The 248,706-nt window shown below is 42.4% G+C and overlaps 2 protein-coding genes and 1 pseudogene across 3 annotated transcripts; 2 read left to right on the top strand and 1 right to left on the bottom strand.

The window, feature by feature from the left end:
* Positions 1–65,713: 65,713 nt before the first annotated feature.
* On the bottom strand, positions 65,714–186,306 carry PTPRU (protein tyrosine phosphatase receptor type U). Of its 2 annotated transcripts, XM_074217892.1 has the most exons (30): positions 186,234–186,306; positions 148,668–148,799; positions 142,743–143,014; positions 141,868–141,949; positions 141,597–141,712; positions 141,155–141,329; positions 140,609–140,902; positions 139,076–139,384; positions 127,901–128,010; positions 127,413–127,614; positions 125,629–125,731; positions 117,316–117,589; positions 116,619–116,655; positions 113,320–113,458; positions 101,546–101,703; positions 97,116–97,306; positions 95,824–95,896; positions 94,960–95,036; positions 91,361–91,397; positions 90,378–90,475; positions 89,194–89,310; positions 88,110–88,264; positions 87,381–87,516; positions 86,872–87,021; positions 85,325–85,498; positions 75,648–75,788; positions 72,510–72,635; positions 71,298–71,455; positions 68,943–69,078; positions 65,714–67,248 (listed from the first exon to the last, which is right to left on the bottom strand). In XM_074217892.1, exons 1-30 carry the CDS (start codon positions 186,304–186,306, stop codon positions 67,186–67,188), a joined length of 4,308 nt encoding a protein of 1,435 aa, XP_074073993.1. In that variant the 3' UTR covers positions 65,714–67,185. The 2 variants fall into 2 exon arrangements, with proteins under 2 accessions (XP_074073993.1, XP_074073994.1); XM_074217893.1 differs by lacking the exon at positions 186,234–186,306 and having other exon boundaries at positions 148,668–148,862.
* LOC141510249 (small ribosomal subunit protein uS7m pseudogene) lies at positions 78,820–79,690 on the top strand (annotated as a pseudogene).
* Positions 186,307–197,031: 10,725 nt separating the features above from the next.
* On the top strand, positions 197,032–242,910 carry MECR (mitochondrial trans-2-enoyl-CoA reductase). Its single transcript, XM_074217894.1, has 10 exons — positions 197,032–197,177; positions 209,125–209,222; positions 210,545–210,676; positions 217,181–217,324; positions 219,792–219,894; positions 220,731–220,833; positions 224,339–224,412; positions 233,940–234,000; positions 234,207–234,279; positions 235,971–242,910. Exons 1-10 carry the CDS (start codon positions 197,032–197,034, stop codon positions 236,126–236,128), a joined length of 1,092 nt encoding a protein of 363 aa, XP_074073995.1. The 3' UTR covers positions 236,129–242,910.
* Positions 242,911–248,706: the final 5,796 nt, after the last annotated feature.

Here is a 248,706-nt window from a genome sequence, read left to right on the forward strand (position 1 = left end):
CTCAGTTACTACACCTTGAAAGAAACACACTCATCCTCAAACAATAACTCACTTCCTCCAGTGGTCTCACACACCCTGAGACAGTCACAGTCACACTTTTTTATACACACTTTAAAACAGTAATATTCTCACCAGTCTGACACTCCAAAGGTGTAAGGTGTTTGTTTTCTCTCTCTCTCTCTCTCTCTCTCTCTCTCTCTCTCTCTCTCTCTCTCTCTCTCTCCATCTCTTTTTTCTATCTCTCTTTGTATGTCTCTCTGTCTCTCTATCTGTTTCTCTCTTCTCTCTCTTTTTTCTTTCTCTCTCTCTTTCCCTGTCTTTCTCCTCTCTGTTTCTGTCTTTATTTTTTCTCTATCTCTCTGTATCTCTCTGACTCTTTTTCTCTCTCTTCTCTATCCCTCTCTTTCTCTATCTCTCTCCTTTTTTCCTCTCTTGTCTCTCTGTCTCTTTTTTCTCTCTCTAACTTTCTCTCTTCTCCTCTCTGTCTTTCTGTCTCTGTCTATCCCTCTGTCTTTGTCTCTCTGTCTCTCTTTTTCCTATCTCTCTGTCTTTCTTCTCTGTCTCTCTATATCTCTCTGTCTCTCTGTCTCTCTCTTTCCCTGTCTCCTTGTCTCTGTCTTTCTGCCTGTATGTGTGTGTGTGTCTCTCTCTGTCTCTGACTCTCTCTCTCTCTGTCTCCTTGTCTCTGTCTTTCTGTTTGTCTGTATGTGTCTCTGTCTGTCTCTGTCTCTGATGGTCTCTGTCTCTCTGTCTCTCTCCCCTCTCTGTCTCTGTCTCTCTTTGTTTCTCTTTCCCCTTGTCTCTGTCTTTCTGTCAGTAAGTGTGTGTCTCTCTCTGTTTCTCTGTCTCTGTCTCTCTGTGTATGTGTGTCTTTGTATGTGTGTGTGTGTCTCTGTCTCTGACTCTCTGTCTCTGTCTCTCTCTGTTTCTCTGTCTCTGTCTCTCTGTGTATGTGTGTGTGTTTCTCTCTCTGTCTCTGCCTCTGACTCTCTCTCTGTCTCCTTGTCTCTTTCTGTCTGTATGTATGTGTCTCTTTCTCTGACTCTCTCTCTCTCTCTCTCTCTCTCTCTCCCTCTCTTTGTTTCTCTCTGTCCCCTTTCTGTCTGTGTGTGTGTGTGTCTCTCTGACTCTGTCTCTCTTTGTCTCTGTCTCTGTGTGTGTGTGTGTGTGTGTGTGTGTGTGTGTGTGTGGTGTCTCCTGGTGAAGGTCATGAGAAAGACTGGAGACCATAACGGATAGAGTGGCCTGAGTGGGTCAAATCCCCGGCCATGAGCTCAGACCAGCAACAGGTGGCTTCCTTTGGTGGACAACGCCCTTGCCGTTCTCCCCAGCTTTCCTCAGTCCCTCCAGAACCCAAGCTCAAACTGAAGCAAAAGCTGGGCCCAACACCACTGCCTGAGGAAAGTAGTGAGTAATGTATTACAATTCGTTTTCCCCCCGCCTCTGCGCTGAGCCAAATCTGCAGAAAAATTCATTACTCGCTCTAAGTGATGGGATTTATCATCCCGCCCTGACGCCAGTCCCAGGCCCGCGCGGGCCTCTCGCCCTGGTGCGGCAATTATCATCTGTTTCTTTCATATTTTTCTATGAATTTCACCAACGAGGAATGAGAAAAGGAGGAAAGAAGTGGAGAACGGCTTGGGCTGGAAGCATAACGATAGATTAATTTATGAGCTGCCTCTTCTCAGTGTCAGAGCCTGGCCCCCGGGCTCCAGGGGCAGCTGGGAGATGGAGAGGACCCTGCTGGGCAACCACTGTGTACTGTGAGGAAGCTGAGCCAGGGAGGGCATCACTCAAGAAGGACACTGGGGACAAGGCCGGGGGGGGGCACAATGGGGGGGTTCCATCAAATAGATGCTCCACTAGGGGTCCTAGAGTGGGGAATAAATCAGATTGTTATGTTCCTGGTCAGTTCCTGATCTGGCCCATCTTTAATGAACTGGCAAAAGTTAACATCCAGGTAAATTCCAGGAAATTTGGGGCCCACAGTTTGTGGGAAAATGATATAAAAGAAAGAGGACTGGATTTAGAATCCAAAAACCTGGACTGAGATACTGGCTTTGCCACTTCCACTTTGGAACCTTGAGATGGGTTAGCCAGATCTCAGTTTCCTCATCTGTAAAATCAGGGGGTCAGATAAGATGTCCTCTAGGACCTCATCAGCTCTTAAACTATGATTCTGGGGTCCAAGATAATCTATTATCCATCTTAAATTAACCCCAGTGATGATTTGGGGGATTTCTCTATTTATGCCATGTTGTTCTTGACTTTTTGGAACAGGGAGTAAGGGGCTCAGGCAGCTTATCTTGCAATCTGCTAAGTGTCCACATGTGACTCACATTGGACTTCTCCATCACCAGAGCACAGAATGCATTCAAGAGGGAACTGGAGCCAGGAGGTTGTGTCCTTGAGGTATACATCTGATCTCCTGTCACTGAGCCCACTCCCTCCCCACCACTGGACATCATGGATGATGATCAAGGTTGACAGGGACCTCAGAGACCATCTAATCAACCCCCTGCCTAGAAAGCATGTTTGTACAAATGTAGTTGCTTCCCTGTGGTCTCCTCCTTTACATTGCCTCCCTGATTCCCTCACATCCAGGGCCATCTCCAATCTTTCTGATCCATATCTGGTCACTGGACCCAGATGGCTCTGGAGGAGCCCCCCCTCATTGAAATCCAATTCATGTGCTTGTCATGGCATTACCCTCCCTGATAGCATGGTCTTCTTTGAGAACAAAGGGCAAACATCATTATACCTCCCCTAGATTAGGAGCTTCTTGAGGTCAGAGCCTGTCTTTTGCTTTTCTTTGTATCTACAGAACTTAATATATGAACTTAATACCGAATTTAATACCCTTAATAAAATAATGCTTATTTTAAGTTGTGTCCATATCTTTGTGACCCCATTCTGCATTTTCTTGGTGAAGCTACTAGTGCCATTTCCTTCTCCAACTCATTTTATAGATGAAGAAACTGAGACAAACAGTATTAAGTGACTCATTCAGGATTACACAGCTAGTAAGTATCTGAGACAAAATTGAACACAGGAAGATGAGTCTTCCTGTCTCTAGATTCAGCATTCTCTACACTATGGCATCAGCTATCTGCCCATTAAGACTATAGGAGCTGGGGCAGCTGGGTGGTGCAGGGGCGGCTAGGTGGCACAGTGGATAAAGCACTGGCCCTGGAGTCAGGAGTACCTGGGTTCAAATCCGGTCTCAGACACTTAATAATTACCTAGCTGTGTGGCCTTGGGCAAGCTACTTAACCCCATATGCCTTGCAAAAAACCTAAAAAAAAAAGACTATAGGAGCTGCCTAAAAAATGTTTATTCGTTTATTAATGATTATAAAGATCCTTACAATAACATCTCTGAAGAGTGCTCAGTCCTCTTCCACCTGAATCATAGAAGCATCAAGTGACAGATGGATTGTAAATGACCAAGATATGATGAAAATCCCTGATTCTAAATCCAAACTCTTGAAGGTCTCTAGGGAAAGACAACTCACACCCTCCTGAGGCAGCTCCTTCTGCTTTCAGACAGTTCTCTCTGTTAAGAAAATTTTTTCTTGATACTAGACTGAAATCTGCCCCACTGGTCCTAGTTCTGTCTTCTGGGATCAAAAAGAAGGAAAATGGGACTAAAATGGTGAACAAGAGAGTAGTTTGGGGAAACTTGAGTTTCCATTTTGTCCTTTGCAAATACATAAGTACCCCAGACCCCAAAGGACATACATTAAAAGGGGATGGATTGTATTGAACTATAGACACTCTCTCATCTGGTCTCAAGCTCATAAGTCTCAGAAGGACTAGAGATCAGTGACTGAGTTTAGGGTCTATGGTCAAGGTCAACACTGGCCATGATCCATCGGAGCCATTCTTTAGCCAGGCCTAGGGTTCAGTCTATGACCAAGGTCCATTTCATGAGATCACTGATTAGAACTAAGACTTAGCTTATGGCAGTGGAGGCAGAGGAAGACAGAGAGCTTTGGTTAGGGCCAAGAAATAGAGTCCAATTCTATTGTAACTATAAAAATAATCAAAGGGATAATTTTATGCCTTTTTCTCTCTCCTTTACCTCTCAGGGATATAGATGGGCAGCTATTCCCCAGATGAGACTTCAGTTAAGTAGAGTATGCAATAATATTACCCCAGGACAGTGAAGGGAACCCAGTGGCCTATTTAGAAGAAAACTGAGTTCAAGAGGTCAGTTATGAGATGGAAGAGAGAGACTCAGGAGAGATGATCTGGAGTGAAAGATGGAGGAAGAAGATGGGAGGTTCTGAGAAACCTCTCATTCCTTCAACCTGAAGGCCCTTAGGGAAATTACATGTCATGGGAAGAAAGAAGCCCCTCTAGATTCTCTAGGGTCAAGACCCTGAAGCAGAGAAAATAATAATAAGGATTAATCAGCCAGTTCAAGGTAGATGGGAGCATGAAGTCCATAGGATTTCACAGCTGATTCCAAGAAAACACAAGAAATAAGATGTGGAGATTCCAGTTCTGTTTAGTTTAGATGTACTCCCAGTGAGATTTCTCTGAGATATGGAAGGGAAAACCAACCCAAGGAGAGACTTAGAACAGTCATGTTAGAACCCCTGTGCTAAGCTAAGGCAAACACAGAATTCACAACTGTCATCTCCCCTGCCCCAGAGTCACAGAATTAGAAAGGGCTCCAGAAGCTGGCTAGTCATCCTATCAGATGAGAAGCAGGGTGAGATTGTGAGGCAGTTTTCTCAGTTGGCAAATGAGGGAGAGGGTATCTTCTAGCTCTAACTCTATGCTCCTGTAACTATTATTGTTCAGTAGTTTTTCAGTCATGTTTGACGATTTGTGACCCCATTTGGGGTCCTGGCAAAGATACAGGAGTGATTTGTCATTTCCTTCTCCAGCTCATTTTACAGATGAGGAAACAGAGGTAAATAGGGTGAAGTGACTAGCCCAGGGCCACACAGCAAGTGACCAAGGCCAGATTTGAACTGAGGCCTTCCTGACTTGGGACCTAATGCTCTATCTGCTGTGCCATCTTGTTGCCCTAAATGATCCTGTGACCTGGGTTTGATTTCTATCTCAAACCATAGTTTTGGGACTTGAGACAATCAAGTCTTCAGAAATTGGAATTTCTACTTTTATAGTGATCTGCTCCAATGTGACCTCAGTTTCTTCCTCTATAAAATGAAGAGTTGGACTAGACGACCTGTGAAGTCCCTTACAGGTCCATATCCATGATCTTGTGAACCCATACCTAAAAAAAAGAAACCCCCTCTACAATCTCCAGAGGCAGTTGGGTGACTCAATGTATAGAGCACTGGACCTGAAGCCAAGAAGACCTGAATTCAAGTGTGACTTCAAGACACCAGCTGTGTAACCATGGGCAAGTCATTTAATCCCTATTTGCCTTAATCTACTGAAGAAGGAAATGGTAAACACTCCAGTATCTTTGCCAAGAAAACCTTATAGGCAGTCCATGGAGGTCATGAAGAGTTGAACACAAGCAAATGACTGTACCACAACAGCCACCACTACTCCAGGCTAGATGCCTGAAGACCTTCAGTGAGAGGGGGGCTCCCTCCCTCCCAGTTGAGCCCATCTTGTTTTTGCCTGGCCTCTTGTTCCTCCATCAAGCCTACCTCTTTTCAACTCCATCTGTTGTTACTGGTTCTTTTTCCTCTAGAGCCAAAAAGAACAGGTTTAATTCCTCCTCCTTATGAAAGTCTTGTGCATACTTGAAGGCAATTATCATCTGCTCCCTAAGTTTTTGCCCAGTCAGTTCAAGTCGATAAGCATTTATCCAATGCCTACTATATGGCCACAAATGTTAATCACTAGAGACACACACACCCAAAAAAAACCCTTCTCTTGATATACAAACTTTAAACAGCATTAATAGGAAAGGGAATTAGAATTAAGAGAGGTTTAGGAAAGGCCTTCGGTAGAAGGTGGAACTTTAGCCAGGGAAGCTAGGAGGCAGAAATTAAGAGTTAGAGGATTTCAGGCACAGGGAAGGCAAAAAAATGTGAAGAATCTATCGGGGCAGGGGAAGGGAGGGGAGGAAGGGAGAAAAATGTTAAACCCAAAACCTGGCCAAAAAAAAAAAAAGAAAAAAGATTGGTGAAAACTACTATTGCATGTTGTCAGAACAAATAAATAAAAGAAAATTAAATAAAAAATAAAAAAAAATCCAAAGAAAATGTGGTCCATACAGCCACCTTGGGAGGAGGTTTGCTGTTATTCCTATTTCAAGGATGAGAAAATTGAAGCTAAGAAAGAAAAAAAATTTAAGCTGGAAGTGTCTGGGGCAAGATTTGAACTTCGGTCTTCCCAATTCCAAGTCTAGCTCTCTGTCCAATGAGTTCCCCAGATGCCTCATAATAATCCTTGAGATATAATCCATACCGTGAGATAATATTGATCCTCTATACTCTTTGTAAGGACCATTCCCCATCCTTGGAAGACATTCTTTTAACATGTCCACCTACTGTAATCTTATTCTTGACAGAGGACTTTTTATTTGTTCCTAAAGGTGACAGGCAACCACTGGAGTTTATCTGGTAGACAGGTGACATCTTAGGAAGATCACTTTGGCAGCTGAGTAGAGTAGGGAGACTAGGGGAGACTGGTGGTAGCAGGATGATAAAATGGATAGAACACTGAGTCTGGAGTCAGGAAAGTGAATTCAAATCCTGCCTCAAACAGGTCATATGACCCTGGGCAAGTTATTTCACCTCACTTTTCTCAAGTGTCAAATGGGGAATAGTAATAATACCTACTTTGCAGGGTTTTTGTTACTGTTTCTTTTTTTTGTTTGTTTTTATTAAACGCCTACTATTTATTTAGAAATCACTATGCTAGTATATACAGATAAAAAATGGCTTACAATCCAAGAGTTTACAATCTCATTGAGGCTGAGAATAGACTTTAAAAAATGTGATCAGGATAGAATATGAAGGAAGCAAAGAAGGTAGCTAAACAAAATGTTTAAGAAGTTTAAGGAGGGAGAGCCAAAGGGGAGGGTATCTTACTTTAAATGAAGGGGGAGGGTATCTGCCAAGGTATCAAAGAAGGAGGTGGTGTCTGAGCAAGGTCTTGAAATAAAATGTCGATAGGTGGACATGTTAAAGGAATACCTCCGAGAATGGGGGATGGTACAAATAGAGGATCAATATTATCTCACCTTATGGATTATGTTTCAAGAATTATTGTGAAGCCTCTGAGAAGCTCAGCGAATAGTGTTGAACTTGGAGTCAGGAAGGGCAGTGTTCAAATCCCACCCCAGACACTTTCCAATGGTACAGACCACTTAATCCCTTTGCCTCGGTTTCCTTGTCCACAAAATGTTAAGAGGTTCTCATGAGACAATACAGGCATATCACCTTCACATGGTTGTGTCACTAGATGGACATATTAAAGGGGTGCATTCCAAGGATGCAGAATGTTGCATACAAAGAATAAAAGAATATAAATAATATTTTTAAAGTGCTTGGCACAGTGCCTGTAGCAATTTAAATGAACTATATATATGTATATATGTATATAGGTATATATATGTATATATATATATATATATATATAAACTATATAGAAACATTTATTTCCTTATGCTTATTCCATTGCTATCTCCCCCTTTATCTTTTTTTTTTTTTAGGTTTTTGCAAGGCAGTGGGGTTAAGTGGCTTGCCCAAGACCACACAGCTAGGTAATCATTAAGCATCTGAGGCCGGATTTGAACTCAGGTACTCCTGACTCCAGAGCCAATGCTCTTTCCACTGTGCCACCTAGCTGCCCCTTCCCCCTTTCTCTTGAACCAGGCCAATTCACTACAACTAAGCATCCTCAGTTCCTTCCATCTTCACAGCATAGACATAGGACCCTTCACGGTGGGCTTCCTTCAGGCTCTTGCCACCTTATTAATGTCCAGGTTCTGGGAAACAAAGAGAGACTCCAAATTTGACCTGACTAGGCAGAGGACAAGGGATTGTCACCTATTTTCTCCTAGATACTCTGCCTCATTTGACAACTATCTGGACAAGGAGGTTTTGTTTTCTGAAGCCTTCGTATTGCTCAGTATCCTGGCATGGCCCAGGTAGGTTTCACAAATGAACAGACCCAAGAGAGAAAGCTTTTCCTCCTAAAACTAACCATATTTCTCTTGGATTTGTTTGTGGGGGAAAAAACTGAGGAGAAAAGACTAGCTTTTCTTGTAGGCTGGGGGAAAACAGTGAGGAATCCACACAGACTCTGAAAGATTGGGAATACTGCCATTGTGATGTGGTCCCTCTCTTATAAGCCGGGGGTTTTTCATCATGATGGATAGACTAGGCATGTTATAGTCATTCCATCTATTTCGCTCTGATGAGGGGCCGTGGGCTTGGAGGGAATGGAAGGTTCTGATCACTGACTAGCTGATCCCCAAGTTGGGGGCAGGAGGGAAGGTGATGAGGAGATGGTCTGGTCCCCTAGAAAGAGGGAAGGCATAGGTTACATTCTCAGCTCAGCTCTTTGTCTTCTGTCTAACGTGGACAAGTCACGTTCCCCATCAGAGCCTCGATTCCCTTTTTTGTAAAATGATGGGGATTAGACTTAATGATCTCCGGGCCTCTTTCCAGCTTTGGCACCCTGTAAGTCTCTGATTTTGCTATTACCTTCTGAGCTGCTCGATATTATCTGTCTAATTGATAGACGCACACCCTCCCACACACAGACTACATTACACTCTCACTATCCTGGCACAGTCACAGGACATCACACCCACACCTGCTTAGCACCTCCTGAGTGTGCACACTCACAGAGAGCCTCCCACGCACAGATCATATCACACCTACACCTGTCTGGCATGCACACAGACACATAGGCACACACAGACCACACAACACCCACACCTGCCTGGTAGTATACACAGACACCCATGTCAACATTAGCATTGCCAAAAACTCAGCCCTGCCTCTAGCTATGCAAGAATGGAGGAGGGGGAAAATTAGGATAGATTACCTGTAGGTGGGAATTCCAGTTTCCAAAGGCATAAACAGAGGGCAGCCAGGTGGTGCAGTGTTACAAGTCAGGAGGACCAGAGTTCAAATTTGATCTCAGACACACTTCCTAGCTGTCTGTGACCCTGGGCAAGTCACTTGACCCCAAATGCCTCAAAAAAAGAAAGGCATAACAACCTAGATTTATTACAAAGAAACCTCATTAGTCCTAACCAACATGTGCACCATATTATGTCCCTGATTACCATTAGTTAGGGAAGAAGTGGAGGAGGACAAAAAGAGAGCATCCACAAAGCAATATCCTGCCACAACCCCCAAGGTGGACATACACAAAACCTTCATCTACCCAGAACTCCCCTTCTGGGAAGCTCTCAGGAATATAAACTTACATAAGCTCTTTCCCCCTATTTCCATCTCTGTCCACATCCAGTCAATCCAACAAGCATTTATTAGACACCTGCTATATACCAATCTTTTGTTAGGTACTTGGGAACCCAAAGACAAAATGAAGAAGAGTTCATGTGCTGAATGAGTTTACATTCAACTAGAGAGATACAACCTGTATATAGTTTGCTACAGACATAATTTAAGGAGAAAGTAGATAAGCAACCAGGAGATATTTGGACAATTATATATTAGAATTAACTGTGTGGTCTTGTGCAGATCATTTAGGTTCAGGATCAGCTTTCAATGTGATCTTCCTAAAGCACAGATCTGACTATGTTACTCTCTCCCCAATCAATAAATTCCAAGATCAAATACAAAATCTTCTGTTTAGAATTTAAAGTCCTGTACTATCCTCCTGTTCTAGCCTTATCTTATACCCTTCCATATATACAGATCAGTGACACTGGCTTCCTTGCCATTTCATGAACAAGACATTCCATTCCAACACTGAGCATGTCCATGGTTGTCCACCCTGCCCAAAGTGCTCTCCTTCCTTACTGTCACTCTTGCTTCCTCCAGTCCTTCAAGTCCCAGCTACAATAGGAAGCCATTCCTGATCCTCCTTAAGGCCAGTTCTTTCCCTATCTTAACCATTTCCTATTTCTATTATCTGTCTCTTATTTCTATGCAGTTATTTGCATAGTATCTCCCCTATTAGATTGTGAACTTCTTTAGGGAAGGTATTGTCTTTTGCCTGTCTTTGTAACCCCAGCAGTTAGCATGGCATCCTTAGTTATCTTTTAATGAATGTTACTGACTTACCTCATTGGAAGTCTATGACAAAAAGCAAGTTGGTCATTTGGTTGAATCCAGGTGAACCTTCTTGCTCCAGGACAAGAATTGATATCCACTGGGATCCTTTTCAGTTTTGACATGATCTGTGGCCCGAGGCAAGGAAACCTGATTTCTGAAAGAAATCTTCTGGATCCTGAAAACTCCTTCTCCAATCTAAAAATTTTACCTTGAAAGTTGTCTTCAGCTCCCTTCATCCACCCTTTGGAGTCACTCCCCTGGGACCCTTATCCTAAACCATAAAATGAGAGATTCTAAGAAACTTTGGATAGGAGAAAGAAAGGGCAAAACCCTGGCATCTTAGGGAAAGGAGTAAACCCACAAATCCCAGGACCATAACGATAGAAATCACCTAATCAAACCCTCTTATTTTATAGATGGAGAGTCTAGAACTCAGAAGAACTCACACAGCAACCTAGTTCTTTCTTTCTCAATGGCACCCTGAATAGAACAAAGGCTGTATCTTACTCTCAAGCTCCCTGAAGATAGGGAGTTTTGTCAGGCTGGGAACTCCCTGACAAGGAAAAACCACAAGTAGCAATACTGAAGCTGCAGATGGGAGTGGGGTTGAAGGGGAGAGCACTGTTTCTGCACTGGACAGAAACCTCCTTGGGAGTCCACGGAGCTGTGCAGTCCCTCATTATGATGAGAAGGGCCATTAAACTTCTTCCCAAGAGCCAAGTCAGAATAATGAAGTTTGGTATCAACTAATCTGCCCTGGGGAATCAAAGATGCTTAATAAATGAGGCTTTCCCCCTTCTTCTCTTGGGGGCCTCTCATCAACATCCTTCCCTCCATTAATACTGGCAGACCAAGTTGCTAGAGGAGAATTATCTCAGCCCAGGCTAAGGCACACCTCATTCCCCCTGCTCTGCTGCCTGGTCAATATGTCTCCTCCTGGCTTCTCCAGAGACCCAACACCCTTCTTCTAATGGGAATATGATGGCTAAAGAGATTCCAGGAAGGGATGAGGAAGAGGAGGTTGAAGTTTAATATTGAATTTTGAGTCCAAAGTCCAGATTTAAATTTTATTTCTGATTCTTATAACTTATGTGACTTTAGACATATCATTTCATGTCCCCTGGCCTCAGTTTCCACATCTCAAAAATGAGTTTAAGCTTGTTGGCCTCTAGGATCTCTTCCAGCCCTCATTCTGTGATCCCAGGATCTCTTTATAACACACACAAATTCAAAAAAAGTCACTATGAAGGCATTTCAAGATCAGTGATGAGCAGTGTGGAAAAAGCTATTGAGTAGAAAAGTTTCTCTTATGGTAACTTTGGAAAGCTACCTGTACCTCATTCAGGCCCTCCTCCAAGCTTATCACCTCATGAAGCACCAGGTGCTTATTTAGATATTTCATTGAATCTATTTATGTAATGACTAGGGATATCCTCCATTTCATAGGGAATGGAAATCCCATTTCAAGATAGTTTGTGAATGTGCATCTCCTAAAACCATAGCCCGTGATCCCTGACTATTTACCTTTAATAGTCAGCTAAAAAATACAATATGTCCAAAAGAAAAGCATTCAGTGAATGGCAAGTAAAGAATATCACAATAAGACATCCACCCCATAAGCCTGGGTTACACATCTCTGCAAATATATAGTATCAGTGGGAAAAGTGGTCACACATGGAGAATGCAAATGAAGGAGTATATAAAATATAAATATATGTGGATGTGGATATGGATATGGATATGGATATGGATATGGATATGGATATGGATATGGATATGGATATGGATATGGATATGGATATGGATATGGATATGGATATGAACAGGGTATGTGATTAAAGGGACAATTCATGCCTCCAATACTCCCATAAACTGGAATGATATTTTTTCCTCGGGACAGTTTCTAAAGGTGGAGGCTATTGAGTTGGGACAGGGAGACTGATACTAAAAAAGAAGAGTGGGAGAAACTATGGCAAGAGCGTGAACAACAGAAGGCAAGCTGAGAAGACAAAGACAGAGAGAAAAACAAGTCCAGGAGAAGAGAGGATTGAAGAAATGGACAGATTGAAAGGAAGGCAGAGACAATAAGAACAGTAAGAACAAATATGGTGCCTGGTGTCTTGAACTAGTCTATGGGAACAATCCTACAGAGCATGCTCAGAATTGTCATTCACAGAAGCTTTGGGGGCATCTTCCAATTATCTGTAACTCGGAGTTAAAGGACTTGCTCCTTGAAACAGTGATGAATCTCCTCATTGGCTACAGAGTCAAAGAAGTTGATGATTCAGTGGATATATATAAGGGGGTGACTGATCCTTCAACTCTCTTTTTATTTTTGGCTAGGAATCATGTCAAGACAATTTTGGGTTGTTTCCCAAAAATGGGGTATGGAAAAGATTGCTGACCCTATCTGCCATCTCAAATTTCATTTCCCAATTTCCATTCAGGGATAAACAAAAGGCATCTAAAGTATATGACTTGTTTAGGCAAACTTGAGCTCAAATTTGGAGTGTCTCTTTTGTCTTCCTAATCTTAGGTGAACAAGTACCTATCCAGAGATAGATATGTCCAGGATTAAAGATCTTATGAGTTTGAGAGGCCTAGAAATCCCATGAGGTAGAATTTGGAATAATGACAAAAGAGTCTATGGAAACTACTCCAGAACCTTTGGATAAATCGTCCACCTTCAAAGGGATTGATTCATTTGACCATTTTATCAGTAGAGGAATACTGGGAGTTGTTTGGACTGTGCAGAGCCAAGATAAAATGTAAAATGCCTAATTAGCAAGCCAGTGAACTATTTAATGCTCTGATGAGGTTAAATATCAGCCTCCCAGCAGTAACAATAGTTATAAGTTAAGTTACTCTATGCTGTTTTGAATTTGTTTTTGTCAAACCACTCCAGAGAGTGTTCTGAATTTTGCATTTCTTTTGTGTGTAGGAATAAATTACCTATTCTATACCTGATTCATGTTGAATTCCCCCTTTGGGGGGAAGTCCTAGGCTTCACCCATAACCTGAGCTATAAATAAAATCTTCCCCAGATTTAAGAACTGAGATACTATCATCCCTCTTGTTAGAGGCTAGGGTCTCTCAGGATTGGACCAGTACAAGGAGTGGTGCAGTACCCTAACCCCTGTTGGTTCAACAGTGATTCCTCAAAGTTAGACTGGGGTATGAGTATGACAAAGTCAAAGGCATAGAAAAAGATAGAAAAGGGGACAGGACCTGAAGAAGGAACAAGGATGGAATTATAGGATGTGGACCAAGGACAAAGTCAGGGGCAAGTATAGGGCAGTGGTGAGGAGGAGGAATACGAAGATAGATACAGAGAAAGAGACTAGAATAAATAAAAGAGAAGGGACACAGACAGGGATAGAGATAGGACAGAAGCAGAGCCAGGAACAAGGACTGGTATAAGCAGAGATATGCTGGTAGGTGTTTAACACCCTCCAGGGGAAGGGGAAATATGAGCATGATACATATTTAATCTGCATTATTATTAAGGATAGCTAGGTGGGGCAGTGGATAGAGCACCATGCTTGAGGTCAGGAAGACCTGAGTTCAAATAAGACCTCAGATAATTATTAGCTGTGTGATCCCAGGCAAGCCATTTCACACTATTTGCCTCAATTCCTCATCTGTAAAATGAGCTGGAGAAGGAAATGACAAACCACTCCAAATGTCTTTGCCAACAAAACCAAATGGGGTAACAAAGAAATAGACACAACCAAAATAACTAAACCACAATTGCATTATTATTATTTTCTCCATCGTTTTCTTAAATCTAGACAGTTATCAAAAGAGTAAACCAAGCCCTGATGTGTGGTGTTAGCTCATTGCCAAGGTGGCAAAGCTCACACTGAAATTTAGTAACAGGCTCAGCACCTACCACTGAATCACAAGGGCAAAGACAGCAAACATACTGGATAGAAGTACGGATGGGCTGGAGACCAGTCGGGAGAGTGTCAGAGATAGGGCCTGACAGAGACATGGCCAAGATCAAAAAAGCAAAAGCAGGGCAAGGATAGAGATAAACAGAGAGCTAGGGACAAGGAGCAGGGCCAGTGGATGGTCACATGCAGGGAAAGAGACAGAAACAAGGTTATTGCTCATTCTCCTGATCCTAATTTTCTAGTCTCCCCTTTCTGGGGAAGCAGGCAGGGTAGCCAGATAGAACTGGAGTGAAGGGGGAAAAACACCTCCCTTTTTTGATTGAAAACTTTAAGAAAATCTCCACCAGCCCACAAAAGAAACCCAAGGGAGATAATTGAATCTTGGAAAACACCCATTTCATAATTACCAGCAGCCTGGAGGGAAAGCTGGGGTGGAGGAATGTGTGGTATTTCTGAGACATTCCCTCATGGACCTGAGCCATCAACTTCTGCCACTGCCCCAAACAGAACTCTTTTTTCCCTGGGGGGGCTGGGGGTAGGGGGGCTTTAGATGGGGGTTGGGGGGGGTAGTTCCAAGTCAGAATTAAAGAGGTGTGTGCACATGACAGGAAAGTCTTTAGGGAATCTGAATCCCTTCACCTGTCCACTCCACTGGAACTGTCTACAGATCAGGGGTTCTATTTTCTTCTTCCAGGCACTGGCATAGGTGCCTACTGGCACCACCCCTATGGAGCTTCCAGAACCCAGACTGGTCTCATTCCTCCCTAATGATATTAACACACATTTGGGAACCATTTAATACTTTCGAGTGATTTTTCCACTGTATTTACTAAATTTCTGTAAAGTTGATGGTGTAATTATTACTATCCCCATTTTGCAGATGAGAGAAATGAGACTTGGCAGAGTTCAGTGAACTTGCCCACAGCCACACAGCTAGCAGGTATTAGAGATAAGATTCGAATCCAGGTCTTTCCTGACTCCAAGTCCATTGCTCTTTCCATTACAGAGCACTGTTTCCAAGGCTTCTAGGTGAGCTCATGGGATCTTATAGCAGGGATGACCAAAGTAAGCCCTAGCCAGGCTGGATCCAACTGGGTTCGCCACTGGAGCTAAGGAGAGTGGATTCTTACAAATGTGACATATCTAATAGCCAACATCTCTCTCTCTCTCTCTCTCTCGCTCTCGCTCTTTCTGGCTCTCATTCTCTCTGTCTCTCTGTCTCTTTGTCTCTCATTCTCTCTGTCTCTTTATCTCTGCCTCTGTCTCTCATTCTCTCTCTCTGTCTCTCTGTCTCTTTATCTCTATCTCTATGTCTATGTCTCTCTGTCTCTCTCTGTCTCTGTCTCTCTGTCTCTCTCTGTCTCTGTCTCTGTCTCTCTCTCTCTCTCTCTCTCTCTCTCTCTCTCTCTTTCTTTCTCATTCTTCTCTCCTCTCCCCACCCTCAGAGGAAACATAGAATTGACCTTCATTTTGGGGGAGAGGAGAAATTTCTTCCTCTTCACTTTCCTAGGAAGAGTCTCCTTTTTGATTTACAGGAGAAGTATATGTTTGTATATAAAGATATATATTTATACATATATCTGACACATGTATGTATGCAAATATACTCATACATAGTATATATTCCCATATACACAATTTAATTTATGCATGTATATATGTACACTAGATATAAATAAATGGATAGATGGAGATGTCTTTCTAGTGTTTTGTCTATGAGCATATACATATTATGTGTGTGTATATATAGAGATGAGAGAGAGAGATGAGAGATAGAGATAGAGATAGAGATAGAGATAGAGATAGAGATAGAGATAGAGATAGAGATAGAGATAGAAACAGAGAGAGAGAGAGAGAGAGAGAGAGAGAGAGAGAAAATTTCCTTAACGGTGTGCTTCTTGGAGAAGAAGATCACCAGAGTGGGCTCTGCAATTAGCTCACTGGAGCCACATCATTGGCAGCAGGGAGAGTCAAGTAATATGAACTTCATCCTCTTGCCATGAGCATTGCCACAGAAGGTTCAATGTGAATGGGATGCTTATTTATTAGCCTCCAAATGATGTTTGCCTTTGTGGGGTTATCTAATGGGCTAATTGAGTCCCTTGTGTTTCTGTATCTGTTCCTAGGGTGGTGTTAATCCTCTGTGTTTTGTGTATTTCTGTGGAATTGGGGGGGGGGGGAGAGATTGTTCCATTTCTGAGATTTTTTAGTATACTGAGTACCTATGTGGGAATTTGAGACCCTGTTAAACATTCTTGGAGAAATTTAAACCTAAGCTATACCAGGAGTATATTGAAATGTTTTCCTGGAGTATTCAGAATGAAAACTCAATCAATAAGTATAAAAAGCCTACTATTGTACCAGCTAAAGTATTTATTAACCTTCTACTATGTCACAACTAAAATCTCATCTTCTTTAAGAAACCTTTTCCAACCCCCTCTTAATTCTAGTGACTTCACTCTCATTTCCTATTTTTTCCTTTAGTTTGTTGAACATAGTGGTTTGCATATTGTCTCTCCCATCCCCCTATCCCTGCCCTGTTAAATTGTAAGCTCATTGAGGGCTGTCTTTTATTTTGTAACCTCAGCACTTAGCACACAGTACGCACATAAATTATGTATATTGAATGACTGACAGGCACAGAGCCAGATGTCAGTAATAAGACAATAAATCAAGGAGAGAAATGACCCTTTGGAATTATAGCCCCAGAATCCAACTTAGATTATGTGATTCCAAAGCCCCTGAAAGGCTATGGGGTCACAGGTTAAACACACACACAAACACACACACACACACACACACACACACACATACAAACTTACAATGTACCTATCATAAATCATGTGCATTGTATATCACTAGAACAAATGCACACATCATGGTACATGCCATGCCAAGACCTACACATTCATATTATTTCCATTCATATCACCTGTGAAAATATATCCATCGGTGGGTATGCTGTGACCATTTACAATGAATCCAACCTGGGTTAAAGAGAGAAAAGAAGAAAGAAAAAGAACCTGCGGTCTTAGTGGAGCTCCCAATGTCATCAAATGGAACCCACCATAATATATAATGGTAAAGACTCTATGGGATAGCAGAGGACAGTAGAAAGGGAATAAAATTCTGAAGTCAAAGAACTTAGTTCTCATCTTATCTCTGTCACTTATTAGCTGTGACACCTTGGACAAGTCACTTATCTCTGAGCACCATTTTCCTCAACAATGAAATGAGTGGATTGGACTAGATGTCAGTAAGTCAATAAACACTATTAATGCCTGTCATGTACTAAATAATGTACTGAGTGCTGAGAATACAAAGAAATGTTTAAAAGAAGCCCTTCCCTAAAGGAGTTTCCAACCTAATGACAACCTACAAACATCCATGTACAAATAAACTATACAGGGTAAATTGGAGATAATCAAAAGAGGGAAGGTATTGAGTTCGTTTTTTGTCTCTAAATCTCTGATACCATAATTCTTCTTCCTCTGGCTTCCAGGAAAAACGTCCAGTTCACAATGAAGTTCATTGGCTTTGTTACCATGGATAAGTCCTTTCCCTGCCCCAGGACCTTCATTCCAATATTTACAAATACACTAGTTCCCAAATCAAAAGAGCTGGGTTTGAATCCTAGATGACAAGTCTGAATCATCCTCTGCCCCTATGCTTCATTTAATTTTTGTAGAATGATGACAAATAGCACTTCTTAGTCAAATATCATTTCGTGGACTGAGAAAAGGTATGCTTCCATCCTTTCTAGATTGCATTAGTTGCTTTTTGCTTAGTACTGAAAATTATTGCTAAAGGTAAATAGACACAAATTCTTCAGCACTTCATGTCTTATAAGGAGGAGGCCATTCTACTTAAAGTAGCTGGTGGTGTCACCAACAATAGAGCAGTGAGCCTGGGATTTGGGAAGATCTAAATTCAAATGCTGCTTCAGTTACTCACTAGTTCTGTAACCCTGGGCAAATGACTTGAAAAATCTCTTTGTCTCAGTTTTCTCTTCTTAAAGAATGTGGAAAATCATAGGACTGACTTCTAAGGGTTATGGTGAAGATTAAAAGAACAGCTATATGTGATATTTGTCCTTTATTCTTGAAGACTATGACATCAGGGAGGTGATGTCATGACATGCAGGTGAATTGGATTTGAGTGAGGGGGTGCTGTGCCAAGTCACCAACTTCACTTTCCTCCAGAATCATCAGGATCCAGTGGTCATATATGAATCAAGATGACTGGGAGATGGTCCTGGATGTGAGGCAATCAGGGATTGCCTGGGAGTGACTTGCCCAAGGTCACACAGGTAGTATTTGAGGCTGAATTTCAATTCAGGTCCTCCTGACTCCAGAGATGGCATCATCCAGTTGCCCCTAGACTCAATGGTATCTCAAACCTCTTCTAAGTGTTGCCATTCTTTGTAAGAGTATTCCAATTCTAAGAGTTTATACTCCAAGTTCTAACATCCCACATTCCTTCAAGTTCTAACATACAATGATCTAAAGAAGCCTCCCAATAATTAAACAAGAAGTATTTATTAAGCACCTGGTGTATTCCAAATAATATGCTAAGGTCTGGTGATACAAGTACATAGATTCAGTTATAATCTCACTCACAAGCTTACCTTCTAATAGGAATAAACAGCAAGACTATATAATATTCTAAGAAGATAAGGACCTATTAAGAGCAGAACATGAGTCCATCCCTATGCATGGAACTGAAAAGGATCAAAGAGGGAAAAAAACCCAACTTTTCCAGAAACATTACCAGAAATGTTTTCAAGAATCCAAAGACCTTGCAGCCTATCCCAATCTTATCTCCTATTCACCTTCACATACTGTCATTCTACAGTCAAACTTCATAATCACCATTCTTCCCTACCAAAAAAAAATTTCCCAAGCGTTCCATTTCTTTCCCTTAGTTTTACAACATTGTCTATAACAGGAATGACCTCTCTCTTCTACCCTAAATATCTGCCCAGAACAATCCCACCCACCCTTCAAATGCCACTTCCCCCAAGATGCCTGTTCTCATCAGCCAAAAGTCTTTATAATTCTCCCAGAATACTGATCATAGTCTAATTCATTCAAAAATTCTTACATATCTTGCTGTATTTTTCTGATCTAGACTTTGTTATTTAGGGGCTTTGTATCTTCTCCCCTGGATGCCATAGATTCATAGAATATTAGAGCTGAACAGCAATGAACTTCCATTCCTTCAGAGTAGTCAGGGACAGTCATAGAGCTAGCAGTCAAATAACAACCTAGTCTGGGAAGAATTTTTACCAGTAGACATCTAATTAGCTCAAACCCATCCCCAACTTCCCCAACAAGTTGCAAATTTAAAGAACCTTGTAAATATTATTATTATTACATACATGACTTAAGCCTTCCACACCAAGGAGTTTCAAACTAAGAGAACCCCTTTTTACAAATTATGCTCCAACAGAATATCCCTAAAAGTACTGGGCAAGGTCAATTGAGAAAGAGATCCTGAACACTACAGGAGAAGAATTAAATGGAAGTATAAACAATCCTGCTGTGGAAACATACAGACTTCATCCACCCCAGAAAACCAAGAAGTGTTTTGGCTGAATGGGCAGTGATCAGATCACTGACATAGTACTGGTATGGGGAGTTCTTCCACAGGAAGTAGCAGTCAATGAAAAACAGTCCCATCTGCATCACCTAGGTTGCTGCTACAGTGATATGATAATCCCACTCCTTTTGAGTTTGTGTTAAAGCTTAGCTGAGTAGGTTGCCTTCCTAGGAAATGGTACAGAATAGCTGAAAGGATCCAAATTGGAAGTTAGAAAGATTTAAATTAGAATTTCTCTAGTTCTTACTAGCTATGTGACCACACAGTCTCCATCTGAGTCTACATTTCCCCCTCTATAAAATGGGGCTGGTGATAATAAATGCAGACACTATCTTGCAAGACGAAATAAAATATGTTCAGTGTTTTGTAAATCTTTAAATACCACATAAAAGTCAACTATGATAAATCATTACTTCCCTCCTACAACCTCAAGGAATTGGTTACCTTGTAGACATTCCTGGCCAATTCCTACCCTCAAAACCATTTTGCTTGCTCAGGACAGTCTTGTGCACTTATCACTATGGGTTCTTGAGCAGAAAAATGATGTCATGAAATCAGAACAGACCAGAGAAGTCAGAGTCTGGAGTCAAGGAGATTAGTTAGAGATGGGTAAGGTCATCTAGGTGTGAGGGGAGGAACCCCTGGACTAATGTGGACACTATGGGAATAGACAGAAGCTGAAGCCTGCTACCCCCCTTCTGACAGGCAGGTGATAGTGCAAAACCAAATACATCTTTTAGACATGGCAAATGTGAGAATTTGTTTTGCTTGGCTATGCTGTGTTTGCTACAAGGGCTTGATTTTCTTGTTTTTTTTTCCAGTGGGGGGGGGGAATATAGATTTTTGTTCATTGAATAAAAACTTAAATTTAATTTTTTAAAAAAGCAATTAAATATAAAATAGAATTGAGAAGACCTGAATTATAACCTTGACTCCACCACCAACTTGCTATGTGACCATGGACAAACTATTTACACGGTCTGGAGCTCAGTCCCCCAAACCACATTTGCTGAGGACATGAGTCCTCCCTATAGGGAAAATATTCCCCTCTCCCAAGCTCCTGTATCAAGAGAAGCTATCATCTCTGTCCCACTCCCACCATGTTTCTCAGAAGAAAGGTAGGTGTATGTGGATGGTCTGACCCAGTTACCTCAGAGGAAGATGGGAAATGGGAAAACATTTAAGGAGAGGATGTGAAGGAAGTGTTCCAAGACAAGTACAATGCAATAATAAACTGGGAATCATCTTGCCCACACACCAGGGAAGAGGTCAGGAAGGACTCACTCTGAATAGATTTCTCTCTGTCCTTTAGAGAAAAGTAAAAAATAGTGAGATTTGTTGGAGAAGAATTTGTAAAGAGAGGTTTTTTTAGTTTGAAACCCCTTGGTATGGAAGTCTTAAGTTATGTATGTAATAATAATAATAATAATAATAACATAGTTCTTTAAAATTTGCAAATCACTTTACAAATATTATCTCATTTGATCTTCATCATATATGAAGTCAATGCTATTGTCCCCATTTCAGTCAGTCAACAGGCATTTTAATATTTACTATGAATTAGGCAGTAGTACTAAGCACAAGGAGAAAAAAAATCGTTCCTGACCTCAAGATGCTTATGTTCTAATGTAATAAGACAACACATCAAAGGGGAGGTGAAAATTGGAGGGAGGAGGATAAAAGGTACACAGGATTAAGTTCACAGAATAAGGGATGACGGGTCTGGAGTCCTTCTCCAAAATGGAAATTCTGAGGATCACCAATGGAAGAAAGGATCCACAGGAAGCAGCTGAGGCATGATAGTTGAGTCCACAGAATGAAGGATGACTGATCTAGGACCCTACCACAAAACAAAGGCTCTGGAGAAATCATCAGTGGGAAAAGGGACTTACAGGAGCAAAGCCATGAAGCAACTAAGGCACAGTCTATAGAATCAGGCACTCTTCTCCAAAATGGAAACTCTTGGAAGAATTCACTAATGTGTGAAAAAAAAAATCAAAAGTCTTAAGTAGCTCAGAATAATTCTGACCAGGATTCAATCATTGTTTTGCAACACTATTATTAGCCCTTCTCCCTCAGGCCCACACTGAAGAACTAACACCAAAGATGGAGAAGAAAGAGCAAAGTCAGAAAGCATTGGGATAGAATGAGATCACCATGGGATGAAGAACCTTTGACAAATGATGTCACCAGAAGGTAGCCAGGGATGGAGAGAAATTCAAAAATGTCATAGATCAAAGGAGAGATACCAGGAGAGGAGAGAAAGAGGGGAGTTAGAGGAGGGAAGGAAAGGAAAGCAAATTTTGAGGGCAGCAGCCAGAGGACCCTAATACAAACTACAATGCCCTGACAAGAAGTAGGGGAATAGTCCAAGTAATTTTTCCCTGTTGAGGCCCCATCCAAACCAGAATTTTCAGTGAGATGAACTAAGTCACTGAAGAGAGGCAAACCTTGACTATCTATTAAACTCTTAATTGTTTCCCTTTTCTGGGATCTCCATCCAGGATAACACAATAGATCACAAGAAGAGCAAATGTCTCCAAGGATAAGGAGAATGTAGTCCCTTGCTCTTCATGGGATTCAGGTTAAATTCCTTAAATGAAATACCTCCTGTGTTGGATACTTTACTAGCTGAGTAATTTGCAAGGGGGCAGGAAGTGGCCAAAGTTGATGGCTACCTTAATGACAGGAATTATTAAGCTAGGGTCCTTGGACTTTAATTTTTAAAAAAATTATGTTTCTGTGAAATTGATTTCCTTTGTAATATTTTACTTTTATGGATTTAGAAATATTGTGAAGTTTCACCAGACACTGCCAAAGGGGTTGATGATACAAGAGAGGTTAAGAACCCATGTTTTAGGGATTCATACACTGCTGTTCACTGGTGAACAAACATATTAGATTATCAGCATGAATGAATTTATAGCCAACTTTTTTATTGTTATTCAGTCATTTCAGTCATATCCAAGTCTTAATGATTCCATTTGGAGTTTACTTGGCAAAGATACTAAACTGATTTGCCATTCCCTTCTCCAGCTTATTTTATAGATGAGGAAACTAAGGCAAAGTTAAATGACTTGCCCAAGGTCACACAATTGTCTAAGATCAAATTTGAACTCAGAAAGAAGAATCTTCCTGATGCCAGGACCAGCACTCTATCCACTGTGCTGCTGCCCATAACCAACCTTGGGCAAGTGTCAGAGCTCTAAGTTCTCAGATTACTCCTAGACAATGACAGAAAAGTCAAAGTGAGACAGGAGAGAATGTACCTTATCTTATCAGAAGAGTCTCAGACTCAAGGGTTACAGGTAAGAAAGGAATATTGAACTGGATGTTTTGGCTGTTCTTTGGTTTTATAACTTCAAGGTTCTCTGAGATCCTCAGAGATCCTTCCAACTCTCATCTGGATTAAAAGGACCCATAGATTTTGGATGAATTCCCAGCTAAGGCAGTTCCAGTGCATAGGGCCGATGAGCAGTCCCTTGCTTTTCCCGAAAGCTCCCCTGGCCTTTGGGAGGCATTAGGGAAGAATTACACTGGCACTAAATAGTTGGCATGGAAGTGATGTAGAGCCCTTGGAACCAGCAGGCAGCTGAGACTCATGAATCCAGGGACGTTTTTCAGCATCTATAATTGGCCTTGTATTTCTTGGGCTCTACTGCAAGCAAAGGTTCTACTCATCTTTTTCTTCTTTCTCTAGCTGGCTGGCCAGAAGCAAGAAAAGATTTCCTACCTCCAGATGGATACCACTCTTCTTCTCTCCCCTCTTTTCCATTGTCAGCAGCCAGGAACAACCTTACACAAAAGGGAACTTAAAGATTATCTCATTCATCCCACTCATTTTTGATATGGCTAGGTATCATATTAAGTAAGGCATTTGATTTAGAGTCAGAAAGACCAGAATTTGAATTTGAAGCCTAACTCTGTTTCTTATGATATCTGTGACCCTGACAAACCACTTAGACTCACTTTTCTTACCTATAAAATAAAACTGACAATGCACCAACTTTCCAGGGGTTATTGTGAGAATAAAATTTGACACAATTAGAAAGTGTTTTGCAAATCTCAAGTATTATGCAAATTCTAGTTGCTATTTATTGTTATTATTATTATTATTATTACAAAGACAGCTCCCCATATTTAAAATGCTGTTCCTCCCAACCTCTGATGCTTAGAATCACTGGATTCCTCTAAGACTTTGTTCTAATGCTCCCTCCTCCATGCTTTTCTTTCTCCCTACCCTTCAGCTGCTAATGCCAACCCCTCCTATCTACTCTCTATTTGATATGTATGATTTGATTGGCATATTTTGTTTCTTTTATTAGAGTGTAAACTCCTAGTAAATCCTAGAACCCTGAAGGGAGAAATAGTCCTCACCAGTTCAATGCTAGTATAGTGAGATGTTACTGTCAGAAATAGAGAAGTTAGAGTGATGAGTTGTGGGGAAAGATAATACATTCAATTTTGGATATGGTAAGATTTTCCAAGACACTTAATGTTTGAAATGTTCAATAGGTAGTTGGTGATATGGATATTAAAAGATTCTATTAATCACAGAAGACCCTATGATTTTAAGAAGAAAACTTTGATGATTCATTGGGCTACGGCTTAGTCCCCACCCCAAGCCTTATATTCAAGGGCCTGTCAAGAAAACAAAAGCATAGAGGAGAAACTGAGATCTAATTCACCTCTTACCTGAAAACATTTTCTAATTAGTCTCCCTAATTGACTCAAGTCTCTTCCTCTAATTCATTCTCCAAACAGCTGTCAAAATAATATTCTTAAAGCGTTATTCTTACAATGTCAATTCCCTTGTTTGAAAATTCGCAGTGGCTAGGATCATCATGATGAACGGCAATTTATTAAGTGCTTACTATGAACTAACTTCTAAAAATATCAAAACAAAAAAGAGAAACACCTTCTCTGCCTTCAGGGAGTTTATATTCTAATGGAGAAGACTGACTACTCAGAAATAAAAAGATACATACAGAACAGATGAAAAATAACCTTAGTTGGGAAGGTAGCTTTTGGAGAGATCAGGAAAGTACTCCCATAAAATGTGAAGTTTAATTTGAGTCTTCAAAGGAACCAACAGTCAATACAAGCTCCTTTATCTAAAATCTAAAATCCTTCACAATCCAGTTTCAACCTACCATTCTAGGCTTAATACAAATGGTTTCCATTCCCACTTCCTTCATTCCAAGCAAAATGGTGACTTTGGTGTTCCTCACTCATAACATCCCATCTCCCATCTTTTGCACTGGTCATAACCCCTTGCCTGGAATCTTCTTCTTCTTCATGCTCCCCACTCTTAAAATTTTTAGCTCCCTCCAGAGTTCAGTTCAATTACCACCTCCCGCATGAGACCTGAGATTCTGATTCCCTCAGCTACTGGTTCTTCTTGTTGTTCAGTCATTTCAGACATGTCTGACTCTTCATGGTTTTCTTGGCAAAGATATTGGAATGATTTCTCATTTCTTTCTCTAGTTCATTTTACAAATAAGGAAAGTGAGGTAAAAAATTTAAATGACTTACCTGGGTTACACAGCTAGTAAGTGTCTGAGGATAGATTTGAACTCAGGAAGATGAGTCTTCCTCACTCCAGGCCTGGTACTCTATTCACTGTACCCCAGCTTCTAGAACCTCCCCTTCCCCTCCAAAATAACTAATGCTGCACTTATATTTTATCTAATACATGTATATATTTATATGTGTACATATTTTCTGACTATGAATAATGCAAAATCCTTCGAAACAAAAATTTTCATTTTTATCTTCATGTGCTTAATACTAGACAGATATGAGGTATGTGATAAATGCATGCAGATTAAAGGATTGAATCTGTCATCAGAAGACCTGGATTCAAATCCTAACTCTGATATGCAGATGACCTTTAATAAGTCACTTAACATCTGTGAGTTTCAGTTTCCTGAAAAAATGAAACTAGGGGACTTCTAGCCCCTTCCATCTCAAATTTAAAGTTGAAAGACTTAAATTTTGATTCTAGCTCCCTCACTTACTGTTGTTACCTTGGTCAAGTCACTCTCCAACTTAGTCTTGTCACATATGAAACAATGGGGTTGGAGTAGACAGCCTTTAAGATCCCTTATAGATCTTACAATAAATAGCAGAAAAACTGTTTAAGTCAGGAAATCAGGTTTCAAACATCAACTCTAGACATATACTAACTGAGTGATCTTGAAGGAGTCACTCAATCAGCTTCTCTGTGTCTCAGTTCCTTGTTCTGTAAAATAGGTCTAATATTTGCCCTAACTGGTTCAAGGAGGGTTCATAAGAAAATTGCCTTGTAAACCTTAAGGTATCACATAAAAGTGATTTGCTGTTATTGCTACTATTATAACAATTATTATAATACCTATTATTAAAATAATAATATAAATGTTAGAGTTGGAAAGGATCCTAAGAATAAAATTGGTCAGGATTGGAAAGAGCCCTTAGAACATGGAACATAAGAAGAAAGGACTTTGCAACATGGCTCACTGAAGGTTGAGCAAGGCTGACCTTGCCACTTACGACCAACTACATTCTGATTCAGAGATGGTGTTTCTAGCTATGTGGTGATTCAACACTGAAACCACTTAGTGTTTTGGTATGACATGACAAACCTTTGGTGATCCCTTGTTCCTTCCCCCTCCACCCCATCCCCTGAAAGTGTGAAGAAGGGAAGAAAGACATCCCTATCCAGGGATGGGGGTGGGATAAGGAATGGGGACTTGAGGAGATCAAGGAACCACACAAGACTTATGTCATCCTCCATGGGTACTCCCACACAAAACATGAACTCAGCTAGGTGATCATGTGTCTGGTAACTAGATGCCTTTTCTGTTTTGATTTTCTTTCCTCAGTAGATGACTAAACATTGTTGTTGAGGTGCATATATCCAAGTTTGGAGACAAATCCATGAGATGGGAATTCTGGAGGTTCTAAATCCCATGAGTGGCTGTTGGCAAGGGAAGCGTCTATATCACAGAAGACAATTATTAATAAAAGAAGGATCTCAGGTTCTAGCTTGCCAGAAACACAGAATTGAAAAGAGACAATGCAAAACTAAAGCAAAATTTAAAATACCTAATCAGCAATCCTGCAAACTGCTTTCCTGTTTAGATGAAGTTTAAAGTATCAGATTGCAACAGTAGTTAATAAATTAAGTTGTAAGTTGTTCAGTCAATACCTACTCATGAGTCTTTTTGAGTCCTTTAGCATCTATTTTCTATGAAGAAAATAAATACCTGTCCCATATCTGATTTACACAGCACCCAGAGTGCCTCTCTATTCACCCCTTTCAAAGAGATCTAAGCAGATGCCAGAACCCAAATGTTAAATAACTTGTCTTCAGAGTGCTGGGTTTGAGGTCTAAAGAACTCAATAGTATGCTCTCTCAAGACTAAGGCTAGGGGTGGCTAGGTGGCGCAGTGGATAGAGCACTGACCTTGGAGTCAGGAGTACCTGAGTTCAAATCCAGCCTCAGACACTTAATAATTACCTAGCCCTGTGGCCTTGGACAAGCTACTTAACCTAATTGCCTTGAAAAATCTAAAAAAAAAAAACAAAACAAGAAAAAAAAAAAGACTAAGGCTAGTCCCTACCACAAGCAGAGGGGCTCCTTAGAGCAGAAGGAAGTGGTCTCAGTGTGCCAACTCCTTGTGGTTCCTTAATGTTCAAACAAAATAGACTGGGCTTGCCTCTAGGTCATCAATTCATGCCCCTGCCTGGATGAAGAGGGATATTTCTGATGTGAATGATTCTAGCTGACACTTTACTAGGAAATTACCACTCAAGAGAAAGAGTAAATATGTAAGACCTGATGAAAAAAGGACCTACAAGCCTAGTGTATCTGAAGGTCATCTGAATCCTCTTAAAAGACAATCCATTTCAGCCATTAGAAGACTGGAGGTTTTACAAAACCAAGACAGGTTAGTAAACATTTAAGCAATAGACTTTTAGTGTGCACAAGGGAACATCAGGGGAGAGAAACCAAGGAAAGGAAGGGAAGAAACCATGACATTCAGGGAAGGTCACAGCTTTTTGAGGAAAGAGGACAGAGTCTTACCAAAACAGGTCCCATCTCCAGTGTCACAGGCAGAGAGATTGAGTGGGTCAGCCAGTGTTCTACATTCATAGAGCATGAAAGTTTCTAACAGTTTCAGAAAAAGGCAAGAAAAAGGGATGCTAGGTAGGAGGGGCAGGAGCTAAGAAGAGACAATCTGCTGGGAAAAAGGTCAGAACCCAAAAAATAGAGAGTTTGGGGAGGGGACTGTAGCTTGAACGAATGAAAATATGTTTCTTCCTGAGTCAGCATCTCAGGAAGGAGACCCAAGGCACCAGTTCTCCTCATCCATGTCTCTGGAGGAACAGGGGTAGGGTTGGTCTATATGCCTCTGTGGTTGAGGGTTCCATGGACTGGTCTAAGCTGATCAAGTAACTGAAGGTAGTACCACTGATGAGAATTAAGTCCAAACTTGCTAAGAATTGGGTCTGACCTGCCTCCTTCCTATTACCCACCTCCCTAGGCTCTAAGTAAATGAAAGATACTGGGGGAGAGAGAAGCCTTTCATACAGGGATGGAGGCAAAGAAAAATAGATAGGCATATTCCAGCACCACCTAAATAGCCATGAGAACCAATGAAGATAGAGAAATCCTGTGTTAGAGTTACCTCTGAGCCCCCAATATCCAGTCCTTGAGCTATTTGTAGCAGAATAGCCCTCCTCACTAGAGTCAGACTTCCCCTCTGGGGCACCAGCTTTGGCAAGATCATTCTTTGGGCTTCCCTTGAGGAACCTCTAAATCCTGGAGGCTGAAGTGAAGTACCTCAACCTCTACCCATCTAGCCTCTTCCTGCCCAGACCAGATGCAGCCTCCACTCCACCTCTCATAAGGACAGAGCAGCTAACAGAGCCTTCCACGCCATTGACCTCACAAGGGATCTGACGCTTTCGGGAAAGATAATGAAGTTTCACTCCCAGGCCTCCTGCAGCTGACAGGGAGCAAACACTCAGAGGGAGGAAATAGGGAACTTTACAATTAGCCTAATTGGCCTTTACCAGGTTGAAGTTTACAGTGTAATTTCCCCCCAAGGAAGCAAGGCCATGATTGAATTTTGTCTTCATTTTAATTCCAGCTCCTGATCACGAGTATTTGCATCCTCAGTCAGTGGTGAGGTGATGTCAGGGATGGGGGGGGGGGGGAGAGGAAGACAGAGGGATCAGAGGAGGGAGGGCAGAGGGGAAAATATAGGAGAAAGCAGGGAAGGAGATATAGAAATATAGATATAGATATATTTATATATGTATATATACCTAAGTATATGTGAACTGTGAAATTGTGTGTGTGTGTGTGTGTGTGTGTGTGTGTGCCAGATCTGGCCCCAGATGTGGGCCAGAATCCTTCCCTGCTCTTTGAAGTCATGGGCTTTCTAATACACACACACACACACACACACACACACACACACACACATGAATATGTGTGGATATATATGGGTATGTATGCATATATATATCACAATGTGAGTTTATGTATTTGTAAGTATGGATGAGTTTGTGAATACTGGTTTGAGCTCCTGCCTTTATAAATGCAGATGAATTTGGAAGTTATGCGTGATGGGGGGGACAGGAAAACCTGTTCACCATGTTAGAGTGGGTCTATAGGCATATTCTTATGATCAAGCCTTCCCCATATATCCTTCCCTCTCATTAGCATTGATCCTGAGTTACTGGTCTTTCATTGTTTGGATATCTACCTTTCCCACAGATCCCCCTAAAAGGAGAGGAAGGGAAAGTTATTGATGGAAGATGAGTGAAAGGAGGCTGCTAGAACCAAAGTTTAGAGGTTCCAGTTCCTACCATATTATAGACCTTGAAAAAAAAAAGCTGTTAGATAAATGATTCAGGTTGGAACTGTGATTCTGATGCCTGTTAGAAATGAGAGAAAGGAGACCTCAGGTAGATTCCTCTGCTTTGGTTGGGTCCAGTCATGTTAGGAGAGAGAGTGTTCCAACTGCCAAAGAGTCCAACGTGAGCTTCTGCTGCATGGTTGGAACTTCCAGGCTGAAAGAGCACATAGGCCAGGAATGAGGAGCAAAAAGCTAAATGGATAACAGCAGAATAAATAGTAGATCCCAGGAGAGGAATACAATAGAAATGGGAAGGGAAGAGGTGTTAGGGGCTACTTGGGAATCTTCAAGGCAGATCAGGGAAGACACCCCCCCCCCCCAATATTAGCACCCTGGTACAAAGGACTTGTGACTCCACCCTAATTATGTCAGCCACTATACTATGCACCAGCTCACCAAATTTCAGTCCAAACTGCAGGGTGATACTCAATCATAAATCCCCAAGGCATCCTTGTTTAACAGAAGAAGGAGTAAGAGTCCAGAGGCTTGCCCCAGGCCAAACAATAAGACAGAATGTCAACATCTTTTTCTGTCAAATGAAGAAATTGTACCAAATTCTTACCCCTGATCATGATGTCTCCATTTTCACTTGGGCCCAGTATGTGTGTGTGTGTGTGTGTGTGTGTGTGTGTGTGTGTGTGTGTGTGTGTGATAGAGTATATGAGAGTGAATGTTGTGAGTGGAGATATGACTTTGAAGGCCATCTCCACTTCTCCACTCATGGGAACACCAGGGCTCCTGCCTCCCAGACCGGTTTCTATTCTTCCGACTCCAATGTTGTTCTTTGAAACCCCTGGATAAATGACTCTATCTTCAAGTAACTTGGGGGAAAAGAGGTGCCCCCTCAATCCAGATAATCCTTCCTGTCCCTTTTCAGGCCTGGGAATGGGGACACAGCTAGGAAGGGGATGGCTCACAGACCTTCTGAGAGGATAATGACCTTCCCTGGAGAAATTGTCCTCTGTAGCCCCCTGGAGACTAAGATCTGACTCAGGGAACTCACCCTAAACCTAGAGAGGGGAAAAATCACAAGAGTATCATTTTAAAGCTGGACAGGGCTCAGATTACCCTATGGACCAAACCTTCATTTTTCAGAAGATCTTAAGTCCAAGAGAAAGAATTATTAACTTATCCAAGGTCATGGAGGCAATGAGTAGCAGAACAGGGAGGGTTAACTTTCTCACTCAAATGTTAATTGAAGCCTGGTTTTCTCTCCTAGTGTCTAAAGGCCATCAGGGCCCCGGTGGAGCAAACATTTTCTCTCTTAATGACACTGTAATAGATTAAGGAGGGACATAGGCCTCCCCCGGCAAACATTCAGCAAAGGCCATAGATTACGCAAAATCACAGCCTCTGGCATATGGGACCTGCGGCTGGAATAACATTTTCAGAGACTTGGGAGGGAGGGGAGCCATTTGCCCTTACATCCTCTCAATACAAGACCTTGTCAACGAGGCCTGTCTCCTTCTACCTCAGTATCTCTAAAAAAAAGTTGGAGGTGACCAGAGTATCATAGTGTAGGGAAGCTATAGAAAACCTTCACAGGAAAAAAGACTCAGGCTTCTGAGTAGACCACAAGCTAGTATTGTCTTTAAAAATTAACATACTATATAAGGAGCAAGTGGTCTCTTCTGAATTCTCCAAATTTGTGTTGTGTATGTGTTGGGAGAAAGTCAGGTCATTAGTAATACAAAATCATTTTTACTTACTTTTAGCATACAATATTTTTTTTTTACAGAATTTACACTTAAAGAAAGGGTCCTTTCAGTTTTTTAACAGGTCTCTTTAATAGGTCCCTTTCAGTTTTAACAATTTATGCAATCTCATTTATATGGTGCCATTGTAGAAAGAGATATTTTATATAAGAGCTATCATATCTCAGACTAGTCGCTAAACATCTCACTTGATTTCTGATCTATAAAATGAGGATAACAATAGCATCTACCTCCCAGGGTTGTTGCAGATATCAAATGAGGAATTTGTAGAGTATTTTGAAAAATCTGAAAACTCAACATAAATTCTAATTATTGTTATCAATCTCGCCACTTTAAACACCAATTTTTTTATTTTATATTGGATTAAAAGTCTTAGTAATAAGACCTGAAGACCTTGTTATACTGTAAAATCAATATGCAGCAATAACATGACATGAGGTTAAGAGAAATTCTGATGGTAAAGAAAGTATAAGGCATCATTTTGCTCTGTTGAGTCAAATGCATTTTCATAATCAATATATGATAAAGGCAGTGATATCCTACATTCTCTACATATTTCAGTCAATGGTGAGAATCTGGTCAATGCACGGCCTCTTGTTGAAAATCCCTGGTTAAAGTCTGATCATTCCCTATTGATTCTCTCACCAAGGATGCCCTCAATTCTGAAATCCTTAGAGTCAGACACAAAGCTAGTAAGGTTATGAAGTATGATCACATTGGACCTGATCCCAAAATAGAAGCCCTGCAACAAGCTCATCTATGGGAGAAGAGGGTCAAAGAGAGGGTGTTCTAAGGCAAAAAGTCATCAATCACTGAAGGAAGTTGCAGAAAGAAAAGGCAGTTGAAGAAGGATGTTGAAGTCCTGATAGAAACAGAGCCAGAAAAGCAATGGATAACATGAAGGAATCATATGATAGAAAAAGACAGCAGGCTGGTCTTTGAGCAGGAGCAAAGGACGACTGATAGCTTGAATACTCCACTAATACCTCCACCATTTAGGAAGGGAAAAAAGGACTGTGGCACTTGTACAGGACTCTCTTCAGTGAGCTTTGGGAAGGACATGAGTAAAAGTCACATAGTTTGAGCAAGCTTGGATGAGTTATTATTTTCATCACTGGGAGGAATTTCCAAGGAGAAAAGATCATAGAGTATTAAGTATTTCAGAAAAAACAATGGCATCCAGAAGCAATTTGGGACTGTTAATAAAAGCATTGTAAGTTTTATCTTCTAAGTGAACTACCCAGCTGCCCTCGACCTGGGTCAAGTTACATTCATTTTGGATAGAAATAGATTGCAGAAGAAATACTGGAGGTTTGGTTCCATTTTATGTCTATTTGTTGTTCTCTTTCCAGTTTCATCTATAAATTGTCAAGGAAAGATCTGGCTTGGATGAACCATAAACCAGACTTTCTGTAAACTTGTTTTCCTTCAGTTGCTATCTTTTTTTTTTTTTTTTTTTTGGTGAGACAATATGGCTCAAGTCATCTGTCATCCTCCTCCTTGGTATTTGCAAACGAGTTTCTGTTCTAAACTGGAGCTGCCATTGGACTTTGGTGTGGCAGGCACCTTGATCATTTGTTGGCTGGGACCATTTCTGAGCCCCTTGGATCTCATTGTGGCAATTATTTCCTACTGGTTAAACTTTGGGTTTTTTTGGCTTTTTTGTAAGGCAATGGGGTTAAGTGGCTTGCCCAAGGCCACACAGCTAGGTAATTAAGTGTCTGAGGCCAGATGCGAACTCAGGTACTCCTGACTCCAGGGCCGGTGCTCTATCCACTGAGTCACCTAGCCACCCCTTGGTTAAACTTCTTAAAGAAACTATGATAATCAATATTTTTACTTTTGTCCAATTACCAGTCTTCAAAGTCAACTTTCTTGTTATTATAGTTGTTAATCATTTCAGTTGTGTCTCACTCTTTGTGATCCCATTTAAGGTTTTCTTGACGAGATCCTGGAGTGGCTCACCCTTTCCTTCTCCAGTTCACTTTACGGATGAGGAAGCTGAGACCAATAGAGTTAAGTAACTTACTCAGAGTCACACAGCTAATAAGTATCTGAGGCTAGATTTTAACTCAGATCTCCAGGGGTGGTACTCTGTGATAACTTAGAGTTCTTATAATCAAGTATTTTCATCTTGAGAAGAATGACATAGTACACAGAGAGCCTGGCTCTGAACCAGAAAGACCTGGGTTCAAATCTTCCCTCTGATACATACTGATTATGCCAGTACCAGGCAAGTCTCTTAATTTCTTAGTGCTCTAGATGATGCAGAAAAGGTGCTGATCAACATTGATGGAGAGATATTCCCCCACTGAGAATTCCCAAAAATAAATGAAATCATGGCCAATCTTTTGTTTTCCTCTTCATCCTTTCCTCTGATTTGGTGCTGATTTTCCTTCCTCTGTTAGTGTTGTTTTTGTCCTTTGAAGTCAAAGATCTGATGGCATATAGTCAGGAAAGATCTGTGATGATTGCCACATTGGTAATTGGTCATTTCCCCTTTGGTTAAGATATAGTCAGTTTACTAGAAGTCATTCCTACAAGAAATGAATTAGTCAAAGAAGCTCTCAAAGAATATCTGCTAAGACAGAGAGGGATTTTACCCCAATTTTACCCTAATTAAGAAAGGACCCCCAAAATTAAGATTACTGAGAAAATTAAACTCATAGATATAAAGCTAAAAGGAACTTTTGGAATCATCAGGTTCAATTCCCTCATGAGGTAAAAGAAACTTGTCCAGGGATACACAACTGGCAAACATTAGAGGTTACATTGACCCTAGGGCTATCTGACTCCAAGTTGAATGTTCTAAAGTAGGGTTGGGGAACCTTTTTTTTCTGCCAAGGGGTCATTTGTATCTCTATAACATCATTCACGGCTACATTTGGTCAAACATTTAATTAATTCACCCCTAAAAAGTTGCAAGATTTATTGATTCTCAAGGCCTGACTACAGTCACCAGGGCAGTAACAGATCAAAGGCACTACCTGTACCTACTCTAGAGTCTAGCTACTACAACAAGCCATCTTAATTCAATAGTTTCCCACATCCACACTACTCCTAAAGTATTCTTGAAATGTGGATGTGACCAGTTTCTGAGTATCCTTTTCATTCCTTAATCTGGAACCATGCTTTCATTTATGTATATATTTATATATGTGTGTTTGTATGTCATAGTAGTAGTTGTTTTTTTACCTCAAAGACCATGATATCAGGCAAGAGATATCATGACTTGCACATAAGACTGATTAGAGTGAGTAGATGTTGAACAAAGAAACCATTCTTATTCTCCTGTGTGAGCCCAGTAGCCTGACCAGATGGTTGGTGATCAATGGGAGACCTTGACCTATGTGTATTTATGTATACATCTATATACATGTATCTTTTTTCTTCTTTTTTGCTACCTTCATCTGGGTCCACATTCCAATTGAAGTCAACACGGATCAAGTCATATACTGACTTAGAGCTCTTGTGTTCAAAGAACTTCTCTTCCCTTTTGCAATAGAGGTTGGTGTCCTGTCCTCATCTCTGCATAGAATTCCTCATATTCTTCAAAGCACAACTTAAGTATCAGCTACTCTACACAGTTTCCTTATCCCTTAAGTTGCCCACCTTCCCTCCCAAATGATTTTGTGTTCATTTGGATTTGTGCTCCTTATATTCATTCTGCATATATTTATATGCAGGGATGTGCAGGAGCCAGCTCAAACCTTCTTGCAAGAGTCAATAGTTAAATTGCCAGCATGAGCACCTCAAATGCTGAAAATGCAACAACTTGAATTATTGTTTTATTCATTGTATAGACTTAAAAAAATAATGGAGAAAATGTTAATAATGCAGATTAAATTTAAAAGTGTCATACAACTTTTTGTTTAAATATCTACCAGCATACCCAAGCTTATATTGTTTTTATTGTCTTCCCTATTAGAATCTAAATTTCTTACTCCCACATACCAGAAATCTCATCTTTCCCACTCTTCCTATTGTGCCATCTGGAAGTCCCATTCCAGTGGAAGTAAATGGCCCTTAGTATTTTATCTCAGCTTCTCACAGTCCTTTTTAATTCCTTATAACTACTGAGACATAGTATGATTCTTGCTCTTCACTATCACTTTTTTCCCCTTCAAAATCTTGACATTTTTAGTTGGTATCATTTCAGAATCCCTGTACTCATTGTTTCTATTGTTGTTCATCTCTTTTCAGATGCCCAAACTTGAATTGATCCCATCATCTGTTCCTGACCACCACTGGAGGAAGCCACATAACCATGTTGAAAAGATCTACTGTGAATCTGTTACCCATTCTCAACAGGCCATTCTCTGTTACATAGCAGCCCTTTAATTCTTCCCTGATGAATTCTCTTTTGTTTCTTTATTTATACTGTTGTTGTTTTGTTTGTTTGTTGGAGACAATTGGGGTTAAGTGATTTACCCAGATCACACAGGTAGTAAAAATCTAAAGTCAAATTTGAATTCAAGTACTTATGACTCTAGGGCTAGTGTTCTATCCACTGTACCACTTAGATGCCCCTCCTGAGGGATTCTCACACTCCCCTCAGTGACTATTTTAAACTTTCTCTTCTCTCCTCATGCCACCCCCTCTCCACTCCACCCCAAATTCCTTGTTTCAGGCTTCACTAAATCTTTTAAAAATTGACATCATCCTCAAGCTTTCTCTCTACTTTAAATCACCTCAGCATCTTCCCTTATTCTCCTTTGCTCCAGACTCAAAGAATGAAAAGATCCTTCTACTGACAATGACAACCCTTCTTGCATGCTTGATCCTTCCCCTTCTTTTTGTTGCCCCTTATCCCTTTCTCCCTAACTTTCAATCTCTCCTTATTCACTGTCTTCTTCTTGCTTCCTACAGATGTGCCCAGATCTCTCCCATCCCTGTTCACTTGGCCCTACCATATCTTCATACAATTTCTCCTCCCTTCCCCAGATATAATCATTACAAAACCTATCCATACTCCTTGCCTCCATTTTCTCACATCCCACTCATTTCTCAAATCCTTATAATCTGGCTTTTGTCCCCATCATTCAAATGAAACCATTCTTTCCAATGTTAACAAAGCTCTCTTCATTGATCTCTCATCCAATTATCCCTTCATTAAAATCTAATGACTTGAACTCAAAAGCTTGCAAAAGAATGAATGCTGAAAGTTATCTTGCCATGTAATTGGAAAATAAAATAAAACAAAATAAAAAGTAAAAAAAATAAAGACCAAAAAAATTCTAATGCCTTTTTCTCAGTGTTCATCCTTCTTAACCTCTCTACAATGTTTGACATGGTTTGAACAGTTCTTACTAAAAATCTCTCCTTGCTTTTTCATGACATTGCTCTGTTGTGTTTCTCTCACTATCTATCCTTCTCAGACTTTTTTTGCTGCTTCATTATCTATACCCCACTCCCATAGATGGATATACCTCAAAGCTTTGTGCTAGGATCTCACCCATTCTCTCTCTCTTGGAATCAACTATTTTCTCTATATCAATGACTCTCGTATCTTTTTGGAGACCTCTTCTCTCTTCTGTGCTCCAATCCTGCATCTTCAACTGCCTGGTAGACATTTCCAACTAGATGTCCCAGTCACATCTCTTAATTCAGTATGACTAAAACAGAATTCATTACCTTCCCCCTTAAACTAAGCCCTCCTCCTAACTTCCAAATTCTACCAATTTTTCTAGTCACCAGATTCACAGCCTAGGAATCATCCTTAACTCTTTCCTCTCCCTCCCTCTCCCCACCAGATCTAATCAATCATTTCCTGAATCAGTCTAGTTCAAACCTTCTAGTTCAAACTTTTTATCTTCTCTCATCTACAATATTAGAATAGCCTCCTAATTGGTCTTCCTACCCCTAATTCCCCCACACACACACAATCCCTCCTCCCTTCAGCTGCCAAATTAATATTCTTAAAACAGAGGTCTGACCATGGTCATTCTCTTAATCAAGAAGTTTTAGTGACTTCCCATTATCTTAGGGAAAATGCCAATTCCTCTGGCATTAAAAGTCCTTCATAATCTAACTCTTGCCTTTCTTTCTAGGCTACTTGGGTGTTATTGTCTTTTGTCAACACTACTATCCCACTAAACCAGCCTACTTACCATTACCCATAGACAACACTCCATTTTTTTCTTCTGAACCTTGGCATGATTGTCCTCAGCCATGAAATGCTCTCTCTCCTCCCTCTCCTGGGAATCCCTAGTTTCCATTCACATATAATTGAAATGCCACCTCCTTCAAAAGGATTCCTTTTTAAATATTTGAAATCCTGATTCAACTACTGTTCACAAGTCACTTTGCCTTTTTTTCCCTTCTATCCTCTATTTACTCCCCTAAGAACATGCCCCACCCCCAAAGAATGAAAGTTCTTTGAGGGCAGAGACTGTCCAGTTTTTGTATTGGTGCTCGCATGTCTCAGGAGACAGCCTGGCAAGGAGCGATACTATTGAGAATAGCACTGAGTAGAATTTAATAAGCTCCAGTGACTCCTTATATCCTCCAAGATGAAATACAAAATCCTCTATTGGGCATTTGGAACTCACCAGAATATATCATCCTCCCTTTTCAGACATACCTTGCCAGTCTGCTTATACCTTATTCCCTGTCACATATTCTTTGATTCAATGGCACTGGTCCCTTTGCTGTTGCACAAACAAAATCTACCACACTGGCATTTTCTCTGGCTCTCCCTCATTCCTGGAAAGCTCTCCCCACTCATCTCCAACTCCTGGCTTCCCCAGACTCCTTCAAGTTCCAGTTAAAATTCCATCTTCATTAGGAAGTCTTTCTCAACACCTCTTAATCCTAGGGCCTGCTCTTTGTTGACTCCTTTCTATTTATCCTATATATTGCTTGTTCTCCCCCCCCCCCCCCACCCCAATTAGATTGTGAGCTCCTTGAGGGCAGGGAGTGTCTTTTGAGTCTTTCTGTATCACCAATAAGCAGGTCTCAGAACTAGCTGGGTGACCTTGGGCAATTCACTTAACCCTAATTGTCTCACATCTAGGGCTATCTCCAGGCTTCCTGATTCATATTTGTCCATTGGACCCAAATGGTCCCAGAGGAAAAAGTGAGGCTGATGACTTAGCACAGCACCCCTCACTCAAATCCAATTCACCTGCTTGTCATGGCAACAGCCATCAAAGGGCTATGCTTTGGGTCCAGTCACTCAACCAAAAGTCTCTCAGTTCTTGAAGGACAGTCTTGATATCATGGCCTTCTTTGAGTTCCAAGGAAAACATCATCATCATCATCACCAGCACTTAGCACAGTTCTTAGTATATAATAGGTACTTAATAAATACTTATGGCCTGATAAGTGCTTAATAATTGATTGATTCATTTCTTCAATAATGTATCAACTCTTTGTTGGTGAAGTGAAAAAAGAGATCGCTTTGAGTATCAAGGGTTAAATTCATGTTTGTAGATGCACTCTGGGCTCTTTTCCTCTTTTCTATAACCAACACTACTGAAGCAAAAGAAAAGTACAAAGAACTGAGTGCCATTTTGTATTTTCATGCTTTTATGCCCTATGAAACACCACAGACTAAGAATCCAGTACAGAATGGTTAATCTGATAATGAATCTCTTTCTCAGCTTCTTCTAGACCTAGGCTAATATACACGGCTGACAGTCTGTCACAAGGATGATGCACCATACTAGCTCTATAGAAATTTCCAAACTGTCCTCCATTGGTATAGTATTCAAGAATTGAGAGACTTTTGGTTGAGTTACTGGACCCAAAGCATAGTCTTTAATGATTGATGTCAACTTGGGAGGAGATCTCTAGTGGAGTTCCCTAAGAATCTGTTCTAGGGACAAGCTAGGCGAAGTAATACATAGAATTCTCAACTTAAGTTAGAAAGACTTGAATTTGAATCCTATCTCTGAGGTAGCTGTGTGATACAAGCAGGTCACTAATCCTCTCTGAACCTCAGTGTCTCCCATCTGCAAAATGGGGGAATTAATCATAGTCCCTACCTGGCAGGTATTTGCTGAGGATCAGATGAGATGAGATATAAAAGGCTTAGCAAATCTTCATCTCCTATAAATGTCAGCTCTTATTATCTAGTCAACATTTTTTTCAGTGGCTTTGATGAAGGCGTAGCTGCCATGCTTATTAAATTTGCAGATGACATAAAGTTGAGAGAAATCGTTTACATGCTGGATGACAATCAAGATCCAAAAATATCTTAATAGGTCAAATCTAATAGGAGAAAATGTAATAGACACAAATGCAAAGCCTTACACCTGGGTTCAGAGAATTCACTGTGGATTGGGGGGGGAGGGAGATGTGACTAGACAACAGTTCCTGAGAAAAAGATATGGGATTCTAAAGGACCGCAAGCTACCAGTGGGTCAACAGAGTACCAGTAGTCCAAAACATTTACTCAATCTCAGACTGCATTAAGAGAAACATAGCTTTATTACTCTCCACAGACAACCTGCCCATAGGAACTTGAAGAACTCCATCAAATGTTGTCAAGAGAATTACTGCTAGAGTATGGGTTAGCCCACTGAGGTACCTCCATTTCTGAGTTTCTGTGATTTACAGAAAAGCAAAGACAAGAAATGAATACAATAAATAGGCAATACTCCTAGAGGAAATTTTCCAAAGCTGACAATATTCTAAACCAAGTGAGTGCTCATTAATTCTAGATTGAGTAAAAAAAGCTTGATATATGAATGTAATGGAATTATTATTGTAACATATGGCACAAGAGATATTAGGAATTTGGAGAAATATAGGAAGACTGATATAAAATAAAGCAGGAAGAAATAAGGAGAATGGTACACACCTTGAATCTAATGGCATAATGAAAAAGAATGCTAAAATGAAAGTAAACACTGCCTAAAATGATCCCCCCCCCCCCAGTCTTAGAAATAGAATAAGGAAGCACCACTTTTGAGGCTACAAATGTAGCATACTGTCACTTGTGATCACTTCATCACTTGGTTTGGTTTGGTTTTTTCCCCCGTATTCCAAAGGAGACTTCAGTTGAAGTTAGAAGTATATTTGGAAATGACTGTGATGTAAAATGGAAAGGTTTCAATAAAAAAAAAATTTAATTCAAAAAATAAAATCATGAAATAATTCACTGCCTTCTCAAATATAAGACCTAAAATATAATTGATATTTTCTTAATGATCAGGGTCATAAGAAGCTTTAAGATGGGAGACATCTTAAAGGTCATCTCATGAAATCCCTTCATTTTACAGGAAAGGAAACTGAGGCCCCAAAAAGTTAAAACTGAAATCAATGTGTTAGAGCTAGGATCTAAACCCAGCTCTTCTGACCTTAAATCTATGTTCTTCCCCTTATCATTGTACCAATTCTGTAGCCCCCTGGTCTCCTTTTGGGGTAGGAGGTGGGAGTAGAGTGAACTAGCTTAAGTGGACTTAGTGAGTGCTGGAAGTGGGGGTGGATGGGAATGCACAATGGGTCTATGTGTGGGGAGTCTGAGGCCGGAACAACAGCTTAGCAGACTGGGTCTTCCCCGGGCTGCCTGCCCACATGGGCACAACAGCCTTCAGTGTGTGGCACACAGAGCTGGCAGATTCGGAGCCTGTTAGGTTGGGGGCTGGGGAGGGGAGGGGGAAACACATACTGCAGGGGGAGTAAAGGACAGAGCCTAGAGTAGTTACCCAGATCCTACAATATTGGTGATGTTCTCTCTGTCCATCTCCAGTCCCCAAACATTCCCATGTTTATCCTGGTTCCATGTCAGTCAATCAATAAACATTTATTTAAGTGTTCATTTACTTATTAATAGGTCTTTTGCATCTTTATTTTACAAATAAAGACAAAAGAGCATACTGCTTTTCAAGGAACCCACAGTCTAAAGGGGAAGACAACATGCAAACAACTCCATACAAAATACAATATAAAAGATTAATAGGAATAATCATCAGAGGGAAGGTACAGAATTCTGAAAGACTGGGAAAGCTTGTTGCAGAAAAGGAGATTTTAACTGGGAAGCTAGGAAGGTCAATAATCAGAACTTGAAAGGGGGAGAGGGAAGGAAGAGAAGAAGTATTCCAGACATGGAAGACAGGCAAGAGATGAAGGGTCTTATTCATGGAATGACCAGGAAGCCAGTGTCTCTGGATCAGATTATGTGGGGATCAGTAAGATGAAAGAAGACTAGAAAGAGGGGCTAGGTTAGGAAGGGCTTTGAATGCCAAACTGAGGGTTATATATTTGATTATGAGGGTTCTAGGGAGTCACTGGAGGTTACTGAGTGAGAGGTAAGCAGGGAGAGGAGGAATGACTTCTACTTTAGGAATCATTTCTATCTGAATATGTCCATTAGTCAGTCAATGAGTATTTTTTAAGCTCATGCTATGGTTAATCTTAGGGATACAGAGAAAGGTAAAAACATCTTTCCTGCCTATGTGGAGCTCCTATCCCAATGAGGGAGATATTACATAAATGGTGGTACCTAAGCAAGTCACAAACAGAGTAGATGGAAGGTAAGGACAGAGGGAAAATCACTGGTCATGGGACAAGTGAGGAAAGACCTTCTGAAAAAAAGGGAGTTTAAGACTAGTTTTGAAGGAAGCTAGGAAAGTAAAGAGCAGAGGTGAGAAGAAAGAAGAGTCAAGGGCTGGTGAACAGGCAATGCAAACCATAGAGATAGACTGATGTTTGGAACAGGTCACTAAACAACATAGATGGACCATTGAGCACATGAAGGAAAGCTTGGAAGACTGGAAAAGATCAGAAAGGAAGGAAGGGATCAGCCCATGAAGGGTTTAAAATGGCTTATCTTTGACCCTAGAAATAATAGGGAGTCACTGGAGATGCCTGAGAAAGTGGAGAGCTAGTCAGACCTAAGATTTCAGAAAATCATTTTGACATTCAAGTGGTGGATGGATTGAAGAGGGAAGAGATTTGAGATGGATAAATCCACCAATACTATTTTCATGCTCTAATCCAGGTGTGGAGGCCCTCCAGGCTGTAGGCTATATTGGTCTGGTACTGTCTAGGCAACCACAGGCAAGTCTTGAAATTCCATAAATCTAGGAGCCTTTAAGGGGTGAATTAATTAAATGTTTGACCAAATATAGTCCAAGAATGATGTTATAAATCTCCAAATGGCCCTTAGGAGGAAAAAAAGGTTCTCCATCCATGCTCTAATCAAAAGATGATGAAACTAATACTAAGGCATCAGCTATATGAGTAGAGAAGGAGACTTGTCTGAAAGATGCTTCAAACATAGAAATTGGACTTGGAAACATTGATATGAGGAGTTATTGTGACAAGTCAAAGAGATAGTGAGCTTATAAATTCTGAGACAGGATTCAAACCCAAGCCTTCCTGATTCTATTACTACCAGTCCTATAAAGAATAAAGAAGGCAGGCCACACCAATCAACCAAATGATTGGAGGTGTGAGTTGCACAATTATGTTTATTTTAGTGAGGGGTATGCTATGCAAGGCATCCTTCTCATTTGTCTTTACCAGAATTGCTTCATTCCAGGACCTGGCAATGATCTGGTTATTTCAGGAGTCTCTAGGCCTTAAATGGTTTCAATTCCTTCCCTGCCAGTGAGGCAACATTCCATCCATTCCACCAGGTGACTTTTCAAGACTCCTCTCCCAACACCATTCTTCCCACCAAATCTCTGATCCCTGCTCTGACATTAATAATTGCAATACATAGAATGAGGCAGATCTCCTTTATTGGGTACATTTGTCTTAGCTCTGGAGTTGAAAATCTGGATTCTGAATTAAGGGGAGTAGAGTGAGCAACCAGCTCCTCCCCCCAGGCAAAGATGGCAGAGCCCCAAGCTGGGGTTGAGACCTCTTGAAATGAGATTCTAGATTGTCCCCTCCTGTCATATAGAAAGTGGTCTTGCATGTTCTGAGGTTGAGGAGTCTTTGTAGTACACATCACAGAAGCAGGCTTACCAGCAGCCATGTGTCTAGAACATTGTACACTCTCAAGGGCTGTGACTTTGGTCCAGTGCTTCCTTACCCCCAGTCTTATGCAGTGAAATCACAAATCCGGTTCCCACCTCAGTAAAACAGCAGAAGTTTCTCAAGGAGAACTAAAGGGGAAAATGATCACTTCTAAGAGGCAACAAAGTGATGAGAGACACCAGGCTCCAGGGGCTAGATGTGGGCATCCAGGACAGAGAGATCTGTGAGGGAGATGTGTGTCTCCTGAGCCAGACATAACCAAGTTCTATAACTAGGGTGGAAGGAGAGAGTTGCTGGAGTAGATTCTCAGAGTCACAGTTAGAATCTAAATCTCTCCTTTTTTATATACTGTTAATTCTTGCTTATCCAGGCAAAGGGAAGGGATTAATGTAGAAAACAAAATCATCCACAAGGAACAGACAGAAGTCAGGGATAGAATACAGATTTCTGGCTCCTGGCAGCTAGGATGAAAATGGACAAGACTACAGTAGGACATCAAAAATGGAGGTATCTTAGCATCAGATTTAATTTAACTCTGTCTCTTCTGAACCTGTCATCACTGACCTGTTCAGAAGAGTCTATTTCTGATGGACTCTCCAACCAGGAATAAATAGCAATCATTCATTTTTTGCATAGATCTTCCCATACAGAGTAAGTTTGTGACTTTGGATTTGTCAGGGATCTCAGCTCCCAACTCCCCATATTTCCAAGGTGAGGGATGTTCTTGAGACTCAATGACATAAGTGACTTGCCCAAGATCACACAGCTAATCTTACCACAGGTGAGATTAAAATCCATGTCCCCAAGCTCAATACCACACTTACACTTGAGCCTCACAATGCTTCTGTGAGGAAGGCAAGGCAAGTTTTTCTTTTACAGATAAGGACAATCTAGTTGAGAGAGATTCTTCATGGTTGATCTATCACTCCCATTCATTCTTGAATGACTCTCAGTCCAGGACTCTCCATTACATGGTGTAAACTATTTAGCAATGTAGTCACAAGACAATTGGCCAAAAACAGAGGGTTGGTTTTCAATATTTAATTGATGAAGTGGAGACAAAGTGAGAGATTGGGAAAAGGAGCCCTATTTTCCAAAGCTGCTACTTCCAGAACACCCAGATGGTCATATCCAAGAGCATCTGAAGTCACCAGTCTGGGTCAGTTGTTTCCTCACAAACCACCCCGTCTCTGTGTCCCAGGGAACCTCAAGGTATTCAGCTCTGAGAAATGGGCTAAACAAAAGAAGCCTTTGAAGGAGAGAAGATCACATACTTATCTCCTGTCACACCAACCCAAAGACCTCAGAAACCTTATCTTGGTTTTGCTGATTTTAAAGACAATGAAGGGGAAAGAAAAAAATATTTGGAATCAGTTTCCTCATCCAAAAATAAGGGGATTAGACCAGATGACTTCTGAGTTGCCTCAAAGATCCCAGAGACCTAAATACCCTCCCAGATAAAACATTGTATATTCTGTGATTCCGTGTTCTAGCTCCTTTTTTACTAAGTTTCTTAGACTCTTAATTCCTGGTTCCTCCCAGTTCTATGTTCTAACATCTTCTAAACACCCTTCCAAATCTAATACTATATGTTCTCACATTCTCTATTCTAAGGACCCTTTCAGCTGAATGCTGTAAAGTAGGAGCTCTTGACCTGGGACCCATGAATTCATTTTTTTTCCCCAAAACATTTTGATATCTTTATTTCAATATAATTGATTTCCTTTGTAATCCTATAAGTTTTATACTGTGCATTAAAAAAATTATATTATGAGACTTAACTAAACCACTAAAGAGTTCAAGACACAAGAAAAGGTCAAGAACCCCTCTTCTATGGCATTGCTGGATCAATCATTTGTTCTTGGATCTCTTCTAACGTTCTGTGCTCTAAGATCCTTTCTAGTTCAGACCTGAGATTCTGAGAATCCTGGTTCAAGTGGAATTCTTTTCAATAAAAATTACTTAATGCTCTTTCACCAATTCATATTTTTATCACCAGCTCCCCTGAAACCTTGTGTTATAAATAGCCAAATCTTTATCTTGCCTCCAACCGGCATTGCAACCCCCAACCGGCATTGCAACCCCCAACTTCACACTAAATGCATAATTTGCTGCAAATTAAACTTAATGGGACTCGAGTAATTATGTTGACTTTTTAAAGTACTGAAAGATAAATACACTATTAGATATTGCAGAATACAAACTTCTTTTTTCTATTGTGTTTCCCAAGGGAAGAAGTGGGGGAGGGGGAAAGAGAGAGGGAAAGGAATCTGGAAATCTTTCACTGCCTTCAAACTTCACCCTGTGCCACCCATCTGTCACAGGTTTCTTCCCCAGCTTATGATCTCACTACCCCTAAATGCTCCTAGGTTACTTTGACTGTACCTCTGCTTTATCTCCATCCCATTTTGCCTTCTATTATGCTTCTCATATGACATGCAACCTAAGCAGATAGTAAGCCTGCAGAGGGCAGGGGTTATCTATTTTCATCTTTATTGTATGCCCAGCAATTATAGAGGATGCTTCAAAAATGGGGTTAATTTAAATTGGATGAAATAGAAGGTCTCTTCCAAGAGAAAATTTTAAGAATTGAGATAGAGTATAGAGGGTATTCTAAATGAACCTGTGGACAGAGAGCTGTTCTAGAGTCTTCCTGGAAGGGCTATCATGTTCAGAGCAATAAAATAATATCAAATTCTCATATTTTGGTCACTCAAGAAAAAAGAAGATAACTAGAGCCCAGATGATGTTATACTGAAAAAGATAATTAGTACCAGAAAGAGAACATAGACTTGCCTTACAACAGAGATCATTAATCTTTTGGGGGTCATGGACCCCTTGAGCATTGTGATGAAGATAATGGACCCCTCCTTACAATAACATTCTTAAATGCATAAAATAAAAGGCATGAGTTTGCAAAGGAAACCAAATATGCTGTAATACAGTTATAAAAAAAAATTAACCCCAGGTTAAGAACTCCTGTAAGCCTGAAAAAGAAGTCTCTTTTCTCAGGATAGATGATCATGAGAGCTTACATCAATCATCATCATCATCATCATCATCATCATCACTCCAGCTATTATTTATAAAATGAATTATTTTGTAGCAGGTACTATGCTAAGCACTTTACAATTTGATACCACCAACAAACCTGAGAGTTAGGTACACTATTATTTCCATTTTACAGATGAGAAAATTGAGGCAAATAGAAGTTAAGTGACATGTCCATGTTCATACAACTAATAAAGAGTCGGAGATCAGTTTTATATACAGGTCTATCCTGACTCCAGGCTCTGTGTTCTTCCCCTATGACTTGCTTAAGGTGATCCTAAGCAAGTCATTTAATCTTGAAATGCTTTAGGCCAATCTGAAGGACTATTAGTTGAAGAGGTGCAGACTATATTGATAGAGGAAGTTTCCTCATTTAGAAATTTTCTATCTCAATGAAATCACAAATTAGTCTAGGAAGAAAAAAAAATTATTTTCAACCCAGGTTGCCTTGAGTTCCCCAAATTTATGCTAGTGGGATTTCAACTCTGCCAGATTCTACCAGGCTAGAAAAGCAAAGTACAGCCCTGACAATAGATTATATCTATGTTGCAAGGACCAGCTATGCTAATATGGGGGGACTCATGAGAAAATTCTTTGCCCATGAAACAAAAATAAAAATTGCAAACAGATCACCCTCAATCCTATATAACCCCTTCCCTGACCCCAGCAAAGATGACAGAGTGGTAGACATAGAGAGCACAGGAAGCAGAGAGTTGTATTATTTTTAGCTTGCCTATAAACATCCACTTAGCTATTGGTGCTCCAATTGCACAGTCCTTGTCCAAGATTTGTGGTTTCTTCTTGAAGAAGCAAAGAAGTTTGTGGGTTTTGTCCGTTTTTATTAGTTGTGTCCAACAGTAGGAAGAAACACTATTTCATGGGACATTTGGTCATGTCATCTCATATCACTTTACTTGTGCATTTGCATAAATATTATCATGAAAATAACCCATCTTATGCATCATTGTAAACTATGAAGGAGGAAAAAGTAGTGAAACTATTAATTCCTCCAAATCAAATCAGCACATACTTTGGTACTTGGGGATTTTGGTACAAAAATAAGAATAGATGAGTATGTAGAAAAAAGTGTTGGAAATTCTGGTTCAGGAGTAAGGAATGAGCCATCTATAGACAACTACATAGATGTGTCATATACACATAGATAGATAGATAGATAGATAGATAGATAGATAGATAGATAGATAGATAGAAGATACACACTTTCCTCAGGGGAAAAATGGATCAAAAAGTATTAGATAAGTAAACATTAGGTAATATCACAAAAAAGTGAAATTTTTCATTAAAAAATGGATAGGAAATGGCTCATTACTGATGTCATTTTTTTTATGTTTGGGTGAGGGGGCCAATGGGGTTAAGAGACTTGCCCAAGGTCACATAGCTAATAAGTATCAAGTTTCAAGGCTGGTATTAAATACAGGTCCTCCTGACTACAGGACCAGTGCTCTATCCACTGTACTATCTAGGTGCCCCTACTGATGTCATGTCTGAAAAAACTATCTGTATACCATTAGTCCACCAATTTATGAGATTAAAGATTAAAATGAATGCATGGCTAGGAAAAAAGAAGAAAATGAGATGCCATGTAACTTAAAATACTCAAATCCTAGAGCTCTTTGTATCTCTTTCCCTTTGTTTCCATTCCATTTTGCCTTCTATTATGCTTCTCTATGTACAAACGGCATGCCATCTAAGCATTCTGAGAGTAGGGGTTATCTGTTTTCATCTTTTGTATGCTCAGCAATAAATGGTTATCAATACCCCCAAAATGGGAAATGGATGAAGGAATATATGCCATTTACAATTTCAGGCATAAGTTTAACCACTGCAAGTCAATCATCTTAATGAGGTATCAAAAGTACCTGAAAACTAACATTTGACTTACTTGCCAAACAAAGATTATGACTAACCAAAGACAGTTTGGTATATGAAATCATTCAAAATCTTTGAAAGAAAGGCAGGGGTATAGTGGTAAATATTTAACAGCTGGCTCTCCTAAAGAATGTTCTTTTTACACACTTTTGAGTTTAATTTGCTTTATTAACATTTTTTTCCCTGACTTTCTAAAGTCCAGACAATTAACAAAACAACAAATTTAGCCCTGGTTTATAGCTTTTGCTGATTTCCAAGGTCTAAATACAAAAACTGAAAATTTAACAATCACTTCTCACAAGTCAATAGGATCTTCCTCCAGCACACCACTCAGAGGATAGAAGATAGAAAAAAATCCAGTTTAAGGAAAAAAAATGCAAAAGATGGGAAAGATATGGACATTTTTTTTTATTACAAACCCTTCAAACCCTTTGACCATCAAAGACAGTGTAGACACCATATTTAGACACTAACATCAGAATCCCAGAGTTGTATGACCCTGGACAAGTCATTTGATCACTCTGTGTCTCAGTTTCTGCATCTGTAAAATGAAAATGACAATAGCATCTATATCCTAAAGTTGTAGCAAGACTAAAATGGGATAATATTTGCAAAGCACTTTGCAAACTTTAAAATTTTGATGTAAATGCAAGCCATTATTATTGATAGTGTTTTGAGGTTTATAGAATGTTTTATAAATGTTAATTCATTTGATTATTACAACAGCCCTATGATGTAGGTGCTATTATCATTCTCATTTTACAGATGAGAAAGCAGAGGCAGACAAAGATTAAGTGACTTGCCTAGGAGCACTCACTAAATTAAATATCTGACTTCCATCTGACCTACTCTATCCACCCTATCATACAACTTCCTCCAATTCTCAAGGTATCCAAAAGAGAGTAAGGCATGTAAAAATCTCAAATATTATTAACAAAAAAAAGTGACCAAGAGAGCATCAATACTCACTGACCCATATGCTTACTTCCTCATCAATGTAAAATTTTAATAAGAATATGTGTCACATCAAGAACACCCTTGAAGAGTTAATTAGAAGGGAACAAGCAAGCTCTACTAATTGATACTTCACAATCGACCTCAATTTCACCATTACACAATTTCCAAGGCATACAAGATCTCACCATTTTTATTGTTTGCTGATGATTTTTTAAAAAGCATTTGATTTAGATATGAAACAGAACAGTTTAAAAGTTTTTCCACTAAGTATCTCTGACGCACACATCAAAATTATACTACATTGTTTGAGAGGTATAAGAAAAGAAGACATAACTTTGTTCAGAAACTCTGTGATTATTAATATCAAATGAAGAGAAAAGCAAGATATATGCTCCCAAAGGTATTCATTGTTGTCATGGAAGAGATGAAAGAGATCCAGCCCAAAGTCCAAGTTGTAGAGAAATTCTTAAAGATGGGAAAATTTTCTTGATGCTGATTGCATCATTCCCTGGAATATTTCCAAGCCTTCTCCATGAGATCAATAATCATTATACAAAGTTTATCCAACCATCCACACAAGAAAAAATCAAGTGGATGAAGAGTGTTATTATCCAAGCTATTAGATGCAGTGACAAACTATGGAGCTCATCCATTGATGAATATATCTTGGAAAAAACACTAACTCCCATAAAAAACAAACAAATACCAGAATAAAATAGAGAAAGTAAAACAGGCAGAATTATCTATATAAAATTGCAAAATCCCTTTAATGGCTCAGAGGCAATGACTCTGAAGGCTTGTTGAGTTTAGAAGATATGGGGACAAAGATGTGCAGAAAATATTTCACTATATATTGTTTCATTGAAACTAGGAAAGAGTAAAATTCTCTCTATATTTAAAAATAGTCCACTTGTTTCTATGGAGAGGTAACCAAGATCATCTGACTAGGGCATTGAGAAACATCACAAATTCAGAGAAAAGTCAAGATTTGCCAGTAGATGGGGATGTGTCTACCTAGAAAAAGACAGAACTCAAGGATAGAAGCTTGCCCACTTTCTGACAGCCATTGAATATATGCCATTTTCTTTGCATGTCTGTTCAACAGAATGGAATAAAATATAACCTTCAGTGGGATTTTCCTGGTAATCCTTCCTATTGAATTAGGATAAGATTAGGGGTTGGCAGGGCCACTTGGTTAGAAACTTGGTGGTACAGAAAGAAAAGCAGAACAAATTATCTCAACAGGGAAATGAATGAGCAAAGCAACATGGGTTTCTTGTCTGTGGCAAGAGAAAGAAGTAATCAGTAGAAAGTCCTTGCACTCCAATGGTATCCTTACAATATCAAGATATGGTGAAAAAGATCCCCAATGCATTTTCCTGGTTTCACCAGGTGTGGAACAAGGAAGACTTCTTTTGTTCAAATTCAGCCTCAGACACTTCCTAGCTGTGTGACCCTGGGCAAGTCACTTCATCCTGTTTGCCTCAGTTTCCTCATCTGTAAAATGATCTAGAAGGAAATGGAAAACCATGCCAGTATCTTTTTCAAAAAAAAATTTTAAAAAGCCAAATGGGCTCACTAAAAGTCAGACACAACTGAAAAACAACTGAAGAACAACAACAACCACATTTAATGGGAACTGGCAGGTGTGCAGAAAGAAAAAGACAGCAATAGAGATGTGGGGTGTAAAATTTGTCAGGAGGGCATGCCTTTTATAGGTTGAGTGCTATAGGAAAGCAGGGTGTTGTGGTTTCTATGTTTGGGGGCTCCATGGAAGTTGTGAATCGTTTGGGGTCTTCATGGAGGTTGAGAATCATTTGGAGTTTCTATGGAGGTTAAAATTTGTTTTCTCAGGAAAAAATATTCAATTGGACTCAACTAGGCAGGAGTGAAACTCAAACCTGGATCCAGCATCACAATCTTTTTCTTTTAATTTTTTGGGGGGTTAGGGTTAGATAGGGATTAAGATCAGTTGTAGAAGAACAATGGCACTTGCATTGGTCAAGGGAAAGTCCCTTGCCCTCGAAAACTATGGGAAGTTGGTTAGACTTTTGTCATTGGACAATGAAGGGACAGAGTATTACTTACCACACATCATTCTTGGAGGGTTTCTAGCTACTGTTTCTAACAATACATCTTGAAGGGAGTGGTTTCTAGCTGCAAAAGGGATGAATAGAGGAATGTTTCATGGGAATTGGGTAAATGGGCCAGTCTTTGGTGGCTGCTTCCTGCTGAAGAGGGGTGATGTAGGGTGTACAGTGGTGATTAAAGGACTGGAAGGAGGTGGCAGCTTGATCTACAAAAATAGGGTGTGGAACAGCAGTTAGAATGTTGATATTAAACAGTTATTTTGCAATAATATGGTGAGGGAGGGCCTAGAGAACTTTTGGGGCTGAAGATGTGAGTGATCTCTTCATTAACCTTTTGCAACTCCTTTTCTAATTGGTCAATTCTACTTTTGAAAGAGCTTTCCATTTGACCAATTGAGGTTTCAAGAGAATTAATTTCTTTCTGCATTTGAGGATCTGAGAGAATTATTATCATTTTGTATTTGTCCAATTGATGCTGTGAGAGATTTATTCTCATTTTGTAATTGTCCAATTGATAATCTGAGAGATTTATTCTCATTTTGTAATTGTCCAATTGATGATCTGAGAGATTTAGTCTCCTTTTGTATTTGTCCAATTGTACTTTCTAAGGTTTTGTTTTCTTGTTGCAAGGTATTAATTGTCTCTCCCAAATTTTTAAGCTCCTTCCTTATTTCTTCAAGGAAGTCTTTCTGTGCTGGAGACCAGATTGTATTCTCCTCAGAGGTTACAAGTCTCTCTGAGTTAGGGTCTTTCCCTTCCAGGAATTTTTCTATGGATCCACCTTTTCACTGACCCTTCTTCATTTTGCTAAGACCTTGAGTTGTGGGGGGGCTGGTTCACTGGGCTTGGGATCGCTAAAGGCTTTACTCCCTGAGTGCAGTTTCTCTGGCTGGCCAGTAGGAGGTGTTGGTTGCTTTCTCTGGAGTGAGTGTCTGTGACCTTGGCTGAGGCCTTCTCTCTTTGCTTGAAGGGAGGGGTTGGAGCTATTGAATCCTTTTGCTTGCAATCAATGGTGGGCTTTACCCTGGCCTAAGGTCATTCCTCAGCTGGGCTGGTTCTTCTGATCACACACCTGGGCCTGAGGCAGAAGTAGTCTGCATTTGTTTGTTTGGGAAGAGGCCTCAGCCACAATGGAGGCCTGGACTCAGGAGCCCAGAGGTGGTGTCCGTCTCTCTCCTGCACCAGAACTCTTCCCCCAGCCCCTCCCCAAGCTCCAGGGGGACAGCACCAATGCCAGCGCCTCTGCTCCCCTGCGGACCCAAGCCCTTGTTGTCCAGCCCCACCGTTGATCCAGCAGGTCCGGCTTTCGGGCCCTCAGACTCCCAGTTCCAATTCAGCTGTTAATCTGGCTGATCCGGGGCTGATCCTCCCTCTGAGTCCAGACTCACCCACCCGAATTCGGCCAATGCTGCTGCCGGAGACAAATCCTGAGGTAGATGTTCTTTCTCCTGGCTTTTCTTTCTGGATTTTGTGGGTTGGATTTCTTTTAAGAGGTTTGTTTCATGTGATAGATGGGGAAGAGATCAGGAGATTTTAGAACTGTGCCTATCTTCTCTCCGTCATCTTGGCCAAAAGTCCTGGGATGTGGGTGATCTCAAGAGGGTTGACTATCAGCAGGTTGGGTTTTTCTTGGTCTTAGAAGGAAGAGATAAGTGAGAGGAGAAGAGGTGATGTTTCCAATGTCAGTACCCATGGAAGAAGAGGACTGGAAATAGAAAAAGTATTGAGCATGCTGGCATGGAGTTGGTGGGGGGGGGATTAGAGGAGGTGAGGAAGAAGCATGAAACATGACTCCCATTTTAACTAGTTCCTGAGGAACCTGTGTTTGTAGGTTCATAGGAAGTTTTCTAGGGAGATGTCCCATCACTGTGGATTTGAGTCTTAATTTATCACCATGGGAGTTACATAAACAGAATTAGGCTTCCCAGGGAAGAGCCAGTAGGAGGTCAGGCTTAGAAAATGAATAGTATCATTAATGACCAGAAAAAGAGGATGCAAAGAATAAGTAGAGTAAGGTGGACATAACCAAGTTATGTTCACAAGGGTCATATGTTTCCATGGTTTTTCTGAATGAAGTAAATCATTTGACCTCATTTTATTTTTACCAAGGAAATGGGGCTAAGTGACCCAAGGTCACAAAGCTAGGCAGTTATCAACTATCTGAAGCCGGATTTGAACTCAGGTACTCCTGACTCCATCCTCTGTACCACCTAGCCACCCCTTGACCTTATATTATAATGTTGAATTCTAAAGGTTAAAGAGTATATCCCACCTTTCATATGGTACTGAAAACCAGGAGAAACATAACAAGGAATTCTGAAGGTTCACAACCAGGGAAGCAGTAAGTAGCAGCAACACACTCAGGCTACCTCCCTGATCTTGTCAGAAGGAACCCTACCAACCTTCCTCTGGACCTACCAAGCCTCTGGTATTTAAGGATGATTGCTATACCCTGACCACTTCAGAAGACAGGACTAATTCAAGAGGTAAGATTCCTTCCTGGACACTCCCTCTTTCTGCTTGCCAGGACACCCAGGGTATTCCTTTCTGAAATCCTAGCTAGATGGGAACAGACTCAAAACAGAGGAGTGGAACTGCAACACCTCTTTCTTTCTTTTTTTAAACTAAAACTAAATGACTTAGTGAGTAGGGTAGCCACCCCCCTTCCATGTTGGTCTTGGTGATAGTCATGGGGCTACTCTGTGAATCTTCACCCTTCATAATATTCCTTTTCATGGGAACCTCAAATTCCAAATGTTCCTCAGACACCCTGATTGACCTGAATAATTTTGTCATAAGTAAGGCAAGTGAAATGAAATCCCGAAAGTCCAGTTGTTTTTTTTTAAACTAAGGTGGTACCCTTCCTTTTGTGATTCCTGCTCTGCTTCTCAAATTCTCCTCCTTCTTCAACTCAACCCTCCCAAAATGAATCTAAATCTTTGAACTACATCAGACCTCCCCTCCCATCTCTACCCACACTAGTCCAACAACTCCTGACTCCCAGTATCTGAACCATACCCTCACTCCGGCTCACTCTTTTCTGAACTGCACCAATCCTGAACCCCCTGGGATTGTCTCCTAAAGAACTGGGGAAAATATGTGGAACAGGATTTGAAGAAGAAATGTATGGCCCTCTTTTCACACCATCTAACCCCACTTCAATTTAGAAAGTCAGGAGAAATGAACCCTGAACAGTCAATAAATCAAAAATGCCATCCTTAATTAGACAAAACTTCTTCCCTCTAAGAATCCCCTTGCTTTTAAGTTTTCTTTTTTGCTGCCTTCTTTCTACAACTCAACAGCAAGAGGATGAGAGGATCAGTAATCCTTGGATCAAGTGGCTTGGCGGCAGCAGGTAAAATTAACTTGGAAATTGCCACTTAGAAAGGGCATAACCTACCTTCCTATTCCTTGCTCTAGTTTGGACCCCATCCTGGGAATTTTTCTATACTCAATCCTTCCTCTTTCCTTCTAAGTTTTTTTTTCCTCCAAGAGGAAAATTGCTATCAAATACAATTCAATTCCTATGTAATCTGAAATTCACCCCATCTGCCAAGAGAAATCCCTCAAAAGTAAAGTCATATATTAACAATATGATCTATAGTGACTCTATAGTAAGTTATATTATATAGAAAAGCAAGGGTTAAAGTAAAGTTAACAGTTATGATTACAAATAAGGATAAATTCTTTCATAAACTAGATCATTGGGAAATTGGAATTGCACTGTTGCAAACAAGAAGAAATACCTAAGTTAAGAAATTTAAAGACTTGTAAACTTCTAAATTTTTTAAACTTATTTAAGGGTATTTTTTTTACTTTTAGAATTCATAAAATCATTAACAGACACAAAGAAAAATCTCAAAAAGAAAAAGGAATTTTTATAAATATCTAATCATAAATCTTTCTCTAAAGTTTTCAATCTGGAGATCTAATTCAACATTATTTCTAGTGATAAAGGAAAAGAGGCAAATGGATTTGAAATTTGTTAATTTATTAGCTGTTATTATTAAAGACACTAAAAGAAAGACAAAAATCATTGGAGAAATGTTTTTAAATCAGTGTTGCTATTTAGAACTCTCTGGATTTTTTCTACCTTTGCATAAAGTTGAGGAAGTTATTTTCATAACTATTTGTAATCACTTATGGAAAAAATAAATTGCTTGACCACATATTATAATGTGAAAATCTAAAGATTAAAGAGAAAGCGCACATATTAGGTGCTAAATAAAGGTTGATTGGTTGGTTAAATGGTATGAGAACACCTCTGATAGCATCTTCCCATGGTAAGTCTAGAGAATTGGTTTCCTGGGGAATTGTGACAATGTGTAATGGAAACACCTTGAAATTTCATCTATAGACACTCAGAAACTGGTTCCAATTTGTTAACCATATATTTAGGAGACTTTTCAATTCACTGAACATCCAGAACTGGGGTAGAGAGGGACTTCAGAAATGGCTAGCCTCCAGAGCCTTGGTCTTATTATCTTCAACTGCTCATTCCTGGTGGGTCTCTCTGATTCCTTTTATATAATGTCCAGAAAAAGATAACAATGTAAGGGGGAGAATCCTTGGGTCCTTCCCACCAAAGACTACCACCCCCCCCAAAAAAAATCTGCATTTGTTCTTTGCTATTTTAGAAGATTAGAGACTGATTTAATGAATTACAAAAGATTAGGAGAGTGAACCTTGCATCATGCCAGCATCCTAACAATCCATTGTCCATATTTTATATCCAGAACAACATCAATGCCCTGAGGAGCAAGGACTTAGGGACCCAGTCCAATAGTAGATGAGAAAGACACTCATCTTGCAGCAATAACAAATCTGGTGGGAACTGACTAGAACCAATATTATATAAAAACTTGAATTAATTTTGAACCCACTCTCCACAAAGACCAAAGTAAAATGGCAGAAATACAATTGATGGGGATTTGAGCTGATAACATTAGAAAACACATTCCCTCCAAACCTACAAGGTACCCTAGGAAACTGAAAGAGATATATAGCAAGTCTTATTCTCGGAAAGTAAGGTAGAACATACACATTACACATATATAAATTGTTAAAGGATGATTTTGTTAAAACTACCCCTTAGACTTGAAAAGGAGTCCTTGTCCTGCCCTCCTTGTACTTTAACCCATGATAGAATGTGTTCTCCCTAAGACATCATATAAGCCTCAAATAAGGATGAGACTTAAATGAAATTTTGTACAACCTAATAGAATGGCCTCCAGGGATGTTTAAGTTTAATGTTTTGCCTATTCTATATATTTGTTCATTATATAGATATAGATATAGATATAGATATACATATATATATATAAAATTCCATGTCTAATCTGTATTTTCTGTCATTTTATTTCAACCCTATATTTTTAAGTTTTACAAAATATAGGCAAAATATGTATTCATTTGAGGAGAGCAAAGGTACCAGCAATGATTCAGGACCAGGGCAGAGATAAGGAAAGATGTGGAAGTGACAGAGGAGCTGAATCCTGTAAGACACAAAGATTCCAAGAAGTAAATATGAGGAAGAGATTTCACTTCTGATATAGGAAGCAAGCTGAGAGAATGCAAAGAGGCAGCAGGTAGAATTTCTTATGTTTAAATTTAACTGGGAAAGAAGTAAATAAATAATAAAATCTTAGATTTTGAGGAAACTTAAAGACCATCAGGTCCAACTCCCCCAGTTTATAGATGAGGAAACTGAGGGGAGATGACACTATTTGCTCAAGGTTATTCAGCTAGATCCAGAGATTAGAACCTGATTCTTCCTGGATTCTATCCACTACAAGGAGAGGTAGACTGGAGATAGTGAAGGTCTTTCAATACCAGAATGAAGAATATTATCCTAGGGGAATTAGGGTTCTACTGAAAGTATTTGAGCTGAAATGCAAACATGATCAAGCATGTGCTTTAGAAAAATCATGCAGCCAATAATTTGGAGAAGGAAAAAAAATGAAAGCAGGGACAACAATAAAGAAGGTATTACATAAGAATTATCCAAATTACTAGTGATAAGAGAAAAGCAAATCAAAACAACCTTGAAGTTTCCTCTCACACCAGACAAACTGGCAAAGATGACAAAAAAATGGGAATAAGTCATGTTAAAAGAGTTGTGAAAAGATAGGTACTGGTTCATTATTGGTGAAGCTGAGAATTGGTACAACCATTTTGGAAAGCAATTTAGAATTATGAAAATAAAGTGAATAAAATATTTATAGCTTTCAGCCCAGAAAGTCTATTACTAGATTTCTACTATGAGATCCAAGGAGGTCATAAGAAGACTACCATATATACTAAAAAAAATTATGGCAGCACTTTTTTGTGATAACAAATAATTGGAAACATAGTAGATGCCCATCAGTCAACCAGTCAGCAAACATTTATTAAAAGCATCTAGTATATCAGACATTTTACTAAGTACTGGGAATCAAAAAAGAAGCAAAAGACAGTCCCTGTCTTTAAGGAGCTCACACAATAATGGATTGATGGATCAGTTGAAGAGCCAATGAACAAATTGGCATGTGAAGATTATGAAACATTACTATGCTATAAGAAATGTTGACCATGACAAATACAAAGAAGTATGAAAACATTTACAAGATATTATATAGAGAGAAGCCAAGAAACATTATAACCATGGAAATGGAACAAACAACCCCAACACAATCCATAGTGAGTGCTGCAAAACTGCAAAGTATAAAGAGGGTCCAAAAAAGAGAAATGAAAAGACTCTCCTCCAACTTATGCCTTTTATTGGAGGATGTTCATGAGTAAAGTACATTACATATATTTTGAGTCCTTTCTGATGTCTTGATCAATTTGGGGGATCTTTTCACTTACTTTTCTTAAAAATATTCTTTGTTATAAGGGATAGTTCTCTGGGAGATGGAAGGATACTGGGAAAAATTTGGGTGATGTAAAAAAAGGTCTCAATTTTAAAAACTTTAAAGAGAATGTTGCAAAATTACAAAGAACAAGGATGTGCTCAAAAAGAGATATGAATAAGCACTCCCCACCTCATACCTTCATAGAGATGAGAGGTCCATGTGTATGACACATTGTATATATTTTCAGGCTTTTTCAGCATATAGATCAGTCCTGTTGCTTTCATCCTCTTTTTTTCTTTTTTTTTAAATTTTATTCATTTAAGGCAATGGGGTTAAGTGACTTGTCCAAGGTCACACAGCTAGGTAATTATTAAGTGTCTGAGGTTGAATTTGAACTGAGGTCTTCTGGATTCCAGGGCTGGTGCTCTATTACTGTGCCACCTAGCTGCCCCAAATGACTTGCCCAAGGTCACACAGCTAGGCAATTATTATGTGTCTGAGGTCAAATTTGAACTCAGGTCCTCCTGACGGTAAGGCCAGTATTCTATCCACTCCACCACCTAGCTGCCTTCTTTTTTCTTTAAAAAATATTATTTATTATATAGGTTAGAAGAAGGGAATGATACTAATGATACTTAGAGAAATTTTGGAGATGTAAGAATCAAAAAAAGTAAAGAAAAGGGATTAAGTATTTTTAAGTGCCTGCTTTTGTCTGGGATTTCAGTAAAATAAGGATAATAATAGTACTTAACTCACGGTCCTCAGATTAGCCCCGTGAGTTAAGTACTATTATTATCCTTATTTTACAGATGACACAACTAAGGCACCTGGGATGCACAGGCTCACTAGTGAGTTTTTGAAGCAGAATTTGACCTCAAGTCTTCCTGACTCCAAGTTAGGAAGTGAGAGGGACAAAGAAAAGTAAAAAATGACTCCCAAAGTTATACTTATCCACTTTCTATTTTGTATCTTAGGTGTGTCTGGGAGAGTGTGCTAGGTAAGAGGCTCACTCTGCAATTCTAATTACTTCCCTGAGGGTTAGGATAGGATCAATTACCATTCTGATTCAGATCTATGGTAGAAAAACTGGAAGACCAGTCACTTGGACTAGTTTTTTTCTTTTAAAGGCAAGTAAACAAGGGTGGAGTCAAGATGGTGGAGCTTTAGGAAAATGTATAATACTTCACACAAATCTAGAAAACCTAGAAAACTAAGTCCTACTTGCAATATCCAAGAGAAAAATCACAGGGAGTCATTTTTCTTGTCCAGGTAGAAAGGAAGATAAAGAAAGAGGTCTATGGACCCTGGGGACAAGACTTAGCCAAGAAAAGTCAAATTAGGAGCATTCTAGCACAGGGAGAGACTGTGTACCTGGGCAAGAAGTCCCAAACCTCCATAGAGGAAGCCCACATGCAGAATTCAGGAACAAATGCTAACTTGGAACTATCATTCATTACCCAGTTCCAGATCATAGATTCAGTTCAAACTGAGTAGTGGATCTGTATCTAGAGGTGGTCTTCCAGGGTGAACAGCAGTTGCAAGACCCAAACTGAGTACTGAACAAGGAAGAAGTTCAGAAGCAAAGAGAAGCTGTGTGGCTCTGACCCCAAGAACAGAGTGAGATCTTTTTTCCAGTCTCTAGCCCAGTCTGAAGCCTGCCACAGAATAAACAAGGAAAGAATCAAAGAGCAAAGAGGAGCCTGTAGTTCTAGCATGCTGAACAGCAGAACTTTGTTGTTTGGAGTAGTCTACTGGAATCTGTGGGGTTTTGTGGAGTATAGTCTACTGGAACTTCAAAGGAGATAAGTCCAGAGGTGTGCTACTCAGATCCAAATCCAGTTCAGAAACTTGCAGAGTTCAGATCAGAAGAGCAGTTATCAGACTTCAAATTGGGTTATACTACTTTGGAAACATAAAAAGTTTTCCAAGTCCCCAGTCTGAGCTGTCACTGAGATCCCGGAATAACAGAACACTTCATAGCTCAAGAAAACAGCAACAAGACCAACAAGTACAGAAGTTCAGTCCAGACATTTCCTCTGGAAGTACACAGAGCATAGCCTGAATATGAAGTCTGGAATTATGAAGTAAGCTGGAAGAATAAGTAAACCAAAAAAAAATCCACTATAAGAAATTACTATGTTGTCAGGGATGCTCAAAACACAAATCCAGAAGAAGAGAATTACTTCAAAATATCTAGGGGGAAAAGCCTCAAAGAAAAACAGCCTATGTATATAACTAGAATTTCAAAGAAATGAAGTAAAAAATTTTAAATGTTTTTATAAATGATATGAGAGTACTAGAGGAATAAGTTAGAAAAGAAATGGGAGCTATTGAGGGAAAAATATAGGAAAGGGAAAAAAATTTGTCAAAAAAAAGTACAGAATTTTACCCAAGGAACAAACTCCCGAAATTTAGAATGGATAAAATAGAAGATAATAATTCCATGAGATTTTTTTCTCCTTAGTTCTAATTCCTCTTTCACAACATGACTAATATGGAAATATGTTAAACATGATTGTATATGTACAATTTTTATCAGCTTGTTCCCTGCCACACAGAGTGGGAAGTGCAGGGAGGGTGGTAGAACTCAAAAACTTACAAATGGAAAACTATCTTGGCATGTAATTGAGAAAAAAAAATAAGAAAAATTGTAAAAATATTTTTAAAATAACTCCATAAGAAAACAAGAAACATTTAAATGAAGTTAAAAAACTGAAAAATATAGGTGAAAATATAAAATATCTCATAGAAAAAACAACTGATTGGGAAAAAGATCAAGCAGAAAAAAATTTTTCAATTATTGGACTTTCTGAAAGCAAAGATCAAAGAAAAAGAACCTAATCAAGATATTTTAAGAAATCATGAAGGAGGGGCAGCTAGGTGGCGCAGTGGATAGAGCACCGGCCCTGGAGTCAGTAGTACCTGAGTTCAAATCCAGCCTCAGACACTTAATAACTACCTAGCTGTGTGACCTTGGGCAAGTCGCTTAACACCATTGACTTGCAAAAACTAAAAAAAAAAAAGAAAAAAAAAAAAGAAATCATGAAGGAAAACAGTCTAGATTTGTCAAACCAAATAAAAAGTAGAAATATAAAGTATCTATCCCATAGGAACATTACAGTCAAAATCTAGAGCTTCAAGGTCCAAGAAAAATTAAATAATACTAAATATAAAATAAAAATTCTACAAGTAGCCAGAAAGAAAGATTTAAAGTACAGAGGAACCAGAATAAGGACCACCCAAAATTTGTCATTCACAACTCTAAAGGATCAGAGAACATGGAATACAAAATTCCAGAAGACAAAGACTATAGTCAAAAATAACTTACCTAGCAAAAACTAAGTGTAATTCTATAATGGGAAAATGAATCTTTAATGAATTAGAGGGCTTCCAAGCATACCTGATTTAAAAAAAAAACTGAATAGAAACTTTGAAATACAAACACAAATCAAGAAGAATCTAAAAAAGTAAACATAAGCAAGCAATCATAAGTGACTAAGTAATGATAAACTGCTAACATTCTAACATAGGAAGATAATACATATCCCCTCTGAAGACTGTCATCATCAGAGATCATAGAAAGAGTTGACTCAACCAAAGGCCCTGAGAATGGTCCTGCAATATTTTATTGATTTTAAGAGAGGACTAGAAAAACTAGAGAAAAAAAATATGCTGGGTAAGGGGTAAGAGAAGAAACATGGGGGGGGGGGGGGTAGAATGATTCATATGTTTGTGGTGGACACATAGAAGTCTATGGCTGGTTCTGGTCTTTCATTATCGAAGACCTTACATGACATCACTCTGTTTGAGACAAATAACAGTGTGTCCAACTGTGGCTGATAAGACCAATATGAGCTCAGAATGTTCTACCACAGATCAGGCACAAACAATGCCTGAGGTAAGCATTCTAAACTTACATTTGTCATGTTTCCTTTGAGCTGGTTCAGTTCTGCCCTTCTCATAGAGTGCAGCAACCTCACTGATGGTCCTTTGCTAGTGTCTCCCATGCTATACAATCAATTCCACTTCTTAAGAGAGATCTTCAGGATGCCCAGTATCACTTCTACTGATTGTGAGCACTTACCCTGTGTGAATTCTCCATAGAATAGTCTTTTTGGCAAGCGTACTTCTGGCATTCTAGCAGGATGACCAGTCCATCATAGAAAGAAAAAATAGAAGAATCTATGTTTGGGCCTTAGGTGAGAGAAAGATAAGAAAGGTAGAAGAGCAGAACTGTTCAATATTTAAGTGTGATTTCAGAAGACTCATGATGAAACATTCTACTCATCTCCTGCTATATAATGGATTCATAATGCAGTGATACATCTGTGGGGAGTGGGTTAGAGGGGGAAGTGGAATATGGCCACCATGTTTTTCTTGACTACATATGTCTACAATAAGAGTTTTGTTTTGTTTTTCCTTTCTCAATGGGAGGGGAGGAGGTGGGCGGGAAAAAGATAGTTTTTCATCAATTGTAGAACCAAAATTTGATTTCCAAAAAAGGAAAGAAAATTAACAAGGAAATCTATAATTTGACAAAAACGGGAATGACAGGCATATCAAATTGGAGGAGTGGATGAGGGACCTGAAAGCAACTAAAACAAATGTGACATAGTCTTCAAATCACCTAAGGCATAAAAGACCAACCTACCATTAGCTGGGATTCCTCAGGTTTAAGGGACTTACCACTGACATTCTGACCAGGAATATCATCATGAAGAATGAAAGGCTAAAGGGAGGTTCATCCAAAGGAGCTAATACTGTATCTTTACCAAATATCCTTTCCATGTTTTTGTTGATTAAATTTCCTTTTGATGAAGGTGGTATGGTCTCTGAGGATTTCCTCTCATTCTAATCCTGAGCCTGAACCAGAAGACCAATCTGAGTCAGAGTCAGATCTGACCCAGAACAGAAGAAGGGGAAGAGGAGGACCAATGATGATGAATGCCCACCACTGCAAGGTCACACCTTTCTGACCACCCCTATGCTTTGCTATTATACTTATTTGGGCACACCTTCCCACCTAAACACCCCTCCTTTGGATAATAAGCCTCTTGAGCTCAAAGGCTACATTATTTTCATGTTTTCACATAAGGGCAATTAAATGCATGATGAATTGAGTTGAACCATTGGAGTAGTAGACATGCCAATGGAAGATATGATGATATCAGTGGAGAAAAGTGTCAGTGACCAGAGAAATGATGTCAACAGAGCAGGTTAAAGCAGACTTGACTGAGAAGCCCCAATCTTTAATTTTCTCTATGGCCAGAAAGAATACGGTAAGAACAATCCAGAGTCAGTATTATTATAGAATCTGGAGTTAGACCCATCCATAGGCAAACAGGAGAGAATCCATTCCTGAGTCATTGCCTCCATAAAGTTCCAGCAGCCCATGTCTCTAAGCCTGACAGGTGGCATCTCCTCCCTCTGCCGTTCTCAGTGAATAATGGACAGTCATTCTGCTGCCGGGCATAATTACAGTCATCACACTTTACAATATTTGGACAGTAACTGGCTCCAAATGAAGCCTGGAATTCATGTGCTTGTCAGCCTGTGGAAGTGGGTGTCTAACAGGACAGCCTTGATGAGCCCTGTCAGCATGCATCCTTTGGTTGTTTTCCTTCAGTTCACTTCCACTGAACCATAGAATTTTCCTCCAGAGGTCATCTCATCCATCCCCCTGACTCTGGGCAAGATGATACCCCCAAGAAAGGTTCTAGTAGCTGTTTGATAGCCATGTTCAGTCCACGGTTTGGGGAGGGCACCAGTACCTCCAGAACCAACCCAAGAGTTCCAATTTCATTTCATGCAATTCCACAACTCAATTCTTGACAGCCAAAGCTGTCTCTACTCAGCAAAACTCCTCTCTTCTCACATCTAGACATTAATGGGTCTGTTCCTTGCTGGGTGTAGTTCATCAAATTTAACATATGCATTGTCACAAGATTATAGAGCTAGCATTATATATAAGCCCTTCAAAGATCATTTAGTCAAATTCTTTCATTTTACTGATGAGGAAATTGAGCCCCAAGTGAGTTTAAGTAACTTTCCCAGGATCATATAAGTAGTAAGTGGCACAAATGAGATTTTATCTCAGATTCTCTGAATCAAAATCCCTGTATGTTTTTTTGTATAGTATCCCACTTCCACAAAGACAGGGGAAAGGAATATTTCCTCATCTTTCCTTCAGAGTCAAGCCTAATCATTATAATTCTACAGCGATGGGATTCAGGGTTTGTTGTGGTGGTTGGATTTTTTTGTTTATATTTCTGCAGCCATTGGATAAATTGTTTTTCTGGTTATGCTTATTTCACTCTGCTTTTCATTTAAGTCGTTCCATGTTTCAGGCTTAATTTTTGATATCTTGAGTTTCAGTGCTGTTGGGTCATGCAGGTGACATTCTGTAGACAGTTGAAATTTAAACTTTAGAGGTCAATGGACAATTCAAGGCAAGAGAGATAGATCCAAAAACCAAAAAAGAGAGAATGAAATTGCCAAGGAGGAGAATGAAAATACAAGATGAGTAAGGATAGAACCTCAAGGAATACTCACTTAAGAAATCAAGAGAATAATCCAAGAGGAACTAGAGAAGGAATGATTAGAGAGGCAGATGAAAACCAGGTCTCAGAGGCCAAGGTAGGAGATAGTATCCAGTAGGTATGGCAATCAACAGTGTCAAATGATGCAAATGGTCAAGGAGGATAAGAACTGATCCTTTGGAGGTCTTTACTGACCTCAGAGAGGACAGCTTCTAGGATTGAAGGTGGGTCACAAGGGTTGAAGAAATGAGTAAGTATTGAAGAAATGGAAGAATCTACTATAAAGAACTTTTTTCTAGAAATATGGTCATGAAAAGAAAGGAAGGGAAGAAGGAAGGATGGAGGGAAGAAAGAAAAGGAAGGAAGGAAGGAAGGAAGGGAGGGAGGGAGGGAGGAAGAAAAGGGGAGAGGATAACTTCCCTTAGCTCATTGTGTCACTGATTCTCTTCCACTCACCCACTCTCTCACCAGCTCCCTAATGTGAAACTATACAAGAGAAATGTCAAGGAAAAAAAAACTAGCAGGGGTATAGAACGCTATGTCAGGTGGTTTCATCTTATAAAGGATTTAAGGTGAGAAGGTTATCAATGACAAAAGGCAATATTGGGGTTTCCTCATATCAAGCATCAGCTACAGGTGCCAAGCCATGATTGAAGTCCTCAAAGGAGTCATATCCTCAATAGACTCCATCTTAACCATTTAAAAATCAAAGATTTACCAAGAACTAGAATCTGGGATGACCTTCTATACCCCTACCCTAGTCTGTGAAACTCTATGACTGGAAATTGGGAGAAATATCTGTCCACGAGGTCAAATATTTGGATCTTTGGATAGCAGATGACCTCCCACTGTCCTGCTGAAATCAGAGGATCATAGGCTCAAAACTTAAAAACAGGATCTCATCCATGCTGCCCATTTTACAGATGAGGAAGACTGAGGACCAGAGAAGTGACTTCACCAAGGACACCCAGGTCACTAAGTAGCACAATTTAGCTCAGACCCAAATCTCTTGACTTCTAAATTCAGCAGTTTTTCCACCTTACCATCACAACCTCCCAGGGCTATAAAGTAGGAAAGGCAGGCACACACAGACCCAATCCATGGCATTCAGAGAGCTCTTTTATTTACAAAGCGATTTACAAACATCAGCTTGTGACTCCCCACAGCCCCTTGCGAGGTAGGTCAGTAAGTCATATCTACAGATTACAGATGGGGAAACTGAGGCACAGAATGGGGATGTGGCTCTGCCCCATTGTGAAATGATCTTTCTTGTCCCCATCCGCCAAAGAAAAGAAAAGAAACATAAACAGCCACATTCTGGTGCTCCAGCACACTGGTGCTTCCTTCTATTCTCAGTAAGTACCCACCAGGGGTTCATGGGCTCCTCATTCCCCATGGTGGTCTATAATTCAGTTTTGCAGATTGTCACTTGGCTGGGCTGGGCCTGGTTAGGCCAGCAAGGGCAAAACTCTGAGTGAAGGAGGAGCAAAGAGAGGGTAATGAATCTGGAATCTGTTTCAATCTCAGAACACAGTGGGTTGGAGACATTGGGGTGAGGGGAAACTGGTTAGGGAAACCCCTGGTTCAGGCATCTGGCATCTGGTTCAGAGAAGAGTTCGGGGTTAGAGGACCAGTACCCCTTGGGTCATGAAAAAGCATTCTGGGGATTGCAAGAGATGAGTAACCCAAGGAAATAAACTGGTCTGGGGAGGTAAAGGGGGTAATTCAGTGCCAGTTGGACTAACTGGTCACTGGGAGTCAGGGAGGAAAGGGATTGACCTCTCAGACACAAGGGAAAAGTTAGTGTTCATTCTTTAGAGCCTGCCAAGTAGCTGATGGAAAGCCCCAAGGGGTACAACTATCCCTTCCTGGAAAGTCATAGCTGGAACTCTCTCCTCTTAGCCTAGCACCTGTCTAGACTCCCTAGCCCCACCTATTCATCAGTCTTAAAACAATCTTTTTTTTCCTTTTGTCCTCCCAAACCCTGAAGGACTCAGACAGCTATAATCTTTTTTAAGGCCCTTTCCTGGTGATCTAAACTCTCAGTCACAGGCTGCCTGGCTCCATCATAGACTCAAAGACCCAATTTCAGGGCAAAGAAGCTGTGGTTGGCAAATCTCTATCTTCTCCAGAGTCTGGTAGAACCAGCCTGGTGTGCCCACTATGACATTTCTCTTTGCTCTGTCCCATCCTAATAGCACTGAAGGCCTTTTATTAGGCCCATGTGAGCAAGAGTAAGGCTAGGAGGCTATATTCAAACCTATCCATAGTAGCCCCCTCCATTTGGTCCCTAAAACCTTTCTGGATATCAGGACTAACATAGAGAAAACCCCAATCCAGATAGTGTCACATCCTATCTCACACTCCTCCTCCAAGGACGACTGAATGGGGGTTGTGCCTAAGAGGGGAGGGGACAGGATGGTGTCAGAACCAGGGTGACCTAGGGCAGGCAAATGGGTGACCAGGTCATCCCCTCATGCCAGGGTTTTCACTTGCAGGTGGGACGGCAGGTGATGGGAGGGCCAGCCTCTGGTGATGAGTCCCCTCCCCTCCAAGACTTCTCACGTCTCACGCTATCTGATCTCCAGTGATTCCAGGTATTCCAGGGCCACATCATAGCAGAAATGGTACTGCTCCTGGGAGGAATGGAGAGAGGAAGAAGAATTATTATCAGGGTCTTTTCTATCCACCTGCATGCCCCATTCCCCAGAGAAAAGAGAAACTCTCTAATTAAGGTTGGGATGAAAACCTTGATATCCAAGAGTTCTCAGTATATGATGCCATCCAAGGGGAGACAAGGGATAAGTTTGAGGATGTTAAAACCATAGACATGGGGGAGGTCTTTCTGGGTGCTGGAGAGCATAGCCATAGGATGAACAGGGAATGACCATTGGAATAAGGATGGAATACTAGACACAGTAAATGGAATAGACAATAAATATTGGGCAGAGGGCATGGAATGAACTAAATGGTGGCACAGAATGGATAGGATATGTACACAGACAAGATGTTGAGTGTGGGTATTGGAACAGAAGCGTCATTGAGAAAAAGGTATAAAATTAACAAGATGATGGACATGGAATAAAGTAGAGAATATTGGATGCCAATGACAAATTATAGATAGAGTACTGAGAAAGAGATGAACAGGGATTGAACATGGATGGGATTCTGGGCTAGGACAGAGAATGGACAGGCACAAGTTATAGAATAGACAGGGTGTTGAAAAATCGAGTGTGGTGGGGTGATGTATCAAATGGATGAAATACCAGGAACCAGGTAGGAAATTGGCTTTAGGCATTGGGGAACTAGGTTTGGATCAAGAGAGAATTTGGTATCAGATTTATATGGCCAGGACATTGGATAAAAAATGGATGGGATGCTGGCCTGCGACATGAAGTGGCCTGAATGTTGGACATTAGATATGAAGTGACTAGGCATAGAATGTTGGATGGATAGGCATCAGGCTCAAGTTACAGAAAGGATAAACAAAATAGACAAGATGTTAGGCATGGATGGGATGCTTAGCATAAGACAGAGGATGGACAAGCCACTTAACAAGAACATGGTGTCAGGCTTGTGGAATGCAAGAGTATGGGAGCTAAAATGAATGACGTGTGCTGAGCAGAAGGTATGGAAGAAGGACTCCTGGAGTAGGGTAGGCATCAAATACAGAGGGGGCTGGACTTGGCTTCGTAGAATGGCTAAGTGAGCAGATATAAGATATGAAAGGGCATATGGGCAATGGGCATGAAATGGATGGGATACTTAACATAAGACAGAGGATGGACAAGCTATTTGGCAAGAACATGGCATCAAACTTGGGTATGGAAAAGCATGGGAGCTGAAATGAAATGCTGAGCAGAGGGTATGAGGGAAGGGCCCTTGAGTGGAGCAGGCATCAAATAAAGAGGGGGCTGAACTTGGCTTCATAGAATGGCTGAAAGAATGGGTATGAGGTATAAGAGGGATAGGCAATGAGCATGAAATGGTTGGGATGTCGAGATGGAATGGATACGGAATAGACGTGAAATGTTGAAGAGGTGTTAGGAATGGAATAGACATGGAATTAGGCTAGGTATGGGGTAGCAGCATGAATGGATGCTAGGCAAATGCTATAGAATATTGAAAATGGAGGGGGTTTGGTATGTTGGACATAGGGGTGTGGTATCATTTATGCAAAGGATAAAGCTCTGGGCGAGGAGTATAAATGGATGTGGGATATAGAATAGATGGTACGCTGGGCACAAGGTATGATGGTGTGCTTAACTTGGAATGAACAGGGTGCTGATGCAGGAGGGATGGGACACCAGGCACAAGGGGGTCCACTCACCAGAGTCTCTACCATGTTGGGCTTGTAGTTGCGCAACATCTTGGCAGCAAAGAAAACATCCACCAGGTTGTGGCAGCGAATCATCTCCAGGACTGTGGTGGAGGCACAGAAGGTGCCACTGCGACCACCTCCATTCCTGTCAAGAGGGAGAAGGCCCAGTCTTTGAGGGGGAAGATCCCCAGAGATACCAGAGGAATAAATTGAGACACTGCTAGAGAGAGAGAGAGACAGTCACCCAAGACAGAAGTGGGAAATGGAAAAACAAATCTAATCAGAAATTTCAGAGAGACACAATGAAAAAAAAAAAAGACCCACATATAGAGAGACAGAGACCTAGGGGGTGCCCCTCATACCTGGAATGCTCTCCCTCTTCTATTAGTACTTCCTTCAGGGTCCAATTCAAGTACCACATCTTGAAGAGGTCTTTCCTGACCACCAGCATCTCCCTCCCCCCCACCACATTTATTCTCTCCTCTAAATGTCTTGTATCTACTTATATGTGCAGAAGCAATATGGTACAGTAAACCTTGAAGACTGACACATACTGGCCATGAACCTCTGAGAAAGTCACCAAATATGGCAGGGACTCTGGCACCAAAGACTCCAAGTTGAAGAACAGACAGATTTATGATGATCAGCAAATCATGTCAGTCAAATATTTATTAACCTCCTACCATGTCCTAGGTATGGGGGATACAAAGAAAAACAAAAGACCGCCTCTGTTTCAAGACAACGTGTAAACAACTAGGTGCAAATAAGCTATCGACAGAACAAATTAATCAAATAATCAATAGAAGGAAGGCACTAGAATTAATTGGTAGAGGAAATTTCTTCTCATCAATAAAATCACAGGTTGGGAGTGTGGTGTGTGTGTGTGTGTGTGTGTGTGTGTGTGTACATGTGTGGTGTGTGTATGTGGTGTTGGAGGGTGTGGTGTGTGTGTGTGATGTTGGGGGTAGGAGTGTGTATGTGTGGTGTGGGGGTATTGTGGTGTGTGTGTGCAGGTGTGTGTGCAGATGTGTGGTGTGGGGGTATGTGTGGTATGTGTGGTATGGATGTGTGTGTGTGTAGTGGGGGGTATGGGGTGTGTGTGTGTGTGTGTGTCTGCCTGTCTGTCTGTATTTGTGACTGTACAGTAGATTCTAAGTTACATGAGGACAAATGTTTTCTGAGAGGTAAGGAAGAATATACATGTATACGCCTGGGTCCTGCTCACTCCCTCAGCCTGCCTTCCTGTTTCATCCCCAGAATGTCCCATCCTTCTCAGGGATAGTCTTTCCATCTCCTTCTCAGATGAGGAGTGCTTTTGGATCCTTGAGCTTCCAAAGGAGACCAGTTGTACAGAATGAAGGGAATCCAACTATGTGAGGTTCTCGCTTCAGAGTATTCTTCCTCACAATTCTTGTCTCCAACACAATCCTAATAACTCAACCACTAGTTAGCACAGAGTTAAGGTGAACAAACCAGTCTACCTAGGCCTGGGAAGCAGGAGAGTTGTCCCAAATTGGCCAGAAGACCAGAGCCCACTAGTCTCATCTCCATGGTACAAGGACAGAGGTCCCTTTCTTAGGACCTGTTCTCAGCCAGCTGAGCATCTGTCCTACCTGGGCCATGGAGGTGACTCCCTAGACAGATTTCCTCAACTATTTGTAGTGTCCATGTCCTCTTTAGCCCTTTGGTAAAGCCTATAAGCCCCTTCTCAGAACATGGTGTTTTTTTTCATTGAAGCAAATGTTAAATTTTAATTAGGTTTAGTGAAAATAAAGATGTAATTGCTTTCCCATACGACTTCACAGACCCTCTGAAATCTTGGTTTGTGGATCTCAGGCTAAGAATTCTAGTCTAAGGGGAAACTGGGAATTCTATAGGAAAGAAGCAACTCCCACCATCATTCCCTCATGTATATATACACCCCTATTTTCCTGCTCGTTCACCTCCCCTCCTGGCCTGCTCAGTGACCTTAGATAGACCCTGCTGTAAAAGAGGCTGATGAAACACCCCCCACCCCAGGCTGAGACAGGGAGGTGGAAGAGGTCAGCCCGCACTGTGGTTGGAAACATTTTTGTTGGCTCAGCCAAAGAGAAGAGCCTGACACAAAATTTCTCTATGTGTCTGAAGAAAGTACCCCAGAGACCATCTTGTCTAACCCCCTCATTTCACAGATGAGGAAACAGACCCAGAGACCACAGGTACTCGGGGGTAAGAGAACTCAGCCCCTGGTCCCTCACTCTAGGGTCACTTTTCATATCCCCAATTCTGCAGGTGCTTCTGGTGCCCGGTTACCAGCACATGCGGCTCCCTAGTGGACCCCTGGTCTTCAGTGCCCGGCCCACTCCAGCCCCTCGGGTCACTCACAGGCAATGCACAATGGTCCGTCCTTCCCCACTCTCTGCCTGCCACTTCTCCACCTCAGCCAGCAAGTGCAAGAAGGCTTTCTTGGAGTCGGGTGTGTCTCGGTATGCAGACCAGCGAAGAAACTGGAAGTGTCGCACCAGTAGATGTCCTTCTTGCAGCTAGAGAGGGCAAGGGCAGGGGTCAGGGAGGGACAGGAGGATGGCAGACCTCAGAATCAAAGAGGCAGTGGGGTTCAGGGGGATGAGGGGACATTGTGGGTAGGAGAATAAAGAACCTCAGGATTAGGGAAGACAATAGAGTCCAGAGGATAGGGTGTCAGTGATGAGGGGACACTGTGGACAAAAGGATGGGGATCCTCAGAATCAGGAAAGAAATTGGAGTCTAGGGAATGGGGAATCAGTGATGAGGGGACATTGTGGACAGAAGGATGGAGAACCTCAGAATCAATGGGATATCAGGGTCTACGGAATGGGGCATCACGAGTGAAGAGGGGACATTTTAGGTAGGAGAATGGGGATCCTCAGAATCAGGAAGACATTGGAGTCTAGGGAATGGAGCATCAGTGATGAGGGGGCATTGTGGGCAGGAAAATGGAGAAAACCTCAGAATCAAGAAGGACATTGGGGTATCAGGCATCAAGGAGGAAAGGGGGGAGACTATCAGGAACTGAGTGATGTGGGAGTCAAGCAGCTGAGAGAAATTAAAGGATGAGAATGAGGAGACATGAGGCCTACAGGATCCAGAGGACAAGAAAACAAGGAAACTTCAGCATCAGAAGATTAAGGTGGCTTCACCATCAAGGGGCAGCAGGACACAAGGGCAGAGATGGGGTGACAGAAGGAGAGAGCCATTGAACAGGGTGAGGACTTTGGTATTCCAAAGTACAGAGAACAGAGAGAGGTAGGGGAGACTGAGGGCAGAAGGGAAGGGGGACACCAGGGCCAGGAGGAGAAGGGACATCACAGGCAGAGGAGAGGAGCACATTAGGAGATAGGAATGGGAGTAGCAGGAGGACTTGGGGAAGCAAGAACCCCAATCCAGCATCCAAGTCACAAGTATATTTATGATAATCACATGGAAATTCAATCTTGAGCCAGAATACTAATGACTCTCAGTTTAATTAGTTGATAATTAAATCCTGCTTGTATGCACATGGGCACAGGCACAGACACACATAGGCACGCACACACACACACACACCGGCACACTTACCCGAGTGAGGTTCTGAACTCGGAAGAGACGTGCAATGAGGTCATCATCCGCTGTGCCGGACACAAACTCTACATCCATGGGGCCATACTGCTGACGACCAGGCTCTGGCCAATACTGGGGACAAGGCTGGTGGGTGTAGTCAAATTGGAGTAAAAATCTCACCACTCCCACCCATTGTAACCCATATGTACATAAGCATGCACTCACATACACTCACACATACACACACACACACACACACACAAACACAAAAACACTCCTTTTCTTCAGGGGCCCTTTTCTGTCCCCCCAGAGACTGGAACCCTTCCCTCAGAGATGACTTTACACTTTCCTTGTCTGTATCTTATAGGTACCTGGTTATTTGCATGATCTCTCTCTCATTAGATGGTGAGTTTGTTGACAGCTTAACACAGTGCCCAGCTCACTGTCAGCCCATAATAAACACTTGTGGACAAACTGCCTCACCTACTCACATAAGCACAGAGCCACAGGGACATCCATCCTTACACAATCTAGACATGCACATCAACACACACACTCACATGAACATACACAACAATACACACGATAGAATGTCTGACTCCAAGAAGACCTTTTTGCACAGGCACACTGACCCGTGGCCACACCTCAACATCCAGGTGACCCAATACTTTCACACTCTAACAAAAACATCAGTTCACATAGGACCCCCCCCCTCCATAGGCATATATTCAGAAGTCAAGCCCATGAGTCTTGCACAGAGAGCTGACTACAGATTCACCCACAAACACAAAGGCACCAAGAGAGAGTCACTTCTCACTTACCATCCCCCCGTAACTACCCAGACACAAAGCTGTCCAATTCCAAGGATGCCTCAGATGTCACATCCCTGGACTGGGTTGGGCTCAGAGGATGAAAGATACAGGAGTATCTACAATTCCATTCAGCCCCAGAAATCAATCAACTCAAGGACAGGAATCACAGTAGCAAGAACCCTGAACTTAAAATCTGAAAGGCAGGGATTCCAAACCTGTCTGACTAGCTGTGTGACCTTGGACAAGTGATTTAACTTCTTTTGGCTGCAGTTTCCTTATATGTAAAATGAGGAAGCTATACTGAATGGCCTCTAGAGACTTGACAAGCTCAAAATCTATGATCCTTAGCAAGTCAATCACCAACAATTGCATTGCCATAGGTTCTTATGCAAGAGGATAGCATCAGTGAGAGGAGAAGTTGTATTTCTCTCCCTTCCTGAAAGAGGTGGGGAGTTATGAGTGTGGAATATCATAAAACATAATCAGACTTAGCTAAAGATAGGCTTTCCTGAACTGCTTTTTTTCCCCCCTTTTTTTTAATGACTCTTTAAGAAGTGAGGTATGCATGCAAAGGAATGTGATAGAAAACAAAAGATAGGAATAACAATATTTTTAATATTTTAAAAATTCAGGGAAGTAGGATTAGATGAACATTGATGTGCCTTTTCCAGTGCTAATCAGGCGGGACATCAAAGCAGAAGGGGAGGAGAGCTTTAATTGTAAACACTTATAAAAATAATTAATAATAAACACTTTATAAAAATTATTTATAAAATAAGGATTCTTTTAAAAGAAGACAGTCTCTGATCTTAAGAAACTCACAGATTAATGGGAAGAAATAAAAGTTATAAATAAAAGTTCTCTGATTCCCCTCAAAACAAAGCCCACCCTTCACTAAGAGGAGGAACGAGGGGTTGTCTGGCCATTAAGAACCAGAGCCTGGGGTTTGAAGCAGCTTCCCTGGCTCCCAGGCCAGACTTTCCAAGTCTTCCTGGTCTCTATCTCAGCACATTTGCACACCAGCTCAGGTTGGAGCCCTAATTCTGTAGGCTGGGGGGTACCTGCTTTGGTGATCCCTCCCCTATTCCTGATGCCATCAATGGTCAAGAGAAGCAGAGTATGTTTCAGGTAGCTATGACCAGATTCCTCCTTCTGCCTGGGGGCCATTGTGAACAGAAACTCATAAACTCCCTCAGTTAATGAAGTCTCCTCTGCTATCTGTTAAAAGTCCATGAACTTAATTATATATAAAACCCACTTCCCATAGGAGTTAATGAACAGAGCCATAACCAACAGCCTTTGCACCCCCAACAAGTGATACTGAATGTCCTCAGTTCAGTTGGGAGCAGGGTAAATGGTAAAGAACTTAGGACAACGTAAGACCATTTCTGGGGAAACCATGGGGAGAGAAAGGAGGGTGGTATGCAGCAGATGAGGAGCTAATTCAGGATGTGGCCATATGAGGGATGAAGTCCCCCTGATAGAGTCTCATTTTAAATAATTATATTTATTTTTAAAAATTATTGATATCCTTGGGGTTTACATGTTTTTTTCTAAATATATACTTCTTCCCCTAACTAAAGGGTTACCCCTTATAAAGAACAGAAAAAAATTAACTTATTATTCTTACTAATAAGATGCCAAATTCAATGTATTCTACAATTCTAAAGGCCTAAAAAAGAAGTTGTCAACACCTACTGTATATTTCAGCTCTGAGGAAAAACCCTGACCACCAAACCTTAGTTATGGATGTCTTAGCAGGATACATTTATTGGCCATAGGAGGTTTGTTTGGTTTATTTTTTTTTTCAATTCATTTTGCTGTCAGTGGGTAAGGGCTGAACATTTTATGTCCTAAAATCCCTTCCCTTTGTTCAAAAAGCCCTTCCCAGACATCAGGATCCTCCCAAGATCCCAGGCTGCCCCTTGCCACTGAGCAAGAGTGAGGGCTGATGACCATGGATGAATCTGAGAGTTGTGCCCTCACTTTACTCCCTGATCGGTCTTCAAGGTCCAACTTACCTCATGGTCAATCTTGGGGACATCTTCACCAGGCTGGGAGATCAACATTGTCTGCTGTCTCTGGCTTGCAGGCCCCACAGCTCTCCTCTCCTCTTCCCCACAGGTCCTTTCAGGACCCCAAAACCAATAAATATCCCCCTCAGACCCTCAGACTTAATTGAGAAATGCTAATCCCTGTGGTCAGAGAAAAGTAGGTAGTATGAGGCAATGAAAAAATTAACAGATTGGTAACCAGTAGCTCTGGGTTCGAGGCCTGATTCCTACAATTACTAACTGTATTATACCAAGCAAATCAATCATGCTGTCCCCATAGACACACTCACCCAGGCAGAATTGGATTGGTTCAGCTGATTGAGCATGACTATAGAAGTGCAACCATAATCATAGACCAGGCGCCAGAAGTCAGGGGTCGTGCTCTGCAGTGGATGCAGGGTGACAATGAAGGCTGCACTCTGGGTGTAACTCTGCAAAGGAAAGAAAATGTCCAACACTCGTTGGTCATCATACCACCTCAATGCCTTAAAGCACCTCAAAATGAACTTAAATTTCCACCTTCCCAGTACAAAGAAGCTCATTCCAGGCCACCTGCAACACATAGCTAGATTCTTCTGTCTCACATCAGTAGTCCCATTTTACATATAGGAAGCATTGATTCCTGATTGAGAAACAGATGGATTATTCTTGTCCACAAAGAAGTCATAAAGAGAAGTCACATAACCCAGCAGCAAGGGAAACATAGAACCTCAGAACTGGAAAGGAGACAGAATATTGGAACTATAAGGGGCATTGGAGCACAGAATGTAGCTCTAAAAGGAATCTTATAACACAGAATTTCTGGATTGGAATGGACTTTAGAACACAGAATATTGGAAATGGAAGGGGTATTGGAGCAAAGAATGTTAGATCTGAAAGGAATCTTATAACATAGAATGTCAATGCTGAGGAGGGCATTTAGAACATAATCTTAAACCATCAAATTCAAATCTAGAAAGAATCTTGGAACATAGAATATTAGAGCACAGAATGTCAGGACTAGGAGAGAGTTTAGACACAGACTATTGGAGGCAGAAGGGACTTTAGAACACTGAATTTTAGAGTTAGAAAAAACTTCAGAACACGGGATGTAGAATTTCAGAGCTAGAAGGATCCTCAGAACATAGATTCTCAGAGCTGAAAGTCACCTCAGAGGTAATCTAATTCCAATTTCTTAATAGTAGAACACATTCTAACTACAACTTCTCACCCTTAAAAGATGAGAATCCTTGTCAATAGAATCTGTAACAGGCTGTCAACTCTCCCAGGATTAGAAGGTTCACTATTACATAAGGCAGATCATTCTAGTGTTGGACAGCAATAAATTATTTCAAATTATTCCTTTATTAAGTCAAAATTCACTTCTGTGCTCCATGTTCTATCCTCTGAGGTCAGACTGAATAAGCTGACATCCTTTGTTCCACAACAATTTAAAGACAGCTATCATGTTTCCCTTTAGTCTTTTCCCTCCAGGTTAAATATCCTTGGTTCTTTTTACCATTACCATGTGAATCCTAGTGATGTCTCTTCCACTGTAGATTTGGTATGTCATTGATTTTTTTGAACCCAAGTATAGTGTCTTACATTTGTTCCTATAATCATTTTTTGGCTGTTGCCCACCACTCTAGGCTGTCAACCCATCCAAAATTCTAAGAGGCAAACACTGTCATTATCAGTATTTTTTTTCAGCAAGTACAAATACCAAAAAACTTGTTAAAAGTCATCCATCCACTAGTCCCCTGTAATCCATCCAATTCAACAAATATTTATTAAATATTTCTTATGACCAAGGCAATACTCTAGATCTGAAATGCTCTGAATCTGAGATTAAAATCAAGTATAAAAAGAGGATGAATCCATTCTGAAAAAGATGCTCCTTCTCTTGACCTGGTTACAAAATGTCTCCTTCATGAACTTCCCCACCACCAACTCCTTTCACTGGGCAAAAGTCAACTTAAATCCCTTGATGTAATAACATCTTTAATTCAATTTAGTTCAACATATGACATCTAGTTCAGTTTCATAGTCTAACAAGTACTGAAGAAAGATTCATTACCAGCTGCAAAATAACACTTTTTTTCTCATCTTCCTCAACACCTATGATAATTTAAAAGGAGTTATTCTTTAAGTTTCCTAATTTCATTAGATATGCATTTATAGTGTGATAAATGTTGATGCTAGTGATTATCAGTATTATTAACCCAACTGAACAAACATTTCTCTTTCTAAAGCTTCTTGCTCTCCTTTAGGAAGTCCCCTAAGATACTCTGTGCCATCTGATGGTGACAAAATTGAGAACCCAGAAGATGTATCTCAGTATCTTCTCTTATACTCCACAAACTGAGCAATCTACAGAGAAATCAACTCGTACAGCCTTCCATTAGCTTTGTGTCCATAGTTAGAGAGACAGACTCTTGAGACTGAAAAGTCCAGTCATTGGTTCCCAGGATAGGACCATGGACAGCTAAGTCATGGGAAAATTTGGGGGAATGATCAAAGGCAGGGTCTTGGAGTTAGACAGATCTGTATTCAAGCCCTACCCATATGATTTTCACTTCTCTTTGTTTCAATGCTTTCATCTATGAAATGAGTGTTGGACTGAATGACCTCTAAAGTAACTTCCAATTCTAGATTTAAGATCTATAGATTTAGTCAGGAGTTCTTTCTGGATGCACTGTTTGGAATATGCAGACAACTGGATGAAGTAATGGTTAGTAGTGATTCTGATTTGGAGTTAGATCCTGAGTCCAAATATAGCCTCAAAATTTACAAAATGTAGGACCCTGAGCAAGTTACTCATAACCTCTGTCTACTTGGGCTGTTGGGAAGAAAAATGAGGCAAAAATTGTGAAGTATTTTGCAAGTACTTCTACATCAATGCTAGTTATCATTAAAGACCCAGTCCCATCTGTGAAATATGCTAGCAGTATGGAGAGAACTCCCAGCCCTTGAGAGGGCAAAAAACAGAGGAGGAGGGATACCAGAAAGAACAATGGTGAGAAGAAAAGGAGAAACTGAAAAGATTCCAGTATGAGGCATCAGGAGACATGGTCCCACTGACACAAAAGTAGAGCTCTCCTGCCCCTCCACTCCATTCTCCTAAGCACTTACAGTAGGCAGCATATGTCTTGGTCTACCAAGCAGAGCTTTGAATAGTTCTGTTAGAGAGTTTTTTCCTTATATTTGCCCCTTTGTTACTTCTACCCATTGCTGTGAATTCTGCCCACTGGGACCAGGCCGAACGAGTGTATTCCTTCTTCCATGTGATAGACTTTCAAATTTTGTAGAAGACTTCAAGTTTCTGAAAAGCAGGAGACCTTGGAAGAATTTAATAATAAATGTGTTCCCTATAGGCCTGAGTACATAGTGAGTCCATGAGCCATCTATGCTGAAATGGAATGGAACTGAGGCGAGCGGGAGGGCAGCCCTGCTCAGCGTACAGGGGTCCTGGAGCTGGCCAAGATGGAGGCCCCCGGGGGGAAGTTGGCACACTACCTCTGGAGCCTGAGCCAGGGAGCGCGGAGGGCCATCCGGGCTCTGCCAGGACAGACACAGGTGAGATGGAGCCAATATGATGCTAATTATAAAGAACCCCAACTTGATAAAGACTACTACCTTAAACCCTTGGAGGAGCTGACTGATGAGAAGTTTGAATGGGATCTCAGAAACACCCAGATCTTCAAAAGCTCCCTCAGTATCAAAGACAAGCTCTTTGTTTGAAGACCCAGTGATCAGTAAATTCACCAACATCATGATGAAAGGAGGAAACAAAGTACTGGCCAAATCCCTGATGATGGAGACTCTGGAAACCCTCAAGAAAAAGCAATTTAAAAAATACCATGAAGTCGAGGAGTGGGAGGCCATAGAGTGCAACCCCTATACCATCTTCTACCAGGCCCTAAACAACTGTCAGCCAGTCCTTGGCCTGGTCAACATCCTTAAAGTTGGACACTTCTATCAGGTCCCAGCCCCTCTGACTGACAGGCGCCGGTGCTTCTTGGCCATGAAATGGATGATTCAAGAATGCCAGGAAAAGAAGCCTGGGCGAATGTTAATGCCAGAAAAGCTGTCTTATGAGTTACTGGAGGCCTTTCACAACCAGGGTCCTGTGAGCAAGAAGAAGCATGAACTGCACAAGATGGCAGAGGCTAACCGAGCCTTTGCCCACTACCGCTGGTGGCAGGGGTGGGAAGGCTTGAGCCAAATCTGGTCCCACTGCTCAGCTTCCTATCCTCCTGCTGCTGGAAGGGTCAACCTGAGCAGAAGGTCACTGAGTTTTTACAATTTGGGGGAATGCACCAGCAGTGCAGACTTCAAGTTGAATGGAGGTTAGAGTTTGGAATGCAGCAACTGCAAGCCTCCTCTCAGAGCCTTGCTACCCACAGCTGTTTATAATAAAACATCTATTTTAGTACCGGGGGTAAAAGGCAGGTACAGGGTGTGGGGGAGTCTTCCCTTCCTCCCCCACCCCAATCTGCCACATTTCCTTCATGCAGAGGAAAGAACATGGGCTTGGACTCTGCAGAGGAACTCCACAAAGCTGGGATCACTTTGCCTCAGTTGTAGGTTAAAAAAAAAAAAAGCAGCATTCACTTTAGAAAAGGGTTACTAGAAAAGTCCTACCCTGGTTCATAATAAATGTTTTAAATCCCACACTGAACCAGTGTTTTGGTCAGCAACTCATTAAAACTTATCTGGATAAAATAAAAAAATAAAAATAAAAATAAAGAAATGGAATGGAATGGAATGGAATGGAATGGAATGGAACTGACCTGAATTCCACCCCCCATTAATGATTTCATGCCAAACCAAGAATCTAGGACAGGGGATAGAGATGGGAATAACTTTTATGTGTATTCAAACAAGGGTCCATGGGAAGAAATGGCTTTTCCCATCACTTGAAACTCCAACTGCACTCCAAGCCATTTGACCATGTTGGAAATTCTCTAAGGTCCAAGATGAAACCAGGAATAGAGATAGGTTTTCAGTAATATGAAACTTGATCCAATGGAGAATTAACCCACAGTTTTTAAGGAGAGCTACCACTGAACTTTAGGGATCAGCCCACTAGATTAGACAATGTCCAAAACTAGACCCAGACATCATCTGGGATCGGTTGACTGAGAAGAATTGGATGGGTTGGAGAAGGATTACAGGTTCCTCACTCTTGGATTGAAGCCCAGATAGAACTCCTGATTACTAAAGGAATGAACAGACTTTTAGATGCAGGCCAGGACAAATATTCTTTAAATAACTGAACCTAGCCTAACTAGTCTAGTCTAGAATCTCACTTGCTGTAATCAATACCTAATTATTTAAAAACTAACATCAATTTCTTTGAGATACAAGGTAGAATAGAACCAAGATTTCCCTAAGGAGGAAAAGACAAGCAGAAAAGGAAAAGGAAGTCAAGGAAACAAAGATCCATGAAGCTAGACTCTCATCTCTCAGAACCTCTTAGTTCTTCATCTTTTTCTTCACCTATTGTATCCTCCTTCCAGGCCCCCCAAATTTACTCACAGCCTCCCTATTTTCAGGAAGTTTCTCTTTCTGTGGATGCCTCTAGTGGTTCCCCAAGCTTCCCCAAGCCTCCCCTAATTCTAGACACCCATATGAACCCCAGAGCTGACAGCCATCATCATATACCTCCTCCAAGAACTATCTACCCCAAGCCTGACTACCTTTTCCAATCAATCCCCAGACTCCAGAATGTTTAAAACTGTCCCCTGACAAGGAGGGAATCTTCTTGAAGATCTTCAGTTGAGACCATCCCACTTCAACAGTTTGGCCCCTCAGTCTCCATCAAGACACTAGAAGAGAATAAATCCTAGAATACAGAGAAGTTTCTAACTGGATCTTTGTCAAGTCATGCCCAGATTCTGGGCTTTGGTCCTGATACTGACTGCAATGATCCAGGTAAATGATACTTGACTTGGTCTGTAACTCCAACAAGGACAGGACCAAACAAGTACACTTCTGTTCTATGTCAAGTCAACTCCTTGAGAAAATGGACCCCTGACCCAACATTGAAGACTTCAAACTTCTGGTTCTATAACTTGAAGGATGGCCCAGATTAGGGACTCAGGACACCCAGGCATCAGGGCAGAGGCCAGGATCCCTACCCATAACCAAAAGTTCATTCTCCATCCTGGACTTTCTTTTGGATGGGGGAAAAGTCACCCACAGGATAATCACCACAATTTCTCTCATTCTGGGTACCTCCAACGGAGCTTCCTTTGGGTCTCCTAAATGAACTCTAGTAGATAGAGGCTGATATCTACTCAAAGCCCTATGGTTCTACTAATCTAGGTGCCACATCCCAGGGTCAGAGAAGGGGCAAGGGAGAAAAGTTCACTATGATAGGGTCTGGTATCCAGCAGGATGTTGGATTGGAAGAAGGGAGTTAATGAGTAAAACTTCCTGGGAACAGAAAGATAACAAAAAACACACACACACACTCATATTATGTAGCCCCTTATTTCCTCTTCAATGCATTCACAGCATCACATAATAATCAAATCATTGGCAAGGACTCCAGAGGTCATCTAATTCACCCTTTCCCTGATCAAGAATTCCTTCTATAATGTACTCAATAAATGATCATCCAACCTCTGCCTGGAAACCTCCAATAAAGGGGGCCCCCTATGTTCCTAGAGGGCCCAATCTATCTCTCAGCTGGAATTAGCTTCTTTGTATGTTCAACATATTGTTCATAGTTTTATCCATGGGGACAATTCAAATATAGTCCCTCCTCCATGTGATGGAAGATACTTGAAGACAGCTATCATGGCTCCCTCCTAATCCTCCTCTTCTCCAGGCTGAACATCTCTGATTCCTTGTAGGCAACTTTGTGGTACAATGGGTAGAGCATGCAATTAGAAAGATCAATCAAGATGACTCAACTTCAAATCTAGCCTCTGACACTTACTAGCTGTGGGACTCAAAGGAAATCACATAACCTCTGTCCTGTTCAGTTTCTACAGCTGTAAAATGGGGAAAATAATTGTACCAGGATGGTTTGAGTATCAAGTGAAATAATATCTACAAAACATTTTGCAAAACTTAAAAGCTCTATATAAACGATGGCTATTATTAATATCATCTCTATGACATGACATCATCAAAATCTTCTTCCTGGATACTTTCAGGCTTATCAGTATCCTCATGATACCTAAAACTGAACATAAAGACTCCAGATGTGATTTAACCAGGGCAAATGACAACAGGATTTGATCTCCTTTATATCCTAGATGTAGTACCTACCAAAGCAGTCCAAAGCTGCATTAGCTTGCTTGTTTGATTCTGGGGGATTTTTTTGGCAAGGCAATGGGGTTAAGTGACTTGCCCAAAGTCACCCAGGTAATTATTAAGTGTCTGGGTCAGATTTGAACTCAGGTCCTCCTGATTCCAAGGCTAGTGCTCTATCTACTATGCCATCTAGCTGCCCCCTGCATTAGCTTTCTTGGAAAGTCAAACCACATCACTGACTTATAATGAAATTGTGTTCCACAGAAGCCACTAGATCTTTTGCAGACAAACTGTAGTATAGCTCAATTTATATTTATAAAGCAAAATTTTTCTAACAAATGGTAAGATAGGGTTTATTTGCATCTGTCAAATTTAATCTTAAGAAATTTGTTCTCTTCTCTCAAGATTTTTTGGACCTTGACTCTGTCATCTAGTATCTCAGCTGTTTCTCTCAGTCTTGTGCCATCTGCAAATAAAGTATGATAGAAAAAAACAAAACAACAGGGCAGTTAGGGAGCACCATAGCGCTGGGCCTAGAGTTAGGAAGACTCAGTTTCCTGAGTTCAAATCTGGTCTTAGACACTGACCTAGCTGTGTGACTCAGAGCAAGCTCTCATTGATCCAGACAACTCTCTAAATCTGTAAGTTGAAAAGAAGGTTCCAACCTGTATTAGTAGTTTCCTCATCTGGAAGATCCCTCTATCTAAAAAGAATCACAGATCCACTCCTTAACCCTGTACCTTTTTATAAGGCATTGATAAAAATGTTAAACAGTTAGTGCCAAATAAAAATCTACAGGGAATCCTAATGGAAGCTTGCAAACTGACATAGAACCGTTAATAAAATTCTTTCAGTCCACTCACTTAACCAGATCTGAACCCATCAAAATATATATTTCTCGATCTCTTCCACAACAGAGTCAAAAGAAACATGAAATTAGAGATTGAGAGTTGGAAAGGGACCTCAGAGGTGATCTACATGTTAAACCCTCTCACTCTATGAATGAAAAAGCTAATAATCAGAAGATTTAATTGACTGGATAGGATCAATGGAGCTAGTAATTATCAGGGGTAGAATCGGAACTCAGGTCCTCTGGACTCCAGAGCCCATGATATTGCCATTGTGTAGTGTTCTCATTGTCACTGTCAAATAAATTAACTATATCTATAACATTCCCCTCATACACATCAAAATAAAAGAAGCAGATTAAATGTGGCAAGCCCCATTCTTGATGAAACCATGCTTGCTCTTGGTAATCATTAATGACTACTTCCTTTTCTAGGTGTCGATGAACCTTCCTTCTAACATACTATTGTATGTTATAGAATTTTTCCAGGAATCAAATTTCATTTTTGTTTGTAGATTACATTCTCTTCTCTTTTTTGATCAGAGACAGTGCATGTCATTCTCTTATCCTGTGGCTCCTCTCCTATTCTCTGTGATCTTTCCAAAACCACTAATTCTCACTCAGCAATCACACCAGCCAGATCTTTCAGTACCTGAAAATCTAGTTTATCTGTGCTTTAACTTTTAAACTCATCATCTCACTACTTATCTATTAACCAGAGCAATCAGAAGCAAAATTAAAATGGGGCAGTTTCCCTCTATTATTAAAGGTTGACATTTTCCCTTCAACCCCAGTTAACTCTTCTGTGATTCTTCTCTTTTCCCCAATATAGATTCAAAGTTTTTCATTGTCTTGAGCTCTCTTCATCACCCTGAGCCCTCCTAACAGAATTCTGAGCTTTGAATTCATCCTGTTCTTGCTTCTATCTCCTGTAGACTTCTACCAGAAAAACTCCAGTGAAGGAGCATGCACTTTCTCCATAAGTAACTCCGTGAACTTTTTGGACCCTTAGAATTAGTAGGAAGGTTTTCTTCATATATAACCTAAATCCATCTTTCTGAATCTTGTCCACATTTCTTCCAATTCTGTCATCTGGGGTCAAACAGAATGAGAGACATTCCTCAAATATAGGAAGGCAGTTATCATGTTCCCAATAAACCTTTTCTTCTCTTCCCCAGTCTCTCCAATTGATCCTCATCTGATCTGATCATGCTGGCTTCCCTTCACTAAAATATGCTAGCTAATTATCATCTTTCTTAAAATGTGATGCCTGGAACATATTTGGCTAGACCAAGGCAAGCCATCATCATCATCATCCTTGTCTTCATCCTCATCACCTTGAATTTATATATAATTCTAAGAATTGCAAAAACACTTTACAAATGCTATCTCATTTTAGCCACATAACAGCCATGGGTGGTAGATCCCATTGTGATCCCCATTTTACAGTTGAGGAAACTCAGGCAGATAGAAGTGAAGTGATTTGTCCAATGTTACACAGCTAATAAGTGCTTGAGGCCAGATCTGAATTATGATCTTCCTGATTTCAGGTCCAGGCTTTAGCTGTTTGTTACAAAAAGAATGTCATCTCTTATTTTGAACTCATACCACATAGTCAAAGACTGAATTAGTTGTTTTGGTTACTGTAGGTCCACTAAGACCCCTAGATTATTTTCACATCAACAGCAGCCTATATCCAAATTCTGCTCTAAATGTCCAGAAAGTTGAAGGATGAAATATAAAGGGGCAGCATCAAGAGCTTCAGAAATAAGAGGAGAAAAGAGGAAAGACCATGGTCTGGGCTGCAGGAATCTAGGGAAAACACTAGAACCATCACCCCCCTTTCCTCCCAGTGCTTCTCAGTCTTCTTACATCAGTTAAAGCTGCATTGATATAGTTGTTGGGGTCCCCATCAGTGGAGATGAGAAAGGGCAGGCAACGATCAGGGGGCAGAACATCCATGCTTCTGTTCTTCTCCCGGTTCCTGGGAAGGAGGGCGATGCTACATTCCTCCACATCTAATGGGGGTGTCACTGAATTGAGGGTCTGCAAAGAGGGCAGAGAAGGAAGGACTGAGCCAGCATTCCCTTGAGTTTGAACCAAAGAATGTCCAGAATGTTTTACTCTACTTCCCCCTTTTCTTTTTTTATAAATTTTTTCCCCTAATTTTTTAACATTTTTATTTAAAGTTTTGAGTTCCAAATTCTGTCCCTCCTTCTTTCCCTGAGATGGTGAGCAGATATAGATTATACATTTATGCATAATTATGTAAAACACTTCCAAATTAGTCATTTTGTACAAGAAGTCTCAAATAAAAGAAAAAAATAGAAGAAAGTGAAAAATAGCATGCTTCAGTCTATATTCAAATAGTATCAGTTTTTTTCCTCCGGAGGCAGAAAATATGCTCCATCATTAGTCCTTTGGGATTATTGTATTGCTGAGAATAGCTCAGTCATTTACAATTCTTCATCAAACAGTATAGGTTACTATGCACAATGTTCTGGTTCTTTTCACTTCACTATGCATCAGTTCTTCTAGCATAATAATATTTCATTGCAATCATATACCAGACCTTCTTTAATCATTCTCCAATTGATAAGGGTCCCTTCTATTTCCAGTCCTTAGCCACTAAAAAAAGAACTGGTATAAATATTTTGGTACAAATAGAGCCTTTTCCCTTTTTGTGTGTGTCTTTGATTCCCTCTTTTGAGATGAAGAAACGAAGGACCTGAGCAGATATGTGATTCACCCAAAGTCACAAAGCAAACTAATAGAATAGCCAGACTGGGAACACACATTGCCTGGCTCTTCAGTTTTTCCCCTACTGAAGTGAAACTCAAAGAAAATCTCAGGACTTTTCCTCAGGAGAGATGGAAGAAGGAGATCTCCTCAAGTTTCACCTATCCCATGCTTCCCATTTTTTCCACTCAGTTCCATATCTACCCCTATATAGCATACCATAACCTGGGATGTCTAGAGTCATTAAGGGTCCCAGAAGGCTATGAGAACAGGCTTGGGGTGAAGCAGATGCTCACCTGTAGAGATATCTAGTCAACTGGGAATGTCCTGGAGCAATGAACGCTAATTGATTCCTCAGGACCCACTCACAGATTCACAAGGGATTTCTGAGATTTCCAGTTCATCTATCTTCCATTTCTTGTATCAGCTAGCCCAGAATTGGGTGGAAGGGACGGATTACTATCAGAGGGTTGGGTTTCTCCTTTTTTTAAGGATTCTCAAATAAAAGAGTTCCACAGCCTCTATAAGCCATTAACCCCAATGTTTCCCTGTCCAGGTGCCAAGACATCTTCCTAGGGTTTAGTTTCATAATTCTTTTCTAGGCAGCCTCAACTCATTCAATCCTAATTGGTCCTTCTCCTCCCACCTTTCACAAACACCCTCAAGCACACCCCACCTACCTGAAATTCATCCCTCAGCTGGGAGGAGTTGCTCTGAGGATCAATTCGGATCATCTCTTTATAAGTGGCTTTAAATTCGCTGACGGGGATAGTGGTTTCCCCACAGAGGCAGGCCTCCAGAATTGCATCATGGATGAAGACATATTGTTCCTGGGAAGGCAGGGAGAAGGAGGGGAGGGGTGCAGGACAGGGGAGCATAAAGATAGCTCAGTCTCCTCTACATTATTCTAGGTTGGCCAACCTAACATGGGAGGATCCCATATTCTTAGATACATGAAGGAAGACAGGATGATGCATGGGCTCCTTGAGAGAAGGAATTCTTTGCTTTAGTGTCTGCAGCATACATGACATGAAGAGCATACAATATGTGCTTAACAGTTGCTTATTGATGAACTGGCTTAGAGCACTGACAATTCTGTTGGGTCTCCTTGGGGAAGTTGGTCAGGCCAATAGGACAAGTTCCCCAGCCAACCCCCCCCACACACACACACACACAAAAGCACATGTACCTCTGTCTGGATCATGTTGATTCGGCGAGAACAGAGGGTCTTGACACAGTTGTAGATGTCTACAACACCCTCACATTCAGCCATATCCAGCATCACATCAAGAACAATGTAGCAGCCTGTCCGACCTGTGCCTGCACTGGGGAGATAGCCAGCCATATCCTGTCTCAGGCCACTGGCAGGGGAACTAGGAATCGGATCCGGGAAGGGAAGAGAGTAACTGTTGCCCCATCCATAATGGAGCCAAGAAGTTGGGGGGGTATTCTTGGGACATAGCCACCACAGATCAATGTCTATCCCGTCCTAGCTTGGCCCCCTCCCAGTATTCCCCACTTTCCAGTTCCTAGAATCCCTCTCCTTCTCCAATGTCAGCCTATAGGACAGTTGTCCCAAGACCTCTGGAAAGAAAAATATGAAAATCAAAGGAAAAAAGGCCTGTGTTTTCCTAGAGGTCACCACCAAGAACAAGAAGCATCATTCTATACACTGGGGATACAAAACCAAAAGCAAAATCATGCCTACTTCCTAGAGTTTACCATCACATTGTCTCCAAACAATATCATACACATACATGTATATCCATACATAATCTAATAGGAGGCTTTAGGGATTGTTGAGACACTAGTCTCTCTTGAACTATGCACCAGTCCTATCACCTGGGCTCTCTTGTCAACCTTGACCTCCCCCAACCCTTTCCAACTACCCCATATCCCAGGCTAAACCTGATGCTACCTGCAATGGATGACGATGGGCCCAGCATCAGGTGGAGTGGAAGCTTTGACACGGCGGATGAAGGCCAGCAGCCCTGTGGCATGGTAAGGGACGCCATGTTCTGGCCAGGCAGTAAAATGGAACTGCTGTACCTCGTGGCGGGCTGAGTAGCCCCTCTATGAGGAAAGCACAGAGCTCAGCATAGGGCCAGCTTCAAGATCCAATTCCAATTCCATCTCTTCAATGAAGTCTTCCCTGATTCCACCCATCCTTCATATCCAGTAGATGCCATCTCTTCCTTCTCTGCAAGTGCTCCCTGGCTAGCATTTTGTCTTGGCCTCCTCTTACCCTTATAATATACTGCCTTACCCTGGGGCTGTTTGTAACTCATCTTAATCCCCCACAAGACTCATGGTAAGTGCTAGACCCCTTGGACAATCTGATGGAGCCTGTACACCCCTTCTCAGAATGATTGTATTTAAAAATATAAAAAATATATATCAGATTATAAAGGAAACCACTTATATTGAAATGCAGTGATCAAAACAAAAATGTTTTTATGGAGAGAAAGCTGCAACAGAGCACAAGTTAAGAACCCTTGCTCAAGTTTGAAGTTCTGATATTAAGGGTGGTCTTATTTGCAGGGCACACAAAGGGAAAGATTGAAGGCAGAGACTAATCTAGCACTAATAGCAATCAGAACTGAATGGGGATAGAGGACTGGCTTTGGAGGATCACAAAGAGAATGAAGAGAAGGGGATTGACATGCATGTAGAATCAGTGCCTTAATGATCCATTATTTGGGGCTGGGGGGAGAAGAAAGAGCTGGAGTTGGATGGGCTTTTCTCCTTCCTTTTCTGTTTCCTCCTGATGACTCTGACTGAATTTCCCCCATCCCCTACTGTCATCAGAGGTCCCAGGAAGGGCAAAGGGAGAGGAGCACTTCAGGGAGGGCACTGCCAGGGCAAAGGTGAGAACCAGGGCACTAAGGTAGGAATTGAATGAGTTATGCCAGGGAGTGGCTCTGGTCCCCTCCACAAATCTCCCATTCCCAAGCCAGCATCCAATTTCCCAAAAAAGCAGTATGAAAATGGTGCCAGCTCACCCTCTCCATGGCAAAAGTACGGACTGCATACTCTGCTAGGGTCTCTGTTTTCACCAGAGTGATCTTGATATCTCCATACATCTCTGAGTCATCAGGCCAGTAGCGGGAACATTTCACCTAGAGACCAATAGGATCTGACCTTCTTCCCCCTTTCCTCCCCTAGCTTTCCCAGCCTTCCTGACTCTCACCTTCCCCCAAACCTATTTTTCCTTCAGTGACCCATCCATTCCCAGTCACCATTCTTCCCCACCCGAGTGGAATCATGGAACATCAAAGTTGGAAGGGACCTCAGAGGCCATCTAGACTTGGCCAAATATTCTCCCAACAACATCCTCAACAAGTGAACATCCTAGTGACTGGGGGATTCTCTACTTCCAAAGACAACCCATTCCATTTTTGGAAAGTTCTTATTTTGAAAAACTTCTTGCCAAGCATCAAGCCTCAATATGCCTCTATGAAACTATTCCCAACAAATACACATGTGTTGACCCTTGTTCTGTCTTCTAGGATCAGACAGAGCATGTTGGTTCTCTCTGAATGATCATGTCTCTCCACCCAGTTTCCTGCCCCAGTCTTCTCTTCTCCAGGTTAAATATTCCCAGTGCCTTTGTTGGCTTTGTTGGCCCATGACTCAAATCTCCTTCATTCATATCCCCCTTTGACTTAGAATAATCACCATCATCATTATAACTAGTATTTATACAGTACTTAAGGATTTGCAAAGCACTCTACAAATATTACCTCATTGATGCTCACAACAATGTAGCAAGGTGGATGCTTTCATTATCCTGTTTTATATTCGAGGAAATTAATTTGACAAAGACTACAAAGTTCATAAATATCTGAGGCAGGTTCTGAACTCAGATCATTTTGACATTCAACACCAGTTGCCTCATAGGTCTAGAGCTCCAAACCCCGCTTTTTGCAGAGGAAGAAACTAAGGCCAATAGAGCTTAAGTGATTTACCCAAGGTCATACAGAGAGTAAGTAGGATTAACCCTCAAGTCTTGGACTCCAAGTTCACTCTTCCCATTATCTTCATATTTTTCCAAACCTTGCCTTCTCTCCCTCATTTTCCCCTCACTTTCCCGAGCCTCCTTCTTGCTTCCCCCATCCCTTTATCCCAGGCTTCTCATCCTGTCAAGCCCCTGGGATTCCCTGGAGATGCTCTCTTGGCCCCTTACCCGTCCCACTTCCACCAGCTTGGTGATCATGACGATGCTGGAACAGTGTTCCTGCCACACCATTCTCCAGAAGTCGTACACCATCTCCTGCCTGGGTCCTGAGGGAGGGGGTGGGGAAGAATGTGGAAGAGGCTCCAAGGACAGGTGGGAACCAAGAGGCACTAAGTGGACAGAAGGGGTCTTGGGCCTTTTCTCTCAGGTCTGTAAACCCTAGCCCCAAGAGTTTGTCCCCATGGAACCCCTGATCTTCCCACCCCACCACCCTAGTCCAAGGCTGAGCTAACACTGGCAAGATGGCCAAATACATATCCCAAGGAGTGACTGATGGGAGGGATCCATGGAAGCCTAGATTGGATAAGGAGGTAAGGAAAGGCTTGATTTTTCTCTCTAAGTCTGCTGAAAGAGAGAGATGGTAAGTGTAGGAGAGGGACTCTCTCTGCCAGGGACTCCATATGGTGAGATGAGGGAGAGACAGACAGGGAGAGAGGGACTCACAGACACAACAAACAGAGAGAGAGGCAGATAGAAAAATGGTAAGACAAGGAAGGGAAGAAAGAGGAGAGGAGAAAAGAGGAGGAAGAGGGAAAGAGGAAGGGAGGGGAGGGGAGAAGGGAAGGGAGAGGAGGAAGAAAAGAGGGGAGGGGAGGAGGAGAGAAAAGAGGAGGGGAGAGAAGAAAAAAGGGGAAGGGAGAAAAAAAGAAGAGGGAGGGGAGAGGAATGGAATAGAAAGAAGGGGAGGAGAGAGCAGGGGAAGGGAGAGGAAAAGAGTAGAGAGGAGAGGGGGAGGGGAGGGGAAGGGGTAAGGGGAATCGGAGGAGAGAAAAGAAGAAGAGGTCAGGGGAGGGAAAGGAAAGAGAGGAGAGTAGGAGAGGGGAGGGAAAGATAAGGGAGTGGGAAAGGAGGGCAAGAGAGAAGAGAAGGGAGGGAAAAACAGAAGAAAAGGAAGGGGGGAGATACACACAGCCAAGAGAGAGCCTGGGTACCTTGAGTAGCTATGAAGTGGTTTGATCTGTGGTAACCCTGGAACAGAAGGAGACATTGTCAGATCACCCAAGGGGAGCACCAACTCTGACCCCAACCCCAAAGAAACCACTGGAGCTATCTAGTCAGGATGGTCACAGGGTAAGATGTCCTCATCCTAAGCTCCCAAAGAACCAAACTCTAGTTCCCCAGGGCCCCAGACCCTTTTCACCCATTTCTCTGACCCATGATGAGTACATATTCATCCACAGGTCAATATATCCCAAGTCCCAAAGAACCTTGCCCTATTCCTGCTTTGGAAATAGAATCAATCATGATATACCCAAAAGTAAAGGCCACAGGGATGTGCTTCTAAATCCTGTATCCCAACAGTAGTCATCACTCCATCACAGCAGGAAGAGGCAGGGGCACCTCTGCCCTAAAACTCAATCTTATTCTGTTTCTAGGAATATTTATGTTCAAACCTTTTCTGGCCTTTCATGACCCTATTCCGATAAAATGCCCAAGAAATCTCCTTCTGTGATAATATCCCAGTCTTACAACAGTCCCAATGAGGAAGTTCCTACTAATATCTAATCTAGTCCTCACCCAATGCTAATCAAGTCCATGACCTGCTCACTATGGAAATGATGCCCACTGGTGGTTGGTCACTTTCATTGGTCCTGAGTAATGGCCAGACTCCCTGGACAGTTCCTGTCCTCCCTTCCCAACAGTTTCTAATCCATCAGAAGTCAAAGGCATAGCCACACAGAGGAAATGGGTTACTTTCTGCATCTCTTTTTAACCAGAGAGCCAGCAACAAATGGTAGAGAAGAGAGTCAGTCCCAGAAGTCAAGAAGACCTGGATTTGAGTCCCATCTCCAACATACACTGGTTAAGTGACCTTGGGCAAATGAATCATTTCACTTCTCACTGCCCCAGGTAACTCTCAACTGACAAGTGGCAAAACCACTCCCTAGAAGGAGGTTCCTGATCTCAGAGTTCCCTACACCAGTGGCGTCCAGCAGGTTGCCCATAATATTCCTGAATCAGATTAAAATATATCTGGAAAATATTTAACAAAACAAATAAAAATACAATAGAACTTACATAATGTGGAGAGGTGGTTTTTTAAGTCAATATATGACCCCCAGGAATTCGTATGTACAGTTTAGTGGCCCCCCCATTTCTATTTGAGTTTAATATTACTGCCCTATAAGAGGCATCCCAGAAGTGCAGTTACAAACTTGGCATTACACAAGAATTTTGGGACACCCTGTAGATATATCCAGAACTGTGGAACATCAAAACTGGAAGAAACCTCTAACAATTGTTTCATTCAAACCCCTCATTTTACAGATGAGAAAACTATAGTTCAGAAAAGGGAAGTGACTTGACCAAAGTCACCCAATCAGAAGGGTGAGAACAAGACAGGTTCCCTGATTCTGAATCTAATGCCCATCTAGTCCAATGGACTCCCCACATTGAGCCACAAAGAGGACTTGTGGACAGAGATAGACTAGGGGCAGAGAGCACTCAGAGTTACTGGTAGAGAAGGCAGTGACTGGGTTAATAAGGTCAAGAAGACAGGACCTGGCCTTGCCTGATGTCCAGCTGCCAAGACTATTCCCACCACATCCCCAGTCTTCTACCCTCCCCACTTTTCTGCTTGGAGTAACAAAGGAGAAGGTGGCCGATGGGTAGATGGTTTTGAACTTTCAGTGAGAAGAGTGAATAGTGACTAAGGAATCACCAGGGTCTGACCCAAGCACTGAGATGGGGGCAGTCAGCACTGAGGGACAGGAGGAAGGGCAGGAAGAGAGAGACTTAGACAGTGTGTATGCTGGAGATAGAGGAGAAGGGGAGGAGGAGGAGGAGGAGAGAGAGAGAGAGAGAGAGAGGAAAGAGAGAGAGATGGCAAGAGAGGAAGAAAGAGGGGGAGAGAGAGACAGAGAGAAGGCAAGAGATGAGAGAAGAAAAGGGGAGAGAGAGAGAGAGAGAGAGAGAGAGAGAGAGAGAGAGAGAGAGAGAATATACTTACTTCTCGGTTTATCCGAATCTTAAGGATTCCGGTGAGAGGACAGGTGTCCAAGCCAAAGAGACCAGAAAGAGGGAAATTAGCCCACTGGGCATGGCCATGGGAGGCAGAGGCAGGAGCAGGAAGGGGCTTTGAGGGATATGGATGTGGCAGAGGGGAGGGGATCAGGGAGGAAAAAGGGGGAAGGGGAAAGGGGAAAGGTTGCCCTACCAAAATCTGGGGTTCTGGGAGTGGGAGAAAAAGAAGGAAATGATACAGGGAAAATAGGTCAGGGAAGACCAAGAATGGAAAATGAAAGCATCAGGCCCCCCCAGGGAAGTGGGGTGAGAGGCATGTTCCTATCTTTACACCTTTGCTCAAGCTGTGGGCCTGACTGGAAGCCTTCCCCTCCACTAGTCAAATCCTTCGGAGTCCAGATAAAATTCCACCTCTTCCAAGATTTCCCTGACTAAACCAATGGTCTACACACTCACCAACATTTATCATCTGTTCCATCCCCTAAGTGGCAAATGATGTTCAGAATCTAAATGTTTCACCAGTATAAGTCCTTTCCTTCCAGCCAAACTCTGAGCACCCCCAGTGCAGAGATGATGCCTTCTCCTTCTCAATTGTCCCCAAAGTTCCAGATACATTAGTGGACACATGTGGGTTCTCTGCTGATACTTGCTAAATTGAACTATGACCTTAGATCATGGTCTTTTCCTTTAGTCACCTTTTCCATTCCCTCCCTAACAGATCTACTGCCTTTTCTGCAATATGACTGATCAGAGACAGCAAGATTAAGTCAAGAATGACACAGAATTTCCCTCCCTTTGAGGTTCCATAGGATTAGTAAGAATACCTCTCTGTTCTACTCTGTTCTACTCTAGCTCCCAGATCCTCTGAACTGAACATGTCCACATGCCCCTTCCGTGTTGGGTTTTTTCCCTGCCAACACCACAATGATTGAACCCATCTCCCTCACTCTGGTTCCTGTTTTCTGTGGCACCTCCAGAAAAAATACCCATTCCCTGACTTCGCCAGCCACCCCTAAATAGAGAGGTCATGAATTCACACAAATTCTCTCTTCTTTGGCTAAATCTATCTTCATTCAGAACAAGAACCCAACTGAATTCAATTCAGCAACCATTTCTTAAATGCCTATTATGCTCAGGTACAAAGACAAAAAAAAAAAAGGGAACGAGAAAGTAAGAAAAAACAGCCCCTGCCTTCAAGGAGCTGACATTCTACTGATTTCTGGTCCATGTGTCCTCTCCTCCTAGCCCACACCATCCTTCTAGACCCTTCTCCTCCAAGAAGCCTTCCTCAACTAGCCCCATCTACACAGATCTCTCCCTCCTCTGAGCTCCTGAAATTTTATCTGATGCATTTTCTAATACGCCTTCTGCCACAGATTAGTTATTGGTTTCCTTTGTCAGAAGAAACAGGAGCTTCATGAGGACAGGGAAGAAAACTTGTGCCCCTCCATAGCACCCTGGCAGCCAGCCCAGGGGTTAGCCTGAATGTGGGTGCTCAGCACGTGTTCGGTACCTGGTTGTGTGAGGGGAGGGGCAGGGGAGGACAGCTGAGGGAGGGTACACTCACATCGATGTAGTTGGCATTGATGTAGTCTGCATTGGGGTCTCCCAGAAGCGGATGTAGCTTCACTCGATGTCGATCATCTGAAAATTCAGAGCAGGGGCTACATCACAAAGGTGAAGCAACCCCATGGGTTCAGCAGGAGCATAGAGTTTGAGGACAGTGGAATGGGCTCTTGTAACTGAAAAACCAAGGGAATTTTGACTTGAGGGTGCCCTAAGTTGGGGGGGGGGCAGGGATCTTGATCTTTTGTCAGGCAGGGTTACCCAATCCTGCGGTCAGGAAAGTAGGAGATTCAAGGTATGTGGAAGGGGAGAGTTATGATCTAGAGGAGACAATGAAAACAGGAAGATGGAGACCGGGATCTGGAGAAAGATGCTGAAGTTAAAGGACATTAAAAAGAGGAAATGATGAGTACATTGGAGGAGGGAAAAGGCAGGGAGGATACTGGGAGAAAGGGTCAGGAGAATATTTTGGAGAGCGAGAGAGTGGGGAACACGACGGATGGATACTATGGGACATTGGGGAAAAGGAGCAGAGAGAGTGATGCTGAACTAGGGGTCCAGGAAAGATTGAATGGGAGAGGTGGGAATTCTGTGTATCCCAAACAAAAGGCAGCTTTGGACCAAACCAATAAATACTTATAGGATTGAACTGAACTAGACTGGACTGGATTGAAAGCCTAGCAGTCAGCCCTCTCCGGAACCCCTCTCATGAATACCCCTGGCTGAGATACAAGGAACCCGAGTCAAGTAGCTCAATGGAGTCAACCTCTACCCATCCCAGGAAGATGTCTTTTCCCCAGTGTCTGGTTTGGAGAATGATCCCTGGCCATCAGGTCACCTCTCCCTCAGTTGCTCTGACACTCACAAGGAGGGACAGGCTCCGTTCTGCCCTTGGTCTTGTCCTTCTTCTTGGTGGCATCCCAGCCTTCAAAGAAGCTCTATAGAAAACACAGATGATGAAAATGGAACAGGGCTACAACTCTCAGTCCTTTTTACAGAAAAGGAAACAGGCTGAAAAAGGTGAAGTAACAGAGACTAAATCCAGGTCCTCTGTCGCCTGTGTTCCTTCTGCTTTTCCAGAAATGCTGCTTCTTCTTCCTTTTTCCCTAACCCTCAGACCAAAACTTCAAAATAATGCAAGGGAAGAGGCACTGGGAAATATGGGACCCAAGGGATCCCCCGAGCCTACAAGTTCCCCCACAAAATGTCTCAAGGTCCCTCATGTTTGAAGAGGATTTACTGAGTCTTTTCACACTCCAGAAAGGAGCCCCCTGACCACAGACTAATGGAGAAGCTCACTTTGTGAACTGGACTCATGGCTTGCTTTGACAATGGGTTTTCACATATTAATAGGGATGCTTTCATGGATAGTCTGTGGGTCAAATCCTGGGGGCCTGTTCTCCCAGACCAGGGAATCCATAAAAGGGGGATAGGGAGAACTGAAGGAGGAGGTAACCAGTCTTGAATTATCATCAGGATCTGATCTAATATAGAATAGATTCAGCACTAAGGATTAGAGGATCGAAGTTTAGGTAATGGTTAGTTAGAACCTGCAAACAGGTCAAAGTTCAGAGAGGGTCAAGATCAGAAATGAAAGATCAGAATCAGTGTTGAGGCTACAGAGGAGGTCATGCTCAGGGTTCAGGTCAGGATAATAGGATTTTTTTGGTGGCTTTTTTTCCAAGGCAATGGGGTTAAGTGGCTTGCCCAAGGCCACACAGTTAGGTAATTATTAGATGTCTGAGGCCAGATTTGAACTCAGGTCCTCCTGACTCCAGGGTCAGTGCTCTATCCACTGCTCCACCTAGCCACCCCAATTATAGGATTTTTAAGTGATCTTCTAGTCCCTTGATTTTAGAGGAATGTTCAGGGTCACATGGGCTATAAGTAGCAAAGTCAGAAATTGCCCTCAGTTCTTCTGTAATTCTCATTGGATTTGGATACATTCAAGAGTCAAGAAAACCCAAATTCAAATCTAAAGGCTGTGACCCTGGGCAAGCCACTTAAACCTATTTGTCTCAGTTTCTTCATATATAAAATAAAAATAAGAATGGCAACTACCTTCCAGGGTTGTAAGGATCAAATGAGGTAATATTTATAAAGCTACAATTATTATTATTATTATTATTAATTATTCTCACTTCAAGGGGCTCTTACTTCATATTCTTGTTTGAAGCCATAGCCTTCAGCTGTCTTCATCTGGTTGATGTGCTGCAGCAGGTCAGCCACGCGGACAGCCGGGTGCAGCTGTCCTGTGTGGTAGGGGGAGCCCTTCCTGCCGCAGGGGCGCCGGGGGGAGCCTCCCAGCAGGCTGCTTGATTCATTGACTACACTGCTTCGCTGGTCACCTGGCAAAGGGGAGGAAGACAAAGGGAGTGGATGAGGGAGGGAAGCCCTCAGAGAATCACAGATGCAGACCTGGAAGAGCCTTCAGAAGTCATTTGGTCCAGAAGGGCCCTCCCTGTTCTAACACTCTTCATTCTTTCTAGGGTCCCTCCCAGCTCTGACATTCTGGGTTCTAAGGACCCTCTTAGCTCTCTAATCCTGTGTTCTAAGGACCCTCCTAGCTCTATAATCCTGTGTTCTAAGGGCCCTGCCAACTCTGACATCCTGTGTTCTAAAGACCCTCCCAGCTCTGACATCCTGTGTTCTAAAGACCTTCCCAGCTCTGACATTCTGTGTTCTAAAGACCCTCCCAACTCTGGAATCCTGTGTTCTAAGGATCCTTCCAGCTCTTCCATACTATGGTCTATGGTCTTTTTCAGTTCCACATTCTCTGTTCTAAGGTTCCTAGAGTTCTGACATTTTCCTGATCTGATAGTCTATGTTCTAAAAGCCTATGTTTTGAAACTCATATTCCATTAAAACTAACTCCTTCCCTCCTCTCCTATTAGACCTCTGGTCTTTGTCACTCCATTTGGCAAGGGGCTCAAGCTTGGAATCCTTCAGAAAACCACCTTGATCCCCCCCACTCTTTCCTCTACTTCCATCTTCCTGCCCCCTCCCCAGCATAGCCCAAAGAACAAGGCAATCTCAGCACCCTCCCTCCCTCTCTCTTGGGGAACAATCTGGAACATTTGGCAACTCCCAGTAATTACCCCCCATTCAGAGAAAAGAAAATCCTGAAAATAGCTGCGGCTGCCACCAGCCACGGCTGCTGCTGCTGCTGCTACGGATTAGTAAGAGGAGCTGAATAGAGGGATTTCTTTTGCGTTGGCATTTTCCATTGTAAACCTTTGCTGCTCTCAGCTCCAATCATCCGCAGGCCCAGAGAGTTCCCCCACGCTCCCCTCCTGATTCAAGTTTAATGAACCCTCCTGAAACTCTGACCCCCATACCCTGCTTGGGAAAGGTCCCCCCACAAGGGCTGCTTCATCTCCTGCTCCCCATTAGGGCATGCTCAAAGACTGGTGCCTTTTCTGGAGCCCACCCAAGGTTCAAATGAGTGGAGGAGATTGGGGACCTGATCAAATGTCTCCTTTCCTCTAGGACAAGAGGAAAAAATAATAGCAGTTTCTTCTTCCCAGAACTTTCTTCCCTACATGCTATAGTTAGGACCAAGATTATTACTTTCACTGGGTAGAGAAGGAAATTAAGGCTCACAGGGAAAAAAAGACTTGTCCAAGATCATATGACTAATAAGTTACAAAGCTACGATCAAATGAGAAACCCCATCTGAGGTATTTCCTTCTTTTTAACCCTCCCACCCTAGAGGAGAGAATGCCAGTTCTGCAAGGAAAGTCAGTAGAAAATCCACTGGATCAGGAATCAGAGAAACTCCAAGCTAGAAGAGAACTCAGGGGCGGCTAGGTGGCATAGTGGGTAAAGCACCGGCCCTGGAGTCAGGAGTACCTGGGTTCAAATCCGGTCTCAGACACTTAGTAATTATCTAGCTGTGTGGCCTTGGGCAAGCCACTTAACCCCATTGCCTTGCAAAAAAAAAAAAAAAAACCCTAGAAGAGAACTCAGATGTTATCTAGTCCAGACTAGAATCTCTTCAGCAGCTTCCAAAGAAAAACCTCCATTGATGGGGAACTTATTACTTCACCTTTGCATAACTAATGTTAAGAAATGTGACTGGTTCAACACAATTTTAATGAATGAAGTATGAAACCTAGAGTCCGGATGACCCAGGATGGAATCTTACTTCATATACTTACTATCTATATGACCTTGGGGAAATCACTGAAACCACTCTGCCTCAGTTTGCTCATTTGTTAAAAGGAAGTCATAATAACACCTACCTTAGGGAACAATTGGAAGGATCCAATGAGCTAAGATACAGAAATTACATTGTCAAACTTAAAGCATTTTATATAAAATTTATACCTTCTGGTTATGCCTGTCATTGCATTTAATATGGACACAGCTTCCAGCAGCTCTTGAACAAGTTCATGTATCCCTTTTGGTAAAAAGTTTAATTGTTCATTCTATAGCCCCTTCCAGCTCTGACATTCTGGTTCTAAGGATTCTTTTATCTCTAACATTCTATATTCTTGCAACTTTGATGTTGTATTCTAAAGGACCTCACAATTTTCACATTCCATATTCTAAGGATATTTTCCCAAGAATTTTTCTAACTTTGAGGTTTTATGTTCTAAGATTCCTCCCAGTTCTGCCATTCTGTATTCTAAGGCTCCTCCCAGCTCTGACATCCTGTTGTTTTAAGACCCTTCCCAACTCTGACCTCCTGTGCTCTAAGGATCCTTCCAACTTAGACATTCTCTCTTCTAAGATTTTAAGCAGGATAACTTCTTGGAGAGTAAGAAATAATGGGCAAGAATGGGATTAACCTGCAGAGATTTCAATATCAGGATTAAAAAATCAAAGGCTACAACAAACTGAAGAAAAAAGAAGTACAGACCAAAGGAATCCACCATTTGGGTGAAAAGACAAAATGAAGAGCCTGAATTAAAGGGAAAGACTTCCATGAGCTTAGGGGAATCATGAGGCATCTGGCATGCTCTTTACAGAAGTAGTTTGGGCAGCTCTGCAGGCTACAGAAGGGACCAGGAAACCAGAGAGTCTCACCAAAAGCATCATCCTAATGAGCAGGACCAAGGAGAGTGGTCTGGGTGGGATCTGATCAGAAGAGGTCAGAGCCAAATCTGAAAAACATCACAGAGGGACAAGAAGCAAACACGGGATGTCCCCTGCATGGCTCAGGTATAAAAGGAAAAGGAAGATGACTCCTGTCTGCAGTGGAGAATGCACATATGCATCCCTGAGCTCAGAGAGGAGAGGATCCCGCGACCACTCTGGAGTTGGAAGAAGTCTTAGAACAAAGATTACTGAAACTGAAAGGGACTTTGGGGCAGAGGATCTTAAAGCTAAATGCTAACAACTAACATTTGTGGTACATGTTAGGTGTCAGACAGTATGTTATCTTAATTACCTTATTTCAGGACTAAACTGGAGCAAACAGAGGTTAAGTGACTTGCCTTGGTCACATAATTAGTAAACATCTGAGGCTACATTTGAACTCAGGTCGTCCTGAATCCAGGCCCAGTGCTCATCTCACTATTCCACTGAACAGCATCACAGCTCTAAGAGACTTTAAAACATTGAACATCAGAACTGAACAGAATTAGAAGACAGAATTTCAGTGTCGGGCTAATTGTATCAGAGCTGTGAGGGGCCTCAGAACACAGAATGTCAGAACTGGGAGAGTCCTTAGAACACAAGATGTCAGAGCTGGGAGGCCCTTAGAAGACAGAATGTCAGAGTTGAGAGGACCCCTAGATCAGAGAATGTTGGAGCTGGGGGAACCCTTAGATCTAAGAATGTCAGAGCTGGGAGGACTCCTGGAGCAAAGAATGTCAGAACTGGGAGGATCCTAAGAACAGAAAATGTTAAGAGTGGAGAGCAGTCTTAGAACAGAAAAACTATCAAAACTAGAGTAGGCAGCATGAAACAAAGAATGTCAGAGTTAGAACAGTTTTTTCACTACCCTGAGATGTAGCCTATCTAGTCCTGTTTATTTAAATTCATGCAGGGTACAGATGCTCTCTTGCTTGATTCCTGCTTACCTGAGTTTCAACTCAATATCAGCCTTTTTTGCCATTTCTGGACCAAAGATGGACCTTTGGATGAAAATCCTTCCAGCTTCCATCCTGAATTTTACTTATGTACTAACATAGCAAAATTCCATTTAACTGAATTTAAAAAAGAATATAAGAGATCTTAAAGATCACCAATCCAACCCCCTCATATTACAGATGAGGAAACTGAGGTCCTTCAGGTAAGTGACTTGCTCAAGCTCACAAAGATAGTAATTGAAGCAAGATCCTCTGGGCTCCAAATCTAGTTCTCTTTTCACTTAGTTATTGACCGACCAGAGGGTCCTGCTCTCCTCATAATTTCTCAGGGAGGAGTGGAAGAGACTTAGGACCCCAGACTTTATTCCCTGTGGCTTGACCTTTTGGCTGTGGGTTTGACCCATATGAGGAGTACACACTGGCCAGGAGTGAACACAAAGGTCTAGCTCAATGAGTACCAAAGGAAGGCAAAAGCTTCACATGCTGGATGAGATAAGATCAATCACATTGCCAAGGAGAAAACCCTCTGCCTAGCTGCCCACCACTTACCCCGGGTGCTATAGCTATGGGCATCCATGAAAGAGAGGCCCAGGCGTTCGTCCTCTTGTAATGTGCTCTGATCTGTGAAACTGCGGTCCACAGCACTCATCATGTGGGTCTTCTCATGGCGGTAGTTGATGGTGGCCTTGGCCATGTTGACTGGTTTCCTGTGATACATAGAGGAGAAGAGAGTGGTGAGTGTTGAGCTGGACTCTTGAGCAAGAACTATCCACCCAGTCTGAGAGTCATCCAGAGAGAATGGACACAGCTTTGGGAGAAGGAATTTTCTAGGGGATGAGCTAGAGTACAGAGATTTGGAAGTGCAGTCATGGAAGGAGAAAAGGGCCTATAAAGTCCCTTGACCCCATCTGCTGGAGCCACAGACTTCATTCACCTGCTTCTTCCACTCCAGCAACTATCCCTCTGCATCCAGAATCATAGATTTAGAGGTTGAAGAAAAAGGTCATCTAGTCCAACCCCACCATTTTATAGGTGAGGAAACTGAATCCCAGAAATGTTAAATGTCTTGTATAAGGTCCTAAGTAGTAATCAGTAATGATGGGATTTGGACACCAAATTCAGTATACTTTCTACTGTTCCATACTATCTCCTAGAAAGTTCCTGCTTCTTGTGAAGGGCAGGGAAACCTAAGCCACAGAGGAATGTGAGAAAGAACCTGCAGCAGTGACTTTTTCCTTGGGAGACTGAACAACTTGCCCCAGCACCTGGTTCCCTAGAGCATGGACTCGGGTAGTTCAGAAGAGAATGCTCCATATCAGGAAGGGTATAATCCTAAATCACACCCATTCACAAGATTTAGGTGGCTTGGGTGGTCCTTCCAACCAGTTAACAGGCCTCAAAACAAGGTTTTCTTCCCAACCTTGTAAGCTATTTCTCCAATTCCTCATTTCTGTATTTCCAAGGAATTATCATAGACTCCAAACTTTCCCCCAACACTCTCAGCTCCCCAGTCACCCTTTAGGTTCCACCTCTGACAGTGGGGATGGGTTCACCCAACATCATTCACACTCTGCATTTCTGACCCATAGCCCTCCTTATATAGGCAGCCCTCCCTATATGAAATGAGATTATAAATTCCTGGAGTTCAGGGACTTTGTCTTATATCAATCTTATATTCCCAATACTCATTACCCAGCAGGTAATGATTGAATTGAAGTGAATTTACTTGTCCATGTTAGGCTCAAACCCCAATCTCTTTCTCATGGACATCGAGTTATAATCCCTGAGTCACCCAACTTGGGTTACTATCTCACACCAATGCCTTGAAAATAATGTGGCCTGTAGCTCTGCTTTGCCACCTTGAACCCTCTATCTGACTCTGGCTCAGAAAGAGACCACAGTAATCAGGGAGTGGTGGGTAGATAAAATGTCAGCCCTTATTTCTGGATAGCCAGACTTTTAGTTTACCTTCCTTGGAGGGGCAGAAGAAAAAGAATAGGGAAGGGAAGACTCATAAGGAAATTAGAATTAGGGTAAGGAGACTTAGGAGTGCATTTCTGATGTCAGAAGGATATAGGAAAGAACTGAGACAACTCAGGTTGGAGAAGATAAGGCCATCCATCTCTGAAGGATGGTTGGGGAGCAGGGGGCAAGGCAGGTCTTTTTCCTAGTTTCACATTTAAGTCACAAGAAAGGGCTGCCCTCACAGGAAAAAGAATGCAAGTTAGACAGAAGGCACCATTTCTTGGTCATAAGGAGTATGAGTTACTAAAGGTCAGAGAGGAAAGTTAGAGTATGCCCTCTGATCTCCTGCCAAGGTTCAAATACCTCCCCAGGGATAGGGACAGTACTAGATGAATTTATGAATGGTCCACCCCACAAACAGATATACACACTTGGAATCACAGAGACAGTGTTGGGAGGAAACTCAGAGATCATTTCATCCAATTTCCTAACCAACACTCAACCTACAACATATCTGACAGATGTTGACTATCCGATCTTTCCTTGAATACTCTAGAATAGGGATCTCACTACCTTTAACTTCAGGAATTTCACTGTGGAATATTCAGTTATGAGAAAAGTCTTTTAAGCTATTTCCAGTCAAAGAAAATCTGTTTATCCATTCTCTGATTTTGTCCTGTCCTCTCCTATCTGTGCCTTTGCTCCATTCCTAGTATGAATTTTACATCCCTGCCTGTTGGAATTATTATTTTAAAGACCCAGTCCAGGAGCCACCTCCTCCATGAAGACTTCCCTGATCTTCCCTGCCCCCAGCTGGAAGTGATCCTGGTAAATATTTAACAATCAAATCCCCAAGGGAAAACATGCTCCTGGGACATGATTTTAAATTTCATCAATGTTATTGGCATTTGCTCCATCTCTTTGTTAAGTAGACAAAAAACAGAACAAGAAATCAAACTGTATTCTGTAGCATTTGCAAATTTCTGAGTTGTGGGTATTCATACTGAGAATTTAACAATCATCTCTTGAAAGTCAGTTGGAGTTAGTTCCAGCACACTCCCAGAGTCTTTCCTTTCCAACTTCTGATACCTTCTGATACCTTTTCTGAATTATATGTACATTTAGAATGCTCTTAAATATTGAAGCTATATGTAGTTAGCTCCCTGAGGGCAAGGATTACTTTTGTTTTCACCACTGTATCTTTGGTGCTAAGCAAAGAGACCTGTACATAATAAGTGCTTAATAAATGTTTACAGAGTTGAGAAAGATGGACATAAGAAAGAAAGTTGGAGGATCAAAGATTTAGGGCTACAATAGACCTCAGAGATCATTTGGTCCAATTCCCTCATTTTACAGATGAAGAAACTGAAGTCAGAGAAGGGAGGTGTCTTGCCCAAGGTCACACAGGTCTTAAGTGAGAGAACTTGGATTTGAATCCATGTCCTTTAATTATAAAGCCAGTACTTACACAAAAACCATAAAGGGATATAAAGACACAAAGGTAGACAAAGACACAGAGAAAATGAGAAAAGTAATAGAAACTGAGTCGGACAAGGGGACAAAAGAGGCTCAAAAAAGGACACAAAAGCTAGGAAGAGAACAGAGAAAGGATGTAGAGATGGAGAAAAGAAATGAGAGAGACAGGAACTAGAAGAAGAGACAGAGATACAGAGAGAGAAAAGAGGGAGGTGAGGAAAAGAAAGATAAAAACAAAAAGGGAGAGGGGGAAAGGGGGAAGAAAGGAAGGAAGAATAAGAATGAAAGAAAGGGGAAGGGAGAGGAGGAGGAGGAAGAGAAAGAGAAAGGGAGAGCGAGAAAAGAGGAAGGGAGAGCGAGAAAAGAGGAAGGGAGAGAAACAGAAAAAGGGAAGGAGAGGGAAGAGGGAAAGAAAGAGAAAGAGAAGGGAAGAGAGAAGAGAGAAGGGGAGGGAGAAAGAGACAGAAAAAGGGAAAGAGAAAAAGGGGAGAGAAGAGGGGGGGAAAAGAAAGGGGAGGGAAAGGGAGAGAAAGAGACAAAAAGGGGGGGGAGGAGGGAGAGAAAGACAAAAGAAAGGAAGAGAGGAGAGGGAAGAGAGAAAAAGAGACAAAGGGAAGAGAGGGAAGGAGAGAAAAGAAAGATGAAGGGAGTGGAAGAGAGAAAAGAGAAATAGAGGGAGAGAGGACGGGATGGAAAGTGCGAGAAAAAGGGGAGAAAGATGGGGGAATGGAGGGAGAGAGAGGCAGACAGAGACAGAGAAGAACGTAGAGGCCAGACTAAAGACAGACAGAACCCTAAACCTGAGCCCATTCTTCCCACTGACATTGTGTGTAATTGTGGGAGAGTGTGTCCTAGGTTGCTTTTTTCTTCCTGGGTGAGGGGCAGGGATGTTTTGTAGGTACTGTTCTTACTCTGTCCTCTTAGTAAACCTCTTTACTCTGAACTGAAAAAAAAAAAAAGACAGAGATAGGGAAGGTTTTAGAAACATTAACAGAAAGCAAGACAAAGTCAGAGATGGAAAGAGACAAAAGGAGATGGGGGAAAGCAGCACGACTGAAGGAAAGGAGATGGAGAACTGATAAATGAAAAATGGGCTGGTCCAAGAAAGAATGGGAGACACTGGGGACACAGATGGCCAGGGCTGGGGCCAGATTACTTACGGGTAATAAGAGTAGGAATAGTAGTCCCTCCTGGGCAGCGTGCAAACAGAGAACAGAAGTCATGTAAATGGCGAAGATGGGGTTAAGGAGCCTGGCTGGGCCCCAGGTGAGGGGGAAGAGATGGGAGCAAGAACCCAGTTATGGGGAGGGAGACATCAGGGCAGGAGAAGTAGGGAAGGGTCTCTCTGTCTCTCTTTCTCTCAAGAAAGCACACTGACCTTTCCCACACCCTTTGATAGAGCAGTCCATTCAGCCCTTAAAATACCCCCCAAAGTCTTACATACCCATCTTCACATTCTCATGGCCATACAAACATGTTACCCCTAGCAGCATTCACACACTCAGAGAAATAATCACACTCAGACACACCCTACATATCCCTGCACATGTATTCTCACATATATAATTACATAAGTAATCTCCTACACACACCTTCATTCATTCAAAAGTTCGTACACATTGCACAATCACCCAAGCAATAACTGGTCACCCAATGGTTTGATGTAGGCAGGGTTGGAGTTCTTCCAATGTAGCACCTACACATAACCGGATCAGGACAATTCTAGGCCAGCTACCCATCCCAGCAGCTCCTTCAAGGATGTTAGACTTAAGTTCTCTCAGCTCAGTCCAGACACTCTCAGGCAATGCCCTCTCACAGAGTCCAAATCACCCTTGAACCCCCCACCTCTATGGTCAGCATAGCTGGCTCCCTTCACCTCTCAGCCTCAACTCAAGGCAAGTAACCTAAAAGAACCATTGAATGCTACAGTTGAAAAGGGCCTTCTCCAACACCTTGTCCAGAGACTACTTTTCTTCCATGTCTGGAACTATTCTAAAACACTTCAATGTACATTATCCCACTGTAGCTTATAAAAAAATCCTCTGAAAGAGGTTGGAGTTGGGGTTAGGGGAGAAGAGGAAGCATGAGACGATGGAAAGAGTCCTAAGACCAAAGGTCAAATATTAAATCTTCCACTTACTACCTGCATGACCTTGAACAAGTCACTCAACCTCCTGGACCTCAGTTTCTTCACCTGTAAAATAAGTGGATTGTACTAGAAGGTCTCTGAGGTACCTTCCAGTTCTTGATCTCAGTCAGGATGGATCCTTTAAAGGATCTGTTCCAGCTCATTGGTGGGCTGGCTGAGAAGTGATTAATGAATCAATGCCCATCTACCTAGAGGAAGAAGTTTAATGCAATGCTCTAATGCATTCTGACCCTGGACTTAGATAAAGACAAGGTATTTTTATCACATTTGTGAATGACAAAAACCTGGGATATGGGGATGAAGCAGAAGGGGTAAAACATTTTGGATGACACAAATTGGATCTAAAATGGAATGATGAATCAAGTCAGACTGGAACTCTAAGTCAAATCAAATAAGACGAAATTAAATGGAACTAAATGTTACATCCTACCTTCAGGTTAAAAAAATCAATTGAACAAGTAAAGACAGAAGAGGAATAGCTAGACAATAGTGCTAAGAGAGAGGCAGAGGCAGAGAAAGAGACAGATAAAGACAGAGAGAGAGAGACAGACAGACAGACAGACAGACAGACAATGAGAAAAAACCAATAGTGTGATACAGAAGCCAGAAAAGCTACTATTATCTTACATAGATAGAAAGTTGGAAAGGACCCTTAAAGGTCATCAAATCCAACCCTTTCATTTTATAAATGAGGAAATTGAGGCACAGAATAGCTATGTGACTCTCTCAGGGTCACAGCAAGCAAATGTCAGAGGCAGGACTCAAATCCAGGTCTTCTTAACCACAAGTCCATCGCCTCATCCAAGGTCCTAGGGCCCATATGGGTCAGAGAGAGGACCAAAACAAAAATCATCCAAATTCCAAGTCTGCTTCCTTACCTCCTCAAGCATTTGTAATCCCTCTCCTAGCACTGATCAAAACCTTTCTGAAACTTGGTAGATGGTCTTCCAGAATACCTATGGTCAGAGAATTGACTCATCTATGCTATGGCTAGTTTAGAATCATGTTAAACTTAGCTGGACTGATCTTCAAACAACAGACATCCAGTCTATCACCAAGCAGATCCTTTTGTAAACCTTCCTAACTCAGTACAAAATGTCCAAGGCTCTGGTAGAAGAGTCTTCAAGAGTCTAGGATCACCCTATACTACATTAATGCATCAAAATTGAATTCTGGTAAAAGGATGCTGATTGTGTCAGGTCACATTAAGAGGAACAACAAAAGGGAGGCAACAGTCCCACTCTATTCTGCCCTGGTACAATTATATTTGAGTACAGTGTCCTAGGCATCATACTTTAAAATGGTTGCTAACAATAGAAGGATAAAGTAAGTGGAGAAACAGGACATGTGGATCCTGGAGAAAAGAAGATTATCACCTTCAAATTCCTAAAGGGTTGACACCTGGACATAAAATTTAACTTGTTTGTAGACTATGAGAGGATCGGTTTACCTGAGAGGAAACAATGAGAACCATTGGTCCAAGGTAGTGAGTTACACTTCACTGAAGGTCTTCCAATGCAGGTGGAGAACCACTTATTGGAGATACTAGAGGGAGACTTTCTACTTCAAGAGCAGAATAGCTCATCTCTGGATCAAAGACATTGAGTCTCTAGAGACACAGGTCAGTCCAATGCTCCAGCAAACCAGGCATGTTAGAGGATACTCAAAGGGATACTTCTAAAAGACAAGCTTTCTTTCATGTAAATAAAATCCTCCAATCTACCCTGGGAGTGGTCATAGTCCACACTCAGCAATACAACTTGTGTCAGAGGAGGGTAACTTGGTGGCACAGTGGATAGAGTACTAGTCCTGGAGTCAAGAGGACCTGATTTCAAAATCTGACCTCAGTTAGTTGACAATTACCAGTTGTGTGACTTTGGGCAAATTACTTAACTTCACTGCCCCACCAAAAAGAAAAAAAAAAGAGAGGGAGAGAAAGGAAATTTTCCTTCCCTTTCATCCCCATCAGAAAGTATCTCCTCAGTGTTCAAAAAAAAAGAAGGGTTACTCTATGCCTCTGCTGCCTTTGTCTCCATTTTCCTTTCTCACTCTCTGATATCTTGTAAGGTCACCTACTAGCCCAACTTTCCCATCTTATCAGTCTTGTCTTCTCTGGTCCTGGCCCTATAGTATTTACCCACATCAGATCCCAGCATGCCTACAGTTTCCTGAAAAGTCAAAGTAAATTCTTCTTCCTGAATCTTTCTCCTCCATTCAGGCTCCCCTATCTCCCTGCCCTCTAGAGGATCACATCCTCCCTCCTCTTCTTCCTCCCCCCTCTCTTATCATATATCCTGTCTCATCTCTAGGGGGTCAACTGGATTCATAGTCTCAGTACAGATTCCAAAAGAATCTGTCCTCATCTAACAGCTGAGCCCCAAAAACTTTCCAGTATCTCCCTCCTTTCTCAAGACACCCCCAAGAATCTGCTCCAGAGGCTCCGCCTTTAAAATACTTTAAAATAATCTCCTACATTCTTATAACTTTTTTTTTTTGCTTTTCCTCTTGGTTTGGTAACTCCAGTCTCAACTCCAATTCATCCTCGTTCAGTCACATGGGCCCTGGAAGCCTTCCACATGACTGTCTCCATTCTCCCTAGGATATGGGACCACTCAGCCTTACAGATAAAAAAAAAAAATGGTCATAGAGACCCTTTATCTCATCCAAGCTCTCATTTTGAAAAGGAATGGATCATCTTCTACTTGAGTAAATCTCCCTTCTCCCCCTACACCCATTCCAGTCCTCTATTCTTGAGGCAATGCCTGGTGATCCCAAGAGGTTGTCATTGACTTGAGGTCACACAGCAGGGCCCAAGCATTTGAATGGAGTAAGGTCTTGAAAACTGTGCTTGGAAGAAGTTTTAGGGCTAAGGGATAGAGGTCTAAAACAGCCCTATTTTTGGAAGTATAAAGGATAGCTGGGGGGTTAAGACCCTTAGGATTGTTCAGTCCTCTGCCACCCCTAATCTCCTTCCTCCAACTTAGACCCATGATTTTCCCTTCCAAAGAGATAAACATAGTCCTTATGCAAATCCATATCTCATTTGCTTCTCATCAGTTTCCCATAGAGTTGTCCCCTTTTTAGGTCTGGCCTCTCTCAGAGACCCTCACAATTTAAGATAAGAGAGAGTGGAGGTAGGAATAAGGGGAAAGGAGGTGCCTAAACAAAAGAAAGAAGTATTTCTAAAGGAGACATAAGGCAGGTCTGAGGAGGGGAGGTATCCTGGAGGAACAGTCATGGGAGGAGGGGGTAAGGTTTGCTAAGTGGAGAGCCTAAGGGAAGACCCTAAGTCACTGGCTTTAGAGGAAAAAAATGATCAAAGAGACCATCTCATTTAAACTCTCATTTTGTAAAGGAAGTTTAAATGAGATGGTCTCTGTGATCATCTTTTCCTTGAGTAAGTCCCCTTCTCCACCTCCTACATTCCAGGCCCCTGTTCTTGAGGATGACCCTAGGGATCCTCTCCCCTGTCACTGACTCTAGTCTCTTCTCTACCAGATCCTCCAAACTGCCCTGATTCTCTTTGAATCCTGAACTCAAAGGGGCAGAAATCAGAACCAACCTATCTGGTTCCCTCTTGACTGCCTCTCAACTAGTTCTTCAGCTTTCTAACACAAATAAGGCCAGACTGAGGGAAGAGTACTTTCCCAGTCCTCCTCCCACCCCCATCTTGCTTATCTGCTCCAGAACAGCAAGGAGGAGACAAGAGCCAGTGGGTGGATGTGGGCCCAGCCTAGAGGCCTGTAGCCAGGAAATGGTTCTGAGCCAGTCAGGAGGAAAGTTGGAGACTTTCCAGTGCCAGCTCTTCCTCCATCTCTTTGTGAAACCTTGGACAAATCATAATTTCCCTCCCCAGTCTTGAGTTTTTTCCCTCTGTGAAATAAGGAGCTTGATATAGCTTCCTTCCAACTCTAAAATTCTCTCCTTCAAAATCCCTCCCAGATCACACAATCTGTGTTTTTAGATCCCTCCCAACTCTAAGTTCTAAGTTCCAAGAGCCTTCTAGTTCTCCCATTTTATATTCTAGGCTCCTTCCCAACTCTGACATTCCATTGTCCACAATCCCTCCCAGATCTGATATGCTGTGTTCTAAGGTGCTTTGTGGCTCTGACATTCTGTGCCTTAATATCCCCTTCGGTTCCAACATTCTAATGCTTTTGTGAGTCTGAGGTTCTATTCCATTTGACAGTTCACTGAACATTTTTTCCTAGAGTCTGAGATATGGCTCCAGTTCCCTCTGCCTTCTATGAAGAATGCAAAGAACCCAGGAAATATTTCCAATGCAAATGTCTGTCCAACCACTTTGGAAGGGGATGAGGGAGGAAGGGAGCAGTGATCTTCTATAATGCTGAAGGACTTAAAATCACCATCCACCCACAGGAGACTAAGGATGGCACCGAGCTAAGCAGAGATGGCAAAACTCCTATGGAGTAGGTAACCCAGAACATTGGATTCTGGGTTCCCTGTCCAGAGGACGATGTCATGAAAAAGGATTATGGGATTTTTGAACCACCAAGAGCTGGGAAAATAACAATAAAATGTACTATCATCTTTTCTTTGTAAACAATGCTTTACCCTTTCTAAAATGCTTGCTCATTGATCTATTGATCCATTACTTCATTTAACACTCATAACAACTTTCTGAGGAGAGAGACAGGGCAAGACTTGCTTCTCTCATTTCCCCAAAATGAACTGAAGCCCAGAGAATCCTATGATTTGCGCAAGGTCAAATCATAATGAGTTAAAGGTGAAGTCTGACTAGAAGCTGGATCCCCTAACCCCAGACTCTTGCTCTGCCCACAGTGCTACCAGCACTACTTCCTTCTTGTGGAAGAGGGATTGGTCTTGGTCTGTTTGACTCCAGGGGTTAGGACTGGGAGGTGTAATCACTGGAAGTTACAGGTTGGGAGTTTCCAGATCAGTATGAAGTAAGGATTGCCAAACCCTGGAGTTTCCAACAATGAAACAAACTGCCCCTGGCAGCCAGATGTGGCCAGATGACCAGCTGTTGGGGAGATTGTAGAGGAGATTCCTGCTTTGAGTAGCCATCAGCCCAGATACTTTGAATTCTCCTTCAGCTCTGTAATTCTGAGTGCCTGCTGAAAAAAGGTCTGGTATGGTGTCTTGACAATTTTCAGAATCATTCCCTATTCCCAGGTCCCCACTGACATTCCTCAGCCTACAGACTCTTATTGGACTAGCCTGGCCAGGTCAAAGCTCTGGGGGGCCTACAGAGAGGGCAGATTCATTCCCCAACACACCTGACCTCAGGGTATGAATATGTTCAGACTTGCTCTGTATCTCAGAATACAATCCTCAGCTTCCCCACCTGTGGACATGAAGTTAACCTTCCTGCCTCCATCTAGCCTTCTTCAATAACCTAGAGGTAGGTGGGGAAACAAGAAGGGATATCAGGAAAAGGGATCATCTTGCCATGCTCTCTGTGAAACCAACTTCCAGATGCTAATTCGGGCCCACTGAGTGGGCACCATGCCACAATTCTCTGGATAGTGGCATCTACTGGCATGGGCTGGTAAGTCTACAGGCAAAGTGCCTGCTATTTTCATGGCTGATGTGTTTACAGACACACTCTCCAGCTTCAAGCTGGCACAGGCTCAACCCCACTGATCTGACACTGACATGAAGACAACTCATCCTCAGAGCCATGGATGCTTTTGCTGCACAGAATTAAAGTGGTCAGGGGGCGGCTAGGTGGTGCAGTGAATAGAGCACCAGTCCCTCTCTTCTCAATATTGTCCAGAAGTGGAATAGGTTGCCCTGGGAAGCATCAGGATTTGATTGTAGCTGATGGAGGATAAAAGGGAGAGAAAATGGGTTTGACACACCATGGGGAGAAAATGGGGAACATACTCTTGCCCACAGAGTACAGGCAGGAAATGCTAGGGTTACCTACAGAAAGAAGGAGAGAAATGATGGATCTAGTCACAAAAGGAAAGTAAAAGTCACTGGATTTACCTGTGAAGTAAAGCCAAGGGCAATTGGTTTATCAATGGAAAGTTAGTAGGAGACTTTTATCCTTCAAACAATGAACAATTTTTTACTGAGTACCTACTATGGGCCAAGTATGTTCTAGGGACATTGGATCTCTCCAAAGACAAAGACCATTGGTGAGGGACATTAGAAACTCTAAGTCTGCCTACTAGGGAATAGCAGAGGTCAATGGGAGCTCTGGTTTTATCCATGGGAAAAGGTGAGGGACATTGAGTTTGTCCATGAGAAGAAGCAATGAACCTTAGATTTGTCTATAAAGAAAGGCAGGAGAAGGTCATGGCTAACATTTTTAACTAACAAGTAACTTGCTTTCTCAATGGGGGAGTGGGGTGGGAGGAAGGGAGAGAATTTGAAACTCAAAGTTTTGGAAAAAATGCTGAAACTTGCTTTTGCATGTAGCTAGAGTAAAATTTTAAAAATAAAATAATTTTTTAAAAAGGAAAGGTGGCGGTCCCTGGGTTTGTCCATGGGGAGAAGCAGTGAATCTTGGATTTGTCTAAACGTGCGGGGGGGGGGGGGGGGGGGGAAGACACACAGTTTGTTTATAGGAAAAAGCAGTGAACCTTGGAGATATATAGAGGGAAAAACAGGGGGCTACAGGGTTTGTCCAAGAAGAGAGGTGGGAGAGACAGTATTCTAACCACAGGGAGGAGGGATCCCTGAACTTTCCCATGGGAATTCAAGTGGGGTCCCTCCCTCCCACCCTCTCTACCCAACTCACCCTTTTCGAATGATGATAATGATGGCCCCCAAGAGGATAATGAGAACGACAAGGCCCCCAGCGCAGACACCTAGAATCAGGCCCATCTCCTCTGAGTGCTGAGATACCTCTAGGGGCCGCTTACTTTCCTTGCAGGCAGCTGGGGAGACAGAAAGCCCAGGGCAAGGAATCAGAGGGGAGTCCTAAGACCACAGGCAGAACCACAGATGACAATGCAACTCTCATGCAAATTTACAAGGATACAAGCAGAAACACACACACACACACACACACACACACACACACATTCACAGTCACGTACACATTCTCTGATATGTTGTTCCAAAACTTCCTATTGCCATCAAGTCCAAAAGTCTCAGCTTTCAAGACCCTCCCTCAATCTAGTCCCAACTATTTATCCAACCTTATGCCTCTTTCTCTTGGACCAATAATAAGGGTAGTTACATTCATCTAAGCTCAGTTTGCAAAATGCTTCCTTTTAGAACAGGCCCATGAACTAGGGAAACAAAGCAAGTACCACCATCCCCATTTGACGGGTTGAATCCAACAAATCTCTGCTAAGCACAGGAGGACTCCTATTCCTGAGCCCTGCAGACACTTATTAGCTGTGTGACTCTGGGCAAGTCACTTAATTTTGTTTGTCTCGGTTTCCTCAACTGTAAAATGAGTTGGAGAAGAAAATGGTAAACCATTCTAATTTGCCCAGAGAACCCAAAGCGGGGGTCACAAAGAGTCAGACACAACTGAAATGCAATGAATGCCCTATATTCTACACTTAACATACAAAGATTAAAAATAGTACTATCTCTGCCCTCAGGAACTTACATTCTAATAAGAAGTTGGGCAAAGATAACAGAGGTAGTCAAATAGAATACTGGACAACGCATTGAACTTGGAGGTAGTAAAACTTGAGTTCAAATCTGCTTCAGGAATTTACAAAGCAAGTAATTTGAGATTACAAGAAAGCAATTTAATATCTCCAGCATGGGTAAGTGCAAACTTAGTACAGTGAATATTTTCTGAAGCAGGACAACTTTGAAAATTTTATTATATACTTTTTTTAAAGCAAAAAGTGTACCTAACAGGATCACATAGAATTCTCTTTTTCTGTTCTGCTTGGTATATGAACATGTCTTTTTTTTTGGGGGGGGGGGAAGCAAGACTGTTGATTAAATTCAGTCTTTTTTTAAAGCTTTCTCATTGATTGATAGACCAATGAAGCCAAAAGACCTCAACGTGTCCATATGCTCTGCCTTTAGAGGCTTCAAGAGAAAATATGATATTCCACAACAGAGCAACAGGATCACAACTAGACCAGAAGCTCCCTAAATGCAAGGTTTCATTAATTCCTCTTTGGTCTCTCTTTGACAACGATGGTAAATGATGCCATAGATAACAGCTGACCCAGCAGCTTGGGATGGGGAAGGTGATAGGGGATGAGACCCCCCCAGGCTTCAGAAAAGAGTGGTCTTCCAGTGTTCCCTGCCATCCCATTCATTCTCAGGAAACTCCTATGAGCCAGAATAAAGAAACTGAGATAGTCTAGATAGAACCCAGAAAGCTGGAATCTGAAAGAAATCCACTATCTGGCAGATGTGGAAAGAAATGACCTGCCCTATAGAAGACATAGAAAGCCAGAAGCCAAGCCAGGACTGCTGATTCCCAACTGAGCCAATGCTTGACTTGCCTTGGTACACATATCAGGAGAGATTAAAGGACTGCAGTGCCAGTCCCACCTCAACCTGATAGCACAACCCCATGCCCTCCCTCCATGGCCTGCCCAGCAGCATCCCTCAGTTCTACCCAGTGATATACGGGCAACCAGGGAACTTGTTCAGCCACCAAGTAGTGTTTGCCCATTTATCCCTGGGCAGTCTTTCTTCCTTGGGACCAGTAGATGGGCCATCTGTACTCTCAGACCTAGATTAGGACCTCCTAGGCTACCCAGAGGCCAAGGCCAGGCATCAGTTCCTGACCTCCTCCCTCTACTGAGCTGCTCAACCTTTGCCCAAGGCTCATCCATGCATCGCAGTCTCTTTTGGCCCTTGACCTGTCACCTCCCCTCCCCCCTCCCCAGAGCTAAGATATTCTTCCTCTCCCTGTATTGGACAAAAGAACAGAATGTCTCAGCCAAGCTCAGCAGCAACTTCATTAGCTCCCCAAATGTCACACCCTAGGAAAGCAATAGGCCGCAGCTGCCTAATTAGTCTGAATTCTATAAACAAGCGAGAGGAAAGAGAGAGAAATCCTACAGACCTCTGCTCTGACATCCCCCAAAGTGGGGTAAAGAAGAGGAGACTCCCCTCTATCTCCAACTGCCAGGCAGTCAACTATCAAACATTGCTCAAATGCTTCCAAGTGTCAGATACTGAGTTCTGGGGGTGCAAAAAATGGGGGAAAAAACCAGTACCTGTCCTCAAGGGGCTCATACTCAAATGGGTAAAACAGCACATAAATAACTATATATAACCAAGGGCCTGAGTAGATGCAAAGAGAAGCTGATATATGTGTGCTTACATAGGGAAGTGTATCTATGTATATGTGTGTGTGTGTATAAATCTTAAAGGGAAGGGACTATCTGCTGGTTGGGGTAAGGGGACAAAAAAAGGTCTCCCTACCATCCCTTAATGACTCAACTCTAAACTGACTTTCCTCCTGAACTGTTATAGGTAATAAGAAGAGAGGAAGGCAAATATCCCTGCCCTTCTACCTTGCCTACATAGCTTTCTATTCTAAATCTATCCCAAAAAGAGGTCAAATTCGAGACTTATGGAATATCAGAACTGTAAGTGACCCTAGGGACCATCTACTTCAATCTTTCATTTTACAGATGAGGAAACTGAGACCCAGAGAAATTAAGTGATTTGCTTGATGTCTCTTGTCTAGTATCAACACGAGACTTGAACTCACCAGGCATCAACCTGCCTAGACAGATCACATTAAGTTGAGATGATCTAACATATCTTATGTGTATAACTCCAAAGGTGTGACTTACCTCACTCAAATAAGCCACACATCCATCCGCACGTGTGCTCAAACACAGCACACATATGAACTCCACATATAGGATCAACCTCCTCCAATGGGGATGCAAATCAGTTCTCCATCTATGACCAGCCCCACAGACATGCCTCATTCATAGCCTGTCTGTGGATGACTCTCAGCCCCACCTCCCCAAAGCAAACTCCCTGAAAAGTCAGCCATTAAGTCTGTGGAGCCAAGAGAACTGGGAATACTTATGGAAAAGGAGGAGTGTTTGGTTAGGCTGGTAGAAGGGAGGGGAACAAATAGGGTCCTACCTTTACGAGCAATCCGAATACAGTTCAGCCGGGTTTCCTGAGGAGACACAAGTGAGAGAAGGACATTCAGCACCACTGAGCCTGGTCTTCAGGGGGCTTCCACTTTCCTGAGGCGGGGACATCCCAGCTTCCCCCAGTCACATTGGACTGTGCCCACAAAGTTCTACCCTGTCTTCCATAGCTGTCACTGTGAACTGTGACCATAGAGTATTGTCCTCTCTTTCATAGCTGTTACATAGCTGGAAGGATAAGTTGGGGCTCAAATACTCAAATCAGAGGCTCATTCAGGAGACATGAAACAAACTGGGGGAAACACAAAGAATGGAAGAAGACTGAAGGAGGGAACCTTGGGGATCATAGAAGTTGGAAGGAACTTTTAAGATCATCTGGTCAAATCTCCTCATTTTACAATTGAGGAAACTGAGACCAGAAAAGTTCAATGACTGATCTAAGGCCATGGCAAGTAGTAAATAGCATAACGTGGATTTCAATCCAGATAATGACTCAAAATCTGGAATGATCTCTACTACCCCTCAATGCTTTTGAGTATAAAGAGGTTTAGACCAGGGAGCAGCATTTGCCCAAACCTCTGGATATTTTCCCCCACAGCCTGGCCTTCAGGAAAGAGGACAGCTAGTTCTAAGAAGAAAAGAGAGTATCCCCCCCAAACTTGTTCATGCCCCAGACTGCTCCTTACCCCTTTCAAGTGGCTTGTGGCCTGGAAGTAGATGAGATATGCTTTCTTGGGTTCCAGTGGTGGGTTCCAATAGCCCCAGTATGTTTGGTTGTCACCCACAGTAAATGGTGTGGCCTCCAGGAGGCTGTTGGCTGGCAGCTCTGCCCCAAAATAATGTACCGCACCCCGGGCAAGGGCAGCATCAAAGGTCAATGGCACTGGGAAGCAATCCTGACCCCCAGGCTCCCGCTTCATCCTCCTGGCACGGTCCTCTTCCACTATCACCTGGTATACACTGAGCACAGGAGAAATAGGATGGTCAAAGATCCTCTGGGCAACAGGATAAGGTGTGGAGGGGGTCCTGAAAAAGGATCTGAGAGCAGAGACCTAGAAGTGATAGCAAACCTCCCCCCAATCCCCAAATTACCTTGGCAATATTAGGGGACTCCGACGGCTGACGGCTCAGCAAAATCCTACACACACACACACACACACACACACACACACGCACGTGTGTGCATGAATGGAGTTCTAGAACTGAAAGAGACCTCAGAAGCTATGTAATTCAACCCACTCATTATACAGAAGAGAAAACTCTTGTCCAGAAACTTTAATTGAGTTGCCAAAGGTCACATAGGTAGTTAACATCAGAGAAACGATTGGAACTCTTGTCCTGACTTTAAATCCACTCTTTTTCACTGTATCACTCTGCTCACCCAAATGCAAGACCTCTGGGTACCTATCCACGAGGCAGATTCAGGAGCTTACTGACCAAGGATTTTTGTCTCTGGCAGCAGAACTGAGGCAATGTGGAGGAGGTCACACTTTCCCACATGCTCCTACTTTCTTCAAAGATGGGAGCCCTGGCTTATGGAACCACATAGACCAGGCTGGGCCACTAATTCACAATGAGAAAATCCCCTCACCTCTGTGGACCTCAGTTTCTTCCTCTGTAAAATGAAGACATTGGATTAGGTGCTCACTAAGAAAAGAAATGGCCCCTCCCTACTCTGACATCCCATTTTCAAGTTGCAGCCTTTCCAGCTCTGACAGTCTATGTTTTAAGGACCCTTATAGTTTGCACATTGTGAGTTCTAAGGACCCTTCCTACTCTGACATTCTGTGTTCTAAGGTTGTTTCCTGGCTCTAACATCCTATGTTCTAAGAGCTCTCCTAGCTCTGACATGCTATGCCCTAGGGACCTTTCCAGCTCACACACTTTGTGGTCTATGATGTACACACACACACACACACACACACACACACACACACACACACACACATCCCCCATGCTCCAAAATGCAATAATTTTTTATTGCCTTAGTAACCCATTATGGCTTTGTCAGCCGTAGATTTAGCTAAACATTTCGGAAGCTATTTATATTTTCAGCCTGTCCCACCTCTTGGGCTAACTAGTTCCATGAAATAATAATAGCTTCCAAGTCTATAGCACTTAATAGCTACAGCACCCCATCAGAAACATGTCGTGCATACTTATATTATTAGTCTTAGAGAGAGATGCCAAGACTCAGCAAGGGAAATTAACTTGCCCAAGGTCACTTAGCTAGTCAATAATAGAGCATGGACCTAACTCTGAAGAGTCATTGTTTTAGGAACAACAGGATATATCAGGCAGAGCAGTAGGTTTGGAGTTGAAGAAAATTGAATTTTAATTCTGTTTCTGACACCTTGTGATTTGGGTCATATATTTAACTTCTCTGAGCCTCAGTTTACTAATCTGTAAAATAGGGGAAATAATTCCAACAGTAGCTACTTTGCGGTTTTGTAGTGAGGTTCAAATGAGACAATAAAAAAAAGTCATAGATTTAGAGTTGGGAAGGATTTTAGAGGTCATCAAGTCCAATAGATAAGAAAACCAAGGTCCACTGTGGTTTAAGTAACTTGACCAGGGTCACCCAGTCTAAAATGGGACTGAAACTCCAATCTTCCCTCCCAATTCCCCTTCACATTGCAGCTCAATATGAACGTAACTCAAGATTGATAATATAGGTAAAACACCATGCAAACCTTGTTAAGAAAAGTTAGCAGATCCCATTCTAAGATTTGATGAGTAAGTCCCCATTTGCCCTCTCTTGCTTTGATTAGTTTATAAACTTTAATCCTGTCCCATTTGTTTCCACCTTGCCAGACTAGGCCTATACATTAGCATTCTCCTCTGAACCTGGATTTGAGCTCAGGTCCTCTTGAATCTAGGGAGGTGTTCTATCCACTGCACCATCTAGCAGAAAAATAGCAAGGAGAAAGTAGGGAGTAGGAGAACTGAAGAGGGATATGCCATCCAACAAATGGGATTGCATAAATAAAGCAAATTACCTACTGATAAACCTTCTATAAATTCTTTTTTCTTTTTTTTTTTAGGTTTTTGCAGGGCAAACATGGTTAAGTGGCTTGCCCAAGGCCACACAGCTAGGTCATTATTAGGTGTCTGAGACCAGATTTGAACCCAGGTACTCCTGACTCCAGGACCGGTGCTTTATCCACTATGCCACCTAGCCACCCCCCAACCCTCTATAAATTCTTACTCTTATTGTCTCATTCAGCTGACGTCACCAAGCTTCAGGAAGGCAATTAAAAGGACCAGTCCCTGCCTCAACTGGGAAAGTCAGGGAACCTCCAGGTCCAGAAGAGTACCAGAACCAGAGCCCACTATCTCTGGGTACCATCTCTTTAATAGCTTCCCTAAATCTGATAGCCCAGCTGCTCCTGACTCTTTCCTCTGGTCCCCATCTGAGAGCTTGGAAGGCAGGGTAAAGGAAAGAGTGAGTCACACAGTCCCTTTGCAGAGCTGGTCCTAGACAGAGACAATCTCCCTATACCCAGAAAGGAGCAATTGGGAAGCAATGACCCTTCCCACTAACCACTAATGTGAGCTCCCATATGGTTTGTGTATAGGTGTATGTAAGGTTCTGTAAATTCTAGGAGCTTTCTGGAGAATGTTCCCTGGCTAGGGGATGTGACCTATGAAAATCTAAACCCAAAGATGCAGATACAATCAGCAGGGAGAATGGGAGCTTAACTGGATCCCATTGGTGACAATCTGGTCCAGCCTTGCAAGTGGAGAGTGGAATCAGCCAAACTGGCCTTCCCTTCTCCTCACAAACAACCCTCCCATCTGGCTATCCCACATGTCTAGAAATCACTCTCTTCCTACCTCCACTTCAGAAAGCACCTCTCTTTTCTTCAAAACACAATTCAAGCACCATCTTCTGAATGAAGATTTTCCTGATTCCCCCAATGGCTAGGATCCATCTTCCCAAATAACTACTATTTACATATGCACATACTTGCACATATATTTACATGCACACAAATACATATATGTGCATCTGTGCACATATATCTATATGTCCACATGTGTGTGGGGGTATATATGTGTATTTCTGTATTCATATGTAGATGTGAGTAAATATATGTACATCAACTTTATTCTGTATTTTTATACTTGCTTATTCTCTCCCCTATTAGAATGTAAGGTCCCTAAAAATAGTAATGATTTCCTTCTTTGTATGTGACAGGGTAGAATGAATAGAGCACCAACTCTGGAGTCAGGGGGACCTGAGTTCAAATGCATCCTCAGATATTTGATGCTTTCTAGCAGTGTGACCTTGGGCAAGTCATTTAATCCTGACTGTCTTGGATCCAGGGCCATCTCCAGTCATCCAGTTCATATGTGACTATTAGATCCTGTGGCTCCAGAGGAAAACATGGGGCGGGTTATTTAGCCAAGCACTCCCCTCACTCACTCAAATCCAATTCACCTGCTTGTTATGGCATCACCTCCCTGATATCATGATCCTCTTCAAGATTGAAAGACAAACATCAGCACACTTGTCTGACCCACAGAAGATTCTATGGGCCCAAGGAGAGAGAAATGCCCTAAGATTCTGTCCTTAGTCCTACTCTCTTCAGTCTCATCACTGACTCTCAGGAGAGCAATAATGCCATGCTCATCAAATTTTGGGTATACATGAGGCTAAAATGTTTAGCTGAGATGTTACATGATAGATTCAAGAATACCAAAGAGTTCACAAAGTTGGTCTAATGGGTCAAATTTTCAAAAACTTCAATAGTGAGAGGAAAATAAATGGAGGCAGATTTCAGCTTCATGTAAAAGCTGGTCCTAAGTTTCTTTATATGTGGGGAAAAGAGAGGAAATTTGAAATAAATGGGCTCTAAGGGTCTTTCTAGCTCTAAATTCATGATTCAAAGATCCTAAGGAAAACTTTTTAACAATTTTTATGTAGAGGATACAGATTGAAAAAACTCCTCTCTACTCTTTCAGGTCATTATTTTTTTCTGTATCTTATAATCTTAGAGATTTGCCTCTAGCGTTGAGTTTCCCAGGGCCACACAGTCAATTTGTCAGAGGCAGGGCCCAGTTAGACAAAACAATCTCTAAAAGTGTCTCCCTGCCCTAAATTTATGATCCCAGATTATGTAAATTAGGAAACTGAGGCTCAGAGAAAGGAGAAGATCATATATCAGAGGCAGAACCTGAACTCAGGTCATTCTGGGTTCCAAGGCCTCTCAATTTGAATTGTCCAAAAGCAGAAGGGGTCATATGGGAGAAAAGGGAAAGTCTCCCCTTCCTGGAGATTTTCAAAGGTCACTTGTCATATATTTTATTGTGAGGATTGCTTTAAGGAATGGTTAAAACCAATGGCTCCTGATCATCCTGCACCCTCCAACTCCCAAATTCTGTGATTCTAAGTGTCCTGGCAGTAGAGATCTGCAAGTCAAGAATGGCTAGTGACTTCTCAGGGAAATCATGGAGGGGATTTGATTAGATGTCCTCAAAGGTCCCTTCCAAGTCTGAGATTCCATGGGATTGAGAAAGATTGAGTCAGGAAAGTCAGATCAAGATTATGATGAGCCTTAAGACAAGGTCATGATGTGCAATAGACCCAAAGGTTGGTAAGAAGATTGGCCTCCAGAGTCGGGTTAACTCAAGCTAGAATTCCATGGCCAAATCACTTTGGACTCTAGAAATTCATGCTTTTTTTAATTTAATTTATAAAACTTTAAGGACATGATTTTTCAAATGTGGGTTCTCTCCCCACCCCACTTCAGAAATCTAAAACTCTAAAACTCAGTACTCAAGTTTTAAGAATGGCAGGGTCTAAAACATTATAGCCTGCATAATAAGCATCTCTGAATATAGCCAGGCTAGTTCTGAACCAGAACTACCCTTGAACCCCTTTCCAGCTTGATAGGCCTGTTATATCTTGCAAGCCAATGACATAAAGCCTTTGGGAATCCCCGATACTTTCACACCATGACAGCAACAGAGGATTTTGGGGAAAAATTGTTATTTCACTGTATGGAAGTAAAGTCCTTTGGGAAAATTGTGATTGTTATTATAGATATTTATTAATTAATATAAATAATAATGATAGCACATTCATATAAGATTTTAAGATTTTCAAAGCACTTTGTATATTTTATTTCATTTGATTTTCACAATAATCCTGAAAGTAGGGGCTTTTATTATCCCCATTCTGCACATGAGAAAAGTCTTGAGAGAAGTAACCTGACTTGTCCATGGTCACATAGCTAGTAAATGTCTGAGGCAAGATTTAAACTCAGGCCTTCTTGACTCCAAAGATTAGAGGTTAAGATTTCTTGAGTTGCCCCAAAATAGAGGTCAGCCAGTCATTTTCACAAGAGGAAAACTGGAAACATCGGAGGAGAAAAGCAATCTTGCAGAAGAGGCTCAGAACCAAGGTAGGAGAACTTCTATGCAAATTCCCCATAAAATAAGTTAATTGTCCCATCTTCATCAGGGCAGGCTTTGGAAAGGAGGGTCAGCTCTACTGCAGTCTGGTTTTCCCTGGGATGACTCCAGGAAAAAAGAAACTTCAGGCTTCTCTCTCTCTCTCTCTCTCTCTCTCTCTCTCTCTCTCTCTCTCTCTCTCTCTTGCCCTGTGGCTTGAAAAATCCACCCAAATGAGAGACTCTCCTACATCCCTGTCTCCATGGTAACAATCCAGACACCATTTGCTACCATCTCTGGGGGTAATGAGTAAAGTGGGGAGTAGGCATTGCCCCCAGAGTAATAATAGCCCCTGAGGTCTCATGTCCTACCTAAATGACCTACTTATGTGATGCCAACTCAATTCTAGCCTCTAACCCTGGTTCTTACTGCCCAGGCCACAGAAAGGAAAGAGACACCCACACCTGTCTTCCTGTCAGCTACCTCACATGTAACAGAGAGAAATAGTGTATATTGGTGGAAATCAAGAAAACCTGGATTAGAATTCGAAATAATTGACTTTGTAACTCTAAGCAAGTCAAGCCATCTCTCTGAACCTCTGTTTTCTCATCTACATAATGAGATTCACAATAGCACTTACTTCACAGGTCTGTTGTAGAAATCAAATGAGATAATGTATGTAAAGCCTTTAGCAAATCTTAAAGTGTTAAAGCAAGAAATCAAATTGAACTTATTAAAACACCTACTATGGGCACTATTTATGAACATTATAATGGCAGCATAGCAGACATTGTTAAATACTTTACAAATAGTATTTCATTTGATATAACCAGTTCTTATTGTTGCTGTATAAATAATCACTAGTATGAATAATGATATTAATATTATGAAAGAATTTCTCTTAACAGCAAACCTAACTCTCTTATCATGATTTGGGGACAGGTAAGAGGGAAAAAAAATCTTCCTTATTGATCATAAATGAGGCAGCCCCCAAAGGTCCTCCCTCAGGTTTGGGTCTCCATCTCATGACCAAGCTCCCATCTCAGGCATAATTTCAACACATAATCCTCAAACTTCCACCTCCTTACATACTTTAGAAGCCCCCACTCTTCCAATTACTCTACCTAGGTTAAAGAAGAGGGTTGCACTGTTTCTATAGTGGCAAAGAAAGACAAAGAGCAAGTATTCACACAGTCTGCAATGTCCAGAGACTGCTCTGTTTACACTAATTGGTGCCCCTCAGTGATCAGGGTCCTCCATATCCAACATGCAGAATAATCAGTACCCCACTTGCCAACATCCTCACTGAACAACACAGAGTGATCTGAGTCCTCCACAATCAACATGCAACGTGACCAGTCCCCACAATAGCCAACATCCTAATAGCCAGATATCATCAATGGCCAGCATCTTCTATTGTCAATATGCCATGATCAGTATACTTAGTGACTAATATCCACAGGAACTGACCTCCTCAATGACTAATTGACCAAAATCCCATACTGATCAAATCCTCAAAGATTGGCCAGTATACTTAATAGCCAGTATCTTCAATGACTAATATCCATATTGATTGATGCTTTCCATAGACAGTATTCCCAGCTATCAAACTCTTCAGTGACCAATGTTCTCAGTGAACAGAGTTCCCAGTATCCAGCCCTCTCAACAATTAGCATCTAGAGTGACCCATATCTTCTGTAGCCAATGTCCTCAATGCATCCATAGTAGTCAATGTCCTTGGTAACCAATATCTATAGTGACCAAGGTTCAAGGAGAATGCTATCTTCAATACTAGTTTATAGTGACTACCATCTTTTCACACCAAGAATCCATAGTGAACAAAATAAGCAGGATATACAGAGATTGACAACTTCAGTGATTAGTTTTGACAGTAACTACACAGGGATCAATATTTCCAATTATCAGTTTATTGAGTGACCTCCATCATCAATTAATGTCCACAGTAATCAAAGTCCACAGCAATCAGCATCCCCAGTCACCAGAATCCACAATGACCTATTTTCTCAGTAGTCAATGCACCCTAAAGTTGATCACAGGGGACTAGAATCCTCAATGATCATCACCCATAATGACTAACTTCCTCAGTGACCAAAGTCTATGATAAGTATGAGTAATGTTCACATCAGTGAATATCCTCAGGGACTGGTATTGATGGTGACCAAGATCCATAGTAATCAATATCCTTAATGTCCAGGTCTACAGAAGCCACTATCTTCAGCAATTATAGTCCATAGATCCAGTGACCAACATCCTTGGAGTCCAGAATCCATAATCAGTCACATACCATATGATTAATATCCCTTAGTAACTAGGTTCAACTGGTTACTAAGGACATAGGAGGAGGAAAAAGGAACAGAGATGGAAATGGAGTTGGCATGGGACAGGGGTGAGGGAGCTAGTGTTTATACAAAAGAATGGAACCATGAATCAAAGGAGAAGGAATGAAAGGACAGAAAGGTAGAAAGGACAAAGGGATCAAAAGAACAAACAGGGAAAGGAAATGAAAGAAAAAAAATCCCACAGGACCTGCCTGTCCCCAAGATCATTCACACTCAGCCCTCCCTACTGAACCATCCTACCTGATGGGGGCCCCTCGTCCTTGTGCTGGCCTCAGCAGCACTGTGATGGTGCTCTCCGACTCCCCTAGTGGGGATGGCATGTCCCCATAGTCAAAGCTCGGAGCTGGGGAGAGAAAAATGGGGAGGAGTGAGCCAGGGACCAGGTGAGAAGTGTGAGGAGATTCAGAGCATCCTAGACTCCAAATGTCATGACCATTATCCCCTAAACTCCTATGTCTCTGACCTCTCTATTACCTTAATACCCAAGAATCCTGAACCCTCCTATTCCCAGATTTCCAGACATCTCAACCTGTAGCCTCCCTGAGGATTGAAGAATCCTCAGCTTTCTTCATCCCTAGTACACCACTCTTCCTGATTACTTAATCTCTAGCCCCCATGGTCCCTGGTCCCTTGGTCCTACCTCCCTTTGTCCCTGACATCTATGATCACTTAACAGCCAAGCTTCCCGATCCCTTCTGTTCTCAGTCTCCTTGATCCTTCAGTCCCCAGTTCCCTAACTCCCTAACTTTCAAGCCTCATTGACCCTTTTGTCCCTGAACTCCCTGACTCCTGTTCAACCAACCTTCCTGATTCCCTCCATCCCCAGAAAGTGCTTGCCCTTCCAAATATCCCAGGTCCAAGCTTTCTCATCCTTCAGGGTCCACCCCACATCTTTTGGCCTCCAACCTCCATGATCACCCTAACTACAACCTCTCTGACTCCTTAACATTCTACTTTCTTGAATTCTCCCAGATCCTTCATTTCTAATAATCCTTCACATCTTCCCTAAATCTTTATTCTCTAATCCTCTGATCCTTTGGTCCCCAACCTCCATGATCCCTCTAGATCACTGACCTCTTTGACCCTTCTTTCCCCTGAACCTTCACTTATGTTCAAATCCCCAGGATGCCTGATACATCAGTATCAGTTGCCCCCCTGACCACTCCCATCTCCAGCCTCCCTGACTTCACTGTCCTCTGCTTCTCTGACCCCTCTCTCTGTCCCCTGCCTTCATAACTCCTCTGGAAAGTATCAAAAGGGTGAGCAATAAGGTTCTCAATCTGTGATTTCAGTGGAATAGGGAGCTTCTAGGTAAAGAACCTCCCACTCCAATGTACATCAGCACCATCTCCACAACCATAGTCTTAGGGAGCTCTGAGACATTTAAGTACCCAAGGTTACACAGCCTGTGTCAGAAGTAGGAAATGAAGTCAGGTCTTCCAAGCTCTCTGCCTGGTAGGTCATGCTACCTACCTCTCAGTATTGGGAAGACTAATAGCACACTGAAAAAACACAAAACAGACACTGAGTGACCCTTTGGAGAGAAGGAACAAAGCTCTCCCCAAGGACAGCAGGATATGTTCCCAGAAATCAGAAAAGTTAGGTCAAAAATGGAACCAAAGGGCAGCTAGGTGGTGCAGTGGACAGAGCACAGGTCCTGAAGTTGGGAGGACCTGAATTCAGGTCTGACCTCAGATACTTAATAATTACCTAGCTATGTGACCTTTGGCAAGTCACTTAACCTCATTGCCTTGAAAACAAAAAAAGAAAAAATTTAAAATTTAAAAAAAGGAACCAAAATGAATTGAGCCCCTAATCATTATATGACAGCCTCTTTTGGGGGAATAACCCCCTCATCTCCAAATACTCCCATGAATCTTTACCAAAGCACCCAGGAACCACTTCTCCACCTCCTATTCTTCTAATGCAATAATGGTACCCAACCTTGTCTGATTTCCACTATATTCCATGACATGAGATAGTTCACAGGATTAGCTTGAAGAACGAGGAAAGTGGTTGCTCACCAGAGATGTTGGTTGTGATCTCAGTGAGGGCCGTCTGACCAAAGCCCTTGCCAGTCCTTGCCCTCACAGAGAACAAGTATGTGGTACCCGGATGCAGATTGGAGAACACATGGTAAGTCTCATTTCGGAGCTTGGACACTGTGCGCCTTGGGCCAGGCACATTCACAGCAGGGTCTGATGACTCAATGCTCTGATAGCTGATCTGGAGATAGGTCAAGGGATGAGAAAGTCACAGAGAAGAGGGAACACAGGTCATTAAGCCCTCATAACAAATTTTGTGGATTACCTCCCCAACTTTCTACCTCCCTTCTCTCCAAAATCTAAACAACTCTTTCCTCTCACCTCCCTATCTCCACTTCCCTCTACCATCTACCCATCTCTTCTCCCCAACCTCCATCCCCCAAGCTTCTGGGCAATGCTTATGGGTCTGTATCTACCCAGAGGACCAAGGTTTGCACTCCTAGGCAATCTCAAAGAGATAGGTCTACCTCATATTGGGTGATGAGGCCATTTGGTTCCAGGGGTTCTTCCCACTTCAGAAATATCATGTCCTCCAGGGGGGTGAAGGTCAGTGACTCTGCTGAGATTCCTCCAGGAACTACAAGGGAAACCCATCCCAGACCTTAATTAACCCAGCAATGATTAGGAAGGATAGTGATCAGATGAGAGGAGGAATTTTCTGACCACAAAAGAGATGACACTCTCACAGATGAATTGGGAGTTTGCCTTCCCTGGAAGTCCTTAAACTCAAGAGAGGACTTATTCAGCCAATTAGCATTTATTAAATGACTTCTGTGTGCCAGCACTGAGCTAGTCACTAAAGATATTAAAGACAAAAATGAAAAAAAATTCCTATTCACAAGATTTTTTTCTAATGGTCAAGACAACTAATACATCTATAAATACATAAAACAAAAATATTGCCTAAATAAAATAAATAAATGCAGGCATAGCAGATTGGATGGAGGGCCAAATCTGAAATCAGGAAGACTCATCTTCCTAAGTTGAAATCTGGCCTCAGACAGTGTGACCCTGGGAAAGTTACTTCACCATATTTGCCTCAGTTTCCTCACCTGTAAAAGAGCTAGAAAAGGAAATGGCAAATCACTCCAGTACCTTTGTCAAGAAAACTCCAAATGTAATCATGAAGACTCAGACACAACCGAACAGTAACAATAACAATTTAGGATGGATTAGCAAATGGGGATAACAGAAGATAGTTCTTGATGTTCATTGTTAAAAAAGAAAGGAATTCTATGAGGCAGAGATGAGGAAGGAATGTATTTAGACACGGCATTCAACCAGTGCATAGATGAGAAAAGGAGTGTCAAGTTTAAGAAAAGTCTACAGGAATAGCCCTGAGACAGAACAGGAAGGTGAGGGGGACAGATCGAATGATTAAAGGAGGAAATTTTCACATAGAAAAATTGGAGCAGAATGAGGTAAAGGGACATCATAGAGAGCAAGGTGCCTCAGAAGGAAAGACTGCTCAGCTTCTCACATCTCATCAGAGATGAATAAGATACACATTGTCAAACATGGCCACTATGTTGATTTATCTTCCTTGAGTATTCTTCCTGGTTACAAGGAAAGGTTTTATTGGGAAGGAGGAGTCATTGAAACATAAGAAAAATGGAGGGGGGGTGGGAAAAAGGAGAACATTAATAAAATGCTTTTAAAAGAATGGACACTAAAGGCAGAAAAAAAAACCTCAGGACAATATAGTCTAATATTCATTGTATAGCAAAGGAAATAAAAGTCCTAGACAAGTACCTTCACAACTGGTCAGTGGTAAAAAATAGAACCCAAGTCTCTTAATCAACAGCACATAATCTTTTTAATGAATGTTTTGATTAATGTTCATGCTAGAAATTCTACTCTCCCAATCCTGGAGGGGTTTATTTTGCAATGAATCAAGTCTCATGAGATATAGTAAATGGTCAGAGACTCCAGAAGATAGTGATCCATTGAGGATCCCATGTCCCAAGAACATAAAATGCTTGGTCATTAAATCTAGGGCTTAAAGAGGCTTAAGAGGTCACTGAATTCAACCCCCTCATTTTTGCAGACAGAGATATCAAAACTCAGTGAGGTTAAGTGCTGACTTCAGAGTATGAGGTGGGATTTGAATCCAGATCTCTCTGATACAAAACCTAGTATTTTATATCCTATACAACACTGGATATGAACTGTTGTAGAGTGAAACAGTCTACACAAAATTTACAGCAATATGCTATTACCACTCCAAAGCCAAGGTGCACCTTCCAGTCCAGATTGATGAATTCCCAGCAAACTGAGGAGAGATTTTGAGCCTGGCTCTCTAGTCTCACCCTATGTCCTCCAGGCTTATAGGACAGACCCTGACCCTAGATACCATCCCATCATCCACTCAACCCAAGAGCGCTCTCCAATTACTTGCCCTAATCATTAGTCTGATGAGGCTCTCCCAGAGGAAAACTTCAAACTAGAATTGAACCACCCTAGTTAAGGCTTGATTTTGATTATACAACTGGAGAGGGGATAGAAGCTATTCAAGAAACCCAGACAGTCAATGGCTCTTCAAGAAAGGCTGATGGATGATTGTTAAGAGTCAAACACTCACTAAGCACCTATGATGAGCATGGGCAGCAACCTGTTCTCAATCTCTAAGAGTTTATAGTCTAGTTATAAAGAGGAACATGCCTGGTGACTGTAGGAAAACATCCCCCAAAGTCAGTAAATGATACACACCTTCTGACTCAGTGATACTACAACTAAGCCTGTGCACTCTTACAGACCAAAGAAAGGGGGTAAGAACTCACACACAAAAATTATTTATAGCTGCCCTTTTGGTGGTGGCAAAGAATGCAAACTAAGACGGTGTCCATCAACTGGGAAACAGCTGAACAAATTATAGAATAGGAAGGTGATGGAATAATATTGTGCCATAAGAAATAATGGAGGGGGTGGTTTCAGAGAACCCTGAAAAGATTTGTATGAACTGATACAAAAGGGAAGTGAACAGTGCCGGAAGAACAATCTACACAACAACAACAACAACATTGTAAGGATAAATACTTTGAAAGACTTAAGAGCTTTGATCAAGGTAATGACCAGCCACAATTCCAGAGGAGCTATGGGGAAACACATTACCCACTCTGTCTTCTAACAGAGAAGAAACTCAAGGTGTAGATTGAATTATATGGTTTTGATATAGCCAGTGTAGCAATGTCTTGTTTGACTATGCATATTTCTGACCAGGATTTTTCCTTTTCCTTTTTTTTTCTTTCAACAGTAAGGGAGGTGGGAAGGAGAGAAAATAAATACACAAAAGAACTAGAAATAAATTATTGGAGAATGGCTAAACAAAATGTGGAATGTGAATGGAATGGAATATTATTGTGCTTTAAGAGGCAGCTGGTAACCCATGCATAGAGCACTGGGTGACTTTAAAGAAGACTTGAACTGAAAATCTGGTCTCAGATATTTCCTAACTATGTGACCCTAAGCAAGTCACAAGTCACTTGATCTCTATGTGCCTCAATTTCCTCAACTATAAAATGGGGTCACAATAGCATCTGGCTTCCAGGGTTATTTCAAGTATCAAGATAATATTTTTAAAGTGCTTACCATACTGTCTGGAATATAATAGGTACTTCATAAATGCTAAATCCCTTCCCCTTTCCTCTCCTGTAAGAAATGAGGAACACTATGAAAAGAGAAGCACTGAAACATGATGCAGAATAAAGTAAGCAGTGCCAAGAAAACAATACACATAATGACTATAACAATGGAAACGGAAAGGACAACCATAAAACAAGTGAAAATGAATGTTGCAGAATTACAAAGAAGAAGCCTGGCCTAAAAGAATGGATGAAAGAGAAGACACCTGTCTCCACTTCTTTGCAGACCTCCAAGGGGAAGGGATGGGGAGAATGCCCTGGAATGTGGACCACTGCATGTATCTTCAGAATTTTTCTATGTATGATCAGTTTTGCTGTTTTTTCTTCTTCATTTTCTTTAGAAAATATTCTTTGCTTTATGGGAAGGAGGAGGGAGAGAGAGGGGTTATTGAGAAAATTTAGGCAATGTGAAAACAAAAGATATCAATAATATTTTTTAAAAAAAAGGAAAATGTTTATTCATTGAAAACTATTTTTCAAGAGTACTACATTTGGAAGCAGAAGAACTTGGAATCCAGGGCTTGGGTTTACTATTTATTAACTGTGGAGCCTCCACGAAAATAAATAAGTGAATGAAGATAGATTAAATGAATAAATGGATAGACAGATAAATAAAGGAATGAATGGATGAATAGATAGATAAATGAATGAATAGACAAATAAAGGAATGAAGAGATAGAAAAATGAATAAATAAATGGATAGGTAAATCAAGGAATGAATAGATAAATGAATAAATGAATGGGTAGGTAAATAAAGGAATGAATGAATAGCTAGATCTATATGTAGAACATTTATAAAGCACCTCTCTAGGTCAGGCTCTGCACCAGGCACTTTACAAATATAACCTCATTTGATCCTCACAACAATCCTGGAAGATAGGTGCTGTTATTATCTCCATTTTACAAATGAGGAAACAAAGGCAGAATTGTGACTTGCCCATAGTCATTCAAAGTCTCATAGTTAGTAAGACTCTGAGGTCAGATTTGAACTCCATGCTGGTCTTCTATCTATTGTCCCACCTAGACTTAAGCTGAAAACAGACAGAAAGAGGATCAGTCCCAGTCCCAGGCAGGAGTCCCCTAAGACCTGCCTATCCCAGTCTCTCCAGGGTGCAGCCCAACCTCTGAAACTAAGGCAAGAGGCAGAGGAATCACAACTGTATTTGCTATGTCTGCAACATCTGCTCCAGCTCTCTGTTATCTAGTGCCTAGAAGCTCCCAGAAACAAATTTCATAGGAGGGATGGAATCAGACAAGTTTCAGAGAGGATGCAGCCAAGACTTTTAAACATGTCTCATCTCCCCCAAGCCCCATTTCCCTTTTACTTGACAGATCTCTGAATATTTTAAAAGTATTAGAAATATCATCCCAATGGTCATCAACTGGAGAATCACTGAACAAGTTGTAGTATTTGAATGTGATAGAATACTAGTGTTATAAAAGAAATGAGTGAGCAGATTTCAGGAAAACCTGGAAAGACTTACCTAAACTGATCCTAAGTGAAGTGAGCAGAACCAGGAGAACAGTGATACAGTAACAGCAATATTGTGAGATGATCAACTATGGTACACACCTAGCTCTTCTCAGCAACATAGTGATCAAAGACAATTCTAAAAGATTTGTGATAGAAAATGCAATCCACACCCAGACAAAAAACACTATGGAGTCTGAATGCAGATCAAAGCATACTATTTTCACTTTATTTTTGTTTGTTTTTCTCCTTGTGTTTTTTCCCTTCTGTTCTGATTCTTCTCTAACAACATGACTAATATAAAAATTAATATACTATATATCAGATAACCTTTATCAGATTGCATACTGTCTTGGTGATGGAGAAAATTTTATAAAAACGAATATTGAAAATTGTCTTTATGTGTGATTAGGGAAAAAATAAAATGATATTAAGATTTTTTAAAAAGTAGCAGCATCCCTCCTGAGAAAGAATTATGGAGTTTGAACAGAGACCAAAGACTATTACCTTTAATTTTTTTAAAAATGCTTTCTTGTTATGTTAATTCTGCTCTATCTCATACTTCATGTTTCTTCCTTAAGGATATGATTTCTCTCTCATCGCATTTAACTTGGATCAGTGCATACCATGGAAACAATGTAAAAACTAACAAACTGTCTTCTGCAGGGTGTAGGGGGGGAGGGAAGCAAGATTAGGGGGAAAATTATAAAACTCAAAATACATAAAATCTTTCAAAAAAAAAAAGTAGTAGCATCCCATTTATAAGAGACCAAGATACTCTAACCTCCCCTGGATTTCTACCTTCTCTTAGGTTCATACATTTAGAACTAGAAGGGAGCTTGGAGATCTTCACTAGAATGTAAGCTCCTTCAGGACAGAGGCTGCTTCATTTTTCTTTTTGTATCTCTGGCATCTAGCATGGCACCTGGTACATAGTAAATAATTAATTCTTGTTGAATGATTAATAAAATATAAATATCTCATTTTACAGAGGGTGAAACCAAGGCCACAGAGGATGTGACTTATCTGAGGTCATACATGCAAACTTCAGCATTTGACCTCAGGTCCTCTAATTTCAAATTTAGTCCTCTTTCTATTACACTAGGCTGCTGTTGCTTCTCAACATCCTTAGTAATATAGAGCATCCCAATCCTTGATCTTTCCACCTTCAATGTCAACCAAGGGAGAAAAACAAACTTGCAAGAAGTGTACAGATTCATGCAAAATTCTAAAAGTCCCTCGCAAATCATGGAAATTATATGAGGTTATTACCATATATGTCAATGGTGAGGGTGGGAAAATAGGAGGTGCAGAATACTATCAGTCTGGTAAGGAAAGAGGAGTTATTTATCAAAAGGAGACTGGCTAAGTGGGTAGAGTCCTGCTCAAGTAATCCTTCTGGAACTACTAACCCCAGAATTTGCTAAGAAAGGCTATGATGATATCAGCTTAGAAATAGGAAAATAAACAAGAAAGGAGCTGTAGGCTCAGGATGGAGAGATGTGAGCTAAGCCAACATACTGGCCAGTTAGCTCAGAAAGATGGACTAGCCAATATGGTCAACTTAGGGGGTATTGCAGCATAAAGATCCCTGTGCCCTAAAACTTTGAAATTCCAGGCTCTAAGTTTATTTTGCTTTAACTTTTCTTCAACTATGGCTAGTTAAGGGGAGGCTAGGTGGAGCAGTGGATAGAGCACTGGCTCTGGAGCCAGGAGTACCTGAATTCAAATCCAGCCTCAGACACTTAATAATTAACTAGCTGTGTGGCCTTGGGCAAGCCACTTAACCCCATTGCCTTGCAAGAACTAAAAACTATGGCTAGTTAGGTCTCTTTGAAAAGCTTCATCTCAAGAAAGACTATGGGAGTGGAATACTATCTGGATTATACTGTCTGACTGATGGATTGGTTTGAATGACTAAAATGCTTTTTTCCTCTTTCTTTCTGTCTTCCTTCCTTCCTTTCTCTTTCCTTCATTCTTTCCTTCTTTCCTTCCTTTTTTTTCATTATTACAAAGGAAGAGATGTCAGCTGTGATACTCAGTCTCTCTGGGGGCAAAAAAATGTATATATGCACATATCGCTATTTAAGTTTAATCTATATTATTAATACTCTTTTCAGTCCAAATAATCAACAAAACAATAAATCAAGTCCTAAGTAGTAGTGGCCAATTTCAGAGGTATAAATGCTCCAGTTAAACATTTGAGACCAGTTCTAGCAAGTGGGTTAGAGCTGGCCCTAGGACAACACCTAGATAACTCCCAAAGGACAGGAGGGAAGAATGATCTAGCTGACAATGAAGGTGATGTCGATGTCAAAGCCAAACGGAACAATACCACATTTGTTTCAAAAAAGACAAACTCAAATCACTGATGGAGATAGAGTACTAGACTTAAAGTAAAGAAAACCTAAGTTTTAATCCTGCCACAGACATTTGCTAGGTGGGTGACCCTGGGCAAGTTATGCAATCTCTCTGTACCTCAAACTTCTTATGTATAAATGAGAGTTGGACGTGGTAGCTTCGAATGCAAGCACTTAGGTGCTTGCAAACTATCTCCCCCAATAAAGTGTAAGTTCCTTGAAGGCAGAGACTATCTTTCCCCTTTCTATCCCAAAGCTTAGCACAGCATGGACATGTAATAGGTGCTTAATAAATTCTTGCTAAATTGTTTCTAGAGCACCTCCCAGCTCTAGATTTAAGACCTATGGCCTCTGTTTTGAAGGTATTACTGTCCAGTGTAGTGGACCAATGACAATAATTCTAATGGAGAAAGACTAAATTAATCTGCAATGTTTTTGTAAGTGGGGAAAAAAAAAGCCACACCTCTGGCTTTAATGCACTAAGGAGAAGTATCCAGACTAAAGGCAAGAGTGGGTAAGAAAGGTATTAGGCCATTCAGGAAACAAATGCAGAATGGTAGAAGCAGGAAAAGGTTCACATAATGAATGGATCACCTTCAGCTATTCAAGGGGTTAGGTCTAGGAGAGGTTGGGTGGAAAGGGAAAAAAAGAAGCTCCCCAGCAGGACTAGGTTAATAGTCATTATTCATTTGTATGCATGAATGTGCATGTAGGCATACATGGGTATCTGTCTATATGCACTGTAAGTTTATGTACTGTGTACATGCATGGAATAATATAAACAATATTAGTATGCTTTCTAAGATATACATGTGTTCATATGTGTGTTTGAATTGTGTACACATGTGATTGTATTGTGTTGCTTCTATATGTGTGGATGTGGATGTACAAGTGGGGTATAGGAATATATTGCACATATGTACTGTATTGTATGCCCTGCTGCATGTGAGTATGTTTATGTGTGTGTGTTGTACAAGCATACATGTGCATTTTATCTTTATATGACATTCCAGCCAGGTATGTTACACGATATGCACATGTACGTCTATTTCTATAGTGTGCATGTGTCAGTGTTTACATCCATGTTTGTGGTGGGCTCTGCAAGCATATAATGTATTATGTGTGTTTGTTCATGTGTGTAGTACATGGAGTATTGTGCTGCATACAAGTATATGCATAGGATACCCCTCCTGTGTACATGAATACATGTGTCTTATGTAAGCATATGTGTATGCATATGTTTTCAATGGCATGCTATATTTTCCATACATTCATTTCCTATGCAATAGTGCGTACTTATCCCATCCACTCTGGATTTATCTTGGATGTGCTGATTTTGTGTATGCTCCCTCCCTACCTTAGAATGTAGGCTCCTTGAGGGCAGAGATTATTTTTATTTTATTTTGTATCTGCAGAGTTTATTTAGCTTAGTTCCTACCACTTCATAAATTATTATTGATAGAATAATAGGTTTGAGGCTAGTCCTTTCAAAGAAAGTTTTATTGACATATTTTGGTTTTTATATCAGTCATTTCCACAGATCTTTCCTTTATAGGATACTTGACCATCTAAGAGGCCATACAGCAACCTAAAGGCCATGATAAACTAAAGACCATGGCATAATAAATAATAGCTAACATTCCTATAACATTTTAGGATTACAAAGCACTTTACAAATGTAGTTCTCATTTGACCCTCACAACAATTCAGTGAGATTGGAGCTATCATTATCCCTGATTTAGAGATGAGGAAGCTGAGGTTAAGACCTCTCTCAGGAACTTACTCAGGATCCCATAACTAGTAAGTGTCTATCAAATTCAAATTTTCAGTGTTCCATTCTCTACTCCTATGATATTTGGCAAGGGCCATGTACAATAAGATCATGTGATAATATAAAGACTCCATAAATCCAATAGCCTAAAGATAATATCTGATTGCCTAAGAAGGTCAGCTTCCAAGTCCAGGAGTTCTCCCCAGGTCCTTTCTCAAAATGGACATTCTTCACTTTACTCCATGGACATTTCCTCTGCAGCCACATATCTGCCCTTCTTACCCTTGCTTTCTAGTTCTAGAGCCATAGTTCAATGAATACTGCTATTGGAATGAGCCTACCAATCTAATCCCCTAGGGTAGGGCTCCATTCTAACCATTCCTATAATTTTCTAAACATATGTAAATAGAGGGATAGATATGTACATATACACATATATGCATATTTACATACCTGAGTGTATCTGTTCCTATTAGAATGTAAGCTCCTTGAGGGTAAGGACTGACTCATTTTTGTATCTGTATCAGTATAAGCATTTAATAAGTTTTTATTCATTCATTTATTCAGTCATTTCAAGCCTCAATTTCTTCATCTGTAAACACAAGGGCAATAATATCTACCCTTATTCCCTACAGACCTCAGTAGAGAGTTTTAAATAAAGACTGGAAGACTATTAACTGGGTATGAATAGAGAGGATGCTGCTTTGCTTTTGTCTTTGTGTTCCAGTGGCACACCTGTCAATGCCATTTACCTGTTTATTTAACTCTGGACTGGACTAGTGGGAAAAGTCCTTTCAGAGGCTAGATTTCTATGATTTCACATCCTCTCAGCACTCACCTAGACCACGAGGAAAATAAATCAAGCTGGACTTGGACCTCAGAGACCTGCATTTTGGAGCCTGGCTTACCTTATTTATTTAGAGAGTGGTGTGACCACAAGCAAGAAACAATTTCTGAACCTCAGTTTCCCTCTCTGTAAAATAAGGATAAAAATACTAACCACCTAGTTAGCAGAGCTATCATGAGGCACATTCTTAGTAAAAACCCATAAAACACTATCAAAATGTCCATTTTTATTGTGTATTATTATTATTTGTCTGCCCAGTTGGACTGTAAATTACAAAAAGATGGGTCTGAGATCTGATCTCCCATTCAATTCAATTTAACAAATGTAAAGTAAGCACCTACTATATACCACCCTAGAATACTAACTCTTGGAAAAACATAAAAAAAGTAAAGGAGCGCATGCCTTGAGAAATTTCCTGGAAGGTTGAAGTGGTTAACTCCAAGAGAACTTAACACAACAAACACAATACAGATGAGTAAATTCAATGGAAAATGGAGGAGACACTGATACCTAAAGGTTTAGAGGATGAGGAAGGCTGAGCCTTGAAGCAACATAAGGATTCTAAGAGGCAGAGATGAGGAGGGAATATGTTCCAGGTACGAGAAAAGGTTATGCAAATGCACAGAAGCTGGAGATGAAAGGTCAAGGGCAGAGAATGGGGAGTTCTATGGAATGAATTAGAAAAGTAAATGGGAGTCAACTTGCAGAAAATATTCGATGTATGCTGAAAACCTTGTATTTTTATCCTAGAGACAACTGGAAGCCAATAAGATTTTTGAGCAAAGCAGTATCATGGTCAGATGTGTGACTTGAGAAATTCAATAAAGACACTATGATTTCAACAAATCTTTACTAACTGCCCAGAAAAGCACTGTGTGGAGCTGGATTGGACAAGAAAGACACCAGAATCAGCAAAACCATTTCAATAATCCAGATGACCGGTGATGAACTAGGGAATGACTATGAATAGAGGGAAGGGGATATAAAACATAATACTAAATTTAGACCAGATCATTAGTAAAGGTTGCTTGCTTGCTACATGGCAGAGTTAGCAAAAAACTAAAGTAACTTCTTTAAACTGTGGATCTCATTCAGTATCTAGGGCAATACTTTGAAAACCATGGGTACTTAAGCATATAGGTCAATTCACAAGTATTTGATGCTGTGTTGCAAAATCTCGGTCAACAAACATTTATTAAGTGCTTACTGAATTCCAGGTCCTCTATTAAACCCTGGAGATTCCAGAAAAGATAAACACTTGTTTGCAGGTATAGGTTCCTCTAGAACTTAGAGCACATTAAGCACCTTGGAGAATTATAAGATAGCCAATAGGCATATTTGGTCTCCTCGTTCTTATGAGCTAGATCACTAAAGTGCTAGGTCAGCTAACTGCTGACCAGTTTACTACTGAGTCCTAGCTCTTTGACTCATCCTCAACTACTGCCAGGCAGACAGTCCCTGATTTAAGGCACTCATCAAACAAGACTTCTGCCAATTCCCTGGAAGGTCCCTTCATATAGAGCTAGGTCACTCAGAACCACATAAGTCTTACCATCTTCATCAGTCTGGAAGATGACCTCTTTGCCCTCTTTCCTTCCTTCAGGGTTGGCCAGGATGAGTCGTACATGGATATTCCTGTAGGGCAGCAGGTTTTTGATGGTATAGCGGTTGGTGCCCCGTTCCATCTTCACACACTCCCGAAAGGTCTGGTTGTGGCTGCTGCCCACAGTGTAGCGGTAGCACAGGGACACAGTGTAGGTGTGGCAGCGGGTGACATTGTAGCCAAGGGGCTCCCACTGGAGGGTCAGCTGGCGAGACTGGATCTCAGAGAAGGCGAGACCCTTGGGAGCTCTCATGGGTTCTGGAGGGGAAAAGGTGAGGTCAAAAGGCAGGAAGAAAGATGGAGAAGAATACAAGTAGAAGGTGGGGGAAAGAGAATTAATCAGCCTGAAGAAAATATAGGAGGTACTGCCCTAAAAAGTTGAGAAAGTTAATCTCCATGAACATAACACCACCTCAGATTAAGGTGGGGAAGGCCAGTCTAAATCACTTAAAAGTAATTTCATTTCCGTCTCTTCCAGTCTCATGGAGAAGACTCTCATGAAGGCTGTGGTAGCTGAGCCTCAAGCTCTGCCAGGACGAACTGAGCTGGGAAGGCTTCAGACACAAATCTGATGCCAATTAGTGACCTGTGACCCACCTAGCTGATGGCAGTTGGTGCACATCGCCAGAAGCTGACCACCAGCAGATATTGGTGGGGAAGGCATTCATGCCAGAAACCCTTTTCAAAAAAAGGAAAGTGGTAATTTGTACTAAGGAGAGCTCCTACCCAGGAAATCATGGGTCTTTCAAAATTCTAGGAAAAATCTCATTCATTTCAAATAACTACAGTAACTTCTAACAAAGTATCAACAAATGGAGGTCTCATTGAGATCCACTTTATGATTTGTTTTTGTTTTTGCAAGGCAATGGGGTTAAGTGATTTGCCCCAGGTCACACAGTTAGGCAATTATTAAGTATCTGAGGTCAAATTTGAACTCAGGTACTCCTGACTCCAGGGATGGTGCACTATCCACTGCGCCACATAGCCACCCCATGAGATCCACTTTAAGGAATTGAAAACACTATTTGTAATTAGTATATTAACTGTCTGCAAAAAACTAGTACTGCTTAAAGTTCAATAGTGGTACAAATCTCTGCCATATTTTCTCCCAAATCCGACTTGGATAAAACCTGAATATATTCTATACTTGTTGTTATTTCTCCAGGACATAATTTTTCCCCAATGCTCTCACTTTCAAAAATGTCAATAGGATACTTAAAAAGGGGTTTTTTCTCCCAAGTAGGTTAAGCATCCCCCCCTGCAATTCTGAATCAACAGTATAGCCCAGCAGAATAGGCACTGGATTTGGAGTCAGTAGATTTGGGTTCAAATTTTACTTACTCTTTATGAGACTTTGGGCAAATCATTTAATATCTCTGGGCCTCATTTCCTCATCTGCAAATGGCTTCTACCAGTTCAGGACCAGGATGCAACCCTAGTTCAGGACCAGGATGCAACCCTCCCCTTTCCAGCACCACTCACCTGCACATTTGGTCCTGCTGATGAGGGCAGGACCAGGCTTTCCAGTGCCCCCTTCACCAGGTCGAGTGAGTAACACACTAATCTCATACTCGGTGTCAGGATCCAGGTGCCATAACTTGTAGGTCTGCATGCTGACTGCATGTACTTCTGCCCATGGACCCCGAGACATGCGGTATTCGATCTCCTTGCGCACAATAGGGCCATCGCCAATGATAGAGTTGGTGTTGAGCTGAATGATGAGGTAGGTGGAGCCAGCCCGGAGCAGTTGGGGAGGTGCGATGGGTGTGGGGGGCTCTAGGGGACAGGAGGAGGTAGGCAGGAAAGGGCAATGTGGGACAGCCACAGCCACCTCTTGCCCATGTCCAATACTCTAGGGGATGTGAGGGGTGCAGAAAGGAAATCCTTTGACTCTGATTCCATCCCCCAGGCATACACTGACCCTAACCCACCCAGAAACCACCCTTTAGGCTTTAGTCTCCAAGATCCCTCAATCTGACCTGGATCCCACAGGTCTCTCACCATGATTCACCCCAGTGGTTCACTGACCCTTAACAATGAGCTCTGCAAAATTGGAGACTCCTGCCCCCCTTGGGGCCTGGGACACACAGCGATAGAGATCTTGTTCCCCCCTCTCTACTTCAGGTAGCTGAAATGTGGCCAGGAAGCGACGGTGACTGATGTGCTTCACAGAGGCAGCAGGAACCATCAAACCACCCTGGCGCTGGGGAAGAGAGCAAGTCTGGAGACTATCCTGCCCACCTAGACGCTAAGCCCAGAGCCCCAACCACCAGAAAGGAAGAGAATTTGCTGGGGGACCTCATCCATCAGGAATGAGGAGAATGGACAATCACTCTGGGAGGAGGATAGAGAACCCTGATTCTAAGGAGCAGCCTACTTCCATGCCTGCCCAGGAAAGAAAGGATGAGCTGCCCTACAGTGGGATCAGAGTGATAAGGGGAAGGGCAGAGCAATAGGGGAAGCCTCTCACCTGCAAAAGAAACTGCTCAGCTTCCGATGCCCGCCCAGCTGCCATGCACTGGAAAGTGGCATTCTGACCTGCGTTGACCTCCACATCACCCAGACGGGAGAAGTGAGGGGCCTTTGCTGGAGACAGGGGGCAGAGATACAAGCAATGACAATAGAATACATTAAGGAGGATAGAAAAACCAGGCTACCCTCCATCACCCACAGGGCAGTCTCCCACCCCCACCCCATCCTAGCAACCTCTCCAAGGAATGATGGTCAACAGGGGTATTCACCACATGGATAACTGAAGAGCAGAATATCATCCAGGCCTATGTAGCCTCGGCGATCAGTGGAGATGATGGCCTCAAACAGCACCTGGGGGAACAGGGACCCAAACCCCAGGCTCAAAGTCTAGGCTTCCACTCATCCATAAAGTTAGCTCTCCCCCTCCAACCACAACATGAATCAATTAATCACCAAGTATTTAGTAATCCTCCCCTATATATCGGGTACAACTCGGGGTGTTAGAGATACAAGTGCAAAGAATGAAACAATCCCTCCTGGCAAAGAGCTCCTCCCCCTTGCCCCAAAGTCTTCAGCTCCTCTCAATGACTATAAGCCACACATATTTTCATTCATTCATTTGATAAATGTTTAATAACATAGAGCTGTATTGGGATTTGGGGATGGTAAGGGCAAATAAGTGTTCCTTCCCTGAAGAAGCTGAGAATCGTGTTCCTTTCAGGAGCCCTGCTAGCCTCAGTCCTGACCCTTTTCCTTCCACATATATCCCAAATCCCTTTTGCCCACCCCATAACCCTGAGGGACCTGGCCTACCACAGCCCCGAGTAGCCAACAGTACCTCCTCACCAAGGTCTGATCCAACTTGATGTTTAAAGGCTAAGGTCTTAGGTCAGACACTTGAGGGACAGTGACCTCCCCCCAAAGATCACAGAATCATGGATTTAGAGCTGGAATGAGACCCAAGGTCCAGAGCATTAAGACACTGGTTTGACACAGGCAGTAAGTTAAAGAGCTGGGAACCCAACCTTGGATTCCAAATCCAGGAGATTTTCACCCACACTGAGCTGAAGGATGAACCCTGTTCATCTCAGCCATCAACTCTACTATACTCTCACCCAGTCGGACCAAGTTGTGGCCGGCTCACCTGATACTCATTGGGCCAGAAGGTGCTGACTGCCAGCTCTGCTTGATGCCACTGACGGCCATGAGATCCAGACATGTTCCAGACGGCGCTGCCCAAGGGGCCACCATTGACCCGCACATAGACTCCGAGGGCTCCAGGGCTGTGCCCATCTCGACTGTACAGGAAGTAGCTGAACTGTAAGCAGTGGGTGTCATTCTCACTTAGACTCTGGAAGACCACATGGGCCCGCTGACCAGCAGCATGCTGGGAAGAGTTGACCATCAGGTAGGAACCTAGAATGAGAAGAATGAGAAGAGTTCACAATTTGAGGGAGGGGGAGGAGAAAACTAAGTCAATAAACAGTCAAAAAAGATTTATTAAGAACCTACTAGGGTTACCATTGTATGTAATATATATAGTTTTTTAAAAAAGAAGCTACTAGGAGTCAGACACTATGCTAAGTGCTAAGGAGTTAAGGAGGCTTCAGGGAGATGGGGACTGGGGGGGGACATAGAAGAGAAACAAAGAGGGTCTGAAGAAAGCTGGGGAAGAAGTCAAGGAAAATTGCTGACAGGATGAGACAGGAACCAAAGGATCTCTGTATATTTTGGCAATACACTATTGGCTCTTAGATTTTAAACTGGGAAGAATCTAAGAGATTGTCAGCATTTAGGAACTTGTCAGCATTTCTATTCCACCTTAAGATTTACAAAGTGCCATCCACAGCATTCATTATCTCATTGTTTTGATTCTCATGACCATGTGTAATAGATGTTATTATTATTCCCATCTTACAAGTAAGGAGACTGAGGCTGAGAACATAATGACTTGCCTGGTGTTACACAAATGGTAAATTATTGGAGTAGAATTTGAACCCAGACCTTGTAGACTCCAAGTCCATAACTACATCTAATTAGATCATTCAATCATCCCCTTCATTTAAAAGAGGACAGAACTGGAGAGGCTACCCAAGATCACACAGACCTAGAGTACCAAACTCCATCTTTCTATTCCCAAACTAGCTCTCTTTCCACTGGATAGAGCTGCCTCTCATAATCCCAACAATGCATATGAGCTTTTTCATTTTGAACTACCCGGAGCAGGTAATTTCTCTTATAGTAAGGTTTGACTGAAGTAATCCTGCAGGAATTCCCCAAGCTGGGAATTCTAATTCTTCTGAGTGATTAAGCAATAAGCCCTTCCTAGGGAGACCCCAAAGGGACAGGCCCACCCCTCTAGATATGACCCTCAGTGCTGAAATGAGGTCAACAAGGAAGGCCCCACAATAGAGGACAAGGAGCTATAACATCTTGGAGTAAAGCCAGAGGGGAACAGGAGGTGAGTGGTGGCTGAGGAAGCCACCGAGGAGGGAAGAGGCGAGTGGCAAGGGGCCAAAAGTCAGAGCTCTCCCAGTTGACTCCTGGGCTTGGAAGACATCCAACGAAAACTCATTTTCATCTCAGTCCCTGTTCCTCTAGAGTTCAGGGTTCCCCAGAGACACCCCTGGAAAGGAATTTCATTCATCTCTCCAAGGCCAAAACTACAAAGTCAAGAAGGAAGTAGGCAGGGCTTAGGGATTTTTTTCTTTTTTTAAACAAACTTATATTCTCTTTTTATGAGCCCATAGACTCTCTACCATCTTAGCCCCTGGGTCAGTCCCTCTCCTCATCTTCTCCTTCTGACATTTTCCTTTCTACAAGACGCTAACCCTTCCTTGTCTCTAGCTCCTTCTCTAGCTGATTCATCAGAGTTCTAGGCTCAAGTTCTATTGTCACCAATGATGCCCTCCCTTCTTTTTCCATCCTGTTCAAAAGCACCCCTGACTCTATGTCCCCAAAATACTAGGGAACACGGACTCGTGATCTGCCCTTTTCTGGCTATCCTAAGGGGTGCAGCTTGTCTTCCCAACAGGTCAGATGCTCCCTAGAAGGGAGAGTTTAGGCATTAGAAAAAGGAAAGAGAGAAAGGAATTTCTGATAAAGAGTGAGAAAATGGTTCCCCCACTTCCTGGCAGTTCATCATATGAATATTGAACATGCATATACTGTCACAGTCAGTTAATTGGTTGGTTAGTTTTACTGAAGTATTTTATACAATACACACACATGCACGCACACATACACACATATATGCACATACATGCACACATACACAAATCTATATACACATACACATACACATACACACACACACACACACACACACACACACATACATATGCACTTCTCTTCTATCCCTTGCTATAAGGGATGATTTCTTTAGTAGGAGAGAGGAGGAAAGGATATATTTGGAAATGTTGGCAATGTGAAAACAAAAGATATCAAGAAAAAATGTTTAAAGAAAAAAAAGGACTAAATTATTTTCAGGAGGAAGAAAAAGCTGTCTAATCAGACTCCAAGCTATAAGTTGCTAGAAAAAGGAGGAGGGACAAAAAGGAGAGGAACAGGAAGAGAAAACATTGTGAAAAATCATAGAATAGATGATAGTGCAGAAAGGATTCCCAGAGAAAGGGTATCAGAAGACCTGGGTTCTAGTCCCAAACATGCCACTGACTAAATTATGTGACCCTAAGCAACTCAATTCCCCCAGTCTGAATTATTTAGGAAATCAGACTAGTTGACTTCTGAGGGCACTTCCAGTTCTGTAGCTCTATGATGCTTTCTGCCATGCCTGGAGAGACATTTGAGACTTGCTGCCTAGAGTGAGCAAGACTCTGGAGAAATCTGAATGCAATGGGGCACCAGAGATTAAGGACCTTGATAAACTGGAGGAAGTCAGAGGAGGGTAACCATGATGGTGTCCTGAGTTTTCAAAGATCCATTAGAAGAATAAGAATGCTTAGCCTAGAGGAGAGAAAGCTCAATGAGGGCACAATAGCTTGGTTCAATTATGGGAAGGGTCAACAGATGGAAGAATTAAACTTGGACTGCTTGGTTCTGGAGTAAGGAATTAAAAGGTAGATAAAACAAAGAGGTCAATATAGGATTGATATGAAAGGCTTTCCCAAGAGGAGGGGTGAGAATGGTTCACCCTCCTTCAAGCAAAGGCTGGATGGTCATTTATCTAGTATGCTACTGTGGGATTCCTTTCAGTTATGGTTTGGACAAGATAGCCCCAAAGAAGGTTCAATAACTGTAAATTCTGGTGATTCTGTGTTGTGACCAAAGCAAACTAGGGTGACAGTTTAGCCCCAACCTTAGCCCTGGAGAGGTTGCTGAAGATTCTATCTCAGAATGTGGAGAGAAGCCAGCAGAATTAGTCATCATATCCATTCACCACCAAGATCATCAAATTCTAAAAGGACCTCCCCCTGATTAGAACATGGGACTGAAGGCACCTGAAGGAAGAAACAGAGATGGTAACTGTGTCCTTCCCTTTAAAAATGGGGGAGGCCACCCTGAGATTAGGCACATGGCTTATGAGATAAACAAAGCTTTTTTTTAAAATCTTCCAGAAATAGGCTAAATACCAGAAATGTAAATATTAGCAAGCAAGACAAACTCTGAGTTCAAAGAACATACATTCAAATGGGAGAAGACAACACATAGAAGTTATGAGTCCAGATACTAGATAGGAGGGAGAGATGACTGGAGTTTGAGCAGAAAACATTGTGTTAGGGAGCTGTAGAAGAGAAGGAAATCATTAGGGAATAGGAACAAGATGGTCCAAAATAGGGGGAGATCATTTAGGAGTATTAACATCCACTGATGGAAACAGGGTTGGTGGACTTATGGACAACTTGAAAGCAGTGAGGGAGGAGGAGGAGAGGTGTCCTGATCATCATGGGGCAAGACTAAAAGAGGAAAGTTTAGTAAACAATGAAGGGAATCATAGATAGAGAACTGGAAAAGACCTTAAAAATCATCTAGCCCACGTCCCTCATGGAATAGATGAAGAAACTGAAGCTTAGAGAAATAAAGTCATTGCTGTCACACAGGTAGTAAATTTGCTGCCATCTTTAGTGTTCTTCTACCTCACCACAATGAACTTAGCTGTTGGGAAAGCTCCATGGAAGGTCAAAGGGAAGACTAGGCTCACAATGGCTCAAGAAAGAAACAGCATCAGGAAAGGCTCACAGCATTTGAGACAGGAATGAGGGAATTGAGAGGAGGAAGAAAATCAGGAAAGATTTGCTGTGGAATAGGAAAGATCCAAAAAAGGTTCCAACGTGGAGAAACAAAGGAAGCTTATTCTGGGGCAGAGAAAGGAGGAGATTAGGAGAGGAACACTATGGGATAGGAAGGAGGATTAGGGAAGGTTCGGTACAGGATAGGGAAGAGGACCAGAGAAATGGCAATGGAGCAAGGATGAGGAATCTAGGAAATTTCACTGTGGAACAGGAAAGGAAGAGGGTCAGGGAAAGCTTATTATAAAGCAAGGGTAATAGGAATCATTCTAGCCACAGACAAATATCCTCTGTCTGTTTCCAGGCAAAGATTTCTCAGGAACTGGTTTCTGACCATATATAACTCATCGCTGAATTCAGTCCCAAAATTTGGTGCTGAGCCAGAACACTGAGTATGCTACAAAGATGCCCTGAGCCTTAGCCCTTTCTCTTCCTAACATTTTATCTAGGCAAACTGGTGCCTTTTATGTCTTCATTACTTTGGTACAGAGCTTTATGAAAACTCAAAAGGCTCAGAAGCCTTTTAGTCATCATGCAACACAGAAGTGGCATCCTCTTGGAACACCAAGGGGGAAGTACTTGCACTGAGAAGTTTGACCACCACCAAGCAGTAGAAGGAATGAGATGGCACTAAGGAAGGGGTCAGCAGTAGACAATATAAGATGTCTAATCAGTGGTCTTATTAAAACTTTATGTGTAAATTGGGTTGAATGTTGACTCCTAACCAACTGCACTGGTAGTAATAAACAAGCTATTTAGTTCTGTTCTGGTCATTCTTTAATACATTATAAGATTCTCCTTTGCTAATCATGGCTTCTTTTAAATAGGAACCAATCACCTATACCCTACCAGATTCATGTTTGTACATTGAGCACTTCTTTTATTTTGTCCCTCTTGGAGGAAACTTTAGACCAGATCCAAAATAGAATTACACCCAGAGATTAGTCAGGGTTTTAAAGGGTGATGAGGCAATGAATGTGAGAGTGGGGAGTGCAGTTTCCTGAAAAGGAAGTCAGGCTCCCCTAGCAATAAACCTGATACTACACAACTGCATGGTTGTGTTACAAAGATAGATATGAGGAGCCTTTATGAGTCTCAGTAGTGGTTGCCTCTAGCTTCTATGTTAAACAAGAAAGAAAGAGGATCAGAGAAGGTTTAGTGTTGGGAAAAGGTAAGAGAAGATTCACTATAGGTCGGGGAAGAGGGGAGAGTAGAAAATTACTCACCTTAATGTTGAAAAATAATCCAGCTGTTCTGGACTTCAATTTTAAATTTGTATAAGAAAAGTGACTAAATCAACTATACTCTTTGACTGAGTAATCCCCCTTCCCAGATATATATATACCTTGGGAAAGTTAAAGGAAGAAATAAAATTCCCATATTGGCCAAAACATTCCTAATAAAGTTTTTTAGAGTAGCATAGGAAACAAAGTGATTAGACAGAACCAATGGTGACACAGGAATGTAATAAAATTCTGAGAAACATGTAAAGATTTGTATGAACTAACTTGGAGAAAATAAACAGAAACATGAGAACAATATAAACAATGACAACAACAATATAAATAAAGAGGACTCAAAAAGGAATCATACTGTGCATAAAAAAAAAAACAGTAAAGATCCTAGGGAAGACACAGCAAAAGGTATATCCTCTCCCATAACAGAGAGCTGAAAGACAACCAGGAGAGACACTTTAGACATTGTCAGACAAGGTTTTATATAAGATGTTTTCTAGAGGTGGAGGTGAGAAATAACAGTAATATAAAAACAATAAGACATCAATAAAGCACTTTTTTAAAGAAAAGAAGAAAAAGGCTCACCATGAGGCAGGTCTGGTGGAGACCGGGGGCCAGCATCATTGCGCACTCGCTCCCACTGGAAATCATCATACTGAGCCTGACTATATTCACATGGTGCCACTGGGTCTCCATCCTCATCGAAAGAGCAGCCAGCTGTGGGAATAGGAAAGCCAATTTATCTCAAAACCATACTGAGATCACCTTCCAAATTATTGCTAGGACAAATTACCAGATTACTCCAAGGTAACTCCTACATCACCTCCCATCCAAGAGATCTATAGAAACCAAGTTTAACTTCCACTTTTAGAAAATCATATAGGAGATCAGATTAGGGGAGGGGTCATTGAGGAAGGAGAGGTTAAAGAAAAGACTAGAAATACGATCTGGGATGGTGTATTAGAGCCTCCACCCCGGACTAAAACCACAGAACATCTTGTGTTTCCTAATTCAAGAGCCAATCCACCCACAGTGTATATAATCTGATGTGGATAGCACACATACTCTAAACATACCACACTCATTCAACTAGAGACATAAAATCTGCAGGCATGTTTGAGGCTATTTAGAGAAATATAGAAGGGAAGCATCAAAAATGTTTGTATCACTTATGTGTTTTTAGCAAAATAATATTGAATCATGCTATCTCAAAGTTGGAAGGAACCTTAGAGATGACCTAGTTGATTGAGTCAAAAGCCTCAAGGAATCTCTCCAACACATCTCATTTATTCATTCAACTCAATTCAAGAAACATGTTTTGAGAATCTAACAATGCTAGGCATTGTCCTAGATGCTAAGTATACAAAGACCAAAAAAAAAAAAATTCTCTGTGCCCCTAAGGAGCTTATATTGTAGGAGCAAGATTGAAAGGTATGGAAATAAGTAAAATAAAGTCATATAATGTAATTTCAAAAGGAAGAGAACATTAATCTCTAGGGAAATTGAGAAAGACCCCATGCAAAAGATGGTACCTATGATATGACTGAAAAAAAGAAAGCTAGGGATTTTATAATGTGAAGGTTAAAAAGAAAGTACATTCCAGGTATGGGAGATCAACCATGCAAAGACATGGAGATAGGAAATAACATTTCATAATAGAAAAAGGATAACTGGATAGTTTAATTAGAATGGAGAGTATAGGAAAAGGAGTAATATAAAAAAGATTTTTCTCAGATATTAACATACATGAAATGACTAATGACCAAAGTGGAGTTCATGTCTGAATCAGTTGTCTATATAAAGAAGGATCAATGACTTATTGGTTCAAGATCAATACCAATTAGAAGAAACTATAAAAATGAGAGTCTGTAGAGCACAATTGAAGTAACTCCAACCTATTTTAGTTCAGCAAGCTATTGATCCCCCAAAGTAGTCAACAGATTACTGCCATTTCCTAAGAAAATCAATCATCACAATATGGAGACCAAAAGAGTCTCAAAAACCCTCATCCAGAAAGACACTTGATCACCTTGCTAAGCATGAGATATGACAGCCAAGGATTTTTAGAATAAAACCTCTTTTTTGTAACTCTTATTTTAAAAAAGAATAGAAAGGATTAGAAGCAGTCTTGCTGCATTAAACTACAGTAAAAAACAGTAGAAGAAAAAACACACATTCAAAAAGGTGAGAGGGGCCCAACCAAGACAGATCAAACTGAGAACATTTAAGCATGAAACTGGATGTAGGACAATGAACAAATAAAAAAAAAAGACTAAACTCTTTAAAAAATTTCTCTCTATTAATGACAGTGGAGCTACCACCTTTATATTGTAACATCCTAGTCCCCAGTGTTATGCAAGTGGCAGTAAAAATGGTACTGAAGAGGGGAAACAAATCATAGATCTTATTCTAACAAATAAAAAGTCAACTGAGTTAACATGGATAATTACTAACCTACATACCTAGTTTTCCATCTGTAAAAAAATCTGTTTGAGAATATTCTATAAATAATCTACATGCACACCAAAGGCATGTAATGAAGATAAGAGAAGGGAACAGGAAGGCTTTTACAAATATTATTCAACAGCAGACCAAATCCTTCTAGTCAAACAAGTAATTGAAAGGTACAGATAGTATAAGATGTGCTTATGCTTATTGTTCATTGACTAATTAAAATAATTTTATTTGGTAGCACAAAGACTACCTTAATAACTCTCCAGAACAAGATATCTTCCATGCCCAAGTCAAAATCATACGAGATGCTTTCAAAGATCTAACAACAGAAATAACTTTATTCAAGACATTCTGGTTATGAATATCAAGCAAATCATAAAGTTGCTTTGGGCATTAGTCTCAAGGTGTCAGCCTGTATTGGTAGAAGTAGTTTCTTCCACTACTCCAATAAAATCGAAGTTCCAGACCAAAAAAGGGGAAAGGCCCAAACTAATGAGCCATGTGCTCACCAAACACATCTGTCACAGAAATGGAGGGTTGTCCCAGATGTTAATGTTTACAGATGACATTGTACTGATTATATCAAACATCAGAACCTTTAAGAAGTTCCTAATAAAGTCTAGTATCACTGAAATTGGTGAATACCAATAATCCAGACTATTAATGTGCTATCAGATGGACATCCGATAGAATTGATCCATCTGTACATAAATCTTAGACAGACACTGCAGATGGACAATGAGGTGGGTCCAAAGTTGACTAGGAAGATACTAGGCTAAATTTACCTTGTGAAATTGTGCAGTGCTTTTAAAGATGCAAGGTCCTTGGGAACCAAAGCCTATCAGTATTCTTCTATTGATGCTATCTGTCTGTGAGTCATGGATCACAGTCTTTGAAAATTTAACCTTGGAAATCATCCAAAGGGCAATGGAAAGGTACCTAGGGAATCTCAGTAGAGTGCAACACATAATCAATGAAATATTGCTCAAGTGAAGTGATATAAAGAATTTCAGCAGAGAAATGCTTCATATGAAAAAAGGAGTACACCAGCTCTGTAGCAAGAGTAAACCATAATCAATGGAAAAAAGTCCACACATTCCACTGGTATCCACATGATGTTAAGATTTCTGAGAAGGTGAATTGGTTTATAATTCGCATGATTAGAAGAAAGTACATATAACAATGCCATCATAGGTTCAGGACAAATTCTTGACTGTTGGGAGTCTTTTTTTGGAATCTGACTGCCATCCATGTCTTAATTATAATTTTCTAATTCCTATGATCTGTAAATTTGAGTAATATCCCTTCAATAACAGACTAGAATTTTTCCAAGAATCAAACTGATCGATACGTTCTCTTCCCTTTTATTGAAAATCAAAACACTTTTTTTCCTTCTCCAGTTTTGTAATACTTCTTTAGTTCATTACAGTTTTTCAAGTATTACTACAGGGAAGGGGAATGAAATGAGGACAAAAATCAATTTTGTTCATTGAAAAAAAGATTTAATTTTTAAAAAATATTAGACTTTATAAATCACAGATTTGACTTAAGAGTGACTCAGTAATCACATAACACCAGTTCTTTCAATAAATCAATCAATAAGCATTATTAAGCACTACCTATGTGCCAGTCACTGTAATAAATGATGAGGATATAATGAAAGTCAAAAATATAACACATTAAGGATCTCTCATTCTAATGGGAAATACAACATTCTAATAACTATGGGTTTTTGTTCAGTTGTTTTTCAGCCATGTCCAATTCTGTGATATATTTAGGGTTTTCTTGGCAAGGATACTGGAGTGATTTGCCATTTCCTTCTCCAGCTCCTTTAAAGATGAGGAACTGAGGTAAAAGGAGTTAAATGGCTTGTCCAGGATCACAGATAAGTGTCTGAAGTAAGATTTGAACTCAGGAAGAGGAATCTTTCTGATTCCAAGCCCAGTGCTCTATGCATTGCTGTCCCTGCCCAATAACTATGAATATTTACAAAATAAATTCAGGACAAATAAGAGGTAATCTTAAAGAGAAGGCACTGGTGAGAGTGACTGAGAAAGACTTCTTTCCAAAAGTAGGATTTGAGATAAGTCTTAAAGGAAGTCAGAAGGCAGAAGTGAGAAGGGGACCACATTCCATATATTGGAGGGAGAGAAGATCTATTTAAAAGGCATGAAAGTGGGGCAGCTAGGTGGCATAGTGGATAAAGCACCAGCCTTGGAGTCAGGAGTACCTGGGTTCAAATCTGGTCTCAGACACTTAATAATTACCTAGCTGTGTGGCCTTGGGCAAGCCACTTAACCCCATTGCCTTGCAAAAAAAAAAAAAAAAAAACAACCTAAAAAAAAGGCATGGAAGAAGATAATGGCATGCCATGTGTAAAGAACAAAAAAGTCAGTGGTACTAGATCATAAAAGTATGTGGAAGAGGAGCAACTAGATAGGGCAATGAATACAGCCCTGGAATCAGGAGAACTTGAGTTCAAACACAACCTCAGATACTAACTAGGTATATGACCTTGGGCTTAACTCTAATAATCTCAGAAATGAATAAAGAATATATGGAAGACAGTGATGTGGAAGAATAGAAAGGGAGGAGAAAATGTAGTTGTGAAGGGCTTTAGAAATTGAACATGTAGGGGGACAGTTAAGTGGCACATTGGATGGAGCACCAATCCTGGAATCAGGAGGACCTGAGTTCAAATCCAACCTCAGATACTTAATCAGCTATGTGGCCTTGGGCAAGTCATTTAACCCCACTGTCTTGCAAAAAAAGAAAAAAGAAATTGAACATGTAATAGGGAGCCACTGGGATTGAGCAGGAAAGGGATAGAGTCAGACCTATGCTTTAGCACCTTTGGCAGCTAAATGGAGGATGACCCAGACTAGAATAAGAAAAGACTTGGGGCAGGGAAACCGACTGCCAGGCTATTGCAATAATTAAACATGAGGAAATAAGAGCCTATTCTAGGATAATTTCTTTGTGAATGGACAGAGGGGGACATGTGAGAGATATTTTAAAGGTAGAAATGACAATTCAGCAAGAGATTGGCTATATGGAGTAAATGCAAGAGAGGAGCTGAGAACGATATTAAGGTTGAGGGCCTGGGGGAATGATGGAACCTTTAATATTATTAAGGAATTTGGAAAAAGAGGAAGACTTGGTAAGGAAAGATCATGAATTTTGCTTTGGACATGTTGAATTAAGCCTGCCTATTGGACATCTAACTTGAAATGTGAGACAGAAATCTTAGGACTGAATATATAGATTTAAGAATCACAAGCATAGAGATGTCACTGAATTCATGGAAGTTGATGAGATCACCAAAGAAGAAAGTAAAGAGAGAGCAAAAAGAAGTGAGCCCAAGATGAAGCCTTAGTGGACACTCATAGTTAGTAAAGATGTATGACCTGGATGAAAATCTAGCAAAGGAGACTGAGAAGTGGGGAGAACTAAAGGAAAGAAAATCCAGGAAAGAAGGGAGATCAGGACTTCTGGCCAAGATGGCAGAGAGAAGACAGGAACAGTTCTAAAGTCTCCTGATCTTTTCCCCATCTATCATATGAAACAAACCTCTTAACAGAAATCCGACCCACAAAGCCCAGAAAGAAAAGCCAGGAGAAAGAACATCTACCTCAGGATTTATCTCCGGCAGCAGCATTGGCCGAATTCGGGTGGGTGAGTCTGGGCTCAGAGGGTGGTTCAGCCCCAGATCAGCCAGATTGACAGCTGAATTGGAACAGGGAGTCTGAGGGCCCAAGAGCAGGACCTGCTGGATCAGCGGTGGGGCTGGACAGCAGGGGCTTGAGTCAACTAGGGAGCAGAGGCACTGGTGTTGGGGCTGTCCCCCTGGGAGCTTGCAGACAGGGCTGGGGGAGAGTTCTGGTGCAGGAGAGCTGGGGACACCATCCCTGGGCTCCTCTGGTCTGAGGTCAGAGTCCCATTACAGCTCAGACCTCTTCGGGAACAAACAACTGCAAACTACTTCTGCCTCAGGCCCAGGTGTGTGAGCAGAAGAACCAGCCCAGCTGAGGAATGACCTTAGGCCAGGGTAAAGCCCACCATTGACTGAAGGCAAAAGAATTCAATAGCTCCAACCCCTCCCTTCAAGCAAAGGGAGAAGGCCTCAATCAAGGTCACAGACACTCCAGAGAAAGCAACCAGCACCTCCTACTGGCCAGCCAGAGAAATTGCACTCAGTGAGCAAAGTCTCTAGTGATCCCAAGCCCCTGTGAACCAGCCCCTCCCCAACTCAAGGTCTTAGCAAAATGAAGAAGGGTCAGTGGAAAGGTGGATCCACAGAAAAATTCTTGGAAGGGAAAGACCCTAACTCAGAAAGACCTAGAACCTCTGAGGAGAATACGATCTGGTCTTCAGAACAGAAAGACTTCCTTGAAGAAATAAGGAAAGAGCTTAAAAATTTGGGAGAGACAATTAATACCTTGCAACAAGAAAACAAAACCTTAGAAAGTACAATTGGACAAATACAAAAGGAGAATACATCTCTCAGATCATCAATTGGATAATTACAAAATGAGAATAAATCTCTCAGATCCTCAATTGGGCAAATGCAAAAAGAAAATAATTCTCTCAAAACCTCAATTGGTCAAATGGAAAGCTCTTTCAAAAGTAGAATTGACCAATTGGAAAAGGAGTTGCAAAAGGTTAATGAAGAAAACTCCTCCCCCCAAAAAAGAATGGAGTCTACAGAAATTAATGACTCCATGAGACAGAAAGAGTCAGTTAAACAAAATCAAAAAATAGGAAAAATAGAAGAAAATGTAAAATACCTCATCAAGAAGGGAGATCAGGGGCGGCTAGGTGGTGCAGTGGATAAAGCACCAGCCCTGGAGTCAGGAGGACCTGAGTTCAAATGTGACCTCAGACACTTAATAATTACCTAGCTGCGTGGCCTTGGGTAAGCCACTTAACCCCATTTGCCTTGCAAAAAACTAAAAAAAAAAAGGGGGGGGGAGATCAGGTGTTAAAAGCTGCAAAAAAAGCCAAGAAAGATGAGATTGAAAAAAGACCATAAAATTTGGCCATTAAGAGATCATTGGTACCACTGTTAGATCTATATCCCAAAGACATCCAAAAAGGGGGGGAAATAATCTATTTGTACAAAAAATATATATGCTACCTCTTTTAGTGGCAGCTAAAATTTGGAAATCAAAGGGATGCCCATCAATCGGCAAATGACCAATCTGTGGCATATAGATTGTAATGGAATTTTATTGTGCTTTTAAAAATGACAAACAGGATGATTTTGGAAAAACATGGAAAAACTTGCATGAACTGATATATAGTGAAGTGAAAAGAACCAGGAGAACATTAACAGAGTAACAATTATATTGTTCAGTGAAAAATTTTGAATAACAGCTATTCTCAGCAATATGATGATCCAAAGGACTCCTGATGAAGCATACCATCCACTTCGAGAGAAAGAACTGATACTGGACTGAAGTATGCTATTTTTCACTCTTTCATTTTTTTCTTTTATTTGTCTTCTCATACAAAATGACTAATAAGAAAATATTTTACATAAGTAACCTATATCTGATTGCTTACTGTCTCAGGGAATGGGGAGAAGAGGGACGGATGAAACAGGAAGACAAAACTTAAAATAAAATTTCTTTTAGGTTTCTTTTTTTTTTTTGCAAGGCAAACGGAGTTAAGTGGCTTGCCCAAGGCCACACAGCTAGGTAATTATTAAGTGTCTGAGATGGGATTTGAACCCAGGTACACCTGATTCCAGGGCCGGTGCTTTATCCACTACGCCACCTAGCTGCCCCAAAAAAAATTTTTTTAAGAGATCGTTGGTGATCAGGTTGAAAGTGGAATTCAAAGGATTTTGAATCAGTTAAGAGGAGAGAAAGTGTAGGGATCAATTGTAGGTGGCTTTTTTCAAGTTTAGTGAGATGGGAAAGAGAGTTATAAGGTAGTAGAATCAAGTAAGGGTTTTTTAAGGATAGGAGAGACATAGTTATATTTGTAGGTACAGGGAAGGAGTCAGTAGACAGAGAGATAAGATTAGAATGGGGATAAAAGACAAGGGTTGATGGGGTATGGTACATAGCACTGTGTAGGGAACTCATTTGTGGTCCACATGGGAACTTAAGAGTAAATTTTACTTTATTCTTTTCTCTCTTGGAATTCAATTCCCTAAGAGCCATTTTTGAAGTTTCTTTTCTCTAATCTCTTGGAAAGAAAAATTAGACAAAATACAATATGAGTATTTCTAACCATCTATCATCATTTTTTATGGTTCCATTCGCCTGAAGTATCAATCCTATCTTTGAGCCTCCTTGTTTTCCCCAGAATAGTTTAAAATAAAAGCAAACAAACAAAGTCCAGGACCTCTTTGAAATTCTTGGATTTCCAGGTAAGTTTCAGTTTATTCTGGGAGTTAGCACTCCAAATACTATTAATTAAAGAATTGTTCACATGTTTGTATTCCTCCTCTGTTACCTGTCCTTTCTTCCATCATCTTTTTAAAAATTCCAACATCTTTTGAAAATCTAAATTGGTCAGTACATTTCCTGTGCAACCACATCAGTCTCTTTGAATAACTCCCCTCTCTCCTCTTCATAGAATTTTTTATAGAACCTAGAAACTCAGGACCCAAGGATTTCTGAGGGGAAAATGGAACAATGGTGAAAGTATCTGGCAAGTATACTTGGCAGAGTAGGACCTGGCACTTCCAGTCTAGGGAGTGGGAAATGGGGAGATCCAGTCTTTTTTTTTATTAGTATTTTAATTGTTTATGTGGCATAATGGAAGTCATGAATTCCAGAATTCCTCTTTGGCATTCATGGATTTCTTTTCATGTCTTTAGAATCACATTTTTGAGAATTCCTCACCTTCACCAGCTGAAATTAATAAAGAATTTTAGGCAATGGTTTACTACCTAGTCTTTCAATGAACTCTGAAATCTGTTCTCTAAAAGTTCTCCAAAATTGCTGCTTTTGAAGATTTTAGTGTCAAATTTTGGAGACAAACTGGATAGCATGCTAGTCTTGCAGTCAGGAAGACCTGAATTCAAATCTTGCCTAAGATCCTAGCTGTATGATCTTTAGCAAGTCATTTAATCTCTTTTAGATTCAACTTCTTCATATGTCAAATGAGGACAATAATAGGACCTACTTCCCAGGGTTATTGTGAGTATCAAATGTGATAATATATGTGAAGCATTTTGAAAATCTGTTTTTTTTTTATTTATTTAAGGCAATGGGGTTAAGTGACTTGCCCAAGGTCACAAAGCTAGGCAAGTATTAAGTATCTGAGGCCACATTTGAACTCAGGTCCTCCTGACTCCAGGGCTGGTGCTCTAACCACTGCACCACCTAGCTACCCCCAATTTCAAAAATCTTAAAGTGCTATATGCTGACGTTCAGTTGTTTCAGGCATGACCCCATCTGGGATTTTCATGGGAAAGATAACAGAGTGGCTTCTCATTTCCTTCTCCAGTTCATTTTATTTTTGAGCAAACTGAGGCAAACAGGGTCAAATGTCTTGCCCCCAGTCACACAGCTAGTGTCATGAAACAAATTTGAACTCAGGTCCTCCTGTCTCTAGGCCTAGCACTCTATCCACTACGTCCCCTAGTTGTTGCTGTTATTAAATGAGGCAGTCCGCTCTCACGTGGTTCCTATCATTTCCACACAGCAACCAATTCCTTCTAATAAGATACAGATCCAGAATAGCAATTCCCTTTATTGCTTCCTCCACCTTTTGAAGGATGAAACTATCATCAAGATCAATTAAGTAATGAACAATTGTTGTGCTTTTTGGCAATGCAAAAGTTCCAGTAGATGTCTGGATTACTGAAGTGCCTCACCACTACTGTATCGTGTTTTTGAGCTAGGACTGTGGTAGATTTCCTAAAAATTTACCTCAATTTCTTCTAAGTGACTAGTAGTTTACTGTAGTAATGATATTCATTCTGCTTCTGCCTCTATTCTCCTCACCTTTATCCAAATGTTCTTCAACATTTTTCTTCCTCTGGTCCTTGAATATATGGTTTCATCCATATATAGAATATCTAGAAAGACTTATTAGTTTAATATATATATATATATATATATACTATTCTTAGTATAAAATATTGTTCCCATCCATAATTCTGTTTTTACCTATCCTTTTCATTCTTAATGAGATATACCATTCCAGACATGGTCTCAGACTACCCAGTCTCAGAAACATAGATGAGGTCCAACTTGCCTCTTGGTATGACTTGTTACCCATATAGATAGAAATAGATATAGATGTAGATATAGATGTAGATATAGAGATAGAGATAGAGAGATAGAGAGATAGAGATGATAGAGATAGATGTAGATATAGATATAGATATTTGCATGAGTAGGATAAACATCAGGGATTGTTGTGGATTTTATTATTGAGTCCTTTTTGGAATATCAACCTTCTCTACCTCTTGTCTCTGTCTAATCTCTGTCTGTCTCTGTCTCTGGCTGTGTATGTGTGTCTCCCTTTCCTTTGCTTTTGATTAGATTGGCAAGACTCCTTGCATGTTCATTCTTACCAGCCCTCATTAGGTATTCTCCATCCATGGCCAAGAGTTCATTATTATATATATTTTAAACCATCAATATTCTAAAAGTCAATCACTAAGCATTTATTAGGTGCTTTCTGTATGCCAGACATTGTATAAGCACTATTAGAGTAATAGCAATGATAATAATAATTCCCATTCTATAGAGTTTTAAGGTTTTTTTAAATGCTTTCCTCACAAAAACTCAAGTGGTAAAAATATTATTATTATTATTATTATTATTATTATTAAGTTATTCCCAAATATTCTCAAATGTACAAATGAGGAAACTGAGGCTTATAAAAATTCAGTAATCAGGGGCAGCTAGGTGGTGCAGTGGATAGAGCACCAGCCCTGGAGTCAGGAGTACCTGAGTTCAAATCCAGCCTCAGACACTTAATAATTACCTAGCTATGTGGCCTTAAGCAAGCCACTTAACCCCATTGCCTTGCAAAAACTATAAAAAAAAAAAATTCAGTAATCTATCTATGGTCACACAGTTGGTGTCAGAACCAGGATTTAAACCCATGTCTCTTTCTTCCCACTAAATCAAGGATTGTTTATTTTCTAGAATTCATGACTTCCACCATGCCACATAAACAATGAAAATACTCATTTAAAAAAAAAGAGACTAGATCTCCCCATTTTCCACTCCCTAGATTGGAAGTGCCAGCGCCAGGTCCTACTCTGCCAAGTATATAGGTACTTTCACCGTTGTTCCATTTGCCCCTCAGAAATCCTTGGGTCCTGAGTTTCTAGGCTCTCTATTTAGATATAAAACTTACTGCAAATTCAATTGGCTTAGTTTACTGCAGTTCAGAATTCACAAGCTCAGAATATCTGGTGAACTTCAATCTCCCTGGTGTCAGGATTACAGGTGGGTCCCACCACTCTCAGTGAAAATCTTCTCTTTCAAAAAAAGAAGTGGAAAGGATGTGAAGGGAACTCATTAAATAAAAATTTGCTAACATGGAAATTGATCTCATTTTCTGAACTCTTCCTACTAGGAGTCTCTGCTTCATTTTTAATCATCTTCACAAAATTCTAAAAATGGAGGCCCATGGGCAGTTGACCACTCAATAAATATTTTTAAGTACCTACTATGGGTCAGACATTATAATAAGTGATAGGGAATCACTTAGCATATATATAATTCCTGCCTCTAAGTCACTAATGGAGAAACAAAGATTCAAAATAAGGAACCACATTATGATGCAGATCCCCAAAAAAAGAAAAATAAAAGGACAGCTGCTCATCCCTGCCCAATACAATTGTGCCCTCTTCAAAGGACCCCTTCACTGACTTCACCAGGTATCTAAACACAGAAAGAACACTGGCCATGGAGTCATTTAAACTCAAGTTTAAATCCAGCTTCAGACAATGACTATGACCCTAGGCAAGTCACTTAAGCTCTGTTTGCCTCAGTTTCCTAAAATGGGGATAAGAATACCACATAAATCTATATTGATGATTCTCAAATCTATCCTGCCCCAACTTATCTACTAACCACCAATCTCATATTTCCAACTGCTTTTCAGACATCTTGAATTAAATATCCAGTAGATAACTTAAGCTCAATATGTCAGAAAAAAAACTCATTATCTTTCTCCCTTAACTCTCCTCCACCTCACCTCCTATTACTATAAAGAGTAAAACCATTCTCTCAGTCCTCTGGGCTCACAACCTAGAAGTCATCACAAAGACACACACTCACACTCCTCTCTCTCTCTCTCTCTCTCTCTCTCTCTCTCTCTCTCTCTCTCTCTCTCTCTCTCTCTCTCTCTCTCTCTCTCTCTCTCCCCCCATAACCAAGTTGTTGCCAAGGTCTGCTGGTTACCTTTGCAACACTCCTCCTTCTCTCCTCTGACACCACCACCATTCTAGTGCAAGCCTTCATCACTTCACACCTGGACTATTGCTATAACTTGCAGGTGGGTCTGCCTGCCTCAAGCCTCTCCCTATTCCAATCTATCCTTCATTCAGCCACTAAAATGATTTTCCTAAATTATAGGCCCTGCCGTGTCACTCCCCTATTCAATAAACTCCAAAGGCTCCCTCCAGAATCAAATAAAAATGTTCTGTTTGGCATTCCAAGCCATTTATAGCCTAGCCCCCTCCTACCTTTCCAGTCTTTTTAAACTTTCCTCCCTGATTTATACTCTATGATTCAGTAACACCAGCCTCCTGGCTGTTCCTTGATCAAAATGTAGTCATCTCTCCGCTCCAGGAATTTTTTCTGACTGTCCCCATACCTGAAATGCTCTTCCTCCTCTGTTCTACCTCCTGACCTCCCTAGCTTCCTTTAAGGCCCAAATGATATCTCATATTTCCTTCAGATCTCATATTGCCTTCCCCAACCCTCTTAATTCAAGTACTTTCCCTCTGTTGATTATTTCCCACTTAGCCTTTATAAAGCCTGTTTTGTATATATTTGTTTACCTCTTTTCTCTCCCATTAGACCAGGGTGGGGAATCTTTTTTCTGCCAAGGGCTATTTGGATATTTATAACATCAATTGCCTGCTATATTTGGTCAAATATTTAATTAATTCACTCCTAAAAAGCTTCTAGATTTATGGAATTTTGAGTCCCCTCCTGGCAGCTCCCACCCAAAGACCAAATAGGTGAATGTTCCCTGCCCCTACAGTAGACTCTTTGAGAGCAGGGATTGTCTTTGAACTCTTTTTGTATCCCTAGCACTAACACATGTTTGCTGTTGGTGCTGTTGCTACTGCTGCTATTACTATTGCTGCTGTTGCTGTTGTTGTTTTCATTCCTGTCTGATTCCCTGTGACTCCATTTGGGGTTTTCTTGGCACAGATCCTAGAGCAGCTTGCCATTTCCTTCTCCAGCTCATTTTACAGATGAAGAAACTGAGAGTTTCATTCTTACTCAGTAGAGCCCCATTGATTATCCTTTTCTAAGGACTTGAATCCTAACCTCTATAGAAATTCCAAACAATGCACAATCTCACCTTGTTGACCCCCCCAAAAAAATCACATGCTCCATGGAGACCCCAATGACCCCCAGTCCCTATTGAAACCATATCACCTTGCCTCCTATATCCAAAACTCTATAAAAAGATTTGCTTTCATGGGGTGGCTAGGTGGCACAGTAGATAGGGCACTGGCCCTGGTGTCAGGAGTACCTGAGTTCAAATCTGGCCTCAGGCACTTAATAATTACCTAGCTGTGTGGCCTTGGGCAAGCCACTTAACTCTATTCCCCTTGCAAAAACCTAAAAAAAAAAAGATTTGCTCTCATGGGGCGGCTAGGTGGCACAGTGGACAGAGCACTGGCCCTGGAGTCAGGAGTACCTGAGTTCAAATCTGGCCTCAGGCACTTAATAATTACCTAGCTGTGTGGCTTTGGGCAAGCCACTTAACCCCATTACCTTGCAATAAATAAACAAACAAATAAATAAATAAATAAAAAAGATTTCCTCTCCTTACTCCCCATGGCTGGAGTCTGTGTGGACCTAGCCAGTTATTCCTTTCTATTATAAACAGCTTTGCATTCATTTCCATTTATAGCACCATCTTCCTTTTTATCCAGTGTTCACCTTTTGACCTTGCACCCAGGATCACATAGTTAATAAGTGTTTAAGATCAAATTTGAACTCAGATCCTCCTGACTCCAGGCCCAGTACTCTATCCACTGCAGCACCTAGCAACCTATGATATAAATTAATAAATATTTATCTATTGAGTGAGTGAGTGGGTGAATACCTCCCAGGCTTGTTGTGAGAATCCAATAAGATAATAATTTCAAAGAACCTAAAACAACCTTGGCACATAGACAGCACTATATAAATATTAGCTCTTATTATTATATTCTCCAGAATTCACAGATTTCTCCCTCCTCTGAAGTCCTCCAATATTTATAACTCATACTGCACAATCCGGGCCTTGATTATATCAAGAATCCTTTCCTAAACCTCTACTGAAGTTCTCCTGGAGTCTTATGTGGAGGTGACTCTCACTTATCAAAGAACTATGTCAGCAAAACACACTCTGACAGGTCCTACAAAGCTAAAAATTATGGGGCATGGGTTGGCTGGTCATGGACAATGTTTCTTTCATCAGAGGATCAACACAGCTAAGTGTTGTGAGATTCATCACCATAACCCTCACCACCAAGTGATGATTTTTCTAAATACCACAACTCATAGGTTTATTATTTGTGTAATAGAGATATCACAGAATTTGGAGGCAAAGAATTGTGTTTAACTCCTGGATCTGCAAGTTATTACCTATACAAACATTGGTAAGATATTTGACCCCTTTAAAGGACCCAGTTTCCTCAGATATTAGAAAAAAATTAATGAGGAAGTTAGACCAGATGGCCTTTGAAGTCTTTTCCTATGCTAAAATCTATCCATCTTATCGACCTATGGAACCAGCTACTAAAGCACAAAGAAATTGGGATGTACACAACAGAGGGCCTCCTAACCAATGAAATCACAACCCTTTCATTGTTTACCAATGCTCAGCATTCTTTCTCTTCCCACCCTATACCAGTCTTATTTTACACTACTCTCTTTTGTGAATTCTTCATTCTAACTAAAATGGACTGTCAACTGTTTTCTTCGTATATTGTGTTCTGTTTTCCCACCTCCACTGCTCTGAATAGGTTGTGACCCATATCTGGAATGGGCACCTTCTTCACCCCTTCCTCCTTGAATCCCTAATAATGTTTGTCCTTCATTCTTGAAGAAGACCACAACATCAGGGAGGTGATGCCAATAACAAGCACATGAATTGGATTTGAGTGAGGGGAGCTGTGCTAAGTCACCAGCCTCACTTTCTCCTCCAGAGTCATCTAAGTCCAGTGACCAGCTATGAATCAGGATGACTGGAGATGGCCCTGGATGTGAGGCAACCAAGGTTAAGTGACTTGTCCAAGGTCACACATCCAATATGAGTCAAGTGTCTGAGGCTGGATTCGAACTCCCGTCCTCCTGACTCTAAGAATAGCACTCTATTCACTGCATCATCTTTTTTCCTCCAATGAGCAGGTCAGATGCACATCTTCCATGAGTCCCTTTCTGTTGCTCATACCTATCAGTATTCTTTCTATGTAAATCACTTTTGTTACTTTAGATATTAGGTAGCAAGTTTCTTATCTTTATCCATATTGTATCCCTAGGTAGAATGTAATCTCTTTATTGGAGGACATTGTTTCACTTTTCCTTTTGTAGACTAGTGCCTAACTAGGGCTTCATGCTGTGGAGGGTCTCATTGATTGACCAACAATAGGGCACAGGCCAAGCCCCACTTGGTAGCAGTTTGGGCCCTAATTGGTCAGAGAGAATGCAAATAGCAATTGTTTCTGTTTTGACCAGGAACCCTGAGGTTCCTTCCCAGATGGACTTTTTTTTTCTGACTAGGAAAATGAGTGCATTCTTTGTTTCATCATTTTCCTACCTAGCCTAACCAAGCAGAGACCTATTAAAGACCTTAGATAAAAGAGGCCAAGGGCTCCCACCACATCCAGGGCCATCTCCAGTCATCCTGATCCATATTTGGCCACTGAACCCAAATGGCTTTAGAGAAGAAAGTGAGACTAGTGACTGTGCAAAGCTCCCTCCCTCCTTACTTAAATCCAATTCACTTGCATGTCAGGGCATCAAATGTTTGATATCTTGGTCCTTTCTGGGAACAAAGGACAAACAACAACAGCAATACATAGTAGATTTAAGGCTCAAGAAATGTTTATTGAATTAAATGGAATTGCCCAATCTTTCACCTTTACCCCATTTTGTAGATAGGAAATGTGAACTGAAAAGAGAATGAGATTTGCCCAAGGTCCCAAATCAAGTTACTGACTAAGCCCAGACACAACCTTGGGTCTCCTGACTTGCTGCATGCAACCTTTAAAAAAAAAAGCAAGGGAAAAAAAACTTGCTCAGAGTCACGTGGCTAATAATTGTCTGAAGCTGGATTTGAACTTCAGGATTAGTATTTTATATCCACTGTGCCACTTAGCTGACCCCTATAAAATCTTCTTCAAACCAAAAGCCAATAAGTTTCTCCTCCCAACTTTCCAGTCTCATTTCCTATTACTATTCTTTACATATTCAGTCTTCCACTTTCCTGTTATGCACAGATCTGGAATAGAGTCCCTCCTCTAGAGCCTTTCCACTCTCTCTGGGAATCTCCATATAGGGATATACCTATCCATGCACATATTTTGTGGTGTTAAACTTCTCCAGGGCAGATCCATTTTATTTTTCTCTTTTTCTCTCCCAAACCTAGGACAATACGTGAATATGGAAGGTACTCAATAAATGTTGTGTTGAAAAGAATAAATATTGTGTTGAAAAGTTTGAACTGAACATCCTATTCAACTATACCAGTCATGTCTTATACTTACAGCTACTCTAAAGTTGGTGGCAAAGGAAGAAAGAATTGAGAAGGCAGAAGACTGAGGGGAGTACATTGAGATAAGGGCAAAGACATTATCAACACTACTATTCAATATTGTGTTATAAACGTTAGCTTCAGCAATAAGAGAAGAAAAAGAAATTGAAGGAATTAGAATTGGGAAGGAAGAGACAAAACTCACTCTTTGTAGATGATATGATGGTATACCTAGAGAATTCTAAAAAATTCATCTAAAAAAACTACTAGAAATAATTAGCAACTTTAGTAAAGTCACAGGATATAAAATAAACCCTCATAAATCCTCAACATTTCTTTATATGATTAGCAAGATACAGCAAAAAAAAAAGCTAGAAAGAGAAATCCCATTCAAAGTAACTTCAGACAATATGAAATAATTGGAAGTCTACCTGCCAAGGCAGACTCAGAAACTTTATGAAAACAATTCCGAAACACTTCTCACACAAATAAAATCAGATTTAAATAACTGGGCAAATATCAACTGCTCATGGATAGGCCAGGATAATACAAAAATGACAAATCTACATGAATTAAACTCCTTATTTGGTGCCCTACCATCAAAATTCCAAAACATTCCTTTAATAAGTTAGAAAAAAATGTAAGTAAATTCATATGGATAAATAAAAAGTCAAGAATTTCCAGAAATTGAATGAAAAAAGTGCAAAAGAAGGTGGCTTAGTCCTACCAGATCTAAAATTAGATTATAAAGCATTGGTCCTCAAAACTGTCTGGTATTGGCTAAGAAATAGAGTGGTGGACCAGTGGAATAGACTAGGTGCAGTAGCAGGAAATGATTATAGTATCTGCTGCTTGATAAACCCAAAGAGTCCAGCTTTTGGGATAAAACCTCTCTTTGATAAAAACTGTTGGGAAAGTTGGAAGTTAGTATGGCAGAAACTTAGATTAGACCAACATCTCACACCCTATACCAAGATAAGGTCAAAATGGATATAGGATTGAGACATAAAAGACAATATTATAAGCAAACTAGAAGATCAAGGAGTAAGTTTACTTGTCAGATCTATGGAAAGGGAAGCAATTCATGACCAAGGAAGAGATGGAGGAACATCATTAAAAACAAACTAGATAATTTTGATTACATTAAATTAAAAAAACTTTTGCACAGACAAGACCACTGTAACCAAGATCAAAATAAATGTAGTAAATTAGGAAACATTACAACTAGTGTTTCTGACAAAGGACTCATTTCTAAAATATATAGAGAACTAAGTCAAATCTATAAAAAAAAGTCATTCCTTAATTGACAAATGGTCAAAGGATATGTAGAGGCAATTTACAGATGAGGAAATCAAATCGATCCTTAGTCATATGAAAAATTGTTCTAAATTGTTACTGATTAGAGAAATGCAAATTAAAGCTTCTGTAAGGTACCACCTCACACCTCTCAGACTGGCCAAAATCACCAGAAAGGGCAATGATCAATGTTGGAAGGGATTCCAGAAATCCAGGACACTAATACATTGTTGGTGGAGCTGTGAACTCATCCAACCTTTCTGGAGAGAAATTTGGAATTACACCCAGAGGGCAATAAAAATGTGCATACCCTTTGCTCCAACAATATCACTACTGGGTCTATACCCTGAAGAGATTATGAAAGAGGGTAAAAACATCACTTATACAAAAATATTCAGAACAGCCCTATTTGTTGTGGCAAAGAATTGGAAATTGAGTGAATGTCCATCAGTTGGGGAATAGCCGAGCAAATTGTGGCATATGTACATTATGGAACACTATTGTTCTATTAGAAACCAGGAAGGAGGGGACAGTTAGGTGGCACAGTGGATAGAGTACCAGCCCTGGAGTCAGGAGTACCTGAGTTGGAATTCAGCCTCAGACACTTAATAATTACCTAGTTGTGTGGCCCTGGGCAAGCCAATTAACCCCATTACCTTGAAAAAAACTAAAAAAAAAAAAAGATTCCAGGAGGGATGGGAATTCAGAGAAACCTGGAAAGATTTGTATGAACTGATGCTGAGCAAGATGAGCAGAACCAGAAGAATATTGCACACCATAACAGCAGCATGGGGTTGATGATCAATCTTTTTTTTTTTAGGCAAATAGGGTTAAGTGGCTTGCCCAAGGCCACACAGCTAGGTAATTATTAAGTGTCTGAGGCCACTGGGCCACCTAGCCACCCCTGATGATCAATCTTAATGGACTTGCTCATTCCATCAGTGCAACAATCAGGGACAATTTGGGGCTGTCTGCAATGGAGAATACTCTCTGTATCCAGAGAAAGAAATGTGGAGTTTGAACAAAGACCAAAGACTATTACTTGTAATTTAAAAAAATCTTATTATGTAATTTTGCTATCTCTAATATTTTATTTTTTTCCCCTTAAGGATATTCCTCTCTAAACATATTCAATTTAAATCAGTATATAGCATGGAAACAATGTAAAGACTATCAGACTTCCTTCTGTGGGGGGTGGGAAGAGGGAAGAGAGATTAGGGGGAAAATTATAAAATTCAAAAATAAAGAAAGAAATATAAAGAAAAAAGAAAACATAGAATAAGAGTGGAGGGGGAAGAGATAACCAATCAACATGTCTTTACTGAGTGCCTAATATTGGAAAGCCCTGAGTGTGATAGAGGCCTCAACAATGACTTCCATTCTGCTGATGACAAAGCCTTCTCGTGGGAGGCACCCTGGACAATGTGAACCAATAGTTCTTTGGGAGTTGTTTGTTTTCTGATTTCAATCTCTATAAAAAAAATGCTGGAGTCAGCAGCCTAGCCTAGCTATGGAGTGGAAGCTTTAATGCTGTCAGTACTGGGGAAGCAGTCAGGAGAAACTGAGGGCCCTTAGGGTTAGGTAGCTCAGACTGCCTCCTACAATCACTGATCTCACCACCCATAGACCCCAAGTGGCACAGGTCCAATCTCTCCATGAAAGCCAGGGATTGCCAATTAACCTGTCTCCCAGACTTGTGGCTGTGACTTCTTCCCTGTTGTTTAGAGGGTAGCAGCTTCAGCACATGCCATTCACACTGGGTCACTCTCATCTTTCCCTGCCAATCCTCATCGAATATTAGCATGCAGACAATCTGAGCTGGCCAAAGGTGGTCCCAGCCCATGCTAGTCAGTCTAACTCAAGGCCCAGATGAAACTAGGGAATTGACCATTCCCCATCCCTGTATCACCAGACTGACCACTGACCCAGGTCAGTCATGTACATAGGTTCACCAACAGGACTAAAGTATTCACCTCCCAAATCTGGCTGATCAAACTGCCCCTCTCATACAAGCTAACATGGGAAACCCCCATCCCTTAATGGATATGCACATCCTACCCTAAATGAGACTGACTCCCCCAAACCCAGACGGATAAAGGCACATTCCTGCCCCAGATTGATCAGAAGGCCCCCAGCACATTTCAGGAGCCAAATCGAAGCCCAACTCCAGAAAGGTTCCACAGGGGAATTTTGAGCCCTCCCCATGATAAGTTCTTCATAAGGATGGAAGGAAAAAAGGAACCTAAGCAGGCAATAGAATACAGTGAAAAGAGAACTAAATTTGACCCAAAAAGACATGAGCTTGATGCTGCTATGTAGACTGTGACCTTCGTTGGTTACTGCCTCTCTGAGCATTAGTTTCCTCCATTGTAAAATGTCAAGGCCAAATTAGATGGGCTCTAAGACCCCTTGATAGCACCAACATTCTAGGATTCTGTGATCTTCCTCCCACCATGGCCATTCATCTCACCATGGTTCTGCCCTAGAATCTATAGATCTGAGACCAAATAGGAAGCTGGGGGCTAAACTCCTGGAGCTTATTTCCAGCTCCTGGAGTAACAGGCCAGCATTGATAAACAAGCCCCAGGTGATATTTAATTCCTGGTCTGTTTGAGTCTGGGAAGCCACAAGAAATTAGCAGACATTATTTTCTTTTTACCGCCAGGACAAATGAGATGACGCTCCCATGGAGTCCCTTGCCTTCTAAGAGAGCAGAAGACCCTAGTCCTACTCTCCAGAGTTGAACCAACTGTATTCAGTATTCAATTCCAGTTCCATCGAATATGACAAAAGAAACTTGCTTCTTTGCTCCGCCAATCCCATGGGAGACCTGGGCCTGTGCAGGGGAATTTGAGGGACCCTAAGTCAGTCAACCAATAATTACTGATCTGCTATTTTGTTCTCAGTGCTGGGGAAGATGTTAAACTTGAGGGTTGTCCTCAAGGAACTTTGCTGTTCTGTAGAGACAATGATTTAACTACAGACAATATAGTTATCCTTCAACTTCATGACTTTACCCATCACAGTTTTGATATCTCAGGTCAGTTTAAGAAATTAAATGGGAATTTAATTTTTTTGCCGAAGTCATAGACAACACAGAAAGTTTAGAAACTCAGAAACACGTGATAGATAAATAGAATAATCAACACATTTTATCTTTTAATACCATAATAATTTAGACTTCTTCTCTGGTATGGAGAGCCAAAATATTTTATACAGACTTTCCAGATAGCAAGGATACCACACCCTAAGTTTCATGATGTATAAGAAATAGGTGAGGGGCAGCTAGGTGGCACACAGAATAGAGCACTGGCCCTGGGGTCAGGAGAAACTGAGTTCAAATCTGACCTCAAACACTTAATAATTACCTAGCTGTGTGACCCTGGGCAAGTCACTTAACCCCATTGCCTTGCAAAATAAGAAAAAAAGAACTATCTGTATAGTTAACAATACCAGACATTCTATGTGATGGGAGGACAAGGGAAGGAGAGGTTTTGTAGGCCTATTGTGGCTCTTCTCTCTTCCCAGGACTAAGATTGGAGACAGCTGGGTGTCAGTAGCTGGTTAAAAATGAAAATCATGGAGGATACCCCTATATAAAGGAATGTCTGGCTTTTTCTGTAGCCCTAGAAGAATTTCTAAATTGATAAACCTCAAGAAAGAGGACCATAGCGTACAAGATATCATTGCCTAGTAGGGGAACTTATGGTCACATGAGTCTTGGGACCAAGCAACCAAAATTCCCCAACTTCATATAGTGAAAATTATACTTCACATTCTCAAACAAGTGCTCATTCACACAGAGTTAGTTTTCAACACATAATCAGCAGCAGCAGCAGTGTTAAAAGGGTCCTTATGGGTCATCTAGTCAAACTCCCTCAATTATAGATGAAGAAAATACGACCCATAGAGGTTACATAATTCCCAAGACTATACAGGTAAAACGTGACAGAGTCAGAACCTAATTATTATCCTCTGATTCCCAAATTGCCATGCTTTCCTCTGTCCCTTCCTGCCTCCCCATGCATACATTCACATCCCCTTCTAAAGGAGAATCTGGATTCAAGTAGCTCTCAGCCACTTTCTAGCTGTATAATTGAGGGAATGACTTAGCTTCTCTGGGTTACACTAGTTTGTTCCCATTATTCCTTTTATCAAAGAAGCTTCAATGGCTCCCACTTGGATCTATATAAACCGCTCTGTTTAGTATTAAAAGTTGTTCCTAGTGTAACTCCAGTCTAATTTTTCAGGGCTATGGCATGATACTTCCCAAAATGCTCAACTTGTTTAACCCCTATATAGAAACACTCCCTGGATAATTTCACCATCTCCCTCTTCCACTAAGAGCATCATCCCCACCTTCTCTGAGATGAATCTTGAACTCCACCCCAGAACTACTCTAGGCTCTGATTGGGAAGTTTTCATTTTATGGTCTCTGCCATTAAGTAGCCTCTTCCATTATGTGAACTCTGCCATTATGTGGCCTCCATCATTATGAGGCCTCCTCCATTAAACAGTCTCTTCTATACTTTCCCTCCACTTCATACCTGCCCCAGTATTCCCTAAACCCCTTTCCAACCCCCTGTATATGTTATCTTCCGTAAGGGAAGGAATATACATTTATAGAGTAGTTACTAAATGCACTGTACTAAACTCTTTTTAATTAGTTCATTGATCCTCACTACCATCTGTTATCATTCCTATTTTCCAGTTAAAGAAATGGAGGCAAATAACAATTAAATGATTTTCCCAGGGTCACACAGCTACTTATATGAAGCTTGATTTGAACTCAGGTCTTCCTGATGCTAGGCCCAGGAATCTCTCCACTGTGCCATTTGGCTGCCTCAATGTCCTTGAAAGAAGGGACTCTCTCTACTTACATGTATTTCTATCTCCATTACTTAGCAAAGTGCCTAGCAGAGAACAAGCATCTAAATAAATTATCTATCTCTCTATCTAATCTGTCTGTCTATTTATGCTTTACCTATGTTTCTCTATTCATCCACCTATGCAGTTACATTTCCTGACCCCATGCCCTTGAACAAGGCTGTCCTTTATGCCTACTTAGAATGCCCTCCTCCTCACCACCACTACCCCACACTCTACCTAATAGAATCCCTTAAGCTGCAAGAGCCCTTCCCACCAGAAATTATTTTGTATTTACATTGCGTAGGCTTGTCTGTGTAGATGCTGCTGCTTCCCACTTCCACACGATAGTATATAAACTTCTTGAAGACAGAACTGCTTCTTGCCTTCCTGGCATCAGCACCTTATTGAATGGATGAATGAAGGAATCTGCACAATCACAGGGAGGGGCCAGGTGACCCTTAAGGTCTTTTCATGGTCTGAATGAAGAATCATCCTCCCTTCAGGGTCTCAGAAACATGGCCCTAGCTGAACTAGGTAGACTGTATTTGGGGAAGAGGCCTTTTCTCAGAAAGGAGCTCTCTCAGACACTAGAATTTCTGCTCATCCCTTCATCCAGGAGTCCAGAGACCACCTAGCTGCTTCATTTCTCCCAATATTCCCCCACTCTAAGCTCAGACTTGTCCAGTCACATTCCTCAGCTAATCTCCTATATCTGGCAGCCCCTGTTACCTGAGCAACCATCATACTATTCCACAACTCAAGGGAAGAGGCACATCACCATCCAGCTGGTTGGGGGGTGGGGGAAGTAAACCAGCCCCTTAGGGAGCAGGTGTTTGGGGATGGGAAGGTATTTTCCTAGTTGATGGATATGTGTGACTATCTCTCTAAGAAAGTATACATGTAAAATTCTCTAAATATGTGTTATGTCTTGTTTGTTTAATCTATGTATGAAGCGCCTTGAACAAAGTAGGTCCTCAATAAGCATCTGCTGATTTCAATTATGTACATAAGGATGGGCATATAGGTGTGTCAGCTCATTAGAACTGTCTTCATGCATGAGCCTTTCTTCAATGACTGTTTATGTATGAGTGTAGATGAAGAGTGTCTGATGGTGTCTGCGTGTATATATATCTGTCAGAATGAATGAATGAATGAATGAATGCAATTAACAAAAGAATGAATAAAAAAGCATTTATTGATATAGACAAAAATGAAATAATCTCTGGCCTCCAAGAGCTTACATTCTAACCAGGGAGTCTCTAAGTACATATGTAAGAATACACAGATAATATGGGAAAGAATGAAGCTAGGTTGTGCAATGGTTATTAGAGTTCTGGGCCTAGAGACAGGAGGACCTGAGTTCAAATGCAGCCTCAGACACTTATTAGCTGAGGTACCCTGAACAAGTCAAAAACCCTGATAAAAGGAGAAGGTGGAGGAGGAGAAGAGGGAAGAAGAGGAGGAAAAGGAGGAAAGAGGAGGAGAAGGAAAAAGAGGAGAAGATGAAATTATATGGAAAATAAACACAAAGTAGGTTAAGGCACAAACAGCTTAGAGGAACAAGAAAGGTTTCCAGTAGAAGGTGATGCTTAAGGAAAATCAGGGTTTCCAAGAGGTAGAGGTGAGGAAGGAGGATATTATGGTCCTGAGAGGTCAAGTCACTATGAAGGCAATGAGATAAGAGATGGAGGGTAAAATGTAAGAGACAGTGAGTTGGCCTGCATGGTTGGACCATAGAGCACTTAGAGGACAGAGATGTATAACCAGTTCCAGGTCCAAAAGATGCTACCTGACCATCTCTTGCATCTGTCTCTTTTTCTCAAATTCACTGAAACCATATTACTTCCATGTATTGTCTCACCTGGATTACTACACCAAGTCTCCCTTGCCTCCAGACTATTCCCTCTTCAACAAATATTCCAGTTGCTGCCTGAGTAATCATCGACTCCTAGTTCTAGAACTGTAAGGGTTCTGAGATTATCTAGCCCAACCCTCTTATTTTGCAGAGGAGGAAACTGAAGCCCAGAGAAGTTAAAAGATTTGACCAACAATGTTTTGCTTGACTATATAATATATATGTATATAGATAGATAAATATAAATAAATAATTCTTTTAGATGATTCACCCCAGGTCATGAAGGCAACTAAACAACCAAGACAAGATTTGAATCCATTTCCTCTGACTCCAGAGCTGGATTCAAATCTTTCTATCATAGCACTCTCTCCTTTAAGATACCACTAGATACCACTAGGTGGCACAGTGAATTAGAGCACTGGTCCTAGAGTCAGGAGGACCTGAGATCAAATCCAGACTCAGACACTTAATAATTACCTAGCTGTGTGGCCTTGGGCAAGCCACTTAACCCCATTGCCTTGCAAAAAACCTTAAAAAAAAAAGATACCACTAGAATACATCCTTCCTTTTTTCACAAGTCTCTGTTTCCAAAGGGCTCCTATATAACACCTAAGGTCCTCTACCTGGTACTCAAGGTTTTGTACGAAGTGTTCCCCCTCCCCCCTCTCTATTTCTAGTGTTCTCTCAAACCACAGCTTTCAGGTTTCTACCTTCCAGTCACATTGGGTCACTCTCCATGAATCACATAAATTTCGCTTTCCCCAGCTCTCCTTTCTCCTGACATATGACATCGGTCATAGAGTCCCTCTTTCCTTCAGGGTTCAGACTTAGGGACTACCTTTTCCATGAGGCTATTCTTCTCTGACAATTGTTGCTGTTGTTATGTAGAGTTGTTTTAGTCATATCTGATTCCCTGATCACACTTCAGGTTTTATTGGCAAAGATACTGCCATAATATGCCATTTCCTTTGCCAGTTCATTATACAGATAAAAAAACTGAAGCAGACAGGGTTAAGTGACATGCCCAGGGTCACACAGACAAGTGTCTGATGTCTGATTTGAACTCAGGTCTTCCTGGCTCCAGGGCAAAATGGGGGAGAAGCCTGTCCCACCCTCCTTCTTTTCATGACTTCTACCACTGATAAATCAATTCTCTCACCCTTTCCCAAGGCTGCTTCACCCACCCCCATGATGATCAGGCCAGCAATATCCATATTAAGTTAGGGAGAAAAAAAACACATTCCCTGGAAAGGGAAATAAAGGAATCAGAAGGACCTGAGTTCAAAGATAGTATTAAATCACTAGCAATACAATCCTGGATAAGTCAATTAACATGTTTACCTCAGTTTTCTCATCTATAAAATGGAGATGCTAATAACACTTAATAATAAAGCTGCCAGATCTACAGTCATAAAGACCTGATTTCCCTAATTAAGCAACAAATACTGATCTACTATATGCTTACAAATGGCAGCTAGATGGTACAGTGGTTAGAGTGTGGGGCCTGGAGTCAGGAAGATTCAGCTTTCTGAATTCAAATCCATATTCCTGAGTCCAAATTCAGCTTCAGTCTCTTACTAGCGGGGTGACCCTGAGTTTCCCCATCTGTAAAATGAGCTGGAGAAGGAAATGGCTCTCCATTATCTTTCCCAAGAAAACCCCAAATGGGGTCACAAAAAGTGACATAACCGAAATGACTAAACAATAACAAAAATAACATCTACCCCTAGGTGTTCTGAGGATCAAATAAGATCATAATTGTGAAGTACTTCGGGCAGTGAAAGGCACAGAAGAGATCTCATCTTTATTATTCAGACACTGGTATTTGTGGAGCCTACCTTTCTCAGGAGGGGGAGGGTGAAAGTAAGGTAGAATCTAGATTCTCTGAGCTAGTATTCCCACACACCCCCAACTGAATGTGCATTTAGTTCCCAAATTCCTAGCTAGAGCTTTTTGGGGAGGGATAATTGTCAGAGAAGGAGGTGGACTCCTCCTCAGTGATGGAAGTGAATGAGCTCACTGGGTCTGAAGTCAGAAAGATCTGAGTTCAAATTTGACTTCAACTACTTCCTAGTTGTGTGACCCTGGGCAAGTCGCTTAATGGCTGTTTGCCTTGTCCATCAGAGAAGGAAATGGCAAGCCATTCCAGTAACTTTGCCAAGAAAAATCCCATGGACATTATTGTCTTTCCATGATAACAGGATTATGAAAAACCAGATAAGAATTAATAACAACAACAAATTTGTGGCAAAGTCTTAACCACCCCAAGCTAGTTACAATTACACACACACACACACACACACACACACACACACACACACACACACACACACACAAACAAGATGGAAGTGATCTCTCCCTTCTCGAATTTCTCCCAACCCTTGGCCAGTACTTCTTTGGCCTTATCTTACTCTCCCTCATATCATATACATGGCTTTTCCCATTAAACTGCAAGATACTTGAAGACAGAGCCTTTGTCCTATATAATTTTGTTCCCCTCTCTTATAAGAGGGCCCTGGTTATAGCAGAAGATGAAGTAAAGTTTATTGAATGAAGAAATCAAAGAGCATGTTCATATACCAGGAAGGCCAGGGATAGACCTGTTTCAGGACCAGCTAGCTGCTCTAGCTGCCGGATGGGGATGAGGACAGGGGGTGGGAGGGAGAAGAGGGGCCAAGCCTGGCAAAGGGGGCTCCCCTTGGGGTCTGGCAATGAGCCTGGGGCTTGTGCCAGCTGCCACTGCAGCAGACACCACATTGTTTTTCTAGAGACCCTAAGCAAACAGTGTTCTCCTGTTCTCTTGTGTAAGGGGATTTTCTTTGTCAGAAGCCTTTTTCATTTGGTTTGTAAATGGAACTTTCAAGGTCCCAGTGACATCCCAAGGGAGACCAAACTTCTTCCAACACTGCCCTGGATCCAGGCCTGGCCTCTATCTGACTCTGCGCTAACCTCAATCCCCATCCTAACCCCGGATAGTCTAACCTCAACCCTTTCACCTCAAGAAGCACCTTTTTCCTTAGATCCACCAAGGGTGGGCCTAGCATAGGATCTAAGACACAACAGATACTGCAAAGATGTATTGGAAAGAGACCCTAACCCCAGCACTCACCCTAGCCCCAATCCATCCTCTCTGATCCTGACCCTGACCCTAAGCCCAGACCAGGAACTGACTACTCCACATGTCCCTGCCCACTCAACCCAGACCTGAAGGGGAAAGTATTCTGACTCAGTGTCCTCCATGGCCCAGGCCCAGAAAGCCCAGTAGCTACAAGTCAGGAGAGCAGCAGCCAGAGCCCTGAATAATTAATGAGCAATTAATTCACCCCAGGGCTGGCAGCCATGTGCCAGTTTCCTAGACACCCCCACTCCCAGACTCACTGGGACTATAGCCTGGCAGGAATGTCTACCCTGGAGAATAGCCAAGGGCCAAGGCTTACTCACCAACAGGGTGGGGAAGGGGGTAGGGTAGGGCTAGGAGAAAAAAACAGACTGACCCCAGAGGTTCAGGTAACTGAACTCCATTTCTTTGTCAGAAGTCTTTTTCATTTGTTTTTTAAATAAACTTTCAAGGTTCCAAGGACATTCCAAGAGAAACCACACGTCTTCCAACACAGAAGAATAGAAGAAAGCTAAACTTCAACAATGCACACAAGTTAGATCAGATCTTGAAAGAACTTCCAGGAATAAGGATGCTGAGAGGAATAAGTTATCCAAAGACCCACAGATTTAAAGCCAGAATATTTAATTAGGTGGGTCTAGGTGAGAAGAAAACCTAACCTTCTCAGCCCCCCCCCCCCCCAGTGAAAAGCTTCATGACACTAAAGAGACCTCACTCAGTACAAAGATTCACCATGGGGCAGACCCACCACAACAGAGGCACAGTGAAGGGTAGAGGCCCTGACAGCATAGTTCAGTGAAATTCAATCTGGTACAATGTGAATTCCTTGAGGTCAGGGAGCTGATCCATTTTTGTTCTTTGCATTCACAGCTGCCTAGTTTATCCTAGCTATTTAATAAATCCTTGTAGAATTGAATTCTACAAATATTAAGCAGCCTACAATGCTCTAGGCCAGAGATTCTTAACCTGAGGTGCAGGAACATTTAAAATAATTTAATAACTATTTCAGTGTAACTGGTTTCCTTTAAAATCCTACAGATTTTATTTTATGCATTTAATAATATAACTAATACAATATTATATGCCAATATTATATAGTAATAATATTAATAATATAATAATGTCTTCTGAGAAGTTTGTAATTTCACCTTTGGCCTTTGGTTCATAGACTTAACATAGACTGCCCAAGAGCCCATAACATAAAAAAAAAAGACTAAGAATTCATGATCTAGGCATCAAAGAAGAAACAGAGATGCAGAGAACTTCTATGTAATGATCAATAAACCAACAAGCATTTTAATATTATTATTGTGGTAGGCCCTAGGCTTTTGAGTATAACATAGACAAAAAAAAAAAAAGAAAGAAAGAAAGAAATGATCCCTTCCCTTAGGAAGCTTACATTTGCTTAGTATCTCATATTTCTACTATGTTTTAAGGTTTGCAAAGTACTTTTCTCATAACAATCTGATAAAGTAAAAAGTGTAATTTAATTCATCTTCAACAAATATAGTTATTCCCTCTTTTATGAAGAATCAGGAAACTGATGGGGAAGGGGGAAGGGGGAGATTCGGGTCACTCATCCAAGGTCAAACCATCTAAGAAGTATCAAAACTCAGGTCTTGAAAGTAGGTCCACAGGGCTCCATGTATCCAAATAGTAAAACCCTCTGGCACTCTTCCCCTTTCTCCCTGCCCTGGTCCTCCTTCTCACATGAAATCTGAATACTTCCACAGCTCTGGGGAGCCTCTGTAAACAATCAAGATTCAACCCAGTGCTACAGGCCCCATATCCAGCAGCCAGGGTACCATTTGCAATAGCCCCAGGGATTACAGAACAGAAGCAGATAGGACAGGAGACCAGAACAATAAAAAGATGCTATGGTAGAAACCGAGAGATCCAAGAGGTACAAATGTGAATGACAGAAGGGCAGGGCAGGGCAGGCCTGTGCAGAATTAAAACAAAGGTGAAGGGCAAGATAGACAGAAAATCCCATTGCCCTCCCCATCTCTCTCTGTACCTCTCCCCACCCCCTCTTCCAGCCCAGTAACTCTCCAAGGGCACCAAGAGAAGACTACTGGGGGAGGGGGAGCATGCTGAGCACATTGTTCAGGTATTTATATCCAAAGGAGGTCTGATCTTGTTAGCAGAGGGATGAATGATTGTGCTGAAAAGCTTTTCTACAATCCAAACACATCACTGGGGGCCCCCAGCAGAGAGAGAAGGAAAGTAGAGACAGGGCAAGCCAGATAGAAGGCCTGTTGGGGATCACCAGCTCCCACTTTTAGGGTCATGGGGACCAGTGGTCCACTGAACAGTAGAATGACCAAACCAAGTAGGAAAGTGGCCCCATTAGCTCAGAGCCACTGGATTTCCTAAGCTGTTCTTCAGACCTGTAACTAGAGTGGAGCCAGAAAGGCTTCCCCAGGCCCCCCCCCAAAAAAAATCCTCATTTGGGTTCTACTGATAATAGTTCACATTTAGTCACCCTTAATGGTTTGTAAAGCACTTTAGAGAAATTATCTTTTTTGAGCCCCACGACCAACCTGAAGTTGGTGCTATTATTATGCCCATTTTACAGGTGAGAACACTGAGGTACAAAGAGATTAAGTGAATTCCCTAAGGTTACAAAGGTAATTGGAATCCAGGTCTTCCTCACTCCTAGACCAGTGCCCTTTTACTACACTCCACTGTCTCTCAAGCCTTCACCACCACCTAGGATCTGAAGGCATTCTCCCATCCAAGGCCTTGCTTAGCTTCTCAAGATGAGAGGTTTAGGACATCTGAACCCAATTCTTCTGCCTCCAAATTCAAAACTGTCCACTAATGCCACACTGTCTCTCTCTCTTATGGCCTTGACTAAACTCTGTCCTTCTGGCTGCCCAAGCAGGCAAGTTTGGGTTATGGGGCGGGGAAAGGGATCCCTTGCAGATCATGGGGCCCTCCTTACAATTTGTGTAAAAGATAGAATTCTATGTGTGGTCATTGCCAGAAGAGTGGGAAGAATCCATTTTCCATCCATTTTCCTTCCTCTAATCCTGTGGTGGAGAATCCAAGAGAAAAATGGAAAAGAAAAAAAGATTCTTACTCCATTTCTCTTGACATCAGAAAAACAAAAACACCAGATCTCGAGAACACCTGGATTTGAATCCCATCTCTGACGCTTTCTATTTTTGCCTTAGACATTTTCTAGCTGTATGACTCTGGGCAAGTCACTTAGCCTCAGTTAGTTTCCTCATCTGTAAAACTGTAATAACAATAGCACCTAACACCCAGAGTTATTGTGAAGATAAAATGGTTTTATATATATAAAGAGCTTTGTAAATGTTAGAGGTCTAAATAAATTTGCTATTATTAAATCATTTAGCTTCCCTGGGGCTCAGTTTCCCTATCTTTAAAATTCAGAGGTTGAACTCAATGGCCTCTACATCTATGATGCTGATACCCCAAACCAAACCCACAGCAATCACACTCTCCCCACCACTCCATTTCCTCATACCTCAAATACTCAGGAAATCTAGGCATCAGAGCACCAATAACCATGGCAGAGACCCAATACAACCTATTTGGGTCCTGAACGCATCTCCCAATCACTGTGCCTCCTCCAGAGCTGCCTCTCTTTCTGTTGCATCTCCACAAAGATGTACAAAATGCAGCAAGCTAAACCCTGGGTTCCAATCTCATCTGAGATACTAAACAGCTGAGTGACTTTGCAAATCACTTAGCCTTTAAAACTCCTACAAAAAGCCTCACTTGTAAAATAAGGCTAATGAGACCTGAACTACTGAACTCACCCGAGTGCTGTGGGAGAAGCACACTGTAAATTATAAAGGGTCATGGAAATGAGAGTTAGTATTATCGTTCCCTTTAAACCAACTTCTCTCCTCACTTTCTCCATTGGCACATCATCATTTTTCCTATCTTCCTCTCAAAACCTCAGAGTCATCTTTGCCTCCTCCCTCTGCTTCATCTAATCAGTCATCAAGTCCTGTGGAGTCCTCCTTGGCAAAAATTTCCCAGATTCACCCTCCCTCAGCATTCCTACTGCTGTCACCACCTGGATGAGTGGACCGGGCTCCAGGCTTTCTCTGTTCCAAGCCATCCTTTATATTCTGCCAGATCCATCCTCCACTGTAGTCTTATCTCATTATCCCCATCCTCAAGAATCGTAAGTGGCTCTCCACTGCCTTTTTGTTGTTGTCATTCAGTCATATTTGACTCTTTGTGACCCCATTTGGGGTCTTCTTGGCAGAAATATTGGAGTGATTACCATTTCTTTCTCCAGTTCATTTAACATATGAGGAAATCGAGGCAAACAGGGTTCAGAGACTTGGACAAAATCACATAGCTAGTAAGTATCTGAGGGCCCAATTTGAACTTAAGAAGACTCATCTTCCTGACTCCCACCCCAGCACTCAATCCACTGAACCACCTAGCTGTCCTGTAGCCTACTGAATCAAATAAAAATACCTCAGCCTGACTCATTTACTATTCTAATCATTTCCAATCACCTCCCTCCCAACTGCCTCTACAAACACCCCTATCCAGACTCATTACTGTTTTGTCTCCATCTTCTCCAGCTAGTCTTATATTGTTCAAATACCACCTCTGACACTGACTTCTTGTGAGACCTTGGTCAAATTATTCAATTACTCTGAGACTTAGTCTTGTTATCTACAAAATGAGAGAGGTGGACAGAATGGTCTCTGAGGTCCCATCCAGCTCTGGACCCTTGATCTATAGTTTAAGTAAAGGGGTTAAAGATTAATAGGGAAAATATGAAATTAATCCAGGAAGGCTTCCTGGAGAAAGTGAGTTCTGAACTGCATTTTAAAATTGGGAAGAAGCATGAGTTGGCCAAAAAAAAAAGGATATTTCAGATGGCAGTGATCACTAAGAATTATGTCTTAGGGGCACCTAGGTGGGGTACTGGAGTCAGGAGGACCTGGGTTGGAATCTGGCCTCAATTAGTTGATATTTACTAGTTATGTAACCCTGAGCAAGTTATTTAACCTCAATCACCTACAAAAATAATAATGATAATTATTAGTCTGATGTCTCATCTATTGTAACCATTTAACTCACAGGTAAGGCACTGCATATCTGTAAAAAGAGGGGATGGACTAGATGGTCACTAATTCTATGATCCTATCCCCCATCCTCAAGTGATTCAGATCAAAGGACTAGCCTGGTAAGGTCTCCTAGCTCCTCCCCAGGCTACACATTTAATTCCTAAAGGATCTTCTTCCCAAAGAATTTCCTGAGAACTATATCCCAAGGACAATGTTTACTATCATCTTCCACTACACACAGTTACTCCTTCATTAATAGTTCACCCACCCCTTCCCCTGTAGTCCATAATTAGGTGTATAGATGCTCAGTGAGCATATCCAGAACCTGAAGCCACCTGGTATCTCTTGGAGAATTCTGAATACTGCAAATAGCATTCCTATCTCCCAGGGGCAGAAAGGTTGGAGGGTTGGGAGATGATGAGAGAAGGGAAAAGGAACGTGGGACCACCAAACTATACAACACTAGAACTGAAAGGAAGTTTAGCATAAAAAAAGACTCAGCATAAAAACAAAACCCACACAGAATCACCTAATCCAATTCCTCCATTTTACAGAAGGAACCAAGGTCCACAGAGGAAGCCAAGGGCCAAAGAAAAGTGATTTCCCCAAGGTCACAAAGTGATGGACCTAGGCCTTGGACTCTTTAGTCCAAGACTCTTTCTACTATGTGAAAAACCACACCCAGGTACCTGAACACACACACACACACCCCAGTTAAGCAAATTCTCCAGTACTTAGTGACCATCAGAGACACACTAAGAAGACCCCTACATACACTTCCCCACAATAACAGTCATACACAAATACTGTTCTAATATACACACAACCCAACAAACACAAACACAGAGACACAATACAAATCTCTCAGGAAGTGGAGTCCAGCTACACAGACACTGGGACCCACACCCAGCTGCTGCCCTTTCTCTTCTCCATATGTTGGGGGGAGGGGAAGGGGAAATTGAGAGAAACTGGGATGCGGCCTCAACAGTTCAGTTAGCACAGATGCTGTTACAGATGCTCAGTTAACTGCCAAGCCTATTTGGGGAAGGGGCAGTGAACACTAAAAAGAACCCTTCTCCCCCAGTCAAGAGACTTTAAAGCAGAGGGCAGAGCCCAGGACACACAACTAGGGTCCAGTCTGAGGGTCCAGTACCAAATGCTGTTTGATTCATGGGACATGGATGCCTCCTTCACAAAAGGAAGAGAATGGACAAGGGAGGGGACATGGAAGGAAAAAGAAGAACCAGAGGAGGGGGGGTCACTGCAGAGGAAATAAAAGTGAGGAGATCAAGGGGTTACCCTCTCACCTCCTCCAGTTTCTATTAAGCATCTTAACAAGGCCCATAGTATTGGGACAAGTAGGGAAGCCTGAATGATAGGGCCCAGCTTGCAATGGTGCTTTTGTTGTTTTTTTTAAACAAAGCTTTCTGTGTCTTCCCCCATCCGCTCTGCATTACCCAGGATGCTGGTGGAAAGCTCACCACTGTAAGCACAACCAACCCAGGCTGGGGTCAATGAGTTGGTGTCTACAAGCACTGTTATTTCCTCATCTAGCTTGAGGGTGGCATGGGAAGGGGGGTGGGGGTGCAGGAGAAGGAACTAATGGGGACTCAGAAAGGGCAGGAAGAAATAAAAGTAGGAAATTGGATGGGAGAGGGTAGAATCCACCACCTAGAAACTACCTGTCTAGATCTCCTCCCTAGATATTCCCCAATCCTGGCCCCCAACACCTGCTGTGTAGAAAGTGGGAACAAATACCAACCTGCCCATCTCCTCACCCCCACCCTAGTCACAAAGCCACCCAAAGCTGCAGCTGCCCAGAGGGCAGAAATAAGGTGAGACAAAGTTTCCAGGTGAATTTATTTATTCCCAAGTACCACCCAAGTCTGATTTCTTCCCGCAGTCTAATTTCTCCAGGCCTACCCAGCTACTTCCCAGGCATCCAGGGATTTTTCATTCAGCTCAGAAATATTACATTGTCTGCTATGCATGCCAGGCTTCATTGCTCTAACTTCATATTTGGACCTCAAAATACCACCCCACCATCCTCACCCACACTGCTTACAGGCACCCAGGTGTAGTCTAGACTGACCCCAGAAATCAGGAAGCATCTCAGAGAATTCAGGGGTCCTCATAGGTCTCCTTTAATTGTGGAGAAATCCCAAGTCAGTGGACATCCAACCTTTACTTTGTTGGGGAAACGCTACCTCCTGAGACAGCCCATTCTATGATTAGAGACCTCTAAATCCCAACGCAACCATTTTTATACCAGTCCTTGGATCTAAAATTCTCCTCCCCAATCCTCCCTGGCCATCTGCCCCCACCTCTCTGCCTCAGGTGCCTGGAAACCTTACAGAGTTAGGTTTTGAGCACCCCAAACTCCCTTCCCACCAGCACAAATGACCTCTGTTAATGATGTTGGACTGGGGAGGAGGGGGCAGAGTTCATTGAGTTGGGTTGAACCCTCTTCTTCATGGGAACTGGGGGGAGGGGGGTTAGAAAAACCTTCCATCAGGGCCCCACCTTCTGGGGGCAACTGAAATGGGGGGGAGGTACACAGAAGGGAAAGAGACCCTCCTCCCTGTTGGAGGATCCTTGATCCCCCTGCCCAGGATACGGGGAGGGGTAAGGGGGGTTGGGAAAAAGTCTATTTTCCTAGAGAAATCAGAGGGGTTCCTAGAAATAGCTGGGAGCTACCCACTCCTTCTTAGGCCCACCCGGGGAAACCCAAAATGAAATTGTGTTCTTCGAGTTCAGCTCTCTCCAGAGTCCTGTTGTGATGGGCAACAGGAAGGCGCCAGACAGTCTGGGTTTGAGGTGGGGGGCACCAAACCGGAGGAGGAGGAAATCCCTCTAGTGGAGTATGGAGGCATCCAGGGGGCCACCCAGCCAAGGGTCAGAGCTGCAGTAACCTCTGGCCCTTCAGGAATCATCCAGTTATCCCCCCTTCTAGGTGCTCTCCCCACTTTCAGCCAGACCCTCCCCAGGTTAAAAGGTGAAGCCTGTTCTGTCTTCAGCGGGCTCTCCAGGGCTCGGCCTTGGAAGCCTCAGGGCCCCCTAAGTCAAACTGCTCTGGGAAATGGGGTTCAGGGACCGAGGGAGGAAGATGTGGTTCCCGGGGCCCTCTGGGAGTCTAGGTTTGCACGCCCACCCCCGATCCTCAACGTCAGGGGGGATGAGAGCAAGTGTTCCCTGGCCAGGGGAAGACGGCCGGTGTGGTAGCCCTCCCCCACCAAGCACCGGCAGACACACACGGACATGGACTAGACGGACGCACTCATGCAAGCAAACACACGTACACACACGTACACACACACGCACACAGAGGAGCACACGACCCCCACCGTGAAATGGTCGCACTTCGAAACCCTGGGCACAGCCGGAGGTCACCCTCGGATGGCCAGACAGAGACAGAAGGAGACCCAGAGCAAGGCCAGGTCACCCCCAGACGGCCCGACAGTGGCACGGGACCCGCTTGGACAGAGCCACACGCAGAGCCACACGCACCCCGACACACACTCAGACACAACCTGTTTCGGCTTGTGGAAGACCCCGGGACTAAGTTAGGAAGTCGGCGCGGGGGCGAGGGGGTCTCTGGGCATCCGCTGCCCGGCCCGACCTCTCCCCGGGGATGGTCCCTCCTAGGAGCGGGCACCCCCGAGGAGGGAGATGGGCAAAAGGGGCTCTTCCCGACGCGCCCCTGAGTGGAGGCTGCTCCCAAGCCGGGCGAGGTCCAAGGGGAGCTGTACCCCGCAGTCCCGACTGACAGCCCCCCAACCCCCAATCAGCCCGGCCAGGCCGGAGTGGCGGGGCTCGGCTCGGCTCTCCCGCCGGTGCCCCCTCTCTCTCTCTCTCTCCTCTGCGGTCTCCCCATCCCCGCCTTCCTGCCAGACGTCTCCGGCCCCCGGGGCCCCTTTGGCCGGCTCCGCGCCCCCTCTCCCCCCTTCCTCTGCCCGTTGTCCCCTCTCTGCCCGTCTCCACTCTCTCCTCCTCCTCCTCCCCCCTCCAGTCCCCTCTGCTACCTCCCCCCTCCGGCCGACTCCTCCCTCCAGCCCCCAGGCCGGGCCGGCTCTCCCTCCCAGGCCGGGCCAGCTCCCCGGGGCCAGTTCCGAGGGCTGGCCCGGGAGCCCGGGTGCTGACCGCAGCTCCGCTCCGCCTCGGCAGCGAGCCGCTCCGAACTTGCGAAACAACCGGGAGCGACCCCCAACGTGCCGGTGTCAGCGGCCGGCCCACCCCCTCCCAGGCCGGGCCGCCCCCCACCCCCCCCGGCCCGGGCCCCCCGGAGCCAGGGCGGAGCACGAACAAGTTGTCCCGCCGCCTTGGGCGCACACACACCGACACACGGACACGCACACACGGACACACGGACACGGACACACGCACACACACTCACACACACACGGACACACTCTCAGGCTCACACTCACACACACTTCCTTGCTGCGCAGCACTGGCCGCCTCCGGGCGCACGGTTCCAGGGGGCGTCCAGCGCGGGGTCCTGGCTCCTAAGTTGGGGTTCGGGGGCCCCGGGGAGGGGGCGGGGAGTCCCGGGGGGTGGGGGTGGGGGGGTCCGGCTCTCTTACCTGTGGGAGTCTCGCTTTCTAGCGCGCAGAGCTGGAAGGTGAGCGCGAGGATGAGCGCCCGGGCGCCGGGCATCGTGCGCCGCCCTGGAGGGCCCCGGGGCCGCGGGGGACCAGCCGAGCCGGACGCCCGGAGCCTCGCGAGCCGCCGGAGCCGGAGCCCAGCCGGGACTGGCTCTGAGTCCGGAGCGGGCGCCGGAGCCGGAGCCGGAGCCCTGACGTCAGGAGCCCGAGCAGCGGCCTCGCCTTCCAAAGGGGGGGGGCGCCTCCTGCCGTCCTCGGCTGGGAGTGCGGGGAGCTGGCCAACCCGGGCAGGCAAGCTGCGGAAGCGGGCCGGGGGCGCCGCCGCCCCCCACACACCGCGACCGCCCCCCGGTACCGCGTAAGCGTGGGCGACAGCTTCGGGGGCGGCCACTGGGGGCGATTCAAATGTCCAGAAGGCCACCAGACCCTTGCTTTTTTACCCACACTCCCTTCTGGCCCTGAAGGCACTCAACCCTGGGCCCACTCCCAAGCCTCCAGCCCCAGCACCAGAGGCCGGTCCCCCCTTCTCCGCCCCCCCCCCAGTCTTCTTGGCATATCCAAACACGTATTCACCAGCTCAGCCAGGAAGGCAAGCGTCCACAGAGGTTGACTCACTCATACACACACTTCCAACCATACACAAATTCAGAACCCCTCACACTCCACTGGAGGAATAGAAAGTCAAAGTATCCCCAGGACAGAAACGAAAGGGGATCTTAGGCCTTCAAATGTCAGAAGTGGGGGGGGAACTTTAGAACACAGAGTGTCAGAGCTGAGAGAGCCCTTAAAATACAGACTATCAGTTCAGAGGGCCCTGAGAACACATAATGTCAGAGCTGGAAGGGCCCCCAAAACAGAGGATGTCAGAACTGTCTGGGTCCTAAGAACACAGAGAAGGTTGATTCCAGCTAGACAAGACGTTAGAATACAGATTGTGAGGGCTCTTAGGAAACAAAATGTGAAAGCTGGGAGGGCCCTTAGGACCCAGGATGTCAGAGTTGAGAGGGTCTTTAGAATACAAAGATGGGAGACCCTTAGAACACAGAATAGCAGAGTTGTCAGGATCCTTAGAATATACAGAAATCTAGATCTTAGAATACAGAATGTTAGAGTTGGGAGGGCCCTTAGGAAACAAAATGTGAGAGCTGGGAGGGCCTTAGGAAATAGAATATGAGAACTGGGAGACTCCTTAGGACCCAGGATGTCAGAGCTGAGAGGGTCTTTAGAACATAAAGATGGGAAACCTTTAGAACACAGAATGGCAGAGCTGAGAGGGCCCTTAGGAAACAGAATGGGAGAATGGGAGGGTCCTTAGGACCCAGAATGTAAGAGGCTGAGAAGGCCTTTAAAACATAAAGATGGGAGACCCTTAGAACACAGAATGTCAGGGCTGTCAGGGTCCTTAGAACATACAAAAGGTTAGAGTTAGGCAAGATCTTAGAATAACAGAATGTTAGATCTGGAAGGGCCCTTAAAAAACAAAAAGTGAGAGCTGGGAGGGCCCTCAGGACCCAGGATGCCAGAGCTGAGAGATGAGAGATCTTTAGAACACAAATTGTCAAAGATGGGAGACCCTTAGAACACAAAATGGAAGAGCTGTCAGGATCCCTAGAACAAACAAAAGGTTAGAGCTAGACAAGATATTAGAATACAGAATGTTAAACTGGGAGGGCCCTTAGAAAACAAAATGTGAGAGCTAGAAGGGCCCTTGGGACCCAGGATGCCAGAGCTGAGAAGGCCTTTACAGCACAAAAATGGGAGAGTCATAGAAGATGGAAAGTCAGAACTGTCAGGGTCCTTAGAATACACAGAAAGAGCTAGACAAATTGTGTCAGAGCTAGGAGGAACCTAGGAATCTTAAAATGGCAGAGCTAGGAACCTTAAAAATATTAGAAGTATAAGCAGACTTAGCATATAAAATGTTAAAATGGAATGTCAAATCTTAGAGATCTTATAGCTCAGCCACATCACTTTAGAGAGAGAGAATCTCAACCTCAGATAAAAGAAAATGATTTGCCCAAAATCCCACAACCAAGGACAGTTAAACTAGACTTCAGGTATCTTGACTCAAATACTCTTTCCATCTTCCCTCAAATATGCACACGATCAGACAACAAACATTTATTATTACCTACTGAGTTCCAAGAACTTTGTTAAGAGCTGAGGGTACAAAGGTACAAAAAAAAAAAAAAACAGTCCCTCCTCTCAAGAAATTCACAGTTGAATGGAGGAGATAACATGCAAAGGAATAGGTAGATAAAAGATATATCCAGGATAGAAATTCTACCCTTCCCTGAAATGTAAGGGATTTGACTGAACATAGATTTGGAGCTAGAGTCTTAGATGTCAGCTCCTCCAATCACCTCATTTTACAGGTGGATAGACTGAGACCCAGGATCCCACAGGTTGTAGGTAGAAATAAGTATCTGAAGTAAGTAGAAGTAAGAATTTGAATTAGAATCTTGAGATTCTAAAACTATCATTTTTTTCCCCTGCTTTGTCATGCTGCTTTCGGGGAGGGGATGAAAGTTCCCTTGACTAAAAATAATTTGATGGAATTACAAATAGTCTGTGTGTGTGTGTGTGTGTGTGTGTGTGTGTGTGTGTGTGTGTGTGTGTGTGTGGTATATGGCAGTTGCCAACCTTTCCTAGCCTAGTCCTGATTGTCTCTCCACCCTACCAGGAGAAAGTAACTGCTCTTTGCTACTGTCTATGAGACCTTGGGAAATTCCCAGTGTCTGGGCTGCATTTTCCTCACCTATGAAATGAAAGGCTGACACTGAATGCTTTCTAAGCTCTTTTCAGCTTCAAATCCTATGATCCCTTCAATCGTCTACATTCAGCAGTTGCTCCCTCTGCAGGATGCTGAAGTCCCAGCAGCCCCTCAGCCAATAAACAGTTTACTTATACCCAGGTTAACATTCTTTCCTTGCCTTTGGTATGTGCTCCTGGGCAGTGCCTGGGCAAAGGTCTGGGAGAGGTGTCCATGAATCTTTGGGTTCTTTCTTCTAAAAGCCCAGGACAAGAGAGACAGTGTGCAGTAGAGTCCCAGAATGGACTATCCTCCTTATCCTCATTAGTTCTAATTTCCCAACTAAATTGGTCTATCTGAGGCTCCCTAATCTGTTATTCTTGGGAGTTTGGGGGGGGGGGGTTGCAAGGCAATGGGCTTAAGTGGCTTGCCCAAGGCCACACAGCTAGGTAATTATTAAGTGACTGAGGCCGAATTTGAACTCAGGTACTCCTGACTCCAGGGCCAGCACCACTGCACCACCTAGCTGTCCCTGGGAGTTTTTTAAGAGTTATTTTTTTCTTTAGATATTTTCCTTGTTTGCTCCTACTGTTTCTCTGAATCAAAAAATAATATTCCTTTCCCACCTCCACACCTTTACCCAGACGATCTGTTCCTCTTACCTGAAAAGTTCTCCCTTCTCACCTCTGCTTCTTGGAACCCTAGCTCCCTTCAAGGCTTAGCTCAGCTGCCAAAGAGACTTTTCCTGATTCCTCCTCCACTACCCCTTCAAAAAAAAAAAACCAAATCAATTATCTATTTATTGTGTTTTATTTCTGTTTCCATCCATCTGCTTCCTGCCAACAAAAGAAAAGTAAAGATGAAGACTTTCATTTTTGTATTTGTATCTCCTGGTGTCTCGTATACAGTAAGTACTTAATAAAGGCTTGCTGAATTGAAGTGACCTCAGAATTTGTCTGGTCCATAGTGGAAAATAAGCATCCCTTTAAGAACAACTCCACAAAAAGTTGTAAAGGACTTCCTGTGAGGTATGGTGACTAGAGTGACTCTTGGGGACCTGATTTCAAATACTGTCTCAGATATTTACTAACTACGGGACTTTTCAGCAGGATATTTAACCTCAGTTCCTTCATCTGTAAGATGGGAGTTGGGGTTTAGGGAGGTTCAAATGGGTTAACATGTATGGAAAGTGCTCTATAAACCTGAAAACACAACTGAAATGCTGTTATTAGTTAACTCCCAAGGCAGCCCATTGCATTCTGGGACAGCTCTAATTGGTGAGTAGTTTTTCTTTCTACACAACATTAGGAGTCAGAAGACCTGATTTGGAAGGCCTTCTCCCCCTCCCCAACTCAACCCTTGCCCCCCCTCTGTTATTTACTACTTATGTAATTTGTGGGCTATAGAGTGTGAAGGGTGTCTTAAGGACCTGGGCTGAGGACTTGCCCAGTCCTTTTCAAGGCTTCTCATGCACTTTTGATGCCCACTTTCACCCATCTCTCACCAGTGTCTCTAAGAAGCTGTTGCAGGCTCACTGGACTCATCCTGATAAACCTTTTAGACAGGTTAAAGCAGATTGAGGGTAATTGGTAGACCTCAAGACCACCCTGAGGAATTAGGGGATGTCCACCTCAAATATGGGAAGACTTCCACTAGTGGTTGAGAACAATTGTTCCAAAGGCCACGAAAGCAGCTGAAGTGGGCACTGTGTGCTAAGATCAGCATCCTAGGCCTTCACCAATCATCTTGACTTTTGTCCTGTCACTGAACTTTTGATGACTCTGGAAGAGAGACTGAGGTTGACAACATTGTACAAATGTACCTCATTTAAGTCCAATTTATCACAAGCCATGTCATTAGACCTCTTCAAAAACAGACAAATAAGAACATGTAGCTGTGAGCTGGAAGAACCCAATCTCTCTTATTGCTGATATATAGACATGACTTTGGGCTCTCAAGGTCTATAAAAGCTCCATCAGTTTCCTTATCTGTAAAACAGAGACAACAAGATCAGCACTGGTCCCTATCCCCTCTGTGAGAGTCCATTGAAATGACCTCTGTTAGGGGGCTTAGTAACCATAAAGTCTCTTCTCTCTGTTCACTTCTCCCCAAGAGACCACACCCTTCCCAGTGGGAAAGTACTGATGTGAGAAATATCCAGGCAATACCATTTCAGGTAATCCAATGAGCTACTGTGGGTGAAAATTCTTTGAATCCTATAAAGGCCTACAGTGATGTATAAGGCTGCATTATTATTTATACTATTAATATGCTGCTGGAAAAAAAAAAGAAACCTCTCACCTCCCCATGGAGCTTTTCCATAAGAGCTCCAAATACTTAAACAACCACTGTACCAGTTGTTCCCATTTCAGGAGTGGGATTTTTCCTTCCTTCTGCAGTTCAGGGAAGGTGACTTTTCCAAAGTAGCACAGCAAGTCAGAAGTCACTATGACTCTCAAGGCAGGGTCATGACCACACTGATGCAATTGGGGATACTGAGGCAATTTTCATATCTGAGACAAAAACACAAAATGTGAGCAGGACAGAATGTCCAAAAACCTTTGTAAAATCAATTCAGTTTGTTTGTTTGTTGGGAAGAAGAGATAGGAGAGTTGCTGCTGGGACTGTCCTAGGAGGAGACCGGAGGCAGGATGGGCTAAACCAGAGTACCTTAGCAATGGGGAAGCAATCCATCCATCCATCCATCCATCCATCCATCCATCCATCCATCCATCCATCAATGTTTATTAGCACTTCCCATTGCATTCTGGGACAATTCTAATCAGGGAGTTTTTCTTTCCATATAGCCCCGGAAGATAGAAAACCTATTACAGTCAGGCATGATGTTAATCACTGAGGGTAGGTACAAAGACAGTTCCTACCTTCAAAGAGTTTGTATTCAAGGGAGATAGCATGGAGAGAGACAGAGACAGAGAGATAAACAGAGAAAGACAGAGACAGTGACAGGGAGAAAGAGAAATCCCCCATAACAAACCTGTGGGGTAGGGACTATTATTATTTTTTTTAGGTTTTTTTTTTGCAAGGCAAATGTAGGGTTAAGTGGCTTGCCCAAGGCCACACAGCTAGGTAATTATTAAGTGTCTGAGACCAGATTTGAACCCAGGTACTCCTGACTGCAGGGCTGATGCTTTCTCCACTGCACCACCTAGCCGCCCCTAGGGGCTATTGTTATTATTATTATTATTATTATTATTACCATTTTACAGATGAGGAAACAGAAGTTGAGAAGCAGGATTTGAACTCAGATCTTGACTCCAAGTCCAGTACTCTATTTCAGCACCATGAATTTTAACATTTAGCCTTGACAACTATGCACTAGACCAAGTTGTTTCTACTCTCCTAGAGTACAAATGTTATTAATGCCCTCCAAATTTCTGGAGGGCCACGGCCCCAGTCTCCTTGCCCTAACCATAGAAGCCCCAGCTCCAAATCCCTCCCCATCACCAAGTACTGAGATCTTTTAAGTACAATTTTCTTTTCTCCCTTCTCCATCTCTCTTTGACCCACCTACCTCCTCCTTGAACTCATCTCCTTTGGTGCCTCCTACATTTTTTTTTCTTTTAAGACAATCAGGGTTAAGTGACTTGCCCAGGGTCACATCACTAATGTCTGAGATCACATTTGAATTCAAATTCTCCTCATTCCAGTGCCAGTGCTCTATCCATTGCACCAGTAGGTATTGCCCCTAAATCCTTGGTTCTCCAAGGCCATCCTGCAAGATTCTGACCACAGTCCAGAATCCAGGGGCAGGATCAACCAAGCTGGAAATAGAAAACTAACATAAGCTCTGGGGCTGATATCCAACTTGATCCCTCTTAGCTGTTCAGGGAGGGCAACTAGGTGGTGCAGTGGATAGAGCACTGGCCTTGGAGTCAAATCCAGCTTCAGACATTTGCCACTTCCTAGCTGTATGATCTTGGGTAAGTCACTTGACCCTGATTGCCTCTTATCCACTCCTGACCCATATCTGGCCACTGGAGAAGAAAGTGAGGCTGACGACTTAGCACAGCCCCCTTCACTCAAATCCAATTCATGCGCTTGTCATAGCATCATCCCCCCCACCCCAAAATCACAAACATGATCATCATCCTCAGGGTGGGAGGGAGAGGCTCATCTGGAAGAATGTAAACTAACCTTAGAAAAAGAACTGTTTTTCATTTTTGCTCATGGAATAAACTCCTTTCATTCTTTTTGTCATTTTGTCTTCCCCTCTTTTATTTTCTCCCATTCTGATTAAACAAAACAATGCCCCAATTCTTTTTATCTCTCTTCTTTGAATGCATTGAGATAACAACTAGTTAATCACAATTGTAAAGTATCTATTCTAAGTAATTAGCTCTTCAGGGTATTTCTCCAGGTCTGCTTTAAAAGCTTACTATAGTATTTTTCTTTTTCTTTTTTTTTCTTTTTCTTTTTTGTTTTTTTATTTTCATTTTTTTCTTTATAGATTTTTCAGGGACTTCCTGTTTACTTCTTCCATTTCTCTCAGCCTGAACCTAAGAGGCAGCTGTGGAAAGAGCTGGTATGAGCTTTGAGGACAGGTTTCCATTCCTGCCTCTCAGTCTCCTGTGTGACTTGGAGCAAGACTCTTAACCTTTCTGTGTCTCAGGTAACTCATCAACAAAATGAGGGGGCTGAATTAATTTTTTTGAAAGGACCCTTCCACCTTTTAATCTATAGTTCTCCTCTGAAATGAAATCTCTTCTCCAGGAATTGCTCAAAGGGGTCTGTATTTAGGTGGCCATTAATTCAAATGCTCAGCGTGAATAGGAATAAGAGTAGCCCTGGATGAACATACATCCTGGTGGGATGCAATCTACAGGAAGAGACTACACATATCTATGAAATCATGTTGGGACTACTCCCTAGGTGACCTTGAACAATTCATTTAACCTTTCTAGGCTTCAGTTTTCTCAAATATAAAATGAGAAGATGGCTCTAAAATCCCTTCTATGAAGGCAATTAACATTATTTTGCACATGGTTATTGTTCTTCATTTTTGAAGCAGATCAATGACACCATGGGGTGATGTCTTGACTTATAGGTGAAGTGAATTTAAGTGAGACAGAATTACACAAAGTCATCATCTTTACTCTCATTTTCAGAGTCATCAAAGTCCAGTGACAGGACGAAATCAAGATGACTGACAATAGCACAAGATGCAATGGATGGCTTTGGCATCTTTGATGTCTGACCAAGTTCTGCACACTCTAAGCCTCTATTGGAACAAAAATGTTCTCATCTGCCCATTCTGCCTGGGGAAGTCTTCACTTGCTTAAGGAAGATATCCCCTAACTCACCCTAGGGTTTGAGGCCCCTTGGTTACCCTCAATCTGATGGTTTAGTCCATCTGCCAAGATATTATAAGGCCAAGGTGCATGCTACAGCTTTCTGGAGCCACAGGTGAGAACTGAGTGACAGAGAGACACTGAAGGTGGATGAGCAGCCCTGAAAAGGGCTAGGGATGCCCTCACATCAGAGATGTTAGTTCTCTCCATATACCCTTTGTACATAGTAAACATTTAATAAATGCTGAAATAAACCAGAATCAGCTATATAGAACGCTGAGTTATAGGATTTCCTAAGAGACCATCTGGTCCAATCCTTCATTTTACAGGTGAGAAACCAGATCCAGAGAGTTTGGGGCTGTCCAGCGTCACTCAAGTAGCTAATGCTGAGTCAGCTAGGTGGCACAGTGAATAGAGCACTGGCCCTGGAGTCAGGATGACCTGAGTTCAGATCTGGTCTCAGACACTTAGTAATTCCCTAGCTGTATGACCTTGGGCAAGTCACTTAACCCCATTGCTCTGCAAAAAACTAAACAAAAAAAAAGTAGTTAATGCTAAAGTCAAGATTTGATTCCATCTTATCTCTTCCATTGCATCACAGTGTCCTCTAGAGGTAATGAGTGATATTTGATCATAGTAATTCAAGAAGCTGGTAGAGCCTTCACCACAGTGAAAACTTATAAATGTGGAATTATGAATCTGACAGTAATCTGCACTCTTGTTTCAAAGGCATTATGCCCTGCTTTGAATTATATTTATCTGTATATGTATTTATGTATATACATATGTATTATATGTGTATGTGTGTGTGTGTTGATAAATATTTAACAACCATTTTGGGAGATGGGAGGAAAGATGTATGCAGGAAACAAGTTTAAGCTACATGATGAGTTTAACATTCCTCTATTATTTTCTTAGGTCTAGACAATCAAGAAAACAATTCAAGTGCTGATCCAAAGGGTGTTTCTTGATCTCTGAAGTGCAATGTTTGTCCTTCCTTTTCAAAGAAGTCCATGGACATCAGGGAAGTGATGTCATGACAAGCACATGAATTGGATTTGAGTGAGGGGGGCTGCTGGGCTAAGTCACCAGCCTCACTTTCTCCTCCAGAGCTATCTGGGTCCAGTGGCCAGATAGGAATCAGGATGACTAGAGATGGCTCTGAATGGAAGGTGAAGTGACTTGTCCAAGGTCACAGAGCTGGTAAGTGGTAAGCCTCTGAGGCTGGATTCCAACTCCAGATATCCTGAATCCAAGGCCAGTGCTCTATCCACTGAGCCACCCAGCTGCCCAATTCTCTGAAGTGTAAATACTCCCTGAAAATGTCCCAATATGCTTTTGATCCTGCATTTTGTATTTTCTAAAAATTCCTTTTGCAGCTTCAGAGGACTGGTGGTGAAGGCCCTCAGAGGTGGCAGGAAGCCCCTGTTGTCCCCTCAGAGGTGGTGGGAAGCCCCCTTTCATCAGAGGTGGTGGGAAGCCCCTGTTGTCTCCCCAGAGATGATGTGAAGCCCCCTCTCCCCAGAGGTGATGTGAAGCCCCCTCTCCCCAGAGGTGATGTGAAGCCCCCTCTCCCCAGAGGTGATGTGAAGCCCCCTCTCCCCAGAGGTGATGTGAAGCCCCCTCTCCCCAGAGGTGGTGTGAGACCCCTTCTCCCCAGAGGTGATGTGAGATCCCTTCTCCCCAGAGGTGATGTAAAGCCCCACTCCCCAGAGGTGGTGTGAGACCCCTTCTCCCCAGAGGTGATGTGAGACCCCTTCTCCCCAGAGGTGATGTGAAGCCCCACTCCCCAGAGGTGGTGTGAGACCCCTTCTCCCCAGAGGTGGTGTGAGACCCCTTATCCCCAGAGGTGATGTGAAGCCCCACTCCCCAGAGGTGATGTGAGACCCCTTCTCCCCAGAGGTGATGTGAAGCCCCACTCCCCAGAGGTGATGTGAGATCCCTTCTCCCCAGAGGTGGTGTGAGACCCCTTCTCCCCAGAGGTGATGTGAGACCCCTTCTTGATGTGAAGCCCCACTCCCCAGAGGTGGTGTGAGACCCCTTCTCCCCAGAGGTGGTGTGAGACCCCTTCTCCCCAGAGGTGATGTGAAGCCCCCCTCCCCAGAGGTGATGTGAGATCCCTTCTCCCCAGAGGTGATGGGAAGCCCCCCTCCCCAGAGGTGATGTGAGATCCCTTCTCCCCAGAGGTGGTGTGAGACCCCTTCTCCCCAGAGGTGATGGGAAGCCCCCCTCCCCAGAGGTGATGTGAGACCCCTTCTCCCCAGAGGTGGTGCGCAGCTCCTGCCCGCAGAGGTGGTGGAGGACGGGGTGAAGGGGGCATTCAGGGCGCAGCATTAAGAGGCGGCAGCGGAGCGAAGCGCGAGGAGCGCAGCCCCAGGACCTCTGCCGAGGCCGCGGGTCGCCAGGCGCCTCTGCGCAGCGGCGCCCCTCCTCCGGCCGCGCGGTACCCGGGGCCTCAGCCCCCGAGTGGAGGGAGGCTGGCTCCTCCCCGTTACGCCCGGGAGCGCCCAGAAGCTCCCCCTCGCGGGCGGCGGCGGCCCGGAGAAGGCGGCGCGGCCCCTTTAACGAGGCGGGGCGGGGGCGGGGCTCGCTGCGCGGGGCGGGGCACGCCGGGGGCGGGGCGGGGCTCGCTGCGCGGGGCGGGGCACGCCGGGGGCGGGGCGGGGCACGCCGGGGGCGGGGCCGCCGCGGGCCGCGCGCTCTCGTGCCGGTGACCATGTGGGCCCTGCGGGCGGCTCCGGCGCGGCTCCGGGCCCGGCCTGGGCCCTCGGGCCGCCGCGCGGCCTCCTCGTCCTCCCGGCCCGCGGCCGCAGCCCGGGCGCTGGTCTACGCGCAGCACGGGGAGCCGCTCAAGGTCGTCGAGTAAGAGCCGGGCTGGGGGCGGGGCCTCCCCGTGGCGCCGGCTGCCGGGCGCGCCCCGGACCCCCGCGACCCCCCGGCCCCGCCGCCCACCTCGGCCTCGCCTCCCCGCCGGGCTCTGCAAAGGCGCGGCCTGCCCGGAGGCCTGTCCGGGCCGCGGGGCCTCGGCGGCTGGCGGCGGGGCTGCGCCGGGCGGGCCTCCGGGGCTTTGGGGGGAGCCCGGCGGCCGGGGCCGGCCCCCGCGGGGGCCGCGGGCCACAGGGCTGTGGGGCCCGCCCGGCGGGCAGAGCCCAGAGCGGGGCGGGGGGAGGAGATGTGCACACGTGTGTGCGCGTGCTTGTATGTGTGTGTTGCATCTAGGTGTGCGTGCATGTGTTTATAAACGCATATCTATATCTATATATGTATCTCTTTGTATAGCTGTATCCATCAGTATATGCATGGTGTTTACATTATGCCAGACGCTGCTAAGTGATTTGTTGTTGTTGAGTCATTTTTTCCAGTTGTTTCCAACTTTTTGTGACCCCATTGGAAGTTTTCTTGGTAAAGATGCTAGAGTAGTTTTTCATTTCATTTCGCCCAGGGTGGCCCAGCCTGTAAGTGTCTGAAGGCAGATTTGAACATCCTGACTCCAAGGTCTTCCTTCTCTCCACTTAGACACCTAGCTGCTGATATTATCTAAATTAAGCCTCGGAACAATCCTGCTATGATTATGCCTGTTTTGTGGTTAAGGAAAGCCAGGCAGCTTGCCCAAGGTCGAACAACCAGTAAGTGTGTAAGACCGGATTTGAATTCAGGTCTTCCTTCAGCAAGGTCCAGTGTGCTCTATGCACCTCACCACCTAATTTTCTAATCCTACCCTTTGCTATCTAGAGAATCTATATTATCGGGGGCAGTGCCAGGCTCATCAGGGGAGCAGAGATGTAGGTTTGCCTTTACTGGAATCAGGAGCAAGGCAGGATGGGCAATCTGGATGATCCCAGACCTTGGGATTGCAGAAAGCTGCAAAGTTTTTCTACCATCTAACTAACCAGGGTTGGTTTCTTGGGTCTGGGTAGGGGAGGAAGCAAGGCAGATGCAGGAGGTTCCTACTGAGACTTTTCTTGGAGATATTTGCTTCTGGCTCTTATTATAGGAAGTGATGAATTTATCAAGTCCATAAAATGTCATTGTAGGCAGTGATTGATAGATCTGTGCCTGAAAGGACCTTATGAGTCCCAGCTCTTCCCAGACTTCATGCAGAAGGCATCAGAGGGCTTGGTTATGTGGAGGGTGAGAAAAGGGAAAAAAGGGAAGGGAGTTGGCCATACTGTAAAGTCTCCCTCCCCGGTGACCCCAGTGATACCATAGATCATCCAAAGGTCACTCCCCAGATCAACTTGATGAAGAGCTATATTGTTTGGAGAGCGAATGTGTGACCTCCTAGGGGATTGTGTAGCCTCCTCCCAGCACCATTTCACTCTAAAGCCAACTTAGGTGTCTTGGGTGATTTCCAGTGTCTGGACAGCTCCTCTCTGCTCCCACACAGCCCCATCAGCAGAAGCATGGTTTCTGATGGTGTCATGAATACCATCTCAGAGATGACAGGGACCTCAGCATCCAGCTTATCCCACCTGTAGCAGATCAGGGATTCCAGGAGAAGAGAGGAAATTAAGTTGTAAAATAGGAAAGAGAAGCATTCCAGTGGTGATCTGGATTTAGGAGGCTATACCCCCTGCTTGGCCCTTGCCATAAATCTATACATAGCTCATTAGAGTTATTCAGGAAGGCCAATGGGGACTGGAAAGGGGGAGAACGGGAGGACAAAGGGAGCCTGGGAATGCCTTAGGAAAAAAATCAGGTGGTTTTCCTCCCATTAGAAAACTAAAAAAGAAAAACATGCATAGTTCAGAAAAACAAATCCTCATGTTGGTAATGTCCAAGAATGTCTCTGCTCCATTCTGCATCTTGTGCTCTGTCATCAGACTCTTTGAGGATCATTTTGCTTATCAGAGTTATCAAGTGTTTAATTTTACAATATCAATGTGTATTATAGAACTTGTTCTGCTGGTTCATCACATCAGTTCATACAAGTCTTCCAGGTTTTTCTGAAACTTCTCTTTTTGTCATTTGACAAGAGCCAGTTTTGAGCAGTTTTGAAAGAAGGAGAATAGAAGGGAAGGGAAGGGAAGGGGGATCTTCAGACCCTCTGTACAGAGAGCTACCCCAATGTGATAAGGTAGCAACTATCAAGACCCCCATTTTGCAGTTGAGGAAACTGAGGCATACTTGCTTAGGCTCATACATCTAGAGTCTGAGAATGAATTTGAACTCAGGTTTCCTGACTCCAGGCCTGCCTTACCTCTAAAGGGAGGAATGTTTTAACAGCAGGTATCCCGTAAACACCTACTTGGTCCTAAGCCCTAGATTTAGTGTTAGGAATGGGAATTCCCAATCTGCCTTCAAGGAGCTTGTATTCCAACTGGATAGGAAACACGTTCATATAAAAGAATAAACATAATGTGTGTGTTTCATTTATTAAGTCTCTCCTAGGTGTTTGCCACAGTGATAGACATTGTGGCTTCAAATATAAAGGACTTTGGAATAAAGTAGTTGGACAAAAGGACACTAGCGATTTAATGGAGATTGATAAAGGGGTCATGGAAAATAATGGTGCTTGAGCTGAGCCTTGAAAGAAACCAGATTCCAAGCAGCAGAGGTGAGGGGTAGTGAAGGCCGGAGATGGAGCCTCTTGTGTACAGAATGGAGAAGAGGCCAATGCAGCTGTGTCACAGAGTTCACAGGAAGTGACCAGTAGGGTGGAGGCAGGAGGGCAGCCAAAATGGGTAGTGGGTCCAAATAAGGACAGGGAGAAGTGAGGGGAGGAAGCAGGAAGGGGAAGGATGTTGGATTAAGAAGAAGAGAAAGTCCTTATTCACTCTGGTTTTGAGCAGATTCTCACTTCAGGTCCTAGACTTTTTTGGGTTTTTGGGGGGTTTTTTAGGTTTTTGCAAGGCAAATGGGGTTAAGTGGCTTGCCCAAGGCCACACAGCTAGGTAATTATTAAGTGTCTGAGACCAGATTTGAACCCAGGTACTCCTGACTCCAAGGCCAGTGCTTTATCCATTAGGCCACCTAACTGCCCCCTCCCCCCACCTAGCTGCCCCCTAGGTCCTAGACTTTTTGACCACATCCGCTCTTCCCTGTGGATGATCACGTAAGCACTCCTCCCACCACTTGTAAACTGAAGCTCTGTCCTAAGGGAAAGCAAGACCTGGCTCTTTCTTTGCCACTGGACACACTGAGGCTGGAAGCACAAGGACTGTCATGTTGAGTGTGGTCATTTGATAGGAGCCTTAGAAAGAATCATCCCCTTTGCATAAGGCTGGGTGGCCAGGCTGTTTACACTGGCACCAGCCTCAATGGGAGTGCCTCAAAAGCCAGTGGAGCCCTTGGGACAACAAGCCCTGGCTGGCAGCATCTGCATCCCTCCTGAGATTTTCCCAGAATCCCAGGCAAGGAATTCCATACCAGCCAGCACTCTAATGTTGGCAGTTCAATTCACGGGAACCTATGAGGCAAACAATATCCCCTTTTTTAAAATAGGAAAGCTGATCAGTGCATGCCATGGAAACAATGTAAATACTAGCAGACTGCCTTCTGAGGGGGGTGGAGGGAGGGAAGCAAGATTAGGGGGAAAGTTGTAAAATTCAAAAATAAATAATATCTTTAAAAAAATACTTTTGGGATTGAGTAATGTGACCAGGATCAAGCAGCTAGCAAATATCAGAGGCAGGTTTTGAGTCCAGACTTCTCCTGACTCCAAGCCTAACATGTTTTTCAAAACTTTATATTTTTTTAATTATGAACTTAATCATCAACAGTACACAAAAATCCCAATGTGCAAAGAACAGCTCTGAAAACTTATGAGAATTTTGCTTGATGAAATGACCATCCAAGATTCCAGACTACCAAGAGAGTATAGATTAGGGATGCAGAATGAAGTAGCTACATTTCTTGGACACTGCCAAGAAGGGAATTTGTTTAACTTTTTATTTTTGTTACTGGATTTTGTTTTTCTTATGAAGTTGGGGTTTCCCCCCTCTCTGATTGAAGGATGATAAGGTGACAAAATAAATTTCAGTTCATTACAATTTTTAATTTAAAACTGCAAGAAACAAGGGAACACATGAACTGTAAGCTTCTGTAAAGTATCAGTTAAGTTTAATACAATAGTAACATAATTATCTTGTTTCATAAGTCCCCTTCTGAGTTTTTTCTCTATATTTCTAATTGCTTCTCTTTTTTTTTTTACTGTCTTCCAGCACTTCCCACTTATTCATGTTCTTTCTCCTCTGCCCCCAAGACCTAACCACCAGTGCTCTTTCCATTTTCCACACCTTTGTCCAACAGAGAACCTCCCTACCAGGGAATTTCTCTCTTCACCAAGGTGAAGCCTCTGCTCCCTTCAGATTTGGAGACAAAGGGATGGAGAAAGTAGAATACCCTCCTCTCTCCCACAATACTAAGATTTTCATAAAAACCACTGCTCAGCATCCTACGGGCTCGTGGGCTTCTGGCCTGAAAGGGGAGGTAACCAGCATTTGAAAATCTACTTCCTGAAAACTAAGCCATGAATCACCTGGGTGCCTGCCCAGCTCTGCCAGGAACCAGCTGGAACACGTTGGGAAGTTGAGGGAGCCACCGGTAAAAGAAGCTCTGTAATTAGTGGTCTTTCAGCGCCTCTGTTAGTCCTCTGATTGCCCCTAGGTAACTATTCATTTTAAGATTAAGCTTGGTGTTTGGAGCCAGAGATCAATGCAGGTGATCTGAGAGGTTGTTTTGTTTATAGTTCTGAAGCCACAATTATAGTACTTTTATAAGAAGCAGAAAGGATTGCTGATTTTCTACCATGAGGCTTTTTTTGAGTACAGTTGTATAAGCTCAAGATGCTTATTTTCCTGGAGGAACATGAGTAGATCCTAGGAGTAGGGGAGATAACCCAAGAATGCAAGCCCTCTGGCCTTAGTTTCTCCTTCAGAGAAAGGGATTACAGAGCTGGAAGGGGTCAGTGCAGTGCTCACATTCTATAGTGAGGAAATGATTAGAGATGGAGAATGATTCTGCCCCTCACACAAGAGCTAATGGCACAACTAGCACAGTGCATTCTTATATCAGAGACTTAGTACTCCTTGGCTGACTACTGAATGTTGTTCCCCATTGGAAAACCGGAAATTAATAATAATAATAATAGTATTGAAAATGGTAATGGCATCTAACATATCCAAACATTTTCCAATAAATATTATCTTATTTGATCCTTACAGCAACCCTGGGAGAGAGATGCTGTTGTTATTCCCATTCCACAGATGAGGAAACTGAGGCACCCCAAGGTTAAATGACTTGCCTGTGGTCACATAGCTATTAAGTGTCTAATGCTGGATTTGAGCTTGGGTCTTCCTGACTCCTGAGCCAGAACTGGGTGCCCAGCTGCCCCTGGACATCTAAGATATTCCTTAGATTGACCAGCCTTAAGAGCAGGATGACTTTGTCTTACTTAAGGAAGCAGCTTTAACGGACCAGGGTGGGATTGTGTTGAATCAAAATGTCTCCTTAATGATGACTGGCTTTGATTTACCCCTTATTAATCATTTGAGTCCCACAGCAGCCCCATGTGGTAGGTGATAGAGACAATGTCCAGATGAGGAAGCTAAGTCTCCAAGAGCTGGGTCCCCTCCCTGTGAGGGGAGCACTTCCTCCTCCTGCGCCTTGGGAACATGGGAAGTAGCAGCACCCACTGTGGGAAGGGGCCAGGCGGGGCCTTCACAAAGTTGTTTTCCTGATTTCTAGGTGCCCACAGATGGCTCCCCTAATTAATCAATTCTTGTGGCTCCCTGGTATCTCTTGGACCAAGCGTAAATATGAATGTCTCTATCATTTAAAACTCTTCATGGCCTGCCCCAGGCTTCTGATGCATCACTCCCATTCATACATGCTACAGTTGGGCCAGATTGGCCTCCTGACAGTTCTTGCCATTGATCCTGTGTCCCTCATCTCTGTGCCTTTATGTAGATTATAGAGAGGCCTAGAACATAGTCCCTCCTCAGCCCTGCCTAGAAGAATTCCTAATTCCCTTCTAGTCACATTTATCAACATCACTTTACTAAGCACCAGAAATTCAAAAGTGAAAGTAGTCCCTGCCTCAGAGAACTTCCATTCTGTCCTGTAAATAATTAGGAACATAAAAGATACAAAGTAGACGAAACTAATCTGAAAATTTAAACAGCTAGGTGGCATGGTGGATCGAGTGCAGGACTTAGAGGTACAAGAGATCTGAATTCCAATCCTGTCTTAAAAATTTATTTACTATGTGAGCCCCCATTCAAGTCATTCAATCTCTGCCTCAATTTCCTCTCCCATCAATGAGGATAATAGTAATACCTATATCACAGAATCATGTGTGTCAAGTGAGTTAACATATGTAAAAGCTCTTTGCAAACCTTGAAGAACTTTATAAATGCTTATTTGTATCTTATTTGGATACATGTTTATTTCAGTGTTTCTTCCAAGTAGACTGAAAATTTCTTCAGAACAGTCAATGGCTCACTTTTCTCTGTGTATTCCTGCTTATATGTAATCATATGTGGTAGGTAACTTATTATGTGTGTGTGTGTATACATTCCATATCAGTATTTGTTGATTAATTGGGGAAGCCTGAGGAGAACCCATAAGAGCAGGGGCATAGCTAGGAATAGAGAAACCCTCTGTCAAATCTCTTTTGGCCATCACTAATTATGCAACCAACAAGAGCTCCGGCCCTCTCTGCAAGTCACCTCTCGGGCAGTCTCTCCATCTGTGGGAAGAGACAGAGGAGACCACCAGCTGGCAGGGCTCCCTCCCTTGCTGGGTCTTGCTCTCCTGAGCCACAAGCAGAGACCCCAGCATGTCAGGTATTTGCCAGTGGGTAACCCTTGCAACACTCTGAAGGGTTTCACTGCAACCAAGTGTTTTGAGGACTTGAGAGGCTTCTGATGATCTTTTGCTAAAGGCCATGGAGAGAGCTCATACTCCAGCCCTGAATGAAGCTTGGTCTCCCCAAGGCTCAAAAGTAATGTTTGGGCTATACCTGCACTAAAGGACATGAAGGCCAGTTCCCTGGCACCTCTTATAGCTTCCCTTTGACCCACTGGGGGATGGGGGAATTGAGGGGCGGGGGTGAGGTGGTTTGCGACAAAACCCTCAGACTCTTCTGTATGTCCTGTGATCTTTCACAGCCTTGGAATGAGGCAAAGTCAGAGCTTTGAGCCTTTTGAGTATTTGACCAAATCAGAAACTGCCCAGAGTTTTAGTCAGGTCAAAGAGGCAGAGTTTGGTCAGCCAGGGGTGTTTCCTCTGCTTGGTGTATTCCTGGACTGAATTGGGGGGAGGGGGATGTAGGTGTGAAAAGGCAGCTTAATAGAGGGTTATATGACAGAAAACTAAAACTATTCTGCGTCATGGCCTTGAGGAGAGAATGGAAGATGTAGAGTCAAGAGATCTTGAGTTCTGATCCTGCCTCAGACTTCTTTCTGGTGGAATGACCACTGTAACCCTCAGCCTCCAAGCAGCAGTTTCTTTATCCCTCATATGATTAGGTTAGTAGGGGAGATTTGTCTGGGGTGGGAGGAAGGGGGCTTTGGGGGAAGGGAACCTCTGGACCCGTGATTTCCTTGGTAGAGATTTAACTCTTAGGGAGTGACGACACCCTGAGTTATTCAGCCACTAGGTGGCACCACAGAGTACTGGGCCTGGAGTCAGAAAGACCTTAGCTAGTCACCCCTGCCTCAGTTTACCTCAGCTGCGAAATAGGGATGATAACAGTACCTGCCTCCCAGGACTGGTGAGGATGGAGTGAGAATGATTGGAGAGTGCTTGGCACAGGCCGGGGCAGGTCCCTCCCCAGGTCACACAGCCACCCTGTGGGAGAAGAGGCTCACTCCATTTTCCCAGCTCACAGGCTTACTCTCTGTCCACTGTCCTTGCTGCCTCTCTCACAAAAGAGATTATGGATATGAAGACATGCTTTTTAAAAAGTATTTGTGACCTCTGGTGATCCTGTCTCTTTCCTCTCCAAAAACCAGAGCAACAGTAAATCATTTGAGATTGTCAAATAAAAGATGCCAGATAGCACAACTAGTAATTCATCGAATTACAGAAGGCCATTTTTCACAGCAGCTCAGTTGGACAATACCCACTCTAAACCCCAGCCTGAGGGATACCCTCCTCATCTCCCCGCCTCAGAAGGCTTTTTCTTCTGCCCGTCTTTGTCTGCCTTAATGCTGAGCAGCATCACAGGTGTGTGGTCTCAGCTTCCATAGAGCCATTGTGGCTTATCTAGCACCAGATCTCTCTGCGGAAGGCCATTTGGCATCTGACCAAGTTGTCTGGTGCCATGGGGGTTTTGGACTCACAATCCTTGGGAAGGGGCTGAGGTCTAGTTTACCTGTGTACAGGAGACTCCCCTTTGTGTTTTGTTGAAGGCACTTGTCTCTTGGGTGGGTTTTAAAAAGAGTCAGCGGGGACATTGTCAGTAGTTGGTTCACTGTAGGTCTAACTGCAGATGTGGCCATCCTCTCCTCCCCTCAGCCCGGTGGTATCCTTGACAATGCTGGCAGTTTCTGTGGTATCAATGACATTCCTTAGGGGTCAGGCCTGGGCAGCAATCCCTGGGAAGCTTGGGAAAGACAGGAGAGACAAAACACTTCCATGGCCTTGACATGTCTTCTTTCTGCCCCCTGTTGGCAAGTGTTGGGATTTCACCCCAGTTCTTCAGTAAGCAGCAGCATGGCATGGTGGAGAGAGCCAGGAGGGTTCTGTTACACTCTGAGAAGGGGTCATCAGATTACCAAAAGAGTCCGTAACACACAAAGCTAAGAACCCTGATCTAGTCTAACCTCTTTATTTTATTTTTTCAATAAACAAAAAGCTATTTTCTCTTCTTCCTTTCTATTGGGGAAAAAATGAAAATAACCTTTGTGACAAATATACATAGACAAGCAAAACAAACTCACTCATCGGCCGTGTTCAAAAATGTATGTCTCCTAAATTTGATGTCCATCACCTCTGTCAAGACAAGGTCAGCATCCTTCATCATGTGTCCTGACTAATGTTTCATCTGTGCTTTACATTGACCAAAGTTCTTACATCTTTCAAAGCTGGTGTTGTATAAATTATTCTCCTTATTCTACTCACTTCATTCTATCAGTCCTTCCCAGGTTTCACTGAAAACATCCCCTTAATCATTGCTTACACCACAGTAATAGTTCATCACATTCATATACTATCATTTGTTTAGCTATTCCCCAGTAGAGGAGAGCCTTCAGTTTCCCATTCTTTGCTAGCACAAAAAGAGCTGCTATAAATATTTTTTCATCAGTGTGCTTTTCTTCTCTATGAATCTTAGTAGTAATATTACTGTCAACTTCCTCATTTTATAGATGAAGAAACTGAGGCCTAGAGAGATTGTCTTGTTCCGTGTCAAATAGTGTCATATTTGGGATTTGAACCCTGACTGCAAAACTAGGACTCTTTCTACAGTACCACCTTGCCAGAAAGATGAGTTCAAATCCCACCTCAGCCAATTACTAGCTGAACTTAGACAAATCAAGCTCTGAACCTAAAGTTACTTTTCTGTAAACCAAACCTGCTGAATGGCACCTGCTTCACTGGGTGTTTGGGAAAAGTATGTTAGCCCTCTCTGGGCCATCATTTCCTAGGCTCTGTCATTAAGTCTTGTACCACTCCTTAACTTGCTCAGCTCTCCTTCTTTATGCCGCTGACCTAGAGCAGAGGCTGCAAAGTGACCCTCCTGAATTGTTGAAGTAATATCAGTTATGTTTTGTACCTCACAAGTGACACCATTTGTGTTTTGTATTGAGAAACAGTGAAAGGTAGTTTTGGGTCAAAGATTTTTGTATCTTTGGAAGCCATCCAACCTTCTCTTTTTTCAGATGAGAAAAGAGGTCCATAGAGGAGAAGGGACTTGCTCAGGGCAACTTAGGTGCTCGGCAGAGCTAGGATTTAAATTCAGCTCCTGTGACCACAAGTCTAGCCTTTATCATGGACAACATTGCCTCCATGAGTCTTGTGCTCTCACTATATGGCCAGACATGTCAAACTCTAGGAATCAAAAAATGGACCGTGTGCATGTGTGTATTATACATGTGTATCTATAACTTTTTTTTTCACTCTCCACACACATATGCATCCTCCCAGTCACCAAAGGGAGCTTCCTGAAGCACATGCCTGGCCCATCCTAGCCACTCCCAAGCTTCAGTGACTCCCTCCTTCTACCTCCAGGATCAGACAACTCCTCTGTAGGTTGTACTCCCTTCAGAGTATTGTGGAGTCCCTCTCCATGGGCCTATTACATGCCACCTCCCAGCTCTTCACCATGCCTGGAATCCTCTCCTTGCTGGACCTAGACTCTTCATGAGCTCAAATCTGGCCTCAGACACTAACCAGCTTGGACGCTCTGGGCAAGTCACTTATCCCTCTTTACCTGAGTTTCCTCATCTGTAAAATGAACTAGAGAATGAAGCACCAAATCATTCCATGAGGTCTGCCAAGTAATGCTCTAAAGGGGTCAGGAAATGGCTCAGCAACAGCCCCTGCTAATTCTTTCTTGAGATTCCCTTCCATCAACACTGCCAGTCCCACCACTGGCAGTCTCATGTCTTCACAAGGGAAGGGAAGGAAGGGAGCATTTCAGCACCCCCTTTGTGCAGGCAGTCTGCCATTGTTCACAAACACTACCCCATTTGATCTGACACATGACCTGAGGAGGGAAGGAGGCACTATTGGTAATCTCCATTTTACAGGTGAGAACGAGGCAGTAGAGGTTAGATGACTTATCCAGGTCCTGAAGCGAGGCCAGATTCTGAGTCAGGCCTTCCTAGCTCGAGTCCACTGTGCTCCCCACTCCACCACTTCACTGTCCCATTAGAAGGGAAACTCCTGGAGGGAAGGAGTGGGTCTGGTCACAGCAATCACAGTACTTCATAAAAGTGCAATGATGAGGAATGCTGTCTCACACAGTTAAGCCACAACAACAAATCCACAAAGCAAAGCCCAAGTCAAAGTCCACTGACTAGATCAGAGCTCTTGGGGACAGGGGTCATTGTGCTCCCAGTGCCGGGTAGGTATGTCATAGATGCTTTATAATTGCTTGTTGAATAGGCCAGATTTCTTTTCAATAGAGTCAGCTAGGCACAGCCCAGCATGTCCTAAGGGATCAACTTGATTCCTGCTTAGCTCAATCCCACTACTGGCAGTCTCTCCTGGCACAGCAGGATGGCAGATTCAATCAATAAGTATTTCTGAAAACCCTGCCCTCAAGGAACTTACATTCTCTTGAAGAAAAACCACATGAGACATGTAAATCAGCACAGAAGGCTTCATATAAATGATGCCTGTGGAGCTGACTCAAAAGCGTCTTCAGGGGTAACACATGGGAGATGGGACCTTATTGCAAGGAATAGCAGGAAGGCCAGTGCCTGGGACCTCGAGTCTAAATAGGGAGAGTAGAACCAGATGGTGAAGATTTGGTTTGTTTTAAATGTGGAGTTTGCATTTTATCCCAGAAGTAGCCTTCTGATAGCTGACCATGCCCTCAGTCTGTCAACTCTCAGTATGAAAATACTGATTTGGTCCTTGCACCAACCCTGGTGGAGAAATAGAGCAGATATTATCCCCATTTTACAAATGAATGAAAGGAAAGGGAACGATTTGCCCTGGCCCAGAATAGTGTTAGGTAGGTTGGGTCCCAATTACCAATCTCTTGATTCCAAGACAACAACACCTGCCATTCTTTGCATCCCAGGAATGTCCAGAGAATTTTCCCTTCATGGAATCTCCCCTGGGGAGCCAGTTTGAGTGAAAGGTGCTCAGTCCAAGCTTGGAGGTACTAATGCAAGTTTGGTTTTGTATTTAGACTGAAGAATCTTGAGCTAAAGCCTCTAGGCAGATCCGACATCCGGTTGAAGATCCTGGCGGCCCCTGTCAATCCAGCTGACATAAATATGATCCAAGGTAACCTTGGCCTTTGGTTTATGTTAACTGGCAGCTCACCTACAAACCAGCTCATTTATTTCATTTCTTTGGCTGGGGTGGAAGAAGTGTTTCTATGCTGGGCAACAGCTGATGTCAGCAGCTGAGTTGCTGATTTGGGCCTTTAATCCCTGCTTGTGGGACAAGCTGAGGCTGGTGGCTCTCTTGGGCTCAAGGCTCAAATCAATCAAGTGCCCACCTTAAGTCAGGCTGCCTAAGGTGGACAAATTCACCCGGGTCTGAAATGGAGCAGCTTAGGTTTCCATGCCAGTCAGCAGTGGAATTAAGGATCAAGATGGGGAAATGACAGCTCATGGGGCAACTAAGTGGTACAGTGGATAGAGCACTGGCCCTGGAGTCAGGAGTACCTGAGACCTTGGGCAAGTCACTTAATCCCATTGCCTTTCAAAAAAAAAAGAAGGTTGATTGGAAATGACAGTTCTTTTTAAAAGGTAGTTATGTTATATATGGTCACAGTCTGGGAGCCTTGGACTCATGGAAGCGTCAGTTATTCCAAGGGTCTGCAAATTCACAGAGAAACCAAGAATGGTTATCTTTATTTCACCAAGGCTGAAACCATCCATCTCAGGCTGGCTAATAAGCAGTCATACCTATGGACTCCAGAAATACAGGCTCCAAATAGGTAGTGTTTTAAACTGTATGCAGATGATGTAATTATTTAATAAACTACAGATCCCCTGAAAAGGGATGGGCGAGAAAGAAAGAAGCCTTCATATAGTGCCTACTGTGTGCAGTCACTATGCCGACCTCTTTACAAATGTGATCTCTTGATCCTCAACAACTATCCCGGGAGGTAGGTAGTGATTGTTAGCCCCATTTTACAGTTGAGGAAATTGAGGCAGAGGTTAAGTGACTTGCCCAGGGTTACAAAGATAGTAAGTGTTTGAAGCCATATATTAACTCAAAAAAGTATCATTGAATTCATAGTTTTTTGTCCTAATTCATTTTCTCTGTCAGTATTAAAAATATAAGTGGTTTATGTGGGGGCCTGTGATCTTTTTTGATATTCAAAAGGTTCCTCATACTGGAAGTGGTTGGGAATTACTAAGTTGACATGTCAAGTCTCTGAATAGAGGAAAAAGCACTAGGACACAAGGAAAGGAGTGCTTGCCCCCAAGTTAGAGGACCTGCCTCATTTTTCTCATCTGTAAAAGGATGGCACCTGTGGTCCATTCCAGCCTAATGCTGGAATCCATGCCAGTTTCCCTATTTGAAAGTTTGAGTTAAAGGGAGAGAAACACTGAGATTCCTTTGGTGATAGTCTGTGTCTCTTTCTACTCCAGGGACATACGCCATCCTTCCCAAGCTGCCTGCAGTCGGAGGGAATGAAGGGGTCGGCCAGGTGCTAGAAGTAGGCAGTGCAGTGACGACAGTAAAACCTGGGGACTGGGTGATCCCAGCCGATGCCGGCCTTGGTGAGTTCTTCCAGGGCCCTGCTGGGTCAGACCTGAGGTCTTTTCTTCCATGGGGCAGACTTGGAGCATGTGTATTCATTCCAGCTATCATTAACTTTCTTCAACAAATATTTGCCATGTACCTACTGCTCTGGGAAATTCTGATGTTCCTTTAATGAGTCCAAACTTCCTCTGAAACAAAGACCTTCTTTTGAACATGAATATTCTTTCAGGGATGATGTAGGGATGTGGGGTCCTTGAATCCCTGTAATTTCAGAAGAAGGGAAGCTGACAGTCACCTAGAGATCTACACATGACCATGGAATGATGAAGGACTGGCATCAAGGATGCCCTTGAAGGGAAAAAAAAACAGAGAGATGGATCTTCCATGAGGCACAAGTTAAGACTAAGTGACATTCACATAATGTCCAGAGAATGTCAGGGAATGCTCTTTTTGGGCAAGCTCAACAAAAAGGGCAGCTTAAAGTCTCAAAGGACGGCCTAGCTTGGATGGATGGCAGTCTGCAACTTTATAGGGAATTCCCACGTCTGCGAGCTTATAGGTCCACCAAAACAGGGCCATGAAATTGTTGGATCTTTAATATCTTGATAACTATTTCCATGAACTGGATTTCCTTGGTAATTCAATGTATTTTATTCATCCTAATTGATCCTATGCATTTAAAAGACGATTCTGATCAGAAACTCATAGACCCACAAGAGGCTCTAAGAAACCCTATACCTGGCCTATCTGTGCACAAGACCCTGTCCTAGGACTGGAGGGGATGCAGAGATCAGATGTGATCCTGGGTCTGCAGGAGGAGGCTAATCATCGCTCGAGGAAACCTTAAAATCAGCTGGCCAGTGCATTGATTAAACACCTGCCTTGTGCCAGACCCTGTGCTGAGGGCTGAGGATAGAAAAAAGGCAAAAATAGCCCCTCCTCCCCCTCAAGGTGCTCACAATGTAATGGGTGAGACAACATGTAAACAACCATGTACACACACACACACACAACAGACAGGATTACTAAGCACAGAGAAGGCACCAAGGAGGAAACTGCATCTGAGGAGGAGGGAAGTGCTATTCCCAGGCTAACACAGCTAGTGAGCATCCAGGCTGAGCAGTCACTGCTTGGCTTGGTGAGTCCTCTTGTGTCTTAGCTCTCATCCCCTGGCTGGTCCACTCCCAGGTCCCTGTTGAATGGGGTGGGCTCTGTTTCCCAGTTTTCTCTCCCATCCCACCCTGACTCCAGCAAGCCCACAAGAAAGCCCTTTGGAGGTTTTCAGGCCCTCCTGACAAAGGGAAACTGATGAGGATTAACAAAAAATGAGCAATGAGGAAGTTGGAACTTTACGAGAAATCTTTCCCAGTCTGTGGGAGCAGCTGTTTGCTTTCTCTAGACCCTTGGCACCATGCCCCTCGTCTCTGAATCCCTGTTTCCTCTTAGATAGCAAAGTGCTTGGACTGAATGATCTTCATGATCTCATCTAAAGTCCAATGATTCTCTTCCTCAGAATACAAACAGTGCAGTCCTGGTCATAGCTGTAGAGCTGGAAGAAATCCTGGAGGTCACTGTGTCCAGTTGAGAAAGATTGACACACCAGTGAGATTAAAGGACTCACCGCAAATCCCACATCTTAGTACCCCCACTCCTTTCGTTGAATTCTCTTTCTTAGCTCTTTTTTTCAGCCCCTCAAGCTTTAATTAGTATTGGTATTATCTCCTGTTTATTTTTTTGTTGAGATTTAGACTAAAAAGTTATCTTGAGGCTCTTTTATAATTTAGAGATCTGAAAACTTGTACAAATCTATAAAATGATAGTGTTTAATTATTATTTATTATCATTATTATTATTATTTCAGTTTTGGTGTTCATTTATCTCCCCCTTCTGCATTTCTGTTCCCCCCTCACCCACAAGTCTTATTGTACCTACTCAGAGAACTCAGGCCTGGTGCCTTCATCTGTCCAAAAATCCTATGGGTTTTATTTGATACACTTCAAAACCTTATTCTGAGGAGGTGTGCAGGTTTTGCTGCATTGCCAAAGGAGTCTGTGACTAAAAAAAAAAGGTTCAGAAGCTTTGTTCCTTTTTCCTAATGCTTTACTAGGGAAGTCTGTCCTTGGCTCACTCCTTGATATGACAAAGCATCAGGACCTTCTTTCTGGAAAAGCCCTGGGGGATTAGAATGAAGTGTCTCTGACTTCATTGTTCTTGGATTTGTTTCTCATGCCCCTGAAAACCCTGTCCTGGGATAGACAAACTTCCAAAATGAGGACATCCCCTGAAGTGCTTCTGGCTCTTTATTTCCCCACCCTTAGACTCTTATTAGTTACCTACTTAATAAGGGATGGGGGTTTCAAAAAGAGGCAAAAGACAGCCCCTGCCCTCCAGGCACTTACTATCTAATGGAGGCGAGGCCATGCAAACAAATCTATAAAGTGCAAGCTATATACAGGGTTAAGTTTTGGTCTGTCAGTTTTCAATCACTGAAAATTGTTCAACTTTTCATGACCCATTTGTGGATTTCTTTTTTTTTTTCTTTTTTCTCTTTGGCTTTTTTTTGTTTTGTTTTTTGTTTTTGGAGGGCAATGGGGTTAAGTGACTTGCCCAAGGCCACACAGCTAGGTAATTATCAAGTGTCTGAGGTCAGATTTGAACTCAGGTACTCCTGATTCTAGGGACCATGCTCTATCCACTGCGCCACCTAGCCGCCCTGCATTTGTAGATTTCTTGACAAAGATACTGGAGTAGTTGGCCATTTTCTTCTCCAGTTCATTTTACAGATAAGGAAACTGAGGCAGACAGGATTAAGTGACTTGCTCAGAGTCATACAACTAGCCAGTGTCAGGCTGGATTTGACCTCAGGAAGTAAGAGAGGGAAGGCACTGGAATTAAGAGGGGTTGGGGAAAGACTTCCTACAGAGAGTAGGCTTTTACTTGAAATTTCAAGGAATTCAGGGAGGTCAGTAGTCAGAAGGGAGGAGGGAGAATATTCCAGGCCTGGAGGTAGCATGGTATATGTGGAATAATCAGGAGTCCAGCATCACTGGATCACAGAGTACATGGAGGGAAGTAAGGTGTAAGAAGACTGGAATAAGAGGCGGGGGACAGGTTTTGAGGGAGCCTCTGGAGTTTATTGCAGCTTATTGGTGGGCCTCAGTGCTTACTGCCCGCTTCCCACAGCACAGCAGCCAGAACCATCAGAGATCTAGCAGCTGAATGAAGGTTCTGGGGCTAGATCAAGTGCCCCTCTCCTCCCCTCCCTATCAGCTGCCTGAGGAAGTAGGCTCTTAGAAGCAGCTGACCACCCCAGTCTTGGGTGAGCAGGGGATACTTCTGCTTCTGGAGAATCAGAACTGGAAGCTCAAGGTAGAGGAGAGGAGGGGCCAATTCTGTTCCCAGAACAGGCTGGGAAGTCACATTCTCCAGCTCTGGGCCAGACAGCGAGGGTGACTTTGGACTTTGTTCTTAGTGTCTGGAATGGAACAGAGACCCCCCCATTTCCCTTTCCACTCACTTTCTTCTTCTAGCCCCCAGTGGAGTGGCAGGGACTGCCAAGCTTTTGTGGCCTAACCTGGGTTGAAGTTAGAGGGAGATAGACAGCAGACCCTTTGAAGATTAGGGCTTCCACATTCTACAATGCTTGCCGGAGACACTGCTCATTGGGACCTCTCAATTATTTCTCTTTCCTGGAATAGTTGTATAACCAAAGCATTTGTGCCATTCTGTTGTGGCATGCAAAGATCAATGGTCTAAGAGCAGATCTGGCTACTCCTGACTGCCTGCGGTGTGACCTTAGACTGGTCACTGCCCTTTTCTGGAGTCTCAGCTTCCTCATAAATCACACAAGGAGTTGGAGTAAACAGTCTCTACATCTAATTTCACTTTTGTAGGGTTTTTTTTTTTGTTGTGCTTTTAACTTTGGGGGATTTTTTTGGGCAGTGACTTGTAATTTCATAGATTTAGGGAACTTCCAGTGAAGAAACTCCTTCAGTCAGCTAACAAACAAAAAAAACTTTTTTTCAAAATTTTGGTTTTTTCCAATTACATGTAGAGATAGTTTTCAGTAGTCATTTTCTGTAAGATTTTGAGTTCTATATTTTTCTCTCCCCTTCCTTCTCCCCTCCCCATGACAGCAAGTATATAAATTACACATGTACAATCATGTTAAACATATTTCCATATTAGTCATCTTATGAAAGAAGAATCAATAAGGGAAAAACCACAAGAAAGAAAAAAACATAAAACTAATTTTAAAAAGTGAAAGTAGTGTGCTTTGGTTTGTATTCAGACTCCATAGTTCTTTCTTTGAATGTAGATGACATTTTCCATTACAAGTCTTTTGGAATTGTCCTTGATCACTGAACTACTGAGAAGAATGAAGCCTGTCATAATTGATGGTCACACATTGTTACTGTTAATGTGTTCAGTGTTTTCCTGGTTCTGCTCACTTCACTCAACATTAGTCCAGGTTTTTCCGAAATCCACCTGCTTATGATTTCTTACAGAACAATAGTATTCCATCACAGTCATATACTATATTTTGGTCAGCTATTTCCCAATCAATGGCATCCCTCAATTCCAGTTCTTTGTCAACACAAAAAGAATTGCCATAAATATTTTTGTACATGTAGGTCTTTTCCTCATGTGTGATCTCTTTGGGATACAGACCCAGTACTGGTATCACTGGGTGAAAAATCATTTTTAAGAGCTTCCTGTTATTGTTGTCTTCGTGACCCCATTTGGGGTTTTCTTAGCAAAGACGCTGGAGTGGTTTGCCATTCCCTTCTCCAGATCATTTTACAGATGAGGAAACTGAGGCAAAAAAGGTTCAGTGACTTGCTCAGTATCACACAGCTAGTGAGTGTCAGAGGGTCGGTGGGAACTCAAATCTTCCTGATTCTAGGTCACTCTCTCCACTGTGCCACCTAGCTGCCCCTTCTTGGCACTTAATAAGCCCTTTCAAGGGGCATCTTAGTGACACAGCAAGTAGAGCACCAGACCTGATGACAGGAAAACTCCTTCCTGAGTTTAAATCCAGCTTCAAGACACTCACTAGCTGTATGACACTGAGAAAGTCACTGAACCCTATTTGCCTCAGTTTTCTCATCAGTTAAATGAGCTGGAGAAGGGAATAGCAAACCACTATAGTATCTATGCCAGGAAAAGCCCCAATAAAGTCATGGAGTCAGATGTGACTGAAAAAAAACTGAACAGTAACAACAAAAGGGGCTACGTATCTTTTTAAGTGCTTGAGATAAAAATAACAAAAGCAAATCTGATCTCTGATTTCTAAGAGATTGCATTCTACCCAAGGAGAAAAATACATAGGAGAGAATTTTGGCTAAGGGATATTTCAAGGAAAGTTATAAGCATAGTGAGGTGGACCATCAGGAGTAAATGGACACATTGACCTATCCAGGGATGGTGGTGGGGTTGACTTGATAAGTTCTTGGTTCCTAAATGAAATTGAAAGGAGGTTTGGGGGGAAAGGCAGAAGAATGGTTGTTGGTGCTGCAGAACCAGCCCAGAGGGATGAAATGAGACCCAGTGTTTCCAGGGCTTTCCTTGGGTAGTGTCCAGGAGAGGCGATCTCCAATCAGCAGGCTCTTCATGTGTGTATGTGCCAGGTGACTCTGCACCAAGCACCACTGCACAAGCAGAGAAGAGTCCTGCCCCCTAGAGCTTGTATCCAAGGACCACTGCATGTGGCACTATGGATGTCCAGTCTAGACCCATACAGGTGGCTGCTATCAATTCCCCAGGAAAGCAGGAGGGGAGGACTGGGCACAGGGTCAGCAAAACCCAGCCTGTGGATTGCCAGGTCAGTGTGGGATAGAAGTCCACCTCAGTCACAGGCCATCTCCCTCAGCAACTTGCTCATGGGGGTTGCAAGGATCAAAAACACATGGCTGACCTTAGAGCACAATAGCAATAGTGGCTGGCTATCAGCCTTAGAGAACTGACTTTGACACACTTTCACAGGATGCTTTTATCTCAATATTCAAAACAACCCTGTGAAGTTGAGGCTTTTTTATCCTTCATTTTGTTGATGAGGACACTGTGAGTAAAAAAAAAAAAAGTTAAATCACACACATTAAAAGGATTCAAATTCAGCCTGGTTGTGTCAGAGACAGGGCTTGAATCCCAGAGACAACCCCCTCTCCTTTGTGCTCAATGACTTCGAATATTGTAATGGCCTGGCTGAGCACTTAAGTCAACAGGCATTTATTAGGCCCCTCTTGTATGTCAAGCTCTACACCAGCCTGCTCTGAGGTGGGTGGCAGAGGAGTGGAGAGTCACTTCTCTTTCCTTGGCCCCCAGCACCGAAAAAGAGGCAGCTATTCTACACCCATTGTGGACCTTTAAGGACCTCAGATTTGTCATTGGTTCCAGACCCTTGCTGATCAGAGTAAGAATCTGAGAGATGAAGGGTTTGCAGAGGGCAGGGACTGAGCTTCAGGCCTTTGGGAACAACCCAGCTTCTTTGGTGTGAAGACACTGACCTTCTTTGACCCCAGGAACCTGGCAGACTGAAGCTGTAATCAGTGAAGAAGTCCTGGTCGGGGTCCCAAGCGACATTCCCCTGCTTTGTGCAGCTACCCTGGGTGTGAACCCCTGCACTGCCTACAGGATGCTGTTGGACTTCGAGAAGCTGCAACCAGGTAAGGGACTGAAGGGGAGATTCTACAGTCTGATCCAGGAGCCCCTGGGGATCTGAGAGGAGTGCAGGCACAACAGAATGATCTCAGCCTGTGGGCCAGAGAGAACACTGACAGCCCCCTCTGAAGGAGAGCCCCTGCTTGCCTCTCTAACACTGAGTCTGGGGGAGGTCAGGTGAAGCTAATTTTTGTTCAAGTGGGAGAATTCTCCGGATGGCAGCAGTGTGACTTCCTGGACTCCTCCCTCTCTCCCATGCCATGGCCTCTCCTCACAGAGCCACCTTCCAGGAGCCTCCTACTGGTTGTCTATCCCTTAGCTCCCCGTCAGTTCATCCTCTGCACAATTGTCAGTGATAGTCCTAAAACAGCAGTCTGACCATGTCAATCCCCTACTCTAAATTCCAACTGCTTCCTCTTAACTCTAGAGTTAGAAATTCCCCTACTTAACATGTAAACCTCTTCACAACACAACCAACTCACCAGCTTGCTTCTTATTTAATTACACAGGACTCCCCCTCCCTGCCCTGCAGCAGGCTGTCCTGCTGTTTCTCACTCTTCAGAAGCTCACTTTCCATCTCCTTGCTCTTCTCCCCCAGCTGTTCACTATGCCTCAAATTCACTCCCTTCTCACCTCCTCCTCTTAGAACCCGTTGATTGAAGAGTAGCTCAAGGGTTGCCTTGTCCATGAGACTTCTTGATCTCCCTCCCCAACCACTGGTGCCAACTCCACTAAAATTCCCCTTAGTTAATTCATAGAGATCTTGTATAGATTTCTGTGCATATGCACATGTATTTGTACCTGTTCATATTTCTATATGTACATGTTGTCTCCCCAAGAGCCTGAACTCTGAGTCAGAAGTGAAGCAAGGACTGTTTCGTGTCTGCCTCTGTAGTCCTGGTGTCTTGTGCAGACTTTGGCTTAAAGTCAATGCTTAAAAATGGTAAATGATTGTTTGGTTAAATCATCTTAGAGAAGAATAAACCAGGGGCCTGGGTAGATACTACCTGGTGCACAGTTGTAAGTTCTTGTCTGGGTTTTGCCTGGGATCATGTCTTTATTGGTTGCCAGGGAAGCTGCCTGATAATCTGCTGTTTGTCTGAATATTTGTTCTTGGTGTTCTTGTTTTTTGTTTTTCTCTCTCTTGTTTCTAGGGGGCAGAGAGGAATGGGTGAGAGTCAGATCTTATGCTCCTAAACCTTGGGCTTCCTGATTTCCAGGGACTGTGATGCCCCAAAACTTTATCTGTTAGTGACATAAATGGGGGCCATTTCCTAGTCCTCACTATAGTAGGCATAATTTGCCTGAGATAAAGAAAAATTTCTTATATTTAATTTTCAAGTCTTTAATAACCATATCTAAAGATTAGTTGACTTCCCTCATCATATATTAAACTGGCAAAACACAAGGTTACCATCTGAGCCTTTCTTACCATTTATTGACACCACTGAGATTTAGACCAAAAGATTGTCTATTTCCCTTGCTCCTAAAATGATAGAGCAGAAAGACCTTGAAACCTAGAATATCATAATTAAAAGATAGTCAGAACAGAATGTCAGACAGTTAGGTTGCACAGTGGATAGAGCACTGGCCCTGGAGTCAGAAGGAACTGAGGGTTCAAATCTGGCTTCAGACACATAATGATTATCTAGCTCTGTGGCCTTGGGCAAGTCACTTAATCCCATTGCCTTAAGTAAATAAAATTTTTAAAAAAGAACAAAATGTTAGAACTGGGAAGGAGCTTAGAACTTAAACTCTCAGCTAGGAGGGCTCTTAGAACATAGACCATTAGCATCTAAAGGGGCTCTTATCATGTAGAAACTAGAAAAGTCCTCAGGAGATCAAATTAGAAGTGAGCTAATGGGCATTTTCTTCAAGCCTCTCATTTTAGAGGATAACATTTAGGCCTTTTAAAGGTAAAATGACTTGTCCTAAGTCACAAAGTAAATTACCACTAAAGCAATCATCATGTAAAATTAAGGCTCAGAACAGTCTCTTAATCTCCACCCTTACCCCCATTTAGCAAGGAGCTCGTTGTCCTCCAAAATATCCTCAGAATAGACAACCCTCAGAAGGATTCTCTAGCTCTTCTCATCAGGAAATACAGACCTTGAACATGACAGGCATCCCTGTCCTTAACCAGAGTAGGTTGAGAGTGACTGTTCTTTTCTCCTGTTTCACAGTGCTTAGGGCAGATCTTTGAATACTCAATAGACAGGACTAGGGGTGGGACACTAGGACCCTGACCCAGAGTTATTCTAGTGGGGAGAAGTCACCATGAAGTATAAGCTCATTACAAGTGAGGAATTCTTTCATTCTTTGTGTCCTATACATGTTGACTGATTGACAGCAATGTTCTTTTAAAGACATTAGGTATGATTTAGATAACAATATGAGACCTACCCTAGCCCTGGGAGCTTGTACCGGGAGGTCCTGGGCTCTTGACTTGTGCTTTTCTTTCCATTTCTATAGGAGACTCCATCATCCAGAATGCAGCCAACAGTGGAGTGGGGCAGGCAGTCATCCAGATTGCTGCAGCCTTGGGCCTGAGAACCATCAATGTGGTCCGAGACAGGTGGGGAGCGGGAGCTAGTCTGTGGCTTATCTGCCTTGTCACCCCATCTTCCATAGGGTCTTTCAGGCTACCCTGGAGGATCTTTCTAAGATATAAAGGTCAGAGTCAAGGCAGCTAGCAGGAGCTGGGAAGATCACCTTTCAGCAGGTTCCTAAGAACCACATTAAAACTGGCTCAGGTAGATTTGAGATCACAGAAACCTCAGTAAAGTACTGGGCCTGATTTTATTTTTCCCCATGCTAGAATCCAAAGAATCAGATTTAAGAGGCAAGTTTATTTGAATGTACAGAGCATCAGAAATTAGGGGGGGGAAAGCTCCCTTTGTTGGATCCTCACTCTTATTTGTTGCTCACATCACATAGGAAGGAACCAGGACTTCTTTTCAAAACAGCAGCAGCTATTTGAGAATGTTGAAATGTTTTGTTCTTTGAGCAAATTGAGTTTCCCAAACACCACATGTCAGGAGAGGGGTTCAGCCCTTCTAGTGGGAGCTCCAAAGCCAGAGGCCACAGCCTTATCCTGCTTCTGATCCTGGCCCTCAGTTTGTTCTGATTTTCCCAGCATCCTTAGGTGGTACTTGCCATAATCTCAGGAGTCCACCCTGGGGGGGAAAGAGAAAATGGGACATGATGGCCAGTGGACCATTCCAATAGAAGGAATAAAGGGAGTAAGATTTAACCAGAACAGCATGAGAAAGGGGATGAGTTGGAGTCATGATCCTTTTGAAGTGAGGTCATTTGTCCCAAGGACTGTAGGGCAAATGGGACCCCAGGCCATCTGGGAAGTCATTGTGAGAACAGCATGTCTCAAGTCATTTGGTTATATTTGGTGCCTAGGCCAGATCTACAGAAGCTGGTGGACAGACTGAAGGGCCTGGGGGCTGAACATGTCTTCACAGAGGAGGAAATGAGAAAACCTGAGATGAAAGACTTCTTCAAGGTACTTGGGATGGGCTGGTATTCTTTAGATCAGATAAACTTGAGAGACTTGGACATAGTAAAGAGGGCCCTGAAGTTGAAGTCCAAAGACCTGGATTCAAGGTCCTTTGAATCTGTTGCCCTTTACCTGGGTGGTCTTGGGCAGACCTGGGCTAACCTCCCCCAGCTGTAAAAGGAAAGGGTTGGACTAGGTCACCTTTGAAGTTCCTTCTCCCTAGAACCATGAACTGATGACTTCACAACTCTGCACCTCAGTTTCTCAATCAGTAAAATGGGGTTAGGGAGAAGGAAGGGGTTAACTAAAACACCTCTGAACTTTTTTCTTTTTTCTTTCTTTTTTTTTCTTTTTCTTTTTTTTTTAGTTTTTGCAAGGCAATGGGGTTAAGTGGCTTGCCCAAGGCCACACAGCTAGGTAGGTAATTATTAAGTGTCTGAGGCCAGATTTGAATTCAGGTACTTCTGACTCCAGGGCCAGTGCTCTATCCACTGCACTACCTAGCTGCCCCTGAACTAGAGGATTCTTGCTACTACTCTATGATATAATGGGGTCTGTGTTTCTTGAAAGTAGCCAATTCCAAATTTGGAGAATTTTCCCAGTTCTCCTCACATGGAGACTTCTCTTCTTCTCTGGAGAAAACATCTCTCCAATCATCAGTTAACAACATATCAACAGAATATATGGACAGAATCCCATAGGCTTTGTGAAAGACTGAAAAGAAAGTGGAAGATAAAATAAAGTAAATATTCACATCAGAGAGCCAGTGCCCTGTAGGAAGAACAGACCACAGCCAGTCTCTTCTCTCTAGAACAATGGAGTGGGGCTAGCCCCAGATTTTCTAAAGCCCCTTCCCTGTCCATTAACATCCTATAGTTCTCTGAACCCATCATCCCTAAAGTCAGTATCCATATCACCTTAGTGAGGCAGTTATGTGGTAAATAACAAGAAAACTCTAGCTCACACTTCTGGAGCACTTTAGTCTTTAAAACAGTGCCTTCCATTTTCTCATTTGAGGATCATCTCATTGGGAATAGACTGTCTTCCATGAACTAGCTTTGCCAAGTTCCCAGGACCTACAGGCTCATCACCAGCTGATGAAATCTTTTGGCCACAGTAATTTATTAAACTCCTAAGGCATAGATGGAAGGGATGGTACATGAGCTGCACCAGTACAGGAAGCAACCTAGTTAGTGAAGTCCTGGAGCTCTGGAAGTATGGAAGCAGTTTTTTTACTGTTTTTCCCCCAGAACCTTTTTTACAAGAGGACCCTTACCACAGCTCCCCTTTCTTTGGTCACTCAGCATTTTCCTGTGGCCTAGTGAGTTCAAGACATTGTACTGGGTCACAATTTTAATCTCATGAATTTTATCGGGGAGAAAGCCTCTAGGCCATGGGTACTTTAGCATTTTGTTGTGGCCCTCTGGGAAGACTAGTGAACCTTTGGGGACCCTTTCTCAGAACTGTTTTCCAATGTAAATGAAAAACAAAATGAAATACATGAGATTGCAAAGGAATGTAGACGGCAAAATATTTTTTTTTGGTTTTTTTAGGCGGCAAAATATTTTTTTGGTTTTTGGTTTTGGTTTTTTTTTTAGGTTTTTGCAAGGCAATGGGGTTAAGTGGCTTGCCTGGCAAAATATTTTTAAAACAATTTTATGGATCTTTGTTCTAGGCCAATCACATGCTAGGTACCAGGATTATAAATTCAATGGATGAAACAACCATTGGCCACAAAGAGTTGACAGTCTAATGGAAAAAACACTGTGTGTATATGTGTGTGTGTGTGTTTGTGTGTTTGTGTGCTAGCACGCACCCCCGGGCATCAAGCAGATGAAAGTCAGTCATCTCAGTTGGAGGCACTAACCACTGGGAGAACAAGGTCTCCCGCAGACTATGGAGTGGGGAGAGTGATCTATGAGAAGACTGGAAAGGTGGGAAGTGCTTTCAGTGCCAAACAGGAGTCTATTTGATCCTGCAGATAACCAGGAGATGATGATAATGGTGATAGGACTTATGAAGTAGATTAGTGACATGGTCAAACCTCCACTTTAGGAAATTGACTTTGGTAGTGGCGGGAAAGAGACTGGAGTAGGGAGAAACTTAGGTGGGGAGGGTCGGGCATTGCAGTCGACCAAGGAAAGGGTGATACACATTTGTACTAGGGCTATGCCTATGTTGGCAGAGCAAACATACCTGAGATAATGTTAAGGTTGAAACTACAAGATTTAACAAAACTTTAGATTGAAATTATATCTGAACTCATGGGAACTTATGAAATCACCAAACAAGATAGAGGGAGAAAAGAGAGGGCCTTGGGAAAAAAACTTCTGGGATACCCATGGGTAGAGAGCATGGCCAGAATGAAAATCTTGCAAAGTTGCCTGAAAGGAGGCCCTCAGGCAGGGAGGAGGAGAACCAGGGTGAGCAACTGGGAGAAAAACAGGTCCAATAATATCAAAGGCTGTATGTAGAGAGGTCTAGGAGAAGGAATGAGACAGAGACAGGTCTTGAGATTAGTCAAATAAGAGAGAATTGATGACTTTAAAGAATAGAGAGAAAATGAGTACAAATTAGTGAAGGTCAAGGTATTTGGGAAGAGGGAGTGATTTTTTTAGCTGCAGCTATGTGACAGAGGGAGTGCTTTCCAAGCAAGAGCTACAATTGGCACAAAGCCTTGGAGATAGGGCATTATGGCCTCTTGGATGGTACGTGAGGAATAACATTCTCTGATGCTGGCAGACTGAGGGGGAGCCAGTTGGTGAAGGGCATGGAGGACTTAAAGCCAAAGAAGGAACAAGCATTGATTAAATCCCTCTGGTGTTCCAGGCACCCCAGCCTTCAGACACTTAGTCTGACCTTCCTGAGCCCTGTCTTTCCCATCTCTAAAATGGAGGTGATCCCTGAAGAACCTACTTTCCTGGGTAATTGAGATTCAAATAAGGCAGTATACGCAAAGTGCTTCACAAATCTTATGAAGGTGCCTTTTTCATTTGGTATTGAGTAGTTTCAGTTGTGTCTTAACTCTTCATGACCCCATTTGAGTTTTCTTGGCAAAGATAGTGGGGCAGTTTGCTATTTCCTGTTCCAACTCATTTTACAGATGAGAAAACTGAAGCAGACAGGGTGAAGTGACTTGTCTAGGGTCACACAGAAAGTCCTCGGCAGCCTGGGTCTCCTATTTCCTGGTCTGGTGTTTTTCATTGTGCTCTGCTGCCTTGAGGTGGGAAGAACAGACTGTGGACACAAACAGACAAGCTACGGAGAAACACTTTCAGGCAGGGGAAGGACAGGGCTGAGATTAGCTCAAGGAGGAGACAGTTCTGGGAGGCAGAGCAGGGGCATTTGTCACTCTTTTCTCACCTCCCCTTTTGAAGATGGCATCTGGGTCCAGTGGTTCCAACATCATTGCAGGGATGGGGAGGGACCAGTACAGGAGAAGCCCTGTTTGGGTTGAGCCCCAAACCCCCAAATAACTGTTGACCCATCCTGTGGGTTCCTTGTTTTTCAGAATTTTCCTCGGCCTCGACTTGCACTCAATTGTGTTGGGGGGAAGAGCTCCACAGAGCTGATACGACATCTGGGGTGAGTGAATGAGTGAGTGCCTGCCTGGCTGCCCACAAGCAAGAGAGAACCAGCCTGGTGGGGGTTGAACCTTGGCAGCATCTGGCATCTGAATTTAGAGCAACGTGATTTAAACTCTGTGTAACATGCCAGGCACTGGGGAGATACCAGGGTGGGATATAACCCAGGAGTTCTCATGGTCTCATGGCATTCTATCAAAGGAAATCCAGCAAGGCTTGGGGGGGGGCAGGAGGCAGGTTTCCCTGAGCCCCACCTGCTCCACCCCACCCACCTACATCTGAGTCATTCATCCAGCTGAGCACCCAAAATCCTTTTGTAGAGGCTCAGTCTTGAACCCCTGAATTCAGGTACCACCCCTGCCATTAACCTGCTGTGTGACCCAGTGAGAGACCCCTTCTTTCATACTCTTACTCTGTTCAGAGGAGCTTAACTCTGTATCAAGGACCTTTTAGCAATCTAGTGAAGCCATGCACTCCTTACAATGATGTTCTTAATTAATTGAAAGAAATGCCAAATTTCAGAGGCTGCTAGGTGGCGCAGTGGTAGAGTACTGGCCCTGGAGTCAGGAGTACCTGAGTTCAAATCCGGCCTCAGACACATTACCTAGCTGTGTGGCCTTGGGCAAGCCACTTAACCCCATTGCCTTGCAAAAAAAAAAAAAAAAAAACTTAAAAAAAATGCCGAATTTCAGTTAGGGATTTGTAAAGATCAAGATTTCCCCCCCCCCCCCAAGTTTATAGACCCTCCCCTGATTTCTATTCAAAGAATCCCAGAGGCTTCAGGTTAAAAACCCCTGGACAAATTGTTTCAAAGGCCCCTTCCATCTATAGCATCTATATAATTCTCTTTCCTCTTCGTGGTAAATCTCAGATTTCAACCATTGATCCTAGCTCGAAAATATCAAAATGATCCAACAGAGAGATCCAAAGGCTTCCTTCTGCCTCCACCAACTGACTAGTGGTGTGCCTCAGATCAGACAGTCCACCAAGCCATCTCTTAAGCACTTAGTCATTGTACTAAGGACTCAAGATACAAAACGAGACAATCCTGCCCTCCAGGAGCTTACATTCCTTTGAGGGAATCAACAGCTATGTATCTAAGTAAATAGGAAATGTGGAAGGAAGATGGTCCAGGTCCTTATAGAGGCACAGAGGAGTATAGTCTAACTAGAACAGAGAGTACCCACAGGGAAGGAGTGTGTATGAATCCTGAGAAGACAGGCCAGAGCCAGACTGATGGGTTTTGTTTTTTTTTTATTTATTTTTTTATTTTTTATTGTTTTAGGTTTTTGTAAGGCAAACGGGGTTAAGTGCCTTGCCCAAGGCCACACAGCTAGGTAATTATTAAGTGTCTGAGACTGGACTTGAACCCAAGTACTCCTGACTCCAGGACTGGTCCTTTATCCACTACGCCACCTACTGATGGGTTTTAAATGCCAAATAGAAGAAGGTGCATTTTGTCCAGAGGCAAGAGGGAGCCACAGAAAACTTTATTGAACTGGGGAGTGACATTGGCTAGATTTGAGTTCTAGGAATATCTCATTGGGAGCCGTGTACAAGATGGATTGGAAGGGTGATGGTCATGAGAACTATTAGGAGGCTCATAGAGTACTCCAGACCAAAAGAAACAAAAGGCTACACTCTAGGAGTATAGAGAATAATGCAGGTGGGAGAGACCGGAAGAAAAGTCCACAAGACTTGACAGCTAGTTGGACATAGGGGATACAAGCAGAGTCAGGGATTACCCCAGCATTACAAAGCTAAGTGACTAGAAGGAAAAGAACAATAGAAAAGCAGCAAAAAAAAAGCAAGCTTTGGGGGAGAGGGTGAGTTTGGAAGCAAAGAGAACAAGTTTTGCTTGAGACTCCTGAGTAAGAGAGGCCTAATTTAGATGGGTATTTATCCTTCCTGTATTTTGGGGTTTTTTCATCAATAAAACAAAGTTGAAATAACCTACTTATCACTCCCACCACCCAAACATTGACTGAAATGAAGTTTATGAAAGTTATTGAAAAATATAAAGCATTAATCAAATGCAAGTCAGTATTGATATTAAATTTGGGAAGGATAATCCTCTTAAGAGGTTTAAAATCCTTCCAGATTTCACAAGAACTGAATGGCTCATGGAAGATGTTGCAAATGTTGCAAGATTTACTTCCCATGAAAGCCAATGACATGGGATTAACTCAAATAATGAACTAATGGGATTGTAATAGTTGATAAGTAATTATAAATTGTTTGGATTTCCTACACACTCTCTGCTTCCCTCTTCCCTCTATAAGGCATTCTGAAACCTGAAAGCCAAAAATAACTTTCAGTCATCTCACCCCAGTCCCCTTCTCGATGTGAGTTGAACCTAGCTCCTCTTGGGAGCTAGACTGCTAGGGTCTTCATGTTGGCAGATATCATCCGACTCTTAGCAGCCCCTTCCCCTTTGGGAATGGTGTGGGGGAACACTCACCGAGGGCTGATCTAGGCAGACAGTATCAAACAGACGAGAGGCTTTGATCCCTCTCTTGAAGGGCTCAAAATGGAATTCAAGAAAAGAGCAAGATAGACTAACAATACTAATGCCTCTGAAGCCATGGGTAAGAGCAGATGAAAACAGCTGAATTTCCCTTGATGCCCTGAAGGTTCAAAAAGAGGTGCATATGGATCACAGTTGGACTAATTGGAACATTTTCCATGGGAGCTGGGTATCAAAAGAAAAGGTAAATTCTTTTGAACAGTGAATAATTCCTCCCTACTCCTTGTCACTGGCTTGTAAGCTTGGCTATTGTTCCTCTGAAGTTCTCCTCTGATGCCCCCTCAGTATGATAATGAAGGGGAGCCAGTGTCTAGGAGGTGATGATGGAGGGCTCCAAGGGTCAGTTCAGCCAAGGCCTTGGTGGGGGGGTTCCTTACTCGAGGACCAGACCAAACCTGACCAAGGGCAGAAACACTGAAGGGATGGCTCTCAGGACCTCAGCATTAGCAGGGGCCTTCTCATTCAGCTCTCATTCTCCATCAGACCCAGCCAATATTCAGCCAGCCTTTATTTGAGAACAGTGGAGAAAGGAGGAACCACCACCTCCTTGGCAGGTTGTTGCCCCATTTGGGGATCATGTTCATTTCTAGGAACTTCCATCCAGTCTGAATCTGCATCTCAGCAGCTTCTACTAGTCACTCCTAATTCTGCCCTTTGGGGCTAAACCAAGCAACTCTACACCCTTTTCCATGTGCTTTGAAGATTTAAAAGCAGGAAGTGTGTTCTCCCTTTAAGTCTTTCCCAAGTTAATCATCCTCGGCTCTTGCTGCTTAACATCATATGGCATGAACTTGAGGTCCTTCCCATTTCTGAAGACCCTCACTTTGACTTTCCTAAAACATGGTGTCCAGGTCTGAGTACAGGGCTCCAGCCCTTGACTCCCAATGGAATTAGCATCTCCCTAGTCCTGATGCTCTACCTCTTGGTGCCATTGCAAGTTTCCTTAGCCCACTTGACTTCTATCTCACACTGAGATTGTAGGCCATTAAAACTCCTAGATTTCTTTGAACAAACTCTCATTTAGGCACAGCTGGGCCATCTTGTCTTGTTGACCTTTTAAATTCCAATGTAAGATTTTAATTTTCCTCTTTATTAAATTTCATCTTACTCAATTCAACCCAGTGTTTCAACTTCTCAGGTTTCTTCAATCCTGGCTCCAAAAGTTCAGGATCTCCCTGGATAAGATGCAAATTTGACAATGACTAGAGTATTAGCTGTCCTTCTTAGTTTTGTATTGTGTGCGCCATCTTTACCTTTATCCAAGCTATAAATAAAAACATTCAATCACAAAGGGTCAATTACAGATCCCAAATATCTTTTCAATCCTCATCCTTGTCCTCTCTGCACCCTTTGAAGTAGTTGGTCACCCTCTTCATCTGGATACTCTCTTCCCAAGGTTTTCATGACTCTGGCCTCTCCCAGTGCTTACCAAATTATTCATTTATTTCCTCTTTCAGGACAGATGGTCTCTAGTGTGCCTGTACTGAACTTCACCTTGCCTTCTACCATGCTTCTTCCCCTTTCTCTGTTTCTAGATTTCTTCACATGTATATGTATATTTTCTCAGTATATGCTCTTTTATTCAGGTAGGGCAGCCTAGAGATCATGAGGCTTTTCCAAATGATAAACATTTAATTCACTTTGAGTTCGGTCTGCCAGAGTTACAGGTTAAATCAATTTATTAGTTCATTGAATCTTAAAGTGGGAAGGGATGTGGAAGCTCTAAAGCCATCCAATCTCCACACCCCCTGAAATAGGAGTTCTGCTGCTGCAGCCCCAACAAGTCAGTTCAATTCAGCAAGTGACCTTTAAATTTAATTACCAATTTGGAGGCTGGGAAGGTTGCATAGAAGCAAGACTCAGTTTGGGAGTGGGGAAGTGGTGGGGACAGCAAGAGAACGCTTATCAGTTGATTGGGTTTTTTTTTTAAGGAAAAAACCCAAAGTTTACAATGTTGCCCCTTTCCTTTTGCCTCTCCTTTTTACCTATTCTGTTCCTTTTAATCAGGTAGAGGCTTTCAGAGCCATTTTCCATTCATGAATCCTATCCCATCCAGTCTCAGAAAAATTTCTAAAGTCTTTGTTGTAAAACTCTTGTTCATTTTTGCTTGTCTCTCATGCATTGTGCATTTAAAGAAGGTAGCTGATCTATCAACCATTTTAGTTTAGTGACAGCTTCTTCCTTCTGCCCAGCCTTCATCATCTTCTGACACCGCAACAGCTCCCAATGGTATCTAGCTTGTTGGGTGCAAGTTAGGAGTCATCTTCTTTCTTTTCAGTTGAAAAGCCTTTTAAAGGGGCAGCTAGGTGGCGTAGTGGATAAAGCACCAGCCCTGGAGTCAGGAGTACCTGGGTTCAAATCCGGTCTCAGATACTTAATAATTACCTAGCTGTGTGGCCTTGGGCAAGCCACTTAACCCTGTTTGCCTTGCAAAAAAAAAAAATAGAAACAAAGAAAACATTCAAGCTGGTCATGTCTGATATTATATGCACAATTTTGTATAAAGCAGGGTATCCTAGGTTCATGGAGCCAGACTTCAGAGATTTTGTAATTCAACTATTCATTCTTCAGTTGGGGAAACTGAGACCCAAGAGGCTAAGAGACTTACAGGATCAAAGGATAGTGATCCCTGGAGAGCTGAGAAGACGGATGAACAATGGGTGAGCAGGGTATTTTAATCACTGGTAAAACTAGGTATTATGTTTTCATCACTCATGACTATTTTTCTTGTGCTCCTGATTATACCCCTGAATATAAATCTATGTGTACTTGCTAACAGAATTCAAAACTTTACATATATATATGTGTGTGTGTCTGTATAAAGATAAATAGATATAGATATATATTTAAAAAGAACCCAGCTTTCTAGCAAAAAATGGAGAAGAATTACAAGGCTGTTCATGTACTTGTGTTACAGAAAAAATTTAGTGCCAAAGTGTATAAGTCGCTGCCTGGGTTTTCTAAGTCAGTGGGCATCAGTAAATAATAGTTTCTGTTTGAGTTTGACACCAGTAACTAGTCCTATTCCACCTTCTCATTTGACAAGTGAGGAAACCGAGCCCCAAGTAGAGTAAGTGATTTGTCCAAGACCACACAGGTAGGAAACAACAGAGGCATGCAGGACCTGAATTCTCCCCCTCCAGAGCCAGTGCTCTCCTCACCACTCTAGGCTTTCCCACTAGAGAAGAATCATTATTTCTTCTTTTGGATCAAGACTGATTATCACCAAGTTTTTATCAATCTTTTTGAGATAAGTTCCATTCCTGACCAAGAGCCTGTCAGCCAGGTGCTTTGAAGTGAATAGAATCTGTCCACTAGTCTCAGGTTTTGCTCAAGACAGTCTTTTTCTGTGCAAATTATATACTGAAAAGAGGGACCTACCTTGTATATGCTGCCTTAAAGCCTGGAGAGCATTTTGCATGCCTCTCATTCAGTTTCCACAACTATCTAGTCAAAGAAATGCTGTAAATATTATTGTCCCCAATTTAAAGATGAAGAAACAAAGGCTCAGAGAAATGACTCCAAGATCTGTACCATATTCATTCCAAGGTCTGTGCTACACACACTTCACACTAACTCCTTCACTAGCACAGTACCTTACAGAAGAGCAGTGAATAGAGCACTCATCTTCCTGAGTTCAAATCCAACCTCAGACACTAGCTGCACGTCACTTAATCCTGTTTGCCTCTTCTTCCTCATCTGTCAAAAGATCTTAGAAGGAAATGGCAAACGACCCCAGTATCTTTACCAAGAAAACCCTGAATGGAGTCAGAGAGAGTCAGACACAACTGAACAGCAACAATTGACATAGAATAGTTTGAATAAATGCAGATTGAATGACTGACTCAAGCAAGATGTCTCTGGAAACAACCCTTTCTGTTTGCCCTGCCCAGGCATGATTTCCTCATTTTAGAGTTCCTCTGATTCATCTCCCGGCCCAGTCACCTCAATAACATGCCAGACAAGCAGTCATCCAACCATGGGTTGAATGTTTCCTGTAACAGGAATACATGTACAACCTTGTAATTCTTCTCCATTTTTAGCTAAGGAGCCAGGTTCTTTTTTAAAGATGTGTACGTGTGTGTATAGATAAATAATTTTGAATTCTTTAGCAAGTACACATAGATTTATATTAAGGTATATAATAAGGAGCACAAGAAAAATAGTCATGTGTGATGAAAACACAACTCCTAGTTTACCAGTGATTGAAATATACCCATTGTTCACCAGCTGTGCATATTTTTCGTGTTTTCTCAGACCATGTAGCCGTTACTATGTATATAATGGAGATTTGTTATTGTTGGCTTTAACTACAAAGCTCTTAGTGTGTATTGTTCTTTTAGTGCTTCTTTCTGTCTACTTTATATAAATCACCCTAAAATTCTGTGGATTATCATTTCTTACAGTATAATGACATTCCATTGTATTAACCTTCCATAATGAACCATGCCAGTTCTTGAATACCTCACTTATTTTCAACTCTTTGCTACCAGGAATAATGCTGCTCACAGTATTCTTGGACAGAACCTTTTTTGCCATCCACATTCACCTTGAGATATTACCTCAGTGGTGGTACTACTGAGGCAAAAGATCTGAACATTTTTGTTACTTATTATTTGATACTGCATTATTTTCCAGAAATGTTGGGCCAATTCAAGATTCTACCAAATAGTGTACCTATTTTACCACAACTACACTCACAATTTTATTATCTTTTATTGTGTTTGTCAGTTTGATAGGTAACAGAGTCTCAGAATTGGTAGTGCATGATTTTGTCTAGAGGTGGTGTGACTTAGTGGATAATATGCTCCACAGAAGATCAGGAAGAGTTGAGTTCAGTCCACCTCTGACACTTAACTAGCTGTAGACCCTGGGCAAGTCACAAGATCTCTACCTGCCTCAGGCAACTCCCTAGGACTTGACTGGAGTCCCCAACACTGAGGAAATCGTGGTAACTTCTTCAAAGTCCCAGCTTGTTAGAAATGTATGAAAAATGTGATAATCCTTTACCCTTTATTTTTCAATCTTGTATTTTTAAGAGATCTGGAAGAGAGAATTTTTAGAGCTAAGATGAGGCCAAAGCCATGTCTTAGACCATCCCCATTCAGCTCCCTCATTTTACAGATGCCCAAGAAAAGGGGAAGGAACCTATTTCAAGTCACACAGGTTACTAGGAGTAGCAGAGTCAAAACTTGTATTTGATGTTCTGATGGTCTTCCCACCTCATCCTCCTCCCTTCTGTTGATCTCTAGTCCGTGTTGGCCTTGTTGGCTAGTAAGACTTAATGTATAAGTGAGACCTGGAGTCCTGGCTATCCCAGGATCCATGAGAAGAGAAGACTTAGGAGGAGGATAGTCATTTGCTATTCTGACATATTTGAAGGACTATAGTATGGAAGAAGGATGGAATATTATTTGGCCTCCAAAGAAAGCTAGAACAAAACTTGACTATGGCAGGGGAGACAGATTTAGGGAAATGTGTAAGGGAAAGTTTGACCATTACAGCTACCCCACGAGGTTGTGCCCTCCCTGTTCATGAAAGTGATTCAGGTGGAGTCCAGATGAGGACACACTGGCAGTATTGGAGAGGAGATCTTTAGCCATTTAGCACCATTCCTACGGTCTGTCCAATTCCATCAGATTCTGTGATTCTGAGAATCAGGAAGCAGGAGCGTAGCTGAAGTTGAGGTATGGAGCTTAGTGTTACCTGTGATTCTGGAGTATTTAGCTGCTCTTGTTCATGTGACAATCCACCAATCAACAAGTACTGGTTATCTGACAGTATAAACAGTACCTTCAACATAGTGGGCACTCAATAACTTAGATAAATTCAGCAAACATGAAGTGCCTCCTGTATATTAGGATCAATGTGCTGTCAATAGGCAGAGACAAAAATAATGTTCCCCCTTCCCACAAAGAACTTCCATTCTGCGTGTGACAGATAATTAATGTTGTATTTCATTTTTGAAGAAGACCACAACATCAGGGAAGTAATATCATGTTATGCAAGTGAACTGGATTTGAGTGAGGGGGCTGTGCTAAGTCACCAGTCTCACTTTCTCCTCCAGAGTCATCAGGGTCCAGTGGCCAGGGAGGAATCAAGACCACTGGAGATGACCCTGGATGAGAGGCAATTAAGGTTAAATAACTTGCCCAAGGTTACACAGCCAATAAGAGTCAAGTGTCTGAGGTCATATTTGAACTCCTGTCCCCCTGACTCCAAGGCCCATGCTCTATCCACTGTGCCATCTAGCTGTCCTATGTGACAGATAAGGAAATGCAGAATAACTTCTGAAGGGAAAGAAAAAATTTTCAACTGGAGTAGGGTGGGGGGAGATTCATGGACTGAAGATTAGCTAAGTTTTTGTTTCTGAGAAATACTTGAGCCATGCTTTGAGGAAAACTGGGTCAATCTATTGGGACAGTGTATAGAGCACTGGTTCTAGAGTCAAGAAGACTCATCTTCCCAAGTTCAAATCTGACTTCAGATACTGTCTAGCTGTGTGACCCTGGGCAAGTCATTTCACCCTGTATGCCTCAGTTGGAAATGGCAAACTATTCCAGTCTCTTTGCCAAGAAAACCCCAAATGGGATCAGTAAGAGTCAGACATGACTGAACAATAATGGCTAATCTGTAGGGCAAACCTAAAGTACTTTCTAGATAATCAGTTATATGGTATTATAGGGTCTATAGAATATTAAACAAATCAAATATCAGAACTGAAAGGAACTTTAGAATACAGAATGCTGAAGCACAAAATGTTAACATAGAGGATCTGAACTGGGAAGAAGAGCCTTAGAGGTCATCTATTCAAGATACATTTTACAGAAGAGAAAACTGAGTTCCAAAGAGTGCTGCCAAAGGTGGTGCACCTCCTTGGTGGCAGAGCCAGAAGTGGAGTAGAGCCCATTTCTACAGGGGTTATTCCAGATTGCCCCATAGCACCTGGGCTCAGAGAAAGCTGCTCTTCCTCCAACCCCTTATCTCTGGTATTTTTTCAGGCACAGCGGCACCATGGTGACCTATGGAGGGATGGCCAAGCAACCAGTCACAGCCTCAGTGGTAAGTGGGCACAGGGTTTCCTTCACATCCAGAGGAATCCAGGAAGGGGAGACAGATTTAGGGAAATGTGTAAGGGAAAGTTTGACTTTCCTCCTCCTCCAACACTGGAAGCTACTAACCTCAGACCAGGCCTCTGCATTTGCACCTTGCACTCTAACATTCTGCTCTTCTCTGAGCCCTCAGTCTCTCTTCCCCTGTGTCCACAGAGCTCATTCATTTTTAAGGACATCAAGCTCCGGGGCTTCTGGATGTCTCAGTGGAAGAAAGACCGAAGTCCAGGTGAGTGGGGAATACCCAATGCTAGAACCAGGGGGATAACAGGATGACCAGAAACACCTGGGGGAACCCAGGGAGATTTGTTGGACCCCAAGGAAAGGGAGTTCTTTGCTTTAATTCATTCAGCATGAAACAATTTCTGTGTGCCAGTTGGCCAGAGAAGAGAAAATTGGTCTCAGAGCCAAGAAGCTAGAGTCAAGACCTGCTTCTGACTTCCTGGTTGTGTAACCCTGAGCAAAACACCCAGCTCAGTTGTTGTGGCCCAGGCCTGGCACACAACAGGCACTATTTAAATGCTACTTCTCTTCCCTCCCCACCTCATATCCTCAGAACCCAGGCCTCACCTGGCTACTTCCGTTCCACACCTCCCCATCCACATCAAGGGCAAAGTAGTTTTGCCCAAGTCCTGTTTCAATCACTACCTTGGGGCTTCCCCCAAGAGTCCTGCTGAGCTCCAGCTGCTCCTTTTTCTGTGTTTTATTTTTCTCTTCCCCCCCTCCCTTGAGATCCCTCAGGGGATGAGGAGGAACAAGGACTTGTAGAGAAGAGACATCTCTCCTGAAAGTGCAGGGAAGGAGGAGCAGGCATAGACAGGCCTTCAGCTCAGAATCAGCCTGCAGAGAGATGTCTTTTCTAGGAAGCAATAAAGTCTGGACAACTAAAACCTTGCTTAACATTTCTCTCTGGAGGGAAGGCCCTGTGGAAGTAGAGAAGTTTAATGTCTCAAAACCAAATAAGATAATATTTTTAGTTATTATGAACTTAACAAACATAAAAATCTTGGACATTTCCATATACAAAGAGCATTAAGAAAGAATTCTAACCATAAATATTACCTACAGCTTGTCAAACCTTAATAGCTTATCACATAGAACTCAACATTGCCCTGCTTGTCTCTACTCCCTCTTGAACTTCTTTTCACATTCTTCTGACTAGTTTTTACATGTTTCATTGATTTTTTTTTGCCTTTTTTTTATTTTTTCCTTTGCCAGTTTTTTAAAAGAAAAAAAGAAAGGAAACTGATACCAAATATAGTCAAAATAAATTTATAGGGGAAGCTAGGTGGCCCAGTGGATAGAGCACCAGCTCTGGAGTCAGGAATACCTGGGTTCAAATCTGGTCTCAGACACTTAATAATTACCCAGCCTTGTGGCCTTGGGCAAGCCACTTAACCCCGTTGCCTTGCAAAAAAAACATAAAATAAATTCATACACTGGTTATATCTTTTTTTTTTAGATTTTTCAAGGCAATGGCGTTAAGTAGCTTGCCCAAGGAGGTCAGATTTGAACCCAGGTACTCCTGACTCCAAGGCTGGTGCTCTATTCACTTCACCACCTAGCCGCCCCTACTGGTTATATCTTAAGGTAGAAAATTTAATTAATTATTTTTAAACAGGAGGGAATTAGGTCAGTTAAAGAATTCCTGATTTCCTCAAAGGTCATTTGAAAATAGTACTAATTTGCCACTAGATTCCAGCGCTGACACAGAAAACGATGAAGATATGAATGGAGGGGAAATGAAGCTGTATTGGACTTAGAGGAAGAGACCTGGCTTCCATTCCTGCTTCATTTATTCTAGAAAGTTGTGGGATCTTGGGCCAGTCCCTTCCCTTCTTCCAGGCTTAGTTTCCCCATCCAGTTATCTATACATTCCAGAGCCCTGTGACCCTTCCCACATCCTCTCTCCTCTCACAGTTCAGTTTAAAGAGATGATCCTCAGCCTGTGTGATTTCATCCGCCAAGGGCAACTCACAGCTCCAGTCTGTTCTGAGGTCCCACTACAGGATTACCAGGTAGCTCTGGAGGCCTCCATGAAGCCCTTCGTTTCCTCAAAGCAGATTCTCATCATGTAACAACCCAAGAAGACAAGTATCCGTGCATGATGAACCAAGGTAGAGGGGCTAGGCAGCCTCCTCATGACCTGTATCAGCCTCTGGTCAGGTGCTGTCTCAGCCACAGACTTTCTCTGGAGTACCACTATTCACTAAGGCAGGCCTGCTTCTGAGATCAGAAAACAGGCCTGTAGCCATTGAGCCCCAGCTTCATTTAATAAAATGTGATTGCCAATTTCTTAAACAAGAAGCAATCCTTTCTAGCAGAGTAGCAGGATGCTGGTCATTGGGAGGTATCTGCATGGTCTCCCTTTGCTTTTCCCCACTTAAAGTCCAGCAGGGAGAATCAAAGGTACCAGAGGTTTGGCCTGCAGGGGGAACATTACATGACCCAGCCCTGTAGTTCGGAGAAAGGTGGGCATGTGACCTGTGGGGGTACACATTCTTTGTTGAGGACTATGCCATAATCCTTTAAGCCAGGCAGTGGAAGCCAAAGGGCTTGAGTCTCAGTGTGCACCCCTTGAAAGCCTCGTTGCTGGTCACCCTCTGGATGAGCATGGAGGGGTAGAGGGTTAAGAATTAGAGTTGCAGACCTTAGTCTTCCCTGGGAGAGTAGAGTATTTCTGGGTTTATTCTCCCCACCCCCACCTTCCTCAGCTCATGTGGCCTCTCTCCTCCAACTGGGTAGAGGAACTGCTGGGCCATCTGTAAGCCCCTCCTTACCCATGTCTCCAAGGGTGGATATGGCTCTCACCACTCATTCATCCTGAGTCCTAGACTTTGCCTCTTCCAATCCTTATGGTTGCAGGCTAAGTGGAATGGATGACACCATTGAGAAATGCTGGGAGTTCTCGGGAAGGAGATGAGAGAAGGGTGCATGGGGAAGGTGGTAGTTTGAATAAGAATTCTGGGCCAAATTTTTTTAAAAGGGGGAGGATTTAATAAGAATGAATGTAAAGTCTGTTGTTTGTGTTCCAAAACCCATATTCACATGAACAAGGTGGAAGAGGTCTGGCAAGCATTGCAATTTACCTGAAAAATTTCCAAGGACATCTTGGGTTCTAACCTCAGCATGCAGCCAAAACAACTGACCACATCAAGAGGCATAGTGTCCAGGACTAGACAGGTGTCCTTTTCCCTGCAGAGAACATGTGAAGGGTTTTGTGTTTCATTTGGGGTACCACATTTTCAAGGGGACAAGCTGGAGACCAAGGTGATGAAACAACTCAAAGTCCTGACATCTAAAGGTAAGTTGGAGCAGGATGTTTACCCAGGAGAAGTAAGGCCTCAGGGAAAGCATCCTAACAGATTTTTGCAGAGGTGCAAAGAGCTACTTTAAGAGCAAGAGCTGGTGAAGGTCTTCCTACAATGCCTTCCTAATTACTCGATTATGCTGATGAAGATTCTGTTGCATGGATTCCTGTTTGGATTTAGACTGATCTCTCTAGATGGTGACTAAGATCTCTTTCTACACTTGAAATTTTGCATTCATGAAACACTAGTTGGCCTGTTTTGTTGGAATTTCAGAATACATGTGGCTCAAAAAGTGTGTAGGGCTCACCCGTAAAAAGCATTGAATGCCATGCTAAGAATCTGTATCTTTTCCTCTAAGCAATTGGAAATCATTGAAGATTTTTTAACCTTTAAAGGTTCAATGACCTTCAAATAACCTGTCCAGAATTTTGGTTTAGGAAAATTAATCTAACTGCATATATTATAGATAGGAAAAGAAAGATACTGGAGGTAAAGAGCAATTAGAACTCTAGGCAAAAGGGGATAGAAGATCTAAGACTTGGGATGGGAAGGGAGTCTGAGGTAGAGTTGATAGGTCTTACAGAATATTGTAGATGGCATGGGAAGAAAATGAAGGGAATGACTAGCACATTTGGGGAGAAAGATGATAAGTTTGGTTTGGGCCTATCTGGTATTTGGGTGTCAGTGAGACATCCAGCTGGAGCAGCCCATTAGACTTGGAAATGTAAGGGCTAAGGAGAAAAAGTAAAAAGGGGAAGCTTTCATAACATCCAAGCATTTCTCCAACCATATCACAGGATTCCAGTATTCCATGTTTCTGCAAGAATTCTAATGGTATTTTCTTCTCTAAAACTTTTTAACATGAAATGATGTATGTATCCAAAAGCTCATTACATATGGCAAATTTGTAGATCAAGATCAGCTGAATTTCCTCTAATTTTTCTTCAGATTTGCCTTGACTACTCCTTAATTCTTTTCTTTTTGCAATGTCAACTTCTTTCATAGTCTGGTAAAGCTTATGGATCACTTCATAGAATATTTTTAAGTGCATAAAATAAGATACAAAGAATTACAGAGCAAGCCAATTATACTAACGTACAATTTTCAAAATATTTTTAAAAAAATCATAGTCCAGATTAAGTACCCCTGACCTAAAGCCACTCCATCTTCCAGACAATCAGACAAGAATTTATTGAAAGATAGCAAGGCTTCTCAGATCTTGAATTGTTTCATGACCAAATTAAGTTAATTCCAGAAACATGAGCCTATGTCTAGGGAACCAAATTGAAGATGAGAGAGGTAGACATTTGAGGAAAAGGAGACCTTGCCATGGCGGGAGAGGACAGGATAGTTGATGGAATAGAAAGGCTGCTGAAAGGTCATGGGAGATGAAGACTGAGAAAAGGCCATTGGATCTGGCAATTAGGCTGCCATTTGTGACCTTTGAAAGAACTGCTTCAGAAACCTAATGAAGATAGGTTACATGAGGTTGAGGAGAAAGTGGGTGGTTGGGACATAGAGGCAGCAAGTGAAAAGATTTAAAGTTAGACTGAAGATGGCCACCTGAGAGTGTAGAAGAGTCAAAAAAAAGTGTTTGGGTATGGGTTTATTTTCAAAGGAAAAACTTGAGCACATGTGTGTGTGCATATGTATCACAGGAGACTAATTGAATGATTCATTCATTCAACCATTATTTATTGAGCAGTCTCTTTAAAGTACTTGACAGCTACCAAGAAAGGCCTTGGGTTAGGTAGCTGAGCCTTGAAGGATGCTAGGAAATCTTAAGAGGCAGAGAAGAAAATGAAATGTGTTCCAGCATGAAGATTAGCCGGGGCAGAAGTGGAAAGATGGAGGTGAAGTGTAGTATGTGGGGAACAGGAGGGAAACCAGTTTGGCTGAACCTTCAGTTAGATTGTGAAGGGCTTTTCATGCCAGGCTGAGGATTTATATTTTATCCTAAAAACACAAGGGAGAAGGACAGCTAGGTGGCGTAGTGGATAAAGCACCGGCCTTAGAGTCAGGAGTACCGGGGTTCAAATCCGGTCTCAGACACTTAATAATTACCTAGCTGTGTGGCCTTGGGCAAGCCACTTAACCCCATTTGCCTTGCAAAAAAAAAAAAACTATTAAAAAGAAAAACACAAGGGAGTCCCTGAAGCTTCTTGAGCAGGGAGACAAAATCATTAGGCAGTTTAGGAATGGAAACAGAATTCTAATCTAGTGTTGCCCAGGACTAAGGATTAACAAAGCTAGAACAGAAGAAAATGGGATATGGGAGAAAGGAAGGAAAGAGGGGATTGATTTGAGGGTGGTAGTGAGCTGAAGTATCTGATCCTGGGTAGGGAGGCCAATGAAAATAAAATGGGATTTGAGAGCTGGGTCAGCTGGAGAGCAAAGATCAGGTGACAAGAATGAGGCAACACTGGGAGAGGGGAGGACAAGGTATAGAATTCTGAGTTCTCATAAAAATAACTAGCATTTATAGAATACTTTAAGATTTGCAAAGTTCTGAACATAACATGTCATTTGATCTTCACAGCAACCCTGTGGGATCAGTTCTATTTATCCCCATTTCATAGGTGAGGAAACTGAAACTGCGAGGTTAGGTGACTTGCACTGGGTCACACAGCTAAATAAGTTTCTGTGGCACCATTTGAACTTGAGTCTACTTGACTCTATGCAGTATGATGTACCCTGTGCCACCTAGGGGAGCTGAAAGTCATAATCTAAAGGTGGACAGGGCCGTAGAGGTCACCTATCTTAGGTCAGACCCTCTAATTTTACAAATAGGGAGACTCAGATCCAGCACAAGCCAAAAATCACAGGGTAGAGAGCAAGACTGCCCTTTGAGTCTCTTTCCACAAAGCCTGCCCAAGCTCCCAGAGGCACCTAATGCCAGCCTGTGATTTAGCTTTTCCCTGAAGAATTAATGTCCCTGAAGAGCTTCTGACAAGCATACCCCGCATCAAACCTGAACTTCTAGTCATTCTCCATTTACCAAACAAGGACTTTTCCCCCCTCTAGATCCGATTTCCTGAACTCTTAAACTTGGGCCAAATGGGTACAATTGTTTCTGCCATGGGATTCTTCTACAGGAACACAAGTTTCCAACCCATGCTCAGAAGCAGATCTTCACTGTTGCCCAAATGATGGGGAATCCCAAAGTTTGGCCAGACTAGGTGGGTGGGTGGGTATAATGGAGTGACGATGGAGGTCACTGGAGGTGAGGAAGCCCAGAAATGATGAGACCAGGTGTTTGAAAAGGTCATTAACATAATGCTTTGAGGTTCCCAAGGGTCTGAACAGAAGGGAGACATAGGGAAAGCAAAGAAAGCCTAAGGGCTAAAGTCCCAGGGTTGGGAACCTGGCATCAATGAGGATGGGAGAAAGTGATTTGTTCCATGAAATGATTAAATTGCTCTTAGCCCCTAGAGGGTGGAAGGAACAAGGAGGCAGATTTTGATCCCACATTTGGGGGAAAAGTGCCAAAAACATGGTAGATAGAGCACTAAACATGGAAAGGAAACCCAGGGCTCATATCTTGCTACTGGCACCAGCTGTGAGATCATGGGTGACTAATCACTTAAGCTCTCTACCTCACTTTCCTTCTCTGTAAAATAAGATATTTCATAATACCTATTTTACCATTATACCTACCTCACAGAGTTCTGAAAATCAAATCTCAAAAGTATTATATAAATGTCAATTATAAACCATTAAGAGTCCTCCAGAAGTGGAATGAGCTACCTGGGAAATACCTAGCTTGCCATCCCTGCAGATATTCATACAGAAGGAAGATTGTCAAGAATGTTGTAGATGGGGGTGGCTAGGTGGCTCAGTGGATAGAGCACCTGTCCAGTCCTAGAGTCAGGAGTACCTGGGTTCAAATCGGATTCAGACACTTAATGACCTAGCTGTGTGGCCTTGGGCAAGCCACTTAACCCCATTGCCTTGCAAAAACAAAAACAAAAAATGTAGATGATATCCTGCTTGGCCTTGGTTTGGGCTGGGTGATTAAAGAAGATTACGCTTAACAGCACCAAATAATGCTCTACCCCCCTGACTTCTCCCCTCTTTCAAACTCTAGGGTAAATTCTAACAGGCAAGTAGAAAGGCTTAGATTATCCTCAGATCATCAGAATTGCTGCTTAATCCAGGTGAATTGGGACCAGGAGAGAAATTTGCAGAAGTTAGTTAGCTTATCTGAGTCTGCCCTGCCTCTTTTTAGAGTCTCTTCTTTCTAATGGGCAAGCCTTTGAGATCCAAAGAAATGAAGGCAGTTGGGAACCATGGAAAGAATGTCAAATAAAGGGTCAGAAATCACCACTTGGGGCGGCTAGGTGGTGCAGTGGATAAAGCACCAGCCCTGGAGTCAGGAGGACCTGAGTTCAAATTTGACCTCAGACACTTAATAATTACCTAGCTATGTGGCCTTGAGCAAGCCACTTAACCCCATTGCCTTACAAAAAGAAAAAAAAATCGCCACTTACTGTCTTTGACTTTAAGAGGCCTTTAATCTCTGGGCCTCAGTTTTCTCATCTGTAAAAGGAGGCAATTGAACTAAATAGCTGCCAAAGACCCTTCCAGCCCTAGATTCATGATCTTATGAAACTGTGGCAATTGAGTTCCAGGTATCATGGCAAATGGAGGAGAGGGGCAAGGCAGCCTAAAGGAGGTAAGAGATGGCACAGCAATAGACAAGGGAACTTCTTTCACCAGGGGGCTGACTTGTAGTTCCATTAACCAACCCTTCCCTGACTGTACTGGCCACTTAGAAAGATGCTGCAGATCACCGGACACTCAGGTCCTTTCTCAAGCTAAACTGCCTGGCATTCCAACATTACTACAGAGAGCGTACCTACAATGGGCTGGACATGTTAGAATTCCAGAAAGGCTTGTCCAAAAAACTATTTTATGGAAAACTCACCCAGGGCAAGTGCTCACAAGGGAGTCAGAAGAAGCGATACTGAGACATCCTGAAGGTCTTAGAATTGATTGTGCAGCATGAGACACTTGCACAGGACCACCTAGCATGGTGTACCCTCATCAGTGAGGGTGCTACACTCTTTGAGGAAGGCAGAATTGAAGCAGCTCAAAGGAAATGTGACATCCCTTAGTTTAGAATACCTACCCCAGGTGTTCACATGGACTATTTGTGCCCAACCTGTGGTAGAACATTCTGAATGCATATTGGTCTATCAGCCACAGTCAGAGACACTAATTTGTCTCAAACATAGTGATGTCATTTTGGTCTTCTTCGATAACGAAGGATAAGAACCAACTTACCATACATTTTCAAACCTGACTGTTCTCCCACCTGAAATAAGGAACTACCTATCTTCAAGTGCCTATCAGCTACCTATCCTGAGATTTACATCTTAATAAAGTACTATTCCATTTGCAGAGCATTCTTAATTGATCTCTTTTGGTTTTATATCACCTATCTTTCATCACATTAATCATAAACATAAGTTTTTTGTTTCTCATTTGCTATAATTTTCCACTTCATAGTGTGGTACTTTTTTTTTTAGCCTTAGGACCCTCTCCTTTTTTGTACAATTAAAAATTGTTCATAATGAAGAGCTTTTATTTGATTATATCTATTGATTTTTATCAATATCAAATTAAAACTGATATACCTTAAAATATAAACTCATTTAAATTATTCTCTCCATCAAATGTTGATATATTTTATGCAAAGTGACTATATTTTACCCAAAAACATTCTTACATATTTTTGAAAATCTTTGAAGAGATCTAGATTCTCATACCTACTGCATTCAATAAATTGTTGGGATTAAAGTCAATGAATAAATGGTTTCATGTAGAAATATGTATTTAGAAAAGGAAATAATATAATGACATATCTTATTATGAAAATCATTTTATCCTCAGGGATACTAGTGATCTATGGTCCATGATTTGAAAATTGATGCACTAAAGTTTTCCATTAATAGTTATTTTCTTTGCTCTTTATTAATTCCTTTTGTCACCTTAACCTTTGCTTTCAATTGCTCATTTCTGATATGCCCTTGTTTTCTGGATTCCCTTCCATAGATTTTAATTGAGAAATATAGCATTCAAGTTTTCTACATGTCATCTAGATAAAGTATTGACATATCCTTTCAGAGCTTTCACATAGATCCTTAATGACCGTTTCCAGCTTCCACCAGGGTGGTGCTGGTCCTTAGTGACATACCTTTATATCTCTACCTTTCTTCCTATGGCTCTCATTTGTCATGGCAATCACTGCTGCATATATCACTAAGCATAAAGGCATAAAATGTTTACATTTTCCACCAGATATTGTGAGGATGGTTTCTTCTTGGTAGTTAATTCAGATATCAGCTTTTTTCTTTAATTGATGTTTTTTTTGTTTTTGTTTTTGTTTTTAGATTTTTCAAGGCAATGGAGTTAAGTGGCTTGCCCAAAGTCACACGGCTGGGTAATTATTAATTGTCAGATTTGAACCCAGGTACTCCTGACTCCAAGGCCAAGTGCTCTATTCACTGTGCCACCTAGCCATCCCTTTAATTGATGTTTTGATCCATAACTTATTTAGATTCAAGGGCTTTTTGAAATTCCAGTCTTAAGTTTGCCCATCTCCTTGTCTAAATCATTTGAGATATTGCTTCTGCTCTTGTAATTTCTACAGTCAGCACTAAGTAAAGGGTCTTCCCTTCCTCAAGAGTTTAGTAGCTTCTTGATTTCAGTCTTTTTCTGAGAAGGCTCAAGAATGAAGGTTTTTTTTTTTTAACTGCCCCACACTATCAGCAGCTCATTGGAGCTGGGGACAAAAAGCAGGAAACTCTTGGCTTGCAACTGATAAGATCTATTTTCATTTTCCTTCTGACATAGCATTGAATATAATGAAAGCATTCATGCTTTCAGTCCATCATATTCTTTGACCCCTTTTTGTCATCAGCACCATCTTCACTGAAGCATTTCCAATAAGTCAGGTATGGTACTTCTGATTTATTCCTATGTATCTTGCCTTTGGGGGGGGGGTCCCCGCATGTGAAAGATTCTATTCACATGACTCTCCTGATCAGGCTGTCATCAAAATGGTTTCAAGTAGCTCCAGTGTACTAATTTGCCCTGTGCATTTCTTGGATTTGTAGAAGTTTCATCACACACTGGCACTCCAAGGGGTCCGATCCAGTTCATTGCCAGAAACTTTCAGGGTTCCTGCCAGGCTTCCCTACAAGTCATAGGAGTTTGAGCTTAGATTGTTATCCTAGATGGCATTCCCTGATTTTGTCTTTTAAACCTCATCATGAGATGGCTGATGGATTGGGCTTTGAGGGATAATCATCAGAATTTCATTAGCTTTTAAATGGCTAAAATTTGTACTCTACCTGCCAATAAGACTCAAGTGAGCTAGAATATAAGAGGTACTTTGAAAACATAGATTACTGGATTTCAGCTACTGCTAAACGTACTCTTTCAGACTGAAATGAAAGACTGAGTCTAGAGAAAGCTAGGTAGCCTCTGGATATACATCCTTGAAGCAGGATACTGAACCAGATGGGGAGATCCCAACCTAGATTCAAGCTGGGGCTAGGCTAAGGAAACAGGACCCAATTCTAGCTGGCTGGCTCTACCCCAACTCCTGATTAGTTAAGTGGGGCCAACTCCAACTTTCAAGCTGACATTAAGGTTCTAGACTTTCTGTAGCATTGGATTCCCAGTCTCTTCCCGGACACAGAGTAAACAAGTCCTGTTTATGTCACAAAGGGAGAAACTTGGGAGTCATTGGCAATCATTTCCTCCTCAGTAAAGCTAGGGTGCACCTGAGCCCTGCCGAGATCTATTTTGTATTACTGTCACCCTTGGGAAGACCTGCAACTACTGTTGAAAACTGGCAAACATCCCTTCAAACTCACATTCTGTGATTATGGGATTAACAATAGTTAGGGATTAACGTTCTCTTCCCTTCACTACAAACTCTCCTCATACCTCTTAGCATAGGACACCTTAATTTAATGAATGATAGTTACCGGAGAAACGTGTGTGTGTGTGTGTGTGTGTGTGTGTTCTGGGCTTACCTATGAAACTCAAAGTAATGAAGTTGTGAAAAGCAGGATTTCAAGTTTAATGGCAGAGAAGAGAGAGGGAGAATTGAAGGGTACTATGGGGCAGCCTTCCCACAACGATCACATCCCAGCCTGGGAAGATACCAGCAAGAGGGGAAAGGGTAGACAGAGGAAACTATTGAAATGTAAGCTTCTACCATCTTGTGTCCTTTTTTAAATATTAGTGATGCCTTTTTTTTATCCCTTCTTTGACTCTGATCCAGAGAGCCATCCCTTATAGTTGTAGCAGGCTGACAAACCGGGAGTTCCCCTGCATAGTTCCCATTCACCCACACAACATGAAGGAGAGGAATGAAGGGGAGGAGGAAGTTCAACAAACACTTCAATTAAGACTACCTGTATATGCAATATTGCTCCCCATTAGTCCCCTACCTCTACCTGTTATTATTATTGAAAGCAGGGCAGAACAGAATAGTGAATGGATACATTTGAAATCATACAATGTAAATTTGAATTCTGACCCTGCAACTTAACTTTTAAGTCAAGTAGACATGTGTTGTTTTTTCATTACAAACTTTTCCAGATTACCCCACCCACCCCCCTGAGAGTTGTGTAAAAAGTAAAACAATTCAACCAAATGAACAATACCTTGGCCTCATCTGAAAATGCTTGCAACATAGCCCCCCAAACTCTTTATTTTTAAGTGCCTTTTGTTTTAATCAAGAGAAATCCATTTTCTCTCCCTTGCATTCCCCACTCCACTGGAACAAAAGAAAAAGAAACTCCTTGTAATAATTATAGTCAAGCAAAACTAACTTCTTCATTGGTTGTGAAATTTAGGTCTAGGAAAGGCTGCTTGTAGAAATTAAGACTGTAGCTATGGCTTAAAGGGAGCCAGGGAAACCTGGGGATGTAAATGAAAAGGGAGAACATTCTGAGTATGGATTAGCTGGTTGGTTTTTATCCTTCATTATCGAAAAAGACCAAAATGACATCATCACTATGTTCGAGACAAATGACAGTGTGTCCAACTGTGGTTGATCAGACCCATATGGGCTGGGAATGCTCTACTACAGATCAGGAACAAATAAGGTACCCTAAACTTTAGGATGTCACATTTCCTTTGAGCTACTTCAATTCTGCCCTTCTTATAGTGCAGCACCCTCACTGATAAGGGCATGCCATGCTGGGTGGTCCTGTGCCAGTGTCTCCCATGCTGTACCACAATTCTAAAGTTCTTCAATGAGACCTTCAGGATGTCCTGGTATTGCTTCTGATCCCTTTGAGAGTGCTTGCCCTGTGTGAGTTCTCCATAAAATAGATTTATGGGCAAGCACACATCGGGCATTCTAATGTGTCCAGCCCATTGTAGTTGCTCTATAGTAATGTTGGAATGCTAGGCAGTTTAGCTCAAGAAAGGACCTCAGTGTCTGGTATCTTATCTTGCCAAGTAATCTTCAGAATCTTCCTAAGATAATTTAAATAGCGATTCAATTTGCTGACATGACAATGGTAGACTGTCCAGGTTTCACAGGCATGGAGCAATGAGGTCAGCACAATGGCTCTGTAGACCTTCAGTTTGGTAATTTAATACCTCTTCTCTCCCATACTTTCTTTTGGAGCTTCCCAATGGGTGTTAACGTCATTATCAATATGAACCTCCTTGGAAAGGACACTACCAAGTGAACTTGTCCCCAGTACTCAAAATTTCTCTATTTGCTGTAATCAGTGGTTCCACATATGGATGGTGTGGTGCTGGCTGATGGAGCACCTGTGTTTTCTTGAGGTTAGACCAAAATTAGCACAAGAAACAGAGAATCAATCCATACTTTGTTACATCTCAGCTTCAGAGACTGCATTGAGTGAAGTCATCTGCAAATTGAAGATCATGCATCAACACTCTCTCCACTTTGGTCTTGGCTTGTAACCTTTTCAAGTTGAACAATTTGCCACCAAGTATGGTAGCTGACCTTGAGGCCATCTTCATCATCATTGAAAGTGTTTGATTGGGGCGGCTAGGTGGCGTAGTGGATAAAGCACCGGCCCTGGAGTCAGGAGTGCCTGGGTTCAAATCTGGTCTCAGACACTTAATTACCTAGCTGTGTGGCCTTGGGCAAGCCACTTAACCCAGTTTGCCTTGCAAAAAAAAAAAAAACCCTAAAAAAAAGTGTTTGATAACATGACTGAAAACATTGTGCTAAAAAGTATGGGAGCAAGGACACATCCTTGGTGACTGGGAAATCTACAGCCAATAGAAATGTCCAGTCAGAATGTCTTGTTCAAGGAACAGTTAGGGGACCAGAGTCACTGAATTGTAGAGAACATGAAGGTGGGTTAAGATGTGAAGAGATGGAGCAAGGCAGGAAGGAGCCAGGTCATGAAGGGCTTTAAAATGCAAACAGCATTTTCTATTTGATCTTGAAGTAGGGAGCTATTGAGGTTAAGTGAATAGAATGATGGCATGGTTATACCTGTGCTCTTGGAAAAAACACTTTAACAGCTGAATGGAGGGTGGATTGAATGAGAAGTGAGTGAGAAACCCAGCACGGGGTTATTGTAATTGTCCAGGAGTGAGCTGATAAGGACCTGTACCAGAGTGGGACTGGTATGAAGAGGAGTGAGGGGAGCATATTGGCAAATGAGTGATGCTGGGAAGTGAGTGAAGGGTTCAAGGTGACTCTTAGGTTGTAAGCCTGACGGATGGGAGGATGACATTACCCCCTAGAAAGGAGAGATTATGATTTCTATTTTGGACAGATTGAATTTAAAATGTCTACTGGAGGTGAATTAGAGATGGAGTTGGAGATTCAAAACTGAGGGTCAGGAAAGGGATTTGAGAATGATCAACATACAGATGCCAAATTCAAGACAGCTGATATAATATTGAGGGAGAGGAACAGAGTGCCTAGGACAGAGCCTTGGGGGATGCCTGGGGTTAGTGGGCATGACCAGCAAAGGAGACTGAGAAGGAGCAGAGGAGAATCTCAATGTCACACTGGACAGTGACACACCAAGTATTACAAAATCCTTAATGAAAGGAGGGTGATCAATAATCCAGGGTTACAGAAAGGTCAAGGAGGCCTTTTCCCCTAAATAGACTGGATTCCTGATTCCTGTTCTACTATGACAAGTCATCACCCCACAGCCCTACATTAGGGTGGAGTGAAAACACGCCTGGATATGACATTAAAGGACCTGGTTCCAAATCCTAATCAGCCACTCTCTTGTGTGATTTTGGTCAAGTCTCTCAACAACTACTTACCACACACCTACTATGCCCCAAGTGCTGTATATACAACAAGAATGAAT

This window comes from Macrotis lagotis, chromosome 1 (genome assembly GCF_037893015.1).
Source record: "Macrotis lagotis isolate mMagLag1 chromosome 1, bilby.v1.9.chrom.fasta, whole genome shotgun sequence".
NCBI classification, from domain to species: Eukaryota; Metazoa; Chordata; class Mammalia; order Peramelemorphia; family Peramelidae; genus Macrotis; species Macrotis lagotis.

Bases quoted from the DNA above. Each gene is read 5' to 3' on its own strand.
- PTPRU (XM_074217892.1), bottom strand. From the start codon at position 186,306: ATGCCCGGCGCCCGGGCGCTCATCCTCGCGCTCACCTTCCAGCTCTGC. The intron at 117,590-125,628 runs GTAGGATGGTTC...TCCTGTGCTCAG, and splicing joins GGACGAGGGGCCCCCATCAG to TGTATACCAGGTGATAGTGG. The intron at 87,022-87,380 runs GTACATGTGCTT...CTGCCTTCCCAG, and splicing joins TCAACATGATCCAGACAGAG to GAACAATATGTCTTCATCCA.
- MECR (XM_074217894.1), top strand. From the start codon at position 197,032: ATGTGGGCCCTGCGGGCGGCTCCGGCGCGGCTCCGGGCCCGGCCTGGG. The intron at 197,178-209,124 runs GTAAGAGCCGGG...TTTTGTATTTAG, and splicing joins GAGCCGCTCAAGGTCGTCGA to ACTGAAGAATCTTGAGCTAA. The intron at 234,001-234,206 runs GTAAGTGGGCAC...CTGTGTCCACAG, and splicing joins AACCAGTCACAGCCTCAGTG to AGCTCATTCATTTTTAAGGA.